This window comes from Microcaecilia unicolor, unplaced genomic scaffold, assembly GCF_901765095.1.
Source record: "Microcaecilia unicolor unplaced genomic scaffold, aMicUni1.1, whole genome shotgun sequence".
Taxonomy (NCBI): domain Eukaryota; kingdom Metazoa; phylum Chordata; class Amphibia; order Gymnophiona; family Siphonopidae; genus Microcaecilia; species Microcaecilia unicolor.
Window position 1 is genome coordinate 1 of NW_021963107.1, and position 207,164 is coordinate 207,164.

Below are 207,164 nucleotides of genomic sequence, written 5' to 3' on the forward strand. Positions count from 1 at the left end.
TTCCTGAAGTGCTGCAGGCTGCCCTTGTTTCGCTATGTCAGGAATGTGGCCAAAAAACATCAGGATTGCCCTCTACGAATACAGATAAAAGCATGCAAATGTTCCCTCATGCATGGGAAAAGAGGTATTTCTGAGGACATGTTCAGGGAAGAGGACATCCTGCAAACATTTATTTGCCCACTATTTTGCTCTCCTTACCACCACCACCACCATCACCTGTACAAATAGCAGATTCAAAGTATACAATGCTTTTAGCATAGGTACATTGTATTTGATAATTTTGCAAAGTGAGATTTACTTATTTGTTACATTTATACCCCACATTTTCCCACCTATTTGCAGGCTCAATGTGGCTTACAAAATATTGTAGTGGCGATTGCCATTACGATTGATAACAAATACAAGGTTGTGTTTTGGTCACAGGTACAAGTGTTTCAGGCGTCATGGGGTCGAGGATAATAAATTGTCCAGTACGGTCATAGATTATCTTGTGTTGCTGGGTGTGGGGAGTTATGTTGGATCAGTGGGATAAGCTTCTGGCTATGCCCCTGCTGTGTAATCTTGCCTGATGGTTGGGCCAGCCCTGAATATGACAGAAGATTCAGTCAAATCCTTTAAAATAGCACTACTAGCCCTCTGTACCAGCTGCAGCTGCATTTAATCCAGAACACTCTGGATAGTTTAGACCTAGAAGACTAGCTCTTATAGTTACTTCTTTACTAGCCTAGTGGTTTGTGCAGCAGACTTTGATCCTAGGGAACTGGGTTCAATCCCACTGCAGCTCCTTATGACTCGGGGCAAGTCACTTAACCCTCCATTGCCCCTGGTACAAAATAAGTACCTAAATATATGTAAACTGCTTTGAATGTAGTTGCAAAAAACTCAGAAAGGCAGTATATCAAGTCCCATTTCCCTTTCCCTATTTCAGATTCTACATGGAATGTTGCTAGTGGAGGAGTAGCCTAGTGGTTAGAGCAGTGGAACATGGAATGTTGCTACTATTGGAGATTCTACATGGAATGTTGCTATTCCACTAGCAACATTCCATGTAGAAGCCTGCCCTTGCAGATCAGCAACGCGGCTGCACAGGCTTCTGTTTCTGTGAGTCTGATGTCCTGCACAGGGCCGGTCTTAGCAAGTGCGGGGCCCTATGCAGACCAATTTGATGGGGCCCCACCCTAGCCCTGCCCCCACCCTAACTCCGCCCCCACCCTAGCTCCAGGGCCCGCCACCCCTCCCTCCGAGCTCCAAGGCCCCCAGCTCCAGGGCTTGTCGATCCTGCAGTCAGTGCCAACTGAAAGCCATGTCTTTTTCACAAACACAGATACACCCTAATCCACTATAGAATAAGTAATCATAAACTTTCTATTTAGACAAAAAATAAAATGAAACCCCAAGATGCCAGACTCTGCATACAATGCAACACCACAGAAACAGAATTGTCCTCTAGTACTGTGCAAAATATAAAGACAGCAGATGTAAATTTGAAAAAAACTAACAAATACCAATCACCACTTCACAAATTAACAAATAGAAATAAAACAAATATAGAAAATAAAATACCATTTTATTGAACTAATATATTTAACTTTCAGAGGCCAAAACATCCTTCCTCAGGTCAATACAGTATAGTACTGTTACAGTATCCTATCTTGACCTTAGGAAGGGGGTTTTGTTCTCCGAAAGTTAGCCAAAATGTATTAAAATTAGTCCAATAAAAAGATTACCTTGTTTGCATGTTCTATTATAAACATTTATTAACATATCTACAATACTACTTTATCCTAAAGCAAAAAAATTTAAATATATATTTATTTACAGTTTGTTGTCTCTGGTTTCTGCTTTCCTCATCTTCTTTTCACTGTCTTCCTTCCATCCAGCATCTGTCTTCGGTCCTCTCTGCCATCCAGTGTCTGCCCTCTCTGCTGTCCCCTCCATCCAATGTCTGCCCTCTCTTCCTGCTCCTTCCACCCACATCTGCCCTCTATCTCTGCCCCTTCCATCCACCATCTGCCCCTGTCTGCCCTCTCTCTCTCCCCCATCCATTCACTGTCTGCCCTTTCTATCCTTCCCTTTCTCTCTGCTCCTTCAATCCACCATTTGCCCTCCCTCTCCATCCATCCAGGGTTTGTCCTCCCTCTTGCTCCCCCATCCAGGATCTGCCCCTCTCTCCGCCCCTTTTTTCAGCCCCCAGTTCCAGCCCCACTATCCCACCAGTCCCCCATTTCAGCCCCAGCCCTTTTCTCCCACCAGTCCCGAGCTTCAGCCCCCAGCCACTTCTCCCTGTCCCCTTTTCAGCCCCCAGTCTCAGCCCCTGCCCCTTTTCAGTCTCCAGCCTCTTATCCCACCTAACCTCCTTTTCAGCCCCCAGTTCCAGCCCCCTTCATCTACATGCCTTGTATTAGGGCCCCCCTTTTCAGAACCATTCTCCCACCTGACCCACGCATACCCCATTTTCCCACCAGCCCCAGGCATGGCCCCCATTTTCCCATATTGCCCCTTCTCAGACCCAGTCCCCCCCCCCCCCTCCCCTTCAACCATCCAAGAACCCCCTCTCCACCTCAGTCCCCTTCTCCCATCCAAGAACCCCAGTCTCCTCCCCACCCATCCCCTTCTCCCATCCGAGAACCCCCTCCCCAGTCTCTCCCATCCAAGAACCCAGTCTCCCTCCCCACCGTCCCCTTCAAGCATCCAAGAACCCCCTCCCCTTCTCCCATCCTTGAACCCCCTCCCCACCTCAGTCCCCTTCTCCCATTCAAGAACCCCAGTCCTCTCCCATCCGAGAACCCCTCCCCAGTCTCTCCCATCCAAGAACCCCAGTCCCCTCCCCACCCGTCCCCTTCAACTATCCAAGAACCCCCTCCACCCCTTCTGCTTCTCCCATCCATGACCCCTCCCCACCTCAATCTCCTTCCCATTTGAGAACCCCCCCCCACCCTTCCCCCACCTGAGAGCCCCACATTCTCCCATCTGAGTCCCTCCCCACCTACCAGCTCCATTCTCCTGCCGCCCAGGCCCACCACCCTCACTGTCTTTAAAAAAAACCCAATTTGAAGCGCTGGAGTAACAGGCAGCAGCGCCTCGCGTCTGCCCTCTACTAAAAATCTCTTCGACGAGTCATTGGGCCTTCCCACATTGAGTCCCGCCCGCCCTCGCGGTAATTGGAAGTTACCTCAGAGGAGGGCGGGACTCAATGTGGGAAGGCCCAATGACATCGTCGAAGAGATTTTAGTAGAAGGGCAGACGCGAGGCGCTGCTGCCTGTACTCCAGCGCTTCAAATTGGGTTTTTAAAGGCAGGACAGGACGAGCAGCGCCAGGAGCGGATTCGGAGCACCACCTGCGTCATCTGGGGCGGACCGCCCCCACCACGTCGCCGTCGCGCGTTGTTGAACTTGGGAGGGAGGGAGAGTGTGCTCGGGCGGTCGGGCGGGGCGACCTGAGGCGCTGCGCGGGGCCCCCTGAGCGCGAGGCCCTATGCGGCCGCCTCGGTCGCCTCGCCTTAAGACCGGCCCTGGTCCTGCACGTATGTGCAGGACGTCAGACTCACAGAAACAATAGCCTGCGCAGCCGCATTGCTGATCTGCAAGGGCAGGCTACTACATGAACATTGCTAGTGGAGGAGTAGCCTAGTGGTTACTGCAGTGGACTTTGAACCTGGGGAACTGAGTTCGATTCCCCTGCAGCTCCTTGTGACTCTGGAAAGTCACTTAACCCTCCATTGCCCCTGGTACAAAATAAAGTACCTGAATATATGTAAACTACTTTGAATGTAGTTGCAAAAACCACAAAAAGGCAGTATATCAAGTCCCATTTCCCCTTTCCCTGTTTGAGATTCTAGATGGAACATTGCTAGTGGAGAAGTAGTCTAGTGGTTAGTGCAGTGGACTTTGATCCTGGGGAACTGAATTCAATTCCTACTATAGCTCCTTGTGACTCTCGGTAAGCCAGTTAACCCTCAAATTACCCCAGGTACAAGTAAGTACCTGTATATACTATGTAAACCCGCTTTGAATGTAGTTGCAGCAACCACAGAAAGGCCGTATATCAAGTCCCATTTCCCTTTCCCTTTAAAACCATTAGCAATTTCCATTTTCATCCAAATGAAAACAGCTGAAATGTCACAAAGAGCTCAGCCTTTTTCCCAGTCCTAGTGCGTTTTGAATAGTACCTTTGTTGCTGCCCTGCTGTGAAAGCCAGGGGTGTAGTAGGAAGACCCCTGGAACAGTGGCAATGCCCACCGGATGGCGGGGTACTGTAGCGTGAATGCAGGTCCAATGCCGTCCTGTACTGGCTGCGCTGCTGTGTGGAGCAGCAGCACTGATCTGACTTGTAGGCCCAGTTATGCCAGTTTCTGAGTCAGAGGCAGTGAAAGAGGAGGGCGTTCAGGGACTGTGGGCCAAATTTAAAACTAGAAGTGAAGCCACAGAAAGAAACTTCACCTGAACAGCTTCTCATGCCTGTAACCAATGCTTTGTAATCTAGGCGAGCTGCACACAGACTGAGAAATGGCAAAAACATGCTTGACAGGTTCAACTCCATTTTCCCTCTGACTGGGGAGGAGGCTGCAGTGCTCGGAGGATTTGTGACACTGCGGAACTGCTTTCCTTGTTTTGCGAGAGGGGATGTTGGGGGTAGAGATTTTTCCAAGCTTGAGTGGCAGGATGCTGTTTGTAATTGCATTCTAATTTCTCTGTGACTTGCCCAGAGTCACAAGGAGCTGCAGTGGGAATTGAACTTAGTTCCCCAGGATCAAAGTCCACTGCACTAACCACTAGGCTACTCCTCCACTAGCAACATTTCATGTAGATGCCTGCCCTTGCAGATCAGCAATGCGGCCGCGCAGGCTTCTGTTTCTGTGAGTCTGACGTCCTGCACGTATATGCAGGATGTCAGACTCACAGAAACAGAAGCCTGCGCGGCCTGGTTGCTGATCTGCAAGGGCAGGCTTTACATGGAATGTTGCTAGTGGAATAGCAACATTCCATGTAGAATCTCAAATAGTAACAACATTCCATCTAGAATCTCCAATAGTAGCAACGTTCCATGTAGAATCTTCAAATAGTAGCAACATTCCAGAATCTCCAATAGTAGCAACAGCAACATTCCATGTAGAATCTCAAATAGGGAAAGGGAAATGGGACTTGATATACCGCCTTCTGAGGTTTTTGCAACTACATTCAAAGCAGTTACATATATTCAGGTACTTATTTTGTACCAGGGGCAATGGAGGGTTAAGTGACTTGCCCAGAGTCACAAGGAGCTGCAGTGGGAATTGGCAGGTTCCTGGAGGAAAAGAGAATGAGTGGACACGATGATGTAGTTAGACATGTTGGATTGATCCAGGAGCTAAGGATTAATTTAATTTGATGCATATTTATAGCCCACTTCTATCAGCGATTACCTTGAGCGGATTACTTACATAAACACTTAGTTTACAATAAAACCAAAAATGCACCTTACTAACAATTAAAACTTTCTATCTCTATTTTCTCTTCAGCTTTATCTTCTTCATAAAACATAAATTCAAATAAAAATCTGAGTGAATAGCAAAGTTTTTAATTTCTTCTAGAAACAACACAACTTCTTTCATGGGGGGAGGGGGGTTAAGGGGGGGTTAAGGGATTGGAGTAGTGAGCTGATAAGGGGGATCTGATTGAGTGGGCCTGATGAGGGGTATCAAAGGGAGTTTGGATGAGGTTGATGGGGCGGGGTGTAGCCAGGACAACAGATTTTGGATGGGCCTAGGCAAGAAGTGGGTGGGAACCAAATGGTTCTCCCCCTCCCCCCAAAAATATCTCAGCTGACAGGAAAATGCTTCTTTCCACCTTGGCAGTCTGCAGCAGGCATGCGCTGAAAACTGAGCATGCACAGGTGTCAGTATCGTGGAGAGTAGCGTTTTTGTTACCATCAGGGGGAAGTCTTCAGCTGGCAGAACTTGGGATCCCCACCAGCTACCACTAAATGTGTGCTACTGTTAGGTGGGCCTGAGCCCTTAGTGGGTGGGCCCTGGCCCACCCAGGCCACCTGTGGCCTACACCACTGCATTAGAGGAACAGATTAGGGAGTTGGGGGGAATCAGAATGAGGCATCAAACAGTGGAGTGGAGGATCAGATTTAGAGGAAGCATTGGAGTAGTGGATCAGGGGGACTGGGAACAAGTGACAACACCTCAAGTAGCTGTGATTTTCACAGTTAGGGCCAGATATATGGGGCCTAGAAAATCAATGGCAATGTCGTTATGCTCATATTAGCCCTCTCCTCAAGTCATTCACTGGCTTCCTATCCGTTTCCCGCATATAGTTCAAACTCCTCTTATTGACCTATAAGTGTATTCACTCTGCAAGCTCCTCAGTACCTCTCCACTCTCATCTCTCACTACATTCCTCCCCAAGAACTCCGTTCACTGGGTAAATGTCTCTATCTGCACCCTTCTCCTCCACCACTAACTCCAGACTCCTTTCCTTTTATCTTGCTGCACCTTATGCCTGAATAACTTCCTGAGCCGGTACGTCAAGCTCCATCCTCTGGCCGTCTTCAATCTAGGCCTAAAGCCCACCTTTTTTATTGCTGCTTTTAACTCCTAACCCTTATTCACTTGTTCAGAACCCTTATGTTATCATCCTCACTTTAATATTCCCTTATCTCTTGTTTGTCCTGTTTGTCTGTCCCTAATTAGATTGTAAGCTCTGTCGAGCAGGGACTGTCTCTTCATGTTCAAGTGTACAGCGCTGCGTACGTCTAGTAGCGCTATAGAAATGATAAGTAGTAGTAGTAGTCTTGGGATTCCGGAATCTTGCTACTATGGATTCTGGAATCTTGCTGTTCTTTAGGATTCTGCATGGAATCTTGCTACTCTTTGTCCTTGTCCTTATCCCTTATTTGTTCTGTTTGTCTATCCTAATTAGATTGTAAACTCTGTTGAGCAGGGACTGTCTCTTATGTTCAAGTGTACAGTGCTGCGTACGTCTAGTAGCGCTATAGAAATGATAAGTAGCTAGTAGTAGTAAAACTGCACTTAGTGCTATTCTATAAACCTCACCTTAAGTGCGGTTTATAGAATATTTGTAAGCACCTGTTCTTGTGACCAAAATTTAGGTGTGACAATTTACGCCAACTAAAACCTGGTGTAAATGCCCGAGCTTAACTTAGGCACGGATTGAGCATATTCTATAACAGTACGTGTAAGTTTTAGGAGCACCCATGCCCCTCCCATGGCCACACCCCCTTTTCAGTCTGTGATGTTTTATGGTTATATTATGAAGCTAGATATGCATCCTTAATTTTGGTTTGTTTCACTATTGTAGCAAATTTCTTCACTTTTTACACATTGGGGGCCCTTTTACTAAGCCGCGTAAGTGTCTACGCATGCCCAACGTGCGCCAAAATGGAGTTACTACCCAGCTACCACGTGGCTCTTGCGGTAATTTCATTTTTGGTGCATGTCCGATGTATGAGTCTGAAAAATTTATTTTCAGACATGCACATAGGGCGCACGTCAAGTAGCATTTGATGCATGTAGGTCATTACCACCCAGTCACCGCATGAGACTTTACTGTTAGGTCAATGGCTGGCAGTAAGGTCTCAGACCCAAAATGGATGCATGGCAATTTTGATTTTGCCACACGTCCATTTTCAGTAAAAAAAAAAAGGCTTTTTTTCAGCCGCACTGAAAAATGGACCTGCGCGCACCCAAAACCCGTACCTACACTACCGCAGGCCATTTTTCAGTGCACCTTAGTAAAAGGACCCCTGGATTATGTTAACTATGAGGTATATATTCAAAGTTATTTAAATGGACAGAAATAACTATTATTAAGAACAAAATCACAAGGCATATTCAAAAGCATGAATTAATGAGACAAAGTCAGCATGAATTCAGTGAAGGGAAATCTTGCCTCACCAATCTACTACGTTTCTTTGAAGGGGTGAACAAACATATGGATAAAGGTGAGCCGGTTGATCTGTGTATCTGGATTTCAGAAGGCGTTTGACAAAGTACCTCATAGACTCCAGAGGAAATTGGAGAGTCATGGGATATGAGGTAGTGTTCTATTGTGGATTAAAAACTGGTTAAAAGACAGAAAACAGAGAGTAGGGTTAAATGGTCATTATTCTCAATGGAGAAGGGTAGTTAGTGGGGTTCCCCAGGGCTCTGTGCTGGGACCGCTGCTTTTTAACATATTTATAAATGACCTAGAGATGGGAGTACTAGTGAGGTAATTAAATTTGCTGATGACACAAAGTTATTCAAAGTCATTAAATCGCGGGAGGATTGTGAAAAATTACAAGAGGACCTTACGAGACCGGGAGACTGGGCGTCTAAATGGCAGGTGACGTTTAATGTGAGCAAGTGCAAAGTGATGCATGTGGGAAAGAGGAACCCGAATTATAGCTACGTCATGCAAGGTTCCACATTAGGAGTCACAGACCAAGAAAGAGATCTAGGTGTTGTCGTTGATGATACGTTGAAACCTTCTGCTCAGTGTGCTGCTGCGGCTAAGAAAGCAAATAGAATGTTAGGTATTATTAGGAAAGGAATGGAAACAAAAATGAGGATGTTATAATGCCTTTGTATCGCTCCATGGTGCGACCGCACCTCGAATATTGTGTTCAATTCTGGTCACCGCATCTCAAAAAAGATATAGTGGAATTAGAAAAGATGCAGAGAAGGTCGACGATTGGCCACTGTTAAACAGGATGCTGGGCTTGATGGACCTTTGGTCTTTCCCAGTATGGCAATACTTATGTACTTATATATTTAAATTGCTTGTCCGGGGCTAACCGAACATACTCAGTGGCACTTAAGTGGACAGTGCTGCTGAAAATGTCCGGTTAGCGCCTAAGCCAGAACCAGCTATTTTGGGGGCGGAGTCAGCACTTAGCTGGTTGTGTGCTGATATACAGTACTTTAAGTGGCTAGGATAACCGCATCAATAGTACTGCATAAAACAGAGACCTATTGTTATATGGTAGTAGTAGTAGTAATCATAGCTGCTTAAGTGGTGAATATTGCACTTAACCGGATAAGTTTTTGCCACCTGCCTATACCAGGAAATTCCATGTCAGAGTTCAGATGTTTATATGTATTAAAATTTACTATACTGGTAGGAAAGAAACCAAGCAGTCAACAAGAAAAATATAGCCTAAGGGGAGGGGGGGAGTAACTAGAAGGGTGGACAGAACAAAGCAGTACGAAGGAAAAAAGGGGAAGGGGACGGTGATGATCAAACCGCAAGCGTCTTATATAACTAGGTATTCAATTGAAAAGCTTCATTGACTAACCAGGTTTTTAAAGCTATTTTAAAACTTAAAAGATTATTCAGAGCGCACAGAGCGGCGGTAAGCCCCACTCAGGCTTACCGCTTGCTCTTCCGGAACTACCACCGGCCCGAGGCGGCTGCCAGCAGTAGTCCCGCCCCAAGCGCGAGCCATTTCTGGGGGGAAAGAAAACCCCTGGAAATGGCTTGCGCGGTCATAACCCAGTGGAAATTGGGCATCGCCGCATGCTGCCTGGTTACCGCAACATTAGCGCAGGAGCCCTTATTGCCACTTCAGTGAGTGCCAGTAAGGGCTCCCCGCCGCATGGCCATGCAGGAAGAGTTCTCTTACCACATGGCCATATGTGTCTGAGGGCTTTTTGACCCACTGTGGCAAAAGGGTCTTGATGAGGGAAAAACGACCCCTGCCGCTAGCGCAGGGCCCTTTTTCCCACAGCTTGGTAAAAGGACCCCAGAGTGAAGGGGAGAGGGAGAGAATTCCAGTGATGGGGAGCTATAAAGAAGAAAGCATTACCCGGAATATCTACGGCTGAATATCTACCCTATATTCATAAAGAAACATGAAAGTGAGCCTTTTATTTTGAATCTTTCTCATGCAGATAGCCGTAGGGTCCTGTGCTCTGCTGGCATGCATCCTGGTATCTTGCAAGATTTTGTGCCATTTTCTTAAATTTGGGATTTTGTTTGGAGCTTACTCCTGATACAGTTTGTTAAAGTTAGGTAGGCTAGAAAAGAGGGAGTAACGAATCTTTCTTCCTGTAAGTCAGAAATTGATGTTCCTTTGTGGTTTTCTAGTACTGGATTGTTTGTACTTTCGTACCTACTCTGTCATCCCCTTTCCTTGTATTATAGTGGGTTTTTTCTAGGCATTTAGAGTGAGGATGCAAATTTCTTGGAGAAGATTTGGGGGTGGGGGACCCCTTTGAAACATTCCACTAGAGCTTTGAAGTGTCTGCTCCTGTCTTTTGGGTCAGAGCAAATAGTACAGTTTTAGAGTCCTAACAATTCTGAAGTATTTGTTTTATAAATTAAAATTAGCATAGTGTTCTGCATTTGAGGTTCTAACTTTGGTGTAGCTCCAAATCTTTAATTTCTTTTAAAATGTTTTGGCAGTTCCTTAGATTAGACAGCAGAGGGCTCTCTAGTCTAAAAGGAAACAACTGGGTGAGAAGAAATGCAATGATATTAAGCATCTTAGAACTTTCAACATTGTGTCCCCCTTCCCCTCAACACTCACAATCACCTAAACACCACCCCTCCTGGAATAATTACTGTAAATGGGCTGTTTGAAAACTACCCATCATCCCTGCAGATGAAAGTACACACTGATGATTCTTTGAGTTCCTGTGGCTGTCCAGATGAAATGTTTCACTTTGACTGCAGCTGCTGCTTTCTGGAGCTCTCAAGAAGCTGCTGTACTAGGCAACTGCCTAGTTTTACCAAATGGTTGGGCAAGCCCTGATGTTAATCCTAAAGTTGTTGGGCCTCACTAGAATGGGGCAGCTCCCAGTTTTTGTAAAGTCAGGTTCTCAAAAACATCTACCAATCCTTTTACTGTATGTTTATTATGATTAATATGAAGTTCTGTGCATAATAACCTACTAACATACATAACAACATAGTGGATGATGGCAGATAAACACCAGTATGGTCCATTCAGTCTACACAGTAACGTTGCCACGGCACTCAGTACTCGCTACACACTGCTGGTTACTTTTCCATTCCTTTGTTTTAATTTTGGGGGATGTGGAGGATAACTCAATGCTCTTCCGTGGGAGGTGGTGGGGACAAAAACAGTGCCATCATTCAAAAATGCAGAGGATCCCTGGAATTCTTTGCCAGCTATTGTGGTAAAAGCAGTTAGCTTAGCGGGGTTGAAAAAAGGTTTGGATTACTTCCTAAAAGAAAAGTCCTTAGTCCATTATTAAAATGGACTTGGGAAAATCCACTGCTTATTTCTGGGATAAGCAGCATAAAATATATTGTACTGTTTTTGGATCTTGTCAGGTACTATGTACTATGTAAGCCGCATTGAGCCTGCATTGTGTGGGAAAGCGTGGGGTACAAATGTAATAATAATAATAATAAAAAATAATACTTGTGACATGGATTGGCCACTGCTGGAAATGGGATGGCTTGATGGACCTTCGGTCTGTCCCAGTGTGGCAACACTTATACATAGTAACATAGTAGATGACGGCAGAAAAAGACCTGCACGGTCCATCCAGTCTGCCCAACAAGATAATTCATATGTGCTACTTTTTGTGTATACCCTACTTTGATTTGTACCTGTGCTCTTCAGGGCACAGACCGTATAAGTCTGCCCAGCACTATCCCCACCTCCCAACCACCAGTCCCGTCTCCCATCACCGGCTCTGGCACAGACCGTATAAGTCTGCCCAGAACTATCCCTGCTTTTTATTTCTGACGTTGCACCACATGTAAAAGCTTGGCTTCTGGGGAGTTCCAGTTCAAATGAGAAGTATAGTGGTAAAAATTTATAGTCCCCTATTCTGTATTTGATGCAGGTAAGGTATTCTGATAGTGAAGTCTGTAGGATCTATACCAGTCTAACTTATTTTGCTCTTCCAGTATGACATGTATTGCTGTTATCATAATATTAACATGTTGCCTTTTTATGGGTAGAATTACTACTGTTGAAGTGTGGCAGCCAATCTTGATTTTCAACCTTTATTTAATCTTGCAACACACTGACAAGGTACAAACATTGTTAAAGCACACCATCAGTTTTTTAAGGATATATTTCACCCTTTAACAAATGAGTATTACGATTGTGTTTAAAGTTCAATAATTGCGATTTCCCCCATCCCTCTCTTTTCTTTTTTTAGGAGAGAGAGAGAGAGAGAAGGCTTAGAAGTTCTCTCTCTACATCAACACTTCAAATGAAAACAGATGCAACAGGAGAACTGCACTTGGTTCCATGTGCCAAACATATCACCCTCCCCCCCCAGGACCTTCCAACCCAAATGCGACACCCTGTGTTACTGTCCTACTCAAATGTTCTTATGGCAAGAGGATGGAATAAAAGTATAGAGTATATCCACTCAAAGCAAAATGTAAATGACTTTCACACTTTAAAAAAAAAGACGTAGAGGTGGGCAACCTCCATGGAGTAGCAGCTACAATCCTAGAAAAAGAAAAAGAGGGTGTGGGAGGGGACCTGTTGCTCCGTGCAAGTTACTTCCCTTGGGGAATCTTTTACTAAAGCTTAGCTCGAGTTATCTGCAGCAGGGCCCACAGGAATAAAATGGGCCCTGCTGCAGATAACTCAAGCTAAGCTTTAGTAAAAGACCCCCTTAGGCTTGTTTTTATTTTGGAGGCGTGAGGTGGGGAGAGAGGTTGTACCTGCTGCTCATTGCAAATTACTTTCCCCATGGTTTGTTAGCATAAGCACAACAGTCATTATTTCACAGCTATTTTAAAAAATATATATAATTTATTTATAAATGTATAACATAATTTACAAGAATTCACTTGTTACATGAAAACAGGGAAAGATACGGTAAAACAGCAAGGTAAAACAACAGGGGGGAAAAGATTACTTTATAATTCCCTTCTTCAGTATGAAGTTTGACAATTTTGATAAAAACATTGTTTTTCCTTTATTAGATGGATCTGTAATATGTTATGCTGTCAATTGTTAAGCAATGTGGTTAATAAAAATGATTTAAAGATAATTCCCTTCTTCAGACCACAAAATAGGAGAGAGAGGCTAAATAAATGAGGAGATCAAAAGAAGAAAAAAAGTATCAAGCTAGAAAGGCCATAACCTGCAAATAAACCACAATATTTCAAAAACATTGTAATATCAAGTTGATAAAATTTTGTTGGACACCTTCTTCAGGTTCAAAAAAAGATTTAAGTTGTTCAGTCACAAAATCAACAACAACATATTTTACCTCCAGATATTTTATGACACATTTACAAGGGTCTGCTAATAAATATGTTGCCCCAAGTGTTAACTTCTTCCCTCATATCTAGAAAATGCTATCTTGGGTGGACGTGGAGGGGCATAAGTTTTGCTGAGGACGTCCTCGCAAAACGTCCCCTATGGAGGGGCGGGGAAACCCGTATTATGGAAACAAGATGGACGTCCATCTTTCGTTTCGATAATCTTGAAATTTAGGTCGTCCTTAGAGATGGTTGTCCTTAGACTTGGTCGTTTCTGATTTTTGGTGATAATGGAAACCAAGGACGTCCACCTCAGAAACGACCAAATGCAGCAGGTATAACCTCTCTCCCCACCTCACCCCTCCATTTGGTATGGTCTGTCTTGGACGTCCTTTCCACAATTTTATCATGTATGTTGGTTGTTACTTACGTTAATTTTTTGAAAAATAAATAAATATACTCTGTCCCTCCTCTCCTCTCCAGTATATATATATTTAGCACCTCCAGTCTCTGTTCCTGTCTTCTGAAGGGGACCTCTTACCATTTTGGTCACTTTCTTCTGTACTGACTTCAGTTCTATAAATGGGCACTTGGTAAGCGTCTATCCTAGAAAGCAAGGTAGGCACCTACTTTCCATTGTAGAATATTAGCATAACTGTGAAGACATGAGCCTATACCTTAGGTGTCAGCATGTACCCCAGCCATAGAGCTGGCATTTGTCTGCCTTAGTGCCAGAAATAATGTGCAGAACTCACAGGTCTCCCACTTAGCCATCTCTCTCCTCTTTAATCTGTTAAAAATTCTGCTGCACGACTTATAAAATCTGCCAGTGTTGCAATGCTCATAGTAGCCCTCTCCTCAAGTCACTTCATTGGCTCCCTATCCCTTTCTGCATACAATTCAAACTCCTCTTATTGACCTATAAGTGCATTTACTCTGCAACTCCTCAGTACCTCTCCACTCTCATCTCTTCCTACATTCCTCCCCGGGAACTTCGTTCACTGGGTAAATCTCTCTTATCTGCACCCTTCTCCTCCACTGCTAACTCCAGACTCTGTTCCTTTTATCTTGCTGCACCATATGCCTGGAATAGACTTCCTGAGCTGGTACGTCAAGCTCCATCTCTGGCCGTCTTGAAATCTAAGCTAAAAGCCCACCTTTTTGATGCTGCTTTTAACTCCTAACCCTTACTCACTTGTTCAGTACCCATGTTTTATCATTCCCACCTTATTAATTCCCTTATCTCTTATTTGTCCTGTTTGCCTGTCCTAATTAGATTGTAAGCTCTGTTGAGTAGGTACTGTCTCTTTATGTCCAGTGTGCAGCACTGCATAGGTCTAGTAGCACTATAGAAATGATAAGTAGTAGTACACATGGAACTTTGCACACCCATGACTCCACCTAAATGTACATCTATCTGTAAAATACACAGTATGGAAAATATGTGCATATTTACAGAATAGTGTTTAAGTGGCATTTTAGCCATTATTCTAATGACTTCCATACATACTTTATAGAATTTTCCTGTCTATGTCCTTAGCACGGTATGGCCTCCAAAACAGAACACAGTACTCTGTAAGGCCTTACTGGTGTCTTATCCAGGGGCATTAACACCTCCTCCATCTCTCCAGTCACCACCTTACCATATTGTTTCACTAACTTGACATCCTCATCCACTATCACCCCAAGGTCCTCTCCTGGTCTCTGTACATCAGCCTCTCCCCTCCTAATGCATACAGCTCCCTTAGGTTTCTGTACTCCAAATGTATCATTGTGCACTTTTTCACATTAAAGGTTAAGAACCAAACTCCAATCTGGTAACAGTAGTAACAACAGATGGAGTTTGCTCTGATAAAATGAGTGACTCAGGAGTGCAAAAGGAGCTATGTCAACTTTTCTCTATAATAATAATTGCTTCTACATGGAGTCAATCTACATTAATCTCTCCTGCTATTTGCCACTTCAGAGCACAGATCCCAAGGAAGGACACTATTTACAGGGGTGTAAAATAATTTCACTGACAATTTATTCTTTTAGGGGTTGTAAACTGTTGCAAGTCAGGAGGTCTGAGTGGGGCTTTTCACTTTCATGACCGATAACCAACTTGCAAATATACTACTTATCATTTCTATAGCGCTACTAGACACACGTAGCGCTGTACATTTGAACATGAAGAGACAGTCCCTGCTCGACAGAGCTTACAATCTAATTAGGACAGACAAACAGAACAAACAAGAGATAAGGGAATATTAAAGTGAGGATGATAAAATAGAGATTGAATGCCCAACTGAGAGGTTTCAGTCTTTGTGCACACTTAAATGGGAGCCCCTAACTCTAAAGATAGGGGTTCTTTTACTAAGGTGCACTGAAACATGGTCTGCGGTAGTGTAGGCGCGGGTTTTGGGCATGCGCAGAATCATTTTTCAGCGCACCTGTAAAAAAGGTCTTTTTAAAATTTTTTGCTGGAAATTGCCGCACATCCATTTTGGGTCTGAGACCTTACCGCCAGCCATTGACCTAGCGGTAAAGTCTCATGCGGTAATGACCTACGTGCGCCAAATGCCACTTGGTGCACTTAGCTGCCGCACACCAGCAATTAAAAAATATTTTTCAGACACGTGTATCGAATGTGAGCCAAAAATAAAATTAACCCAAGGGTCAGACAGTAGCCGGGTGGTGACTTGGAATTGGCGTGCGTTTGGCACACGTAGGCACTTACGCAGCTTAGTAAAACGGCCCCATAATCTTTCTGTTGGGGTAACATATTCCTTGGTGTAACAGTACTATCTTTGAGCTGGGCATTAACCCTTTGAGTCTAGAATAAAACAATAACACCCAGATTATTCACCTGCATTTACTGGACATATGATAGCACCTTGGAATTGAGCTTCAGTGGTGAAAATCAATGAGTGTGGCAATGTTCTCAGTAACAGCCTTTAATGGAAGAAGTAACTAACTTGTTTGTCTCACTCACACACACAAGGATTGACTCGGGCTGTACATACTTCAGCGGGACATGTTTATCCACTCCTACCCTAGCTGAGATAATATTTAACCATCTCTCTGACCTCACGTGCAACTTTCTTCAAATCGATCGCCTTACTTTCTAATTCTTCCTACTTTCTTACTCATCTATATGTTACAACTTTGCCTTACCCTTCACTACCAATTATAATGTTCTAGTACATATAGAGGGGCATAATCGAACGGAAACGCCTATCTCCATGGGCGTTTATCACCGAGAACGGGTCTGTGAAGGGGCGGGCCGAACCGTATTTTCGAAAAAATGGACGTTTTTGAGCTGGGCGTTTGTTTGTTTTAGCGATAATGGAAACTAAAAACGCCCAGCTCAAAAACGTCCTAATCCGACCCATTTGGTCATGGGAGGGGCCACGATTCGTAGTACACTGGCCCGCCTGATATGCCAGGACACCAACTGGGCACCCTAGAGGTCAGTGTGGTGGACTTCAGAAAAAGCTCCCACATGCATAGCTCCCTTACCACGGGTGCTGAGCTCCCAACCCCCCGTCCCCCAAAACCCACTACCCACAAATGTACAACACTACCATAGCTCTTAGGTGTGAAGGGGGCACCTACATGTGGGTACAGTGGGTTTTGGAGGCCTCCCATTTACCAGCACAAGTGTTACAGGTGGGGGGATGGGCCTGGGGTCACCTGGCTGAAGTGCACTGCGGTACCCACTAAAAGTGCTCCAGGCACCTGCATACACACAGGTCTCTAGGACTGGTTGCTGCTATATAACATTGGCACACCAGTTGACACCTGAAGACTAATCTCTCCGAAAACGTCCTTTATTGGAATAACCGCCTTTACTCACAGTTAACTGCAGATCAGAGGTTGTGCCCCACTGGCAACGAGTCTCCCTGGTACTGAGATGAGCAGTAGGTCAGAGCTGGCAGAATGCTGTACAATGCCCTCTTTCAGCCACATTCAAGGTAAGAACTAAGTTGTCTAACGTGGCTAACACAGGAAAGAGAACTAAAACTGGCTTACAAAAATGGCCACTACCACATGGACTACAACAGGAAACACAACAGGGCACACTCTGACCCAGTAGGCAGGGGGAAAGGCACCATGGGAGAAGAGCCTACCAACTACCAATATCGTGAGACTGTAACACAAGCTAATGAAATCACGGAGCCCAATACCCTACACCCACCACAATGTAATGCTGATGTGACCCTGTACTGCACCCGAGAGCCACATCTGACCCAGGTAAAGGCTGTGAGAGGATCGAACACATTCTGCTGTCATGGAGGTGGGTACGGCATTTGAGGCTGGCATACAGGCTGGAAAATTTTTTTTTTAAAGTGGGGTTTTTTGGTGGGAGGGGGTTAGTGACCACTGGGGGAGTCCGGGGAGGTCATCCGCAACTCCCTCCAGTGGTCATCTGGGCAGTTGGAGCACTTTTTTGGGACTTGTTCGTGAAAAAAAAGTGTCCAAAAAAAGTGACCCAAAATCGCGGTAAAAACGCCTTTTTTTTTTTCGATTATCAGCTAAAGACGCCCATCTCTCCTCGGCTGATAACCATGCCCCAGTTCCGCCTTCATCACGCCTCCGACACGCCCCCATCAACTTTATTCATTTCCGCGACGGAGTGCAGTTGGAAACGCCCAAAATCGGCTTTTGATTATACTGATTTGGGCGCCTTTGCGAGACAAACGTCTATCTCCCGATTTAGGTCGCACTATAGGCATTTTTCTCTTTTGAAAATAAGCTGGACAGTGTTGTCATTGCAAGTAGTATACCATAATCTATAACAACCTATTCCCAAGGACTATCGTATCTGGTGAATCAGACCTCCAATGCTAAAGTGTATTTATATATCAAAATGACCTCAATACCTCCACCCCTGGTCTAACACCAATTGGTGAAATAGAACCTTTATATAAAGGATACCAGGGATTCTGTGGGGTTATTTCTTATCATAGGTCATAATTTTAATTAAAGTTAAAATACTCAGTTTATTACTTGATCAAAAAACTTATTTGTTTGCATTGGCTGACCTGAATCAGCACATACTCTTACATCTTGCATATATAAAAAACCGCGGCCATTTTGTGCACGATAACATCAGAATTGAAAGTAAAAAATACAAGTAAAGAAGTTCCTGAAGCAGCGATTATTATCGCGAAACAAGACGTTCTTGTCAACAGAGTTGGAAAATTAAGATGAAATACACAATGTAAGACAAATAAGAACGGAGCGACGAAGGATCTGCATATCGGAGAAAGCACTACCACAAACTTCAAGGGCTCATGAACAGGCACCAGCCGGCTGGAGAAGATTAAACACAATTCAGTTAAGTGTAACCTTTCATGAGACAGAAGGAAAAGGTGGATAGATAGGAATAACAAAAACTGAAGGTATAGAGATAAAGAGACTCCGTGTACACATTGTGATTAAGATACTTTAATGCAAGATGTAAGAGTATGTGCTGATTCAGGTCAGCCAATGCAAACAAATAAGTTTTTTGATCAAGTAATAAACTGAGTATTTTAACTTTAATTAAAATTATGACCTATGATAAGAAATAACCCCACAGAATCCCTGGTATCCTTTATATAAAGGTTCTATTTCACCAATTGGTGTTAGACCAGGGGTGGAGGTATTGAGGTCATTTTGATATATAAATACACTTTAGCATTGGAGGTCTGATTCACCAGATACGATAGTCCTTGGGAATAGGTTGTTATAGATTATAGTAAACCAAGGTACCCAATTATAGGAAAAATAGAGAAGTAGTATACCATGCCATACTTTGTATTGTTGTTCAAATATTTTTACTGCTCTAATTGCCTCCTGCTCATGTTTGATCTATTCTTACTGTACACCGCCTTGAGTGAATTCCTTCAAAAAGGTGGTAAATAAATCCTAATAATAAATAAATAAATATTACCATGTATCAGTAATATTTCCATGTGTCTGTTTAGGAGGACTTGTTCCAGCTCTAAAATGTTAGTCCACATATTTATTTTAATACTTATTCCATTTTTGATATCTGATCCCTTATTTTGGACATGACCTCCTGTTTCAAAATTGACTATATGTAATCTGATTGGAACTCCCTAGATTAATCATGTGTAACAAAGGTGAGTCAGTTTTAATACACTAATTGCTATTCCTCGTAAATATGAATGTTCCGGTCATTCAAACTGTGCTTATATTTAAGACAGAAATCTGGGTTTCATAGCACATCCTTATATGAGTATTGTCTAATAAAACATTTTAATTATGTGCTACGCATATCCCATTACACAGTCTGGTTTCTACTCGGCTTTATGGTTCGATTCATGCCACTTAGGAGCAATCCTGACTCATTTCAAAATTTTCTATAATCCTGGTTTTAATGCTTAATAGTTTATTCATTTGTAGTCCACCTCCACCTAGGTGGATCACACTTCACACATACATAATTAAAAACATGCAATCATAGCAATACTAAAACAAACCTAAAAATACAACATAATACAGAGCTTCTCAAACTGTGGGCCATGACCCCAAAATGAGGTTACATAAGTATTGCCATACTGGAACAGACTGAAGGTCCATTAAGCCCAGAATCCTGTTTCCAGCAGTGACCAATCCTGGTCACAAGTACCTGGCAAGATCCCAAAAAAGCACAATACTTCTGCACTGGAATAATTAAGCTAAGTTATGCTTTATTCTAACAAAAGAAGCACAGCTTAAGTAAATATTTAAAGCTCGATCCCAGCAGAAGTTTGTACAGTACATGAAAGTTGAGATTGAGTTTAGGATTTTGCTCTTCCCATGTACTTACAATTGAGTTAAATGAATTAAGTAAAAGAAAAAAGTAAGAAAAAATATAAATAAAGAAGTTATAAGAAACGGAACGACACAAGAGAAAAAGGGAGGAGGGAGGGGAGGTCTATGATTATACTTGTCGTAATAGCAGGCACGCCATCATTGGTGGTAAATAGAGAAAGAGAAAAGAGGACCCCCATGAGGCCTTCCCATTAGTAAGTACTGATACACGAGAAGATGTCCACTAATCTAAGTATTATATCCTAGAAATAAGCAGTGGATTTTCCCCAAGTCCAATTTAATAATGGTCTATGGACTTTTCTTTTAGGAAGCCACCCAAACCTTTTTTTAAACCCAACTAAGCTAACTGCTTTTACCACATTCTCTGGCAGCGAATTCCAGAGTTTAATTACACATTGAGTGAAGAAACGTTTTCTGTGATTCGTTTTAAATGTACTACTTTGTAGCTTCATTGCATGCCCCCTAGTTCTAGTATTTTTGGAAAGAGTAAACAAGCGATTCACATCTACTCATTCCATTCTACTCATTATTTTCTAGACCTCCATCATATCTCCCCTCAGCCATCTTTCTCTAAACTGAAAAGCCCTATCTGCTTTAGCCTTTCCTCATAGGGAAGTCATCCCATCTCCTTTATCATTTTCGTCACCCTTCTCTGTACCTTTTCTAATTCCATTATATCTTTTTTTGAGATGTGATGACCAGAATTGAACACAATATTCGAAGTGCGGTCGCACCATGGACCGATACAAAGGCATTATAACGTCCTCACTTTTGTTTTCCATTTCTTTCCTAATAATACCTAACACTGTGAAACCTATGTTTAGGGTCACAACCTGGGCATGCATTCCATAGGACATCATTGTCCCATGCCGCCTGAGAGTCGCACACTTTCTTTGGCCTGCATAAATTGGGATCACAGCTGCAAAAAATTGGTGAGCACTGACATACCAACATAGCAACATAGTGGCAACAATGTTGAAATCAACCCATGGTTTGCTAGCCCTGCAATCGGTAACAAACCATGTCTTCTAATTATGCTCCATTAGAAACCTATCAAACTTTGTACAACGGATATAAAATTGTGCATAAAAATTCAACATCACATTTCCAAATGCTTTGCCAAAGAAGTCTCCCTTCAATAGGTTCTTGCCACGGGATTCCTGCAGGGATGGAAGAAATTGCTATAGGATTCCCACAGGGATGGAAGAAGTTGCCATGGGATTCCCATGAGAGTATAGTCAAGGTCTCTGGTGACTCCACAATCAGGCTTGGAATACACTGAGAGAGGCAATTGGAGAACTTGAATGAGGCTTGGAATATTCATTGGCTGAATAGTAAATACTATTCCCTCCCCCACCCCACCCCCCAAAAAAGCATGAGAGGCTGTTGGGGTTGGGAGGAAATAGAGGGCAGCACGCAAGTAAATAATAGCGTTGACTGTTGGAGGTGCGGGTAGGGATGGAGGAAATTAATTGTGGGGGTGGGTGGGTATGGGTTAAATTCCAGTGGGGATGGGTGAAATTTCTGTTTCCATGCAACTCTCTAAATTACTCTAATTCCTAATCCAGGCCCCTCTTCTGTTATTCATGCCCAATCTCACCCACTCCCTCCTCCACAGTTCCACTTCCTGCTATCTACAAATTAAGCCCTGGCTATTGGTCCAGTAATAGAACAGAGCCCTTCCGGATTTCCTCAAAATGAATAAACAAGATGACCTTTTGGATCTTTTAATTTTTGGTTGGGAGTGTATATTTTTAGCACAATAGAAAGGTAAAAGGCAGACTCCTCTTGCAAACCTGTATGTATAAGGAACTCTCCTGCTAATCAGTAACGAGCGTAAATGTTGCAGAACTGGGTTGATATGCTGGAAATGTTAGCAGCCCGACACAAAATGAGTGAGGAGCAGCATTTTGAAGAATCTGTTGCAATTTTATACTAGTCACAACAGAAAGAGGAAAACTGATCTGGTTTATCTAAATAAATGAGTTTATTAAGCTATGCTTGAAACATTAATATGAGTTCAATGCTTATTTAGGTTCAAAGCAACATGCAGTACAATGTCATGGCACCAGGAGGAGCTCTAATGATAAACATACCCACGGTTTTGAACAACTGTAAGATCAAAGTTGAATTAATATGGTTTGTGTTTATGGAGGGAGGGGGATAACAGGAGAGGAATGCTTCTAACATGAATTCTCTTAGGTGTTCTTGAGATAAGAAAGTGGTGATAAAAATCATATTCTAGGACTATACCAAAGTTTGTAATGCTACCAGAACACACCCCTGAATTCTGTAAATGGCACCCAGATTGGGTACAATCCGGAGATGTTAATGAGCCATTAACCTGCGATAATTGGTTGCTAACAATTATTGATGTTAATTGGCACTAATTAGGATTTACATGCACACCTGGGTGCGCATTACGCAGTGGCATACCATGGGCAGGGCAGTAGGTGCAGTCCACCCCTGGTGCAGACAGTAAAGGAGTGCACTGAGCAGTCGTGCAGCTGTTGGCTCTGCCGGTCCCCTGCCCCCTCTGATGTCAACTTCCTGTTCCAGGGCAGGGGACCGGCTGAGCGAACAGCTGCACGACTGCTCAGTGCACCCCTTTACTGCTTGGAGGGTGAGGGTGGGAATTGGGGGGGGGGGTTCCACCCCTGGTGGCAACCAAGCTAGGTACGCACTGGCACTATTCTATAATGCAAGGCATCTAAATCCCATAACATGAAACTCAAAAGGGTATATGGCCAAGGGACGGCATATACATGTTGGGGGTGTTCCAAAAAGATGTGCATGCTGTTACAGAATATTGGGTCTCTGCACCCAGCTCGGCCAGGAGAATTTACACAGGCATATGTCTGGCACACAAGGTTAGGCACAGGAATCTCTTCCACTATCTCTGATATTCCCCCAGTCTCCTCTTCCTCGCTTCTCTACTCTCTATCCCAGTGATTTTCAACCTTTTTCATCGTATGGAACACTTACAAGGTACAAAAATTGTCAAAACATACTGGGTCAGATCAATGGTCCATCTAGCTCAGTATCCTGTTTTCCAAACAGTGACCAAGCCGGGTCACAAGGACCTGACAGAAACCCAAATCAAGGCAACACTCCATACTACAAATCCCAGGGCAAGCAGTTGCTTCTCATGTCTGTCTCAATAGCAGACTATGGACTTTTCCTCCAGGAATTTGTCCATACCTGTTTAAAACCCAGATACACTAACCACTGATACCACATCCTCCGGCAAAGAGTTCCAGAGCTTAACTATTTGTTGAGTGAAAAAATATTTCCTCCTATTTGTTTTAAAAGTATTTCCATGTAACCCCCTTGAGTGTCCCCTAGTCTTTGTACTTTGGGAACGAGCAAAAAATTGATTTACTTCTACTCGTTGTACACCACTCAGGATTTTGTAGACCTCAATCATATCTCCCCTCATCTGCCTGTTGAAGTGCTGCTTAACTGACTCCCGGCCCGCTCATTATGGTTTAAATGAGCAGGAGCCTCTCCTGCCCACAGAAACCATACCGAATATTGGACCCTCATTATTCAGAGTAGGGTTTTGCCATGTTTTCCAGGTCTTGCAACATATTTGCAGTTTTCCATGATTTCTGCTAGTTTTTCAAAGCATCAAGGCCTTGATGCTCAAAACTCCAGTGCTAGACTGAACCGCACCGGAGAAATAGTGCCAGAACAGCGCATCATATGGGCATACGCTTGGCACTGCTCATTAGGAAGTTGTTTGGAAGGGGGAGGATGGTGACTGCTCGGTAAGCAAAGCTCTTGTGCTCATGCCCAGCTCTGGAGAGCAGAAACAATTAGTGGAATTAGAAAAGGTACAGAGAAGGGCGACAAAAACGATAAAGGGGATGGGATGACTTCCCTATGCGGAAAGGCTAAAGTGGCTAGGGCTCCTCAGCTTGGAGAAAACATGGCCGAGGGGAGATATGATAGAGGTCTATAAAATAATGAGTGGAGTGGAACGGATAGACCTGAATCACTTCTTTACTCTTTCCAAAAATACTAGGACTACAGGGCACGTAATGAAGCTATTAAGTAGTAAATTTAAAACAAATCTGAGAAAATATTTCTGCACTTAACATGTAATTAAACCAGGGGCGTAGCCAGACAACAGATTTTGGGTGGGCCTGGGCAAGAAGTGGGTGGGCATCGTGTTCTCCCTCCCCCCCACCACCACCATGAAAAAAATATCTTAGCTGGCACGAAAACACTTCTTTCTACCTTGGCAGTCTTCAGCAGGCTTACGCTGAAAACTAAGCATGTGCAGGTGCCAGTATCGTGGAAAGTAGCATTTTCGTTACCATCAGGGGGAAGTCTTCAGCTGGCGGAGCTTGGGATCCTCACCATCTACTGCTAAACATGTGCTACTGATGGGTGGGCCTGAGCCATAAATGGGTGGGCCCCGGCCCACCTGTGGCTACGCCACTGAATTAAACTCTGAAATTCGTTTCCAGAGAACGTGGTAAACACAGTTAACTTAGCTGGGTTTAAAAAAGGTTTGGATAACTTCCTAAAAGAAAAGTCCATAAGCCATTATTAATATGGATTTAGAGAAAATCTACTGCTTATTTCTGGGATGAGCAGCATAAAATTTGTTTTACTCTTTTGGAATCTTGTCAGGTACTTGTGACCTGAATCGGCTACTGTTGGAAATAGGATGCTGGGCGTGATGGACCTTCGGTCTGTCCCAGTATGGCAATACTTATGTACTTATATGCACTTATGTAATTACAGAACCTCAAGGGCAGAATATGGCACAGCCAGCCATCTTTACTCACCTCCTAGAACTCAGCTTCCCATCTGTATCCAAGCCCTGAAACATGTTAGAGGATGTCATGGCAAAGAAAATACAGCTGACTATCTACAGCCCCCCCTCCCCCTCCCCCTAACTCTATCTCCCGCTAACTGCAACCTGCATAGCCACTAAAAGGTCCTTGCAAAAGCTGTTCACCTTATTGGTTCCCATTACTGCCAAACAACATGATGACCAATCAGTGCTTCCCAGCTGAGACAGTGTACGCATTGCTGAAGCGTATAGAGAGTAGTTGTAAGGTCGCGTGGTTCAAACCAAGCAGGCAACAAATGACTCGTTTTAAATTTGGAGGTGACAGTTTGGACCCAGAGTGGTCAGGAGCCCTGTGATGTGTTGCGGGTACTTTTCTGCTGATTCAAGGGCTACCAGGGAACAAGGTGAAAACTGGATCAAAGAGGCTAGTCTCCTTCTTGCTTCTTCCTGCTTGAACCGTATGGGACAACCCCTCCCTTTGCCTGCTCTCTTATCCTCTGCAAACCCAAGCATCCTCTCTTCAAAATCCCTAATGTCAGCTCCAAGCTGGTGTTAGGTTTTCTGTGGTAACGGCTCTGTTCTCCAGGGCGCTTTTCTCTGAGCATCGCAGGGAACAGAAAATGAGCACCTCATTTAAATCTCATTTTAATGGTATCTGCACTATCCTTTTGGCACGCTTGTTCCCCACGCTAGAGACCTCTGACCAGTCTGCGCTAGTTAATGGGCGGTAATGGCCTCTAGCGTCCGCATTTGCTTCTAAGCATCGGCCTCCCTGGGTCAGATTTTCAAAAATCAGGGAGAAATGTAGGCAAAAGTATTAGAGCAGAATGAAACTCAGATTTTGGGGTATGACAATATGAGGGATCACACTAAAAGGAGAGTAATCATTAGGCTCTGTTTACAAAGCAGAGCTACTGATTAGCATGTGCTGAATGTGAAGAAGCCTATGGGAATTGAATGGGTTTCTTCGCATTCAGCACCTCACTAGTGTTGCTTTGTAAAAGGAGCCCAGTGTTTGTCTGGTTTACTTTTTTTTTATATGTTCATATGTGAAATTAAAAATAAAGTAAAACACAGTACAAGACGCCTGCAGGTCTGTTTGTGTCCCCAGTTTCCAAGTAGCTCATCTTTTGCCTAAGCCAGGGTTTAATTTCCTGCTAGTTGAAGAAGGCAACAAAATCCCCAGTAAAATAGTTATACAAGCAAGCTTGTCTGGTCTCTGAGGACTAAGCTTAATAACTAGAAATAAGTCCTGCAGCATTTTAATTTTTTGAATGCATAAGTTTGCTCGTTTGATTTTCTCAGCAAATTGTTTAATTACAGAGGGTACAGGAAGCGAAGCCTCATGCAAAACAATTTTGTCTCCAAGTTGGCAAGCAAAACTCATAGGTTTTCTTCACTGTTTTCCCTACTGTTGACCAGTTCAAAAATCTGACATTATATCGTTACATTTTTTTGAAAGAATTTATCAAGAAATGGTCTATTTATGTGATCAGCATTGGTACTGATCTTATAACTCCCGATGCATTATTTTCACACTTACCGCTTTGGTGGCAAACCACGATTAACTGGAATTATGCAGCATGTCTTCCGAGTCCTCACTTCAATAATTCAGTGCATCTGCACTTGCTGTATCAGCCCAGGCAGAGAGAAAGGCTCACACTAACACATGCATGGGCCAGCTGCACATAGAGGTTGCCACACACATAAGCCAGTAGATCAGGTGACCTCTGATACTGCTGGCCCATGCGTGTGTCAATGTGAGCCTTGCTGCATCAACCCAGGCAGAGAGCAAGTGCAGATGCAGATGCACTGAATTATTGAAGGGAGGAGGAGGTGGTACTTTGATGTCTCGGAGGACCCTGGGTAGGTAGGTGGTCACTGAGAGGCCCATACACTCCCAGGGTGCCAAGAGGGGGAGCAAGGGGGAGCAAGATTCCCCAGGCCTGGACTCCAAGGGGGGCCAGGTGCCAGAAAGTTCTGGTCCCTCAGTCTGTCTCTCTCCTGCTCTTGTGTGTCTTGTGGAGGAGTGGCCTAGTGGTTAGGGTGGTGGACTTTGGTCCTGAGGAACTGAGTTCGATTCCCAGCACAGGCAGCTCCTTGTGACTCTGGGCAATGTCACTTAACCCTCCATTGCCTGCTGCATTGAGCCTGCCATGAGTGGGAAAGCGCGGGGTACAAATGTAATAAAAATAAAAACTGATTGCATTAACGTGATAACCTGGGTCCTGGCACTCAAGAGCAGGAGAGTGCCAGACTGAAGGAGGAGACGATGCAGGAAGGTAGTGGTGGTGGTGGGGGGGTGATAGTGGTGGCTGTGGCCTGGTTCTGTCTCTCGGTGGCCCTGTTGTTACTAAGCAGCACTAAAACGTGGCCTGCGCTAGATTTAGTGCATGGGTTTCCCACACACTGAGGGCACTTTATAGCGTGGCAGCATAATAGCCACAAAATTTCTATTTTCCCACTAATGGTCACAGACCATTAGTGCGTGATCCCTGACTGTCACCTATTTACTAGGCAGTAAGTGTTCCCAAACTAACTCCATGATTAGCACATGAAATGTCTGCTCTTCGCTTCCAAACACAGCCCATGCACTAAACAATATTGGCACGCAGTGATTCAAGAACTACCATGGGACGCCTGAGCATATCCCACGGTTCTGCTTTTTTAGCATGTGGTAAGCACACGTTAGTGCTTACCGTCACTTTCTAAAAGGGCCCCTTTACTTTTCATTGTATTATGTTGCCTATATTGTTTTTTTTTCTGGTTTTTATATGACATTTTTGCTTATATTATGTTATCTTTATATTTAAAAAAAAAGAAATGAAGTTAGTCCACTAGAAAAGGTATTATTTATTAACCTTCAAAGTGGACAAAAAGGGCAACCACCACTTACTTCATCACAAATTACTTTTCTGTTGACACTGGTCATTCTGCAAAAAGAAATTAGGGCATCATCAGAATGGTATGAATTTTCTTCCAAATCTGGGTCAGACTTCTCATCTCATTATCAAATCTGACACAGAATTAAGAATATTTAATTATAATCCAACTGCTTAAATGGTTAATTTGATAATAACTTCAGTGACCCAATCAGTGATGATCAAATAGATTAAAGATGTGACATCTTATTTGGATAATTTTTAGTCAGATGCTTTTTTTCCCTCTTTATTTCTTTGACAACTGAGGTAACTCCTTTAATATAACTGTTTTCCACAGTAATTAAATTCTCTTTATATTTATTTAGATTTTGCTCACACCTTTTTCAGTAGTAGCTCAAGGTGAGTTACATTCAGGTACTCTGGATGGTTCACAATCTAAGTTTGTACCTGAGGCAATGGAGGGTTAAGTGAGTTGCCCAAGACCACAAGGAGCAGCAGTGGGATTTGAACCAGCCTCCTCTGGATTGCAAGACCAGTGCTCTAACCACTAAGCAACATTCCATGTAGAATCTTCAATATTTATTTATTTAGATTTTGCTCACACCTTTTTCAGTAGTAGCTCAAGGTGAGTTACATTCAGGTACACTGGCTATTTGTCTGTCCCAGGAGGGCTCACAATCTATGTTTGTACCTGAGGTAATGGAGGGTTAAGTGACTTGGCCAAGACCACAAGGAGCAGCAGTGGGATTTGAACTGGCCACCTCTGGATTGCAAGACCAGTGCTCTAACCAGTAGGCCAATCCTCCACTAGCAACATTCATCTCAAATAGTAGCAACATTCCATGTTCCACTGCACTAACCACTAGGCTACTCCTCCACTAGCAACATTCCATGTAGAAGCCTGCCCTTGCAGATCAGCAACGCGGCCACGCAGGCTTCTGTTTCTGTGAGTCTGACGTACGTGCAGGATGTCAGACTCACAGAAACAGAAGCCTGCGCGGCCGCGTTGCTGATCTGCAAGGGCAGGCTTCTACATGGAACGTTGCTAGTGGAATAGCAACATTCCATGTAGAATCTCAAATTTTGCTCACACCTTTTTCAGCAGTAGCTCAAGGTGAGTTACATTCAGGTACACTGGCTATTTCTCTGTCCCAGGAGGGCTCAAAATCTAATTTTGTACCTGAGGCAATGGAGGGTTAAGTGACTTGCCCAAGATCACAAGGAGCAGCAGTGGGATTTGAACTGGCCACCTCTGGATTACAAAACCAGTACTCTAACCACTAGGCCACTCCATCTTGTGTCATTGGCCCAGTGAACTGTGAATGGAGCTTGTCTCTGTAACAGGGCTTCCCAAACCTGCTCTGCTGACCTCAAAGTTATTCAGGTTTTCAGGATATCCACAATGAATATGCATGTGATATATTTTCATATTTGAGCGACCCATATATGCCCATTTATCTCATGCATTTTCATTGTGGATATCCTGAAAATGTGAATGGCTGTGGGGTCACCAGGAGAGGTTTGGGAAGCCCTGCTCTACATCTTGAATTCAAATTTTTCACTTAATAAAAAAAGGTATGGCTATAACTTCCTTGTTTTGTTTCAGAGAGACAACTGCTTTGTTTATTTTGAAAGCAATCAAAAAAGCAAAACATTGATATTAATATTAAAAGTGTAATTAAAATATTTTATTAAAATAAAAATAAAAGAGAGAAGCTTCCTGGGTCAGATGCAGCAGAGGAAGCGTGAAGGATAACTCAGGCATAAGAACATAAGGGTTGCCATACTGGGATAGACTGAAGGTCAGCCAAACCCAGTTTCCTGTTTCCAAAACTGGCCAATCCCAAAACAGTACCTGGCAAGATCCCAAAACAGTATAATACTTTTTATGCTGCCTATCCTAAGCAGTGGATTTTCTCGTCCATTTTAATAATGGCTTTATTTATTGCACTTGTATCCCACATTCTTTCACCTCTTTGCAGACTCAATGTGGCTTACAGAGTTGTTGTTGTTATATAAAGAATAATGTGATCGAGAGTTAACAAGTGGATATATTTATTTATTTATTTTATTGCATTTGTATCCCACATTATCCCACCTCTTTGCAGGCTCAATGTGGCTTACAATAGATCATGGGTACTGGAAACAGAAGTGAATATACATTAGGTTTACAGAGGGTTTGTGTTATATGGTGGTGAATTACATGATGGTGTTAAAGCAAAAGACATTATAAGACAGTACTAGAAGTTCAAAAGATTATACAGTTACATATGTTGATCTTTGTGATATATCTTGTCGAAGAGATAGGTTTTTAATAATTTGCAGAAATTGGTCAGTTCATAGACCGTTTTCAAGTTACGTGGCAGCGCATTCCAGAGCTGCGTGCTCGTATAGGAAAAGGTAGATGCTTGCATTGATTTGTATTTCAAACCATTACACTTGGGAGGATGAAGAATGAGGGGTGTGCAGGAAGATTTTTTTGCGTTCCTAGGTGGTAGTTCTATTAGATCTGACATGTAGGCTGGGGCGTTACCATGGATGATTTTATGGACTAAAGTGCAAAGTTTGAACGTGATGCGTTCTTTTAGTGGGAGCCAGTGTAGTTTTTCTCGTAGGGGTTTCGCGCTTTTGTATTTTGGTGTGCCGAATATTAGTCTGGCTGCCGTATTCTGAGCTGTCTGGAGTTTTTTGAGTATTTGCTCTTTACAGCCAGCGTAGAGTGAGTTACAATAGTCCAGATGACTGAGTACCAGTGATTGTATCAGATTGCGGAAGACAATCCTTGGAAAAAATGGTCTAACTCTTTTTAGTTTCCACATTGAATGAAACATCTTTTTGGTTATGTTATTTGCATGGTTCTCAAGTGTTAGATGTCGATCAATGGTGACTCCGAGGATTTTCAGGGTGTCCGAAACTGGTAGATTTAGTTTAGGTGTGTTGATGGTGGTGAATTTATTCTTATTGTATTGTGAGGTGAGTACCAGGCACTGGGTTTTCTCAGCATTGAGTTTCAGCTGAAATGCATCTGCCCAGGAATTCATAATATGTAGGCTTTGCTTGATTTCATTGGAGATTTCCCTTTTGATGGAATGCGATGAAGATTGTTACATCGTCAGTGTATATATATGGGTTTAGGTTCTGATTCGATAGTAATTTGGCCAAGGGTGTCATCATTAGGTTGAATATGGTCAGTGAGAGGGGGGATCCCTGTGGAACTCCGCATTCAGGTTTCCATATTGCTGATGTAATCGAGTTTGAAGTCACTTGATATGAGCGTGTAGTGAGGAACCCTTTAAACCAATTGAGAATGTTGCCTCCAATTCCGAAGTATTTGAGGATGTGTAATAAAATTCCATGTTCAACCATGTCGAATGCACTTGACATTTCGAATTGTAGCAGTAGAATGTTGTTGCTGTTTGCTATCAATTGTTTGAATTTGTTCATGAGCGTGACTAGTACGGTTTCAGTACTGTGATTAGAGCGAAATCCTGATTGAGAATCGTGTAATATCGAGAACTTGTTTAGATAGTCTGTGAGTTGTTTGGTCACTATGCCTTCTGTTATTTTGGTAATTAAGGGGATGGATGCTACTGGTCTATAGTTTGTTAGTTCATTTGCATTTTTCTTTGCATCCTTGGGTATAGGGGTGAGTAAAATGTTACCTTTTTCCCTTGGGAAGAGTCCATTTTGTGGCATATAGTTTATGTGGTTTGTTAGGTCTTTTATAAATTGTTGAGGGGCCGATTTCATGAGGTTGTTTGGGAACATATCTAGTTTGCAGTGAGATTTGGCGAATCTTTTAAGCGTTTGTGAGATAAGATCTTCTGGTACTATTGTGAATTCTGTCCAGATTCTGTCTGCTGGATATATTCCAGGGTCTGGGTCTAGGCAGTCCAGGAGTGTGCTGTATTCGGTGTGGCTGACAGGTATTTTAAGTCGCAGTTGTATGATTTTCTCCTTGAAGTACTTCGCCAAGTCGTCAGGTCCCGGTATGTCTTTGCTGTTGTTGGTGACTGGAGTGGTGTCTAATAATTTATTTACAAGTTGGAAGAGTTTGTGTGTATCTTTGTAGTTTGGTCCAATTTCAGTTTTGTAGTATTGTCTTTTGGTTTGTCTTATGGTATATTTGTATTTCCTTCAGAGTTGCTTCCAGTCATTAAGTGTGGGATCGTCTTTCTTTCTGTTCCAAGCTCGTTCTAGTTCCCTAACTTGTGTTTTGAGCTTTTTCAGTTCTTCGTTGAACCATGGTATTGAGTTCTTTCTGTGCAATGTTCTGGTTTGGATTGGGGCAATGATGTCTAGTGTTAATTTACATCTGTTGTCCCAATTTGAGAGGAATTGAGTTGTGTCTGTTTTTGTTGTCCAGCCGTCGTTGTAGATCTGTTGCCAGAATTTTCGTATTTGTTTGTTAGGTAAGTCTTTCGTTCTCCATTGGAGGGTTATATGTGCTTTGTAATGGTCTGACCACAGTGTAGGTGACCATTTTGTGTGTGTTAGTATAACGTTTGCATCGTGGTTAAATTTGTATGTTATGAGGTCTAATGTGTGTCCTTTTTCATGTGTTGGTTGCGTATTTTGTTATGTAGATCCCATAGTTGTAAGAACTGTCTATAGTCTTGGGTATTTGTTGTGGTGAGATCTTCCAGGTGTAGGTTAATATCTCCTATTATGATGAGGTTGGAGGAAGAGATGCAGGTGTTCGAGATAAAGTCCATGAAGTGCGTTTGGCAGTCTCACCAGTTGCCTGGTGGTCTGTAAAATATAACTGAGTTAAGGTGTTCCTGCAGTTTTGGGCGATTGATTCTTATGGAAGCGATTTCAAGTTGTGGCAGTATGGATTCAGCTATGTTTGTGATAATAAACTCAGATCTGTATATTATGGCTATTCCTCCTCCCCTTTTTCCATTTCTTGTTCAGTGTGTAATTTTATATCCTGGTGGGCATAGTTCTAGGATTATAGGATCTTGAAGGTTGTGGATCCAGGTTTCAGTGATGAAGAGGAAGTCCAGGTTATCTGCAGTGATCCAGTCTGTTATATCCTCTGTCTTGGTCACTACTGATCTGGCGTTCACGTATCCAATTTGAATTGAATGGTAAGATTCGGTTAGGGGTGTTGAAGTCTTAATTTTTATTAGTTGCCTGTTTTCCTGATGTCTAGTTTTGTTGTGTCCTTTCTTCCCTTTCTGTTGGTTGTTTCCATATATATTTGTTTTTCCTTTTAGTTGATTGCTGTTCTTTTGTTCTAGTGGGTTGTATAGGAAGCAAAATAGTATTGATAGTAGTCACATGTGTCATAAGGTAATGTGGTCGAGATTTAAACAAGCAGATATAAGCAAGAAACATTCCTGATAATAGGTAGTCGTTAATAATGGGTAGGTAGAGATGTCATAGAATATAACATAATCGAAGTTCAAATAAACAGATATAGACAAGCACATTCTTGATAGTAGGTAGTGTTGTGGTGTATTACAGATCTTATTGGTATGTCTTGTTGAATAGGTGGGTCTTCAGGGATTTGCGGAAGTTGGTTAGTTCATAAGTAGTTTTTAAGATGTGTGGTAGTGCGTTCCATAGCTGTGTACTCGGGTAAGAGAAGTTTGACGCATGCGTTAGTTTGTATTTTAGGCCCTTGCAGCTAGGGAAGTGAAGGTTGAGGAATGTACGGGAAGACCTTCTAGCGTTCCTGGGTGGCAGGTCTATCAGCTCTGACATGTAGGCTGGGGCAGTTCCGTGGATGATTTTGTGAACCAGAGAACATATCTTGAACATAATTCATTCTTTAATTGGTAGCCAGTGTAGTTTTTCCCTTTGGGGTTTAGCACTTTCATACCTTGTTTTTCCGTAGATAAGTCTGGCTGCAGTGTTCTGGGCGGTTTGCAGTCTCTTGATGATTTGTTCTTTGCAGCCAGCGTAAAGAGCATTGCAGTAGTCTAGGTGACTGAGCACTATTGATTGTACTAGTTTACGAAAGATGGTCCTTGGGAAGAAAGGTCTTATCCTCTTGAGTTTCCACATTGAGTAGAACATCTTTTTAGTTGTATTTTTCACATGGCTTTCAAGCGTGAGATGCCAATCAATGGTGACTCCAAGAATTTTCAGGGTTTTCGATAAGGGAAGGGATAGTTTTGGTGTGTTTATGGTGGTGAATTCGCTCGTGTTATGTTGTGAGGTGAGTATAAGGCACTGCGTTTTTTCTGCATTAAGTTTCAGCTGAAATGCATCCACCCATGAGTGCATGATGTGGAAGCCTTGATTGATGTCATTAGTAATTTCCATTAGATCATTTTTAAACGGGATGTAGATCGTAACGTGGTCTGCGTATATGTATGGGTTGAGGTTTTGTTTGGATAGTAGTTTGGCTAAGGGTATCATCATTAGGTTGAAGAGAGTCGGCGAGAGAGGGGATCCCTGGGGGACTCCACATGCAGGTGTCAATGTGGTTGAGTTAGAGATCACTTGGTAAGATCGTGTGGTTAGGAAGCCTTTGAATCACTTGAGGCCGTTACCACCAATTCCGAAGTATTCAAGAATGTTGAGTAGTATTCTATGATCAACCATATCGAAAGCGCTGGACATATCGAATTGTAGAAGAAGTATGTTATAACCCGTTGCGATTAGTTGTTTGAATTTAGGAAGATAGCCAAACTTCTATTAAACCCTGTTAAGCTAACTGTTTTTACCACATTCTCTGGCAACAAATTCCAGAGTTTAATTACGCATTGAGTAAAGAAATATTTTCTCCAATTTGTTCTAAATTTACTACTTTGTAGCTTCATTACATGCCCCCTAGTCCTAGTACATTTGGAAAGAGTAATCAAGCGAGTCACGTGTACCCATTCCAATCCACTTATTTTATAGACCTCTATCTCCCCTCAGCCGTCTTTTCTCTGAGCTGCCCTAGCTGCTTCAGCCTTTCCTCAAAGGGAAGTCATCCCATTCCCTTTATCATTTTCTTGCCCTTCTCTGTACCTTTTCTAATTCCACTAAATCTTTTTTGAGATGCGATGACCAGAATTGCACACAGTATTCGAGGTGCGGTCGCACCATGGAGTGATACAAAGGCATTATAACATCCTCATTTTTGTTTTCTATTCCTTTCCTAATAATCCCTAACATTCTATTTACTTTCTTCGCTGCCACTAAACACTAAGCAGAGGGTTTTAACATATCATCAACAATGACACCTAATGGGCCCTTTGCAAAGCTGCGCTAGTGTTTTTAGTTCACGCTAAAAATCAGCATGTGCTAAATGCTGAGATGCCAATGACTGTTTCAGCATTTAGCGCACACTGATTTTAAAACGCTAACACAGCTTTGTAAATTCTTTGTAAATTCTTCCTGAGGGAAACATTTCGCAACCTGATACAATCAATGGTACTAAGTCACTTAGATTACTGCAATGGAATTTATGCGGGATGTAAAGAACAAACCTTAAACTTCAGACTGCTCAAAACACGACAACTAGGCTTATATTTGGTAAAACGCGATTTGAAAGTGCAAAACCCCTCCGTGAGAAACTACACTGGCTCCCAATCAAAGAACGCATTGCCTTCAAAATCTGCACCCTGGTTCACAAAATCATCTACGGAGATGCCCAAGTTACATGACAGACTTGATCGACTTACCAATTAGAAATACATCCAAATCAACACAATCTTATCGAAATCTGCACTACCCAAGCTGCAAAGGGCTTAAATACAAAACAACTTGCCATGAGAGGGAAAGTGCGGGGTACAAATGTAACTAAAATAAACTTACACATCTAGTTTTTCCTACATAAGCACACAACTGTGGAATGCATTACCAAAAGCTTTGAAAACGACGTACGACCACCTAAACTTCCAGGAATCACTAGAAAACAACCTGTTTAAAAAGGCATACTCTATCGATCCAACTTAAATGCCTAATCTCTGCAACACAACCAAACTAAAGCACATAATGGACATAACACAACTCTTTTGTTCTCCGATTCCCTAATGTGGCTGTGCCACATTAACTTGATCTTACCACAACATCACCCTGTATTTGTTCACACCGGAGCCTGCAAAGGCCTCTCCGGTACTATGTAAGCCATATTGAGCCTACAAATAGGTGGGAAAATGTGGGATACAAATGTAACAAATAAAATAAAAAATAAAATAAAATACCACCCTAGATCCTTTTCCTGGTTGGTGACTCCTAATGTGGAACCTTCGACTTCCTCTTTCCCACATGCATCACTTTGCACTTGCTCACATTAAACATCACCTGCCAACTGGATGCTCAGTTTCCCAGTCTCGTAAGGTCGTCTTGCAATTTTTCACAATCCTCTTGCGATTTAACAACTTTGAATAACTAGGCATGCCAAAATGCCAGATAAATATTTTTTCCTAAAGGCACTTGAGGCCCTAAAGATGAGTTTTAGCCAAGGGTAAGGGAAAGATGGATTATATCTGCTTCATACTGTGCTGTATAATGACTGTTTTTCTTTAGTTCTTTGGAGCACTTTTAATGAGTAATTTCTATGGAATTGATGAGCTCAGTGGTAACGAGTCCATAGTGCATTAATTTGTGCAAATATGTGACTGTAATATTTTGTAACACAGTAATATGCTAAACAATGGCACAGAAATACCAAAATAGCCATCCATTCTAACAAGTTGAAATTTATCCTCACTGGAAAGATGCGCATATACATTTTTATATACAACTCAAAACTAGCTCCCCCACTGCTTAGGGCATCATAGCTGAAGCTACAACAGAACAGACAGTTACTAACATGGCAGGAAGAATTTCTTTTTCATTCAACCTACATTATTATATGACTGTTTCCTACCCATATGGTGGCCAAAAAATCAGTGCTGAAAAAAAACTGTGCTTAGCGCTATTCTATAAACCTCGCCTACATTTAGGCACGGTTTATAGAATACATGTAGCCCGCGACTAAAATTTAGGCCAAGCCATTTATGTCAATTAAAACCTGGTGCAAATGGCCACAACTTATTTAGGCACAGATCGGGCATATTCTGAAACGGTGTGTGTAATTTTCAGGAATGCTCATGACCCGCCCATGGCCACAACCCCTATTGTGATTCATGCATTAGAATTTGTGTGGACCAGTTTACAGAATATCCTTAGAAAGTTGTGTATATAAATTCTAATTAGTGCCAATAACTGTATGATATTGGCCAATTATCGGCTCTGATTAGCTTGTTAAACAGTGAAGTTGTGCGTGCAAATCGATTGCACATGCTGATTTGCACACGCAACTTTAGTCACCATTTATAGAATCTGGGGGAGTATGTGTTATGGAAGGGGGAAGAGAGAGGGTTTTATTATGGACTGTTACAGACCCTTCCTCATACCTCATTTGCCTAGTTATTTACTTGTCTGAATTTAGCTCACACATCTTTTTCAGTAGTAGCTCACAGTGAGTTATATTCAGATATTTTCCTATCCCTGCGGGGCTTGTTTGTACCTGAGGCAATAGAGGGTTAAGTGAGTTGTCCAAGATCACATGGAGCAGCAGCAGGATCTGAACAGTGCTTTCCTGGGTGTCAATCACAAGCAAAAGAAGAACCAATCGCACAACAAACACTAGAGATGATCAAAGCAATCAATGGTGTATAGCAGTGTTTCCACAGTCCAATCCTGGAATACTCCTTGCCAGTTAGGTTTTCAGGATATCTACAATGAATATGCATGAACTTGATTTGCATACACTGCCTCCATTATATGCAAATCTCTTTCCCAGGACCGGACTTGGGAAACCCTGGTGTATAGCTATTTATTTATTTATCAACAAAAATCCACAAATTGAAAAACGACTATACTTGAAGGAAAATGGCCTCAAAGAGCTCCAAGATCAAAAGCAATCTCGCAGAGCTTAAACAGACCAAATAGTCTTCTCATCATCATTGGCCAAAAAACCTTATAATGCCACAGATCTGAATCATCTTCTAGTGTCTATGGTCAAAAGATATTCTGAGTGATATTGTAAACGTAGATCACTGCTAGAACACTATGCAATATTCAATACACACAATTACACTTATCGTGGAGAGCTGTGCGTATGTCCCATTTTTGGTCCGAGACCCTGAAGAAGCAGCGAAACGCTGGCCATCGTCGGCTCGGGGCTGGAAGTGAAGGACCGCACAGCCTAGAGCAGCAATCCATTGAGCACCACTTCATAAAGATAAGTGTAATTGTGTGTATTGGATATTGCATAGTGTTCTAGCAGTGATCTACGTTTACATTATCACTCAGAATATCTTTTGACCATAGACACTAGAAGATGATTCAGATCTGTGGCATTATAAGGTTTTTTGGCCAATGATGATGAGAAGACTATTTGGTCTGTTTAAGCTCTGCGAGATTGCTTTTGATCTTGGAGCTCTTTGAGGCCATTTTCCTTCAAGTATAGTCATTTTTCATTTTGTGGATTTTTCTTGAATTTGTTAATTGGTTTGTGTTTCCACACCACCTAAAAATATTTATTTATTTATTCATGACATTTTTACCCCACATTAGCCCGAAATAGACTCAAGTTCAATATGGCTTACAAACACACAATAAAGTGAATAAACCATAATAATGTACAGCATATAACACAAATTACAATAAGTTCAAAAAGCAAATTAATACATGTGCAGTAAGTAACCAGAGATTTAGCCTATCTCAAGGACAAACGAATAATTAAGGGTGGATAGGTGAGAGCTTAATTAGGCAGGACTAGATGGAAAATGAGATTAAGAAAAGGGTGTCAGTAAAATTCACTTAGAGCTCTTTGTATTCAGAAAGGCCAGACTGAAGAAATGTGTTTTTATAAGACTTCTAAAAGTTAGGTAATCATCTGTAAACTTGATTGATTTAGGAAGAGAATTCCAAATTTTGGTGCCTTGATAGGAGAAATTAGCAAAGTGATTTGTTTTATATATCACATTCTTACAGATAGGGAAATGTAAGACAAGATAGTCTCTAGATGATGAAACATTCAATATGGTTATTCATATATGATGGGGCTTGCCCAAACAGAATTTGGTGACTGAAAATGCATAATTTGAAAGATATTCTATCTCTTATTGGTAACCAATGTAGCTCATATAAAAGAAGAGTGGCTTTGGCGAAGCGAGGAAATCTACATATAAGACAAGCAGCAGTATTTTGAGCTGTTTGTCATTTTTTGAGAAGATCACCTTTAAGTCCAGCACAGATGGAATTGCAATAGTTGAATTTAGTGAGGACAAGGGATTGAACCAAAGTATGAAAGACAGATTTAGAGAAAAATGGCCTCAATCTCTTTAGCTTCCAAAGTGAGTGAAAGACACTCGAGGTTAATTTAGAGACTTGGTTTTCAAGGGTGAGGAAACTATCTATTGTGACTCCCAAGATTTTCATTGATGACTCAAGGGAATAGGTTTTGTTCTTAATAGTAAAGTTACTAAGATTCATAGGATGGTGAGGGTTAGTTATAAATAGAAACTTAGTTTTATCCATATTAAGGTTTAGTTTGAAATTAGAAGCCCTTGATTCCATAAGTTTTATCCCTAGACTAATCATGTGAGTTATGTCAAGTAATTCCTTAGAGAATGGGATATAATTGGTGACATCATCAGCATATATGTATTTTGAAAGACCATGTTTTTCTAAAAAATGACCAAGAGGTATCATTATAATGTTAAATAAGATGGGGGAAAGAGGGGAACCCTGAGAGACCCCACAGCCAGGAGACCAAGTGGAAGAAAGTACACCTGACTGTTTGACTTGATATGACCTAGATCTTTAGAAAACCATTTCAGGACAACTCCACAGATTTTCTGTTCCTGGAGGGCTCACAATTAAAAAAAAAAAAAAGAACTGTCTTTGGATTTGAACCTGGGCCCCTGAGCATCTTTCTATAACCTGGACATATCAAGTACCAGATCTAAATAACAATGTCCATTTTGTTAGACATGGACGTCCCTTCCCCTTCTGTATTGGAGTTGGAAATCCATATTTTGGGCCCTTCCTAGTCCCGGTCAAAACACACCCAGACCATGCCCCCTTGCCATATGGACATACTACATAGTTAGACATCCATATCCTGCCTTTGTAAAATTGGGTTTTGGATGTTCATGCAATATGGACATCTAACAGCCAGTTTTCACATGTCCAAAACAAGCTTCTAAAATAACAACCTTAGTATACTTAGATTTTAGCAATTCCTTTGATATGATTCTACACACATGACTGATAACTAAACTGAGTGCCCTTGATATGGACCCTAAACTTACTGATTAGGCTAGAAACTGGTTAAATGGAAGGAGACAGAGGGTGGTGAGAAATGGGATTCACTCTGAGGAAAAGGATATTACCAATGATGTACCACAAATATCGGTCCTTGATCCAGCTCTTTCTGACATCTTTGTGAAAGGTAGTGCAGAAGGGCTGTCTGGTAAGGTTTAACTCTTTATGGCTGATACCAAACTCTGTAATAGGATAGATACCCTTGACAGTGTGGATAGGATGAGGCGGGATCTAGCAAAGCTTGAAGAATGGTCCAGAAATTGGGAACTAAGATTTAATGCTAAGAAATTGCAGGGTCCTGCATTTGGGCTGTAAAAACCTGAGGGAGCAGTACAATATAAGGGGTAAAGTACTTCTGTGCACAAAAGAAAAGTGGGACATGGAAGTGATCATATCTGATGAACATAAGGTTGCCACACGTGTTAAAAAAGTGACAGCCAAAGCTTGGGTGCATAACGACAGCAATTGCCAGCAGCAAAAAGGAGGTGATAGTGCCTCTATGTAAGTCTCTGTTGGGATCTCATTTAGAGTACTGTGTACAATTCTGGAGACTGCAGCTTTAAAAAGATATAAATAGGATGGAGTCAATCCAGAGGGTGGCTACTAAAATGGTCAAAGGTCTCCATCATAAAGCACATTGGGACAGACTTATAGGTGTCAATATATGTACTTTGGAGAAAGGATGATAATGAGGAGATATGATAGACACATTTAAATATCTTCATGGTATAAATGCACAGCAGGTGAGCCTTTCAATTGAAAGGAAACTCTGGAATGAGGGTGCAAAGGATAAAGGTGAACGGAGATACTCAAGAGTAATCGAAGGTAATGCTTCTTAATGGAAAGGGTGGAGGATGCATGGAACTACCTTCCGGTGGAGGAGGTGGAGACGAGGACTGTATCAGAATTCAAGAAAGCTTGGAACAAGCATGTGGGATCGCTTAGAGACAGGAAGAGTGTCAGGCTGGTCATGAGCCCTTGAGCCTAGGCCGAGGCCTAGTATAGCTTTTAGGCCAAGGCCTACGATGGACCGAATAGGTACTATACGCTACGCCAGCTACCAAGCCCTGCACACACACAGACACAAGACCAACTTGCACTACCAGAAAGGGGAAGATAGGACATTCAGGCGGGCCTCACAGCCTATCGGGAACCCACTTGCTCAGAATACAATCATACGGGCCTCACGGCCTAACTGGAACCGACTCAAACCCAGGGAAGGGAGAAAGAAAAAGCAAGGGGTCCCCACAGGGACTAGAACACCAACACACTAAGTGCTCGCTAAGGACACAAGAGAAAAATGAACTAAGAGAGGTAACTATAGGAAACACATCAGGCTGTACCCCACAGCACAGAAAGGAAATGAGGGACTGAGAAATATGGACAGAGAGCAGAGACCCCCAGCAGACAGGAGAGGGAAAAGCCAGCAAAAAATAGAGAGCGGGGCCTGAGACGCACCCCGCTCAGAAAGAGCAGTTTACAGTAATAGCGAGGGTAGTGACAGCAAAAAAATAATTAACAGTCACAAGGAAAAGACTACTTCAAACACTCAGCTGCCAGAGGCAGGCAAAATACTGCAGTCAAAAGGTTAACCAGGCTCTGAACACACAGCTGCCAGAGGCAGGAACACTGCAGACAAGGGTTAAGGTAAACACAGGGAAGAACAAACAAACAACCCCCACAGAAAGAAACAAAGGTCCCAAGTCTGCCACAAAGACAAGAAGCATGACAAAATACAAACACAGCACAAAGGGTAACTCCAAGGGAAACAAAACAAACAACCTGGAACAGAATGATAAACGAGCTTACCACAAAGCACCAAAGTCAAACAGAGGCAATCACAGGTGAGGGAAGAGGTATAATCAGACACATGCTGGAAGCAGCCAGCACACTGAGACTGAGCAAGGAGGGCTACAGCAAGGAAGGAGAAAACAAACTCCACAACACACAGAGCAAAATCTCAAACAGCGCAAGGTAAGGCTTCAGCAAAAAACAAAGGGCAACGCCAAAGCAAGGGTTGTAGGGAAGGGTAAGCTTAAGTAGATCAGACTAAAGTCAGCTCAGCCCAGATGGGCCAATCAGGAACAGTTCTAGGCATTCCCCTATCTGACTAGCAGAGTTAAACAGAATCATAACAAAGAGATAGTAGAAGGCATGAATGGGTAGACTAGATAGGCCACATGACCTTTTATCTGCTGTCACTTTTTTTTTTGTTTCCTCCACTCCATGGCATTCTCTACCAGAATAGATGTGACATTGAGTTTCATGAGGAAATGTCAGGTCAGAAGCTCAAAAACACTTGCTTGTCTTACTTTCTTGGCTGGTAACATCAACATGACAGCTTGGAGTATAGACAATTTTACTAGGGTTGCATTTTAACAGGAAAAAAAAAACCCTTCCAGCCACCCTGTCTTGTAGACAATATAATTAACTGATTAAGCTTGCCCATGTTCATACTTGTAATAAACATCATGGGTGTATTCTGAGTAATTAATGAATGCAGTTTTGGCTAAGCCTTTGAAGTTGCACACGACTTGATAACTCGTGTTCTGGTAATATTGTTTCCAAGATGACTCCTCTAGTAGCAATGGCTACTATAATATACTAATAATAAACCTGGTATTTTATATGAATATGGGGTTAGGATTGTTGTTTTCATACTAGACATCTGAATCACGTGTCTGTACAAAAGATGTAGATTTGCAGAGTGGATCTGACCTTTGCTGCTGGACCAGGGATTATGTTATTATTATTGTGTTTTTTTTATAGAGAGAGAGAGAGTCATTTTAGAAAGGACGTCCAAGTCAGGATCTGATGATGTAGAGCTTGTTCTAATATACATAGTGAAATGGATGGTAGAACTGCCAGTGATGTGCAATGTAAACATGCATTTTAGAAAAATAGATGTCTAAAATATGAGGGGGAGGGGGGTCTTTTACGTAGACACGCTGGCATTTTTAGCACGTGTTAAAAATAGGCGCATGCTAAAGATGCCTATAAGAATACATTTGCAACCAAACGAATGGTAGAAATAAAGTTAACTGGTCACCAAATTAATGTAACTTAGGGGAGTCTCATACAGTCACCAAGGCAAGCTGGTAATCACCAATCTGGTGTGCCTAATCAACGTGACAGTTATAATCATAGACAACCCCCTTCCGTCCATCACTTATAGAACAATTTTTTATATTTTTTGTTGCTTGTCGTGTCCTTTAGCCTTTTTTTGTGCGCAATAATTCACATTTCACCCTATACAATTGTGTGACCAATATGTTTTCTATAAGAGTACTCTCATTTACTATTGTGAAGATGAAGTATCCAACACTCATCTGTGTCCATGTCCTTGAACAATTCCAGGAATCTTTACTATACCAACAGGTGCCTGTTTCGCTCTTGTGCTTTGTCAAGGGACAGTCGGTCTCATCTCCTACTGCTGCTAATTGCTCACTGGAGTAAAAGTCTTTTGTCAAACTCACTGTCAAACTCACTGTCTTCCTACATTCGTTCGTTTTGGAGTTACATTAATTTGGTGACCAGTTAACTTTATTTCTACCATTCGTTTGGCTGCATATGTATACATTTGTGGTAGAGTATCGCCACTAGAATTTTGACAGTTTAAGAATACATTGGCATCGTTAGCATTTAGAACATGCCTATTTTTAACACGCGCTAAAAACGCCAGCACGTCTACGTAAAAGACCCCCTCAACAAGGAAACACAGTAACATAAACGTTTCTGTGGCAGCATATAAAAGTCTGTTATGAAACGGTGACAAATATTTATTGTGCTGGAACATAAACGATTATGTTAGCCATCTTACAAACACAGGGATAGACTAATGGTTACTGCAGCTGCCTGAGAACCAGGGATACTGGATTCAATTCCCAATGCAGACCTTTATGACTCTGGGTAAGTTACTTAACCCTCCATTGCCCCAGGTACAAAAATAATTACCAGTATATAACACGTAAACCACTTTGATCGTAACCATAGCAAGGCAGTATATCAAATCCCATCCTCTTTCCCTTTTACTAAATTTCATTAAGCGCTAACATGCACTTAACATGGGCAAGGCCGCTGAGAGGGGGGGCAGGGGGGATAAAATTCCCCGGGCCCGGCCCTCCAAGGGGGCCCGGCACCAGGGTCAGGCCACCGGCGCTGCAGTCCCCGCTCTCACCTGCCTGCCTCCTCTGCTCCGGGCCCCCTGCATTCAAAGCGGCAGTCACAGATTGCCTCTCTTCGGGTCTTCCCTCCCTGTGTCCCGCCCTCATGGAAACTGGAAGTTACATCAGACGAGAGCGGGACACAGGGAGGGAAGGCCAGAAGAGAGGTGATCTGCGACTCAAGAGAGGCAATCTGCGACTGCCACTTTGAATGCAGGGGGCCCAGAGCCGTGGAGGCAGGCAGGTGAGACCAGGGACTGCAACGGTGGAGATGCGACAGGGGGCGGCAGCGGCGGGGGGAGCGACGGGGAGCGGAGGTGGGGCGGCCTTGCCCCGGGCCCGGCCTAGTCTCTCGGCGGCCCTGAACATGGGGAAAAAAGCTTACCACAAAACCCCTCAAATTCTATATAGTGTAACCTAAGATGCGTATGTAAATCTGGTCATATTCTGTTTTGTGCACGCAACTTAATTGGCCTAAAAAGTCAGTCAAGGATGATTATTGCCACTTAACAAGCAATTATTGCCTCTAATTAGAATTTATGTATACAGTTATGCATGTAAATTGTAAGATGCAGATATCAAAATAGGGCGTGGCCACGGGAGGGGCATGGTTGGGTTATGGGCATTCCTAGAATTTACATGCAGTGTTATAGAATATGCCTGTGTTCCATGCGTAACTGAGGCATTGGCATTTACACCAGGTTTTAGTTGGCATAAATGGTGGAGACTAGATATAGTTGCAGGAAATGGACACTGGGCCTAAACTTAGGTGTATTCTATAAACCACATCTAACTTTAGGCATAGTTTATACAATACTCCTAGGCATATTTCTTTCAGCACCAATTATTTTTTAGGTGTCATAAATAGAATCTAGCTCTAATTGGAGTGGAGGAGTGGCCTAATGGTTAATACATTGGACTTTGATACTGACAACCTAGGTTCAATTCCCACAACTCCTTGTGACATTGGGCAAGTCACTTAACCCTCCATTGTCCCAGGTACCAAAACTTAGATGGTGATTCTAGAGAAGGGGACAGGGACCCACAGTAACCACAGGGATGTATGAGTGATGCAGACAACAATGTTTTGATTTTTGGGGAAAAACAAGCAAACATGCTGGCCACAATTAGCAAAATTTGCATGGGGGATCCTGTACATCCTGCTACCAGCACATCTTCTAAGAAGACATCTTCTACTGCAGGAGGGAATGTGGAAGACAGAAGAGCTAGACTCAATTCTGAGATTGTTGATGACTTTTTATTCATCCACAGATTAAATCATAATAGTGCTTCATAGGGCATATTTCTCCCCTCTAGGTCATACAGAGCGGGTTGTATTGTGTACCCCTGGACATTTTAACAGAGTGTATTAGGATTCCTTGAGGTAGCAGAAATCAGTTATTGTTGGGGTTGGAAGGGTAGACAGTGGTGGTTATTATAGCTGCTTGCTGTTATTATTGCTTTCTATTTATAATTTATACCCAACAGTTGCACAGCATATTGTTCCTTCTTAATAAAAAGATTTAAATATAAAATCATAATTGTTTGAGGCTTCTGCAGATAAGGACAGAGCCCATGGGGATGGGGCAGAGACGGAGACAGAACCCATGGGGATAGGACAGGGACAAACTTTGTCCCCATGTCATTCTCTAGGTGAGCCCTCTAGGGACAGAGAAAGTACCTGCATATAATGTGTACAGTGCTGCATACATCTAGTAGTGTTATAGAAATGATTAGTAGCAGTAGTAGCATTGTGCAATATTTCTTGTTGTTTTTGTCACGGGAAGAGAATGGCCATGAAAGCGTTATCCAGCTATCCTGTTTGCATTAGCGCATGCTAACTAGATAATGTAGACAACAAGGAACAGCACCTCTGTGCTCCCGCATTAATATTTTTACAATTTCTATTACAGGTACTTTGCACTGTCCCTAGCAGGCTCACAATCTAAATTTTATATTGTGCCTGGGGCAATGGAGGACTAAGTCAGTGACTTGTCCAGGGTTACACAGAGCTGCAGAGGGAATTGAACCTGGTTCCCCAAGATCTCAACCCACTGCTGACTGTCAGGCAGCAGCAGGAATCGAACCCAGTTCCCCAGGTCCGCGACCTGCTGTACTAACCAAAATGTATCTTTCTCCAAATTCTAAAGGACTCAACAAATGAACAAAATAAAAAGGTCCATTCAGAGGCTGTGAAATGGTGCATGAGAGTTGCATTTGCAGTCAGCTTGCTCTGTGACATTGGGCAGGAATCCTGGCAGTGGAAAAGTTGAACAGGGATGTGGACAGGGTCATGTTAGTTCAGTGCTGGCAGCAGGATTCATCTGAGGTAACAGACTGTCAAACCCTGAACAGGAGGCATTTCAGCTCTCTTAGGGGGTCTTTTACTAAGGCACACTCACATTTTTAGCGCATGCATTGGCATCTCTAACGTTTAGAATGTACCCAGTTTTAGCATGCACTAAAAACGTGAGTGTGCCTTAGTGAAAGGGGGTCTAGAACAACCTTCATGACTCAATGCATCATACCCTCTCTCTGGCCATACTCAAATCCCACATGAAAAGTCAACCTTTTGAAGTTGCTTTTTGATCTTAAACCCTTCTGTTTCTAACTCTAGTCTTGTCCATTTCAACCATGTTTACTGTAATAAATCTCCTGAAACCTATTTAGCTTGTCTTTCTGTTTTAATTTTATTGTGAGCTCTATGGAGCAGGGGCTTTCTCTCATGTGTGCCTGTATAGCCGTCTGTATGCTTAGTAGTGCTACAGAAATGATTAGGAGTTACAGGAGAAGTGATGGCTGCTACCATTCTTAGAAAACAGCAGGGTAACCGATCTGCAAACTCCAAGATGGAAAACAGACAAAGCAGATACGTATATGAAAAAAACAGTAATTAATGGAAATTCGATGAAAATGAAATTAGAAAGTCCGACACAGGCCATGTTTCGCCCATCTGGGCTGCATCAGGGGCTAATGGATATTATATGATCACACAGATATCCATTAGCCCCTGATGCAGCCCAGATGGGCGAAACATGGGCTTTCTAATTTCATTTTCATCGAATTTCCATTAAATACTGTTTTTTTTCATATATGTATCTACTTTGTCTGCTACCATTTTTACCCCTCACTTTCTGTAGCGGAAAAGTGGTTTCAAGGGCTGATGGGAATAACATAAACTAACCTGCTGCTATGCTTCAACGCACTAAAGCATGTAACATAAGGCTACAAGATAATCTCCCTCTCTGGATGGACATAACAGCTATTCTCAGTGCTTACGAAGACTGAGCATGACTAAGTGAATATTTGGTTTCTTTAGGCAATATCATTAGGTTTTGAACATGAGTAGTTCTTCCATAATGTGGTTAATTGGCTTTGCTTTCCTTGCTTTTTGTTGTATCGTGATGCCTATATCGCTTTTTTTTCCTGGTTTCTCATTTATGTTACATTACACAGGTTTCTCTGTATCTTCTCCATACCAATAGGACAAAGAAGGTAGCAGTTTGATCAAAGCCAATGGTCCTTAATTTGGGTTCCTGAAGCCACTGAACACAGATCTGGATTTCGGGGTATTCATGATAAAGATGCATAAAATATTTAAGAACATAAAAAATGTCAGTCTGAGTCAGATCAATGGTCCATCAAAGCCCAGCATTCTTTTTCCACCAGTGGCCAGTCCAGGTCACTTGAAAAAATTCAGAGGATCCCAATAGGAGCATCTGCCCCGTACTGATGGCTCTAAGTAAGACACAGTGAGGCATATTTTCAAAGCACTTTGGGAGGCTAAGTTCCATAGGTTTCTATGGAACTTTGGGAGGCTAAGTGCTTTGAAAATCAGCCTCAGAGACATCTAAAAATTGGATTTGTTGGCATATTTTAGTTATCTTGAGAACAGGCTTGGTAGGTTCATAAGGACACGATTTGAGAAATATATAGCCACATAAATAAATAATGAACACAGTAAGTTAAACAGCAGAATTCTTGAGAGCTTGAAAATCCCTTAGAAATTCTCCATTGCCTTCTCTTCGCTGTTGGGAACATTCGTGCTACGTGTTTTTCTTGTCTCCTTTTCACATCATGCATAAAATGAGTACACTTTAATTTAAAGTGGCAATTATCTTCTCTGGACAGGATATTTATTGTCAGTTAATGCCCTGCCTGGGTTTGAGGCCATCAGTTTGGCATTAACTATCAGTAACAGCCCTGCCCTGCTTAAATACACCCCCAGCGTGGCCTAATTGTACTACAGGAGTGATTTTAATATTTCATGGTATGGCATGTAACTATAATCAGTTACAATGGGCAAATCCAGTCAGCTGTTACACTTAATTTAACATGCTTCACCTAGACTGAAAATGCTATTGTTTTTCATTCAAGTTCAACACGGTTTCATATCATGATACTAATGTATTACTGTAGCTAACATTTTGTCTGCCAATCTCCCATTAAGACAATGCAACTGCAGATCTGCCCAAGATAATCCATAACACCCAGATCTGATCTGTCCTCCTTGACACTGCCTCAGGTTTTGTAACCCAATTTGGAGTATGCAGACTTAGAAGCAAGCAGTACCCATTGAAGTATATTGGCATGCATCATCAAACTCCATTGATTATAACCCCACAAGACTTCTATAGGGTGTTGACCTTCAAGAAAAGTTGAGTGTTCCATAAATTGCTTTACAGCCTCAACTAGATGTTGTGTACCTCTTCTCCACAGATGGAAATTCAACCAAACCAGACAAAAGATCACATTACAAATAACTGTAGCCCGCACCTATTCACCAAGAGATTAATTCTATAAATCATACTACTGCTGAAGTTATCCAGCCGTAGGGATGTGCATTTGTTTGAAATGACATAGAAAGTGTCAACGACCTGTCACGTCATTTTCCCCCTCCACAAAATGACAGGAAAAAACTTGACATTTTTGTTTATTAATGTCATTAATAATACACACTCTTCCAAAAGAGGGTACATTTTTAACAAAGTGGAATTAGAAAAGATACAGAGAAGGGCGACAAAAACGATAAAGGGGATGGGACGACTTCCCTATGAGGAAAGGCTGAAGCATCTAGGGCTCTTCAGCTTGGAGAAGAGACGGCTGAGGGGAGATATGATAGAGGTCTATAAAATAATGAGTGGACTGGAATGGGTAGACGTGAACCGTTTGTTTACTCTTTCCAAAAATACTAGGACTAGGGGGCATGTGATGAAGCTACAAAGTAGTAAATTTAATACAAATCGGAGAAATTTGTTCTTCACTCAACGTGTAATTAAACTCTGGAATTCGTTGCCAGAGAATGTGGTAAAAGTGGTTAGCTTATTGGGGTTTAAAAAGGGTCTGGACGGCTTCCTAAAGGAAAAGTCCATAGACCATTACTAAATTGACTTGGGAAAATACACTGCTTATTTCTGGGATAAGCATCATAAAATGTATTGAGCTTTTCTGGGATCTTGTCAAGTATTTGTGACCTGGATTGGCCACTGTTGGAAACAGGATACTGGGCTTGATGGACCTTTGGTCTGTCCCAGTGTGGCAATACTTATGTACTTATGGAGTGTAAATTTTAAGGGGCTTCGACATTAGCTTCACAATTTTTAGTACAAAAACAGTGGGCAGACTTCTACGGTCTGTGCCCTGAAAATGGCAAGGACAAATCAAACTCGGGTATACATATAAAGTATCATATACAGTGGTGTGCTGGAGCTGGCTCGCACCAGCTCGCAAGAGCCGGTTGTTAACTTTGCTCGGCTCTTGCGAGCCGGTTGTTGAATTGCGTGAGCCAGTTCTCTTCCTCCCTCCCAATCCGGTCCCTTACGTCAGCGACTTCACGAATTCTTCGAGGTCGCTGCAAGCGCTGACTCTCCCCCGCTGGCGCTGCAGGTTCGCATTTTAAAAATGGCTGCCGAGACTTCCAGAGGCGGCCTCGCGAGACTTCTGCCGAAGTCTTGGAGGCCGCCCTTGTAAGTCTCGGTGGCCATTTTGAATCGCGTACCTGCAGCGCCAGCGGGGGAGAGTCAGCGCTTGCAGCGACCCCAAAGAATTCGTGAAGTCGGTGACGTAAGGGACCGGATCCGGAGGGAGGGAGTTGAATTCGCCAAACTCGGGAGGGGGTGGCAGGGGAGAGAAGGGAGTTGCTGGGCATTTGTGAATGGAGGGGAGGGGAGGGGAGAGAAGGGTCGCTATAGGTGCATGCAGGGCAGGGCAGGGGAGAGGAGGGTCACTGCTGGACATGGGTGGATGGAGGGCAGGGCAGGGGACAGGAGGGTCACTGGACATGGGTGGATGGAGGGCAGGGGAGAGGAGGGTCACTGCTGGATATGGGTGCATGCAGGGCAGGGGACAGGAGGGTCACTGGACATGGGTGGATGGGGGGCAGGGGAGAGGAGGGGAGAGAGAAGAAATGCTGGACATGGATGGAGGGGAGAAAAGAGTGAGGAAGGAGAGGAGATGAGGGGAAAGGAAGAGAGGAGAAAAACTGCACATGGATGAAGAAAATAGGCAGAAGCTGAGGACCAGAAATGAAGAAGAAAGGAAGAAAGAAATAAATGGAAAGGAAGCCCTGGAAACGGAGTTAAGAGGACAGATAGCAGCAGAATCGGATACTGGGCCAGCATTATCAGAAAAACAGTCACCAGACAACAAAGGTAGAAAAAAAAATCATTTTATTTTCATTATAGTGTTTGGAATATGTTCACTTTGAAAATCAGGTGCTCAACATTAAAAGTTTATATTTATTTACTTATTTATGGCATTTATCCCACATTAAACATGAATTAGATTGGAACCTGGGATCATTTAATTTTTTTTTCCTGGAGAGAGTAATGCATTGCCCCCCCCCCCTGGCTATAGCCAGCTCTGCAATTTTGGGGGGGCGCAGAGGTGGACGGGGGGGGGGGGGGGCGCAGAGGTGGATGGGGGGGCGCAGAGGTGGACCGGGGAGAGAGCCTGTTGTTAAAAATTTACAAGCACACCACTGATCATATACCATGTAAAATTAGTTTATCTTGTTGGGCAGACTGAATGGACCGTACAGGTCTTTATCTGCTGTCATTTACTGTGTTACTATACAAGCATGAGATACTTACATGTGAGATGTACTCACCACTTTAGACAGATTCTCTTTAAAGATCACTGAAGGGGTCACGTGATCGCCGTTGCCGGGAGCAGTCACAAGTTGATGTAGCTCCTGTGAGTTTTCTACTGACCTGCATATAAGCGGCTCAGATATCTGCAGAACCCTTCTAAAACGAACATAGGAGGACAGTGAGTTTGACGAAAGACTTTTTGCCTAATACATACCTGAATATAGCGTCAAAAACTCCGCGGAAAGAACGAGATTGGCAGAAGGGCGTAGAGAGCAAGATGGCGGAGGCGCGGGCATCTTCCAGCCCTGTGGAGAACATGGTATGGACAACTGAGTTAGCAGTTGAAGTGAAAGTGCCAGTGGAAGCTGCGCTAGATGCTAAGTTACAACAGTTGTTGGACAGAACGGAGGAGGCACACGAGCGGATTGATAGTGTTTGTTTGGAACTTGATGAAGGTTTGCACCGCACATCTGTACTTGAAGATCAGACGTGAGATTTGGCGGCGAAGAGGGGAATGATTACAACAAAAAGTATCTGATCTGGAGCAGAAAATAGATGATCTTGAAAATAGATCAAGACGTAATAATTTACGTCTTATTGGACTCCCTGAGACAGCTGGAACATCAAACCTCGTAGAGTTTTTGGAAAAATGACTGCCTTCATCACTGGGCCTAGAATCACAACTACAGTTCTTCCGGATTGAAAGAGCTCATAGATTGGGACCTGCACGAGCAGCGCGGGAGAAACTGAGAGTCGTGATTTTGAGAGTATTAAATTACGCACACAAGCACTTGATATTGCGCACCATCAGAGGAGGGAATGGCTTACAATACAATAATCAAAAGGTATTATGTTTTCAAGACTACTCGATGCAAGTGCAACAGCAGAGGAAGAACTTTGCTGCGGTATGTAACTTGTTAGTCAAATTTCAAATGTGATTTGCCTTAATGTTCCCTGCGAAACTTAGAATTGAACATGAGGGTCAAAGTTGAATTTTCACGCAAGCAGGAGAAGCGCTATCATTTGTGGAATCATTGTCGCGGGACTCTCCTACCCGACAAACAACTTCACAAGGAAGCCCGAGGGAATAGTGAAAGTATGATCATCCAGTATGGACCCTGGGAATAAAATGAGGACAATAAATATTTAACAGTTGGGCTTGTGCGGAGTCACTATGCGGACACGAACTTACGGCAAGCAGATAGAATGATTCTACTTATTGGAATTCCTGTTGCACAGCTTCCTGTCCCACGAGATAGATTAACAGTGAGTCCTGTGGGAGGAGGCTCTGATTTGGACTAGTGCATCCTTTAAGGTGCATTATTTGCTTTGGAACCTGCGAACTTTGCTGAGGGCAAAACACTGCTAACTGGATATGAGAGTAAGGTGATGTGATGATCAAAGCAGTGGACTCATGCTGCCCTCCTAGCTCTATGTGATAAGCTATCCCCCCTTCCCCTCCCCCCTTTTTTTCTAATTATTTCTCATAGGGTGGAGTGTGCACAAGGACAAGTTTGAAGTGGCTCTTGCAGAGCCCTTGGTTCTGAAGGGTAATCGGACAAGGACACTTGTAAGAAACAATGTAGCTGAGATTCTTGGGGGCATTAACGTTGATGTTATCTGAGATGGCCTAGGTAGACCCTTACTAAACCTACTCTACACTGTCTGAATACACCATGAGGTGGGGGGTAACTGTTAACGGGTGGAGCCCTTGCTGTCACTGGACTTTGTGGATGAAGGAAAAGAGAAGAAAAAAAAAATATTATTATTATTATTTATTGCATTTGTATCCCACATTTCCCCACCTATTTGCAGGCTCAATGTGGCTTACAGAGTTTTGTTATAACATAGTCATTCCAGGTTATCAGATACAATTTTATCAGATACAATTGGTAATGTACAAGGTTTAAGTAAGGGCAGAAAGAAGGAGGATGTTATGCAGGATAATATAGAAGGTGGACTTTGATACTGGCTGGGTTGGTGAGGTAGTTTTGTAAGGCTATGGGTTATCTTTGTAGGCTTTGTTGAAGAGATATGTCTTCAGAGATTTGCGAAAGTTAGTTAATTTATCCATAGTTTTTAGGGTTGTAGGTAGTGCATTCCACAACTGCTTGCTCATGTAAGAGAAGGTGGTGGTGTGTGTCAGCTTGTATTTCAGCCCTTTACAGCTGGGGTAGTGCAGATTGCAAAATTTGCGGGCTGATCTTATGGCATTTCTGGAAGGCAGGTCCACAAGGTTTAGCATGTAGATTGGGGTGTCTGCGTGAATGATTTTGTGTACAATCGTGCAGATCTTGAACGCAATGCGTTCCTTGAGTGGGAGCCAGTGAAGTTTCTCTCTTAGGGGTTTTGCACTTTCATATTTTGTTTTTCCAAATATGAGTCTGGTTGCGGTATTCTGGGCTGTTTGGAGTTTTTTTGATATATAATTTTTTTTTTAAATTTTCAGTATTCCTGTTTTTTGGTAGGAGGGAGGGGGGAGTAAGAGAGGCTTTGATGGAATAGATTGACTAGGACGGGGATTGTTAATCCTATTGTTGGGTCTATGCTACTGTTATGATTATTTGCATGTTAGATGGGCCTAAGTTCCGGACGACTGGTAATGATATAATATGTGTTAAGAGAACTATTTTAGATATCAAGATATCGGTATTTTGGTAAGGGAAGGCAGAGGGTAGGTCAGGGGATAGGCGATCTACACGTGACACTCTCTAGAAGAGAATGGGGTGGAAGGGGGGTAAGGTGGGGGAAGGGATGTGGAGAGTATGTTCGGATGAGAGAATGAGGAGGAATTTAGGGGGAGATCTTTGGGGGAAAGAGAATGGTGATAATGCTGCATACATGGGAAAAGAGCTGACCTTGATGGAGAAGTGGGAGTTCCCGCAAGCATGTTGGTGGCTCGGACGACATGCTCAGAAACTTTGGAAATTTGATCATTCATTATTGGCATCTCAGAATGACATTACGTGATGACATGGAAGGTTTATTCATGGAATGTGGGAGGTATTAGTTCACCAATCAAGAGGAAAAAGATATTGCATAACTTGCACTGTAAGGGTGCTACTACAGCACTTTTACAAGAGACCCATTAACCTCCATTGAACATCTGAAGTTATGCACTTAGTGGGTGGGTGACTATATTGAGGCTCCTGCACAAGAGAAGTAAGCGGGGGTTCTTATGTTATTTCATTACATGTAGAGAAAAAAAGGGTGGAAGTGGACTCTGCAGGTCACTATGTTTTGGCTGAGTTGGTAATTGATGGATCCCCATATGTGATAGGCAATATCTATGCTCCCAATGTGTAAGATAAAAAGTTTTTTAGCAATATAATTCATCTTTTGCAACCATTTGCAGGATCCTTGATTATAATTGGTGGGGATTTTAATACTGTAGTGGATCCCAATTTGGTTAAATCGCATGCACCCCAGGGAGCTCGGATTGATAGAACTAAGGGGATACCATTGCTCTGTGCGGCTTTGGGAGTGGTGGATGTATGGCGGGTTCTTCACCAGGTGAAAGAGATTATACTCATCTGTCCAGAGCACATCAAACACAATCCCACATAGATTATATACTGGTGGCGGAAGAGCTTTTTTCAAAAGTCCAGACAGCAAATATTGAACCCACACAAATATCAGATCATGCAGCGGTATGGGTGGAACTAGGAGGGGATAACAATGCTTCTTCCTTTAGCCGATGGAGTTTTCCCTTAAACTTGTATCAGGATACGGAGTTTTTGGAATATATTGGAGGAAAATGGCGAGATTATAGAAGTTTTAATGACCAACATAGCTCGAATATAGTATTGTATTGGGAAGCAGCCAAAGCGGTATTGAGGGGAGATATTATAGCATATTGTAGTTGGAGGAAAAAACGCAGGGACGCTGCAATATTGCAGTTAGAGAGACAAATTCCACATTACCAACAACAATATGGGAAGTTCCCAATGGCTGAAAATAAGGATAGGTTTTTAGCGGCCCAGAATACCCTCAATGAGCTACTTCATCAAAGAGCAAAAAAATTGGCTCTCTATTACCAATATCAACTTTATAAGCTTGGTAATAAAGGTGGGAAATTATTAGCGAGATTAGTGAAACAGAGGAAAGGGACACAGCGAGTTCTGGTCATGCATAACAATTCGGGACGATTGGTGCACTCTGATATGGAGATTGTGCAGGTGTTCTGGGCTTATTATGAGAAACTCTATACTCCTGATGGGACGCAAGAATTAGATCCCAAAACTTATTTACACTGTGTGGAGCTGCTGAAATTGTCGATGGCTCAATTAGAAGGACTTAACACACCAATAAGTTTGGATGAAGTGGTTTGGGCGGTGGGGAGAAGTTCTTTGTATAAAACTCCGGGGCTGGATGGGTATAGAGCTGAATTCTACAAATTAATGTTGCCAGATATACATTATATCTTGGTAGATTTGTTTGGGACAGTAATAGGAAATGGAGAATTACCGGAATCACTCCACATAGCTGAGATTGTGGTGATCCTTAAGCAGGGTAAAGATCCTAGTTATCCTGAATCTTACAGGCCCATAACCTTGATTAGCTATGAAGCGAAACTCTTGGCATCTATATTAGCAAATCATTTAGCACATGTATTACCACTGATTATTGCAGAACCCCAAGTGGGATTTATCCGGGGGAGACAAGCAGTCAAGAATATCCGTACTGTGTTAGCTACACTGGAAGAAGTACAGGAAGCAAAGTTACCTACACTTCTTATCAGCTTTGATGCTGAAAAGGCTTTCAACAGGGTTAAATGGAATTTTCTGTTTGCTCTGTTGCGTGCCTATGGAATAGAGGGGTTTTTTGAGCAGACAATTCGGACTTTATATGCGGAACCGAATGCTAGAATTCTAGTCAATGGATATGTATCAGAGATGTTTTTGATACTGAGCGGAACTAGGCAGGGTTGTCCGTTGTCCCCACTGCTATTCGCACTTACCTTGGACCCTTTAATAAGGGAAGTTATGGGGAATCCTGAAATAATGGGGGTGTCGGTGGGAAATTATGAGTTTAAGATTTCGGCCTTTGCTGACGATTTATTAGTGCATTTGTCGTCACCGGCTAGCTCTCTCAGGGCTTTGCTGGAAAGTTTTGCAGAATATGGGTCTTTCTCTGGGTTCCGTTTGAATATGAATAAATTGGAGGGATTACCGACTGTTCTGGAGCTCAGAGAGCAATGGGAGGGAGAGTTCCCTTTAAAATGGGCCACGGGGAGTTTTCGGTATTTGGGAATTATACTACCGGCTAACCCTAGAAAGATATATAAAGTCAACATTGATAATTTATTAGGTGACACGCGGCAGCAATTGGTTGCTTGGCAGGCTGTTCCAGTAACGCTAAGTGGGAAAATCTGTTTATATCGAATGATTTTGTTTCCCCGTTGGCTATATGTGCTGAGGCAGTTACCTTTGTGTATTTTACAATGAGATCATAAACTCCTATGAAAGGCTCTTACTCAATTCTGTTGGGGAGGGAAAAAACAAAAGTTAAATTAGAACAATTATATGGTAACTTGGCACGGGGAGGAATGGGGCTTCCGAATATGAGACTTTATAATTTGGCATGTTTATGGAGACACTTGGCAGATTGGATTCTGGGGACGGAATACTATACTTGTTGGTCTTTGGAGAGAGACATATTTCTTCCGCTATACCCACATTACCTATTACACATGCCCCAAGAGAGGCTCCCCCCACGATGGAAATCACATGCGTTGTTGAAGCCTATGCGTCACGCTTGGAAATGCTTGTTGAAATACTTAGGTAAGAGCCCTATACGTACTGATTTCCTACCGTTGGTGGGGAATTTAGATTTTGGACCAGGTCAGACAAAAGGAATATTTCATAAATGGGCACTTCAGGGGATATTTTATGTAGCTGATCTTTTGATGGGAGATGGAACAATAAAGGCCTATGCATCCATTTCACAAGTTTTACAACCCCACCCATTGAACTACTATGCATACCTTCAGGTCTCTCATTATGTTAAATCAATTTTGGGTAACTGTTCTCACGGAGTGATTCCGGTGTTGGAGAATTTTTTTCCAACCACTAAATCAACCCTGAACTTCGATTAATAGTATACATCAGAAGTTACTTTCGGGGGTTCCAGGCAAGAATTATGTAGCATTGATACACAGTTGGCACAAGGATAATAGATTATGTATTCGAGAAGAAACACTGCAGAGATTGATTCAAGTGATCCCACGTTATATTCATAGTGCAATCTATAGAGAATGTCAATTTCGTATCCTCACCAGAGCGTACTTTTCTCCTAAGCAAGCTTTCTATGCCAGATGTCTGACTGTGGGAACGTGTGCTAAATGTGGAGGGACAGATGCAACCTTACTTCATGCTTTGTGGTATTGCCCCCCTATTTATCATTTTTGGACTCAGCTGATTAAATATGGGAACACTTATTTCATAAACCAATTACAGCCTCCCCGGCAGGTATTATCCTAGGTCAAATGGATCACTGTGGATTGCTTCTGCTGAAAGAGTGTATTTTTCTCTATAAAGCAGGGGTGGTGGGGAAAAAATGCATTCTCCAGTGCTGGACTCAGAATATGGCTCCTGATTTTTGGCAATGGAGGAATGCGCTTCATAATCTATTAATTATGGAAGCACGTGATGTGCATGTCACCATGAAAGAAAGAAAAAAATTTGGGCTATATGGGAACCCTATATATTGACACTATCTCCCAAGGTCCGTAGTCTTTTGTTGAATCAATTCTCGTTGTAAGATGTGGTAGGTGGTTGTTGGAGGGGAGTTGAGAGGGAATGGGGGGGAAGCAGGGAGGAGAGGAAAGGAGGTATATAGGGGGAAGGGGGAGAGGATGGAAGGGGGGAGGGGAGGGGGAAGGATTACGGGATGACGGCTACCTTAATATGAGGAGGAGGGGATTGGTTGGGATTATTGAGACTTTGACTATCAATGTTTGGTTGGAGATAATTCCTGTGTTTTGCAATCGATACGATGTTGTCTGTTACTAGTTCATTGGGGGAAGATGGGGGAAGGAGATGTCGAACTTGCTGATACTTATGTATGTACATTGATACCCCTTGGTTAGAAAATTTCAATGAACATATTTACAATAAAGATCACTGGAGTATGAATGAATGTGAAAGATGTGTGACTTGAAAATAGCCTGGTTTGAATCCTTGATGTCTCACAAATTTCAAGGTGGTGCTAATTTGACCCCTGCTTAGCCCATTTGCGTATATCTCAATAAATAATAAGCAAATCAAGGCAACAATTTCTCTTTTCCTGCATTCAGTTTGGTGCCTCGTTTGGTTCTGTTTCCATTCGGATGTTTTATGCACTGCTATTTTTTGAGGTTTTTTTTTTGTTCTGTATTTAATTCTGGCTTTGTGAACAGCCATGATGCCTGTGAATGGCAGTATACCAAACAATGCTGATGTTTATGTTTATTGCAGACTTGATATGCCGCCTTTCACAAACAATCAAGGTGGTGTACAATACCTAGAAATAAAAGAAGTAAAAAGGAACACCAATATCAAATAGGACAGAAGAAGTCTAGGAAAGAAAAGGAAAGAATAACAAGAAGGGATGGGGAAAAAGAGACAACCAATCGCCTACTAGCCATCCCACCTCCAATCAAAAATGAATAGATTAGGGAAATGACTGAGAAAACAGATGGGCTTTCAGAAGGGCACGAAAACACTGAAAAGAGAGCTCTGACTTCAGAGAGAGTGACGGAGCGTTCCAGAGAGACAGAGCTAAACAGAAAAAAAGCAGAGGCACATATAGTGCTAAGTCGAGAACAATGAATAGAAGGCAGTGATAAGCGATAATCCAATGCGGAACGGAGCTCGCGGGTAGGACAGCAAGGTGTAATAAGATTGCCTAGGTACAGAAGTGAACCCAGACGTAATGCTTTGAAAACAATGGTAATATTCAAATAAATACATAAGACACAATAGAAAATTGTTCCCTATTCTGGCCTAAAAAAATATTTTCTACAGAAAACAGCAACCTGAAGGTAGGGGACGATGACTACCACCACCCCAAAATCTTTGGTAATGGGAAAACATAATAATGTGCTGGGAGCTTAGGGAAAGAAAGAGAACCAGCTGAGCTGTAGCTCAGTAATGTGGACTGATTTGTCAGAGGCACTGGTGTTCCTCGGCACATGGCTACCCCCGGGATGAATAGCAAACCTGATAATGACCTGGCTGATTTCCAGAGTGAGGAAATATGAAACAACTGGAGGCATGAATGGCTTCTGGCACACCATCTGCCAGGCATAGCACGATACAGACGCTTCATAGACTCCTTCTGTAGCATGCTGGACGCGCGTCCTCGGATCTGCTAGGGTGATCCTGGAAAGGTTTATCACTCCAGCTCATACTGCTCAGTTACCAGAGTAGTCCCTGATTTTTCAAAAGGTGAAGGAACTGCCTACTGGTTACAGCAGCAGATGAAGGACCTGCATAAACCAGGGTTCAGAGCCTGCTGACGCTCCCTGTGACCTTGGGCAAGTCACTTAGGGGCCCTTTTACTAAACTGCGTTAAAAAGGGACCTGCGCTAGTGGCGGGGACTGTTTTTGCCGCTTGCTGAGGCCCTTTTTGCTGCAGCAGGTAAAAAGGCCAAAAAAAAAAGACATGACCATGCGGTAAGATTGATCTTGAGGTGGTGGTGAGGGCTCCCACGCTAACCGGGTAGTGCATGGCGCTGCCCGATTACCACCGGGTAACCCCCTGCAGAAATATTTTTTCAGTATTTCCGCAGGTGCCGGAAATGCTGCACGCTGGGGGTGGAACTACTGCCGGTGCCAGCTCCAGATTGGTGCGCGGTAAGCCCATGGTCGGCTTACTGCCACTTAGTAAAAGAAGCCCTTAACTCTCTATTGTACAGGTAAAACTTAAGGGCCCTTTTACCAAACTCTTTTAAGTGCTAATACAAGTTTCACATGAGAAAAAAATGGCTTAAGGCAAAACGCATTAAAGCGTTTTGCTTAACGCTAACCACGCGCTATTATTTTTCCTTCTCGCACTCTCTGACCTCCTTCTCTCTCACACCAATGGGTCTTTTACTAAGGTGCACTAGCATTTTTAGCCCATGTTAAAGACACCCAAAGGAATATTATGGGAGTCTCAGCATTTAGCGCCAGCTGATTTTTAGCGTGAGCTAAAAATGCTAGAACACCTTAGTAAAAAAAAATTCCTTAAGTGTGCGTCACACTCTTTTGAAGGTTTTCTCCATCTCAGACTCTCTGAGCCCCTATTCTGGCTCATTATGAATGTGTCACATTCATTTAAAGGCTGCCTCACTCTCACACTGTATGATCCCCTTGTCTCACTCATTAGAAGTTAGTGCCAGTGCACTGTTCCTAAGCACTGCTTTCATGAAAGGTAGTTTACAGTTATAATTTATTAAATTTAGTGTACCACAGTACATAATAAAATATCAACGCAGTTTATAATTTAAAAATAGAAGTACAACATGGCCGCACCAACAACATGGAATGAATTGCCAAGATATCTGAAAAATGAACGACATGCACTGACATTTAAACGCCAGCTGAAAAGACAATTGTTATGTCTGGCATATTACACATCTGATGATGCTTCTTTTTGATTACCCAAGGGACCTGGATGTTACCTTTTGTGTGGTCTGGTTTACTATGTATTTGATGATACGACTTCCTTAGATCACCTAAAGGGCCTGGATGTTATTGTGTATTTACTAAATTTTATGTATGTGTTTACATGATTTTACATGTGCACTTTTGTAAGCCTCCTTGGACAAAGGCGGATTAAAAATAATAAATCCAAATGCAAATTACACATTTCCCCATAGCCACAAAGCAGAAAGCCAGGGTATACATGACCCTTAATGGCCAAAGAACACATGCAGGATGGGACCTCTCGGGAAATGCTGACCTTGCCATCTCCATAGGGCGTGGAAGCGTTGTTGCATTAAGGCCCCAAATGCATAAATTATTTATAAGAGATCTTGGGACATTTAGAAATTATACACCAGTAATTATCTGACTTTAAAATATTGTCGACAATGTTTACTATTCTTCAGCCCAGGGCAAGCTTGGGTAAAGATGAGAAATAGGGTGTTGCTACACGTTTCACATGATACGTCAGAGCCATGTCAATTAAGGGCTTTAAATAATAAAATACTTATTATGTTTACAGAAATGGAGTGAATATATAATTCTAGATGGAGTCTACCAACAGAGTGGTATCAACCAAACTATGATCCAATTTAAACCTGCGTAGGACAGATATAGAGGACAAAGGTGAGAGATGCCAAGTGGGTGAACGCTAGGTTAATATCACATTTAGATTACAGAAGAAGATATGAAGGGAAGAATGTTTCTCTAGCTGCTGTGACCCTCTCTGGAGTGCAGTAGGGATGGGAACCATATATTATCCATAGAGCGGTGATATTTGGCTGCTAGAAGGATGACCTAGATGTTTCCTTTAGGTCTGCTGAATAGACTACTGACTAGCAATCTACCGTGGAGTGGCTAAATATTGCTACCATGCAGATAGGGGACAATTCAATAAAAGGGCATCTCCATTTATGGGTACGGATCATGAATTTGATATCCTGCATTTCTGTGGTACAAACATTTATGCACCTGGAGTCCATGCTGTATGTGCCTATTTTATAATGGAACCTAGGCATCTAGATTCGGTTCCAGAATACATGCGTAACTTGGCGTAAGCACCTGCACTTACACTGGCCAAAGAGTTGGGCACCGAAATGCAGCAGGAATGCAGGTAACTTACAGCATTCTGTAAGTTACGCAGGAAAGCAGGGCCACCGAGAGACTTGGCCGGGCCCGGGGCAAGGCTGCCTCCCCCCCCCCCCCCGTCGCTCCCCCCGCCACTGCAGTCCACGTTCTCACCCCCCTGCCTCCAGGCCCCCTGCATGCAAGGCAGCAGTCGCAGATCGCCTCTTTTCTGGCCTTCCCTCCCTGTGTCCCGCCCCTGGGTGGGACACAGGGAGGGAAGGCTGGAAGGGAGGCGATCTGTGACTGCCACTTCGAATGCAGGGGGCCCAGAGCCGAGGAGGCAGGCAGGTGAGACCGGGAACTGCAGCGCCGGTGGCCTGACCCCGGTGCCGCTGGGGAATATTGTCCCCCCCCTGCCCCCCCCCCCTCTCGGCGGCCCTGCAGGAAAGTGGGAACCCCGCCAGTGTCCTGCCCATTCTCCACCTCTGTATACCCTCCCCCTTGCAAATATGCACTATGCAGGTTAAGCGGAAATGTCCACATTAGCAAGTGGATCACTTACTGCACAGCCATTTCTTTTCCAGAACAACAGACAACTTTTTACCCGCTGAGGTAAAAGGGGGTTTCAGCATGCATCAATAACATATGCTGATGCTAGTGCAAACTCCCTTTTATCGCAGCTTAGTAAAAGGACCTCCAAATCTCTGAACTTGTGGATCATCATGCACTGGAGATCACATTTCACTCAAATTTACTCACAAATCTAATCATCGGCCCATTAGCTTGATTTATCTTCCCGTATTTCATTATTTACTACTACTATTTATCATTTCTAAAGCGCTACTAGACTTACGCAACACTGTACACTTGAAGAGACAGTCCCTGTTTGACAGAGCTTACAATCTAATTAGGACAGACAAACAGGACAAATAAGAGATAAGGGAATATTAAAGTGAGGATGATAAAATCAGGGTTCTGAACAAGTGAATAAGGGTTAAGAGTTAAAAGCAGCATCAAAAAGGTGGGCTTTTAGCTTAGATTTGAAGACGGTCAGAGATGGAGCTTGACGTACTGGCTCAGGAAGTATATTCCAGGCATATGGTGCAGCAAGATAAAAGGAAGAGTCTGGAGTTAGCAGTGGAGGAGAAGGGTGCAGATAAGAGAGATTTACCCAGTGAACTGAGTTCCCGGGGAGGAATGTAGGGAGAGATTGGAGGAGTGGCCTAGTGGTTAGGGTGGTGGACTCTGGTCCTAGTGAGGAACTGAGTTCAATTCCCACTTCAGGCACAGGCAGCTCCTTGTGACTCTGGGCAAGTCACTTAACCCTTCATTGCCCCAGTTACAAATATAAGTACCTGTATATAATATGTAAGCTGCATTGAGCCTGCCATGAGTTGGAAAGCGGGGTACAAATGTAACAAAAATAAAATAAATAAATAAATTAGAGTGGAGAGGTACTGAGGAGCTGCAGAGTGAATGCACTTACAGGTCAATAAGAGGAGTTTGAACTGTATGCGGAAATGGATAGGAAGCCAGTGAAGTGACTTGAGGAGAGGGCTAATATGAGCATAACGACACTGGTGGAATATTAGTCATGCAGCAGAATTTTGAACAGATTGAAGAGGAGAGAGATGGCTAAGTGGGAGACCTGTGAGAAACAAGTTGCAATAGTCTAAGCGAGAGGTGATAAGAGTGTGGATGAGGGTTCTGGTAGTGTGCTCAGAAAGGAAAGGGTGAATTTTGCTGATATTATAGAGAAAGAAACGACAGGTTTTAGCAGTCTGCTGAATATGTGCAGAAAAGGAGAGGGAGGAGTCGAAGAAACTTCACTGAGAAAACCTACCACTCAGCAAAAATACCACTGCAGTGTCAATAATCCACTTCTTAACTGGTGTGACAGAAAATGGTGACAGTCCCTTCTGCTGATATTGCTCACTCGCAAAACATTATTACCATGACTGAGTTTAATAAAGAATGCATTTGACACCATTTTCTGTCTCAACAGTTAAGAAGTGGATTATTGACACTGCAGTGATATTTTTGCTGAGTGGTAGGTTTTCTCAGTGAAGTTTTAAATAATGAAATAAGAGAAGATAAATCAAGTTACTGGGCCGATGATTAGATGCTTTTAGTTCACTTGAATGAAAGTATACTAACATTTTGGGGAAAACAATTTAGATAGATATATGTGGGGACTGTTACTGGTAAACAATGAATAAATTCAAAACAGGGACCTTCTATTCCACAACTTGCCCAGAATGAATTTAATAGAAAAGAGAGGGGACAATCTTCCCTGATTATTCACATCTTATATAATAATTCTCACCTCCAACGTTCTGTCTTGCTGCCTGGGACCGTGGCTCCTTCCAGGTTGGTCTGCTAGGCTGACATCACTGTAGCCATTATGATGTCAACTTCAGAACCCGGGAAAAAAAAAACATGCCTCACAGCTGATCCATGTCCAGAGGAGGGTCGCTGGACATGGGTGGCTGCAGGGGGGGCAGGGGAGAGAGGAGGTTCGCTGGACATGGGTGGCTGCAGGGGGAGAGGAGGGTCGCTGGACATGGGTGGCTGCAGGGGAGCCGAAGAAAACCTTGCTAGCGCCCGTTTAATTTGTGTCAGAAACGGGCCTTTTTTTACTAGTTTTACATAAACAGACAGAGCTGCTTCGCTAGTTAAACTTAAGGTTTTAAAGTTTTTAAAATAAGTATCTAAGGGGCCTTTTTACTAAGCCTCGCTACAAGGTAGCCTGCGCTATTACTAGCATATGGATTTCTCCATGCGCTGACCCTACCTTTTAACGTGGGGGTAAAATGGCTGATTGTTTTATATCAGCAATAATGGCCACACGCTAATTTTTCCATTAGTGTGTGGCCATTAACGCATGAGCCTTTAACTACATTTATTTTCTAAGCGGTAAGTGTTCACATGTTAATCATGCGCCAATGGGTTAGAGCAAGGCAATGCCCACCTGCTAATTCATTAGTACTGAACATGCCCACTCTCCACCCCCAAACAGGCACAGCGCTAAAAAAAATACAAATGATTTTTTTAGCGCATGGGAAGCATTCGTAAATGTCAAACTACCATGTGAAGCCTCAGTGCACCCCTAAGTGGATGTTCTTGACCTGCAGTAAGCATACGTTAGTGCTTTATCGCCAGGGGCGTAGCCAGACTTCGGCGGGAGGGGGGTCCAGAGCCCGAGGTGAGGGAGCACATTTTAGCCCCCCCCCCCAGCGCCGCCGACACCACCCGCCCGCCAGTCATTGTTGACCCTGTCACTACCAACTTTGCCCCCCCTCCCGCCGCCAACCCGCCGTCACCTACCTTTGCTGGCGGGGGACCCCAACCCCCCGCCAGCCGAGGTCCTCCTCGCAAAAGGCTTCCTTCTGTTTCTGACGTCCTGCGCGTTGTACGTGCAGGACGTCAGACTCACAGAATGAAGCCTTGCCCTAGGTCGATCTTCAGCCTTGAGGCTTAAAACTGATTTGGGGAGGGAAGTTCTACACCGCACCCCAAGATCGTGATTACTGAATTCATCAAAGCCTCATTTCAATGTCACCCTTCCCAAGACAATCCTGTAAAAATAAGTTATATCAAACATTTAAAATATTCAACTTTTAGTATATACCTAATGAGAGCAATTTTCCAAAGACATTTACCTGGATAAATGGGTTGTTTGAAAATTCCCACTACACCTACGAATAAAAGTACAAGTTTGTGTGGTTGTCGACATTTTTGCTTTGCTTTAACTGCAGCTCTTTGCAGAATACAGAGGGAGTTGGGTCGGCCCTGCTTCCAGTTCTCAGTCCCTCTGTGGCCTGTTTCTCACCTGATTTTCCACTTTGGGGTGCGTTCAATTGTACTTGACCCGGATTCTGTGATCCATTTCGCTGCACTTCAGTACGATATGATCCGGCCTTGAACTCGTGAAAACAAGGAATCTTTTCTACGTTCCTGTCTAAGTTTTCAGTAGTCCCATTCATACACCTCATGCCCAAAGGCTTTTTCTCCAAAAATACTTTAGGTTCTTCCACCAAGGAACAGGCAGTTTTGGGCTTTTGAGACAACTCTGCAGGTAGCGAACAACTGCGACCCAAGCCAACTACAGCCATAGAACAGAACACTAGTCTCAGAACGCTACACACTGTTCCAAACTTTCTCTACTTCATGCAAAGCCCTGGAGTATAGAACACACTAAAGCTAAGGCTGCTGCGCTGCTCCCTCTTTTTTGAATGGCGAGCCTCTTTTCTTATGTCAGAGCTAATAGGCATAGTACAGGAGGATCAATGGCTGAGGGCTTGGGCTTTCCCCACTGATTGGCTTCAGTTTCTAGTTAATTCAGTTTGATTTTAGGAGTGCAGTGCAGTAGATGTGTAGCAGCCAATTTCTGTGAGTCTGACGTCCTGCACGTTGTACGTGCAGGACGTCAGAAACAGAAGGAAGCCTTTGCGAGGAGGACCTCAGTTGGCAGGGGGTTGGGGTCCCCCACCAGCAAAGGTAGGCGATGGTGGGTTGGCGGCGGGAGGGGGGGGGGTCGAGCGGGTCGTCGGCAGGGGGGTCCAGGGCAAAATCTACGGGGGCCCAGGCCCCACATAGTTACGCCACTGCTTATTGCAGCTTAGGAAAAGGGCCCTAAACCTCAAATAAGAGGGTTAAATTCTTAATAGCAAAGACAGAGAGTGCCAAAACTTTACCACTTGATAAGCAAAAGAAGCAACAAAAAAATTCTTTTAAATCATATTTTGTCGGTAGCAAATTATGTTTTAATCGAGGGCCTTTGGATAGAGAGAAAACAGGTAAGTAACTTGGAGCTAACCCATGTATTAATCTGAAAGTGATGGTACATAGTTTAAATAGGCTACGAGCATGGACAAGAAGCCAATAAAGCTGAATTAAAAGAGGAGTTGCCCTTTCCACAAGGCATTTTGGCTGCAGCATTTGGAGATGATCAAAAAAGCCTTCAGAGCAGCCAATATACAAAAGGTTGCAATAGGGATGAGACCTTGAAACAGGTCTGACTGGGAAAATAATAAACTCAGTATTTCAACTAATGTGACTGGAAAGCCGGTGAGGTTGAAATGCTGCTTGAATTTAATAGCTTTTGAATATCAAAGATGAAGAGCACCACAGGACATCCAAATTACACAAATCAGTTTCTTATGCTCTACCCAAGATACATTCAAGATGGGTTAACCCTCCAGGCCACCCTCTCAATGTGGCCAAAGGGGCATTGTCTGACTCATTATCTATACAACACAGTTGGGATTCCCCCCTTTTTTTTATATACCTGAATTTAATAGGTGGCAGGATAGGCGTGTGAAAACATTTCTCCTTTCACATTTCTGGATATCTTCCACTGCAAAACCTCTTACTCATCCAGCTTTTCTCTCAGGTGTATCATCAATCCTACAGTTTGTTTTTTCCTCTTGTTGCTTCTTAAACGAGGTCAAACCTTCCTGTGGTGAAGAAAGTTGATAACAACTCACTCACAAGATATTACCATAGTTGAGTTTCATCTGCACCTTTCGAAATAGATAAATAAATGGTAACCCCACTGACCTGAAACAGTTTTCTTGAATGTACCAGGCACAGGTGGGCAGCAGTTTTTGTTAGATTATTTGTAGTAAATAATTAGCAGATTTTAGTACACACAGCTTCAGCTTTAGAAATGTTAATTTCTTTCTTCATCTCTCTCTCATTCACCCCTGAATAATTCACTGCTGAGTCACTTTAAAGTTGAAGTAACAAAACATCTGTTTACTCACAGTTTGTAGTTAGATTATAATCAGACAGGCTTATATATACATATTACTATACATTTGTCTTATCAGCTCCTTCCATGTGCTTAGATGGTAATGGATGCTCACACCACCATAGATCCTCTCAGGTTAGGAGAGAACATGAGCTCCATGTGCTCCATGTGCTGCATCTGCTGCATCTAACCCCCACAGGAAGTTGCATAGCTATGTGACCTCTCTAAACAATTCACATCAGAGGTCACAGAGTAATCACAGAGAAATAATAGGTGACAGGCAATGCATGTAAAATACAATTACATTCCAACAAACCCCTTCTCATGCATAACTGTCATGCAATTATTTATTCATACAAAGTCCAAGCTTTATACGCAGATTCACAAAATGTTCTCTGGGTAACGGTTTGGTCATGATGTCAGCTGTCATCTCACTGGTGTGACAATAGTGTAGACTGATGACCCCTTCTTTCGCCAACTCTCGCACGTTGTGGTATTTCGTTGCGATGTGCTTGGTGCGTGACTGAACCTTGTCATTCTGTGACAGTCGGATGCAGCTCTGATTATCTTCCATTATCTGGATTGGTCTCTGTTCAGCTATTCCAAAATCCAGCAAAAGTTTTTCAATCCACATCAGTTCTCTGCACGCTTCCGATGCGGCCACGTATTCAGCTTCTGTAGAAGACAGACTCACAATACTTTGTTTATGACTGGCCCATGAAATTTGTACATTTCCATACATAAACACATATCCACTTGTGGATTTATAATCAGAATGATCCCCTGCCCAATCTGAATCACAGTAACATATTAGTTTTGGATTACTATTGGCTGAAATCTTTAATTTACAATCAATGGTACCCTTTAAATACCTTACCATCCTTTTAACTGCAGTCCAATCTGATTTGGTAGGTGAGCTGACCCTTCTGCTCAAAATTCCTACTGCATTTGCTATATCAGCCCTGTATGTGGTAGCTAGATATAAAAGCTTACCTATGGCTGATCTATATTGGATGTTATCTGGTAAAGGTTCTCTTACTGTTTCATCCTTCAGAAAATCAGTGATCATGGGAGTGCTTACAACTTGGGCATCTTGCATACCTAAACTTTCAATAAGCTCATTTATTTTCTGCTTCTGGCTTAGAAGATAAGAACCATCATTTTGTTTCTCAATTTCTATACCAAGATAGTATGACACATTACCAAGTTCTTTTATCTCAACATTGTGGTTTAAACACTTTACAATGTCCTTGTACTCTTGCTCACTTTTGCTTGCAATGAGCAGATCATCAACAAAAGCTAAAATGTATGCATATTGTCCATTTCTGCACCTAGTGTACAAGCATTTATCTGCTTCACCTTGCTTAAATCCTAAATTTGTCAATATTTCATGCAATTTATCATTCCAACATTTTGCACTTTGCTTTAATCCATAAAGACCTTTGTTTAATTTACACACTAGCTGTCTTTGTTTTGTATTTATGAAACCTGTTGGTTGTTCCATGTACAAGTCTTCAGTTATATCTCCATGAAGAAACGCTGTTTTCACATCAACGTGGTTGACTTGCATGCCTTTTGAGACTGCAATGCTCAGAAGTGTTCTAATTGTCGTGTGTTTCACTACAGGTGCAAACACTTCATCAAAATCTTCTCCATATTTTTGAAGATATCCCTTTGCCACTAATCTGGCTTTATACCTTTCCACTTTTCCTTGTGCATTCCTTTTTAACTTGAATACCCATTTGCATCCTATAGCTTTCTTGCCAGGAGGTAATTTTGTAAGAATCCAAGTATTATTTTTATCCAATGCATCAATTTCTTCTTGTGCAGCTTTACGCCATTCAGCAGCTTCTTCTGCTGGCATTTTCTCAATCTCATCCCATGTTAAGGGCTCTTGAGCTTCTGCTGACTTTGTTAGGTAAGACAGTCTTAGGGGTGGAACACCTTTGTTTTCCCTGGATGAGCGTCTGACAACAGGTTGGTCTGACCTTTCCGCATCCTCAAAATCTGAGAGTCCTTCTCCAATTGATTCCCCTTCTCCAACTGTACTGTCTTCTTCAATGATCCTTTCTGTGTCTGCTTCCTCTGCCTGTTCCTCGTTAGATACAGGTGAGTTGCTTTCAGACATCTGCCTTGGTATGGCATTTATATACACTGGCATGTCTATTATGGTTCTAGTTTCATATTCTGGATGATAAGGCTCATCTGGGATAATCCAGCCTTTATCAACCCTTTTGTTTTCATCAAAATATGTAACATGTCTTATGCCAACAATGCCAGTTTTCAGATTCAAAATTCTATATCCTTTGTGTCCTGGAGCATAGCCAACTAAAATGCCCCTTTCTGTTGTGGAATCCAGCTTATGCCTTCTTTGCTTTGGTACATGAGCATATGCTGTACTTCCAAATGTTCTTATGTGTGACAGGTTTGGCTTCCTACCATGCCATGTCTCATGTGGTGTGCGCTCAGCGCCTTTAGTTGGCATTCTGTTTTGTAGGTACACTGCTGTGAGAATGGCTTCCCCCCATAGTCTTTTAGGGAGATTGCTATCTGACAGCATACATCTGGTCATTTCCACAATTGACCTAAATTTTCTCTCTGCAACAGAATTTTGCTCTGGTGTATAAGCTACTGTTGTGATATGTTGAATGCCTTCTTGTTCTAGAAATGTGCGCATGCTTTGTGAAATGAACTCACCACCATTGTCGGTCTGAAGAACCTTTGGTTTTCTTTCAAATTTATTGCTCACCATGGCTACGTATTTCTTCAGCATGTCTGTGACTTGACTTTTCTCTTTCAGCAAATAGGCCACACAGTATCTAGAGAAATCATCCAAGAATATCAGCACAAATCTGTTATTTCCCAATGATGGGATATTAAACGGTCCACATAAGTCACTGTGTATTAAGTCCAGCACTTTATTACTCCTATTTCCTGTGTATGCAGGAAATGAGGGTCTCACACCTTTTTGAGTAACACAGTCTATGCATTTCTCCATTTTACCAGCATTCTTCCTTACTTGCGCCATATGTGAGGCTTCACCTGAAATGCTCAGCTTATAAACATCATTATGCATAAAAGCTTCAGCATACACTTCATCATTTTTAGAGATTGTGCACTTACTGTTTTCAAAATGAATCACAAATCCCTTCTTATCTAATGTAGATACACTAAGCATATTGCAAACTGCTTGGGGAATATACAAGACATCACTTACAGGAATTTCTTTAACTTCATTAGACACTTTGCATTTTAAGAATCCAATACCTTTTGCTTGGATCTTAGCAGTCCCTGCGTTTGCAGTTTTAAGAATACCTTCTTCTGGACACATTTCCTGAAAGAAATCCTTACAATTGGTTAAATGGCATGTGCTCCCCGAATCCAAAATCCAAGTACTTTCATTTGAATTATTATTTACCATAGTCAAAGATTTTTCTGCCATTAGAAAGCCCTTGTGTTTATCTTTGTCCTTCATACATTTCCTGGTTTGAGAATTCTTTAGTTCCATTGGCTTAGGTGAGCTAGAGGGAGTGTTTTGTGTTTCCTTACACCATTTAGATACATGTCCCTCCTTTCCACATGAGTAGCAAATCAGCTTGCCCTTGGGTGGAGTTTTCCCATAGCTCCGCCTTCCTCTGTTCTTTGCCAAGAAATTTGTTTCATTTCTCTCTGACTTGCTTTGAGAACACATCTCCTCAGAATCATTTATTATGCATTCCTGCCTTAGTTTTGATGTTGCCTGTTCAAAAGATTGCCCTTCAATGGCTTCATTTACAGACCTAAAAACATCAAACTTCTTTGATAGTGAGGTAAAAAGAAATGCTCTTTTCAATGCATCACACATGGGAATTCCAGAAAGTTCTAACTTTTGAAATGAAGACATAAGATACATAATGTGATCATTACATTTACTTTTATCCCTTAATTTGGTTTCATTCAACTCTGCCAACCAAATTGGTTGCTGCTTTGCATATGTAGTTGCATACATAGTTCTCAGTTTATATAAAATGTCCTTTGGTGTATCTTTTCCCTCCACTAATATGGCTTGTTTCTCTGAGAGAGCTTCCAAAAGCATGCACTTCACATAATAGTTTGCATTGTCCCATTCAGCCATATTTTCAGCTGTTCTGTCTTGGTCTAAGCATATATTTAATCTTTTTGCTCGAAGGAGACATATGAATCTTAGTTCCCATTGCTGATAATTAAACTCAGTTAATCTAGGCACCTTGAGAGAATAGAAAAATGGTGAATTTCTTCCCTCAGCCATTTTCTTAGCCTTCTGTCTGCTGTGTGGGGGGAGAGAGAGACAGACTGAATCTTTCCTTTAAAACTTAAGAGAAAAATGTGGCCTTTTTTTCTGCCTGGTAATATTTCTCTTCTTTTTCAATTCCTGGACCCTGGGCCCATAACCCTTTTGTTGGATTATTTGTAGTAAATAATTAGCAGATTTTAGTACACACAGCTTCAGCTTTAGAAATGTTAATTTCTTTCTTCATCTCTCTCTCATTCACCCCTGAATAATTCACTGCTGAGTTACTTTAAAGTTGAAGTAACAAAACATCTGTTTACTCACAGTTTGTAGTTAGATTATAATCAGACAGGCTTATATATACATATTACTATACATTTGTCTTATCAGCTCCTTCCATGTGCTTAGATGGTAATGGATGCTCACACCACCATAGATCCTCTCAGGTTAGGAGAGAACATGAGCTCCATGTGCTCCATGTGCTGCATCTGCTGCATCTAACCCCCACAGGAAGTTGCATAGCTATGTGACCTCTCTAAACAATTCACATCAGAGGTCACAGAGTAATCACAGAGAAATAATAGGTGACAGGCAATGCATGTAAAATACAATTACATTCCAACAGTTTTCACAATAATGCCTCTGCCACAGTGATTCACTATGTTCTTTGTTTTCAATTAACAGAACAATTCTGTGAAGGGTCCAATACTGAGGCTTCACATCTGTAGTGAAGGAGGCAGGAAAAAAATCTTGGGAGTCCTTTTACTAAGGCGTGCCGAAAAATGGCCTGCACTGGTGTAGACGTGTGTATTGGACGCGCGCAGGTCCATTTTTCAGCACACCTGCAAAAACGCTTTTTTTTTGGCTGAAAATGGACATGCTGCAAAATGAAAATTGGCGTGCATCCATTTTGGGCCTGAGACCTTACCGATACCCTTTGACTTAGTGATAAGGTCTCACGTGTTAACTGGACGGTAATTGTCAGTGCACGTACAATGCCGGTTACCGCCCGGTTAGCGCGCGTGTAGCAGTGCACGTAAAAAATGAAATTACTGCCCGAGCCATGTGGTAGCCGGGCAGTAGTTCAAAATTGACGCACATAGGACGTGCGTATGCAGCTTAGTAAAAGGACCCCTTGGTTGGTAAGGCACCCTCCATGCCCCCTTTGTGTGGACCATCTTGCAGTTGCAACTTGGGAGGCAGGAATGATTTCTCATGCCCTTCCCTTTAAGCAAAATTACAACTCTTTTGTTTCAGGTTCAGGAAAAGGATGAAGCCATGAAGGATTTAAACAATACAATAATAATTCTTCACGAATAACATATGATGCATTTGCGTAGTGACTAGAGCAGTAGGCTGGGAACCATGGAAGATATGGTTCAAATCCCACTTATGCTCCTTGTGAGCTTGGGCAAGTAACTTCACCCACTGTTGTCTCTGGTACAAACAGATTGTAAGCCATCTGATGGGAGGCACACTTGAATGTTATATAAAAAAAAATAAAAACCCAAATAAACAAGCCTACTGGACTCCCTGTCTCCTAACCCAGCCCCACAAGATTACCCTGGGACCCCTCACCTTCTACTCACACCTCATTTATTTATTCCATGTAGATTCTCACATATTTATTTATTTAGATTTTGCTCACACCTTTTTTCAGTAATAGCTCAAGGTGAGTTACATTCAGGTACTCTGGATATTTCTCTGTCCTTGGAGGGCTCACAATCTAAGTTTGTACCTGAGGCAGTGGAGGGTTAAGTGACTTGCCCAAGATCACAAGGAGCAGCAGTGGGATTTGAACCAACCACCTCTGGATTGCAAGACCGGTGCTCTAACCACTAGGTCACTCTTCCATTCCTTTGCATCAATGCCAGTTAGCACTTTGCATGACCACTGTGATTATTTTCTCTTTCAAAAAGTACAAAGACCAGGGGACACTCAATGAAGTTATATGGAAATACTTTTAAAACAAATAGGGGAAAATATTTTTTCACTCAATGAATAGTTAAGCACTGGACCTCTTTGCCAGAAGATGTAGGAACAGTAGTTAGCGAATCTGGGTTTCAAAAATGTTTGGACAAGTTCCTGGAGGAAATGTCCAAAGTCTGCTATTGAGACAGACATGGGGAAGCAACTGCTTGTCCTGGGATTACTATTTGGGTTTCTGCCAGGTACTTGGGACCTAGATGGACCAACGGTCTGACCCAGTATGGTTATTCTTATGTTCATAGTGCAATGAATTTACACTCATTTTCCATACTAACATTTCTTGCTGCATTGGGAGTAAGATTAGAGTAGGAAAAGTTTGAATAGCACAGTTTACTGCATCTGGGCCAAAATGTTACAACTGGAAATAAATGTTACAAGGTCATTTCAGAGATGTACTAAATGTTAACACTTATGGTTTAGAGGAAGTGGAAATATTAAGAGGCAACACATCTAATTTCTTTTAAACTGCCCTTGGATTTAAGTATTCAAAATAGTGAAACCCAGGACATATTCAGAAGAGGCAGAAACCAAAGTGATTTGCAGTATAAATAACACTCATGTTTATTTATTCATTTTGTGCTTGATATCCTGCACATCACACAGCCTGTACTACCATTAGCACTACCCATTATGCAAGTGGTAAGGGGCTCATACGCTAAGCACGTGTTAATCAGTTAGGGCGTGGAAATACATCTGTGCAAACCAATTAGCACAGAATATGCCCACTTTCTGTCCTCAGACCCACCCAGTGCTAAAATCTTTTTTTTTTAATGCATGAGTAGCGTGTGGACACGCAAAAATTACTGCGAGATGTCTGAGCACACCCTGCAGTAAGGCATTTTTTTGCTGCGATATGCAAGTCTTGCCCCATCCTTGGCCACCTTTAAATCTAGACTGAAAGCCCACCTCTTTAACATTGCTTTTGACTCGTAACCACTCGCCTCCACCTACCCTCCTCTCCTCCTTCCTGTACATATTAATTGATTTGATTTGCTTACTTTATTTTTTGTCTATTAGATTGTAAGCTCTTTGAGCAGGGACTGTCTTTCTTCTATGTTTGTGCAGCGCTGCGTACGCCTTGTAGCGCTATAGAAATGCTAAATAGTAGTAGTAGTAGTAGTAGGGGTGCTTTGACAAGGTGCGCTAACATATTTAGGGGGGGGGGGTCTTTTACTACGCCACACTAGTGTTTTAGCACGCACTGCCAAATGCTAAAGACGCCCATAGGAATATATGGACATCTCTAGCATTTAGCATACACTTATTTTTTGCTTGTGCCAAAAACACTAGTGTGGCTTAATAAAAGATCCCCTTAGTGCATGCTAATGATTAACACGTGTAAAACTATTAGCACATCTTAGTAAAAGGACCCCCCATAGGGGTCCTTTTACTAAGGTGCCCTGGAGGGGCATAATTGAACGCGAACACCCATCTCCATGGGCGACTATCTCCGAGGACGGGTACGCGAAGGGGCGGGACAGACCGTATTTTTGAAAAAGATGGGTGTCCATCTTTTGTTTCGATAATACGGTTGGTGCCGGGCAAATGCATCGGATTTGGGCGGATTTGAGCTGGGCGGTATCGGTTTTCAGCAATAATGGAAACCGAAGGCGCCCAGCTCAAAAACAAACAACTCCAAGGCATTTGGTCGTGGGAGGGGCCAGGATTCATTAAAAAAAAAAGGGTCCAAAAAAAGCGGCCCAAATTCTCGCTTCTGCCGCCCTTCTTTTTTCCATTATCAGCCGATAAACACGCCCCAGTCCCTTCACCATGCCTCCGACCCCCCCGTCAACTTTGTTCGTTCCCGCGACAGACTGCAGTTGGAGGTGCCCAAAATCGGCTTTCGATTGTACCGATTTGGGTGCCCACGGGAGAAAGGCACCCATCTCCCGATTTGGGTTGAAATATGGGCGTCTTTCTCTTTCGAAAATAAGCCTGCTAGCGTTTTTAGCTCATTCTAAAAATCAGCTAGTGCTAAACATGCATCTCAGCATTTATCACCAGCTGATTAGCAACATGAGCAAAAAAACGCTAGCGCACCTTAGTAAAAGATCCCCTTAGCGTTTATCACAGCTTAATAAAAGGACCCCTTAAATAATGGAAACATTTGTGGTCCTTTTACCAAGCTGCAGGAAAAAGGGCCCTGAACAACCAACGGGGACTCTCTTTCTCGCGCGCCAGGGCCCTTTTTACTGCAGCGGGTAAAAAGACGCCAGGCACACATGGTGATGTGGTAAGGGCTCCTACGCTAACCTGGCGGTAACTGAGCAGCAAGCAGCGATGCCCCATTACCACTGTACAAGCCATTTCCGGGGTTTTCTTTTCCCCTGGAAATGGCGCACGCTCTGGGCTGGCTGCGTTGGGTCGGCAGTAGTCCCGGAAGAGTAAGTGAGAAACCCATGTTGGGATTACCGCCTCTCTGTAAAACAGCCCCTGTATTTGCTTCCTCCTTCTAATTATCCTTCCTAATCATAACTGCTGCAATAGAGAATATCATTTCAGCCACAGATACAAATATCTTCAGAAAATGTAAAGCAATGGCTAAAATGGAGGAGGAGTGGCCTAGTGGTTAGGGTGGTGGACTTTGGTCCTGAGGAACTGAGTTCAATTCCTGGCACAGGCAGCTCCTTGTGACTCTGGGCAAGTCACTTAACCCTCCATTGCCCCATGTAAGCCACATTGAGCCTGCCAAGAGTGGGAAAGTGCAGGGTACAAATGTAACAAAAAAAGAAAAACCACAGCTGAATTAAAGGTGATAAAGCTGGGCTTTACATGCACTGAATCAGCCAATTTTACTTTTTAAGCTGTGCTTGTGGAGATGTCACTGGAAACTTCTGGCCTACACCTACTGTTCACATAAATTATTTAGGGGTGCTGTCACTAAGCTGCAGTAAAAAGTAGCCTTAGCATGCCCTTGAGCAGGTTTTTGCTGTGCACTAAGGCCATTTTTACAGCAGTTGTAAAAAATGGTCTTTTTCTCATTTTCATATTAATGGCCATGTGCTAATGGTGCCCTTATTGTACTGTTATTTGAATATTTTTACTGCTGCAATTTATTCTTGCTGTACACCACCTTGAGTGAATTCCTTCAAAAAGGTGGTAAATAAATCCTAATAAAGAAATTACATAAGTACATAAGCACCACCATACTGGGAAAAGACCAAGGGTCTATCAAGCCCAGCATCCTGACTCCAACAGTGGCCAATCCAGGCTTCAAGAGCCCGGCAAACCCCCCCCCCCCCCCCCCCAAAAAAAAAAAAAAAAAAAATTTAATAATGTTCAATGGACTTTTCCCTCAGGAATCTGTCCAAACCCCCTTTAAATTCTTTAAGGCCAGCTGCTGTTACTACATTCTCGGGCAACGAGTTCCAGAGTCTAACTACACGCTGAGTAAAGAAAAACTTTCTCCTATTTGTTTTAAATCTACCACATTCTAGCTTTCCACCGCCCATTGTGTAGGTGTTCCAGGCTCATGTGCTAACCAGCTAGTGCACAGTAAGGGGTCATTTTTTCTAAGCTGGGGGGCCTGTGCTAGCATCAGTGAGTGATTTTGACACACACTGAGGCAGAGGAGTAGCCTAGTGTTTAGTGCAGTGGACTTAGATCCTGGGGAACTGAGTTTAATTCCCACTGTAGCTCCTTGTGACGCTGGGCAAGTCACTTAACCCTCCATTGCCTCTGGTACAAAATAAGTACCTGAATATATGTAAACCGCTTTGACTGTAGTTGCAAAAACCTCAGAAAGCTGGTATATCAAGTCCCATTTCCCTTTTCCTAGTTGAGATTCTGGAATGTTGCTACTATTTGAAGATTCTACAGGGAATGTTGCTAGTGGAGGAGTAGTCTAGTGGTTAATGCAATGCACTTTGATCCTGGGAAACTGAGTTCAATTTTCACTGCAGCTCCATGAGACTCTGGGCAAGTCACTTAACCCTCCATTGCCCCTGGTACAAAATAAATACCTGAATATATGTAAACCGCTTTGAATGTAGTTGCAAAAACTTCAGAAACACAGTATATCAAGTCCCTTTTTACTGCAGCAGGTGAAAGGCTGACCATTTCTGGGCAAAAGAAATGGCCATGTGGTAAGTGAACCACAGGGCTACTTAATGGTGAACCATTTAATGCACGGCCATTTTGGTGGGGAGCCCTTACCACCACCCATTGAGAAGGAGGTAAGGGCTCCTGCATTAACCCGGTGGTAATCGGGCAGCACCGCCCAGTGCTACAAAAATCTAAAAACTTACTGTAGCACGGGAAATAGCGCACACTGGGCTCCTGTGGTACTTCTCGAGTGGCATGTGGAAAGCTCGTTGGCAAGCACCAACCCTTCAGTAAAAGGGCCACTAATGTAGTTGCACTAATTAGTGTAGAAACATTCACTCTCCACCTCCCAGACATGCCCCTCAAAACAAAAAAAATGTAGCATGTGATTACTGAATGCACATTTGGCACTTACCACAGTACACCATTTTATGCTGTATTAGGGGAGTAGCCTAGTGGTTAGTGCAGCAGCCTGAGAGCCTGGGGAACTGGATTCAATTCCCACTGCAGCTCCTTGTAACTCTGGGTAAGTCACATAACCCTCCATTGCCCCAGGCACAAATAAGTAGCTGAATATACCATGTAAACGGCTTTGAATGTAGTTGCAAAAACCACAGAAAGGCAGTATATCAAGTCCCATTTCCCTTTCCCTGTTGAGATTCTAGCTGGAACATTGCTAGTGGAGGAGTAGCCTAGTGGCTAGTGCAGCGGACTTTGATCCTGGGGAACTGGATTTAATCCCACAGCAGCTCCTTGTGACTCTGGGTAAGTCACTTAACCCTCCATTGCCCCTGGTACAAAATAAGTACCTGAATATATGTAAACCACTTTGAATGTAGTTGCAAAAACCCATATCATTTCCCTTTCCCCTCATTTAAAAAAAATAGTATTTTTAAATTAGAAATGTAGGGCCCCTTTTACAAAACTGGGGTAATAGGGGCCCTGCAGTAGCATTGGTGTATGGATTTTGCCACGTGCTGAGGCCCCCTTTAACTGCAGCAGGTAAAAGATTGTTTTTATTTTTTTTTTTTAAAGGAAATGGCCATGTAGTAAGTGAACCACTTGCCCTGTGGCCATTTCCCGGGAGGGGGTGGGGGGAGAGCCCTTACTGCACCTATTTGGCAGGCGTCAAAGGCTCCAGCACTAACCCAGTGGCAACCTGGCAGTGCGCAGGGCTGATCGATTACTGCCCAGGTAAGCCTCCACAGTGATAAGAAAATATGTTTTAAGCACTGGAAATAGCATGCGCTGGGGGCAGGCATTACCGCCGGGCTCCTGCGGTTCTATCGAAATGACGCACAGCAAAGGTTCCGGCTTTTGTAAAAGGGGGCCCTTTGAGTTATTTTATGATTCTGTGTTTATGTTTTTGGATTTGACCAGAAAGAATGTTTGGATATACAAGAAAACTATTTCTCTCTATTACGCATAGAACAGGGTATACATTTTTGATTTGGTTCACTGAAATCAGTGGGGCATTTTTATGGACCTATCTGTAACAACCTTAACATTTCCGTTTGAAGCAGTCCTTAATACCAAACCGTCCTTGCACGATCCGGAAAGGATTCACTGTATAACTTTTCCTGCAGGCGTCAGTATAAGAAGTTAAAGTTGCAAACGAACGAAACATTGAATTAGCCACACAGCAGACTGCCAGTGCCAGACAGACTCTGCTTTGAATTCCTGCAGGAGGGTAGGGCTAGGTCCGCCCCGACATGAGTGCATGTTGGGATTTGTAGTATCACTTCCGGTAGGCAAACCTGGCTAATTCCCTCGAGTAAACTACAACTCCCAGGTTGCCATCGGTGCGAGTTGTCACAGCCTTGCAGGATTTCTCTGCGGTCTGCATTCCTAGCCAGTTTTTTTAGCTGCTGCTGCTGATGCTGACAGTGAAGAGCAATGATGGTGAGGAGGCTGACTTGAAGTGAGGAACAGGAGCTCTCCGGATTTCATGGGCAGTAGAAAAGTCGCGGCAGGAGGCGCCGGTGGGAGGCTGTGAATAATGCAACTTCGGCGCCTCAGCTGTTTATAAGGTTGGGAAGGATTTGTGCCGCAGTGCTGCCCGGTCCTCTCCTCCTCCAGGCTGCAAGAAAGGACGGATTGCTCTCCCAAGATGTCCCTGGCGATGGAAGAGGAGGAGTACCATAAGCTGGTGATGCGGTCAGGTTCGGAATGGCTTCGGACCGAGATTAAACGGCTGTTCCAGGAACTAAGCGAGACTACCCGGGAGAAGATCCAGGCGGCCGAGTACGGACTGGTGGTACTGGATGAGAAGCAGCAGCTGAAGCAGCAGTACGATGAGCTGGAGTTGGAATACGAGACCATCCGGCAGGAAATGGAGCAGCTCAAAGAGGTAAGAACTAGAAGCAGCTGCAAGAAACAGTAACTCCGTCCCGGGATACCCGATCGCTGAGAGTAGCGTGGCACTGCAGCACATTGCAGTAATCTTTTAGCGCTGCCCTCAGGAAGTAACGCGGCACTGCCTGCAGTAAAGCTATGAACGTGTCTTAGCCTTGATGGAATTTCTGACAGCTCTGCCCAATCGGTCCCATGTCCTCTCAGATCACTTATTTTTGATGCTTTAGTAATCGTTAGCGTGGCACACACTTTGGCATGAGGGTCGTGCAGTGACTTTATTGTTAACTGTAATTGCTTTAGAGTTGTTTTGCTAAACACGAAGTTTGCAGTGAAAGGTGACCATTGTGCAGTGTATTCTAATGAGTGCGGTGTAGCCACCAGCCCCTCCCCCGACGCAGTCTGCTGCTGCGGTGACTGTAAGTCATCATCCCTTCTTCGCCCGGAAGCTGCAACCTCTGGGCTTCCAGCAGAAGTGAAGCGCATCAAGCGTACAGCACTCGCAGCAGCTTCGGTTGGAGAGCCCGCGCCGGCGCAGTAGGCGGCTGCTTAAAAGAGGCTGCGTTCCAGCCTTTCTCTCTTCTTCTCTGACTGGAGGTCTTTTATGTCATCACAGTGACGTGTGCATGCGTGGTGAAGGGTACTGAGGTCATAATTATAGAGGGACTCTAGTTCTGGAGAAGAGAAAAGACTTATTCAGGGAATTCAGATTGAAGACTGGGGGAATCTGAGTAGTAAAAAACCAAAATAAAACCAGCTGGGGCTAGTGGCGGTTTCTACCTCCAAGTTACGCTGTAGTGGTGAAAGGAGACAAGTTCAGTAAGTTAGGTAGGGCTGGTGATAGACATGCTGATGCTCAGGCCAGAAATTGAGAAGAGGGTCCTAAACCCACCAGCAGGTTGTGTTTCCAGCTTTGGGCAAGTTTGAAAGGTTCCTGTGGCACCCGAGCACAGGTAGTTGCCCTGGGTGCACCAGAACCAGAGTTACAAATGCTGAAGCCCAAGGCAAAAATTTGGAAAGGTGTTTCCAAGTCTACTGGCAGGCAGGCAGTAGTCCTTCAGCCTCAGCAGGTTTGGAGCCCCGCAACATGGGGGCTCAGTGCAGTTGCCCTGGGTGCACCAGAACCAGAGTTACAAATACTGAAGCCCAAGGCAAAAATTTGGAAAGGTGTTTCCAAGTCTACTGGCAGGCAGGCAGTAGTCCTTCAGCCTCAGCAGGTTTGGAGCCCCGCAACATGAGGGCTCAGTGCAGTTGCCCCAGGTTTCCCCTCTAATGTTGGTCTAGCAGAATATCACTGTTGAAGTTAGACCTTCTAAAGTTAGGTGATTGAAGTTTCTTATGCACAGGCAAAGAGAATCTCGCAAGTCATTGTTGGCCTGTTTTGTTGATATTTTGGAGATACTCCTAAACAGAGCCTTATTCTAACAGATTGCTGTGTTGCAAAATCAATAGGTAATTTTCAAATGGAAAATTCATAGTAATTTTCCGTATGAAAAGTGTTCAAAAGCAATGCACCAGCAAACTTTTCCACCTGCATTTTCTGAGAGCATTTTTTTTGTCTGTATAAGATTGCTGATCAAGGTTATGGCAATTATCTTTTTGATCCTGTCAAAAACATGTTTCTGGGAATGCTTCCCCTTAATCAAGCTAAAGGTGTGCACTCCATGAAGCCCCCCCCCCCCCCCCCTGCATATTTTTAGTCTCAGCTGAACTGATTTAACCATTAATTAAATGTGAAAGATAAAATCGTCCTGCACTTAATATCTTAAAAAAATGTATTATAAGTTGAAAATATACATGAAATCATCTTTATTATAATAGTGATGAAGGGGACTGCTTGCATTTTAAACAGCCCGGTGACTATAAAAAATATTTTCTCCTATGTTATGTCTGGAAGCATTTCATAAACTGAGTCCAGAGTATTTGGAGTAAATAACATTTACTAATTATGTGGAAGGGAGGTTCTAAAGGGTGATGTCCATTTAGTGTTTCTGGGAAAAATGTTTAGTGCTTAGGCCCCCATCCAGTTCCTCACTAGTTTGCCTTTTCTTCTGCTTGTGAATCATGATTTTGTTCACCCTCCCAAAGTGAGTAGTCTATGAGTCTATCTGTGACAATTGAGATTCCTCACATATTTTATGCCTTTGCTGTATGTATGTTTGGTGTGAAGATGCACCCATGGCATTATGGGATGTATGGGTACTCCTTGCAGACAAAATGTCAGATTTGAATAAGTTACATATGGCCATGATAATACTAGAACTTATTGCTGAAGATTCTTTTTTTAATGAGCATTCTGTGCCTTTCTTGCATAAGGTTTATCTCTTTCTGCTGTATCCTAGAGTGGTTTTATCTAAATTGTGCAGCTGAAGTAAATACCTTTGATAGGAATGTTAATTGTGTGTGCACATCACTTCAGTATTATGGGAAAATAGTTGGATCACTAATAGTGGATGTAGGAACTTGAGACTAATGATGGTTGATCCAGAGAAATATTTTAATACGGTTAAACCTCATTTGTTCTTGTTGTTTCATGAAAAAGGGATATATATACTGCATGGTAACAGAACACCTCTCCTGTTGCAAAAACACATTTTTTTTGCCATTTCTCAAGAATGCAGGCTTCCTGTGTGGGTCGGTCGTCAAAGGCCTGACACCATGTTCCTGCTTTCTTGTTTGCTCTGTTGGCATTGCACTGTTGCTGCCAAAGCCTGCCACCCTAGGTGGGTTTTCAGTCTAACTAGTAAGAGGGCCATTTTTAATTCCTGTCAGTTTCAGGAAAGATCCTGCTATCTGGACATATCTGTTGGAGCCCCATTCCTTAGACAAATTTTGTCAGAATTTGGCAGCCATACTGGTACATTGTAAGAGACTTTCTAGCTCAACTCAGCAGAGTTTATTTCTAGAGAAAATACCTGCACCTGGAGTAATAGTGGATGGAGAATGACAGTGAGAACAACAAATTTTGCATTTATGAAGCATGCTTAGAAGGTAGAAATAGAAAACAAAACAGGAATATTCTCTGTGTGGTCCCAGAATCTGGAATTTGCTAGATCAGCAGTTCCTTGTCAGTGTTCATTTCTGTGTGCCAGCCTTGCTGTCTGTTAACTGGCATTCAGCTCATCTTGTTCTGCTAGTTCATATTTAAACAAAATATCTTTAGAATATCTGCTGAACAGAGTGCCACTTCAGAAAAGTACTTTGTTTTGAATGTTTCACTTGGCAGTGTGGTTTGTGAGTGCTAAGAAGGTCACACCATGAAACTCCCTGGTGTTTTGCTCCACAATCTCAGGAGCAAGTTGACTGTCTGGAGACTGATTAGATGATTAATATAAACCCTCATGGTTACTGAAGTAGAAGGAAGCAGCATGATGAAACTACTTGGAAAATTTAAAGTTAAGGCTTCTTGACTTGGGGTTGCATAGGAGTAAATGGACTAGTCAAAAAATGCTCCTTTCCTGTAATGGAAGCAGTGTCGTATATCATCCTAGGGAAATTCTGCGTAAACATTTTGAAAATTCTTTGCACAGTATTTTAAATTTCAGGAAAATGCTGCATATTTGTAAAAAAATTTTTTTTGTACAGAATTTCTCCCATTGTAAGGCCTGACAGTGTGTAATTAAACTCTGGAATTCATTGCCAGTGAATGTAGTAAAAGCAGTTCGCTTAGGGTTTAAAAAAGGTTTGGATGGCTTCCTAAAGGAAAAGTCCATAGACCATTGTTAAAATGGACTTGGGGAAAATCCACTGCTTTAGATAAGCAGCATAAAATTTTGGGATCTTGCCAGGTACTTGTGAACTGGATTGGCCACTGTTAGAAACAGAATGCTGAGCTTAATGGACCTTCAGTCTGTCCCAGTATGGCAACACTTAATGTACTTATGACAACTCCCGCCCCCACACACCCTTTCCTTCTTCAGGCTTCATCCTCCTCAACATTCTTTTGCTTCAACCACAGTTCTCTGTCCCCCCACTCTTGAAGAGCCCCCTTCAGTTCTTTCTCCCTTTGATTTCCAATCCTGTGTTCCTAAGGTTCTCCCCAATGCATGTACCTCATGCCTTTTCACCCTTCCCACTCCACATCTCTGTCTTTCTCTTCCCTAGCACATACTGTTATCTTGCCTTCTTCTTTCTCTTCGCATCACATGCACAAACCCACATATTTAGCTTGCTCCACTAACTTGTAGCCTCCTCCAGCTTTCTCCGGTGACCCCTCCCCCCCCCCCACACCATGTGATACAGATGCTCCTAGTTTGCTCCAGCAGCTTCCGACCCCCATGGCACACAGACTCCAGCTATCTCTTGCAAACCTATCCCTTTATGACATGTGCTCCTACCTTTTTCCAATGAATCCTACCCATGTAGCACCCCTCCCCCACTTTGTACTAGCTGCTGCCACCTCCCTGTGGCATCTACCTCTGCTGGCTTTGTCTTTCCTCCCTGCCTGCATTGCTGAACAAGAGGAGGTGAACAGTTGGGCCTTGGGCTTTATCCTCCACTGCTGTTCTGGGCCTGACCAATTAAATTGTGTGACTGTACTGAGGCCCACATGGTTCAAATTTATTTATTTATTTATTGCATTTGTATCCCACATTTTCCCACCTTTTTGCGGGTTCAGTGTGGCTTACAATATGAGTTGAATGTTGGAAATACAACTTGTTACAGATTGGTTATGGATTACATTGTGCAGAGTTATGCGAAACAATTGAGGCGTCGTTAAGGAATGTAACAATGGAACATAAACATTGAAGCTTTGGAAATTAAAAGTCGAGCCTAGGACTTGGCCAATGTGTGCTGGTCTTGCTGCTGCAATCACTGCAGAGGAGGAAGGAGAGTTGGAGGAGAGCTGCTGGTACTGGGGCCTGCATAGAATCCTGCACAAATTCTTCATTGTGCAATTGTGCAGAACTAGAATTTTTTTAAAATGTGACAAGTAATACTAACCATCTTTATAAAATGTTTTCTAGATGTAAAAATTATCAAATCTATAGTCTTGCAGTTATTTCAGAAGCCTTCCCAGGGCCATCCTATTCCTAAGGGCTGTGTGAGCAATTCAGCCAAATAGGGCACAAGGGAGACTGGACCAAAAAAATCACTGCCTGTCCATTGTCTCCCCTGCACTGCCTGTGGTGCAGTGGGCAGGGGCATTAGGGGGTATGTTGCACGGGGTGTGATTCCAGCTTGGGATGCTCCTGGTGTACGTGTAAGAGCAAAGCACCATCTAGTGTGAAATATTCCAGTAACTGTATTGGTTCTGTAGGCTGTGGTGTACAGGAGGGTGACTGAAGGCTGATGACTGGGCTAATCCTTACCTTGATGCAGGAAAATGGTATTGCACCCTGCAGAGTGCAGTTCATGTATATTCACTTTGCCCTAGCAAGAAATCCAGAAAATAGAAAAGGGCTAACCATGTCCATGACAGCAAAGACCTTTATGTCCTCTGGGAACCTATTGCTTGAAAATACATTTACTGTGTATAACGCAAGGCTGCTTTTTTTGAAGTGCTGATATCTGTGTCAGCATCTCCATTATTTTATTTATTATTTATTTAGATTTTGCTCACACCTTTTTCAGTAGTAGCTCAAGGTGAGTTACATTCAGGTACTCTGGATATTTGTCTGTCCCAGGAGGGCTCACAATCTAAGTTTGTAACTGAGGCAATGGAGGGTTAAATGACTTGCCGAAGATCACAAGGAGCAGCAGTGGGATTTGAACCTGCCACCTCTGGAGTGCAAGACCCGTGCTCTAACCACTAGGCCACTCCTCCACTCCATTATCACTACCCCTCTCTCTCATATTCCCTTCTTTATATATCTTTCTATATCTCCCCTCCCCTGCTGGTTTCCCACGAAAGATTTTTTAAATATATTTTAGTGGGGGGGGGGGGGGGGGGGGGGCGGGGTAATGGATAGGGTTGCGGAACCCACCGGCTAGTCACTTGCTCCTGGGGGGAGCCTTAGTTGAAGCAGGCTTAAAAAAAAAAAGTTTTATGATGAACCAGAGGCTGGAGCGGCTGCTCTCCAAAACACCATCATGGATTGACATTTATTTTTTAGGATTTATTTACCACCTTTTTGAAGGAATTCACTCAAGGCGGTGTACAGCAAGAATAAATCAAACATAGCAGCAGGGTTCAATGCACAGGTTAGCTCTGGCAATGATAACACAAAGGTTTCATACTTGTGTGCAAATAAGACAGGCTGCAAAATACTGGTATGATTTTCAGAATCATTTTCCATTATCGTTTATTCATTTTACTATACTGTTACTTATTGCGAATAAATCAGAACGGTTTACATACAAATAATAAATGACAAACAAATGAATTAACTAACGCCTGTGTTTACTATGGTGCGCTATGGGCATGTTAGCGTAAATGGTTTACACACTGGAGTGGAGGAGGAGTGGCCTAGTGGTTAGAGCACCAGTCTTGCAATCCAGAGGTGGCTGGTTCAAATCCCACTCCTGCTCCTTGTGATCTTGGGCAAGTCACTTAACCCTCCATTGCCTCAGGTACAGACTTAAATTGTGAGCCCTCCTGGGACAGAGAAATATCCAGAGTACCTGCATGTAACTCACCTTGAGCTACTACTGAAAAAGGTGTGAGCAAAATCTAAATAAATAAATGCTAACACACCCATAGAAATGTATAGGCACATTAGCATTTAATGCACCTTAAATTTAAGGGCGCTTTAGAAACGCTAACACACCTTAGTAAATATACCCCCTAAGGGGTCCTTTTACTAAGGTGCACTGAAAAATAGCTTGCGGTAGTGTAGGCGCAGGTTTTGGGCGCGCTCCAATCCATTTTTCAGCGCACCTGTAAAGACCTTTTTTAAAAATTTTTGCTGAAAGTGGACGTGCAGCAACATCAAAATTGCCGCAACTCCATTTTGGGTCTGCGCTTTTGTTGCAGCACTAATTCAGCACAAGGGAGTTGGACCTTGATGCTGAGATGTGGGCAGATGGCAGCCTTTTGTTATTCCAGGAATGTTTAACAGTTTACCTTGAGGGGTCAAATAAAGAGGCAGAGTGAAAACCATTACCTTACTGCATTCTTGGTGCCAAAGGCAGGAGCAATGTGGTGAAGTAGTTTACTGTCACTTGAAACAAGATCAGGCTTAAGAGAATGAAAGTGCAGCTTTATTCCCGGTTCAGGTTATTTTCATAATGTGTGAGGGTATATTTTCTCATGAATTTAGAATAGAGCGTGAGGCAGTGGTGCAGTTGAAGTGGGAATGAATAATTGAATATTGAATTGAATTGTCTACTCTCAGCCCCTTGGTGAGAGAAGAGAATTGGGATCGCTTTTTGGGATGCCACCCTTGCTGTTCTCTCAGCCTCTTCACTATGGAGCAGTTAGACACATTTTCAGCCCAACATTCAGTCCACTTTTTCAAAATCTACAGTTATTGAAGTTTGTACATGTATTGGCCAGTGGTAAATGCACAATGTCCTTTGAAAATCGATCCCTAGGTGTCTCGTGATAGAATTTGATCATTTTATCAATAACACATGTTTAAAGGGTTTGTTTTTAAAAGGAACATCTTCATTGTTAAATATGTTTTTGTTGTTGTTAAACTCCTGGCAGTTTGCATCTTGAGACAGGAAGATCCTGTCTTACTCTTTGGCTTCATTATCTTCTTCCTGGGTGCTGGAGGTGGAGCTTTGCTTTGAACTGAATGAGCTACAGAAATTACCTGCACTACTAGTGTTTTTTGGCTTCTGTTTTCAATTTTGTTTCCCCAAGCTCAAGAAGGATTCTGACCTCTGATTGCCATAACATATCTCTTAATATTTTGCCTTTAGTACTGTCGATCTTGATATTTTAGTTTGGGTAATGGTTGTCCTTCTTGCACTTTTGGCTTTTTTTTTGTTTTGTTACATTTTGTACTCCGCGCTTTCCCACTCATGGCAGGCTCAATGCAGCTTACATGGGGCAATGGAGGGTTAAGTGACTTGCCCAGAGTCACAAGGAGCTGCCTGTGCCTGAAGTGGGAATTGAACTCAGTTCCTCAGGACCAAAGTCCACCACCCTAACCACTAGGCCACTCCTCCACTCTTTTGCATTATAGTGTCCTAGGTCAGTAGTTCCCAAGTCCTGTCCTGGAGCCACCCCAGCCAGTCAGGTTTTCAGGATACCTACAATGAATATTCATGAGACAAATTTGCATGCAGTGCATTCACGGCATTCAAATCTCCTCATGAATCAGTCAACTCGGGGGCTCAATGGGCTGCTAAGGCCATAAAAGATTTTCATTACTTATGGCCCTATTTAAAGTGCTGCGGAAAGGGGAGAGCATTCCACATAAAGAAAGCATCAGTGCACACATATCACCTTCTGGAAAGTTAACATTACGCATTCTTTGGAGCGGCAGAATGCTTATTTGGGCTTCTCTTGCCATAATAAAATGTTTCAGATATCACCCTGCTCCATCCTAGATCACTTTGTTGCTTAGTTACAAGCACTGAGCAAACAATTCTGGATAGGCTGCCAAAGGAGAGAGCATAAATGCTTGGGAAATGAATCACATGCCGAAAGAGGGGAACGATGACCCAGTGGTATGGTTTAAAAGGAAATTCTGAACACATGATCCAGAGCTCACCATGTTTTAACTCACACTTTTTTCAAAATATAAAATGCTATCCAATGAGCTCAACACCCCAATACAGACCGGATTATGGAAGTTTAAGTGATTTTAAAATGAGCCCTAGCTATCCTAAACAAACCTTCAGCCCAGCACCTCCCACCAGTTAACTCACTCCCCCCCCCCCCCCAATTTACTAATTAAACAATCGTGACCACCCTGACAGCACTCCTCCCAGAACAACCCTGCAAAAACACGTAATACTTAACTATTACTTAACCTGTATGTGAAAGCAGTTTTCAGAAGTTATTTACCAAGTTAATGGATTATTTGTAAACTGTCCACCCTCCCTGAAGGGAAAAATGCGTATAGTGTGGTTCTTTAAGTTTGTGTGGTTGTCAGGACTTATTTTGCTTTGACTATAGCTGCTCTTTCCTAGTCTAATCAGGGGACTCACAATGAACATGCATGAGAAAAATATGCATACAACAGAGGCAATGAGCATTCACTGAAGATATCTTAAAACCTAACTGGATGTGGGATCTGCAGAATAGAACATGCAGTCCCCTAGGGCTATCGTGATCTATTTATTAAATTGGTCCAATGAAGTATAACCTTATTTTATTTTTGTTTGTTTTTATTCAAGTAGACTTGCATGATAGCTACACTAATTTATCCAGTACAAGGTTTGGGAAACCTTGGCCTAATAAGTAGGTAGGTCTTTGATACAGAGACCATTGCACGTGTTTCTGTAAATCATTATTTGAAAGGAAATGATACGAAGCTGGATTCTCTACTCCTCATGATATCAAAATACCAAACCTCGAACTAAATTCTCAACTCTCTCCTGATTACAATGAATATGCATGAGATATATTTGCATACAATTTTTATTTTATTTTTGTTACATTTGTACCCCGCGCTTTCCCACTCATAGCAGGTTCAATGCGGCTTACATATTATATATAGGTACTTATTTGTACCTGGGGCAATGGAGGGTTAAGTGACTTGCCCAGAGTCACAAGGAGCTGCCTATGCCTGCAGTGGGAATCGAATCCAGTTCCCCAGGACCAAAGTCCACCACTCTAACCACTAGGCCACTCCTCCGATGGGTCTCCAGTCTCATATACACGTTCATCGTGGTAATTCTGAAAATCCAACTGCTTAGCTGTGTCATCAGGAGTGGGTTGGGAAACACTACTTTAGTTACCTTATATCATATCATCAATAGTCATATTCCGCAAATTTCTTAAAGATTCTAAGCAGATTGCAAAAGAAAAAAAACCTCAATAGGGGGAAATACAAAATATAGTTAACACTACCAGTAAGTGAACAGATCAATTTAATTTCAGTACATATATGCATTAAGAAATTTCTGAAAAAGGGAATAAGAAGATAATTCTGTAATCTGCCTTAGAAGAAGGCTCTGCTCATACCACAAATCGCAATAACAGATGAAAAACAGCAAAGGTAAAAATTCATATTATATAATCTATATAAATAATTCTCACCTCAAACATTCTGAAGCTCACTCTGTGGCAGGGAAACACTGGAGCCCTGCACTTAGGCTGTCACCACTCACTGTCACTCAGGCACCACTCACTCTCACGGATAGACCCGCCCCCGCAGCCACGCCCCTTCCGCACATAATTCGCTACCTCAACGTTCTAATGAAGCTGCAACTTCCAGTTTGTGAGGCGGCAGAGATTGGAATTTATCCCCACTTCACCAATCGCATCGCTGCGCCCTCGATGTCATCACGTTTGACGCGAGGGCGGGGCATACATCGATCTACTACGTGAGGACGAACGGAGGGAGTGTGAGGCAGGCAGGCTGTAGGTCACACGCAGCGAAGCCACTCTCTACATCGCGGGGCGAGGCGCCCACGACCACCCTCAAGCACGGAGGGTAAGTCCAGCAACAAGGGGAGGGGGATGGTAATGAAAGCGCCTTGCTACCACCCGTTTCATTGGCCTCAGAAACGGGCCTTTCTTACTAGTATAATATAAAAGATCTGCATGGTCATCTAAAGCACAACAGCAAGAAGGACAAACATTGCATCAACCTAGACCAGTGGTTCCCAAACGTGGTCCTGGAGGCACTCCAGCCACTCATGTTTTTAGGATATCCACAATGAATATTCGTACTGGGGATGTATTTTTTTTTTGTCTAAATGTTTTTGTTTATTTTCCCCAAAAGTTCCTTCTCCAATCCATCAGCTTCTGCATTGACAGTATCGTAACTCAAGGATTTGTCCTTTTATTTTCATTTCTTTTTTTCATATTTGGATCTGATCATTTCTTCCTGCTCCTTTGTATTTCTAGCTCAGTCAGAACCAACATTTGGATCTGGCACTATGAGCCTTTGTTCACAGCTATCGAGGGACTTTTCACTACCTTTTTAATATCCAGTCCCTTCCTCTGGCTCCAAATCCACCTAGACTGCTGACTGTGGTGATGGTCCTGGTCTGGAGCCATGCACCAGAGATCTTTCCAGGATGTAGCAAATCATGAGCCCTGAGTTTGGTAACCAGGAGTCACCCTTAAGTGATGAACATGACTCCTTGTGCCAGGTTGGCTCTGATTGCTGGGGCCATGCACCAGAGATCTCTCCAGGATGCAGCAAATCATAAACGTGCAGTGTTATAGAATAATGGGTCTCCACGCCCAACTTGGGTGCCAGGATGTACACGAGGTTTCAGCGGGCGTAAATCTGGCACCTATAGTTGGGGGTGGGAACTGGCACTAATGCTATTCTATAAGGGACATACACCCTTTATAGAATAGCATTTATTGTCAAACTTTTCTGGTTCCCATTTTGAGTGCCATTATAGAGTTATCCCCATAGTGTTCTTCCTTCTCAGCCTCGTGGTAAGCAGTTTGGACATCATAGCAAGGATCCAGGTATTGATGCATGTGCTGCCTCTTGGGTTTTGTTTTTTTTTTGGTAGAAGGAGAGACTGATGTCTAAGGAGATGATTGCTTAATCAGGTGAGTGTGACGTATGGCAGTCATGCACTGGGAAGCACTTATATTCTGCAAGGTGAAATTTTCATTTAGTTTTTTAAGCACTGTTCTAATGGCTGATGAAAAAGGTGATTCAAAGGTTTTGGTAAGTGTAAATCTACAGACTGAAAAACAGAAGGACCTCTGAAGCTGCCCAGTGCTAGAAACTGGACAGACAGTGAGAGAGAGAGAGAGAGAGAGATGTTTTTTGATCGATTTTGAGCAACTAGTCTGAATGGGATTCTGATCAAATCTCCTCCTCCTCCTCCTCTTGTCTGCAGAGTGGCTGCATCACAGCTAAATCCATTTCTCAAGAGGAAGGATAGTCTGCTTCTGGGCCTCATGGTACAACATCCATCTGGTCTTCTCCGAGCAGAAAATGTTGCATCTTTAGATAAAGACAGTCCTAAGGGCCCTCTTCTTATGTTGCACATGTATGCAAACACATTGGTCATTGTTTTGTTTGTCATTCCTTTCTTTATGCTTAATGAGCCAATCTGACCCAGACAGTCAGAACCACATGGATACCTTTTGCAGATATCTCTTGTTCAGTAATAAAGAGGATGAGAGTATATATATGAAAATCACAGAAAATACTGGGATCAGTGGCATGAAGACGGTTTGTGCTCGAAGGAACTGATTGGTTGATCACGCCTTCAGACAGCTGATTATAGCAAAACTCAGTTGGTGTGGTTGACTTTATATACACTTTTGAATCTTCAGCTATGTTAAAATCGAAGTGTTTGCTTTTATTTTTTTTCTTTTGTTTACCACGTTTTTGGGTGGATCTATTTACATTGAATATTCTGTGGAGTTTTAACAATATTTTGTATGAAAGGGAGTTTTATGCAAATGAAGAGATCTGACCTTATTAAAGTCCTTTCCACCCAGTAAGCATTTTGTCGGGTGGAGGCATGGGTGCTGTTTCCCTTTCGTACTTTTTTGTACTCCACAGGAATATGGTGATTAAATAGTACTTTGCACATTGTATGAGAGAGGTATTTACTGTGATTTACCTTGGGCAGATATGCCATTGGATCTTATGCTTATGGATAAGAGCCACAAATGCGAATGATCCAGTTTAACAATTAGGAAAGAAGTTGTATTACTACTTTGAAATGGAGCACACCCTGAGGTGGAGACATGTAGAACTGAGCCCTTTAATCCTCCTGGCTCCGTACCTGTTCATTACCTGTACCAGTAAACAGTCTAAAGTATTTTGTTTGTACTGCATGATGCATATTCCTGACTTAACCAACTTTCGGAAATCATTGAAGACCTTCCTCTTCATCAAAGCATACCGCAACGATCCATCATATAAACCCTAATGCAATACCACTTTTTCTCTGGTCCCGAATTGTGATCACTTCATACTTGTTTGATTAATTTTACAATGTTCTCTATGATTCACCACTTGTATCTCTAATTCTGGAATGGCGATAGCCATGACGGAGCAATGTAAGCCACATTGAGCCTGCAAATAGGTGGGAAAATGTGGGATATAAATGCAGCAAATAAATAAATATTGCATTTTCCTAAGTGGTGTGATCCTTGGAATGGCAAGTGTAGTGACTGTATTGGGTCCATAACTGACCACTTGCCCATTTCTGATGCCTAGCCTTTTTGGAATATTCTTCCTTAACCTCTAAGGGTTTTCTGTGGGACAATATTGGAAATTATTTACCTCAATAACAGCAGATTTGGTAGAAGTGTAAATGGGGGTTTAACTAAATTAAAGAAAAATACCTGTGTGGCCCATCAGGAACATTGGTGATTGGTGTTGGACCCTTTCCAGCAGTCTGGGGAGTGTCTGGGGCTGGAGTCTTGGCAACTGCAACCTGCCACAACATGGCTCTAGCAAAGAATGAGGCCCCCAGGCAGTTGGCTGGTCTGGGCATGGAACTTCAGATTGTGCACAGTTTTTGCCCATGTGCAATTGAGCTCCAGAGCTGGGACTAAGCTGCTGTTGAAGCCAGGGCCTCAATTTTAAACTGTGCCAAACAGGCACAAAGAGATATTGAATAATGAGGGAAGATCTGTGTTCAGTGGAAAATAGATCTGTTGGCTCAGGCTGCCTGCTGTGTGAATATTCCATCATTGTGTCATCATTTCTATCACATATTATGGGAACTTGCTTTAAACGTTGATTGTTTTAATTTGTTTATCCAGACCTTACATGCACATGGTTTTGCTTTTTAAACCCAAAGGTGAATCCTAAGGGTGGTTGAACAATTAGGTATAAACTGTGTTGTTTCTGACCTTACTTGTTTTGGGGTGCTTTGGGTCTTGCTGATCAGTACTATCTGCTGTCTGGAATTTTGGAAGATGGAAATAAAATAAAAATTAAATTTTGGATGTAATCTTTCAATAACTGCCTATATTTATGGCTATGATTTCTGAACATGCAGCATCATTAAAGGACAGACTTTTAAATGACCAGTTGGGTATATATCCTAATCTCAACTTTGTTAAATGTTTCAGACATATCCATCTTCTTGCTGCCATGAGTAACTGAATTCTATTATTCTTTCTCACTGTATTTTCATATGTAAACCACATTGAACCCAAGTTTGCTTGGGATAATATGGGATATAGATGTAAAAAAAAAATCCATTATCCTCCACCTTTAAGACACTTCCTATCCAGCTGGATGGTGATGGCACAGAAAGCAAGTTTGGTCCAGTGAAGACTACATCAAAATAACCTGTTCCTTAGCTGGGCTCTAGTATTACCAAAGTGAAAATGCGACCATACCATGCCTCTGTGGTTGTGTTCCACTAATAACTTAAATGATTAACTGGCTTTCTTGAAAGGATTATATAAGCTTTGGATGCATGACTAGGAACGAAAACATATACACTTATTTATTCAATATCACAATTCGTAATGTATAGCCACAAAACAACCTTTTAGAGTGGACAGTCTTCACAGTGAGCTCCTTTTATTATCGACCAGAGATGAGATACAGTTTTCAGTTTTGGCACAGTATATAAGTCATCACAAGAACAAAATATAAGAAAACCAATGGACTGCATTAGAGGCTTGTAGCCGATTTAGTTATGTTTTTAAACAAAAGAGATCTGCATGAAACAAATATTTATTTTTGTTTTGAGTTATGTAGAGGAGTGTGGTAGCCGTGTTAGTCCACTCTTAAGGTTATCAATAGAAATCAAACAAAATAAAACATGGAAAAGAAAATAAGATGATACCTTTTTTTATTGGACATAACTTAATACATTTCTTGATTAGCTTTCGAAGGTTACCCTTCTTCCTCAGATCGGAAATAAGCAAATGTGCTAGCTGACAGTGTATATAAGTGAAAACATTCAAGCATTACTTATAAAACCACTTGTCCCTGAAACATGTTCAAAACAGAATAATCCATTTGTGCAGAATCAGATGTGATTCCATGCGCCCTAATGAAAGAAGAGTTTCATTTTACCTCCATTTAATTTTAGTATATTCCATCTTTATAACACCAGGCTTCCCAAGGCAGATTACAACAGTTAAGATGAACCCATCAGGAAACAGGATATCCTCATTGAAATTTGGCCATCTGTATTGTATAGAACAGTGTAGAAAAATGAGCACAAAATACAGGCTATTAATGCTGTTTCTACCAGCTGCAATAATTTTTTAAAGCTGTTTTAGGAGTCCTTTTACAACGGCATGCTAGAGATTTTAGCACGCGCTAAATGTTAGTCGCCCATATATTTCTGTGGGTGTCGCTAGCGTTTAGCACGCCCTAAAACCACTAGTGCTCTTTTGTAGAAGGACCCTTTAGTGATATTCAATTGTTATTTTATGATATTTATATCTACACATGGGAAGCTTTCAAATAAGTAAAAAAGCTGCCCAAATAAGTAAAAAAAAAAATATATATATATTTTGCTCTCCACCTTTTAAAGGCATTGCCTATCCAACTGGAACAGCTATTGCCTTTTTGCAGATGGACCACACATAGGCAGTCCCTTCTTTTATTTTTTTATTTATTCAGTTTACGATTACATTTATGTCATATACATAAGAAATATACAATATTGAAATACACAGTCAGGTAAAGTGTAAATTTTGTTAGTCCACATTAAAGTGATCCAAGAACTAGGAACTCAAATTAAAGTAATATGGCTGAGGTGGCTTCCCACCTCAGTCTGCTCAAATTCAAAAACTTTTTCAACAGGAAGGGCAAGAAATCAAATCGGGGCAGCCGATTAGCGTACAATCCAAACAAACAGTACATTACTCTTTTTACTAACTATAAATTCTGCAAGTTTTCCCGGTTTAAAAAAATATAATTAGTGGATTCTAAAGAAATATAACATTTACAGGGAAATTTAAGTATAAAGGTCCCACCTAATTGTAGGACCCTTGCTTTCAATAATAAAAAGTCTTTTCTTCTTCTCTGTGCTGTTGTTTTGGGTGAACCAGTGTCTTGGCAATCTCCGCCTACTGGCTTCAGCCCATGTAATGGGCTAGATAGCTTCACCCCATCTCCTATTTTATCTAACCTCTGTGGGTGTGTCCCAAGGATTGGGTTGAGAACCAATGGTCTAGTGGCTAGAGCAGCGGACTGAGAACCAGGGAAGCCAGGGCTTAAATCCCACGGTCACAAAGAGCTACTGTAGGAATTGAACCTGATTCGCCAGTTCTTAGCCCACTGCAAACCATTAGGCTACTTCATGGCAATATAAAATAGCCATTGGTAAACACAGTTGGGTAGTACAACTTTATCTTGCAGGTAGGTTTCTCTATGCTATATCCCTTTCCTGTAATACTGAAGATGTCAACTGTGTATACCACAGCATCAATGAACCCTGAAAGTTAAGCAGTTCCTTTTCTTTTATAGAAGAATATTGAGAATAGGGTTACATTTCTGAAGTAGGCTGTGACAACTGAAAGACTATTCATAGCTATTCTGCATGCTGTTTTAGATTCTTTAATTTGTGATTTTGTAAATTTTGTACTTATGTTTTCATTACTTTTTGTTCTTTATTTAGGGCTGCATTTTAATTAAAATTTGTAATTGTGATTAATCACACAGTTAAAGGTATGTTACTTATTTATGTTTTTCCTCACTGCAGCTCCTTGTGACTCTGGGCCATAAAATTTGTAATTGTGATTAATCGCATGCTGTTAGTTTACGTTTTCTCCATTGTAGGTGCTTGCGACTCTGGGCAAGCCCACTGCAGCTCCTTGTGACTTTGGGCAATGGAGGGTTAAGTGACTTGCCTAGAGTCACAAAGAGCTGCAATGGTAAAATAAATAACAAATTTAATCATGTGATTAACCACAATTATTCTTGCCCAGAGTCACAAGGAGCTGCAGTGGGAAAAAATAAATAACACCTTTTATTCACACGATTAATCGCAGTTACAAATTTTAATCAAACTGGAGCCCTAATTGAGAAATCTCCTTTATTTTACCTTGCTCAAACCTGAGCAAAGAGAACAGCAGTGGGTAGAAGGGTGATTAATTTGGCCTTTGCCATTATCACACTGAAGTGTGTGTGCTTATATTTGCAGAGTTATATTTGCCGATCATTTTGAAAGACTATTCTGAGCCCGCTTCTCTTTATTAAACATCTATAAATATAGTTCTGTTCAGAGGCTGTGAGTACTAAATCTATAAAAAGTGCTTTGAAGGGTCCAGAATCTCTACATTCAAGAGAAATCCATTGAAGAATTGCCTAATTGCCATAAAAGTTTGTCCTTAAATCCACCCTGCTTAGTTTGTGGTACAATGTTGGTGATTAAGCACAGAATAGATGAGCTTAACTAATTAGCTTGGCCATGTTGAACTGCATGTGACAGTTTATTTGAATGGGTCAGAGGTAAGTGCCCTAAAGGGTGTTTCTTTTCCCTACCTTTCTCCCCAGGGGTTGACTTAAATAACAGCCATCCAATAACAGGCTCAACAGGGCACAGAGATGTAACATAAATTTAGGAAGGTTAAACAAAAAAACAAGCAATCTTAAAAATGTTAAAAACATACCATAAATTTAAGATAGCATTCATTTCTTAAGACATTATGATCCCTATATGAAAACATTAGAAAAAAGTAAAATCTTATCTTGTCTTACTAATACATTACTGCAAAATATTTCAAATATAGCAGACAAAACAAGAGGAGTGGGCCTAGTGGTTAGGGTGGTGGACTTTGGTCCTGGGGAGCTGAGGAACTTAGTTTGATTCCCACTTCAGGCACAGGCAGCTCCTTGTGACTCTGGGCAACTCACTTAACCCTCCATTGCCCCATGTAAGCCGCATTGAGTCTGTCATGAGTGGGAAAGCGCGGGGTACAAATGTAACAAAAAAAAAAAAAAAAAAGATTTACAGAACCTAAGTAAAAATCTAAGCAGGCAATAAGAAGCACGGAGAGAATTCCCCTGAAGAAGTGAGAGTGAAATGGGGTCTCCATTGGGATTGTCTGTACATAAGTAAAAAAAAATAAATAAAAAATGAATACAAATTAATATTGAGATTACTCTGGGAGGTTTTTGGCTGATGATAGAGAGAACCTGGAAGCGATTCAAATCAAACATTGAAAGAGTTTCCGAATCAAAAGTGTGTAATTCCAGCTAAAACCGAGGTCTTTTCTTCCAATGTAGACAAATCAAATGGTTCTCATCATAACAGAGCAATAAATTTACCAAATAAGAAAAACAAATCTCAACGTCATCAGAAATCCTATCTAGAAAATAGGGGATGGGGATCCAAGCTTCAAGAGTACAAACAAAACCCATCATCATCAATAAGTTGCAAACCGTGGAAGGGTAGCTAAATGGATGAAGTAGTGGTCTGAGAACCAGGGAAGAAGGTTCAAAATCCCACTGGGTAAGTCTTTTCAACTTCCATTGCCACAAACATAGGGCTAAATTTACTGAAAGGCATTTCTATGTGTTAACTTGTGTTATTTACTGCTGGTCCTATTTTATGCAGTGGGACCTATTTTCTAAGCATGCACTAACGTCATTCATTAGCATATGTTCTAATGTGGTAATGCATTAGTAAATCTAGCGCTTAGAATGTAAGCCCTTTGGGGATAGGGATAGGTGCAGCAGTTAAATTGCCTTGAACTACTGCTGAAAAGGGATGAGGTAAATCCAAAATTTTTGTCATTCTAAGAACAGACAACTGAGATTCTTTTAGAGTATACTTAGATTTCTTTTTGAAAGTTAGTCCCATAAAGCATTCTCTGGTCATGAACCAAATATGATAACATTGTCCTTAAGCACATTTTAAGATCAGGTCTTATTCACCCTGCCCTTCTGTTTTCCCTTTAGTCAGAAAGAACCACTGAAAGTCTTGTGTGGAGAATGCCTGGAATATATATAGACCAAAAGTTGAAATTTTTTTTTAAAGCTGGTTACCACTTCCTGTATTTGTGTAGTGTTTTCCTGTCTGTGCCAGCACAGCGTGAACTGATGTCATCTTCCTTCCATACTTGATGCTGCTGTTAACGTTTTGCTGTTCATGTTGTAGATTAGTGTGGCTGTTTTCTGTTCCTTATAAAACAGCTGTGCTAGCTGGATTCCTTCAAATATCAGCGTGCCAATTTCTTGCCTTTGTCTGCCTATTCAAGTTTATTCCTTGGTCACCTTTTCAAGCGTTCTTTCTTGTACAAAATTTAGCAAGAACCACGTATGACAGGGTTTCCTAAACTGTTCCTGCGGACCTCAAAGTCAGTCTAGTTTTCAGTATGCCTATAATGAATATGCATGAGATCAGCTTGTATGTACTGAGCCTCTAATGCATGCAAATTGATCTTTGGACAGGTTTGAGAAGCCCTATCGTATAGGGTGTTCATATCTTGTCTGTCTGTAATCTTGTATCACAGGCAAAACCATGGGAGGTAGGAGCTTAAGCTTTGGTGTGATTCAAGAGTGGGGCGTACTAGCTACCACTTCCACATTTCATGCTGGTCTGCTCAGTAACCATAGAATACCAAGAACACCATCATACGGTGTATGTGTCCTCAATACTGTTCTGCAGCTGTTCATGCAGTATTTGTATTGCCATGTCTCAGCTTGGATGCTCACTTAAGATTGCAATCCTCTTATTAGACTCAGATTATTAGGAGTGGTTCAGCAAAACTTTAACTACTAATTAGAAGTAAGTACTAATGTATTTTAAAATGAGTTTAAGTGCCTATGGAAAAGGCTAGGACATTTCTCATTTACTTATAAGCATTGGTGTCAGAAACTGGATAAGTATTTTCTTAAGAGTAAGTTAACTCCCTTCAATGATGGTGGCACTGATTGAATCCAAAAGGTTGTGCTGAGGTTCCTACTGGGAAGTACAGAATTTCAGGTTCTTGTCTCTCTTGAATTGTTGGCTTCCATCTTTGAGTTGATGCTGAATCTGAAGGCACTGATTAATCTGTTTTTGGGTATAAACAAAGGCATTGATTTCTCCCTTGTGTACTCCTACTATCAGGGTATGCTTGGATTCCTTGGAACTAACAGGGAGAGTTTTGCCTCCATCCTTGGCAAGAATTGCTATAGATTAGTTTCCCATCATTACCATCTTGGCTCACTTCTGAGGTTGAGTCAAACATGATCTCATGTCCTTTGTGTGTAGGAAACTCTTTGCCAGAAACTTCCTTTATACTGACTTTGATTCTGCAATTCTGAATGCAGTCATGTATTTGTCTTTACAGTGTAGTGTGGTGTGAAAGGAAGGACATAACGACTACTATACTTAGGGTATTTGTAATGATATACATACCAGAGGTATCTTACATCGTTTTGTGTCTCACTGGAGTTGCGGAGAAGTAGATGGCATGGATGAAGTTTCATTCTCCTAGATTCTAAATACTCTGGGTGAAATGATCCTAAGTAACAGGTGTTCAGGTCCTAAAGCAGGTGTGTTTTTATTTTTGTTTTACGCATGATACAAACTTTAGAAAAATTAATTCTCTGATTTTTTTTATTTTTGTTACATTTGTAGCTCAATGCGGCTTACATATTGTATACAGGTACTTATTTGTACCTGGGGCAATGGACGGTTAAGTGACTTCAATTTGAAAAGTGAAATACTTTTTTCTGAAAGTTGGTCATCATTTACTTTTCATTTGTAGAAGCGAATCCCTCCCTACTCCCCTAACGCCAAATTTGAAGGCCGTTGGCCCAAAGATTTGGATGTGGTATTTAGTCATTCAAAGTCTTAACCAAATTTACATCCTAATTTTTGGTTACATCTCCATGGTGACAAAATATGTTTGTATTTGTAATTTGGCTCCCTTTAGCTGCATAAGAAGTCAGAAAAGGTACATGAAATTATCTCAGCTAAAGTAAGTCCTGCTACAGTATGTGCAGTTGGTGCTGGTCCTCGTGTCTGTGATTAGCTAGTTGCTTCTTCCATTAAAGTCTTGGGAGAAGAGGCAAAGACTTGACTGTGAAGAGGCAAAGACTTGACTGTTCTTGCTTCCTGAAGTAGAGATTGTCTTGCGTTAATCTAAGCTTTTCTGGCAGTGCATTTAATAGTGTGGGGTCTACTTCAGAGAAATACGTTGGTGGGCATCACATTGCATGATTTCCTTTGGAGAAAGTGTGGTTATGGCTATCTTGAGGGAAAGACTTAGTAACCTTGGAGGTGTTTTCTTACGTACTTGGCTTATTTCTTATAAAGGCCTTGAAGATCAGGCATAGTTTTAAATTTAGCCCTTTATTTTACTTTTTGCTGGAATGGTGTGATGTGATCATGTCACTTAACAACCTTCTATTAGTCATACTGCAGCATTTTGCATCAGTTGTCACCGTGCAGACTGTTTGTGATTTAAGGGGGGATTTGTAATTCCAGAAAAGGATTTTGATACCAGGTTAGGTGACTGCTTGGGTCAGGGACACACTGGAGCTTAGATTTACTTGGATTCTGGCAGAGTTTGTTGTTTTTTTAGCCCATTCTTGAATTGCTGTTAAAGCCGGCAGTCAGTTTATTCAGGGCTGTAAGTAAATCTGGTTCAACAGATATGAGTAACTGCACATCATCCATGTAGTTGTAGAACTAGCCATTGACCGAATCAGCTTGGCAAATGGCTGAGGTAGGTATTAAACAAAAATAGGTGACAGTATTGATGTTTGTGGTACCTCGCAGGTCAGCACCCACAGTGGCGATGAGGTACTCCCAAACACTATGGATTGTTGCTTATCAGATAGATAGGATCCGAACCAGGATAATACTGTGCCACTGATTTCTTGTTTCTGCTAGTTGTTCTGTCATGATATTATGGTCCTATAGTGTCAAACACAGCTGAGAAATCCAGTGGAATCCAGAGCAAATCCTCTGTTTTGGTTTCTGTGAAGATCTCTTTATAGTATTTACAAGTGTTTTAATATATGCCAAATCACACTGGGGTGTAGCAAGGAAGTTAACATAGTGATACAAAGACTGTCTCTGTTTCATAACCATTTCTGAATCATACTAACGAATTTAGCTGGTCTCTTCTAGCCAATCGTTGAGCTGAACAAACTGTTGTATACGTTTTCCTGCAAATGCTTCTGTTAGAGTTGAGATTGCTATTTTTGTGGCCCCTTCTATGAGACCCCCTACTTGACGGCTGCCCTATCTTGGATGGGCAGGGCGTGAGGGAGCAGGTGGTTGGTCAAAGGCCTCTTAGCATTTAATAAAACAAAAAAAGCAATTTTAATAATCTAGCATAAAAGTTCGTTGTACATCCGAGATAAGGAATGGCAATTGTGGCTCACAGACACGACATGGCCGTGTTCGGTGAAGATGCCTGTGTCAGGAGTCCCAATCCAATTGCTAGGACTAGTGCTAGGGCAGCTCCAGTAACAGCAACAGTCCACCACCATAGCGCGCCGGTGGTTGGAAGCTGGTTGAGAAAGAAACCTGAACCTGTGGATCTATTTTTTGACCCCTAGGCCTTAATGTCCCTTTTGTCTCATTCGGCTGTGTCCTAGCCATCTTTGATGCATGGCCTATCAAGCTTGTTTTGATTGTTACCTTTTATTTTCTTTTACTCCTTCTGATTACTGTCCTATCGATTTATTGTAATTCTTTTCTTATTCAGACTCATATACTGTGCACCGCTATGATTATACTCTCCTTAGCAGTATATCAAATACAGATAATCTTTGAGGACACGATTCGCGTCTGCTCTGAGCACATCTGGAACAACAACCTGGCCGTACCGGAGTATCTGCAGGACATGAGTGAGAAGGCATCTTTGCCAAAACACAGGCATGTTGAGTCTTTGATTCACAATTGCTTTTCCTTATCTCAGATGCACAACTAACTTTTATGTGTTGTATTATTAAAACTGTTATTTTTTTGAAAGTGACCCTTGGCAATTTCTTCCTTTGCTCTTTTTTGTCATCCTCGCTGTTCTGCGGGTTTATCTGTGCCTTAAGGACCTTGCTCTTCCCCTTTTGTTTGACCTTTGTGTTGGATTATTAAGGTGGGTTATTATAACCACAGGAAAAAGGACAATATGTAACAAGAGATTTGGGCTCCCTGTGAAAGGTAAACCCGAATGCCAGGTTGAGGAATCGTATAATAAAACCAAATGTTGTTTGTGGACACAGACTGTTTTCTGTTGCTAGATGGAAAGGCCTGTCGTAAAATGATGGGCTAAAATAGCTTCCACTGTTCTATCACTTCCCTACTCTGTCTCTGTCCCCATTTATTGCCTGTGGTACTTTTCTTCATTTTTATCCTCAGGGCTCTCCCTCTTTCAGCAATATGGACAGCTGTGCTCTGCCATTCTCTTTAGCCCCACTGCCATCGACAATCACAAATAAAGCAGGTTCATTTTTCATGTAATTTTTCTCCACTCTGTATCATTAATGGGTGTCATAGGGTGCCATGCACTAAAGTGCTTTTATGCCTTCCCCAGCACACAGGGCAGCAAACCTCACTTGAACAGACAGGCTCCCTATAGAGTTAAAGATGCAGCTACTGGCTGTTAAGGTACCTTTTTGATGTTTTCTTGGGGCCTGAGGAGAGGTTAAACTGCAGGCATCTGTGTGATCACACGTCTGGATAAAATGAAAACATTGGATTTGGCAAGTTGCTGAGGTTTACAGCTGTTTCCAGTCTACCAGGGGCAATCCAAACTAGGTTGCAAAGAACAGCTTAGCATGATCACCTGTCCTTAATATCTGCTTCTTAGTTTTACTTAGTGAAACTTTCAAGGCTGCTTTATTTATATCCAGCAAAAGATGAATTGAATTTACAATACCAATACCATTTTGGAAGTAGGAAGTTTCTTAGGTCGTCTGCCACAGGCCAGATGTTCTAACACACAAATGATTTATTGGAGTCTTCAGCAAATGGACTTTGTGTTACTGTGTCAAAAAGCCTGTGACCATAGAGATGGGTCTGGCATTCTCCTGACCTTGCTATTGTTCCCCTTAGCTGGAAACATAGTGAAAGCATTCATTCCTTCCATTGCCATCAGCCCATCCAGCTGCAGCTGGAGAATGGAGATTGGAATCTTGCCAATCTGCTTTTTCTCTTGGTAATATGCCTACATACATTATCGGCACAAATTCAAATTCTGTGAATTACGTATTGACCCTGTGGCATGCTGTTCTATTGTGGCATGGACAAAGTCCATTTGGCCTCTTTTTTTTTTTCTTTTCTTTTTTTCTTCCCACCATCTCCAGGTATATTTTCACGCACTAGTCTAGCGGATCCCGTACTGTTAGGGTTTACATTTATTTCAATGTCTGTGTTTCTCCGATAAATATATTTTCTATTGTTTCAGTTTGTACTTATTCTATAGCAAAATCAATTTCCAGGTTGCATGGAATTTGCAAATTCTGGACTAAGGAAATACATAGAAATAAAGGTCAACCAATTGGTTGTAGATCTATTTTTTTAAATTGGATTAACATATGAATACATTAAAAAAAATAATCTTCGTGGTTGAAAAGTTATCTCTTGAACCATTGCATCCAGTATCTCAGTAATGATAGTATCACAGAGACCTGTAGCTTTATTCAGCTGCCCAAGTTCACCAAAAGAAGTCGATACGGCTTTCTTTCCTATACCACATAGACACAATTTTTGAAACCAGTAGAACTAGATCAAAAATGTCAGTTTAATACTGTTGGAAGACTTGAATTTCTTGGAACAGGCAGGGCTGGACATCCTAGGTGAATGGTCAGTGTTTTTCACCTTCAATTAACTTTCAGGCCACTAGGACCTTCTTGCCCCCCCCCCCCCCCAAAGATTATGGTAATTCAACTTAATGTCCATACTACTCTATACTACCCCTCCCAGAACACTCATGCACGAATAAATAATTGAACCTCATAAATTTCCAAAAACAAATTTTCTGGGTGAATGGACTTTCACCGAGTTTCCCGGTTGTTGGGAGCTGTTTTGCTGCTGCTCTGTTTCACTCTTCCTGAAGCTGCTGCTCTAGGCAACTGCCTGGTCTGCAGAATAGTTAATCTGGTTCTGTATACGATGATATCAGAATATTGTGTACTCTAATGCCACTGACATTTTGATTTTGTACATAGCACAGAGAGGAAGGCATTGAACTCCTTTTATCTGGGATAGGATACTCCCTTTATTTTTCTTATCCTCCACTATCTGCTTTATTGAGGTATAGGTCATACCTACAGAGGATGGTCTGCTGCTGATTTTCCCAATACTGTATTTGGTTTCATTCCCAAAGAAAAATATGACTGTAGTAGATAGATGGATGTCCTCCTTATGTTCAGATTAGGCACTTTACTATTATGGATGATAGGAAAATTTATTTTTATATCAATATGTGGGAATCTTGCAATTTGGAATTTGGTTTCATGGTTATATAGTTTTGATTTGCTCTCGTATTTAAGAAGATGGGGTGGATGGTGAGCATGTCTGGGATGATCAGCATTGTATGTTGGATGTATTATGAAATTGTTTAATTTATATTTGTACATAAGTAATGCCACACTGGGAAAGACCAAGGGTCCATCGAGCCCAGCATCCTGTCCACAACAGCGGTCAATCCAGGCCAAGGGCACTTGGCAAGCTTCCTAAACGTACAAATATTCTATACATGTTATTCCTGGAATTGTGGATTTTTCCCAAGTCCATTTAGTAGTGGTTTATGGACTTGTCCTTTAGGAAACCGTCTAACCCCTTTTTAAACTCTGCTAAGCTAACTACCTTCACCACGTTCTCTGGCAACGAATTCCAGAGTTTAATTATGCATTGGGTGAAGAAATATTTTCTCCGATTTGTTTTAAATTTACTACACTATAGTTTCATCGTATGCCCCTTAGTCCTAGTATTTTTGGAAAGCGTGAACAGACGCTTCACATCCACCTGTTCCATTCCACTCATTATTTTATATGTGCTAACAAAGTTTTTTTATATATTGTACCTCACCTCAAAATTTGTTTTCTTTTTAGAGACATGTAACTAGGTGCAGATACATAAATATACATGTATGTGCATACTGGGATACAGATAAGCTCCTCATTTACATCACTTAGGGGGTCTTTCACTTAAGATTAGTGCAAGATATTTGCAGCAGGGGAGAGAGGGCTCTGATAAATCAAGGGACCTGAAAAATCACCCTGTATGATGTCTGAGGGCCCCTCTGAAAGCCTTGTGGTCAACTTTTCTTCCCTGTGTACCCCCCCTCCCTTGTCCATTCCACGCCCCTTTTTAACTAAGCAACCTAAAGGTTATATGCATGTTATAGAATACGCTAAGACAGTTCGTGTGAATTCTAATCAGTGTCAATTAGTGTCAATTGCTTCTTAAGTGGTAATTATCGGTGCTGATTGGCCTGTTAAGTTGCATGTGCAAATCTAGAATACGACTGGATTAGTGAGCGCCAGTTAAGTCTTGCTGTGTAGAATCTGGGGGTATATGTTCGTTTATAGGAAGCTAGTGTAATTTTGCCATATGGCTCAAAATGCTAGTGAACTAATTAACTCTAAATATTAATCTCGCTGCAGATTTCTGACTAAGTTGAAGCCTCCTAAGATATCTAGATCATAACCCTAAAGTACAGTAGTCCAAATGAGGAAGAGTCATCATCTGGACCAGAAGTGTAAATGCCTCCAAGATTAAAAAAAAAAATCATATTAACCGTAGCTGTCTCAGCTTAAAAATTGTTTTTTTGCCACAACTGATTAACCTGACGACCATATGTCAATGAGGAATCAAGATAATCCCTAATACTCGAGATTCTACTCAAGATTTTATCTCAACTCCTTATCAGTGAATACTAGAGAACTAGAGAAGGTGACACTGTAATGTCTGGATTCTTGAAACAAAGATCCTTAGTCTTATTTGGATTCAGCTTCAACTTATTGACAAATGCCCAATCCTGAACCCTCTTGAGGAAACAATATCAGGTAAATCTATAATACTAAGAGAAACTGATAAAAGAAGCAGAATATCATCTGCATTGGACAGTAGCAGTTCTCCAGGGTTCAACCCTAATCTTTCCCAGTGAGGTCATAATTTTTTTTATTTATTGTGAACCCTGGGGAACACCACAGGTCGGGGTCCATTAATTAGAGCAATTTATTTTGCCGTACACAAGAGCTGCGATTTAACCAAAAATTAATGGAACCTATTGCGGACAAAACCTCAGATACCAGTATTGCATAGGCTAGAGGGCTGTTTTCCTGAAACTCAACCCCCAGACTCAACGTTTGGGCTCAATGAATAAAAAATTGTCCTGGTCAGTCCTCTCCCCACCTCCTTTAAAATTTAAGGTAGTGGATTCTGCTTCCCCTCTCCCTTTGAGCCTCAACTTAAAGAAGTTCTAATGGTTGGAGGGTACAGAAGTGACCTCCCCTCATGCCTCCCCTAGGGCTGCCATCTTGCCTCTAGTGCAGGGGTTCTCAACTTATAAGGGGTTCCTTAGGACACACCTAGCTAGTCAGGTTTTCAGGATACCCGCAATGAATATACATGAGGTTGCATACAATAGAGGTAGTCATTTAAATAAAATTTATCTCATGCATATTCATTGTGGATATCCTAAAAAAACCTGACTGGGTTGAGAACCCCTGCTCTAGTGGTTTTGGAACCTCTTGTATTTTGTTAATGGTAATATCTGATGTTGTTGTCAATGAGCCATAACAGATATTTGAACAAAGAGTATGGGTCAGGGTATTAACCAATCAGGAATTCTCTCTTATCCTCTGTGTCCCTTGGTTTCATAATCTGTACCCACAGAAAAGTATTGGAGAAAGGCCTCATATTCCTAAACGTCAGTAACAGCAAACAACAACAGGAAATAGTTAAGCATTTCTGAATGAGTAAAAACTAGGCAAAATTATGAGAAATCACACTGACTTGTGATGTGCTGACTTTTGTCCTCTGTTCTGTTTCTGTATAGTACATCTGTGTATTGAATTATATTGTGAAGCAGGATTTGGTTTTTGATTCTTGCTACCCTTTCTGATACCTTTTAACATTTTTAGAGAGCTGGATTCAGGGAAGGAGAATGCTGATCTTCCTGCATGATTTCATGTTTGTTTGAATATATTTTTAGAAAGGCCAGAGAATAGCAGCTGCTAACCATAATGAATAGAGCTGTGCAGAAATTCCAGCTGTGAACGGTGTGAGCAGTCCTTAAATAGTCACATGGGGCAGCTTTCCCCTACAGCCAGGTTCCATGATTGTCTCCATCTGTTCATATGCTGAAGTCCTGCCCATAGGACAGTACGGCTCCTGACCAGGGACATTAATTCAGAGATTTAGTTACAACTTTCTAGTGCAGTGATCTTCACTGTTTTTCTAGCAGAATGAGAGCCATGATTGTTGCTGGACAAAGCAGACGGCACACCCGTGTGTATGTGGGGGAGGGGGGACGTCCTCCATTGACATAGCTGTCCTCAAGGGTTTCCCTTTTGATATGGCCAGTCTCACATTCTGAGTCATTTGTGTAACTAAGAGAGTCTACCCACTCCCACACATTTTGCCTCTCCCTAAGCCGCATGTCGCACCACCCACCACATTTTCATATCCCTGTTCCTCACTTCTTTCCCCAAACCGTATCCCAGCTAATCTCAATCCTCATTCAGCCTTCTCTACTCCTGACACCTATAAACTGGCTCTCCTTCCAGTTTCTTAATCCTCTCTTTGTTCTAGAGGCCTGTTGGCAGTGCCACCTCTGGAACAGCTGGTACCACATGACTCTCGGTAAATTTGACCTGCTCTGTGCCCAATCTCCCCCACTGCTCTCAGTCTGAAAATAATGAAGGAGTTTGGGCACACATGACTCAACTTTAGAGAGCTGGTGGAAAATGGAGCAATTTATACGGCAGTTTATCGAATCCATGACCTTTATTCCTTACCCTTTAGTGCTGATAGCAAGACTTTGGTGGGGGGTGGGGGGGGGGGGGGGGAAGCAGGTGAGGGGACAGAGTCAAGAGGGCCACACTGAGAGTTGATGGGGTCTGCCACTGGTTTCTGGGCCTTGCAATGAAGAACACTGTCTTTAATGGGTCAGAATCACCATTTTGACATTATCTGGGAAAGAAAGAAGTTGTATATAATGAACATTATGAAAAGCAGATAAATACATTTTTTTCAGCTATATAATGTTTAAAAGATCAGCTCCATACCAGCAGATTTCTAGTGAAATAGTGGTCTTTTGCAGCTTGCAGCTTTCTCTTCCTCGTTTATACTCTTAATTCAGTCAGAACCAGGGATGGGCAACCACAGTCCTTGAAGGCCACAACCCAGTCAGGTTTTCAACATTTCCACAATGAATATTCATGAGATTGATTTGCATGTTCTGCTTCTGTTGTATGCAGATAGATCTTTGTAGAAATTTTGAAAACCCTGACTGGGTTGTGGCCCTGAAGGACCGCAGTTGCCCACCCCTGCCTTACACCATGAATCTTCCTTCACAGCTACCTAGGGATTTGTTCTCCTCTTTTTATAATACCCCTTCCTCCAGTCTGCATAGTTTCTGGCTCCAAATAGTGGCTTCCTCTAGAATCTGGCTAAGGTTTACCCTACGTCTGTTGTAGTGTTGCCATTGAGCAATGGCCCTACATGGCTGTAAATGCTGCCTCTGCAGCAACTCTAGCCTGAGAAACTGAAGATCAGACCCAAGAAATGAACCACTGCTTGATAGGACACAGCGTAAAGCCACTGGATCTGTCCTGTTTATTTTTATAGTTTGCATTGATTCTATCATCCAGTACAGACATTGTTCAGTGAACACATGACTCAAACCAGCATTGTGATACACAGGGACTAGATCCCATCCATTGAAAGGGCAAAAGAGGGTTAAAAGTAGGTGAGATGTTTCTGAATGAGGCCTTGCAGTTAATGAACATAAGAAAAGGATGGAAGCTATAGAGGCTATGAAAACATAGACCATACAGAGCTTTTGAGACCACATGGGGTTTTGTACTCTCAAAAGGTTCTGTAGTCCATCATTGGATAGTCCTTAGGTTGGTCCCATATCAGATATTGAAGTCAGCAGAGATCCTGCCTTCCATTTACATATGAACCTTGTAGATGGTAAAGACCGGTTATCATTTTGGCTACTTCTCTTGCCTGCCTTATCTGATTTGCATTCTAATGAATGAGGCCTCTGTCTTTCCTTGATGTTGTGTTGGATATTCAAAGGAGCCAGCAGCTGAGTCTGAATTGCTTTTTCTTTTTTCCCTGCTCTTGAAATTCACACGTGAGAAGGGCTGTTGAGTGTGGAGGTCCATCAAAGCATCTGTTTTCAGCTGTCAGGTTCTGAGCTTAATTCAGTTGTTAACTTTGCATTTCTGGTCTGCAGTTGTTTCTCTGGTTATCCTGAGCTTTGCAGGACAATAGCTCACACTCGCTCCCCAAGTCTGCAGGCTTCTGTTGCAGTTAGGGTGTAAATTGTTCCTAAATGATGCTAAATTAAATTTAAATACCTTCTTCAGGCCACATAAGGTGAAACCCTGTTTTGTGGCAGTGTCCAATCCAACAATATTATGGCATAGTGGTTTGGGAAACATGTTCTGTAGTTCAACATCATGAGGGTAATTTTAGTCCAGGATGCCTAGGTTAATGGAGCTGGAAGGCAAATGTTGTGTATACATATAGGCATCTGTGTCTTTATAAAATACCAGTGTAAATCCTACAGAACTTGTGCTTAGATTGAATATGTGGACATTGTGCCTGCCTGAAAGCAGGTGCAAATGTATGCATGTACAATCTTTGTGATTATGCATATTTTTATAAAATAAACCCTAAAATTATGGCTTACTAGTAAAAAAGGCCTGTTTCTCACACAAATGAAATGGGCGATAGCAAGGTTATCATGTAATGGCGATTGTGTTTTTAAGGAAACCGTTAGGAGAAATGTTCTGTCATGATAAGTAATAATTGTGAAGGGTGTATAATGAGTAATATACTCCAGGGGTATGAGATACGGATTATTTTATCTATGTTTTTTTTTGTTTTAATCTTTCTGTTTTTGTGATTTTTATTCATAGTATTTTTTAAAAGATAGAGTACGCAGACTCCATCCATGCCCAGCATGTCTCCTCCCCTCCATCCATCCATGTCCAGCATTTCTCCTCTCTTCCCTCCCCTCCCCTCCATCCATCCATGTCCAGCGATTCCCCCTGCCGTACCTCAGCTCCTCCCCCCCCCCCCCCCACGTTTAACCCTTTTACTTTCAGGTGCAGCAACGGCAGTGAAGAGGACAACACAGCTTCTCCCTTCCCTCACGCAGTGTACCACCCTCACGGAAACAGGAAATGCATCATCGCAGAAGGCGGGACACTGTGTGAGGGAAGGGAGAAGATGGAGGCGAGCCTGCTGTGTTGTCCTCTTCACTGCTGTCGCTGCGCCTGAAAGTAAAAGGGTTAAACATGCGCAAGGGGAGGAGGAACGGAGAAGGAGGGCTGTCGGTTAGGGAGCGGAGGGGACCGTCCGAGAGCTGCCTGGCTGCAGCGCTGCTGCACCAGGCAGCCCTGCGTTTGGGGGGGCAGCAGCCAGGGGACGGTCACAGTTGGGCTGGGGAGGCTTAGCCTCCCCGCCTCTTATATGGGGTGCCCATGACTGTCCTCTCATCCCATCTATGTCCATCAATTCTCCCCTGCCCTCCCCTTCCCTTCCTCCCCTCGATGTCCCGCGATTCTCTTCTCCTGACATCTCGCCTCCAGTGTTCCCTTCCCCCTCCATTGTTCCACCCTCTGATGTCATTTTGTTTTGACGCGAGGGCGGGGCAGTGAGTGGGAATGGATGTTACAAACCCAGACATCCAGACATAGAATGTTGGAGGTGCAAATTATTATATAGGATAATTTTACTGTGTTTTTCCAACAATATAACTTATCCAATAAAGATCCACAGTATTTGAAACAGATCAGATGTTCTCAATGGTGTGACTTTACACTGGAAGATTTATGACAACCTTACTCAGCAATGGCATTGTATCACACTCGGAATATATCTTGGGCACCTCCTCAGTGGATCTCTTTGCCACTCAGTTCAATTGCAAAGTCCCTCAGTACTGTTCCAGGCTCCAGGCCTATGGCAGACTAGCGTCAGATGCCTTCCTCCTTCATCGGTGGACCGATCTTCTGTATGCGTATCCTTCCATCCCTCTTGTGGGGAAGACTTTGCTGAAGCTCACGCAAGACCGAGGAATCATGATCCTGATTGCTCCATACTGTGGCCCAGGCAGATCTGGTCCCCTCTTCTTCTGGAGTTGTCCTTCTAAGAACTTTGGAGATTGGAGTGTTTTCTGACCCCGCCTCATCACGCAGAATGAGGAATCTTTTCTACAGCTCAACCTCCAGTCTTTGGCTCTCACAGCCTGGATGTTGAGAACTTAGAATTTGCTTCCTTGCGTCTTCCCGAGGGTGTCTCCAAGGTCTTGCTGGCTTCCTGGAAAGATTCCACTAAGAGGTGTTACTCTTTCAAATGGAGGAGGTTTGCCGTCTGGTGTAAGGGCAAAGCCCTAGATCCCTTTCCTTGCCCTACATAGACCCTGCTTGAATACCTTCTACATCTTTATGAGTTTGGTCTCAAGACCATCTCTATATAAGGGTTCACGTTAGCGTGATTATCTCTCATCATTATCGTGTGGAGGGTAAGCCCATCTCTGGACAGTCTCTAGTTGTTCACTTCATGAGAGGTCCAATTGATCGATGGTGGTTGTTTTTGGTGAGCCTGGTAGCTAGCGATTCCCATGTGTGAGAATATGGCCTGCTTGTCCTCAGAGAAAGTGAAGATACTTACTTGTAGCAGGTATTCTCAGAGCACAGCAGGCCATTCATTCTCACATACCCTTCCACCTCTCCTTGGAGTTGATTCCATGCTATAGTATTGTACTGCTGGTCCTGTGCTCTCACAGCGGGTGGGAAGGCACGTGTAGTGCACGGTAGGGGCGTTGCATGTGCTCTTACATGGATGATGTCACCCACATGTGAGAATGAATGGTCTGCTGTCCTCGGAGAATACCATTTTTGCTTTTTCTGGAATGGTTTTGGTCTTGAGCATTCTTTAGTGTATTTGTGTTTCTGTGTTACACATTTGGCTAAGGGGTTTTAAAAAATGATAATTATCATGGGTTGTTTCCTAATTTTACATACATTTTTTTCCATGGGTCACTGCTTTCAATAAATGCACCATGTAAAATGTAGGTTCTGTTTGTAGACATCTAGAGAGTGTCAGAGCTGCCATGTTAGTTTGCTGTTTGATTAAGCCACTGTATTGATCCCTGGATAAAGCAATGACATGGACCTTGCATAGTACATATGCATAAGTCTGACACAGGAGCAGTTACTTTTATTATAACCAAGGGACTTGGACCTGTCATTTTCCCCTTTTAGGACAGGGGTTCTCAATCCAGTCCTCGGGACACACTCAGCCAGTCAGGTTTTCAGGATACCCACAATGAACATGCATGAGATACATTTGCATACAGTTGAGGACTGGGTTGAGATCCCTTGCTTTTAGGATGATCTTTACTGACAAGTCAATACATATTTCTTATACATTGCTATAGTTTTTTATATTGTCTTCTACTCTGTTTTCCGGCTTAGGACAATATTTGATATTACTGTGATAAAATGACCTATGTACTGACTAGTGGTCAGTGAGTAGGTATTCATTTAGTTAGTCTGTCCCTGAGTCACTCTAAAGTGAGTTCCCAGTTCTCCACTTATTTTTTATTCTGCCAAGTGCATCGGATCAGTTCAAACTCTGATTCAAGCCTTCTTCCTTCCTGCCGAATTTCCTGCAGTCCCTCAATTTGTGGTTTCAACTATGTCTTCTATTCCATTGTTAAGCCAGTCCTGTTTTTCAGGATAACCATAATGAATGTGCCTAAAAGATTTGCATGCAGTATCGCCATTACATGTAAATCTTCATCTCCTATTTATTTGGATTCATTGTTCTCCTGAAAACCAAACTGGCTGGGTGTTTGAGGGGGGGGGGGGGGGGTACTCCTAGGACTGGCTTAAATGCTGCTCTAGTCCTTTCCTCTCCAGCCTCTGCTCTTCTTCCAGTAGCCTTATGGAATTTCTTCCCCATCCCATCCTCCCGTATACCTTAAACCTGATACTTCTGCTATTGATACAGAGTACCACGAGGAGCAGTAGACCTCTGGCAATGTCTGCATTCTATGAGCCAAAGGCGGTGCCTAGACAGAAACCAAGGTTTGGCAATTAAAATTCAATGCGAAGACATGCAAAGTGATGCACTTAGGGAGTAGAAATCCACGGGAGACGTATGTGTTAGGCGGTGAGAGTCTGATATGTATGGATGGGGAGAGAGACTTGGGGTGATAGTATCTGAGGATCTGAAGGCAGTGTGACAAGGCGGTGGCCGTAGCTAGAAAGCTGCTAGGCTGTATAGAGAGAGGTGTGACCAGCAGAAGAGGTTTTAATGCCCCTGTATAAGTCATTGGTGAGGCCCCACCTGGAGTATTGTGTTCAGTTTTGGAGGCTGTATCTTGCTAAGGATGTAAAAAGAATTGAAGCGGTGCAAAGAAAAGCTACAAAAATGGTATGGGATTTGCGTTACAAGACGTATGAGGAGAGACTTGCAGACCTGAACATGTATACCCTGGAGGAAAGGAGAAACATGGGTGATATGATACAGACGTTCAAATATTTGAAAGTTATTAATCCGCAAATGAACCTTTTCCGTAGATGGGAAGGCAGTAGAACTAGAGGACATGAAATGAGATTGAAGGGGGGCAGACTCAAGAAAAATGTCAGGAAGTATTTTTTCACCGAGAGAGAGGTGGATGCTTGGAATGCCCTCCAGCGGGAGGTGGTGGAGATGAAAACAGTAACAGAATTAAAAAATGTGTGGGATAAACATAAAGGAATCCTGTTCAGAAGGAATGGATCCTCAGAAGCTTAGCGGAGATTGGGTGGCAGATCTGATGGGGGAGGCGGGGCTAGTGCTGGGCACACTTCTACGGTCTTTGCCCTGAAAATGGGAGATACAAATCAAAGTCAGGTATACACATAAAGTAGCACATATGAATTTATCTTGTTGGGCAGACTGGATGGACCGTACAGGTCTTTCTCTGCTGTCATCTACTATGTTACTTTCCCAGGCACATGTTTGTAATGTGGGAAAAGCTGCCTGATGGACTGTTCTGCAAGATCAAAGTGATCGCAAATGTTTTAAATGGGACATTCTGTGTTGGGTGAAGGCTGCTACTGTTGTCAGTTGGATTGTTGTTCTGTCTTAAAAAATATGAATGTATTAGTCTGCTGAGTGTTACTATCATTCTTTTGGATATTAGCCATTTCATTGTGTTTTCTGGAGGAAGATGTACACTTCATTGTGGCCTCTGAGCTTAATCTGGAAGTTGAGCTCATTGCACATGCCTCGGCTTCTTCCTGTATGCAAGGAGGTTGGACATTTTTATGGTTAGGTAACCCCAGACTGCATCAGCATTGTTTTAACATCTAGACTTTGTGCAGAGTAAAAAAAAATCTCGGTGTTTGTGGAAAGAAATTATTTCAGTAAGTAATATAATAATGTTTCTGGTAAAAACTGCATTTATAACTGGATACAGAACATGTCCTTACTAAGGTATATGGATTCCAGAATACTGTGTCTGTGATTCTCAAGCGTTTCCTTTTCCCATTTTCAAGTTTTTTGCAAACTGGGACGTACTACAGAATAAAAAGTCCTCAAAGACCAAGTCGGAGTATGCTCTTTTGTCCTAGTGTGTAATGCTGTACACGTGTTGCTGTGATTTTGAGCTTGGTGGAGTTCTTTGCAATTTGCTCATCGAGTGACTGCGAAAGTACTTCATTGGCACTCCATATCCCCCCTATCGTTCAGTCAGGTATTTAAGAAATTCCTAATGAATATTTATGAGCTGTTTGTATTTATTTTTTAACATTTTAAAATTATTTGTACGTTGCTCTGTTTTATAATGAAGGGATGGTTAATCAAATTTTAATAAACCTTAAACCTATATTTGCATACGTTAGAGCAGGGGTTTTTAAACTTTTTGGTTCCTATACCACTTTAACCAATCAATGAAACCTTGTGTCCACTAGTGAGTACTGATAGTTATGTCACTAAGAGGCCCTTTTACAAAGGCGTGTAAGGGACTATAAAATAGTATAGAGCCTTTATTTATGGTGCACTGTGTCACTCCAGCACTGCTCAGGCATACATTCTTAATCCTATATAATAAAACGCACTTCCAACATTCTGAAGCTGACTGTATGGCTGAGGCATTCCTGCTCTCTGTATCCATCTCCTGAATTGACATCACGTACTTCCGGGTTCGTCACAAGCAGAAGTGACCAACCACACGAGGTTTCTTGGCTTCAGAATGTTGTAGGTGCATTCTATTAAATAGGATTGGTCAGTTCCTTGAAGCGCAGCCAGAGCTCAGCGTCCTGCACAGTAACGCTCAGACACCAGAGAGAGAGAGGGAGGGCCTGAGGGGAGGTATCTCTGTCACACACACACTCTCTCTCACAGTCAATGTCTTTCTCCCTCTCACTCTCACACACTCTATGTCTCACTCTGTATCACATTCACTCACTATGTGTGACACAGTCACTCACACACTCTCTTGGTCTCATACACTCAGTCTCACAGAGAGTCTGTGTCTCATACACACTCTCTCGCACACACACAATGTATCTGTGTGAAACACACTCTCTCTCACACTGTGTCTCACATACGCACTTGCACATACACTCATTCTCACACACACACTCTCTCTCTCACAGACACACTCGCACATTCACTCTCTCTCTCGCACACACACACAGTCACTCTCACATACACTCTCTCAAACATACACACTCCGAGGAAAACCTTGCTAGCGTCCATTTCATTTGTGTCAGAAACGGGCTTTTTTTACTAGTTTATTTGCTTTATTGGTTTTTGTCTCTATGCTATTCCTCCAGGTCATCCTGGATGCTCTGTTTTACTACCAGGGTTAAGTCTGGTCTGTCCCTGGTTATGTATGTCAATTTTGGTTTTATTTGAACACTAGTAAAAAAAGGCCCGTTTCTGTGAGAAATGAAACGGGCTCTAGCAAGGTTTTCCTCGGAGTGTATGTTTCAGAAAGACTGTGTGCGAGAGATGGAGTGTGTGTGTGTGAGAGAGAGAGAAAGAGTGTCAGTGTTTGTGTGTGAGAGAGAGTGTGTATGTAATGAAACAGGTGCTAGGAAGTGTGTGTGTTTGTGACACAGAGAGAGAGAGAGAGAGAGAGAGAGAGTGTGTGTGCCAGGTTGCCCCCTTCCCTCCCTCTTGCCTGCGTGCCAGATGCAAGTGTGTATTTGTGACAGACAGAGAGAGTTAGTGTGTGTGTGAGAGACAGTGTGTTTGTGAGAGAGAGTGGGTGTGTGTGTGTGGCAATGACTGCGTGCCTGCCTGGCTGCCTGCCAAGGGGCTTCCATCCCTCTGGCTCTCTCCCCACCTCTAGTTCTCCTGCAGCCCTCCCTGGCACTTGAGGCGTTATTTGGTACTCCTTCCCCTGGCTGCTAGCACTGACATGTTTTCCAGCGTGCCTGCCTGCCTGCCAAGGGGCCTCCCCCCTCTGCCTCTCTCCCCACCTCGTACTCCTTCTGCACCCCTGCCTGCCACTTGATCGGCGTGATTCCGAACTCCTCCCCCTGCCTGCTAGCAGTGACAGGTTTTACCTCCTGCTCCTCCAGGCTTCCGTGCCTCTTGATCTGCGATCGTGGTTATTTGTTCCCCTGCCTGCTACACATCCACCTTCTCCGACCCTTCCTGTGTGTGGATCGTTGAGCCTCGTTACTCCTCCCCCTGCCTGCTACACACTGACCTTTAGCTCCAGGCAGTTCATTTGTTTTTGGAGGGTGGCAGCTTCGGGATTGCGGCATTGTGGTGAGCTGTTTCCACGGCAGAGTCGGGAGGGCGGAGGATGGCAGCGTCGGGAGGGTGGAGGTGCCTTGTTGTTTTTTGGAGGGCGGGAGCTTCGGGGTCCCGGCGGATCAGCTTTTTGGACGGCACTCTACCCCCTGCGTTGGTCGCTGTTTGTCGCTGTGCGTCCAGGGAGGGTGGAGGCCCTGCGTAGGTCGCTGTTTCTCGTGCGTCAGGGGGGGAGCATTGGAGGGCGGTGGAAGTGGCGATTTGCTGAGTGTGATAGCCCCGCCCGCAACATCATCATGTTGTGACGCGAGGGCGGGGCAGACACTCATGAGATCTTGCAACTACAAATTTACATTTAGAATGTTGGGGTTGTGAATTATGTATGGATGGGGCGTGGCTGAGGGCGGGTCTATGAGTGAGAGTGAGTGGTGCTGACAGCCTGGACCACTACAGGGCTTCAGTGTTTCCCTGGCACACAGTGAGCTTCAGAACGTTGGAGGTGAGCTTCAGAACGTTGGAGGTGAGAATTATTTATATAGATATGTTTGATTTATGTTGCACTGGACACCTTTTACCTTTTTATATGTCATATATAAATGTTGTTTTTAATTAAGTTCCTTTTATTTATTAAAGATTCCTGATTCATTTAAGATTATTTTTATAGATGTTTTTACTCTGTAAACAAAAATTTGATATGTATGTTCTAATTGTTTTGTATATATATTTTTTGTTTTATATGTTCTACCCCTGTTGCAGCCTATTTGGCGAAACGTGGCCAGGTCAGGTTTGTTTGAATAAAGACCCTTTGGACTTTACAGTGTTTCTTGTCTCCATTGCTGCACGACACTCGGTGCCTCTTTTTTTGATCTGGCTTATACACTCTATGACTTACACAGGCTGTCACTTGCTGAAAACCTCCAGGCAACTATTTAATCCTCAGCTTACCTCCATCATTCTTCTTGATCCCAGATTGAAACAGCACTCTCATTCCTCCATTCATCCCTCCTATTATCCTATATAATAAAACTCACCCTCAACGTTCTGAGGACACTGACATCACTGTCAGGTCCTCCGAGCACTTCCTTCGGGTTCGAAGCCTTCGTTGTTGGTGACGCCACCAAAAACACTGTGTTGGGGCCCTGACGTCGAGGGCAGAGCAATGGTGTCAGTGGCTTCACAACCAACGAAACAGCAGATTGACGGTGGCGTGCCGAGGACTGCAACAATGGTGGACAGTGCCTTCAGAACGCCGAAGGGGTGAGTAGGGAGGGTGGGAGGTTCGGAAAGAAACCATGCTAGCGCCTGTTTCATTTCCGCAAGAAACGGGCATGTTTTACTAGTTTATTTATAAAAATCATATACCACTTCCTCATTGCAATAAGCTGTTTAAAGCATTTTACAATAAAAAGATGGAGATAAAAACTGATAAATACATATAAAAATAACCAAAGTAGAATACAAAGAAAAAGACTTCTCCAAATCTATTTCCTCCAAAATAAGAACTAATATTTCTCTATTCGACTATTCCTAGCATCCACTCAGGCAGATCTGACTCAACATCTCCCACCTACCTCTGGAGTGTCAGCCTTCTCCTCCTTGCTGCCGTGGTGAAAGACAGTCAGTTGTTTTGTCCAGCTGTGTGTGTTTTCTGCAACCCCATGGCTTTGTAATGTGTAGTGTGCCCCCTCATGGCCACTGAAGTAAGATTGGGACCCAGCAGAGATGCCACCGCCAAGAGCTATACTTGTTTTAAATATAGATTATTATGTGTATTAAAATTGTTATAGTGCCCTATCTGAACAGACAGATCAGGGAGGTTTGAGCAGTGAGGAGATAAGTGGAATTCCATTAAAATAGGAAAGCTATCGTACAAACAAGAGCAAATGAAACTAAAATTAATAACCACCAAACTGGAAACCCTAGTGAAGAAAAAAACATCAATGATAATCAGTGCCAAAAGCAAAAGGAAAAATAAATCTGCTTTTGAGTGAAGTCTTAAATTTCTTACAAGAATATTCAGAGCGAATAGTGGGGCAGCAGATCATTCTAGAACTTAGGACTGAGAAAGTAGAAGGCAGAGTGACGTGTAGATTCCAAATGAGCCGATCTTGGTGCAGGGAGGACTAAATGGTGAGAGTCAAGTGAACGCAAAGATCTTGCAGGAGTGTAAGGAATAATTGGGGAAAGAAAGAAAAGAGGGGAAACCAGTTTGGTAAATTTTATGAGACTCTTAGACTGATACGGAAAGGGCAACCAGTGAAGTCGAATAATCAGGGAAGTGATGTGATCAGAGTGTTATTAAAAACTAGTGTATCCATTTTCAGTTTTGTAGCTAGTATGAGAGTCTAATGTTTAGTCAGTTATCTTTGTGCATAATCGGTGGAATTTGTTTCCAGGTGATTGGATGTTTTATAGTTTTCACTATTGACAAAACTTACATGCATTTCTGCTTATGGTTATGAGAATGAATCTTCCGTGTATCCTAGAACATAGAAAGATTAGACTCTGCAGTGAATGCAATGTCTGCCTTCAGTTGAGCATGGATTTTACATTGTATTCTTGTAGGTTCCTTTTACAGAACATGTCCATTAGGCTCTGATTTCAGTCTGCATACAATTAAAGTTTTTGGAATGAATCCAACTCTTTCTTCTGATTAATAAAATCCCAGTATACAAAAGTCCCTTTCCTAAAGACTGCATTGTTTAAAATGAATCTGTGAATATTGTGACAATTGCTTTTGAGAACATAAACACTTATCCATTGCGAACTGGATGGAGACCACCCACTTATTTCATGCAGGCCCTAGCACACCAATTAAGTGGTGATGACTGAGACGCTCTGGCATTCACACTGCATTTACAGTTCGTGCCACATACTCAAGAGATTGCGCATTAGCCCTGAACAGTGGCAGAATCAAAAGAAGATTTGGGACAAATCCACTGTTTTCAGGAGTTATTCAGTATGAGCAAATTCAAAATTCTGCCTAGTAGAGTGTTTCCAGGATGTGCTGTGAATAAAATGGAGTTGATGCTCAAAAACCTGTGTGTTTACACAAGTTGGTGCTTTTATCTGTGCAGAAGGCTAAACACTGTGTCTTTCCAGTGAAATAGAATCCTGTTGGGAAAGGGTCATTCAAGGACATATTGGCAATACCTCTTATGAGAAAGTTTATACTGTTGCTGCCTGGCTTGTTCCGGTTCAGATGCATGCAGGGCTTTAATATTCCAGAGTATTACCTAGCAGCATTGAGAAGCATGGCCACTAATTAACAAATCAGCTTAATAAATAGCATAGTGAATATATGGCAATTTTGCAAGCCTTGCATAAACTTGTTATGCTCAACTGAGTATTTAGTAAGCATTTTTGAAACCATTTATACACAGATTTCTTTTGTCTGGGCGAATAATATAGATATTTCATTTGGGTAACTCAAGAGGAGTCACATACAGTGGGGGAAATAAGTATTTGATCCCTTGCTGATTTTGTAAGTTTGCCCACTGACAAAGACATGAGCAGCCCATAATTGAAGGGTAGGTTATTGGTAACAGTGAGAGATAGCACATCACAAATTAAATCCGGAAAATCACATTGTGGAAAGTATATGAATTTATTTGCATTCTGCAGAGGGAAATAAGTATTTGATCCCTCTGGCAAACAAGACCTAATACTTGGTGGCAAAACCCTTGTTGGCAAGCACAGCGGTCAGACGTCTTCTGTAGTTGATGATGAGGTTTGCACACATGTCAGGAGGAATTTTGGTCCACTCCTCTTTGCAGATCATCTCTAAATCATTAAGAGTTCTGGGCTGTCGCTTGGCAACTCGCAGCTTCAGCTCCCTCCATAAGTTTTCAATGGGATTAAGGTCTGGTGACTGGCTAGGCCACTCCATGACCCTAATGTGCTTCTTCCTGAGCCACTCCTTTGTTGCCTTGGCTGTATGTTTTGGGTCATTGTCGTGCTGGAAGACCCAGCCACGACCCATTTTTAAGGACCTGGCGGAGGGAAGGAGGTTGTCACTCAGAATTGTACGGTACATGGCCCCATCCATTCTCCCATTGATGCGGTGAAGTAGTCCTGTGCCCTTAGCAGAGAAACACCCCCAAAACATAACATTTCCACCTCCATGCTTGACAGTGGGGACGGTGTTCTTTGGGTCATAGGCAGCATTTCTCTTCCTCCAAACACGGCAAGTTGAGTTCATGCCAAAGAGCTCAATTTTTGTCTCATCTGACCACAGCACCTTCTCCCAATCACTCTCGGCATCATCCAGGTGTTCACTGGCAAACTTCAGACGGGCCGTCACATGTGCCTTCCGGAGCAGGGGGACCTTGCGGGCACTGCAGGATTGCAATCCGTTATGTCGTAATGTGTTACCAATGGTTTTCGTGGTGACAGTGGTCCCAGCTGCCTTGAGATCATTGACAAGTTCCCCCCTTGTAGTTGTAGGCTGATTCTAACCTTCCTCATGATCAAGGATACCCCACGAGGTGAGATTTTGCGTGGAGCCCCAGATCTTTGTCGATTGACAGTCATTTTGTACTTCTTCCATTTTCTTACTATGGCACCAACAGTTGTCTCCTTCTCGCTCAGCGTCTTACTGATGGTTTTGTAGCCCATTCCAGCCTTGTGCAGGTGTATGATCTTGTCCCTGACATCCTTAGACAGCTCCTTGCTCTTGGCCATTTTGTAGAGGTTAGAGTCTGACTGATTCACTGAGTCTGTGGACAGGTGTCTTTCATACAGGTGACCATTGCCGACAGCTGTCTGTCATGCAGGTAACGAGTTGATTTGGAGCATCTACCTGGTCTGTAGGGGCCAGATCTCTTACTGGTTGGTGGGGGATCAAATACTTATTTCCCTCTGCAGAATGCAAATAAATTCATATACTTTCCACAATGTGATTTTCCGGATTTAATTTGTGATGTGCTATCTCTCACTGTTACCAATAACCTACCCTTCAATTATGGGCTGCTCATGTCTTTGTCAGTGGGCAAACTTACAAAATCAGCAAGGGATCAAATACTTATTTCCCCCACTGTAAGTGAGCAAAGTGCAACTTAGAAGAAAGTAAGCATCTAAGTCATACTTGTCAGAGCAGGGGGGGGGGGGGCTCAGGGAAGGAGTGGGGCCACATAGCCACTCACTCCTATATCTTCTGAGATGGAAAGGACCCCAACAGCAGGAGAAGTCCAATATTTTTTGCAGTGGGCCATGGAGCTATAACAGCAAAGTGCTTTCTGGTTTAAAAAAAAATCTGTACTGTCTTGTTTTTCGCTGAACAACTTGATGTGGGGCCAAAATTTATCCACGTAAAACTGAGGTGAGGGGAAGGTCAGGGCATTCTGGGGCATTCTGTATTAATTTAGGTGGGCCACACAAATAGCAGCCCTGATTTAAGGTATCTATTCAGATTTAGGGCTACATATTTATAGGGTAGCTAAATAGCATAAATCATCTATTTTTATGTGGTAATATTCTTTCTAAACATGACTCCATCACTTCTGTGTATTTCAAATGTACATTCTGCTTTTCTGAAAGGGATGGCAACAATGTGTAAATCATGATAGAATATAATTTCTGTGAAAGTTAATAAATAACGAATACAATTAACATAATGTAGTAAAACTTTGAAGAATGCATTCCAGTTAAAATGTTATGTATTTATTGGGATTTTGTTTTTAGCTGCCTAATCCTAAATTCATAGAGAAGATATAAACCTTCCCTTGTTGGAAAGAGGGAGGAATCAATTACAACATTTTAACACCCCGAATGCTGACACAGCCCACTCACACACATGATAGCAGCTGCTATCATGTGTGTGATACACTGAACACTAAAATTCACAGCTCAACAAAAATAAAATCCTGAATATTTCATTATTAAAAATTATGCAAGGAAAATGTAAACTATTCTTAAATAGAATGTATTTTTAATAAACTGCTAAAATTGTCAAATTGTATTTTTTCTTAAAGAAATACAGGTTGTGTGCTAACTTGGGCCTACATATGAATTTCAATATAGAGTTGAATGGTAGAATGGTGGTCTTTTACTAATGGTACTAAATGCCAGATTTTGTACAGTTACACAAAACCCTGCAAATATGCTATCCAGAAGCCACGTGAAAAACAGGACCTATGAACAGAAGATCCACAACATTTCAAGTTGGGGCCCATAGCAGTAGTTGTCACTGGGGGTAGTGGGGAAGTAGAAATGGCGCGTGTTCGGCATGTAAATTCTAATTGGTACCAGTTAGTTTCATTATTGCTTGTTAAGAGCTGTTATCAACTCAGATTAACTTATTAAGCCAATTAAGTTATGTGCATTGTAGAATCCGTTCCGATTTCGGTGCAGAACTCTTGGCACACTATATAGAATCTGGGGGTGAGAGTTGTTAATTTCATTTATGTAAATATTGAGGAAGCACATTATTTTTGACCAATGTCTGCTTCAATCATTGAGGTTGCTCTAGACCTTTGGTTTGGGCGTATAAACTGAGTTCTCCCTTTCACACAAATAACTTCAATATATTGTAGTCAAGTTGGTTCCTCCCTCTTTCCAGTAAGGGCATATATCTTTATGTATTTTTTACCTCCCCTTTGGATTTGGGATTGGGAGTTGAAGGAAGTCCTAAATTCAGACGAAGAAAACCAAGTCCAGTGCCAAATATCCTGTACTTTATCAATATAAAACAAGGAAACACTAGAATAAAGAATTTTGTTTTGTCTTTCCATATTCAAAGTCTCTGCTGCTGTGCTAACGTAATTACAAGGCGGTTAGTAGCATATTTGAAAATATATTGTGATATCTTTTTATGTAAACTTCCTTTAAATTACAGCTCATCCATGAGCTTAGAAGCCTTCTGAGGTACCAGGTGGACCATGGCTTTATTACTAAAACACCCACTGGGAGGGATGTGTGTGTAAAATCAAAGGGAAAGAAGGTTGTTTACAAAAAGTAAAAAAACAGATTGAGTGGCCCAGTTCAGCCAAAGGCTTTTCCGTTAGGCACAGAATGGAAGCTAAGGCTCAATAGGTTAGATCCAGTGAGTCAAGGCACAGCCCTTTCCTTTTTCTTCTCTGATTCTGCATTACTCTTTCAGGTAACAAACTGTGGATGCTGCATCTGGATTTCATCATGCTTAGTTAGTGATCTCCCATTTCCTTAAAACTGAAAGCAGCTGTGTTGGGCTTGAAGGGGACTGGATGCTTTGCAGCTTGTGATACCTTTCAGTGGACCAATCTGGAGCAAGAGGTCATAGGGTGAAGGCGAAAGAAGGTAGACTTGGGAGTAATCAAAAGAAATGTTTCTCTACCGAAATGCTGGTCGGTACATGGAACAAACTCTGAGGAGGTGGTAGAAATGAGGACTATATCTGAATTCAAGAAGGCATGAGACAAGCACAGAGGACCACTAAGGGAAAGGGAGGGATTGCAGAGCTTTTAGTGGTTATGGATAGACAGACTGGATAGGCCATATGGTCTTTATCTGCTGTCATTTTCTCTTTCTGTGATCTAATTTTGCAGATTTTTTTTTTATATGTGAGCAGTTGCGACCTTTGAAGAAAGGACCTATGGGTTCTAAAAAGCTGATGTGCAAGAACATCTTTAGATAGTTTTTAAGGCTGCTTTAATCTTTGCAGGCTCTGGTGATTTTTATGTGTTTTTTTTTCTTCTTCATTAAAAGCGTTAAATGAAAGTTGGGGGATAACGGCCAGCTGCTTTTCCTTTCTCACCTGACATATTTCTTAGGTTAGCTTGATTTATACAGGCAACCATTTATCTAAGGTCGGGAAAATCATCCCCCTCAGAAGCTGTAAAAATAGCTGACAGCTTGTCTGTAGAGTCACATGACTCTGCTTTCTTCTCTCTTTGTATGAATGATATGTGGTGAAAACCTAGCCATGGAGGGAGGAGGATGGGAAACAAGCCTTTCTTCTTATTTTTCCCTGTGAGAATGTAATTTTAATGCCTGAAAATGTGTGTTCTAGGCTGTTTTTTTTTATCCAGAACCTGTCCTGAAAGACTGGCAGTGGTCATGCTTCATTGAGTAACTAGCGGTGGGTGGGTGTGATAGTAGAAGCAGCAGAGCTGCAAGGGATGTTAGCCTAGAGAGTTAGTGAGTGACTCCCTCCCCCCCAGCCCCCCTTAGATTGGTGCCCTTATTTGAGCCTGCCATTTTTTTTTCCTGAAACCGAAAACAAAAGGAAATGTAAAACTAGCACAGAGTATTTTGGCCTTTTTCCTCTTTCCCCTGTCTTTGCAGCCCATCTGTTCCTTTATTTGTTTATTTATTTATTTAGATTTTGCTCACACCTTTTCCAGTAGTAGCTCAAGGTGAGTTACATTCAGGTACTCTGGATATTTCTCTGTCCCAGGAGGGCTCACAATCTAAGTTTGTACTTGAGGCAATGGAGGGTTAAATGACTTGCCCAAGATCACAAGGAGTAGCAGTGGGATTTGAACCGGCCACCTCTGGATTGCAAGACGGGTGCTCTAACCACTAGGCCACTTCTCCACTTATTTGGGAAGATATCTTTATGAACTGTTCAAAATATAAGTCCTTCACATCCCCACATTTCTGTCACCTGCTTGCCTCCCTGGTTATGTAAGAGCAGCAGAACTAATCTGGACCGTCACTTATTTATTAAAAAGCTCTTCTGTACCTGTACTGCAGATCAGTGTTCTCCAATTTCCTCAACATAGCAGGATAGTGCAGTGGCGTATTTACTCAAGGTGCGTTTGTTGTGTATGCATCCCCATAAGACTGGGCCCCCTACTCTTCCCCCCCCCCCCCCCGCCCATGCCTTAAAATCATCTATGCTCAAGTCTGCCTGGTCAGCGAAAGTCATAGGCTGCCTGCCGCCTGCACTGGGACTTTCTGAACCATCCTACCCCTTCTGATGCAACTTCTGTTTTGTGAAGAGTGGGACGCTTCTGAGAGAAAATCCCAGTGCAGGCCGCAGGCAGCCTATGAATGCCAGTGCTGCTGCTGCCCGGGCAAAGACTGGTATGGAGGTGATTTTAGGAGGTGGTGGGGGGGGGGGGAGATGAATCCCCTGTTTACAACTCCTAGCTATCCCACTGGGGAATAGTGACAGATCACAATTCCTCTTTCATAATAGTCTTGCTTCTGGGTTTTCCTCCTCTTTGGAGGCAGAGCAGGATTAACACTTGGGTTCTAGGTAGGTCCATACCATAAGCTCCCATTCACTCTCCCCTCCCCACATTCTACATCCTGTAGAGCCCCAGCCACTCTTTCCTTGGTACTCCCACCCTTCAGGACCCTCCCTTTGTGACCTTTCTCCCCAGATTTCTTCTATAACTCATCTCTCCTGAAGTGGCTTGGGATGGAGGGAAGAGCCTTGTGGTTAGAACAGCAGCATGACAACCAAGGAAGTCGGACTGAAATGCTGCTTCTCCAACTGCCACTTCTTGTACCCTTGGACAGTCAGGGCCGGCTTAATCTGTGGATCAGGTGGTGCTCTGGCCCATAGATAAAGGGTGCCACTGGCCCTGTGCTGGCCCAGAGCTTACTTTTTAAATCTGTATAATTATTGATTGTTTTTATTTTGTACACTGTTTCAATCTTTTTATATAAAAAGCCAAAATGTTATAACAAGTATAGTAAACTGTAACTTACCTGGCAGCGTTGTACGTGCAGGGAAAAAAAAAGAAGAGCTGGCAACCCTCTTTCTGTTTTAGGCCACCTTTACCGCCTGTCCCCTCCCAAACACAGTTTCACCTAACATCTTCCTTCTGCCACGCCCCAGCCACTCCTTTGACATAACTTCCTGTTTCCACAGGGGCGGCACAGGGGAGATGAAGGGGCCAATGCGGATAACATTCGGTGAAATGCTGTCGGTATTCAGGAGGGGGAAACTGCCTTTAAAGATAGACTGGGGGGGTGGCATACCAATGGATGGCGTACCAACCAAAAGTTGGCTCAGGTGCCACGGTCCCTTGAGCCTGCCCTGTTCGTTGTCCATTATCTGTGAAAAAAAGAACCCAAAATTAGGGGTTAAGCCCTCTGGGAATGTACCTACCAACTATAGCAGAGTTTGTTACTTGTTTTGAATATTTAAAAAGGCACAAATAATTTGAATACAGATAAATATTTCCAGGGCCCCACCATTTGCATAGGACCCAGGAGCAGGAGGGGCACCTAGGTGACCAGTGATGCATATTGATTGCCCTCCCACGGGCACATAACCTTCTGCCAAACTCAAGGAGCACCTGTATCTCCTCAGGGCTGCTTTTGAGGGGGGTGGTGGTTGGGGAGGCAGAGTAAACGCAGACAGGTAGAAAAGGAGATGTGGATTTAGAGGATCTGGGCAGGGATTGGAGCCATGCAGGGGAGTAGGGCATGTTTATGGTAGGGGATTCAAGCAGATTGCTGGGCTCCCTTAATTAAAACCACTGGTTGACAATCCTGCTCTGGCCTCAGGTCTTCTGTGAAGAATTTATTGCTTTCATGTGTGAGACTTGGCAGGTCTGTGCCCCACCCCCACCCCTACTTAACTGTGAGCTGTAGGTGTATGCCCTATATGGAGTCTCTTGTTCTTAACAGCACTTTGATGTGATTTCAGCTTTAGTACACATGTTTTTAAAAGGCTAGTGTTTCCTTCATTTCCATGACAAACTTGGCAGAAGTCTCATATTTTTGGACATATGATCCAAAACTGGTTATTGTGTTGCCCAGGTGGAACATTTAATTCTTTGGCTGGCCTGAGGTTAGTGAGCAATAGTCTTCGGAGTTCTGCCAGATTGGACAGCAAAAGGTGTCTTGAGCCAGCCGATGACTCCTCTGATTCACTCTCCTTGGTGGCCCTGGAATTCAGCAAGGTTCTTGCCTTGGTTTCAGTTCTGGTTCTGTACTTTAGCCGTGCACAATTATGCTAGGTTGACAAGAACAGCAAGCAGTAGAAGTTATTGTCCTTTTCCAATTAGAAAAGGTGTAGAGAAGGGTGATGAAAATGATAAAGGGGATGGGACGACTTCTATGAGGAAAGTCTAAAGTGGCTAGGGCTCTTCAGCTTAGAGAAAAGACGGCTGAGGGGAGGATATGATAGAGGTCTATAAAATAATGAGTGGAGCAGAAAGGGGGTAGACATGAAGCATCTGTTTACTCTTTTAAAAAATACTAGGACTAGGGGGCATTCAATGAAGCTCAATGTGTAATTAAACTCTGGAATTATTTGCTAGAGAATGTGGTAAAGGCAGCTTAGCAGGGTTTAAAAAAAGGTTTGGACGGCTTCCTAAAGGAAAAGTCCATAGACCATTATTAAAATGGACTTGGGGAAAATCCACTGCTTATTTCTTGGATAAGCAGCTTAAAATGTTTTGTACTTTTTTGGGATCTTGCCAGGTATTTGTGACCTGGATTGGCCACTGTTGGGAACAGTATACTGATCTTTGGTCTGTCCCAGTATGGCAGTACTTATGTAATGTATGGTACCCTTGCTTCATAATGCTATCAGCAGTTGTAAAGTTCTTGCCAGGAAGAAACTGTTACTTGCTTTAGGGTACCACAATAAGTAATAAAATGGCATTTACATATGGGCAAGTATTGAAAATGGATGTTCTTACCATTAGCTCAAGTATTGAGTAGAAAAGTTGAGAACCAATGTATTAGACACTAGTTGCAGAGTTCGGCAGATAGGATGTATGTACTGCTCATATCCCAGTACAAATAGTTTGAAAACCATTCCAAAGTGAAAGGAAACATAACTACAGAAAGTCTTGGTATTATTAGGAAAGGAATGGAACACAAAAATGAGGACTTTATAATGCCTTTGTATCGCTCCATGGTTCGACTGCACCTCGAATATTGTGCTCAATTCTGGTCATCGCATCTAAAAAAAAAAGCTATAGTGGAATTAGAAAAGGTACAGAGAAGTGCGATGAAAATGATAAAGGGGATGGGATGTCTTCTCTATGAGGAAAGGCTAAAGTGGCTAGGGCTCTTCAGCTTGGAGAAAAGACAGCTGAGGGGAGATATGATAAAGGTCTATTAAATAATGAGTGGAGTGGAACTGGTAGACAAAAATTGTTTGTTTACTCTTTCCAAAAATACTAGGACTAGGGGGCACACAATGAAGCTAGAAAGTAGTAAATTTAAAATGAATCGGAGAAAATATTCTCAATTAAACCCTAGAATGTGTTGCCAGAGAATGTAGTAAATGCAGTTAGCTTAGTGGGGTTTAAAAAAGGGTTGGATGGCTTCCTAAAGGAAAAGTCCATAGATCATTATTAAAATGGACTTGGGGAAAATGTATTGCACTGTCTTGGGATCTTGCCAGGTACTTGTGACCTGGATTGGCCACTGTTGGAAACAGGATGCTGGGCTTGATGGGCCTTCGGTCTGTCCCAGTATGGCAATACTTATGTACTTGTCCATGTCAATTTTATGTGCAGCTGTTAAAAATGAATGTAGTTTTTAACTGTATGCCAAAATAATAATGCAGTCGAGTGTGCTATCAGTAAATGGAGTGTATAGTTAATAATGGGAAAAGCTTGTAAGAATTAACCTCCTAATAAAATGAATAATTAGTGGCAAGTAGGTCTCACTGTGCTCTCCCATCTTTCTAAAGTGCAGGGGAATAACCAATATACATGTAAGAGCAGGGACAGAGGGGAAGAGTTGTTGTGCCACAGAGGACGGCTGAGGGGAGACATGATAGAGGTATATAAAATAATGAATGGAGTGGAACAGGTGGATGTGAAGCGTCTGTTCACGCTTTCCAAAAATACTAGGACTAGGGGGCATGCGATGAAACTACAGTGTAGTAAATTTAAAACAAATCGGAGAAAAGTTTTCTCCACCCAACGTATAAACTCTGGAATTCGTTGCCGGAGAAAGTTGTGAAGGCGGTTAGCTTAGCAGAGTTTAAAAAGGGGTTGGACGATTTCCTAAAGGACAAGTCCATAAACCGCTGCTAAATGGACTTGGGAAAAATCCACAATTCCGGGAATAACATGTATAGAATGTTTGTACGTTGGGAAGTTTGCCAGGTGCCCTTGGCCTGGATTGGCCGCTGTCGTGGACAGGATGCTGGGCTCGATGGACCCTTGGTCTTTTCCCAGTATGGCATTACTTATGTACTTAAGCAATGGTGAATGTATTCCCTATGTCCTGTGGGCAGTGGGCCCAGTTTTGTTGGCAGTGTGCTACTAACACTGCACAGGCTCTCACAGGACGGTGCTCAGGTTTGTGACCTTACAGAAAAAAACAGTTCTGCTTCCACTCCTTTGTCTGACCAAGACATAGAGCTCAATTCATGTGCTTTTCCCAAGCGCTAAACAAACAAACAAACAAACAAAAAAAAACGGCAAAACAAAAAGAAAAAAAAATACTTTTTCCCTTGAAAGGCAGGATAACTTCTGTGTGAGTGCGCAACAGAGTAAATCTACGACTGCATCAGCTTGTTGACGGTGAGGATCTGGGGCTGGAGACCATTGCTGATCATATTGGCAACCAACTTACATAATTATCTAGAGCTCGTGTTGTACAGTATATTTGTACTGTGTGATTGTTCTTTCCACAATTGCTTTTTAGAATAACCCAGTAACCTAAGAGAATGAGGTCTTACAATTTAGTGAAAAAGATGTGGCATTAAGATTTCATATGGTATGAAAGTCCTCAGGTGAGATGGGAGGGAGCACATTACTTCAGACTAGGCTGAACTATGAATTATGGCAAATTACTTACCCCCCCCCCCCCCCCCAATTAAGAGTGCATTGTCTTCTTCCTCAGCATGACTAGCCTAAGATACAGTTCACAACCCACTCAACAAATAGCTAATTTTCTTACCAACTGCAGTGCTGCTGTTTTATAGCTAGTTTTGAGATATATAATTATTTTAGAGGGGTTCATTCCTCCCTTCCATTTATGATAATGAACTTTGCACGTATTTCTCGGTGGCTGTCTGTCAAGAGGCTTGATGCTGTGTACATCAAGCAGGGCTCGTAGGACCCTAGTTCATTACATTCACCTGCTGTGTTCTCCTGTGCTGGAAATGTCCACATAAATGAGAGCGTACCACGTTCTTGCAAAATACATCAATTCTTGCTGTCTAATCTTGATGGCAAATTACAGACCCCAAGGCAAGCAAAAAAGGAGAAGCAAACCTCACGTAACCGTGAGCAGTAAACAAAATAGTGAGGTGGACCCAAAGAGGATAACAAGTCATAAGTTTTTTAAACAGCTTAAAGACGACCTGACATGGCTGTGTTTCAGCACAAAGACCTGCCTCAGGGGTCAAGTAGATCTCTAATGTTATGACAAAACGTTTAACAAAAAAGTATTGTCAAAGTCCAGGCTGTAGAATCTTCAGTTGGTAAAAACGCTGAAATGTAGTAGCCGCCGGCAAATGTTATTTGTGCTTTTTGGTACGCAGTGGCATGAGTCCTTTAAGGTAAATAGAGGCCAGTGCAAATTTTGGTTTCAGCTTCAGCTCTGAGTGGTTACTGCAGCTTAAAAGGCTTATTTTGGGACACACTGAGGCATCCTGCAGTAAGTTTCAAATGTGCGTGTTCACAAACCATGCGCTGAAAATCATTTAGGGACCCTTTTACTAAGCTGCGGTAAAATGTGGCGTGTGGTAGTGTAGGCGCATGTATTGGGCGTGCGCTGGGCCAGTTTTTACCGAATCAACAAAAAAAGACTTTTTTTAATGGGATGGGAAAAGGGCCTGGGGTAAAAATGAAACCAGCGCTTGCCCAAAACTGGCCTGAGCCCTTAATGCTACCCATTGATCCAGCGGTAAAGGCTCACGCACTATATGCGTGGTGACCGGTCAGCATGCGCCAACTTTCAATTACCGCTAGAACCGGCGTGCGTAGGAGGAAATAAATAATTCATCCACGCATTATGGGCGCACGCCAAATCTGAAATTATTACCAGGAGGGCACGCTGGCCTGGTGGTAGTCTCATTTGGGCGTTCGCTGCACGCGCATAGAGCTTTCCATGGCTTAGTAAAAGGGCCACTTAAATTTTTTCATGGAGGGGGCATGTCTGGGGGTGAAGAGTGGATGTTTCTGTGCTAATCAGTTAGCATGTGGTAATGCTAACACGCTAACTGATTAGCATGTGAGCCCTTACTGACTACAAAAAAAGGTGACTGTAAGGGCTCACATGCTAATCGTTTTTTTAATGGCCAATCGCAACATTAACACATGGCATTCGGTTCTGGTTGCCATATCTGAAAAAAAGATATATCGGAATTAGAAAAGGTTCAAAGAAGAGCGATCAAAATGATAAAGGGGATGGAACTCCTCTCATATGAGGAAAGGCTAGAGTTTAGGGCTCTTCAGCTTGGAAAAAAGACTGCTAAAGAGGGATATGATTTGAGGGCTACAAAATCCTGAGTGTGTTGTAGAATGAGTAGAAGTGAATCAAAAAAAAATTTTTTTTTTGTTTACTCTTTCAAAAAGTAGAAAGACCAGGGGACACTCAAGGAAGTATAGAAATACTTTCGAAATGGAGGAACTCCAGGCGGTGCGTGCCTGCTCACTGTCTAAGTGGGAAGTGATATGGGCTCCCTTCTTGAAAAACTGCTCCAGTTAGTAGGGTTTTAGGAGGGGGTTGGGTGAGGGGGTCTGGGGGGGTGGGGTAGGGGTGGAATTAGATAGTAGCTGGTAGGGGGGTTCGGATGGGGGGGGAGGTTTTCATATAAAACTTAAAAAGTTGTTGTCGAGCTGCGTGCAATCTTGAGCATTACAAATTAATGTGTTACAGGGAAACGTTCCTGATATATCTGTTTATTTGTTTAAATGGTCAATAAAGACTTCATTTAAATTAAAAAAACAAATAGGAGGAAATATTTTTTCACTCAATGAATAGTTAAGCTCTGGAACTTTGCTGGAGAATGTGGTAACAGCAGTTAACTTATCTGGGTTTAAAATAGTAGCAACATTCCATACAAACCTATTTGATTTTCTGCCAGGTACTTGTGACCTGGATTGGCCACTGTTGGAAACAGGATACTGTACTAGATGGACCATTGGTCTGACCCAGTATGGCTATTCTTATGTTCTTAGTGCTGCAATAAAAGTGGCTTTAGCGCGTGGGAAAGACCTGCCTAAGGCCATTTTTTAGTGTAGCTTCATAAAAGGAGCTCTTCATTTTTATCTGTATTAATCATTCTGAGCAGTGATTTTCTTAGTGAAGGCCTGCATTTGCACTAACAAGATGTTAACTATTGAATTTTTGAGAAGACATATTGGGGGGAGGGGGGATGTAATTCTATAAGAGGATACCAATGTGTAGACATGACCAGAATACTGTGTGGTTTGCAGGTGGGGCGTTCACATGGGTGGAGTCAGAGCAGAATGTGTGTAGGTTCTATATATCACACCTAAAAATCCATGCCAAAATGAAATACGCTTAAGTGTATTTCTATAAGTACGCATTAATTTAGGCATACTTAGACTTAAGATTAAATTTCTAGGTAGTTTATAGAATACACTGAGCGTCCATCCAAACAACTAAATTTAGTCGTGGACAGTAATGCCAAATAAAACTTTAGTGTAAAACCAGATGCCAAAATTACGTGTGAACCAGGTGTATTCTATAACAACGTGCATTGATTTTTGAAACACCCACAACCCGTCCATTCCATGCCCGTGACCACACCCGCTCTTCAACTTACACATATCACGTTATAGAATACACTTACAGTTCTGTGGGTAAATTTTAATGCCTATTAGTGTCAATTGCTTGTTAACTGTCAATTATCAGCACTGATTGGCTTGTTAACTAATTAAGTTGCGCGTCCAAATATAGACTACGACTGTAGTTGTGCGCAGGACCTAAGCTACGCAATATAGAATCTGGGGGATAGCATAGTATTTTGTATCTCCTGAATCTAGGTGCAAACATCTACTCCAGCTCTGTGGCTGGCCTAAGTGCTCACACCAGGGGCGTAGCTATGGGTGGGCCTGGGTGGGCCCAGGCCCACCCAATTTCAGCTCAGGCCTGCCCACCCAGCTGATCTCTCCAGACTAGCAGCAGCGGCGAATTGGCGGGCGGCGGCACTAAAAGCATAAAGCAGTGAAGCTCTTCGATTCTGTCCTTTGCTTTCCGTTTCCTGCCCTCTCAGCGTCCCGCCTTCCTTTGATGTCATTTGACGCTGAGAGGGCAGGAAACGGAAAGCATAAAGCAGTGAAGCTCTTCGATTCTGTCCTTTGCTTTCCGTTTCCTGCCCTCTCAGCGTCCCGCCTTCCTTTGATGTCATTTGACGCTGAGAGGGCAGGAAACGGAAAGCATAAAGCAGTGAAGCTCTTCGATTCTGTCCTTTGCTTTCCGTTTCCTGCCCTCTCAGCGTCCCGCCTTCCTTTGATGTCATTTGACGCTGAGAGGGCAGGAAACGGAAAGCATAAAGCAGTGAAGCTCTTCGATTCTGTCCTTTGCTTTCCGTTTCCTGCCCTCTCAGCGTCCCGCCTTCCTTTGATGTCATTTGACGCTGAGAGGGCAGGAAACGGAAAGCGAAGGACAGAATCGAAGAGCTTCGCTGTTTTATGCTTTTAGTGCCGCTGCCCGCCAGTTCGCTGCTGCGACTACAGAAGGAAGCCATTTAAAATCTGTTTCTACTCCCCTGCGCAGCTGTCGCCATTCACTTAAAGCACAGCAAGCAAACCTAGTGAGCTGCTGTGCTGCCTGCATCCACGTTGTCTTCTTTATTCAGCAGAGGGTGGTGAGCAGAGGGAAGGATGGGACTGGGAGGGGTGGTGAGCAGAAGGAAGGAGCAGGAGATAGATGGGACTGGGAGGGGTGGTAAGCACAGAGTATGGGGAATGGGGGACTAATGAACTGGGTGAAAAATGGGGGGAGGAATTTAGGAGACTGGGTAAGGGAGAGACAGAGGGGGGAATGGGAGTGCTGGAGAGGGAATGAGAGGGAGATGGTCAAAGGGGAGAGAGGAGCATTGATGGACATGGATGGGAGGACAAGGACCAGGGAGAGAGGAGAAATTGCTGGACATGGAGGGGAGGGCAGGGGAGAGAGGAGGATTTCTGGATATGGATGGATGGATGAGGGGGGCAGGGGAGAGAGGAGAATTGCTGGATATGGATGGATAGATGGATGGAGGGCAGGGGAGTTGCTGGACATAGGTGGATGGAGGGGAGGGTAGAAGAGAGTTGCTGGACATGGATGGAGGGAAGGGCAGTGGAGAGAGGATGGTTGCTGGACATGGGTGGATGGAGGGGAGGGCAGGGAGGGAATTGTTGGACATGGATGGAGGGGAAGGAAGGGAAGACAGGAAGGAGATAGAAGAAATTCTGGACATGGATGGAGGGGAGGGAAGACAGAGGAAGGAGATGCACATGGATGGAGGGGAAGGGAGAGAGAAGAAATGCTGACATGGATGGAGGGGAGGGAAGAGAGAGGAAGGATATATGAGGGAAAAGGAAGAGAGGAGAAAAACAGCACATGGATGGAGAAAATAGGCAGAAGCTGGATCCACTGGACAGTCAAGTCTGCAGAGGACCCAGCTTTTACTTACGGATGTAGAGCAAGAAATGAAGAAGAAAGGAGGAAAGTAAAGAAATAAATGGAAAGGAAGCCCTGGAAAAGGAGTTAAGAGGACAGATAGCAGCAGAATCAGATACTGGGCCAGCATGATCAGAAAAACAAAGTCACCAGACAACAAAGGTAGAAAAAATCATTTTATTTTCATTATAGTGTTTGGAATATGTCCACTTTGAGAATCAGGTGCTCAACATTAAAAGTTTATATTTATTTATTTACTTATTTATGGCATATTATCCCACATTAAACATGAATTAGATTGGAACCTGGGATCATTTAATTTTTTTTTTTCCTGGAGAGAGTAATGCATTGCCTCCCCCCCCCCCCCAGGCTCTCTCCACGGCTATAGCCAGCTCTGCAATTTTGAGGGGAGGTGGACGGGGGGGGGGGGGGGGGGGGCGCAGAGGTGGACTGGGGAGAGAGCCTGTTGTTAAACATTTACCAGCAAACCACTGTCTAGTGCCCACCCATCCATCCTGTTGGCCCACTGAAAAATTGACTTCTGGCTACGCCACTGGCTCACACCTAACCTCATGTGGTTAATTGTCTGAACACTTATGTTCTGGCTTCATCCCAAGGGGATCACAATAAAACACACATAGTAACACAATCACAGACATATACATATATACCTGGTTACACTAATAGTCTATAGATGAAAGTTGAATTTGCCTTCATTGAGGGTAGCTGGGTGTGTTTGGGTGTCTGACGATGCATGCGATGCACATTGTTTTCTCTCCGCCTTCCTTCTGTTGCAGTGATCACCAATCTTTTTGTGGTGCAGGACTATGATGTCCTCTGAGGGCATCACAAAAATCACAACCCTAAACATGGATTTCATGACCCCATTTGGATCTCTACTCACCGTTTGGGAAGCTCTGTCCTATATTTAATTTGATTTGTACACCGCTTTAAATTTTGAAACATAAACGTAATTTTCAAAACTTGTCAGGAGCTTGTAGTACTTTGAACCCATGGAGGCCGATTTTCAGCCTGCGGGAGGCAGCCTGCATAAGTGCCGTGATTGGCGCTGACCCCAGATATTCAGTGCCAGGCTGTTTGCAACATTGAATATATATCTGAGGTTTTTTGGCCAACTCAAACTTAACTGGCTACTAAACTTAGCTGGTCAGTGCTGAATATTGCTGGTTATCGCGCGATATAGCCGGTTATCTTTTCAGGGCTAACCCTTGATACTAGAACTTTCTGCTTGTAAGGCCATCACAAGTTGATTAAAAATGTTCTAATCAGAAGGGTTTATTAACATTTATGACTGTAAAAATACCATCATAATCATAAAAGTATAATTCTTCTTGATAATATTGACAACAGTAATCAGGTTTATTGTTTGTTCATGAGTTCCTAATTTCAATTTTTCTTTTATATCCTGACCATCTTAATGGAATTTGTTTATTTTTTTTATCAACTTTTGAAGATTACACAGAAACATAGAAACAGGCAGCAGATAAAGCCCATATGGCCTATCCTTTCTGCCCATCTACACCAGCTGCTCATCTCCAGTTATATCTCTTCATGCTACCTTGAGGTCCCAAATCTGGAACGGGGAAGGACTCCTACACATGCCTCATGTTGGTTAATCTGCTGGTCACAATTAGATTCATAGATCTTTTTACACAGTGGTGAAAAGGGCAGCTTGACATTTAAGACTCTCACCCCTTCTCCCTCCCCCTTGTTCCTTGACATTTTCAACACTGGAGGTCATGGAAAGACCCATAAGTGGTTTTTAAAAGACAATAAGCTGTGTTTTTGGGACCTGTCTTACTGAAAATTTGCTGAACTTCAAAGGAAAATATTAGGTGTATAACTGCTATAAAAAAATATTTTGTATCCTTTTGGGGTTTTGCTGATGTGAATTTTCCAAACAGGAAAACGGGGCTAGTAGCCAACTAAACATGTTTAATTGCCAATGTTTAATTAGTACATGCCGTTAGGGGTCTGGCTGATTGGTGAGGTCTGAAATCCGCAGACAGTAGGTTGCTGGTACCCTGGACTGAAGCTGTCAACCTTTAAGTTTTGTTATGCTCGAACTGCTCTTTAAATGTGAATTTTTTTTTCTTCCAAAAAAACTAGAATTTGCTAACTTTAGAAAAATGGATTAATTGGTCTAATTTATTTTTTTCTCAAACTTTCTCACATTAAGGGGTCCTTTTACTAAACTGCGTTAGGTACTGAAATGTGCCGGGGATGTGCTCAGGCTTTCTGCAGTAACTTTGAAATGTACACATGCTAACTGTGTGCTAAAAATTAATATTTCCATTTATTTTTTGAGGGGGTGTGTTAGGGGCACAAAAATATACAAAAGTGGACCCAGGAAAACAATAAGGTTTACAGTCCACAAAAACAAAATAAAGTAATAGCAAAATGTATAAAACTTGCTCAAATTGTTTAACAGTCCTTGATGACCTCTGAGATGTTCTCTTTCTTCTCCTGCAACTCCTGAGCTCCATCACTGTTTGAAGGGATTTTGAAGCCTCTTTGTTCCTTGTAAGTGCCTTTTCACTTCAAGACATTTAGGGCCCCTTTTACTAAGCCGCGTAAGCGTCTACGTGCACCCAACTTGCGCCAAAATAAACTTACCGCAAAATATTTTTTATTTTGGGACGCACGCCAAGTGGCATCTGACGCGTGTAGGTCGTTACCATGCAGATTCTTTACTGCTATGTCTATAGCTGATGATAAGGTCAGACACCCAAAATAGACACGCGGCAATTTTGATTTTGCTGCACGTCCATTTTCTCAAAAATATTTTAAAAAGGTATTTTTGGTACATGTGCTGAAAAATAATTCTGCGCGGGCCCAAAACCCGCGCCTACACTACCACAAGCCACTTTTTACTGCGGCTTAGTAAAAGGACCCCTTAGTAAGCATCAAGATATCCCATGCGTTAAAAACAGGATTATAACCTAGTCTCCAGTCTTTCGTTCCTTGCCCTCATTAATCTGACTGGCACTACTCTGGAGCAGAAACCCAGAATGTTCCTCCTGTTACTGCACATGACGACACATTGCGCCATTCTACTACACAAGGTTGAGCAAAGAAAATGAGGTTTCCTAGTTGACCATGATGATCATTGACTGGGCCAACATGTAAATAATAAAGTTGCAGTACAGGAGCGTTCAAGGTCATGTGGGCCCCGTTTTTAGATTTGTTCCTGTTTATGATCTACATCATCTGTTGGTTAATCTTTGGTGGCCTAATTAAAAATTGAACAGAGAAGTAGGAGCAACAGCAGCAAATAAACAGTTACGTATCCTGAAGAAGGACCCGAAACTGTGGCCACAGTTGGCCGTGGACAGTACTAGACTGGATGACTGCTAAGGTGACAAACAATTGAACTTACTGAAAACAGAGATAGTATACTCTGACAAGAAATGTAATTTCAAAATTGGATTTGTTAGGAAAACTCGCTGTGTGATTTCTGCTATTCAGAAAGACCCGACATGGCCACGTTTTGCCACTGTGGGAGAGAGGAGAGAAGTTGCTGCCCTGCCTCTAACTGCCTTCATGTTCTCCAAGAGCTGCTGATTGCAGTCTTAGATACACGTTCAACAACTGGGGAAGCACAGTTCTTGCCCCTGTTTAGTGTTTTACCCCCTGATGCAGACATTTTGGTGAAACGTGGCCACAAAGGGTCTTTTTGAATAAAGGATTTTGTGGATTCCTGGTCTGCTTTGTGTTTTACTTCTTGCTGTGTGCTGCAGACCTGCAAAGCCTCTTCTTTGATATTGTTTTCTGCTCTGCAATTTGAAAAAGGTAATTTTTCAGTATGGAGAATTTCTCTGAGTATAATGAATAGTTGCGAGTTATTATTCAATTTGTGGCGATGTGCTGCAGTCTTTTGCTCTTGTGTGTTCCCCTTGTACACAACAGTTATTCTGTCATAGACAGAGCTTTAATTCTAGAATCCTGCTAAATTTTATTTTTTGTTACATTTGTACCCCGCACTTTCCCACTCATGGCAGGCTAAATGAAAACCTTTTAAGGAAAAGAAATAATCGGAAGGTAATGGCAGATGATGATCTAAAGGCCCATCTAGCCTGCTCAGTCACATTTTCTGTTGTAGTACTGGTACCCTGCTCGATGGGTGGCTTTATGGTCTCCTGCATTCCCTTAAGGATTCCGTGTGCATGTCTCGCATGTTCTATTTTGTTGTGTCTGCTACATTTGTAAGCTTGCTGTTTCCCCAAAGAATAGATCTGGCGTGTGCAGCTGCACCTTGAAATCTGGCATTTTCAGCCACAAGCGCTTAACCCTAGTCAGGCTTAATTTGATTTCCATCCGTGTTAACTGTTTACTACTTTCAAAAGTTCAGACAAATCAGATCAAGTGTGACTAGTCTTTTTACCCCTGCATTATAAATTGCTTGTTGGGACTGAAAGGGGGTCTGGCCATGCATTGAGTCCAGGCCTGGATACTCAGCAGAGTTCCAGAAAGCTTCATGAATGAGAAATGACTCCTTGTTGGTATTTGAACATATGTTTTTTTTCTCCAGAGCTTGAGAGATGGACTACAGATGTCCAGATGTATGATTTAGGGGCCAATTAGTTTGAAATTCTTGTTGTGAAGCAGACAGGTTTTCTTGAGGACTGTTTGACGCGGTGAGCCTTACAGAAGGGCAACTTGAAATTATATTAGCATTTAGGGCGTGGGGAGTAGTTACTAAGCTATCTTAAGGGACTTGTGCATGATGTTTACCTCTTAGCATGCGTTAAGTGGCAAATAATGCATTATTTTTACCATTATGCATGTTTGTCTAAGTCAACACGAGCTACATAATGGGATGTGAAACATGCAAATACATGCAAAGCACTTAATTATGCAAATCAAATAACACATCTTACAGAGTTCAACACAAGTCTTCCTAATTGTGAAGTTGAAATGATTTCTTAGGCCTGGGAGAATCGGACTGCTTAACATGCTGTTGGGTACCATCTTTTAGGGGCTGTAGCTACAGTGGGGGAAATAAGTATTTGATCCCTTGCTGATTTTGTAAGTTTGCCCACTGACAAAGACATGAGCAGCCCATAATTGAAGGGTAGGTTATTGGTAACAGTGAGAGATAGCACATCACAAATTAAATCCGGAAAATCACATTATGGAAAGTATATGAATTTATTTGCATTCTGCAGAGGGAAATAAGTATTTAATCCCTCTGGCAAACAAGACCTAATACTTGGTGGCAAAACCCTTGTTGGCAAGCACAGCGGTCAGACATCTTCTGTAGTTGATGATGAGGTTTGCACACATGTCAGGAGGAATTTTGGTCCACTCCTCTTTGCAGATCATCTCTAAATCATTAAGAGTTCTGGGCTGTCGCTTGGCAACTCGCAGCTTCAGCTCCCTCCATAAGTTTTCAATGGGATTAAGGTCTGGTGACTGGCTAGGCCACTCCATGACCCTAATGTGCTTCTTCCTGAGCCACTCCTTTGTTGCCTTGGCTGTATGTTTTGGGTCATTGTCGTGCTGGAAGACCCAGCCACGACCCATTTTTAAGGCCCTGGCGGAGGGAAGGAGGTTGTCACTCAGAATTGTACGGTACATGGCCCCATCCATTCTCCCATTGATGCGGTGAAGTAGTCCTGTGCCCTTAGCAGAGAAACACCCCCAAAACATAACATTTCCACCTCCATGCTTGACAGTGGGGACGGTGTTCTTTGGGTCATAGGCAGCATTTCTCTTCCTCCAAACACGGCGAGTTGAGTTCATGCCAAAGAGCTCAATTTTTGTCTCATCTGACCACAGCACCTTCTCCCAATCACTCTCGGCATCATCCAGGTGTTCACTGGCAAACTTCAGACGGGCCGTCACATGTGCCTTCCGGAGCAGGGGGACCTTGCGGGCACTGCAGGATTGCAATCCGTTATGTCGTAATGTGTTACCAATGGTTTTCGTGGTGACAGTGGTCCCAGCTGCCTTGAGATCATTGACAAGTTCCCCCCTTGTAGTTGTAGGCTGATTTCTAACCTTCCTCATGATCAAGGATACCCCACGAGGTGAGATTTTGCGTGGAGCCCCAGATCTTTGTCGATTGACAGTCATTTTGTACTTCTTCCATTTTCTTACTATGGCACCAACAGTTGTCTCCTTCTCGCCCAGCGTCTTACTGATGGTTTTGTAGCCCATTCCAGCCTTGTGCAGGTGTATGATCTTGTCCCTGACATCCTTAGACAGCTCCTTGCTCTTGGCCATTTTGTAGAGGTTAGAGTCTGACTGATTCACTGAGTCTGTGGACAGGTGTCTTTCATACAGGTGACCATTGCCGACAGCTGTCTGTCATGCAGGTAACGAGTTGATTTGGAGCATCTACCTGGTCTGTAGGGGCCAGATCTCTTACTGGTTGGTGGGGGATCAAATACTTATTTCCCTCTGCAGAATGCAAATAAATTCATATACTTTCCACAATGTGATTTTCCGGATTTAATTTGTGATGTGCTATCTCTCACTGTTACCAATAACCTACCCTTCAATTATGGGCTGCTCATGTCTTTGTCAGTGGGCAAACTTACAAAATCAGCAAGGGATCAAATACTTATTTCCCCCACTGTATATAAATATAAAATATTGGACCCCCTTCTGAGAACCCATATCCCCAGGGACACTTTTTTAACCAAACCCACAGTCCAAGCCTGCTCCACTCCTCCCACCCCCTATAGGACCCCTCAGGCCTATGTTAAGGAATCCCTGGTAGTTTGGTGGAATGAGGTGAGAGTGATTTCCAGGGGCTGACGGACCATACAGGCAACCAGGCAATACCCGAGGGCCCAGTGCCTTTCCCTCCCCCCTGCACACTACAGCCCCCCTGAGCCTCAGTGGTCCATCCCTGGGCCTACTTTGAAGAGCCCTAGTGGTCTTTTCGGGGGCAGGGAAGAACCCCAGTCTTCCCATTGCTGCTGCCACCGCATCTTCAAAATGGCTGCTGAGACTACCGAAACCCATGAGACTGCTGTAGGAAGTCTCAGCAGCTATTAAGAAGAAGCGGTGACACTGGGTAGAGCATCAGTGGGCAGGAAAGAGTGGTGCTCTTTTCTGCCCCTGAAGAGGCCGCAAGATCACCAGGGCTCTTCAAGGTAGACCCAGGGAGCTGTAGAGTGTAGGGGGAGTGCTGGAAACAAAGGTGGGGGTGGGGTCCAGGGATGTCCACAGTGACCTTTTCTGCTCAGGGGCCCAGTTCACTGTCATCCCGCCCCTGGTGATCCCCATGCAGTTCTGAGTTCAAAATGGCACCTCTCAACCCTAGCAGTAGCCTTGCAGTACTACCTCCAGAGTCAAGCTGTCGTATAAGGCCTTGATATTTATATAGCTCCAGCCCCTTTAAGATGGCACTCAGGAGTATCGGTCCATATGTTAGTGGCCCAATGTTCCCTGGGCTTACAAGGTTGGCTTCAAGTTGTGGTGTTCATTTACCCCAGGAGATTTTACTGTAGCTTAGAGTGGAGGAGTAGTCTAATGGTTAAGGCAGCGGGCTTTGATCCTGGCAACCTGGGTTCAATTCCCACTGCAGCTGCTTGTGATCTTGGGCAAGTCACTTAACCCTCCATTGCTCCAGGTACAAAAACTTAGATTGTGAGCCCTCTAGGGACAGGAAAAAATACCTGCATATAATGTGTACAGCGCTGCGTACATCTAGTAATGCCATAGAAATGATTAGTAGTAGTAGCTTAGTAACTAGTCCCCTTAGTGTGTGAAACAACACATCTCGCACTTAGCATGCTTCCTGTCTTAGAAGGGAAGACACTACTTTTCATAGCTTGGAATTGGTGTTAGATGTAAAATAGTGAAGACAAAACAGATTGAGGCAAAACGTTTTAACAGAAATAACTTTGAAATATGTGGATGATGCATATTTCAAACCAGATTTATCAGAAGTTATTTCTCCTCTCTCAAAATGTTTGTCCCTTTGTGATGCTCTTAACCAGCATTTAACCCTTAGGCTGGAATTAAATGATCTTCTGTGTGCACAATCTTTGTTTCCCCCAACGTAATCTATACTGTAACAAGACACTAAACTCTAGCAAGATTAAATGAATTAAAAATAATTAAAAGCCAGAAATTAATTAAGGCATGCAGTGATCTATCTGAGTTAAGCTGAAAAAAATATGTATTGATCTGTAGCAGCCTCTCTGTAGGCTTTCTTAACTATAAATAGAAAAAAGAAAAATGTGAAGGAGTGTTGGGAATCTAAAATGAATTTGCATAGTTGCCTGCCTATGCAAGAACTTTGTCCTTGGCTAAGTTAATGTATCTTGCTAACCTAATAACTTCTATTACTGAGATTTGTTTATTTATTTTGGATTTAGCTCGCATCTTTTCAGTAGTAGCTCAAGTTATGCTCAGGTACATGAGGTATTTTTATGTCCCCCAGAAGGCTTACAATCTAAGTGGCCCTTTTATTAAAAGGCGTTAAGCCATTAACATATGGTTAATGTTCAGAAAGGGACTACTGTGTGACTGTGTTAAGGGGTTTTGTAGTACAGTCCATTCTCACTGTTCGCTTATTCACACAAAATAAAGTGTGACCCAGTTTCTCTATTCACGGGCATTTTCACTTATTCACAGCCATGCACAGGGTAGTGCAAGTGCAAATGAAAGTGTGTTCCCATGAGAAGTGGAGGAGTGGCCTAGTGGTTAGGGTGGTGGACTTTGGTCCTGAGGAACTGAGTTCGATTCCCACTTCAGGCACAGGCAGCTCCTTGTGACTCTGGGCAAGTCACTTAACCCTCCATTGCCCCATGTAAGCCGCATTGAGCCTGCCATGAGTGGGAAAGCGCCGGGTACAAATGTAACAAAAAAAAAAAATGAAGATGTTCACAGGCTTACAAAGTTACAACGTCTAAGTGCTTTGAAAATATGCCTCATGCATTTTTACAAAAAAAAAAAGTATATAAATTACATTTATAAAATGCACAATACAATAAGGAAGCTGCTCTTTCTACGAAGAGTACAAAAATGATGAGTTTATGGTGATAGCAACAGGGTCGCAAAGGAACTTAACCCCCGTTTTCCCATTTGATCAGTGGTTCCATATTCACGTTTTCTATTTTCATGAGGTTTCTTAGAAACCCAACCCCAGCGAATAGCGAGAACAGATTGTAGTTTGCCTGTTTCTGCTTTTTACTGCATTTTTTCAGATTTCTTTTTTTTTTCCCCCTAAGGGGCATGGCATGGGCAGAGTGGGTGTGGAAGCATGAGCCAGCTATTGTATTACTCTTATGCACATTGACTGGCTAACGCTGGTTCGGCTACTGCTGCAGAGCCGCAAAGTTACCCAGCTCCAGGAGGGAGACTTTTTTTTGACCAGGCCTGTTTTTGAACTTGTATCTCAATTCAGTGCTCTATTTAATTTAATTTTGGCATTTATATTCCGCTTAGCCTTATAGTTAAAGTCGGAGTACAAAGCATTGTAAAAAGGAGTTCTATATTGAGATACCGAGTACATAATATCAAGTAAACAATTGTGGGTACAATGTAATGCGAGTAAAAAGTTATAATTATCCAAGAAATGTGAAGTTATGATATCCAAGAATGCAAAGTTTTATAATATATTCAGGAAATACATAGGTGCAAAGTTATATCATATCTAAGATGTAAATACAAAGGTATAACATATCCAAAATACAGTGAGAAATTTAGAACCGTATATTATATAAACAGGTGAGAGTGCAGTGAAGTAAGAGTAAGAGGTCTAACGTTTTCCTCATAAAAGGCTCTGTTAATGTTTTTAGCTCACCTACACTTAGCGTGCATGCTAACCATGTAGGCACCTATAGGGATATTGTAGACATGTACATTGTTAACGAACGTTGAAAACGTTAACGCGCCTATAACGCTGCTTAGTAATCGGAGCCCAAAGTTTGCTCAGCATAACTTGTCAACAGTTGGGTGTATCTTATAGTGTGTTATAAGAGTCTGGCATATCTTATTGATTTATTTGTAGTACTTGATACCACCAATTGAAATCAGCACTTCCGGTCCCATAATGTACCAGGATAGGGTTGCAGCAATCCAGGACTGGCTCAGAATTTCCCTCCTGGAACTGGTTAACTTGGCAGCTCACTATCTCCAACCATGATGCCGCTCCAGTCAAAGCATGTGCTTGCATAGCCCCCTTGCTCAACAAACTATTACTGCTAACATACCCACAGCTAGGCTCTGCAGTTTTCCCTGCTACTTCTGGAGAGGTGAAATGATGGTGAGGGAGGGGCCCCCACAAATATATGTTTGCCTAGGGCACAATATAGTGTTAATCTGGCCCTGGCTCCCATTCCTCCAGGATATTCTGCTACAACTTATTAGCATCTCGCCAGTAATATCAATTTAAGTTTCTTCAGTCCACCAAGTGATCATTGATTTTCAGGAAACATTTTAAGAAAATGTTTATGCTCCATAGCATTTTGTTTGTCTCAGAAATTTTATGTGCTTACCTTCTATTGAAAAATCCATGTCGACCAACTGTAAATAATGTCAGAATTATATCATGATTTGCAAAACATATCACACTATATATTTGTTTCATGATCATTTTATGGCTCTATCATAAGCCTATTTGTGAGCCAAGTTCATAAGAACATAAGAATAGCCATCCTGGGTCAGACCAATGGTCCATCCAGCCCAGTATCCTGCTTCCAACAGTGGTCAATCCAGGTCACAAGTACCTGGCAGAAACCCAAATAGTAGCAACATTCCATGCTTCCAATCCCGGGGCAAGCAGTGGCTTCCCCCATGTCCATCTCAATAACAGACTATGAACTTTTCCTCCAGGAATTTGTCCAAACCTTTTTTAAACCCAGGTACACTAACTGCTGCCATGCTGGGACAGACTGAAGGTCCATCGATGCCAGCATTCTGTTTCCAAAAGTGGCTAATCCAGGTCACAAGTACCTGGCAGAAACCCAGCAATTTATTATAGAGGAAAAATAGCAGAAGGAAGCTACCCAGTTCACCCTGGTCCATTTCCTTATCCACAATTACTTTGTGACCTTCAGCAACTTATTTACCCTTCCTTTGCTTAGATTTGTCTGCTCTTAGAGAAGTAACTTTGTAAACAGGACCTTCCTTCTATAGAAATTTTGAGTTCTATAAATTATCATGCACATGTATAAATCTCCTTAGGACAGAGCTGGCCTGGGAACATTTGATGCAGTGTGAGAGGAAAACTGTTGGTCAGACAGCAGCAGGTTTTTTTTTCTCATTTCATTTAATGTTTATAATTTGCTTATCCATATTTTAGTAATTTATTTAGCTCATAAAGGGGCCTTTTTACTAAGCAGTGTTAAAAAGTGGCCAGTGCTATCTCCAGCGTGGGTCTTTCCTATGCGCTGAGGCCACTTTTAGTGTGTCAGTAAAATGGCTCCATTTTCCATGTTTTTAAACTAATGGCCATATGCTAAATTCCCTATTAACATGTGGCCATTATTGTGTGTGTGTCACAAAACACCTAACCAACCACCTGGGGTACCCTGTATCCACTTAGAGGGTCTATCCCTAGTACAGCTGAGGTCCGCCTGCACCCTACCGCTTGTTCTCTACACTAGCACCCTCCTCCCACTGACTGGGTCCGACTCCCAAACACCTCTGGGCGGTCAAATTATCTCCAGTGATTACTAGGTTACTGGAGGCCACACTCCCAGTGGTCCCACAGTTCCCAGAAAGCACTGACAGAGCCAACACACAGACCACCAGTATTCTTAATCAGTCCAGACAAGCAGAGTCAATAAACTAATAGTGTTTATTGTGTGAAAACTTGAACAGTGAAACAGAAAAAGTGCAATCAGTAAAACAATAACAGGTAACTGAGACATGGATCAACTATAAAACTAACTAAACTTTTGTTTACTATCTAAATAGTACCTGGGAAAATCAGGACATATAGCTGCTTATAAGTTAACAAATATAACTTTTCACTGAGCCTCAGCAAAGAGATCCTGCTTTCTTTTCCTCCTGGCTAACACTGAAGGCAAAAGCCAGTAGCTCCTGGGTTACTTCGAACTCCAGGCCAATCAGAATCCAGAACAACAACATTTGAAAATAGCTGGCTACTTCACTGCAGGCAAACTTCCCCTTTCTCTCTGTTAACTAAAGTTGGAAAGATCAGTTCTCTGTAACAGTTTTAAGCATAAACATGCACCACCTGCTGGCCAAACTAGAGAAATACATTGCAGGAAAATATCAAAATAAACACTGTTCTGTCATAGTGAGCACTTACTGACTCTTTTTTTTTTTCTAGGTGCTGAGGGCTCTCGCTAACTACGTGCAAATTGGTTAGTGCAAAACATGCCAACTGTCCGCTCCCATACGTGCCCCCAGCGCTAAAAAAATAAATTCTGTTTTTTAGGACACGCTGATCCCCAAACTACCAAGTGACGCCTGAGCACACCCCACAGTAGTGCTTTTTAACCTGCAGTAAGCACGCATTAGTGCTTACCACAGCTTAGTAAAAGGAGCCCTTAGTGTCGCAAAGAACCAGCCCAGGGAAGTTATTCTTTGCATTGCTGTGCCACTCGTATCACAATAAACATAAAAATGAATAAAACCTATAAAGTCTGTGTACTAGCTGGGTCTGTTTATTTTTCTCAAGCACCAATTTCCACTAAAAACAATCAAGTGTTAAGTTCTACAGTGTGAAACCTTATCTTATATTTATAGAGAAGCAAAAAGCCTCAGACCCCAATCCAAAATGTATAGCTATTTAGACTTCCACGGGTAATAACCTCATTGGCTAAAAAAACAAAACAAAAAACCTTCCCTTAATCTCTGTGTGTAACAAAGATTATAACAAAGCTTGTCCAAAACAACTATTCCTTAGCGTCCCTCCGGACTGGCCCAGGATTGGAGTGATGGGTTGTGCAAATTAGCAGGTAAGGTCTAATTTCCCCTTTGTATCAAAATTCAAAAAAGCTTATCTGTATTCTTAGAAATATTATGAACAGCGAGGTCCCCACCGACTGTGGCCAGTGTTTTTGCTAAAAAAAGCTGCATCATGGTAAACAGGACCAAGCATTGATTCTGGTAGTAGTAAATATGTTTACATCAGAGATAGGTTGAATGGATAGAAGCTTGATTTATTCAGCCAAGGCGATGTGCCGCATGTATAACTTGATCTGAGAATGTATCTTAACCTTCTTCCTGCACCAATTTTAAACTAAGGGTTCTTCTACCAGCTAGAAACGGATCAAAATCCTCTCGAACATATCTCAATCTACACCTTCCCAACTGCAAAGGTCTCAAGTACAAAACGTACTACGCATCCAACTTCTCCGTTATAGGCAGCCAGCTCTGGAATGCGTTACCAAGACCCATTCGAACATTTAGCGACCATCTACCCTTCCGGAAGTTGCTAAAAACTTACCTCTTCAAGCAAGCCTAGGAGTGGCCTAGTGGTTAGGGTGGTGGACTTTGGTCCTGAGGAACTGAGTTCGATTCCCACTTCAGGCACAGGCAGCTCCTTGTGACTCTGGGCAAGTCACTTAACCCTCCATTGCCCCAGGTACAAATAAGTACCTGTATACAATATGTAAGCCGCATTGAGCCTGCCATGAGTGGGAAAGCGCGGGGTACAAATGTAACAAAACAAAATGACCAGATTTAACCTATGAACCCACTCTACACCAATCCTACCTCTCCTACCCCTACATCCCCTGCCCATTTCACCTATCTCAACCTATTTCCTAACAACCACATCATACCTCTACTATTGCTACAGCTGTGTTCTTTCTGTGATACTATGTAATTCCATACTATGTAAGCCGCACTGAGTCTGCTACCGAGCGGGAAAGAGAGGGGTATAAATGCAACAAACAAATTTTACTAAAGTATGTTAAGCTCTAATGCACTCTTAATGCAGGAAAAATGGCTTAACGCAGGATCCACTAAAGAAGTCTACATTAGTTTTGCTATTTGAGCGTGCTAAGCATATTCCCCCTCCCCCCCCGCGATTTTGTAAAGATTGCCAAAAATCATGCGTGCAAATTTAGGCACGTTCCCAATTTACATGCATAATTTAATTGAATAGCCAATTAGTGCCAATTGGCTTTTTAACAAGCAATTATTGGCACTAATTAAGTTTAATTGGGAGCAGCAAGTGTAAAGTTAGGCACGGGATCCGTGCCTAAAATTTACATGCGTTTCAAGAAAAGGGGTGCAGAAATGGGAGGGTCATGGGTGTTATGGGGTAGAATGGGGGCGTGTGTTTCAGTTACACGCGTAATTACAGAAAAATGGTGCTCCACATGTAAATTGAGTTGCAGGCGTTTGCACCACGTCTTTGTTGGTGCAAATGGCTGCGCCTAAATTTACACGTGACTCTCCACCTAAGCGTGTTTTCTGTAAACCGTTCTGAACTGTAGGCACGGTTTATAGAATACCGCTTAAGCGGGTTTTTTTTATTGTTTAAGAGCCATTTATAGAATTTTATTTTGGAAGGGGCATGCCAGGGACGGAGAACAGGCATGGAAGGTCTGTTCAACTAGCGCGCTGATGTTACTGCCACACTCAGGGGGTCTTTTACTAAGCCGTGGCAACATTTTTAGCTCACAGTAGAAATCAGCTGGCAGTAAACGCGGAGACACCCATTATATTCCTATGGGCGTCTTGGCGTTTACCACCAGCTAATTTGTACCTTGAGCTAAAAACGCTACCCAGCTTAGTAAAAGACCCCCTTACTGTTTAGCTCGTCTATTTCAACATGGGAGCCCTTAGTGCTAATTAGAGAATGACATGGGAACAAAATTTGTCCCCATCCCTGCCCCGTCTCTGTGGGTTCTGTCCCCGTCTCGTCTTGTCCCTGCAGGCCCTGTCTCTGTCCCCACAGGTTCTGTCCCTGCCCTATCCCCGTGAGCTCTGTTCACATCTGCAGAAGCCTCAAACACTTATCATTTTATATTTAAATCCTTTTATTAAAGTATAAAAAGGAACAAGATGCTGTGCAACTGTTGTGTATAAATTACAAACAGAAAACAATAATAACAACTAGCAGCTATAATAATCCTCCAACTACCATCACCCTCTACCTTTCCAACCCCAACAATAGCTGACTTCTACTACCCCAAGGAATCTTAATCCACCCTGTTAAATTGTCCAGGGGTACAAAATACAACTTGTTCTGTATGCCTTAGAGGGGAGATTTTTAAATTTGTGGACAAATAAGAAGTCATCAACAATCTCATGATTCAGTCTAGCTCTCCTGTCTTCCACAGTCCCTCCTGCAATAGAAGATGTCTTTTTAGAAGATGTGCTGGTAGCAGGATGTACAGGATCTCCCCATGCAAATTTTGCTGTGGCTTGCATGTTTGCTTGTTTTTCCAAAAAATAAAAATATTGTCGTCTGCATCAATCAAACATAAATAACAGTCCACTTCATTAACAGCTTCAAAGTAGAAAGTGACACGGGGACAAAGTTTATCCACGTCCTCATGGGCTCTGTCCCCGCCCTGTCCCTGTGGACTCTGTCCCCATCCCCGGGTTACTGGAGGTGCCCGTCCCCGTGTCATTCTCTACTGCTAATAGGAGGTGGTAAGTGCTCCTGTGTTAACTTTATTAAAGAATATAAGTTGAATAAGTTTCTAAAATTAAAAAAAATACATTAAAAATGAAATGAGGAGGTTTTTATGACCAGTGATGAACACCACGCCTCCAGTTAAAGCTGCCGAAAATTGAAAGTAAGCGGTAGGGCGTTTTGAGGTCTTTTTCTCGTCTTCTTTAAGATAAACAATACATAAGAGAATTATATATTACCAGAGCACTGGACTCTTCAACATTAGCGCATAGGCAGAAATTCCATAAATAGCCTAGTTCACAGCCACACTAGAAATGGTGTTAGTGTGTGGGAAAGTCCCACGTTAGGACTTGCTAAATGTGGCTTAGTGAAAGGGCTCCTAAAAGCTTGTCTAATGAAACTGGGTTTTTTTTTTCCACTTGCTAGTCTTAATTGATGATCTCTTAGATTCTAGTGGTTGATATGCTCCCTGATGTACCTGTGTATTGATCTGTCATGTATCTGTACTGAGCAGTGATGTTATTTTCCTGGTGCTATGGACACTTCCTCCAACCAGTTAATGTTTCTGAGACTTCAGTTCTTCACGCTTATAATTGATTTGCTGGTTCTAATTTTGTTTTCTCTTTAACATATGTTGAGGCCATGGTGAAAACCATCTGTTTAGAAGGCAGATTGCGACATCTGATTTTTAAACTTTGATGATTTTTTAGCAAACTCCAGGTCAAAAGAGGGTCTAAAATTAGCAGAGGAAAAAAAACCCCTGCATCATAGTTTAAAAGAGCGGTTGCAGACACAAAGCTTTGTGTTGAATTGGGGTAAACGTCACTCATCTTCCTGCATAAACTGGGAAGTAAATGCATAAGCGAAAACCATTTTCTTTAAAATCCTAGTCTTGTGTAAAGGCACTTAGGGGCTTTTTTTTAATGAAAGTACATTAAATGCAAAACTTAAGGTGTGATAAATGTAAATACAGAGGAGTGCCAAGCATTTGTCCTGCATTTATGTTTCAATGATTTTTATTGAAGACTACAAGGACAAAAAAAAATATAATGAACAAACTCAATAAACATCATATGGGTTAATATTACAACACAATATTTCAGTTTCAATAAGTCTTCATGGTTTTATGATTTAACCCCTCCCCCCTTTTCCACCCTCACTACTCCTCAGTAACATCCATCCAGATCATATTATTAGCAGCTGAAAGTTCACATGTTTAATAAGTAGCTTCTTGCTGTGTCCATCTCCGTTTAAATTTCCATTTTTGGACAGGGGGTAAGTTATTTGTCTCTAGTCGTTCAAAATGCATTAGTTCTAGCATTCTTCCCCGCCAACAGTGGGCCGTGGGGCCTCCAGAGGACAACCATGCACTATAATGGTCCTGAGTGCAAACTCCCGCAGGCCTAGTGGTATAGGGGATCTAATTAGTAACTTTCCGAATAAGAGCTCCGGCTCAGGTCTCCACGATGTTCGCCAAATCGTTGATATCCACTGTAACAAATGAGTCCAAAAATTCCGGATTATTGGGCATTTCCAAAACGTGGCCCAGATCAGCTCCCTCTGCCCCACGCTTTGGGCAAGCCCCATCCAGCGACAATCCCATGTGATGCCCTGCATTTATTACACAAGGCAGAAACTTACTGCATGAACACCGCATTACATGCATTGGCCCCCTCACTATCTGCTAATGCATTTATAGTGATGCCAGCCTAAAATTAATATAAGAAAATGATGTGCTGCAGTGGCTCACCAACCCCACCCCATTTTGATCAAGGCCTTCCTCTAGTCAAAACCTCCCTCAAAATCTGCCCCCCCCCCCACTTATCCGCACTTTCCCTGGTGTCTAGTATAAGGTGATGAGCTCCGGGTCCAAAATGGCTGATCCGATCCACAGTGGTAGTCTCGCAATACTATCTCTAGGGGGTCAATCTGCTATATAAGGATAGATTGAGATTGGGGGACTATGGGGCGTCAGCCTTTCCCAGGGATGTGGCCATGCTATTGGGCTGCTGGTAGTGAAACTGAACTTAATGTCCCCTCAAGGGTGGCCTTGGGTGCAGCTGCACTATCGGCAGTACTGACAACTAGCATGCACCACCAATTAACGTGCTGTCGCAGCCATTTACACCTCCGCTCTGCCCACATCAGCTTTTTTTTTTTTTTTTTTTACTGCGCTGGCTGGTTTTTAATGTACTGTAGCCCGGTGTTTCCCAAGTCTGTCCTGGAGTACCCCCTTGTCAGTCAGGTTTTCAGAATATCCACAATGAATGATTTGCATACAGTAGAGGCAGTATATGCAAATCAATCTCGTGCATATTCATTGTGGATATCCTGAAAACCTGACTGGCAAGGGGGTACTCCAGGACAGACTTGGGAAACACTGCTGTAGCTATTAGTCACTAACGTCCACCATGCAGCGAAACTCATGCTAGTTGCCTGCTTAATAAATGGGTCCCTTAGTTTTGAGACTCAGAATACTGATCTTTAATTCCAAAAGTCTTTTTCTGCAGAATAATTCAGATTTCACTGGGTTGAGCCCTGTTTTTCTAACCATCTGAATTATGCAGGGTGAGGGGGAGAGTTCCTTTTTTTTTTTTTTTTTTTTTTTTTTTTTTGCAGCATTGTGGAGAGTAGCAAGCAGCATTTTGATCATCATGACTTCACCAGAATGCTCCTTGCCGGTAGTGTGAGCTGTTATTCCCAGGAAGTCACAGCGAAGTGCCTATGAATTATGTATGTCGGACAGACCCATTTGCAAACAGATCTGTTCTGGATGTAAAGGCAGGTCACGTGCGGTCTGTGGGGCCGTTTCTGGGCAGCTGAAAGGCCTGCTGTACTCATGAATGGTTCAACCACCCCGAGACAGTCTCACTAATGTTTGGTGATGTCAGGAATGCCAAGAGAGATGCTATAATACTGAAGTGAAGAAGCTTTCCTATGAGGCTTTGATTGATTGTGTGCAGGATTCCCTATAACCTAGTTTGAGTATAAAATTACCTTTTTATTATGGGATGATGCTCAAAGAGTAGACTGGTAACCAGTTCAAACCATGTGTGTTGAAGGCCAAATTGCTATGACTGACTGGTAGAGAGATTCTTTTTCCCTTCACTTATTCTGGCATTGCAGGATTAATTGTTTTGCATTGCTTTTCAGAGTAATTAAAATCTGCATTTGATTCTGGGAATGCTTCTAGAATTGTTTTCTTTTGAAGACCATCAAGATACTTTTTTTTCTCTCTAGTTTCTTCAGGTATTAATTTTAGAGCTGGTTTCACAGTTTGTAGTACAGCGGCTCTGAAAGTCAGTGCCTAGGATCCTTGACCAGGTTTAGTTTTTTCAGGCTGGCCAGGGTAAATATTCAGGGAATTCATTTGCATGCGTTTGCAAGACAAGTTCACAAGTTCTTGGTTACCCTGAAAACCAGACCTGTTTGGGGATAAAATGTGGGAACTAGTGATGGTGCTGAATGGATTTCAAGGGAGCTGCTGCCTATTAAAGATGCAATGTCTGCACTGTGTCTGTATTTGAATTTGTAAAAAGGAGTTTTACAGTATTAATCAGATCAGTTCAAGGAAAATAAGGCTTTTGGTGATAGCTTTGTCAGACAGTCCAGAGCAATGAAAATTACTGAAAAATATGGAATGTCTCTTCCACGGTTTTCTTCAGTTTCTATGGGAGATATTTGCAGGCGGTACACATATGAGGGAATGCAGAAAAGTCACAGAAACAAAATCTTATTGACCTGCTGTTCTCCAGTTTATAAATAAGCAACTTCTGTTTTTAAAGACGTTAGTGTGTGGTGCAAAGTTTGTTGCTTGTGGTTTGTTGGGAGATGATTTCTGACTTCCTCTTGTTTTTCCTTCCTCACATGTTGGGTACACTATGGCTTAACTCCATGCATATGATCTGCATGGCTGCTTGCTTTGCTCTGGGTCAGGTCTCTTATACATAGTAACATAGTAGATGACGGCAGAAAAAGACCTGCACGGTCCACACAGTCTGCCCAACAAGATAAACTCACATGTGCCATTTTTTTTGTGTATACCTTACCTTGATTTGTTATGTAAGCATCTGTGCAGCTGAACTCCTAATTGGACATTTTTTTGGGCATGCAATGAAGCTACAAGGTAATAAATTTAAAACGATTCAGAGAAAAGTTTTCTTCACTCAACATGTAATTAAACTCTGGAATTCATTGCCAGAGAATGTGGTAAAAGTGGTTAGCTTAGCAGGGTTTAAAAAAGGTTTGGGCGGCTTCCTAAAGGAAAAGTCCAAAGACCATTATTAATTGGACTTGGGGAAAATCCACTGCTTATTTCTGGGATAAGCAGCTTGAAATGCTTTGTACGTTTTTGGGATCTTGCCAGGTATTTTTGACCTGGATTGGCCACTGTTGGAAACAGGATGCTGGACTTGATGGACCTTTTGTCTGTCCCAGTATGGCAATACTTATGTACTTATGGCTTTTTTTAAAAACCTTTGGTCAATAACATTCTGCAGGACAATGAAGCTAAATGGACCCAGAAACAAGCAAAGAAAAAAAAGCAGCAGCAGGGTATTTACCTTTAAAAACAAACACTTCCAAACAACCAGGGTCTATATAGACTGCTGTTTACATTGGTAGCAGTCTATCACTGTTTACCTGTGCATTGACTGACAGCTAAATTGGGGTATAATAGAAAATTTAAAAAAGCATTTCTTTTGCTTTGAGGTTTATGAAAAATGGTCTGTATTTTAAATGGGGGGGGGGGGGGGGAATACCTCTTAATTGCATAACTCATTTCATAAACAGTAAATGAAGGAAAAAGTAAATTAAAAAGTTGGACAGAGAGGGGAAATAGTTTTAAGGAAAAACTGACATGGGTACTGAGCAAGTGATTATGGGTTAGGAGTTAAAAGTTGCATCAAAAAGGTGGGCTTTTAGCCTAGATTTGAAGACGGCCAGAGATGGAGCTTGACACAGTAGATCAGGAAGTCTATTCCAGACATATGATGCAGCAAGATAAAAGGAACAGAGTCTGGAGTTAGTGGTGGAGGAGAAGGGTAAAGATAAGAGAGATTTACCTGATGAACAGAGTTCCCTGGGAGGGGTGTAGAGAGAGATAAGAGTGGAGAGGTACTGAGGAGCTGCAGAGTGAATGCACTAGTAAGTCAATAAGAGGAATTTGAATTGTATGCAGAAACGGATAGGGATCGGGCTAATGTGAGCATAGTGACACTGGCGGAATATCCATCGTGCCACAAAAATAAGGAGAGGCTCAAAAAAAACACTGTATATAACATAAAACAGTACACAAATCTATAAATACATAAAAGGTACACATCTAAAACAAGAAAGTACAAACTGACCAGAAACCAACCATTTAGAGGATCAAAGTAGTAGAATAAAAGTAGGAAAACCCTTATGGTTAGTCTGCTCAGCACAAGCCATTAGGATGGGCAAACTACAAATGATTTTAAATAAAAAGGTAGTATCAAATGAAGACTAATTGTAGCCCTGTGAGCCAAAGGAAACCTCCAGCTCCAAAAGAAGATAGACATTAATTTACCCATTTCTCTACCTACTGCCATATCACTTTATATTTGCTTTCTTACCCCCTAAGGATATCCAGTCTGGAATTTCAATGCAGCGTTTACTGCTGTCTCTTCTTCTATTTGATGGTCTATCCATCCATCATGTTCTTATGCTGTGCTTCTGTGTACTCTCTTCCATTTTTCTGTGATTGCTCCCTTGTCCCAGAGACCTTTTGAAAGATAAATCTGTTGCTGCTTTCATTATAATCCCAGTTGATCATTTTTGTAAAGGTGCACAGTTTAGCAATTTTTGATTTGGCATGCTGACCCATAACATTTTGACTGAATGATCTTCAGACTTCTGTGGCGAAAAGCCCAGACAATAAAACCTTAAAAAGCACCTTCATGTGCAGAGCCAAGAAATATTTTGTCAGAATTCTCTCCGCAGTTGTAATCATTAGTTCAGATAACAAAGAGAAATTAGTGGTGCTGTGGGAAGTATATGGACCTCATTGAATCTTGGAGGACATGTTGGGTTGACTGTTTTCTTCTCGGCAGTTTATCAACTTGGACTTTTCTGTGAAATTTAGTTCACTTGCATTTCATAAATACATATAAACATGTTTAAAACATTTTTTATCCCTTCATTGAAGAGTGACTGGACTTGTAATCAAAATTCCCTCTATTGTAATTATAAGCTAATTGTTGATACCGCATATATGAAGATACGTTTGGCGAAATCTTTAATACATCAAGAAAATCATCCCCTACTAATATTTAATAACTAGTAAAACATGCCCGTTTCTGGAGCAAATGAAACGGGTGCTAGCAAGGTTTTCCTCCCGAACCCCCCCTCCCTACCCACCCCTTCGGCGTTGTGAAGCCACTGACCGCCATTGCTCCGCACCTCGTCAACGCACGCCACCTTCATCTCCTGAGTCGTGAAGCCACTGACTTCATTGCTCCGCCCTCGCTCTGTGATGCCATTGCTCCGCCCTCGACGTCATCACGTTTGACGCGAGGGCGGGGCCCAGAGACAGTGATTTCGTTGGCTTCACCACCACGAACCCTTCGAGCCCGAAGGAAGTGACACTGACGTCAGTGTCCTCAGAACGTTGAGGGTGAGTTTTATTATATAGGATTTCTTCCCTTGTTGAATCAGTTTTGGGATTTTTATTTTTTATAGATTAATCTTGAGACCTGCCGCAATAAAATCTGGTAAACAGGGCATGCAGTGTCAAGCTGGTGAGGTCTGGGTCCTACAGTTGTACCATATGATTTGAGCCTGGTTGGCATAGAATCAGCAAGAAGGTGGAATAAATTGCATTCAAACTATGGTAATCTGATGCTAACGGGGATTTATAACTGGAGTTGAGAGCTCTAGAATCTTGTAAGGACCAATTGAGGCATATTTTCAAAGCACTTAGCCTTCCAAAGTTCCATAGAAACCTATGGAACTTTGGAAGGCTAAGTGCTTTGAAAGTATGCCTATTAGTGTAATAGTAGTTGTGACAAATACATTTCATCCAGATGAAGCAATGATATTTATGCAAGTTGGTTTTTCTCATTAAGGGACCCTTTTGTTAAACTACGTTAAGAAATGGGTTTAGCGCAGCCTTACACTGGACTGTCCTGTGTGCTAAGCCCATTTTTAACGTAGCTGTCAAGAAGGGAGTTTTTTTTCCATTTATTGAATATATTGCAGTGTGGTAATGTTCTTCAAATCCTAAATTTTGGGCTTGTGGTATATGAATCTCAATTTTTGTTTAGAAGACCTCAACTTGTCGGAGTCATGGGGCATTTACCGATTTTTAGCCACCATTTTCCTGTCGTCACCGGTCTTTGTGTATTTTTTTCTTTTATTTTTTTGTTTTATGTGTAATCTTATATTGTATTTAAATACACCGCTTAACACAAGTCCAAAAGGCAATAACTCTTCAAACCCTAAATTTTAGGTTTGTGGTATATGAATCTTAGTTTTGTTTAGAAGACCTCGGCTTGTCGGAGTCATAGGGCATTTACCGATTTTAGCCACCACTTTCCTATTGTCACTGGTCTTCATGTGTATTTTTTGATTTTTGGGGGTTTTTATATGTAATCTTATATTGTATTTAAATACAATATTTGTTTTATTTTATGTGTAATCAGTAGTGTGTTGTTAATGAAAAAATTACTGTGGGAGCACTTAACTTGGGGGCAGACTCAGGACTAATGTCAGGAAGTATTTTTTCACGGAAAGGGTGGTGGATATGTGAAATGCCCTCCCACAGGAGGTGGTGGAGATGAAAACGGTAATGGAATTCAAACGTGCGTGGGATAAACACAAAGGAATCCTGTTTAGTAGGAGTGGTTCCGTGGAATCTTAGCGGAGATTGGGTGGCGATGCCGGTAATTGGGAAACAAAACGGGAGCTGGGCAGACTTCTACGGTCTATACCCTGATTATGACTGAATAGATAGGGATGGGCTGGAGTGTAAATTTTAAGGGGCTTTGACGTTAGCTTCAGAACTTAGTACAAGAACAGTGCTGGTTAGACTTCTACGGTCTGTGCCTTGAGAAAGGCAAGGACAAATCAAACTCTGGTATACGTATAAAGTATCTTGTTGGGCAGACTGGATGGACCATACAGGTCTTTATCTGTCGTCATTTACTATATGTTAATTAGGAGGCTCCCACATTATGCATCCATGCACAATCTCTGCCCCCAACATGCCTCCTCCCCCAAAATTTAAAAACCAAATGCTGCACACTTGGAGGTAAATTCTATAAGTGGCGCCTAAACGTCAGCACAGAATATTTTACGTGCTGAGCGCTAGTCTTTAAAGAGTATGCATCCTTTATAGAATAGCACTTAAGGTATAAACCGCACTTAACTTTAGGCACCATCAATTATGCCTGCTAAAAGCAGGCGTAAATGCCGACACCTAAATTAAGCGCCGTTCAGCTGAAATTCTGTATTTTTGAGTGTGAAATTTTGGAATGTCCCCATAACATGCCTGAAATGCCCCTAGCCACCCCCCCCCCCCAAATGTACGTGCGTTAGGATTTATGCGAGGATCGTTATAGAATACGATCAGCATGTAAATCCTAATTAAGGCCAATTATTGGTGCTGATTGGCTTGTTAAGCAATTATGTGCACAAATAAGCTGTACATTCAACTTTAGTCGCTGTTTATACAATCTGGGGGTTAGTGTGCACCGGTGGCAATACTAATGTGAAGTGGAGGAGTGGCCTAGTGGTTAGAGCACCAGTCTTGCAATCCAGAGGTGGCCGGTTCAAATCCCACTGCTGCTCCTTGTGATCTCGGACAAGTCACTTAACGCTCCACTGCCTCAGGTCCAAACTTAGATTGTGAGCCCTCCTGGAATAGAGAAATATCCAGAGTACCTGAATATAACTCATCTTGAGCTACCACTAAAAAAGCTGTGAGCAAAATCTAAATAAATAAATAATACAGAATGCTTTAGCACATCCTGCATCAGGCCATTTTTGCTGCATTAGATTACTGTTAGCGCATAATGGGGCCCTTTTACTAAGGCACATAGGTACCTATGTGCGTCCAACATGTGCCAAATTGTAACTACCGCCCTGCTACCTGGGCAGTAATTCCATTTTTGACACGTGCCCAAAACAAGCGGTGGAAAACATTTTCTATTTTCTACCGCATGGCGTTTACCCGGTGGTAATCGGCTGTTTACATGCGCTGGCTGCTTAGTGTCCAGTTAGCGCATGAGACCTTACCGCTAAGTCAGTGGGTGGCAGTAAGGTCTCAGGCTGAAAATGGACATTCGCTGGTTTAATTTTGCCACATGTCCGTTTTCGGCCACAAAACAAAAATGCCTTTTTTCCAGGCGTGCTGAGAAAACGGACCTGCGCACATCCAAAACACATGCCTACACCAGCACAGGCCACTTTTAGGCGCACATTAGTAAAAGGGGCCTTTAATTCCACATTTGGGCATATAAAACTTTTGACACTGAAATTAAGGTTATCATTCTTGTCTTCAATACAATCTGTGTGATCACAGTGAATGTTCTTAGTAAGGTGAATATACTGATATGACAGAACAGCAGTTAGTGACTGAAAGGTTGTATTGTGTCTCTTCTGTTGGACGCATGATTTATTTAGTTATTTATTTTATTAGGATTTATTTACCGCCTTTTTGAAGGAATTCACTCAAGTCGGTGTACAGTAAGAATAGATCAAACATGAGCAGGAGGCAATGATGAATTTTAAAGGTTTCCTGTGGTGCAGTAAAGAGTTTGCAGATGATTTAGGTGATTAATACATGAATTACTGCAATCAAGGAACAAATAAATTCCAGTGTTCAATCCAGAAAAAAAAACTCATGTACAAACATGACACAATGAAAACCTGAGAAGAAAGATATATTGATAGAATTTTATTAAATCTGGAAGCCTGACAGTATTTAAATCTTGGAGGTGCAATAAAAATTCCAGTATGGTTTAGTGCTAATTAGCCTTCCAGCAGTTATTATCACATCCTAATTCATATAGTAACGCTGATGAGCCAAGTTGATAATTAAAATGCAGTGGTATTAAGGCAGCTGCAGAGAGAGAGAGACATTGTTTAAAAAAAAAACAATAAGCCATTGAAGTCATCCTAAATTCAGATACTCTTGTTAAAACGTCAGCCTTGAATGGAAAGTCTTTCCCATTTTTGCATCTCTGGTCTACTGTACTATTTTTCATAGATTGCATCTTTATTCAAGCAGCTTAGACAGTGCTGTTAAGTATTCAAGAAAAATAGTGAATGGCAAAAAAAGAAACGTGCTTTCTCATGTAGGTCAGCTTATTTAAGGATCAGATCTAAAAGTCATTCCTGAAAGAGCAATTTCAGACCTGGATTAAAATGAATAAAAGCTGGAAACAAACCAATTTGAGTACTATTCTTTTCAAGAACAGCTGCTTGGCGCAGCCTCTCATTTTCTATGATTTATATAAATAAGGTAGGCAGCAGTTTTTAAAATTTGATCCATAAACTGAATTTGCACTGGTTTCACTCACCTGGCTTTTATATATTTGGGAAAATATAAAAATTCAAGTGGATCTGCTCATTTTATATCGGATCTAGCGGTTCTTGAGTAGACCTAGGGAGTGGTTTAAAAAAAAAAAAGTACCCTGTTGTGGACAGCAGGGAGGTTCCACCTTTCCCTCCAATTGCAGTGGAGAAGGGAAGGGCAGCTCGAAGGTTTCCGAATGTTGACATGGAAGAAAATCTCTCCTGGTTCCAGGTCATTGAAGGCAGACCTGATTCTTCCCCCATTGCACTTCACGAAGAGGAGAAGACATAGAGGGGCATAATTGAACGTCGCCAGCGAAATAGGTCGCCGGCGATCTATTTTGGCGGCGGCGCAACAGCTGGCCGGAACCGTATTTTTGAAAAAGATGACCGGCCATCTTTTTTTTTTTGATAATACGGTTTAGCACGGCCAAATGCCAGAGTTCGCTGGGTTTGTTTTTCAGCGATAATGGAAAAAAACTGCCAGCCATCTCAAACTCGGCGAAATCCAAGGCATGTGGTCATGGGAGGAGCCAGCATTTGTAGTGCACTGGTCCCCCTGACATGCCAGGACACCAACCGGGCACCCTAGGGGGCACTTCTAAAAATGTTCAAAAAATATACAAATAGCTCCCAGGTGCATAGCTCCCTTCCCTTGGGTGCTGAGCCCCCCCAATCCCCCCCAAACCCACTCCCCACAACTCTACACCATTACCATAGCCCTTATGGGTGAAGGGGAGCACCTACATGTGGGTACAGTGGGTTTTGGGGGGGTTTGGAGGGCTCAACACTTAGCACCACAAGTGTAACAGGTAGGGAGGGGATGGACCTGGGTCTGCCTGCCTGAAGTGCACTGCACCCATTAAAAACTGCTCCAGGGACTTGCATACTGCTGTTAGGGAGCTGGGTATGACATTTGAGGCTGGCATACAAGCTGGTAAAAAAAGGTTTTTATTTGTATTTTTTTAGTGTGGGAGGGGGTTGGTGACCACTGGGGGACTATGGGGAGGTCATCCCCCATTCCCTCCAGTGGTCATCTGGTCAGTTGGGGCACCTTTTTGAGGCTTGGTCATGAAAGTAAAAGGACCAAGTAAACCTGGCGAAATACTGATGAATGCCGCTTTTTTTCCATTATGCGCTGAAGCCGGCCATCCGGTAGCTACGCCCATGCCCGCCCATGTCCCGCCTTCACTACGCCGACGACACGCCCCCTTGAACTTTCGCCGGCGCGGCAACGGGAAAGCGGCGATGGTGTAATAAACGCCGCTTTCGATTATACCGATTTCGCCGCTTTTGAGAGATCACTGGCAATCTCCTGATTTATGTCGGAAGATCGTCGGCGATCACTTTCAAAAATAAGCCTGATAGACTCCATGAGCAGGGCATGGAATTGATTGGCTAATGGGTTGACTCCTGAAGAAGCTGATACTGAAACGGAGGCTCTCTGTAGAGTGAGCCAAGACGTATGAGCCACATCTGAGATAAGTGCCCTCTTATAAACTACACCAAAATTGTATATGAGCACTAGTATTGCACTAAATATGAGACATAGTTGCTACTGCTTCTACTAGCTCATATCTATACCAAAGGTTTTTTGACTAGTGAGGAAGCTTACACAGCGTTCATCTCGAAAACATTCAAAGGGTGAAAGCCGAGCATCTGAAATCTTTCCTCCGGTTATACTTGCACATATATAGAATTGAATGTACTCAGCAAGTACCATTAAACTTCACGAAGAAAGCAAGAGTAGAAATTTGTACATGCTGTAGCACGAAGCCAGGACTCTGTTAGCACAACTCTGATGACTTGGCCTCATCTGTCAAGTGCCTCTGTATAAACTGTAAGCACCTTGAGCTTGGCACAAGGTCTTAAGTACAGAAGAAATATGGCTGCTCTTTGTCAGCTTCAGTCTATCATCGGGTTTCTGCCAAGCTGATGCTGAGCTACTACTGGTGCCTCCACATTGTATTTGCAGATGTGTTTTCCACTTTCCCTAAACAACACAGAAATAGAATACAGAAGGTTATAGAGAAGGTGAAAAAATGATAAAGGGGATGGGACGACTTCCCTATGATGAACAGCTGGAGAGGGCTAGGACTCTTTAGTTTGAAGAGGAGATAATAGGGGAAATGTGATAGAGGTCTATAAAATACTGAATGGTGTGGAATGGATAGACGTGAATTGCTTGTTTGCTCTTTTCAAAAATACAAGGATTTGGAGACACACAATAAAGTCACTAAGTAGTGAATTTAAAACAAAATGGAGAAAATATTTCTTCACTCAACATGTAATTAAGCTTTGGAATTCATTGGTTACCAGTCAGTTTTCAAGTGCGGTATATGATTCTCGTTTTAACTTTTATTATTATTAGGATTTATTTACTGCCTTTTGAAGGAATTCACTCAAGGTGGCATACAGTAAGAATAGATCCAAAATGAGCAATAGGGAATTATAGCAGTAAAAATATTCAACTAACAATACAAAGTATGGCATGGTATACTACTTGCAATGTCAACACAATACGTAATGGAACATTATAATTGATAGTGAAGGGTAAGGCAAAGTTGTAACATACAGATAGATGGGTAAGAAAGTAGGAAGAGTTAGAAAGTAAGGTGATTGATTTGAAGAAAGCTCTATGCTTTGGCACCCCCACTTACCTAGCTACTTTAACCATTCCGTATACCTCTTATGAGATCCTTCAGTCATTGAACGATCATAGACTAGTCCAATCTGGCCCTAGAATGGCACATCAAGAACAAACCAGGAAGTATGTGCTCTTCTTTATTGCTCCTGCTGTTTGGAACAATCTTCCTCTCTTAATTCGCAGTGAATCTTCGTTCCCCAAATTTAAATCGTTCATCAAAACCTGGCTTTTCTCCCAGTCATTCGATGCCCTCTCTTGATAAGGTCTGGGTTCAATACCTTCCTTAGGTTTCTCCTTCCTTTCTACCCCATCTCCTGACCTTCCCTGTTGCTTCCAGTTACTTCTACGTCTGGTATATCTTTTTTATTTTAATATCAAAAATTGTAGTTCCTTTCTTATTTGTGTTTTAATCTGTACACTACCTTGTATTGCTTGTCAGATTTGTACGGTATAGCAAATGCCAATAAAGAATTGTCAGAGAATATGTAAAAGCACATAGCTTAGCATAGTAACATAGTAGATGACGGCAGAAAAAGACCTGCACGGTTCATCCAGTCTGCCCAACAAGACAACTCATGTGTGCTACTTTTTGTGTATACCCTACTTTGATTTGTACCTGTGCTCTTCAGGGCACAGACCGTATAAGTCTGCCCAGCACTATCCCCGCCTCCCAACCACCAGCCCCGCCTCCCAACCACCAGCCCCGCCTCCCAACCACCGGCTCTGGCACAGACCGTATAAGTCTGCCCAGCACTATCCCCGCCTCCCAACCTCTAGCCCCGCCTCTCACTAATGGCTCTGCTATCCAATCTCGGTTAAGCTCCTGAGGATCCTTTCCTTCTGAACAGGATTCCTTTATGTTTATCCCACGCATGTTTGAATTCCATTACCGTTTTCATCTCCACCACCTCCCGCAGGAGGGCATTCCAAGCATCCACCATTTTTCTTGAGTCTGCCCTCTTCAATCTCATTTCTACCGCCTTCGTTCTACCGCCTTCGTATCTCCAGAAAAGGTTCGTTTGCGGATTAATACCTTTCAAATATTTGAACGTCTGTATCATATCACCCCTGTTTCTCCTTTCCTCCAGGGTATACATGTTCAGCAGGGTTTAGAAAAGATTTGAACTGGTTCCTATAAGAAAAGTCCATAAACCATTATTAAAATGGACTTGGGAAAAATCCACTGCTTATTCCTTGGATCTTTTTTTTTTTTTTTTTTTTTATTCTGCCAAGTTCTTGTGACCAGCACTGACCACAATTGGAAACAGGATGCTGGGCTTGGTGGACTTCAGTTTATCCCAGTATGATGATACTTAAGTACTTAAATCTTTCTGTTGGACTAAATACTAGCTTCTGAATGCTTTTTATTCCCTTCATCAGGTCAGTGCAGAATGATGGTGTTGTGATGTAGTGAAATGAGGTTACTTTCACTGTCAAGACTAATGAAGGTGCTACATGGTGATGCAGGAAGGAGCATTTTTCCATTGCAAGTCCTTACAATGGAATAAGTTACTGGAACATTCTGAGATTTTTAACAGTTTTAAAAAGCAATTGAAAAACACTTTTTGTGATCAGGCATGTTGCAGTTGATGTGGAAAACTACTACTACTAAACATTTCTAAAGCGCTACTAGGGTTACGCAGCGCTGTACAATTTAACATAGAGGGACAGTCCCTGCTCAAAGAGCTTACACTCTAAAAGACAAGTGAACAGTCAGTCCGATAGGGGCAGTCAAATTGGGGCAGTCTGGATTTACTGAACAGTAAGAGTTAGGTGCCGAACGCAGCATTGAAGAGGTGGGCTTTAAGCAAAGACTTGAAGATGGGCAGAGAGGGGGCTTGGCGTAAGGGCTCAGGAAGGTTATTCCAAGCATAGGGTGAGGCGAGGCAGAATGAGCGGAGCCTGGAGTTGGCGGTGGTGGAGAAGGGTACTGAGAGGAGGGATTTGTCCTGTGAACGGAGGTTTCGGGCGGGAACGTAAGGGGAGATGAGGGTAGAAAGGTAGTGAGGGGCAGCAGACTGAGTGCATTTGTAGGTAAGAAGGAGAAGCTCGAATTGAATGCGGTATCTGATTGGAAGCCAGTAAAGTGACCTGAGGAGAGGGGTGATATGAGTATATCGGTTCTGGCGGAATATAAGAGGTGCAGCAGAGTTCTGAACAGATTGAAGGGGGGATAGATGGCTAAGTGGGAGGCCGGTGAGGAGTAAGTTGCAGTAGTCAAGGCGAGCGGTAATGAGAGCGTGGACGAGAGTTCGGGTGGTGTGTTCAGAGAGGAAACATTTTAGAGATTAGACTAGTGCAGGTAGAGCAGATTGTTTATCTCTGATATTATGTGTGTTTTTCCTGTAACCTGCCTACGTAATAAATGCTGGCGTCATTTTATATGCAAATATTTAGTGCTGCTATCCAGGTACAGCTCAGTACTGACAGCTGTATGCTAAATATTGGGGAGGGGGAGTTTAAAAATCTGCTAGGTTCTTGTGTCCTGGATTGGTCACTGTTGGAAGCAAGATACTGGGCTGGATGGACCATCGGTTTGACCCAGTATGGCAGTTCTTATATTCTTACCTTAAATTATCTATACGCTTTCAGCTTTATATGAAATCGGTTTTCTGGTAGAATTCAATAAATACATTTCACATCACTAGTGCATATATTTAAGTAAATCTGTACTATTATATGGCTTACTGCATTTTGTTTTATTTTTTTATTTTTATAAATATCTATCCATGATCTAAAATAGGAAACGTAGAATCTGTCAGGAAATTGGAATTGACATTCCCCCGTGGCTAGATAATTACAGCAGGCTTTCAGGCAGCTGCAGGGAGAATAAAAGTCAGATATCATGACATTTTGTGCTGCATTATACACCCCTGGCACTTCCTGCCACTCCCCTCCCCTCCCCCCTCTTCTGTCTAGCAGTGTCAATTTACTAGAGTCTGCAGTACTAGCCTGCCACACAGAGAACCAGCTGAGTCCCTGGAGTCCAGTCATCTGGTAATGCAGCAAAGAAGCCTGTCTGGGTCATCTCACTGGAGCTACTTGTAACCTTAGTCTGACAGAGAGAAAGGGCTAGTGGGTTACAAACTGGGAAGATGAAACTATTTTGCTATCTAGGCTCATACCAAAAGAGCATTGTAACGTGAGCAAACAAAATCAAACTCCCTGAAGTAGAAGGTGTATTATCCATTATGACTGTATGTGTACCAGTGGCGTAGCTACGTGGGGCCTGGGCCCCTGTAGATTGGGCCCTGGACCCCCCTGCTGACGACCCTCCCCTGCCGCCGCCGTCGCCTACCTTTGCTGTCGGGGGACCCCAACCCCCGCCAGCCGAGGTCCTCTTCCGGCGCAAGGCTTTGTTCTGTTTCTGTGAGTCTGACATCCTGCACGTACAACATCTACACGGCTAGTGCGCCCTAATTTTTAGCACGCGCTAAAACCGCTCTTAGTAAACAGGGCCCTAAGTTTGTTTAAAGATTGCTCCACTTAGGCAACTTAGCCAAATGTAGAACTTTGAGCTTTTTGTGAAAGTGAATCCTGAAATGTATTACATTAATCCAATAAAAGATTTGATCTTCATTTTTTTTTTAGCTTTGTTTTTCTATCTATTCATCCAATGAAAAGAAAATTAAAATAAAAATTACAGGGACCCTAGTCTTCCACAATACCATGGTGAGGGCCACAAAGTCTGGTCCTTTCTATGTAATTTCCCCAGTTCCCAAGGAATTGCTTTGGAAATAGCATCGGCTGCAAATACCGATACTGGCTTGGTGGTAGGGGACGAGCCACAGAGAACTCTTTAGAAAGGGGCTTAAATCATATTTCTTTCAGTTGGCCTGTGCTGTATAGGTTCATTAAATGATTTAAGATTTTATTGGTCTAAGTTTTTTTTCTTTTGTTTTTGTATTGGTACCATATTAATTTTTAGTTTGTTAGCTGTGAATCGCTAGCAACAGCGTGATTAATGGTATATAAAATTTTTAAATAAATTCAGGCCATGTCTCCTGCCTCTCCTCTGCAGTTTGGGGCCTGAATGTTGGGACACTGTTCTGACACCTGGTTGAAAACACATTTTTCTGGCCCTGACCTACCTAGGCCTAGGCAGCACTGCTGTCTGTCCCTTCTGCAGTGGACGAGTATCCTAATGGTTAGTGCAGTGGCCTGAGAACCAGGGGACCCAGTTTAAATTCCCATTGCAGCTCCTTGTGACTCTGAGCAGGTCACTTAACCCTTCATTGCCCCAGGTACAAATTAAGTACCTGTATGTAACCGCAGAAAGGAGGGGGAGGGACCACAGGAGGAGGTGGTGTACAAGTGAGGTATTTTGGAGATGTAATATGTGAAGGAGGGGACTGGAGAGGCTTTGTGGAAGGGGGACTGGAGAGTATGGGGAGAGTTGACAGATTAAAAAGGGATCAGCACTGGAAGGAGGGTTGTGCAACTGCAGGAAACTGGGGGCTGTACTAATACTGTATTTTGTCATGCCTGCCATCTCCATTATATACGGTTTTCTGTCATGCATATTCATTAGGAATATCTTGAAAACTTAACTAGTTGGTGGTCCCCCAGGACTGGTTTGACAACCACTGCTCTAGAGCATTCCTCAAGCTTCACTAGATACCTCCTCGTGTTCTCCACACCTTCCCTGTTGCAGATTTTGATATCTTCCACAAAAGGTCAAACAATTTAAGACTCATAATTCTGAGAAAAGCTGCTGCCTTTTCTTCTTATGAAAAAGAGCACTTCAAAATATGCCAAAACTCATTAAAATAGCAACAGCCACCCACAGCTGAGCAGTTGAAGACGTACTTCTGGCCAGCTTGTGCTGAAATGTTATTTTCAAGTGTTCTGGTAACTATTAGGGCTGTTTACATGGGAACGGCAACAAATATTGAATAAAAAGTGTAATCTGGCCTATGGAGTCCAGAAAGTGGTGCGCATACGAATGCTGGTTCTTTATCTGAATGTGAAAGCTTTTAGGAATTCTGAGAGCAGTTGAGAGCTGCAAGATGTGCTTCTCCTGAATGAGAAACACACTTAAAGCAAGGCCGATGCTGACTGAATGTCTCAGTAGTCTGCTGAGGCCCTGTCCAAACTGCAGACTCTTCCATGGGGGCAAGTTGAAGCTTGATTTTTTTTTTTTTTTAACAGTATCTCTTAAGGGATAAATTAGCAACAGGCAGGAAAGTTTGAAATGTAAACTTAGTGCTGTTATTTGTCAAATCTTCTTTTCCGTTATACAACATGTAAAATATCAGGGTGGGGCTGTTAACATACTTGAAGGGGCATTTTCAATATAACAGACGTTTATTGAACATTTTGCTCAAAATGTGTAGAAACTGAATAGGAATATAGCGATCTTCGAAACAGCAAAACATCAATTTTTTTTTTGATAATGGCCACTTGCTAGATGTTTTTGTGTTCTGTGCATATCTCTTTTTGGTTCATTTTTGAAAAAGAAAAAAAAAGTCCAAATGAGAAATGCACAAAATCAAGCCATTGATGTAGGAGGAGCCAGCATTCTTAGTAGACTGGCCACATAGACATCCCAGCAGAGCAGTGAGGCACCCTAGGGAGGGCACTCCAGTGGACTTCACCTAAAAGCTCCTAGGTAACAGCTCACCGTTATGCCCTTATATAGTGATCCCTCCAAAACACACCAAAAAAAACTATTGTACCCAGCTGTACACTGCTACAGTAGCCCCTGTGGCTGCAGGTATCACCTATATGTGGGTACCATAGGTTTTTGGTGGGTTTTGGAGGACTCACAGCTTACAGTCTAATTAGGATAAACAGGACAATCCACTCTGATACACTTGTGGTGGAAAGTGTATCAAGCAGGGACTGTCTCTTTATGTCCAGTGTATAGTGCTGTGTACATCTAGTAGCGCTATAAAAACGATAAGTAGTAGTAGTAGGATTATTAGCCTGGGTCCCCTTCTCTACAGTGCACTGCACCGACCACTAGGCTACTCCAGGGACCTGTTTGCAGCTGTAATAACATCTGAGGCTGTCATAGAGGCTGGTATGTACTATTTTTCACATCTTTGGGGGGTGGGAGGGGGTCAGTGGTTATCTGATCATTTAGGACTCTCCTTTGTGGCTTAGTCATTATTAAAATAGGCCTAGACCATGAGGTCTTAGTTTTAGTCCTGGACATTTTTGTTTTGTTTCATTATGGCTGAAAAACATCTAAGTCTTGGGGAGGTAAGATGGCGACGGGGTGGGAGTGTTGAAGAGACGCTCCGAACCACGTACCTTACATTTCCTTTGAAGCAGTTTATTTTCCTCTCTCTGATGCCTAAGAGAAGGGGAAGGCAGAGAACCAGTCCTGCGGTCTCTGCTACACCGGCACTTGGTACTCTGTAGCATTTCTTCGGTCCGGGAATGGCATCGGGTGTGGGAACTCTATTGACGGAGAGTGCGTGGAAAGGTGAGACGCTCTCCCGTCCAGAGAATGACACATCGCTAAGCCCCGAACAGCGGTTAGCTCCTCCCATGCTGGCAGACACGCCGAGGAGGGACCGGGAAATCCCTAGTTCCCAAGAGATGAAGGGGCCCCCTGGCGCGGGACCTAACTTGGAGGAAAGTCTGCCGAAGGTAACCGCACGAGAAGTGCTGGAATCAGAGGATGGAGGAGAAGTCTTGACTGGGGACCAACTAATGCAGGAAGCGAAGCCGGTAGGAACAATATTAAAAGCACATTTAGCAAGTAAGTCTGTTTTAGGGCAAAAACCAGACAATATTACCTTGGAAGCTATCTGGGAAGCCTTAAAGAGCCTAGAAACCTCATTATCTCAAAACAATTTCCTTATTGGTGGACCAAACTCAAACTTCCTTGAATAAAATACCAGTAATAGAAACTAAAGTACAAACTTTGGATAAATCTATGGAAAACAACTTGAAGGAAGTACAAAAGCTTCAACAGGTTCAAGTCAATTTAATCAAAGAAAACTTATATCTTCAGAATAAAATAGAAACACTGGAGAACGCTCAGCGCTCAAATACATTAAGATTGATTAACTTTCCAAAGCAGGTTTCGATAGCTCCAGTAATAACTTTTAAAAAAATATTTGAATGAAGTTTTGAAAATACCAGAAAATGCATACCCTCCGATATAAAACATTTACTGTCTATTACCATATAAAAAAAAGAAGGAACAGTTGGAGGGTCAAAGAACTGAACTATCATTTGATGTTTTGAACTTCAACCTAACACAAACTTTAGAAGATGACAATATAGGATTAGTACCATTGACTTTAATAGTTTCTTCCATATCATCAAGCTGATCAATCCATAGACTGGTGGGTTGTGTCCATCTACCAGCAGGTGGAGATAGAGAGCAAACTTTTGCCTCCCTATATGTGGTCATGTGCTGCCAGAAACCCCCCAGTATGTTCTCTATTTCAGCAGGTGGTGGTCACACGCAGCAGCAGCTCTGGCTAGGCCTCCAAGCCTAATTTTTAGGTTTTGTTGAGTGCCTGGGGTTGAGGGCTCTTTTGAGCAAGTGCAAACCTGGTGGTGCCAGGTCCCTCCTTTTCTCCCCCCTCCCGCTGGCTCCGTTAAAAAAAAAAAAAAAAAAAAATTTTAAACGTCCTTAAAGGCGTTTATTTCGACGTTTATTTAGACGTTCATTGCAGCTACTCACTGGGACACCAGTTCGTTACAGCTCGGAGCGGACAGCAGGTAATTTTTACCTTTTTATAGCGGGCAGGGGGTTCCCCGATCCTTCTCCTCGTGGCTTATGGCGTCGGAGGGCGAGGGCGCAAAGGGTCGCTCCCCGGATCGCTTGAGCGCTTCTAGAGGGGATGCGGGGGTCTTACAGCCTGATTCGCCCTTGTTGGGTGACAGTTTCGTGACCGATGAATGTCCCGGTCCTTCCTCCGGCATGGCGGTTTTTCCCGCCATAAACGCCCATCCCCCGCTCCTCGCCTCCGCCATCTTGGCCGGCCACGCGGCTCGGACGGCTTCTTCGTGGGCCGCCCTTGAGGTTGGAGACATTAATGCCATGAACGCCCTTAATTTGGGCGACGGCACAAAAGCGGCTAAAGTTAAGCGCCGTTCTTCCCGCGCGGCTCCTTCGCGGAGTGTCGCGCCGGACGCCATTTTGGATGCGCAGCATGTCTCTCCCCCGCTCTTGCGAGCGCCGGTTGAGGGTGCGTCTAGGGCTGTTGCCCAGGCTGCGGAAGTGCACAGTCTGGGGGGTTTCTCCCCCGAGTTTATTTTGCTGCTGCATCAGGCTTTCTTCATGCAAAACGCTGCCCCTGCTCCCTCGTCTGGTAAAGAGGTTGAGGTTCCCAGAGGTAAACGCCCTCGGGTTGATTCCCAGGCCTTGGAGGACTTTGTCTCCTCCGATGTAGATGAGGGCAGCGTGTCTGAGGTCTCCCAACGGTCCTTTGCGGATTCCTTGGAGGAGACGGATCCCCGCTCGGATGGAGCGGATGACCCCTCTGCAGCGCGGCTTTTTAGCCCAGAGGATTTGCCCAACCTGTTGTTACAGGCCATGGACACTTTGAAGATTTCCTCTCCGGAGGACGTCTCTCCCTCAGCCCCTGTTGGCTCTGCCATTATGCTGGGGACGAAGCGCCCGCCTAGAACCTTCCACGTGCATGATGCCATGCACACCTTAATTTCGGCTCAATGGGATGTCCCGGAAGCGAGCCTTAAAGTGGCTAGGGCTATGTCCCGCCTCTATCCTTTGGCTGTGAGTGAACGTGAGGCCTATCTGTGGCCTACCGTGGATTCTTTAATCACTGCGGTGACTAAGAAAACGGCGTTGCCGGTGGAAGGTGGCACGGCCCTAAAGGACGCCCAAGACAGAAGATTGGAGGCGGCCTTAAGGTCGTCCTTTGAGGCGGCTGCTTTAAATTTGCAGGCCTCAGTTTGCGGCTCCTATGTGGCCAGGGCTTCCCCCTCGGATCATTCCTTGAGGGCTGATTGGCCGGCCCTGGAATCGGGCTTAGCCTATTTGGCAGACTTGCTGTATGATGTCTTGAGGGCCTCAGCTAAAGGCATGGCTCAGACAATCTCTGCGCGGCGGTGGCTTTGGCTGAAACATTGGTCTGCTGACCACGCCTCTAAATCCCGCCTGGCTAGATTGCCTTTTAAAGGCAAGCTGCTCTTTGGGGTCGAGCTGGACAAAATCGTGACCGATCTTGGCACGTCTAAGGGCAAGAGATTACCAGAGGTCAGGGTTCGGGCTAGTACTCGTCCCGGTACCTCCAGAGGACGGTTGCAGGAAGCCCGTCGGTACCGCCCGGGCAAATCGGGTTCCTCTGCCCCCTCTTCCTTCAAGAGGAATTTCTCCCCCAAGCAGCATTCCTTTCGCAGAGACCGCCGTCCCGGAGGTGCTTCCTCCGGTCCTCCCCCAGGGTCTCGTACCCAATGACGGGGTCTTGGTCCACGCCCCAGTGCAGATTGGAGGACGGCTGTCCTCGTTTCTGGGCGAGTGGACCAAAATAACTTCAGACGCTGGGGTGCTGGAAGTCATCAGAGACGGCTACAAGCTAGAGTTCTGCCGACCCTTAAAAGACGGGTTTGTACTCTCTCCCTGCAAGTCTCCGGTCAAAGCTGTGGCAGTGCAGCAGACCTTGGACAATCTGATCCGCCTGGGCGCGGTCGTTCCGGTGCCAGAAAGTCAGCTTGGCAAGGGACGTTACTCCATTTACTTTGTGGTACCAAAGAAAGGAGGTTCTGTCCGGCCTATCCTCGACCTCAAAGGGGTCAATCGGGCCTTGAAAGTGCGGCACTTTCGCATGGAGACTCTCCGCTCTGTGATAGCGGCAGTGAAGGCAGGAGAGTTCTTGGCTTCCTTGGACATCAAGGAAGCGTACCTACATATTCCCATCTGGTCTCCTCATCAACGCTTTCTGCGTTTTGCAGTCCTGGGACGACACTTCCAGTTCAGAGCCCTCCCATTCGGGTTGGCTACTGCTCCGCGGACCTTTTCCAAAGTAATGGTGGTCATCGCGGCCTTCCTACGAAAGGAAGGGGTACAAGTCCATCCTTATCTGGACGACTGGTTGATCCGAGCCCCCTCTTATGCAGAGTGCGGCAAAGCTGTGGACCGGGTAGTTGCTCTTTTGAGCTCCCTGGGATGGATCATCAACTGGGAGAAGAGCCAGCTGCGCCCGACTCAGTCCCTGGAGTACCTGGGAGTTCGATTCGACACCCAGGTGGGCAGAGTGTTCCTGCCAGGCAATCTGATTGTCAAACTTCAGGCTCAGGTGGACCAGTTCCTGGGAGCCTCTCCTCTTCGGGCTTGGGACTATGTGCAGCTGTTGGGCTCTATGACGGCCACGATGGAAGTAGTGCCCTGGGCCAGGGCTCATATGAGACCACTTCAACACTCCTTGCTGCAGCGCTGGACTCCGATGTCGGAGGATTATGCTGTGCGACTTCCCTTGGACCCAGCAGTGCGCAAGGCGCTGAGCTGGTGGATGCAGACAGACAAATTGTCTGCGGGAATGCCTCTGGTGACCCCAGAGTGGATTGTCGTCACGACGGACGCCTCTTTGTCGGGCTGGGGAGCCCACTGCTTGGGAAGGACGGCGCAGGGGCTCTGGTCTCCTGCAGAGGCAAAGTGGTCTATCAACCTCCTGGAACTCAGAGCCATTCGGTTGGCGCTTTTGGAGTTCATCCCGGTACTGGTGTGGAAGCCTGTACGGGTCCTGTCGGACAATGCCACGGCTGTGGCCTATGTCAACCGCCAGGGAGGTACCAAGAGCGCCCCTCTAGCCAAGGAGGCTATGTATCTTTGCCAGTGGGCGGAAGCGAACCTGGAGCAGCTTTCAGCGGCCCACATTGCCGGAGTCATGAATATCAAGGCGGACTTTCTCAGTCGCCATACCTTGGAGCCCGGAGAGTGGCAACTATCTGCTCAGGCGTTCTTGGACATCACGAAGCGCTGGGGCCAGCCGAGCCTAGATCTGATGGCGTCATCGGCCAATTGCCAAGTGCCGCACTTCTTCAGCAGAGGACGGGACCCTCGATCCCTGGGAGTAGATGCTCTTCTCCAACAGTGGCCGACACAAGAGCTCCTCTATGTGTTCCCGCCCTGGCCCATGTTGGGCAGGGTGCTAGACCGGGTGGCAAAGCATCCCGGCAGGGTAATCCTGGTGGGTCCGGATTGGCCCAGGCGTCCCTGGTATGCGGACTTGATCAGGCTCTCAGTCGACGATCCTCTGCGTCTGCCAGTGGAACAGGGCCTGTTACATCAGGGTCCCGTGGTGATGGAGGATCCCTCTCCCTTTGGTCTTACGGCCTGGCTATTGAGCAGCAGCGTCTGAGGAAGAAGGGCTTCTCAGACAAGGTCATCGCCACTATGCTGAGAGCGAGGAAGCGCTCTACTTCTACTGCTTACGCCAGGGTTTGGCGTATCTTTGCAGCGTGGTGTGAAGCAGGCTCTCTTTCTCCCTTCACTGCTCCAATTTCTTCAGTGTTGGCGTTCCTGCAAGAAGGTCTGGAGAAAGGCCTGTCGCTCAGTTCCCTTAAAGTCCAGGTAGCGGCTCTGGCTTGCTTCAGGGGCCGCCTGAAGGGTGCTTCCCTGGCTTCACAGCCAGATGTGGTGCGCTTTCTCAAGGGAGTTAATCACCTGCGCCCTCCTCTGCACTCAGTGGTGCCTGCGTGGAATCTCAACCTAGTGCTAAGAGCATTGCAGAAGCCGCCTTTTGAACCCTTGTCGAGGGCATCTCTGAAAGACCTGACGTTGAAAGCAGTCTTTTTGGTGGCTATCACTTCAGCCAGAAGAGTTTCCGAGCTCCAGGTGCTCTCATGTCGAGAGCCTTTTCTGCAGTTCACTGAGGCAGGAGTGACTATTCGCACAGTGCCTTCCTTCCTGCCCAAGATTGTTTCTCGCTTCCATGTGAATCAGCAGCTCTGTCTCCCTTCCTTTCGTAGGGAGGACTACCCAGAGGAGTACTCTGCTCTTAAATATCTGGATGTGAGACGAGTTATCATCAGATACTTGGAAGTGACCAATGATTTCCGGAAATCGGATCATCTGTTTGTCCTTTTTGCAGGTCCTCGTAAGGGTCTGCAGGCTGCTAAGCCTACAGTGGCAAGATGGGTCAAGGAAGCCATTGCAGCGGCTTATGTGGCCGCGGGGAAGGTTCCGCCTATCCAGCTGAAGGCTCACTCCACGAGAGCTCAGGCGGCCTCGATGGCAGAGGCCGGATCCGTCTCCTTGGAAGAGATATGCAAGGCGGCAACTTGGGCTTCGGCTCATACATTCTCCAAGCATTACCGTTTGACTGTGGCTGCACGGGCGGAGGCCCGGTTGGAGCTTCAGTGTTGAGGTCAGGGATTTCTATGTCCCGCCCTGGGTGAGTACTGCTTCGGTACATCCCACCAGTCTATGGATTGATCAGCTTGATGATATGGAAGGTAAAATTATGTATAATCATACCTGATAATTTTCTTTCCATTAATCATAGCTGATCAATCCATAGCCCCTCCCAGATATCTGTACTGTTTTTATTCTGGTTGCATTTCAGGTTCAAGTTTAGTCTTCAGTTACTTCAGAAAGACTTCGTGTTCAAGTTCTTCCTTCACTTGGATTCTTCAAGAGTTGAGACGAGTTTGTGTTACAGTGAGCTGCTGCATTCCTCTCCCCTCCGTTTTACGGGGCTGGATTGAGACATAAATTCTGCCGGCGCTCCCTCCCGCTTCGTGCGGTTGTAGGGCAGCTTTGTACCCCTCCCGCTTCGGCGGTGTTAGGGTCAGTCAGCTCCTCCCGCGGTTGCGGTTGCAGGATAAGCCAGATCCCCCCGCATCGGCGGGTGTGGTGTCCCTCCCCCGCTCCGCGGGGATGAGCTGGACGGATTCCCCTCCCCCACTTGTGTGGGGATGAGCTGGGTTAATTCCCCTCCCCCGTTTCGGCGGTGGTGAGCTGGGCAGAGTGTCCCTTCATGGGTGTAATTCTCTAAGTGCTGAGTCCTGCGGATGGAGCTTTGATATCGACATACTGAGGAGTTTCCGGCAGCACATGACCACATATAGGGAGGCAAAAGTTTGCTCTCTATCTCCACCTGCTGGTAGATGGACACAACCCACCAGTCTATGGATTGATCAGCTATGATTAATGGAAAGAAAATTATCAGGTATGATTATACATAATTTTACCTTTTGTCCTACAGCTGGATAGAGATTGGATCCTCAAGCAATTTTTCCTTCATAAAGACCAGCTCTTTATGAACTATAAAATAAGAATGTTTCCAGATGTCTCTAGAGCAACCCAGAGAAGGCGAAAAGAATTTCTTAAATTACGTCCCAAGGTGTCTTAATTGGGAGCACTTTTCTGGTTAAATTTCCCGTGCAAATGTGTAGTAAAATTGAATTCTGTTAAATATGGTTTTTTTTACTCCAAACAATTTAATCTCTTTTTGGATTCCAAAATAGCTTTGTTACCTTCAGATCAATCAAGACTAATTGTAACATCTAGTCTGTGAGAAAATTATAATTTCCTGGATCTTCCCCCCCCTCCCCCCCTCCCCTTAACCTTAATTTTCCTTTTTTTTTTTGAAAATTTGTATCTGTTTCCTGGATATTGTGATAGGCCTCCTAAGTTGTGGACTATAGATGAATAATATGGATATATTTTCATTATCATACTGTTAAGGATTAGTATAATTGATTTGAATCTTTTTTTCCTTTTATTATTGCCTATGACACATTATCTTTAAATGCGGGATGGAAAAATGTTTAAAATTATTATTAATTCTTTTCTTTTCCTGTAAATCATCTTTACCAATTCAAGATGTTCTTGAAATTATTGTAAAACTTTAAAAAATAAAAAACAAACAAACAAACATCTAAGTCTTAAGAATGCCCAAATCCTGCCCTTAACACATCCCAACACGTCCCCTTGAGATTGGATGAACTGCAGATGAACAGCACAGAAAAACATCGGGAAAACTGGTTTCAAAAATACCGATTTGGACATTTTGGCAAGAAAAACATCCATCTGCCGGTTTATGCCACCTTTTAAAGTTTTACTCTTTTGAAAATGAGCCCCAGAGCATACAGTATCATTCAGAGTACATGTAAAGGTCTGCTTGATGCTGGTCTTGCGTCTGACCAGCCTTTGGTTAAAAAAATAATTGTTGCCCCAAATCATTTTAGCTTCTAGAAATTGCATTAGTTGAAAGCAAACTTTCAGTTGTGTAGAATTGATGTGATGGGTTGTTTCACAATGTGCATGTGTTTCGCTGTAGTTGTGGGCAGGCATTCCCAGGGACATGTTTAGGTTGGAGAAATATAAGGGCTGACCCAACCACTAGGCAGTCACCTAGGGCGTCATAATTTGCAGGTAGGAAAGAATGGAGGTAGCAGAACAAGAGAGTAAAGCCAGCTGGGTGGAGCAGCATGGCTGAAAGGGATCTTCACACCCCGCCGGCTGAACAGAGACTCAAATTAGCCAGGTGTGGCAAGGGGAACTTGTGTTGCAACTCCTCTTCCCCCCCCCCCCCCCCCCCCCCCGGTTTTTCCTTTAACATTAACAACACTACTTGTATTCCGCGATATACCTTGTGATTCAATGTGGATCACACAATGATGAAACTGGACATTTCCAGGAAATACATCATAATGGGGTCCTTTTATAAAGGCGCACTTGCGTTTTTAGTGCACACTAAAAATAAGGATGCACTAAACGCTAGAGACACCCATAGGAAAATATGGGTGTGTCTAGCATTTAGCACCCGCTAAAACTTAGTTTGCACTAAAAACACTAGCGTAGCTTTGTAAAAGACCCCCTTAGTTGCCTGTACATTTTCTATCTTAAACTGACAGATATATAAACCACTATCTTAATCAGAAGAATTCAAGACCTACTTCCTGAATAAATAGGTTTTAACTTGTTTTCGAAAAGATAATAAATTTGTAGCGGAAAGTAGAGAAGATTGAACCTCTTTATCAAGACAAGCAGCTTGAAATGAAAAAAGATTATCTAATAACCTTAGTCTTTTCAAAGTCTTAAAAAAAAAAGGGTAGCTAAATAAAAGTCATGGTTCTAGTATTCCTAGATTTTTGTGAAAAAATAAAATAATAAAATATTGTCGGGCTAATCCAAAAAGAACCATATAAGATAAGGCAAAAATGAAACAAAACTTAAAACATAACTCTGGCATATACTGGAAGCCAGTGGCTTTTTCTGAAATATAATGTAATACTGATATCTCTTCAATGAGTCTATCAGACGGAGCGTAGTATTCTGGATGGACAGTAACTTTTTCAATAATTATTTAGAAGACCCCAAATGAATGATGTTACAACAGTCTAACAAAATAACAGAGATTGAACTATAAGACAAAAGTAGTCTTGCTCGAAGTATTTGCGCACCCTCCGGAGATAGTACATAATAAAAAACGCCTTTTTTGAATGAGGGTATTTACCTGAGTTTCAAAAGATAACCTAGTATCCAATAAAACTCCCAACACTCTAATAGTGGATGAAAATTGATATATAACCTGATTGATCCTTACACTATTTTCCTCTTCACCTGCAGAGTGACTAATCAAAAGAAATTGTGTTTTTCTGAATTCAGTTTAAGCTTATGTATTTTCACCATGATTCCAAAGTATTATGAAGGTTATGAAGTAAAACTGCACTGTTATGTCATCTGCATAACTATAGAAATACCCAACTTTTCTAGAGCATGTCCTAATAAATACATATAAGCATTAAAGAGTAGTGGAGGTAATGGTGAACCTTGTGGGACACAGATAGAGTTACTCTGTCTGATAGTTTACCATCCATCTTTACACTATAGGTACGATATTTTAGGAATCCAGTTACACCTAGCTCTCCCAATATCCGAAGAAGAATATTATGATCTACCGAATCAGAAGCACTAGATAGGTCAAATTGTTTTGGGCTTTCTTCCCTTCACAAAGAAGTTTGTGGATGTTATCAATAAGTGACCCAATTACCATCTCAGTGCTCAAGTTTGACCTAAATCCTGATTGTATGGGATGCCCAGGCACAATCCTCCCACTTTACTTCCTAATGCTCAAAGCTAATAGCATATATCTTTTGCATACTATTAGCTTTGAGGACGAGGAAGTTGTTTCCAGTGGTAAACTCTGGCGTTGTTCCGTACAGTGCCGGAGTTTTGAGCATCGGTGCTGAACTGCACTTTGCAACTGCAACCAGGCAAAACACTTTGAGTCTGGCAGAGCAAACACCTCCTGCAGCATTTGAAAGGTTTTAAAATTCTCATAATAATTGTCCCAAGAGCCATATCTGCTGCCTCTGCCAAACCGGCCAATGAACTGGATTACCCTGTATCTTTGGATTATTCCAAATAACCAACGTAGAATTCCCATCAGCATTTCCCCCTTCCTCCCCTCCTCCTCAAGCCTCTGGAAAGCAGTCACAGTAGCCATAATCACTTTCCCTTAGAATAGGTGCTCATCCCTGCCAGATAGGACAAAAGAGTGGGTGACACTATGGAGTCTTCCATCACTAGCCAAATTGGCTTCTTCTGCAGGCAGTGCTCTAAAAACCAATATCCAACCTGCTGTCAACCCTACGCCAGCCCAAACGCATGACCCTGTATTTTTTAGCATTAAACCTTAGTTGCCAAATTCTGGATCACTCTTTGAGTTTAGCTATGTCCCTTCTCATGTTATCCACACCGTCAAGGGTGGCTACCCTGTTGCAGATTTTGGCATCTAGTTATGTTTTCTTGCTGCAGGAAAAGTGGGAATGCATGGTACTGCCCCTTATTGTGATGTAGTATTTCAAGTTATTGGTCCAGTATATGCTAATTTTCTTTGCACAGTTCAAAACAAATATTCCCTGGAGCCTCAGATGCTAATTAGATTTTCCATTTAATGGCAGTTTAATTAGAATAAAACTTCTCGTTTGTCATTGTCTGTTATCATCATTTAAATTGTTTGGTTTGGCATGACCATCTGGGGCTTACAGAACTGACAGAAGGAAGACTGTGTCCATTGTGTTCTTATGTTCTACATCTTAAGTGTTGTGTGCTGTTCTGGTCACCCTATCTGAAAAGAGGTACTAGAAAGGGGGGAAGGGAAGAGATTTTCAGTTTTGCGTGTGCCTTTTTTCAGCAGTAGCTCAGTGAGTTTTGTTCAAGTTCACTAGGTATTTTCCTGTCCTTACAAGGCTTAAATCTGTTAGTGAACAGTTAAGTGACTTGCCCAAGGTCATAAGATGCTGCAGTGGGATTTGAACTTGGCTTCCCCTGGTTCTCTCTGCCCGCTGTTCTAACCATTAGGCTTTTCTTCCACTCAGAGGAGAGTAGTAACAGAAATTATGATGAAGAGAAACAGATTAGGGCTCGTCAGCATAGTGAAAGACAATTGAGATGGGATATAATAGTTTTTTTAAATCATGAGTGGGGCAGAATAGTTACGTTGGGAATAGTTGTTTTAACCTTTCAAATAACTCAAAGGGGGAGGCAAAAATGATCAAGGGGATGAAACTCCTCTCATATGAGGAAAGGCTTAAGAGGTTCAGACCCTATCATCTTGGAGAAGAGAAGGCTGAGGAGGCGGGGGGGGGGGGGGGGGGTATGATAGCGGTTACAAAATCTTGAGTGGAATAGAAAGGGATAGTTATCTGGATACTGGCACTGGAGGAGTGGCCTAGTGGTTAGGGTGGTGGACTTTGGTCCTGAGGAACCGAGTTCAATTCCCACTTCAGGCACAGGCAGCTCCTTGTGACTCTGGGCAAGTCATTTAACCCTCCATTGCCCCATGTAAGCCACATTGAGCCTGCCATGAGTGGGAAAGCGCGGGGTACAAATGTAACAAAAAAAAAAAACCCTCCAGCTCCACCCCTGATCCACTGTGACAGTATCTGGGTAGCGCCAAGGCAATCAGTAACAATTTTTAGTAGAATTATCCGAGTAATGTTGCTGAAAACCAGTGGTTGCCCCAGTGAGTAGCACTTAATATCGGTAGGAGCTGCCTCTACCTGGATAAGCCCCCCCTAATATCAGACACTAAATTTTTAGGAGTAATTAAGTTTGTGCAGTTTTCTGGGCCCCCCCCCCCCCCCCCCCCCGATTAACCTGCTGAAATCTTCCTATGCCCCTCATTTTATGTAGTCTGTGGAATGAATTAAACATGTGCTCATCGTTGGGTTAAGCTCATCTTCCTAGGCTTTGGATAGCCTATTGTCTAAACTTTAATACTTAACCTACTTAACCCAAGTCTCTTGTGTTGCATTTAAGGTTTGAAAACAGAGGAAAACATTCAAAATGCTGAACGATGAAAGTTTGAGGCCAGGTTTACGGATTTTTGCAAGATGTTAAATATTGTTAGGAATTGTATCTGATTGTGTTCAGCTGAAACTCCTTCGCTGGAGACTTGCTTGCACAGATGGTGCTTTCCTTTCTGTCTGAAATGTGATGCTTTTTAATTTCCCTGGGGTGGGCTTAGTGAATGTAGTCAGGGCTTTCTTTGTGGGCATTTGTCTTCTGTTAGTCTGATTTTGCTTATCTGAAATTGAGTTCGAATGGATAAGAGCAGTAAGTGACCACCTTTAATACCAGATGGGAGCAAGCACGTTCAATCATAGGTGTCAGTCACTCTGTAGCAGGTAATTGCAGTATTGTTGGATATTTCTCGTCTAATAGACAGAAATAATGAAAGCTAATCAGGGATGCTGGGGGGGGGGGGGGTTTGGAAATAATGGGGAGTTTTTAGAAATAAATGAGTTTCCGGAAGGTAGAGATGGAACGATAGCCTTTGTTTGACCCTTGTGCTTTCTTGAAACTAATCTTCATCAGACATTGAGTTTGGATAGAAGAAACCTAGAGGTGCACTGATTTGCCCTTGACATAGCTTTCAGTGTGGCATTGGCCACTATCCGTCCTCCTTCTTAGCTTCACAAAACACAGCTGTGGAAACTTCCTTTCATAGCAATACTTCCAACCATTTTGTAAGCAATTAAACTAAAACAAATTAAGAACATAAGAATAGCCATCCTGATTCAGACCAATGGTCCGTCTAGCTCAGTATCCTGTTCCCAACAGTGGCCAATCCGTTCACAGGTACCTAGCAGAGATGTGTGGTAGCCGTGTTAGTCCCACTCTAAAGGTTATCAATAGAAATCAAACAAAATAAAACATGGAAAGAAAATAAGATGATACCTTTTTTATTGGACATAACTTACCGTATTTTTCGGACTATAAGACGCACTTTTTCCCCCCCAATTTGGGAGGAAATGGGGGGTGCGTCTTATAGTCCGAATGTAGCGATTTCCCTCCCTCCCGCCCTCCCCCCGAGTTCGGGATCGCCCTCCCCCCGGCCCTGTCATCACTTCTCCCTACTCACGTCACGCGATGTTCCCTGGTGGTCTAGTGACGTCGGGGCAGGAAAGAGCCCCCTCTTTTCCTGCCCAGCGCGCTGCTCTCCGTCCTCCTATATGCAGCCTGACGGTCTCGGCGAGATTCAAAATGGCCGCCGAGACTTCAATTCTCGGTGGCCATTTTGAATCTCGCCGAGACCATCAGGCAGCATACAGGAGGACAGAGAGCAGCGCGCTGGGCAGGAAAGAGGGGGCTCTTTCCTGCCCCGACGTCACTAGACCACCAGGGAAGATCGCGTGACGTGAGTAGGGAGAAGTGATGACAGGGCCGGGGGGAGGGCGATCCCGAACTCGGACAAGACGCACCGGAGCACCTAGGTTTTAGAGGAGGGAAAAAGGAACATTTTTTTTTCCCTATTTCCCTCCTCTAAAACCTAGGTGCATCTTATGGTCCGGTGCGTCTTATAGTCCGAAAAATACGGTAATACATTTCTTGATTAGCTTTCGAAGGTTGCCCTTCTTCCTCAGATCGGAAATAAGCAAATGTGGTAGCAGATAGTATATATGAGAGAAACATCAAAGCATTACTTTGACGGTCTGACAGAGTCCTGTTTGTTGGGTGTCAAAATATTCAATCATTCTTAATTCAAAGGTCTTACGTTCCTGTATTGTTTTAAAATTACCTTTCAGTATTCTTACTGTGAAATCACTGGTGCAGTGTTCTAGTCTTGTGAAGTGTTGGCCCACAGAGGTGGGGGCCTGACTGGCACCGGCTATTTTCATGTGATGTCTGTGCAGATTGAATCTTGTCTTAAGCATCTGGCCTGTTTCTCCAATATAGCATCCTTCGTTACATATCTTACACTGAATGATATATACCACATTGGAAGATGAGCATGTAAAATAGTCCTTTATATTGAATATTTTTCCTTTGTGAATGACTGTGGGGTCTTGTGAAATGTTTTGGCATAGTTTGCAGCTGGCCAACACTTCACAAGACCAGAACACTGCACCAGTGATTTCACAGTAAGAATACTGAAAGGTAATTTTAAAACAATACAGGAATGTAAGACCTTTGAAATAAGAATGATTGAATATTTTGACACCTAACAAACAGGACTTAATAAGGATCTGGGTTTTCTAACTCATTATAAAACATAAAGCTGTATTTCTATGTTTATTACCTTCCTCTCACCTACCAACACCCATTCTGTTAGAATATCAATGAAATGCTTTGATGTCCCCATGCATACCCTCACCCTCCCACTCTGTCAGACTGTCAAAGTAATGCTTTGATGTTTCTCTCATATATACTATCTGCTACCACATTTGCTTATTTCTGATCTGAGGAAGAAGGGCAACCTTCGAAAGCTAATCAAGAAATGTATTAAGTTATGTCCAATAAAAAAAGGTATCATCTTATTTTCTTTTCCATGTTTTATTTTGTTTGATTTCTATTGAGGTACCTAGCACAAACCCAAATAGTAGCGATATTCCATGCTACCAATTCCAGGGCAAAAAGTGGCTTCCCCATGTCTGTCTGAGCAGACTATGGACTTTTTCTTCAGGAACTTGTCCAAACCTTTTTTAAACCCAGATACGCTAACCGCTGTTACCACATCTTCTGGCAACGAGTTCCAGAGCTTAACTATTCATTGAGTGATAAAACAGCAGCTGCCTTTAGATTGCTCATAGTTTCAGCTTGTCTCTCTGTTTCTTTTTAGATTTTCTTTCTTTTATCTTTGTCCCAATGTCATATAATTTTCTATGCTTTCTTTTTAATAAATGCAAGGGAGGAATCCCCTCAGTGTAGCATGGCAGGCAGTGTAGTACATGTTTGTTTTCCACTTGATACACGGCCATTTCTAGCTTGATACACAGCAGTTTACAGCAATAACATCATGATAGAAAAGAACGCTGTTACATCATAGGACAGAATAACATTCAGACAAGACTATTTGTACAAAGGGTTTCTAACCCATGAAAACATATTATTTTCGTCATTTCTAATATTTCCTCTAGTGCAGCTGAGGCTCCAATCTCGAATAAATGAAAATAACCATGTTTCAGTAGAACTTTAAACTGACAGAAAGTTCTGACCTTAATGGGGGGGGGGGGTGGGGGTTGGTTTGAGAAGGTGCAAATAGGGAATTGGAGAAGGAATGGGGCAGGGGGGGTTGGTTTGAGAAGGTGCAAATAAGGGAATTGGAGAAGGAGTGGGGCAAGAGCGGGTGACAGAATCAGTGGATGGAAGAGAGTGAGTGGCAGGAGGTACCTAAGTAAATGACAGAGAGAAGGAATCAGTTTTGGAAGGAGTGTACACAAGGCTTGCATCTCCTTTCCTCTCCTCATCCTGGATACCTTCTTTCTCCCTCCTCTCCTCAATTCTGCTCTCTCCTCTGTTTACTTCAAATCTCCCTTCTCCATCTCCTACCTTCTTTCACAGCATTAATCACAGTCTTCTCCTTTCTACTCTCAAAAACAAGAACCAAATTGGGCATGTAATAAGTGCAAGAAATGACTTTATATAAGTGAAATACAAATTTGTTCTTAAATATGCAAGTTTTATGCAAATGTACCACAGAATCTTCTAATTCTTACCACAAAATCTATTGAGCTGCCTCAGGAAACTGGCAGATAATGGTAATGGTTGGTGGATTTCTTGTTCTGAAGAAAGAAAGATCTGAAGTTTTAGTACAACTAAACAGAATAGTCTGAGTACATTGTGAAGCATAATGTGTTGTTTTTTTTTTTTTTAATCATAATGGATTAATTCAGTAAAATCTCTGTCTCTCTCTCAAAACCATGCTATATGGCCAGAGCATGCTTAAACGCTGGTTGTCAAGTCTCTACCATGCCAACATATAGGCAGTAAACATGATGGAGTCTTTGGTTATAACCATATATCAACTCTTACTGACAGTATTCAATTTACCAGTCAAGATGTCTTTCCCTCTCCCCTGAGCTTCACAGCACTCTCACTCACAAGTGACAAACAGGCTCATTTTCATAAGAGAAGGACACCCATCTTTCTACACAAATTTGAATATGGGCATCCTTCTCACAGGGTTGCCCAAATCGGTATAATCGAAAGCCAATTTTGGCCGTCTCCATTGTGGGGATGACCAAAGTTCACGGGGGCCTGTTGGAGGCGTAGCGAAGGCGGGACTTGGGCGTGCCTAACACATGGAGTCCTCGACCCATAATGGAAAAAAAAGGGCGTCCCTGATGAGCATTTGGACGACTTTACCTAGTCCTGTTTTTTAACGACCAAGGCACAAAAAGGTGCCCGAACTGACCAGATGACCACCAGAAAGAATCAGGGTGATCTCCCCTTATTCCCCCAGTGGTCACTAACCCCTCCCACCCTCAAAAAAGATCTTTAATATTTTTTGCCAGCCTCAAATGTCATACTCAGGTCCATTACAGAAGTATGCAGGTCCATGGAGCAATTTTAGTGGGTGCAGTGTACTTCAGGCAGGCATACCCAGCCCCCCCCCCCCCCCACCTGTTGCACTTGTGGTGGTAAATGTGAGCCCTCCAAAACCCACCACAAACTCACTGTATCCACATCTAGGTGCCCCCTTCAACTGTAAGGGCTATGGTAGTAGTGTACAGTTGTGGTAGTGGGTTTTGTGGGGATTTGGGGGGCTCAGCGCACAAGGTAAGGGAGCTATGTACCTGGGAGCAATTTCTGAAGTCCGCTGCAGTGCCCCCTAGGGTGTCCAGTTGATGTCCTGGCATGCAAGGGGGACCAGTGCACTACAAATACTGGCTCCTCCCACGACCAAAAGACTTGCATTTGGTCGTTTCTGAGATGGGCGTCCTTGGTTTCCATCGCTGAAAATCAGAAACGACCAAGTCTAGGGACGACCATCTCTAAGGATGACCTAAATTTCAGGATTTGGGCGTCCCCGACCGTATTATCGAAATGAAAGGTGCATGTCCATCTTGTTTCGATAATACGGGTTTCCCCGCCCCTCCACCAGGACGTTTTGCGAGTCCATCCTCAGCAAAACTTGGCCGTCCCTTTCGATTATGCCCTCCACGTGATCTATAACGGTGCAGTTGCCGAAGCTTCACCTCTGTTTTGCCATTTGCGGGACAAAGACCATAGAAGTCTGTTTGGCTTTGGCCATAGTTACCGAAGCACAAAATAACATACAATCCCATACATTTTTTTAATTCACTCACTGTTTTTTTGACTCTACCTTATCTCCCTCCTGGATGTGTTTTCACAAACTGAGAAGTTGGTGCTTCTGTAACAGTGGGTCTTCAGCCCCAAACTCCACCCAGCCTCCAAGGAGGGCAGATGGCCTTGTTGGTCTGATCTTTGGGGAGATTTTTGGTTTGGGATTGGAAAGCTCATCGTGGTTTCATGTGGGAAGGTGCTTGGGATTATCTTGAGTTTATTGGGGGGGGGGGGGGGATGGGTTGAAATCTCAGAAGGGCCATTCATGTTTGTTTTTTGGTTCCTGGAAGGTCAGTTGTGTTTGTTTTTTAATTTTTAACATCAAAACCATTTAGCCAAAGACATTAGGATTGTACATTCTTTAGCACACATTTGGCCTTAAATTTAGTGCATGCTAAATTGATTTAGTGTGTGTTAACCTACAATTTAGAGTGCAATAAGTTGATATCGTGCTTTAAAGCTTTTTAATTCATTGTAAAAAAAAATGTTTGAAAAGATGCCATAAAAAGGTCTTAAAATTGGGAGGACTGCCAAATTTAAAAAACGAACCATAAATTTGTATTCTGCGCATATCCATAACTTAGTGTAACTTTTTCCACCCTCTTCCCCCCCCCCCCCCCACAGGTATCCAGTGTTCTCCCTAAGACCGTTTGATGGGCATACCAGTACTCCCCTGCCCCCACCTAGCTTCTCCTTCCTGCTACCCAGATTGCAAAAATTTCTGGGGAGAACACTAATATCTATCCTGTTTAGAAAATCTGAATTTAATAAATCCCGGAAAATTCCAGATGAATATGAATTTTTGCAATTCTGTTCAATTTGCCATTTCCGGATTTTATGCCACCTGGTCACTTCCTAACAAATGTACTTGAGAAAGTCAAAGTAATACAGGTCATTGTTCTTGGCTGGGTTGATATGAAGGGGAAGGGAAGTACAGCTGCCTGTGTTTATAGCTACTGCTTGTAGTGATTCCAGCCTTTTTAAAGCAAGTTCTATTTGTAATGTTTAGGCTTTCGGACAGGCTCATACCAACCACAAGAAAGTTGCAGCTGATGGGGAGAGCCGAGAGGAGACCCTGATTCAAGAGTCTGCCACCAAGGAAGAGTACTACATGAAAAAGGTGCTGGAACTGCAGACAGAGCTGAAACAGTCACGGAACGTCCTTACCAACACTTTGTCTGAGAACGAACGCTTGAATTCTGTAGCGCAAGAACTGAGAGAGGTAAGGGGACGATAGATGCATGAGCAAGAAGTTCTTCTGCTGCCCATACTTGTGCCTCTAGAAAGCTAAATAGTAATGTGTTTCCAATAGCTGTCAACCCTAATCCCCTAACAAGGCAGTATTAGTGCTTGCACTCAGCAAGTAATACTAGATAGGAATTACAAGCAGAAGAAGTAGCCTTGAAGTACCTATGTTCCCGTTATCTTCCAGCACCATGCGATAGCTGTTCTTCCTTACAATGGCATCTAGCAGTCATCATGTTCCAATGATTAGTCATCAGCAGGTAGGGGCAGAATGACCATATGGGTAGCTGGGCAGTACCTGAGGGGCCCAGTGCCTCCCCCTCTGCACACTAGGGCTCTCACTGGGCCTACTTTGAAGGGCTCTGGTGGTCTAGTGGCCTCTTCAGGGAGGGGGACAGGAAAGAACCCCACTCTTTCCTGCCCACTGTACTGCTCTGTCCAGCACCACAGCATCTTCAAAATGGCTGCCGAGAATTCCTGTGGTAGTTTTACGAGACTACTGAGACCCGCAAGACTACTGCAGGAAGTCTCAGCAGCCATTAAGAAGAAGCAGTAGTGGCAGGAAGGAGTGGGGCAGGAAATGACCCCACTCCTTCCTACCTAAGAAGAAGCAGTAGCGGCAGGAAGGAATGGGGTCCTTTCCTGCCCACCTCAAAGCGGTCGCTAGACCACCAGGGTTCTTCAAGGTAGGCCTGGGGGGCTGTAGTATGCAAGTGGGGTGCTGGAAACAAAGGGGGATGGTGGGGGGGCCCAATGACCTTTTCTGCCTGGGGGCCCAGATCACTGTCAGTCTGGCCCAGTCAGCAGGAGTGGTATTGCCAAGCTGAAAGAGTTCATGGTAGGGGGGAGGTGGGTGGCAAGTTGGCTGTGTACTTGAGCAATACTGAGGGAGTGAAATGGTAAGTGTTTTGGTTAGTGGTAAGGGGAACACATATCTGTACGTAAATATACAGATGTGTTTGCTTTAGTTGTACATAAGTAATGCCACACTGGGAAAGACCAAGGGTCCATCGAGCCCAGCATCCTGTCCACGACAGCGGCCAATCCAGGCCAAGGGCACCTGGCAAGCTTCCCAAACGTACAAACATTCTATACATGTTATTCCTGGAATTGTGGATTTTTCCCCAAGTCCATTTAGTAGTGGTTTATGGACTTGTCCTATAGGAAACTGTCTAACCCCGTTTTAAACTCTGCTAAGCTAACTGCCTTCACCACGTTCTCCGGCAACAAATTCCAGAGTTTAATTATGCGTTGAGTGAAGAAATATTTTCTCCGATTTGTTTTAAATTTACTACACTGTAGTTTCATCGCATGCCCCTAGTCCTAGTATTTTTGGAAAGCGTGAACAGACGCTTCACATCCACCTGTTCCATTACACTCATTATTTTATATACCTCTATCATGTCTCCCTCAGCCATCTCTTCTCCAAGCTGAAAAGCCCTAGCCTCCTTAGTCTTCTTCATAGGGAAGTCGTCCCATCCCCGCTATCATTTTAGTCGCCCTTCGCTGCACCTTTTTCAATTCTACTATATCTTTCTTGAGATGCGGTGAGAATTGAACACAATACTCAAGGTGCGGTCACACCATGGAGCGATACAACGGCATTATAACATCCTCACACCTGTTTTCCATACCTTTCCTAATAATCCCCAACATTCTATTCGCTTTCCTAGCCGCAGCAGCACACTGAGCAGAAGGTTTCAGTGTATTATCGACGACGACGACACCCAGATCCCTTTCTTGGTCCGTAACTCCTAACGTGGAACCTTGCATGTAGCTATAATTCGGGTTCTTTTTTCCCCATATGCATCACCTTGCACTTGCTCACATTAAACGTCATCTGCCATTTAGCCTCCCATTCTCGTAAGGTCCTTCTGTAATTTTTCACAATCCTGTCGCGAGTTAACAACTTTGAATAACTTTGTGTCATCAGCAAATTTAATTACCTCGCTAGTTACTCCCATCTCTAAATCATTTATAAATATATTAAAAAGCAGCGGTCCTAGCACGAACCCCACTAACTATCCTTCTCCATTGTGAATACTGCCCATTTAACCCCACTCTCTGTTTCCTATCCTTCAACCAGTTTTTAATCCACAATAGGACATTTCCTCCTATCCCATGACCCTCCAATTTCCTCTGTAGCCTTTCATGATGTACCTTGTCAAACGCCTTTTGAAAATCCAGATACACAATATCAACCGGCTCCCCTTTGTCCACATGTTTGTTTACTCCTTCAAAGAATTGAAGTAAATTGGTCAGGCAAGATTTCCCCACACATAAGCCATGCTTATTTCTATTTGTTTTGAGTGCGTGTTTCTGTTGGTTCTACTTGTATGCCACCTAGAATGCTTTTATTGATAAATAGGCATGAGTAAAACTTCATTTAAACAAATAAAATACAGTGAGTGTGATGGACCGTTCTTCTCTACCTTGGCATATGGTCTGTCAGCAAACCTAACAATAGCATACGTATATCCTTGGAGCTATGGAATGAAAATTTTGAACCAAAAGACTTGTCTTGCACTCAGAGAGCATAATGCAGCTTAAAAAAAAAAACAAAAAACTATTAAAACTGCCAGTTCTTCACTGAACAGATTTTTTTATTTTTTTTTGTAAGAACCAGTTTTATTGCACTTGAAACATTTTGGTAGAAAACACAGTAGTCAGAAACACTAATTGTGACCAGCCTTGCACAGCTTTATGGTCGGGCAGTGGCCATAGAGGACCGGCCACGGTCATCCTTTTCATTACACCCTGTTTCAATGCTACTTGGAGTTAATTTTGCATCATGTTAGCTTTCACTCAGAGATACAGCATGCAAATGCAATCATCATCAATACAGCGAGGAAAGGGGAAAACCGAGAGGTTACATCATTTTTCCTCTCAGTAGAAAAGTAGAAACACTTCTGCAATTGGCAGTCATGCACTGGTGTAGTTGTGTATCCTGTTGGACAACTGACAAAAAGATTAGCCCAACGTATTAACTGAATGGAAGTTTGCATGGCAATGCTTTACAAATGGGAAACATCAGGAAAACATGAGAACTATTTTGCTCTTCTTCCTCCCTTCTCTCTCTCTCGCACTCTCTCTCGCACTCTTTCTCTCTCGCTCTCTCATTTTAGAATTCTTGTTTACTTGCCCTGTTCTTTTAAAATCTAAATTGAAGGCCAGCTGTTGACATGGTTTGAAACTTACATAATGGGTGTGTTTAATGTTGTTTTCTTCTGTTGTGTCTTTTTTTTTCTCTGCTCTCTATTGGCTGAGTCACAGTTGTTTCTGTATAAGATCCAGCATTAAAATAAAAACATCTGGGCTGACTCCATCTTGAAGAACTAGTTTGCAAGTAAAGGTACACTGCGGGGTTGTCAAGATGAAAATTTGAAAGGTTCTAAAAAGAGGTGGGAATTGGTTTGTTTTGTTTTTTTTCATTCAGTGCATAATTAAGCTCTGGATTTTTGTGGTAAGAAGGTTTGATAAGAGTTAACATAGCTAGGTTTTGAAAGGTTTTAGACAAGTTCCTGGAGGAAAGGTCCATAAACTATTAATGGCCAAGTAGACTTGGAAAGCCAGTGCTTATTCCTGGGCATAAGCAGTGTGCTTTTGTTTTCTAGCAAAAGAGGTGCCGGTACTCGAATGCTAGGCAACCCTTCAGGAGTGGGGTGATCACTGAGGGACCCACTCCATAATAGCCAGGCCCCCTGCAACCAGTCACAGAATCTATTACAAGACAGAATTGGTATATAGATCCTGAGCTCTATCATTAAAACTTGGGATCCAACCCTTACAGTGGGCACAGGAGGAGGTGACTTACTTGGGGGTAAGGATTCCTGTGGATTTGCACTCATTATATTCACGAAATATGGTACACCTGAAGAGGCGGGTGGCCCGGTCCCTCCAGGGTTGGCAGGACCTTCCAGTCTCATTGATGGGCAGAGTAGCACTCTATAACATGGTCCTATTCCCTGTGTGGATATATGCTTTCCAAACCTTGCCTATGTTTCTGACCGCTAGGGATGAAAAATGGTTGAAGGCAAAGTTAAACTTATTTTTGTGGCAGGGGAAACGGGCGCGCATGACCATAAACAGAGCCATCCTCCCAAGAGTTAAGGGGGGACTGGGATTGTTGGATCTTCGCTTGTTCTCTGTGGCAAGTAACATGCGCCACATATCGGACTGGTTTAGATCCACTGACCACTTCTCCCTCGCAACGGCAGAGACTAGCTGGTTGGGTTCCCTACATTTTTCAAATTGGCTACATCAGGGTCAGAGACCATCCTCGAGTTTGGGAATGGCGGGCCCAGTGCTTTGTCCATTACGACAGGCTTGGAGATGGTTATGTAAGTTTTTTAGTCTTAACAAATCGACCTCCCTTGCTATCGCTACGGGGCAACCCGGAGTTCCCAGTGGGAGACACCTCTAGAACATTCCGTGAATGGGAGGCCAAGGGAATTTCCTTTCTGCATCAGGTGCTAACAGATAAGGGCGAGATTAAACTGCTTCCTGAAATCAGTAGAGAGTTTCATTTACACAGGCAAGATACATTTGCATTTTTACAACTCCAACACTACGTGCACTCTTGCCCAAGAAAGACTTATCCATGGAAGTGTATGAATGCTTTAATTTAATGTTTGGACTTGACGCACGACTACGGATCCCCTTGAAATACTTTCATGCGCACTTGAGAGACCATCTGCACTCTTCGGATTTCGACCGGGTGGCACAGCAGTGGACAGTGGAATTGTCTACACAAATAACCCCGGAGATCATTAAGACTATCTTGGCTGGAACATATAAATTGACTGAAAATGTAAGCTGGTGGGAAATTCAGTACAAGTTTATTTTTCGCCTGCACATCTCTCCCAGGAGAGCATTCCGGGCCACTTTGTGTGAATCAGATTGCTGTCGCAAATGTGGGAAAGAAAATGCCCATTTAGGTCACATGTTCTGGTCTTGCCCTGTTATTCAACAATTCTGGATAGCCTTGGCGTCACACGTCTCGTCTATGTGGCAGGTGAGATGGCGACATACCCACTCAATTTGGAGACTATACTATACAAGGACAATCTAAGCCAGGCTTGCGTGCCTTCTTACATAGATCTCTATTGATGGGGAAAAAAACAATCTTACAGCACTGGATGACATCGGACACCCCAATATAGCCCAATGGCGTTCATTCATGATTTATATGTGCTCATTCGAACGCAGTGGGATTGCAGACTTGGCAGGGACTAAGGGAGACCTTTTTGTACAGCCTGGGCACCCTTTTGGGACACATTGACTTCAGTAGCCCGCAGCAGAATCTTAAATTCCTGAAGATGAAGATGGGGAGGGGGGAGGATGGGGTAGAAATGGGAGGGGGGGGGAGAAAATGTTGAAAATGTTGAAATCTTGGTACTTGTATAAGAAAAGACGGGCCAATTTCGTACTTGTAATTTTTCTTTTTTCATGACTTGTGTCCTGTTATTGAACTTTATGTTAATAAAGATGAGTTATAAAAAACTTGGGATCCATGGGTCAATTTTAGCAGACAAGTAGAAAAGGTGCCGGTACTCAGTAGCCCCAAGTACCCCCTCAAAAAATGCCCTGGGCATAAGTAACCAGAAATAGATTTGTGACTGATCTCATTAGTAGAAGGGACCCAAAGACAGTACGAAGGCCAAGGTTGCAGGTCAAGTGAATTATACTAAGCAATTATGGGCCTAGGAAGGTAGAAGCATGAGCTTTTCCTGTAGTAGCTCCCTTCCCTTTTGGCTTGAGCCCTAGGATGGGGTGCTGGATACATAAAAGAAACTGGTAAGAAGACAGAAACAGAACACTCTGACCGAGACCTCCCAACACAGGAGCAAGGCTGATTGACAGCAGGGAACTTGGCTCAGAACTGAGGAAAATGTGACAGCCAAAATCAAGATGAGGAACACAGTAGAATTGCAGCAAGGAATGAAATAGCACAAGGCATCACTAGACCCAAGACCAAGCTGTAGAAGGAAGCCAGGCGAATTTGATATGTGTATATTCAGTCAAGAGCAAGATAGCTACCAAGAGAAAGCAGTAATCATAAATTGAATAGTAGTGGCCAAACCAACTAGGTAGAACACATTGACACCTACTGGTAGGAGGACAGAAAATCACCCCAGTTAGGTTTACTTAGTCTGAGCCACCCATAATATCTGCTTTGGGATCCTGCTGGGTACTGGTTATCTGCATTGTCCACTATTGGAAACAGGGTACTGGACTTGATGGACATTTTGGTCTGATCCTTTATGGCATTCAAAGGTTTTTTTTGTTTTGTTTTAATTTTTTACGCCATGTAATTAGTAATAGCTTGTGTCTTTTAGCTTCCTCTTAATGAAAATTGCAAAAACTTTAGCACCAGTGTGTGCCTCCTGCAGGAACATGCGTGTCTTGATTCCAGTGGTGCAACAGCAAAAAGATGCAGAACAGGCTTTGCCCCCGATACAGGAGCAGACGAATTACAGCAACATCTGTCACTTCATCTATGAATTTGGCAATGTCAGGAGTAAGCATAAAGACTGATGACTTTGAATTAGTCGTGTGCATTTTGTGAGATTCATTTTAGTGCGCCTTATTTCATTCAGCATGCACTAAGTATGTGCTAAGAGACAGCAGGCTAGTAGTTAAAGTAGTAGTTGAGAACCAGGGCAGCCAGAATTTGGATAATTTTGGCATCATTGTCTGAATACAACTTAGACTGTAAGCCCCATGTAGCTGACTGTAACTTACCTTGAGCTTGGATTTGGGGGCTGTGAGTAACTAACTGTTAAAACACCAAATCCCAAACAAAATAAATCATGCTAACCAATTGGAAAACATCTTCAGTGTTAAATGAACATTTTTGGTGGCAATCTGTTTTAATTGATCACAAGCTTGAGCTGGCTTCTACCACTTTCACAGGATCAATAATTAAAACAAATTATATTACTACTACTACTACTATTTAGCATTTCTATAGCGCTACAAAGCTTACGCAGCGCTGCACAAACATAACACAGTAACATAGTAGATGACGGCAGAAAAAGACCTGCACGGTCCATCCAGTCTGCCCAACAAGATAAACTCATATGTGCTACTTTTTGTGTATATCTTACCTTGATTTGTAACTGTCATTTTCAGGGCACAGACCGTACAAGTCTGCCCAGCACTATCCCCGCCTCCCAACCACCAGCCCTGCCTCCCACCACCATAGAAGAAAGACAGTCCCTGCTCAAAGAGCTTACAATCTAGTAGACAAAAAATAAAGCAAACAAATCAATTAATGTGTAGAGGAAAGAGGAGAGGAGGGTAGGTGGAGGCAAGTGGATACAAGTGGTTATGAGTCAAAAGCAATGTTAAAGAGGTGGGCTTTCAATCTAGATTTAAAGATGGTCAAGGATGGGGCAAGATGTAGGGGCTTCCTATCTTGCATCCAATACCTATGAAACTACATAAATGATAATAAATATATGTTTTGAAAATATAATTATAACTAAACCTGTATAATACCTTGGTACAGCTTACTCTATTTGTATTTCCATAAGTAGTCTTTTTTTGGTTATTGTTATGTACTATATACATTTCACTAAAACCAATAAAAAAATTAAAAAAAAACACCAAATCCCAACCAAAATAAATCATGCTAAAATGAAATAGTTTAGTTTATTCTTGATATTTCAAAGTTGCTTTTCTTTTGTAAGGAAGGGGGTGGAAGTACAGAAGGCTTTGAGAAGGTTCAGAACGGTTTCAGTGGGCCAAGTTCCATGTCCCTAAGGGAGGGTGGGAGTTCATTTCAAGCAAAGACACTCGCAGCTAAAGGCAGGGTCCGAATTGCAACCCAACCAACCGGACAACGGAGAAGGCAAAGTTAGTTGATTCATGTATTTTGAGCTCTGAGGGTGACTCAAGTGAGGAGGAACAAGAAGATTGCTAAGTAAGCAGGAATACCAAGGAAAAAAAAAAAGGATTCAGAAAGAAATTGGGAGTCAGTGTAGTGGTTTCAGGACAGGAGTGAGCAATCTGGCAGCTGTATTTAAGATTAACAGGTATTGTTTTTCTTCATTTCAATTTGTGCTATTTCATGTAAGCACACACTAAAAGCTTAAAAAAAAAAGCCCACAAAAGCAAATGTAAATACTACTACTACTATTTAACATATCTAAAGCGCTACTAGGGTTACACAGCGCTGTACAATGTAACATAGAAGGACAGTCCCTGCTCAAAGAGCTTACAATCTAATGGACAAATGTACAGTCAGTCAAGTAGGGGCAGTCAAATTGGGGCAGTATAGATTTCCTGCAAGGTATAAAGGTTAGGTGCCGAAGGCAACATTGAAGAGGTGGGCTTTGAGCAAGGATTTGAAGATGGGTAGGGAGGGGGCTTGGCGTAGGGGCTCAGGAAGTTGATTCCACCTTCCTATACTCTTACTTTGCTTATGGTAAGTGGATACTCATAAGTCATATGTGCATTGGGGATCACATTGACTCATCCACCTACTCAGTATCAGAAGTTGGCTGGAAAAGGAGAACTGTTTTGTTTTTCTCGTCATTGAGAAAATAGAAACTTCCAAGTTTGAGGATGTCATGAAGGGCATTGAACACCCACCCAGAGCAATACATTCTTCTGCTGTGTAATCAGCACATCCTGTTGGAAACCAACAGAAGCTGTGTCCAGATGAAGACCTTTTGAAAGTGCTGGGTTTATATTCTGTAATGGTCAGTAGGTTTTATAATTAGCAAAATGAACTGCAGTAACCTGGTGTGCCTAAGAGTGAGGAGATGAACTTAGCAGTTTGCTCATGCCTGTTCAGACAGGTTGGTAGGGTGGCTACCACTTACAGATATACTTAATTGCAGCAATTAGCTGTCTCAGCAAATCCAGCAGTCTGTGGATGCTATCGGGGTAGCAATTGCTCATAGTTGCTTTCTTTCATCTTACCTCTAGCAGGATTTTACATCTCTTAGAAGAATTGCCACACTAACTAGAAACAGAAGAACCAAAGATATATCCTTATTTTCTTCCCATGTACAATGCCAAGCAAAGGGCTCATGAGAAATACATAACCCCATATTCTACCCAGCCAAGATTCAGTGCAATTTTAATTCATATGGTATCTTTTTTTTAATGCAGAAATTTATTTTATTTTATTACATTTGTACCCTGCGCTTTCCCACTCATGGCAGGCTCAATGGCTTACATGGGGCAACGGAGGGTTAAGTGACTTGCCCAGAGTCACAAGGAACTGCCTGTGCCTGAAGCGGGAATCAAACTCAGTTCCCCAGGACCAAAGTCCACCACCCTAACCACTAGGCCACTCCTCCACTGTTCTAAAATCCTGAAATCTAATAGGTAAGATAGTACAAACTCACAATACAAGAAACTCTTAGAAGCAGTATTTTAATGAAGGCAGCAAAATGAGAGTGGATTTAGAGACAATAGTATTATAAGATGAGACGCTTCATAATATGAGAGGGAGAGCTCTACTAGTGATATGCAGGCATTGCCTTGTGTAAATAACAGTATCTTGGGGTATTGCATTAAGACAACTTGCTACTATTGGTGGTGAAGTCAGTTTATATTAAATATTTAAATACCAACGCTGTTATTGAATTTCTTGAGAAGCAGAAAAAGCACAGAGGTGAACCCCCCCCCCCCCCCTGCTTCAGACGGCAGCTACTTTCCAAGGTTGCCTCACAAGGAAGGTGCTTTGTTCTGCCCTATCAATCATCTCTTCTGTGCTATTATGTGCAGAGAAAATGCTGGAGAAACCACAGGCTATTCTTTCAGATGTAGTTCTGCAATGCCTGCAGGGTCCAACTCATCATCCTTTATTTTTACATGATTAACACTAGGGGCCATTCTTTGATGTAATTATCTGGGGGAGGCTGTCAGTTAATTTCCAGGATGTATTAGCAAAAAGGCAACTCTTTGCCCCCAACCTCTTGTCTGTAAAGAAAATATGTCTAAGAATGCATACTGTAATGGCAGTAGCACTCCATGAGAATCACTATTTTCCGTCGGCTCTTAAAACCCTGGCTCTGAATGAAGAGCATAAGTCTACACCTTGGTTACATATGGGAACAGTTGGTACAGGTACACCATCTTAGATCAGAGTCATTTGAAGAATTTTCTGTCTGATAAGTCTGTTGTATCAAACGTTGAACTACAAGGTAATGTTAGCTGAAATTCACGTAGTGGGGACAGTTAGTTAATTTGGGTTCTAAGTTAAGTATCTGCATTTAGACCTTCTATTTTTAGTTATTAACGTTTTTTTTTTTTCAGCCAGTGTTGCTTGTTACCCATAATGTGGATTTGAGGCAGTTTTTTAATGTATTGTTTTTTGTTTCACAATTGTAATTCATAAGATAATTTACATGAGATATGTTGCCTTTGAAAGAGATTTTCTGGTAATAGTCCAGAGGCTCGATCTTCTTCTGGAGGTGCAGCTAACCAGTCAGGTTTTCAGGATTACCGCTATGAATATGTATGAGATGTATTAGTATAAAGTAGGTCTCCAGTATGTGTAATTCCATCTGCACTTCATGGCTGTGCTCTAGAACACACCAGGGGTCAATATTCAATGTAATTTAATCAGCCAGAAATGGCTTCTGGCTGGTTAAATTGTTTGGGGCTAACTGGTCATTTTCCGCAGAACTTCACTGGTTAGCGCTACTAAAAAAACTGGTTAGCACTGAACTTAAAACTGGCTATTTTGAGGGCATTCTGGGGGGGACAGAATCAATACTTGGTACTATGTAAGCCACATTGAGCTGCAATAGGTGGGAAAATGTGGGATACAAATGTAATAAATAAAATAAATAAATACTCAGAACATAACCGGCCAGGTTAAACGCATAAATAGGACCTCAAAAAAGTTAGTTACCTGATTCTGCTATGTGTTAGCTGGCTGCTTAAACCCAGGATTGAATTTCTGGGTTTAGTGCCAGCAATGGTCAGCAGAACGCTGATTGCCGCCAGTTGCATATCGGAGGAGTGGCCTAGTGGTTAGAGCACCGGTCTTGCAATCCAGAGGTGGCCGGTTCAAATCCCACTGCTGCTCCTTGTGATCTTGGGCAAGTCACTTAACCCTCCACTGCCTCAGGTACAAACTTAGATTGTGAGCCCTCATGGGACAGGGAAATATCCAGAGTACCTGAATGTAACTCACCTTCAGCTACTACTGAAAAACGTGTGAGCAAAATCTAAATAATATTGGAGATTCAACATGGAATGTTGAGGAGTGGCCTAGTGGTTAGAGCACAGGTTTTATAATCCAGAGGTGGCCGGTTCAAATCCCACTGCTGCTCCTTGTGATCTTGGGCAGGTCACTTAACCCTCCATTGCCTCAGGTAAAACTTAGGTTGTGAGCCCTCCTGGAACAGAGACATATCCAGTGTACCTGAATGTAACTCACCTTGAGCTACTACTGAAAAAGGTGTGAACAAAATCTAAATAAATAAAATAAACCCCAAGTTACTGCTGAAACTGTTAAAGAATACTTTTGCTGTACCACAGAGGATGCATGGAAGCAAGCTTTCTAATTGCAGTCAAAGTATCTCACAGTGTACTGCTCTGTTTTAGTACAGTATATCCTAGGGGAGCAGCACCAGGCTTATTGTGTGTCAGCTTGAACTGGACATTAGGGAAAGAAAATAGCAGACTGAACATTTTATAGGTTTTCATGTTCTCATTTTATTAGATTGCTTGATTTTAGTGCTAAACAATTCCTTTCAGCAACCCATTCTAGTCATGTGGATAACTTGACTTCTCTTGCATGGCTCCAGCAGCATAATGGAAGTCATTGTATAAAGCTTGATTTACATATAGAAAATAGATCTTAAAATGCATAACCGCGCACATAGTAAAAAGTGGGCGCACAGGGCGTACTACCTTTTGAGCCTGGGTGCAAGACATAGTATAGAACTAGCGGAGGCAAATAACATAGATATGATGCTAATGCTTTTTACAACACAGCTTACCATGTAGCCGAGGGGCCAAGTGCAGATGTATAGATGGGGACAAGATGGGTGTCCATACATATTTTATGAAATACACAGGAACATTCGTAGAGTACACACACATTTACACCTTTGAGGGGAATTTGTGCACGGGCATTTACATGCTATTGGGGCTGGTTTGGAATACCACTTTAGAAAGGCGCCAGTGTTTGCTTTTTAAAATAGGTGCCTTTTGAACTTCTCACTTAGACATCCAGTTATAAAATTACCCTCTCCACTCCACCACCACTCTTTGTTTGTTCCCTGAGCATAGTATTGCAATTTCATTTCTTACACTTCTAATCCACCTAACTACTAATTCCAGGTGGTTTACAGTTTAAATACATGCACCAACTAAATTCTATAAAGTCGGGTGCTGAAATTTACACTTACTGTGCAAATTTGCATGGGCAAGTTATAGAATAAGATCAGTTGCATGTTAATTTAGTAATGAACTTATTGGTGTTAACAAGCAATAATAGTCCATAAATGGCCGAATTGGCATCAATATTAGTGTAGGTGTGCAACTGCCTTACTCTGTATTATAGAGTTACGATGCAAATCGTTGCATGGACTTTATAGGTGTGATCATAGGAGGGGTATGGGCAGGTCAAGGGCATGAGCAGGTTATAGAATACTATCATGCGCGTAACTGACATCAGTTAGGCTCGCACACTCAGGGCCGCCGAGAGACTGGGCTGGGCCCCCCCGAGGTTGCTGCCGCCGCTCCTCCCTTCACCCCCCGAGGTCGCCACCGCCGCCGCTCCCCCTCCGTCCGCCACCGGGCCGGGCCCCTGCATTGAAATCGCAGTCTCACCTCCTTGAAAGCAGCGCCGCAGGCAGCAGAACACCTCCCTTCGGCCTCCTTCCCTCCTGTGTCCCGCCCTCGCGGAAGTTACTTCAAACGTGGGCGGGACACAGGGAGGGAAGGAGGGCCGAAGGGAGGCGTTCTGCTGCCTGCGGCGCTGCTTTCATGGAGGTGAGACTGCGATTTTAATGCAGGGGGCAGAGGGTCGCCGAGGGAGGGGGATGTGACTGTGGCGCCGGGCCCCCCTTGGAGGCCCGGGCAATTTTGTCCCCCCTGCCTCCCCTCTCGGCGGCTATGCGCACACTTAGGCCAACCATTGAGTTGGTGTTAAGTGCTCGCACCTAATCAAGTGGCATCAGGTGGCTTATTATTATTATATTAACAGGACAAAGAATCCAGCAGAACGGTGTCAATTCACAATTACAACTCCTTCTTTGAAGTTGAGCTCAACTTACACTGCCCTCCTAGGAAGGAAAATCTAGAGCGGTTCATTGTATCTTGACAAGTTGGCCAGATATTTTGGTCTTCTGTTTTGCCACAGGACTGAGTTTTGCAGTTCAACCTCCGTAGAGTTTATGTGCACATTAAGGTGCATCGCTCATTTGCCTTGATTACAACTAGGTTGATATGATGCAGGAGTCACTTTATTCAGCATTTCTTTGGAAGCAGACATGACTCCACAGCTCTTGATATTCACAGACTGCCGTAATGCTGCATGAGGCTTTTACAGTTTCTACAAAGTGAGGATAGAACTGGGGCTGATGATCAGTGTTCAGCAAGTCTATTTATATGCTAGGTACTGTGATCGATTTGCATAGTAAAATGCAGAAGGATGTTTTTTCCAGACTGTTTGGTCCTGACAAATACCCAAGCTATTATTTTTCCCTATACACCTAGCCAGGAAGGACACTTATTTTCAGTAACAATATACATAGTAACATAGTAGATGATGGCAGAAAAAGACCTGCACGGTCCATCCAGTCTGCCCAACAAAGTACTCACACTCTAGTAGCACTTTGTAAAAAGATGATGTGTTCTTTCTACTACTTATATTCAGTGCAATCTCACAGAATCCTGTGTTGAATGGATGAACATGTTTTCTGCAAAACAGTTGAACAACACAAATGTTATGAATTTAAACAGACAAAATAGGCTAACAACTGCCCTTAAAACAGACGTCTGAAGATAACAGGCAGAAGCAGAGTTTATATAATGCAGGAAGTTCATTGTCCCATGTGCTTTCGAAAACTTCCAAACTGTGACAATGCTGTCATTTAAAACGTTTTCTAAGCAGACGCTCATCCTGACTGAAATGCTGAGTTGATTTCAAAGTAAACTGGATGATGGCTTAGAGGAAGAAAGCTTCAAGAAGTTAGTCAGGACATTCTGAATTTTATCTTCTGCATCAAGACCTCAGGGTCTTGGATTGGCTTGTGTATCTGAAAGGAAGTCCTCTTGTTCATTAACACTGGCATTCTTTACCACCTTTCTTTTGTTTTTTTTGTTGTATGCAATTCCCAGTTCCTTCAATTTCTTGCACACAATCATATTCAAGTGGGTTTCTTGTAGAAAAGCAATATCCAGGAATTACAGGCCTCATTTACTAAAGTGTACTAAGATGCTAGTGTGCGATATTAGTAAATAGGTCCCATTAAATAAAATTGCATAGCACGCGTAGTAAATAAGGCCTTAAGGGGTCCGTCCTTTTACTCAGCTGTGCTAAAAGATGGTCTTAATACACCCTTACACAAGTCTTTCCCACATGCTAAGGCCATTTTTAGCATAGCCCATTTTCCAAATTAATGGGCATGTGTAGATATCACATGATTTATAAAATGAGTCAATGAAATAAAATAAATGTTACAGAAAAGAAGGATAAGGGCACTAACAAGAGATAAAAATATAAATCTGAAAGGTACTTTCATTTTTGGCCCAGCACAATTGACTGCTCAATTGAGATTCCAACTCAATTTTTATATTTAGATTTTGCTCACACCTTTTTCAGTAGTAGCTCAAGGTGAGTTACATTCAGGTACTCTGGCTATTTCTCTGTCCCAGGAGGGCTCACAATCTAAGTTTTTACCTGAGGCAATGGAGGGTTAAGTGACTTGGCCAAGATCACAAGGAGCAGCAGCGGGATTTGAACCGGCCACCTCTGGATTGCAAGACCCGTGCTCAAACCACTAGGCCACTCCATGATGAAGCTACAGTGTAGTAAATTTAAAAAGAATCGGAGAAAAATTTCCTTCACTCAACATGTAATTAAACTCTGGAATTTGTTGCCAGAGAATGTGGTAAAAGCGGTTAGCTTAGTGGAGTTTAAAAATGGTTTGGACGGCTTCCTAAAGGAAAAGTCCATAGACCGTTATTAAATGGACTTGGGGAAAATCCACTATTTCTGGGATAAGCAGTATAAAATGTTTTGTACATTTTTGGGATCTTGCCAGGTATTTGTGACCTGGATTGGCCACTGTTGGAAACAGGATTAATTTATTTATTTGTAGCATTTGTATCCCACATTTTCCCACCAATTTGTAGGCTCAATGTGGCTTACTTTTGCCATAATGGCGATTGCCATTTCCAGGTAACAGAATTACAAATGGTATTGCATTAAGGTGCATACATACATGGTAAAGAAGAATACATAATGGTATTGCATATAGGTTCCTGAGTGATAGATTGGATTGTAACATACGTTAGGTCAGCAACTATAGAGAAATTGTTTTCAACCTAAGGATTAAAATGGTAGTGCTTGTTCATTAATAGCAATGAGGTTAGCAGTCAAGTGATAAGAGTTCGGTTTTGTCTAGTTCATGTTCAGTCTTATTATTTAGTATTTAGGATGGATGTTTATGGTATGCCTTCTTGAACAGGTCAGTTTTCAGTAGCCTTAGAAGATAGTTAGGTCTTGCGTTGTTTTTATGGCCTTCGGTAGTGCGTTCCATAGTTGTGTGCATATGTAGGAGAAACTGGTTGCATATGTGGATTTGTATTTTAGGATGCTGGGCTGATGGACCTTTGGGTTTTCCCAGTATGGCAATACTTATGTACTTATGGACAAGCACAAGACTTGGCTTCTATGACAATTCCATCCCAATTCAACACATAATCTTCCACCAGGGGCCATAAGCCACAGGTCCCTCTAGAACCCAGCTAAAGTAGACTTACCATAAATCTGGCCACTACATGGTACTACTAAGGGATGGACGAGACTTTCTACCCCCGGGGTCCATGAACGTTGTCTCCATGGCATCCCCAGCTAGCCAAAGAGGCAGAATCTTGACCTGGGAACCAAACCAAGGCATAGCAGTACACTGCTATTACCACTGAGGCACTAAGTCAGCCCTGCTTTGTATATTTAATGGCACTGGGTGCTGAATAAGAGCCAACAGTGGACCATAGCACCTTCTGCTCTGTTCCCTTGGACTTACTTGCCAGATGCTAAGCATAAACTGGATGCTGCTTTAGAAGCTTCCAAAGAGGGAGGCGAGAGGGGCTAGCTCCGAGGAGCTAAAGATGCTCAAGTAGTAGAAGATGCTTAGTCCAGTTGTGCAGCATCCCAGCACTTTCTAATCCCTGATAATTGTACACCAACATGAAAGCAGATAATGAGCATAGAGTTTGATTCCTTCCATGCTAATTAGATATATAAATAAGCAGCTCCAACAGGGCCAGAATATCTCGCTCTTGTAGGGATACAGAAGTGCTTAAGTTCAGTACTACCGTGTTTATAGGTAGAAGTGAAGGCTAAAAAAAAGAAGACGACTTATGTTCCTTGTTATACCAAAGAGATAGGAAGGTTCAAGTGGAAGTTATGAGGATTAGAAAGAAGTCATAAGCAATGGAGAATTATAGAACTGTCATACATGCTCCAAAACTATAGATGCTGGAAAAATACATATAGATATTACTAGGCCAACAGAACTGGTCTAATTTGTATAAGCTGCTATATGAATCAGGAAATAAGGATGTTGCTGGGTCCTCAGTGTATGATTTTGCTAAATTTTCTTTATGACCAAAATGGAGGAATTATCAATAGATGGTAACACAAATCTAGGGACAGGTGGATTTGCAATTCTGTGGAACACTTCCACTCTTGTTGATTTTACCGATATTGTTGCTGGCATCCAAAGAATGCGAGATACCTGTGCATTTGATAGGGTAATGGTACCTGAAGTCAAAACAAGTAAGAAAACAATTACTATCTTCCAGAAGGAGCTGGTAATTAAT

General features: G+C 42.7%; 1 protein-coding gene across 1 annotated transcript; it reads left to right on the top strand.

The window, feature by feature from the left end:
- Positions 1–79,896: 79,896 nt before the first annotated feature.
- On the top strand, positions 79,897–190,113 carry LOC115458942 (protein bicaudal D homolog 2-like; the record flags this gene model as incomplete). The annotated part of the gene is made up of 2 exons (XM_030188801.1): positions 79,897–80,328; positions 189,901–190,113. Coding segments are annotated over exons 1-2 (453 nt in total), but the record flags the coding sequence as incomplete, so codon positions are not given.
- Between the last annotated feature and the right edge of the window lie 17,051 nt (positions 190,114–207,164).